Here is a 274,808-nt window from a genome sequence, read left to right as displayed (position 1 = left end):
ATGGGATAGAGAAGGAGGGGCTCAAGCAGGAACTAAAGGGGAAGGGGAGGAGGGGCAGTTGCTAGGATAAAATGAGATGTCCAAAGAGGAGAAGGAAAGGGAAGGGGGGAGTAGAGGAAACATTTTATAAGCACCTACTAAGTGCCATGCGGTATGCTAAGCATTTTGCAAATTTATTTGATCCTCCCAACAACCCTATGAAGTAGGTGCTATTATTATTCCAACTTTACAGTCAAGGAAACTAAGGCACAGAAAGGTTAAGTAACTTGCTGTGGGTCATACAGTTAGGAAGTGTAGGAGATTGGATTGGAACATGTGTTTCTAATGTCACACTCAGTGCTCTATCCATTATATCACCTAATGCTCTAAATCACTATTGAGTAGAGAGATGCAAATCAAAACAACTCTGAGGTGCCACATCATACCTATCAGATTGGCTAACATGACAGAACAGGAAGATGATAAATGTTGGAGAAGATGTGGAAGAGTGGGAACTCATTGTTGATGGAGCTGTGAGCTGATCCAACCATTCTGGAGAGCAATTTGGAACTATGTCCTAGGTAGGTGTATTGACCTAGTCAGTCAATAAACATTTGTTAAGCACATACTATGTTCCAGGCACGCTAAGCACTGGAGATACAAATAAAAAATAAAGACAGTCCCTGCCCTCAAGGAGCTTATAATCTAACATTTTAAAAGGGGTGGAGGAGAAAAGAAGGTACTAGTCCTGGGGTATGAGGGAGACTTCCAAAAAAGTCCAAAAAAGGTGCAGCTGGTGAAAAAAATAGAGAAAAATTGTACTGAAATGCTTAAATAGAGGCCTTCCTCTTGCCACAGGTTTTAATCAGGAGGAAAGATGTTACGGATGAGAAGTAAGGATTAGGCAGAAGTAAGGATCAGATCCTACAATATCTTGTAGGATAATGAGATTTCCCAGTGATGAGTTTTCTGAGGAAACAAGGCATAATGAAAAGTTCCAAAGCCCAAAAGCAGTATAACTGGTGAGAAAAGTAAAGAAAAATTCCCTCCTTAAATAGAGGCTATTATGGTACCAGGATCACCCAATATATAAACTAAGAAGAAGATAATAATTAGCCAACATCTATACAGAACTTGAAGTGGGGGTGAAAGAAAATTATTGAAATAAGATTAATTTTTGAAATGGCTTCAAAATTATAAATGAAATAAAATATAGGAAAGAATTGGAAAAGGAATCAAAGTTCTATAGAACTTAAAAACTCACAGCTTAGTAAAAAGAGGTTGCAAAACCTTACTCAAGTAACAGAATCTCTGAAAATTAGAATAGACAAAACAGAAATTAATAACTATTAGACAATGATATTAAAATAAAGGCTGAAGGCAAAACCAAGATGGCAGATTAGAGATAGTAAACCCAGCAGAATTTTCTAACATTCCCCTCCTAACAACTCCAACATAACTTCTCAAATCAAATTTTGTAGTGGCAGATCCAGGGAAAGGTCAGAGTAAGACATTATTCCAGCCTACAACAACTTAGGAGGTCTCAAGAGGAGAGATCGGTGACACCAGTATAGGTGTCTGCCCAGAGTGCAATGCAGCAACACCACTGGTGGGCTATGGAGGTGACTATAGCAGCAGTAGAAGCTTTGGGAGCTCTCCATCCAGACATGGTAAGAGGGTTGGACCACTGATCAAGAAGAGATTACAGGGAACCCTTTGCTGGCACTGGGTGCAGTTGGTAATGATTATGCACTCTGTTGCCCATACACAATTTTGGGCTGCAATTCCAGGATGGAGAGGAGTGCCTCTGCTTGGTCACAAGGGAGCAGGGGACCTGGTCACAGTTCCAGGGTCAAGAAGAGCCCCAGTGCTTGAAGTTGCAAGGGAGCAGGAGCCCTTGTGTAAAAACCAGAGCTCAGAGAAGGAGAGCATTGATCACATCTCTCCCTGGAACACACCATCTTGGAAGCACTGAAAACCTGCAGTGCCTCAGAACAGCAACACAAAAAAGCCTGAAGCATGGGACTTCACCTTCCCACCCACAGGTGAACAGAGCCCAACTCTAACAAAAATTTCACAGTCAAGAAAGAGATTGGGAGTTTTCAGAGGAAGAAATCAAAGCTATCTATAGACATATGAAAAAAATGCTCTAAATCATTATTGAGTAGAGAGATGCAAATCAAAACAACTTTAAGGTACCACATCATATCTATCAGATTGGCTAACATGACAAAACAGGAAGATGATAAATGTTGGAGAAGATGTGGGAGAGTTAAAACACTAATTCATTGTTGGTGGAGCGGTGAGCTGATCCAACCATTCTGGAGAGCAATTTGGAACTATGCCCAAAGGGCTACAAAAATGTGCATACCGTTTGTCCCAGTAATATTGTTTCTAGGACTGTATCCCAAAGAGATCATAAAAACAGGAAAGGGTCCCACATATACAAAAATATTTATAGCAACTCTCTTTGTATTGACCAAGAACTGGAAATCAGGGGGATACCCATCAACTGGGGAATGACTGAATAAGTTCTGATATTTGAATGTAATGAAATACTATTATGGTATAAGAAATGATGAACAGGAAGACTTCAGAGAGGCCTGGAAGGACTTATATAAACTGATGCTGAGTGAAAGGAGCAGAAGGGAGAACTTTGTACCCAGCAACAACCATAGTGTGCACGGAATTTTTCTGGTAGACTAAGCCCTTCACAGCAATGCAATTGCTAAAAATTTCCAATGGACTTGAGGCAAAATGTCTTCCACATCCAGAGAAACAACTATGTAACTGGATTGCAGAATGAAGCAGACTATTTTCTCTTGTGTTATGTTATGTTTTGTTTTGTTTTGTTTTCATGGTTTCTCCCATTCATTTTAATTTTTCTATGCAACATGACTAAGGTGAAAATGTATTTAATAGGAATGTATGTGTAGAACCCATATAAAATTGCACACCATCTCAGAAAGGGAGGAAGAAGGAAAGGGGAAAAAAATCTAAGATATATGGAAGTGATTGTAGAAAACTGAAAACAAATTAATTAATAGGAAAAAAAGAGACTGGGAAAATGAGCACACAACAATAAAAGAATCTGACCATAGAAAACTACCACAGTGGCAGGGAAGACTAAGACATAAATTCAGAAGAAGACAACAATGTAAAAGCAGCAATCTCAAAGACAAAACAAATCTCAAAACCACAGTCTCAAAGAAAAATGTCAAGTGAACACAAGCCTAAAAAAAATTCTGAAAGATTTAGGGAAATAAGAGTGGTAGAGGAAATACTGAGAAAAGAAATGAGAGTGATGCAAGAAAATTATGAAAAAAAGAATTAACAGCTTGGCAAAAAAAGCATAAAAAATGCTGAGAAAAACAACATCTTAAAAAACAGCATTAAATAATAATATAAATAAATAAATGAATGAATGAATAAATAAATAAACAGCATTGGCCTAATGGTAAAAGAAACACAAAAATTCACTGAAGAAAAGAACTATTTAAAAAGCAGAACTGGCCAAATTAAAAGGAGAAAACAAGGTCCAAAAGTTCACTGAAGAAAATAATTCCCTAAAAATTAGAATTAAGCAAGTGGAAGCTAATAAATTCATGAAACTTCAAGAAAGAATAAGACAAAATCAAAAGGATGAAGAAATAGAAGAAAAGGTGAAATATCGCATTGGAAAAACATTTGGCCAGGAACATAGATGGAGGAGAGATAATTTAAGAATTATTGGACTACCTGAAAACTATGATGCAAAAAAAAAGAGGCTAGATATCATATTTCAAGGAAATTATGAAAGAAATCTGCTCTGATATCTTAGATCTAAACAGTAAAGTAGAAATGAAAAGCACTTCCTCAAAGAGATCCCAAAGTAAAAATTCCCAGAAATATTATACCCAGATTCCAGAGCTTACAGGCCAAGAAGAAAATGTAGCAAAGAGCCAGAAAGAAACGATTTAAGTATTATGGAGTCATAGTCAGGATCTCACATGATTTAGTAGCTTCCAAGCTAAAGGAACAGAGGACTTGGAATATTCTATTCCAGAAACCAAAGGAACTAGGATTACAAACCAAAATTACCTATCCAGCAAAACTGAGTATAATTCTTGGTGGGGGTGGGGAGGAGGAAATGGAAATTTAATGAAACAGAGGACTTTTCAAGCACTCCTGATGAAAAGATCAGAGCTGAATAGAAAACTTGACAATCAAAAATAAAACTCAAGAGAAGCATAAAATGTAAACATGAGGGTAATCATAAGGGACTCAATAAAGTTAAACTGTTTACATTCCAATATAGGAAGATGATACATGTAACTCCTAAGAAATTTATCATTGGGAGTTAAGCCAAGATGGCAGAGTAGAAGCAGGGACCTGCTAGCTCTGACACCAAACCCAAAAAAAAAACCTGTAAAAGTTGATTCTAAACAAATTCTAGAGCAGCAGTAGCCATTAACATGACAGAATGAAGCAAATTTCCAGCCCAAGACAATCTAGAAGGCCAACAGAAAGAATCTATTGCACTGAGCTGGGAACCTAGAGCAGTTCAGAGTGGTTCACACCGGCATGGATGGAGCTGGAGCAAGCCTTAGGAGACTGAATCGTTGGTGCCTGCTGCACTTTGAAAACTTTTTAACCCACAAGCACCAAAGACAGCTCTGAAGGTCTGGGGGGGGGGGGTCTTTCACCTGGTTGAGAAGGGGGTGTGGTTTGACCCCAGACTCAGCCCTAGGGTAGTGGCAGCCCCTGCTGAAGCTGAGGCTGCTTCTCAAACCACTTAACAAACAGCTCAAAGGCAAGTAACTGACTGGGAAAATGAGAAAATGGGGAAAAAGAAACAGACTATAGATTCTTACGTCTTCAATGAAAAGTTATTTTCTTATGTCATAGGTGAAGAGGAAGATCAAAATATACAACCAGAAGAAGACAGCAAAGCCAAAGCTCCTGCATCCAAAGCCTCCAAGAAAAATATGAATTGGTCTCAGGCCATAGAAGAGCTCAAAAAGGAGTTTGAAAATCAAGTAAAAGAAGTAGAGGAAAACTTAGGAAGAGAAATGAGAGTGATGCAAAATGAGTCAACAGTTTGCTAATGGAAATCCAAAAAAAAAAAATGCTAAAGAAAATAGCAGCTTTAAAATGAGACTAAAAAGCAAAAGAGGTCCAAAAGCTCATTGAAGAAAATAATTCCTTAAAAATTAGAATGGAACATTAGAATGGAACAAATGGAAGCTAATGATTTTATGAGAAATCAGTAAAATTATAAAACAATCAAAAGAATGAAAAGAATAGAAGTCAATGTGAATTATCTCATTAGAAAAACAACTGACCTGGAAAATGAATCCAAGAGTGATAATTTAAAAGCCATAATCAAAAAAAGAACCTAGACATCAGCTTTCAAGAAATTCTCAAGGAAAATTGCCCTGATATTCTACAACCAGAGGGTAAAATAGAAATGGAAAGAATCCACTGATAACCTCCTGAAAGAGATCCCAAAAGAAAAACTCCTAAGAATATTGTAGCCAAATTCCCCAGTTCCCAGGTCAAGGAGAAAATATTACAAGAACTTTATCATTACTAGGATAGTTAGAAGGAGTCTACAAAGATAGAAGACATGAGTATGAGGCAATTATATTGAAATGATCTCCAAAAATATGAAGAGGTGAGAAAGAGAGATGTAGTAGGAGAAGGGGGCAGGAAGAGATAGAACGGGGGAAATTTTCTTATGTAAAAGAGGTACACAAGGAAGTGGTTTCATAGTGGAGGGGAAAATTGGGGGTAACAGGCAAAACTTGAACCTCTTGGAATACATTCAAAGAGGAAAGAATATATACACATTCATCTGCATGTAGAAATCTATCTTACACAATAGGAAAATAAAAGGGGAAGGGGATAAAAAACTGGTGCCAGGACAAAGACAATAGAATGGAAAATGGATTAAGGGAGGCAGTCATCAGAAACAGAACATACTTTTGTGAAGAGATAGAATAAAAAAGGAAGAAAGATAAACAGAAGAAAAGAGAATGGAGGGAAATACACAGGAACTATAAATACAAATGTGAATGGGATAAGCCTATTCATAAAAAAAAAAAAGTGGACAGCAGAATGAATTAGAAACCAGAATCCAACAAAAAACACACTCAAAACAGAAAGACACACAAAGTTAATTAAAATAAATGATTTGAGCAGAATCTTTTATGCTTTTAGTGAAGTGAAAGGGGAGCAATCATGATCTCAAACAAAGCAAAAGCAAAAACAGACCTAGTAAAAATAATGAGGGAAACTACATTTTGCTAAAATGTACCATAGACAACGGAACAATATTAAAAATGTAATAGCAAGTTTCTCTGATAAAGGCCTTATTTCTCAAATACATAGGGAACTGAGTCAAATTTATAAAAATGAGAGCCACTGTTCAATTGGTAGATGGTCAAAGGACATGAGCATGCAGTTTGCAGAAGAAATCAAAACTATTTATAGTCATATGACATGCTCTAAATCATTTTTACTAGAGAAATGCAGATTAAAATAACTCTGTGGTACCTCCTCAGAGGTAACCCATCAGAAATGACAAGTGCTGGAGGGGATGAGGAAAAATAGGTACACCAATAAACTGCTGGTGGAGTTGTGAACTGGTACAACCATTCTAGAGAACAATCTGATATGCTCAAAGGGTTATAAAACTGTGCATACCCTTTTACCCAGCGATATACCACTACTAGCTCTGTACTCCAAAGAGTTCAAAGAGAAAGGGAAAAGTACAAAAAATTGAAAACTGAGTCAATGCTCATCACTTGGGGAATGGTTGAACGAGTTGTGGTATATGATTGTGATGTACTATTGTGCTGTAAGAAATAATGATAGGGTGGTTTCAAGGAAAAACAAAAAACATGACAAAACTTATAAGAACTGATGCAAAGGGAAATGAGATAATTGTGCACAGTAACATCAATATTATGATGATGATGAACTGTGAAAGATTTGGCTACAATGATCAATAAAATGATCCAAGACAATTCCAAATGATGTATGATAACAAATGCTATCTGCCTCCAGAGAAAGAACTGATGCCCTCTAAATACAGACCAATGGATACTATTCTTATCTTTCTTCCTTTCTTTTTCTTTCTTTACTTTCCTTCCTTTCATTTTCTTGCACAAAATGATTAATATGAAAATGTTTTGTATGATCATATGTGTACAGCCTATATCAAATAACTTACCATCTCAGGGAATGGAGAGAGCAGGGAGGGAGGTATAGAATTTTAAACTCAAAATTGAAAAAAAAAAAAACCAAGGAATGTTTTTTTTGTTTTGTTTTGTTTTTTATTAAACTTTTAACATTTATTTTCACACAATTTTGGGTTACAAATTTTCTCCCCTTTTTTCCCCCTCCCCCCCCCCCAGACCCAAGTTTTCTAATTGCCTCTGTGACCTATCTGCTCTCTCCTCTATCCTCCCTCCCTGCCCTTGTCTCCGTCTTCTCTTTTGTCCTGTAGGGCCGGATAGCTTTCTTGACCCCTTAACCTGTGTTTCTTGTTACCCAGTGGTAAGAACATTACATTTGGTCCTAACACTTTGAGTTCCAACTTCTTTAGCTCCCTCCCTCTCTACCCCTTCCCCTTGGAAGACAGGCAGTTCAATATAGGCCATATCTGTTTAGTTTTGCAAATGATTTCCATACTAGTTGTGTTGTATAAGACTAACTATATTTCCCTCCATCCTGTCCTGTCCCCCATTACTTCTATTTTCTTATGGTCCTTTCCCTCCCCATGAGTGTCCACCTCGTATTGCATTCTCCTCCCCATGCCCTCCCCTCTATCCTCCCCCCCTTCCTGCTTGTGCCCCTGTCCCCCACTCTCCTGTATTATGAGATAGGTTTTCCTATCAGAATGAGTGTGCATTATAGTCTTTCCTTTAGTGGAATGTGATGAGAGTAGATCTCATGTTTTTCTCTTGCCTCCCCTCTTTATCCCACCACTAATAAGTCTTTTGCTTGCCTCTTTTATGAGAGATAATTTGCCCCATATAACTTCTCCCTTTCTCCTCCCAATATTTCTCTCTCACTGCTTGATTTCATTTTTTTTTTAATACATGATCCCATCCTCTTCAATTCACTCTGTGCACTCTGTCTCTATGTATGTGTGCGTGTGTGCATGTGTGTGTGTGTGTGTGTACTCCCACCCAGTGCTCAGATACTGAAATGTTTCAAGAGTTATAAATATTGTCTTTCCATGTAGGAATGTAAACAGTTCAACTTTAGTAAGTCCCTTATGATTTCTCTTTGCTGTTCGCCTTTTTATGGTTCTCTTCATTCTTGTGTTAGAAAGTCAAATTTTCTTTCCAGCTCTGGTCTTTTCATCAGGAAAATTTGAAAGTCTTCTATTTCATTGAAAGACCATTTTTTCTCCTGAAGTATTATACTCAGTTTTGCTGGGTAGATGATTCTTGGCTTCAGTCCTAGTTCCTTTGACTTCTGGAATATCCTATTCCATTCCCTTCTATCCCTCAATGTAGAAGGTGCCAGATCTTGTACTATCCTGATTGTATTTCCACAATACTTGAATTGTTTCTTTCTAGCTGCTTGCAATATTTTCTCCTTCACCTGGGAATTCTGGAATTTGGCCACAATGCTCCTAGGAGTTTCTCTTTTTGGATCTCTTTCATGCGGTGTTCTGCAGATTCCTTGAATATTTATTTTGCCTTCTGGTTCTAGAATCTCAGGGCAGGTTTCCTTGATAATTTCGTGGAGGATGATGTCTAGGCTCTTCTTTTGATCATGGTTTTCAGGTAGTCCCAGAATTTTTACATTGTCTCTCCTGATTCTGTTTTCCAGGTCAGTTGTTTTTCCAATAAGATATTTCACATTATCTTCCATTTTTCGAATCTGCGCGGTATGTTCTGAGATATCTGTCTTTCTTCAAAAGTCCAAAGCTTCCATCTGTACCATTCCAGATTTGAGAGATCTATTTTCTTCAGTAAGCTTTTGAATCTCCTTTTCCATTTGGTTAATTCTGCTTTTGAAAGCATTCTTCTCCTCATTGGCCCCTTGCACCTCCCTTGCCAGCTGAGTTAGGCTAGTTCTCAAGGTGCCAATTTCTTCAAGATTTTTTTGGTTCTCCTTTAGCAGGGAGCTGATCTGTTTTTCAAGCTTCTCCCTTATCCCTCTCATTTCCCTTCCCAGTCTTTTCTCCATCTCTCTAACTTGATTTTCAAAATTCCTCTTGAGCTCTTCCATGGCCCGAGCCCATTGGGTGGGCTGGGACACAGGATCCTCGATTTCTGTGTCTTTGCCTGATGGCAAGCATTGTTTCTCCCCATCAGAAAGGAAGGGAGGAAGTTTTTTTTCTCCGATAAAGTACCCTTCAATAGTTTTATTTCTTTTCCCTTTTCTTGGCATTGTCTCCACCTAGTGGCCTGACCTCTGAATGTTCTCCTCACACCCACCTCGCCTCCTGGGACTGAGATTCAAATGCTGCTTCCCGCCTTAGGATTTTTGGCGGGGGCAGGGCTGTTATTCAGTGTTAAATTTAGTTCAGGTGCTGAGGTCAGGGGCAGGGCCACCTCTCTGGCTCAATTCCCTCAGGGGGTTTATGCACAGACCTTCCACAATGGATCCAGGCTCCCGTCTGTTTGGGGAGCCCCCGTAGGCAGCCGCCTCTCAGCCCCCACCTCCCGGGGGGGCCTGAGCTATGGGGGCACCTCACTCCCCTCTCAACCCGCCAAAGAGACTCTCTCACCTACCCCCGTCACTCACCTGTTGGTGGGGGGCCCGTGCAGCTGCTGAAGATCCCACCTCCAGATCCCTCTCAGAACTTTGTCTCTCGGAGCCGCGGCCGCCGTCGCCACCGCAGGTCCGGGCTGGGCACCGTGTCTGCAGCGTGACGGACCTTTTGCGAGAGGTTTGCCGGTCCCTCTGTGGGTGTGGGGACCCACGTGGCCGCTGGAGACTCCGTTCCGCAGCCCTCTCGGATCTCTTTCCCATGGTGTTGCTGCCGTGGCAGGTCTGCTGTCTTCTTCCCGCTCCGGCGCCCAGTCCCCGGCCCGAAGGTCCCCCCGCGAGAGGTTTGCAGGTCTCTCTGGAACAGAAATCTCCCTCGCTCCACTATTCCGTGGTCTCTGGGTGCAGAATTCTCCCTGGGTTAGTCCTCTCTGCCGTTCTGTGGTTTGTGGGTTCGGAGCTATGTGTATGTGCATCTTTCTACTTCGCCATCTTGGCTCCGCCCTCCCAAGGAATGTTTTTACATGTAATTGGGGGAAAAATAAAATATTATTTAAAATTTTTTTTAAAAAATTCTCTTCTGTTATTCCAGAGGAAAGAATAGCAAAGGTCCAGGAAAGATGATAGTCTTAAATTATATTATCATTATATACTCCTGGAGGAAATAAAGAATAAGACCAAAAAAGGTGGAGCATAGTAGTGAACCTGCTCCTGAAAGTGAATATACGTAGACAATTTTCATTCAAATGCCTAAAGATAAAGTCTCTGAATGTTTTAGTAATTAACTGTAAATTCTCAAGTTGGGTTGAGCCTTTCACATACAGAATTGCTTTAATAACCATAAAGAAATTTTTAAATCACATTTTTCCTATTTGAGATCTCTTTCTTATAATATCAAGTGACAAAGGAACTCATTTTATTTTCAAGGATCTTTTTTAAGATCCTTCCTCTAACCTACAACTACATTATCTATATCACCTTAGAAACAAAGTGGAAAGGCCCAACCTATGTACTGTTAATTGATACTACAGTGAAAAAAAAATTCAAGCTATTGACTCATGAATATTTGTCTCTTGCTGTCAGTGTGGCAAGCTGGACAATTTGTAGACAGTGGCTGATGACAGACCTCTTTGACAAAGAATTGAAAAAAGAGTTTCCCAGAAGCAAATGACTTCATGAAGTAGATAGTTAAACCCCCAAGTGACAAGATACTTAATATTTAAAAGAATATTAAGATGTATTTCCTGTTCCTTTTTGTTTTACTACTCATAGTTACGTTTGCCATCCATCGTCTCTCACAGTATCCCAATTATTGTAAAGGTACCTAGGGGAAAGATTAGACAGAACTAGCCATTTAAATCCAGGTCCTTCTTGCGCCAGTTCCTTATAAAATTACTGATAATAATATGTCAGTGAGCTCCTTAGATCTCCCCAAAAATGCTACTCGAGGTCTGTATATCCAAATATCCACTTGTAAATGTAGATATTTTTGTCAAATAATTATCCCTGTTAAAAACAACGGCTCCAGAAGCTGTGTGGATAAACACTTTCCCCTCCCTTACTGTGACCTCCATTTTTGCATAAGGTTTTATTTAAGCTACCTTCTTTATTCCCTCTCTATTTTATTGCAGTATGACCGATTAACAATTGTTAAACTTTAAGAGAATGTTTTTCTTAGAGTTTTAAAAATTATTTTATTTGTTTTGAGTTTTCTACAATCACTTCTATATATCTTAGAGTTTTTCCCCTTCCTCCCCCTCATTCCCCCTTCCCTTCCCCCTCCCTCCCCAAGACGGTATGCAATCTTACATAGGTTCTACACATACATTCTTATTAAATACATTTTCACCTTAGTCATGTTGCATAGAAGAATTAAAATGAATGGGAGAAAATGTAAAACAAACCAAAACAAAACATAACACAAGAGAAAATGGTCTGCTTCATTCTGTGTTACAGTTCCATAGTTCTTTCTCTGGATGTGGAAGGCATTTTGCCTCAAGAGTCCATTGGGAATTTTTTAGGTCCTTGCATTGCTGTGAAGGACTAAGTCTACCAGAAACATTCCTCACACACTGTGGTTGTTGCTGTGTACACAGTTCTCCTGGTTTTGCTCCTTTCCCTCAGCATCAGTTCATATAAGTCCTTTCAGGCCTCTCTGAAGTCTTCCTGTTCATCATTTCTTATAGCACAATAGTATTCAATTACATTGCTATACCGCAACTTGTTCAGCCATTCTCAGATTGATGGGCATACCCTTGATTTACAGGTTTTGGGCCCCAGAAAGAGAACTGCTATAAATATTTTTGTATATGTATTACCCTTTCCCATTTTTATGATCTCTTGGAGAAGTGATATTGTTGAATGAAAAAGTATGCACCTTTTTGTGGCCCTTTGGACATAGTTCCAAACTGCTCTCCAGAATGGCTGAATCAGTTCACAGCTCCAACAACAATGAATTAGTGTTCCAACTCTCCCACATCTTCTCCAACATTTATCATCTTCCTATTTTGTCATGTTAGCCAGTCTGGTAGGTGTGATGTGGTACCTCAGAGTTGTTTTGATTTGCACCTCTCTAATCAATAGTGATTTAGAGCATTTTTTCATATGACTATAGAAAACTTTAATTTCTTCCTCTGAAAACTGCCTGTTCATATCCTTTGACCATTTATCAATTGGGGAATGACTTGTATTCTTATAAATTTGCCTCAGTTCTCCATATATTTTAGAAATGAGGCCTTCATTACAGGGACCAGTTGCAGAAGTTCTTCCAGTTTTCTGCTACTCTCCTAATCTTCATTGCATTGGGTTGTTTGTGCAAAAACTTTTCAGTTTAATACAATCAAAATTATCCATTTTGCACTTCATAATGTTCTCAATCTCTTGTTTGGTCAAAAATTTCTCCATAAATCTGACAAATACACTCTTTCTTGCTCCCTTAATTTGTTCACGGTATCAGACTTCATACTTAGATCATGTGTCCATTTGGACTTTATTCTTGTGTGCAGTATCAGACATTGGTCTATGCCCAGTTTCCACCACATTATTATCCAGTTTTTCCAGCAATTTTTGTCAAACAGTGAGTTCTTATCCCAGAAGCTGGGGTCCTTGGGTTTATCAAATGGTAGATTGCTATATTCATTGACTTCTATGTCTTGAGTACCTAACCTATTCTACTGGTCTACCCCTCTATTTCTTAGCCACTACCAAGTGGTTTTAATGATTGCTGCTTTATAACACAATTTGAGATTTGATAGGACCAGGTCACCTTCCCTAGCATTTCTTTTCATTAGTTCCCTTGATATTTTGTACCTTTTGTTCTTCTAGATGAATTTTGATATTATTTTTTCTAACTCTAGAAAATAATTATCTGGTAGGTTGATTGGTATGGCACTGAATAAGTAAATTAATTTACGCAGAATTATCATTTTTATTATATTAGCTCGGCCTGCCCATGAGCAACTGATGTTTTCCACTTACTTAGGTCTGACTTTATTTGTGCAAAAAGTGTTTTGTAATTGTGTTCGTATAGTCCCTGGGTTTGTTTTGGCAGGTAGACTCCCAGATATTTTACAGAGTCTACTGTAGCTTTAAATGTTATTTCTTTTTCTATCTCTTGCTGTTGGGCTTTGTTAGTAATATATAGAAATGTAGATGATTTATATGGGTTTATTTCATAACCTGAAAATTTGCCAAAGCTGTTTATTATTTCAAGTAGTTTTTTACTTGATTCTCTAGGATTTTCTAAGCATACCATCATATCATCTGCAAAGAGTGATAACTTAGTTTCTTCTTTACCTATTCTAATTCCTTCCATTTCTTTTTCTTCTCTTATTGCTACAACTAACATTTCTAATACCAAACTGAATAATAGTGGTGATAATGGACATCCTTGTTTCACCCTGATCTTATTGGAAATGCATCTAGTTTATCTCCGTTGCATATAGTGCTTGCTGAACGTTTTAGGTAGATAGTGCTTATCAATTTATGGAAAGTTCCATTTATTCCTATGCTCTCCAGTGTTTTTAATAGGAATGGGTGTTGTATTTTGTCAAGAGCTTTTTCTGCATCTATTGAAACAATCATGTGGTTTCTGTTAGTTTTGTTGTGGATATGATCAATAATGCTGACAGTTTTCCTAATATTGAACCACCCCTGCATTCCTGGTATAAATCCTACCTGATCATAATGTATTATTCTTGTGATAAGTTGTTGTATTCTTTTTGTGAATATCTTATTTAAAATTTTTGCATCTATATTCATTAGAGAAATTGGTCTGTAATTTTCTTTCTCTGTTTTGGCTCCTGTTGGTTTTTGCATCATAAAACGAATTTGGTAGGATTCCTTTTCACCAATTTTTCCAAATAGTCTATATAGTATTGGAATTAATTGTTCTTTAAATGTTTGATAGAATTCACTTGTAAATCCATCTGGTCCTGGAGATTTTTTCCTAGGGAGTTCATTCATGACTTGTTCAATTTCTTTTTCTGAGATAGGAATATTTAAGTATTCAACTTCCTCTTCTGCTAATCTGGGCAATTTTATATTTTTTAAATATTCATCCATCTCATTTAGATTGTCAAATTTATGGGCATACAGTTGAGCAAAGTAATTTCTAATTATTGCATTAATTTCCTTATCATTGGAGGTGAGTTCACTCGTTTCATTTTTGGTATTGGTAATTTGGTTTTCTTCTTTTTTTAATCAAACTGACCAAAGTTTTATCAATTTTATTGATTTTTTAATAAAAGCAACTCTTAGTTTTATTTATTAGCTCAATAGTTTTTCTTAATTTCAATTTTATCAATTTCTCCTTTGGTTTTCAATATTTCTAATTTGGTATTTACTTGGGAATTTTCAATTTGTTCTTTTTATTTTTTTTAGCCTTTTCAGCTGCATGTCCAATTCATTGATCCCCTTTTTCTCTATTTTATTCAGGTAGAAGTTCAATGATATAAAATTTCCCCTAAGAACTGTTTTTGCAGTATCCCATAAGTTTTGGTAAGTTGTCTCATTATTGTCATTCCTTGAATGAAGTTGTTGATTGTTTATATGATTTGTTGTCTCCCACTCATTCTTTAGTTTGATTGATGACTTAGTTTCCAATTAATTTTTGGTTTATCTTTCCAGGATCTTTTATTACATATAGTTTTTATTGCATTATGATCTGAGAAGGGTATATTGACTATCTCTGCCTTTCTACACTGGATTGTGAGGTTTTTATGCCCTACTACATGGTCAGTTTTTGTATGTATGCCGTGTACCACTGAGAAAAAGGTGTATTCGTTTCTATCCTCATTCAGTTTTCTCCAGAGATCTATCATATCTACCTTATCCAGAGTTTTATTCACCTCTTTAATTTCTTTCTTGTTTATTTTTGGGTTATATTTATCAAGTTCAGAAAGGGGGAGGTTGAGGTCCCTCACTAGTATAGTTTTCCTGTCTATTTCTTCCTGTAACTCCCTTAACTTCTCCTCTAAGAATCTGGACGCTATACCACTTGGAGCATATATGTTTAGTATTGATATTGCTTCATTATCTATGGTGCCTTTTAGCAGGATATAGTTTCCTTACTTATCTCTTTTGATTAGATCTATTTCTGCTTTCCCTTCATCTGAGATTAGGATTGCTACCCCTGCTTTTTTTGAATCAGCTGAAGCACAATATATTTTGCTCCAACCTTTTACCTTTACCCTGTGTGCATCCCTCTGTTTCAAAAGTGTTTCTTGTAAACAACATATTATTGGATCATGGTTTTTAATCCATTCTGCTATCCACCTCCATTTTATGGGAGAGCTCATCTCATTCACATTCACACTTATGATTACTATCTGTGTATTTCCCTCTATCCTCTTTCCCCCAATTTTGCTTTTAGTTCTCCCTTCTCCCTTTCCTTCCACAATAGAATTTCAATTTTTGACCACCACCTCCTTCAGTCTTCTCTCCCTTCTTTCTGCCCTCCTCCCTTTTACTCCCCTTTTCCCTTACTACTTCTTCTCTCCTTTTTAGCCTCCCCTCTCCTTTCTTTCCCCTTCCCCTCCTACTGTCTATAGAGTTAATTAGATTTCTATACTTAACTGAGTTTTTTGTTCCCTCCTTGAACCAAATCATATGAGTAACAAATGATTCTCATCTTCCTCCCCTCTTTCCCTCTACTGTAATATGCTTTTGAGCTTCTTCCTTTGATGCAATTTACTTTTATCTGTCTCCTCCTTTTCTTATTTCCTGTTACAATCCCTTCACACCCTTAAATCACATTTTTATTATCACATCATTTACTTCATACCCACTCCCTCTATCTATGTATATCCCTTTTAAATATCATAGTAAATATATAATTCTCAACTAACAAGTGTCATCTTCCCTTATAGGGATGTAAACAGTTTACCCATATTGAATAACAAGTTTTTGTCCCTTGTTTACCTTTTTATGCCTCTCTTGAGACTTGTGTCTGAAGACTGAATTTTTTGTTGAGCTCTGGTCTTTCCATCAGGGAGTTCTGGAAATCCCTTATTTCATTGAATGTCCATCTCCTGGCCTGAAATATTATGCTCAGTTTTGCTGGGTAGTTGATCCTTGGTTGTAGTCTCGGATCCTTTGCCTTACAGAATATCATATTCCAGTCCCTCTGATCTTTTAATGTAGAAGCTGCAAGGTCCTGTGTGATCTGGACTGTAGCTCCTAGATATTTGAATTCTTTTTTTTCTGGCTGCCTGCAGTAGTTTCTCCTTCACTTGATAGTTCCAGAATTTGGCAACTATATCCCTAGATGTTTTCAGTGTGGGATCCCTTTCAGGAGGTGAATGGTGGATTCTTTAGATGACTATTTTTCCCTCTTGATGTAGGACCTCTGGGCAGTTTTCCTTGATGATTTCTTCAAAGATATTGCCCAGGCTCTTTTCTTCATCACGGCTTTCTTGTAGACCAATAATCCTTAGATTTTCTCTCTTGGATCTATTTCCCAGGTCAGTTGTTTTTCCAATGACATATTTTTACATTTTCTTCTATTTTTTTTCATTTTTTACATTCTGTTTGACTGATTCTTGATGTCTCATAGAGTCATTAGCTTCTGCTTGTCCAATTCTAATTTGTAATATATTGTTTTCTTTAGTTAATTTTTGCATCTCCTTTTCCATTTGTTCAATTGTTCCTTTTAAGGGGTTATTTTCTCTAGTTAGGTTTTGTACTTCTTTTTCCATTTGTCCAATTTTACTTTTTATTGAGGTGTTCTCTTCAGTGAATTCTTTTTTCATATTTTTAAAAATCATTGGCCAATTTTTCTTCTACTTCTCTAATTTCATTTCTAAAATCCTTCTTGAGCTCTTCCAAGAATGCTGTTTGGGCTTGAGACCAGTTCATATTCCCTTCTGAAATTTCAACTGGGATTACAGTCTCAATGCTGACCTCTTTGGTATTTGTGTTTTGGTCCTTGTCCCCACAGAAAGATTCTATGATCTTTTCTTTTCCACTTTGTTTCTTGCTCATGATGATCACCCTTTTCCTGGCTTTTAAAGTAGATCTCTGCTTCTGGGATATGGGGGGCTCTGTCCCACAGTTCTTGTGCTTAGAACTTGAGACTTTGTGTGTTGTGGCCTCTGGTTCTTTCAGTTAGAAGCTAAAATGGTGCAGCTTACCTGGTGCTGAGCTGGCTGGTGTGCCAAAGCAGAGGCCTGGTGAAGTCTTTCTGGGTTTCCCTAGAACTATCCTGGAGCTAGCTGTGTTAAATGTGGGGGAATGGTGGTCTGACTACAGGAATTCTCCTCTCCTGAGCACAGGCAGGGTTAGTGGTTGGTGAACTCATCTGCCTTACTGTCTTCCCAATTCCCCTGGGGTGCTGAGGCATGCCTGGGGTCCTGGTGTTGGCAACTGAGGGCTCTACCCCTTGGGGCTCAGGATCTCCTCCCAGGTTCACTGGTTCTTTCAGGTCTTACACTGGTCCCCTTCAGCCACAGCAAGAGGGACCCCTGCTTTGTGATTTTTCCTAGGCTCATGGGTAAGAGACTGTTTACCCCTTTGATCTCACTGTTCCAGGACTTTTCCTGGGGAAGTATTCTCTGGGTTTTTCAAGGTCAACAAGGGGAGGTGAAAGCATTTACATATCACTCTACCATCTTGGCTCACAGAAGTTCAAGTAGATGACTTACAGACATTTAATCTGCAGGCTGATAATCTCAGGAGCAGCCACTACAATTACTTGGAGTTCTGTGGTTCTCACTCAATTCTGCTGGACTCCCGTCCTGAGCTGACATGTTTGAGAATCAGCACTGTTGCAACTTCAGACTGCCCAGGGCTTCCTGCTAGGCTTTGCTATGGTAGGGGCCACACTGTACACTTGTGCTCTTCCAGCCCCATGCAACAGATCCTTCCCGTTGATGTTCCAGGCTGTCCTGGGTTGGAAATCTGCCACACTCTGTCTCCTATTGTACTATGCCATTCTAAAATTTGTTCAGATGCTCTTTTTAGCAGTATATGAAGGAGTTTGTCTTGCAGCTTAGGTGAGTATGAGCTCTCACTCCACCAACTTGGCTCCACTCTTAAGAGAATGTTTTGAATTATGTATTTTTGTTATCCACATATTTTTGTTTCATCAATGCCATAAGCCTCAAAATAAATTCTTATTTTCCTGAACAATCAACTGCCTTAATGTAATCTAAAAAGGGGTTAAAAAAATTCTCAAGTAAAAATACTGATCAGAATCAGAAGACGAAGAAGTAAAGGAATTTTTTTAAACTTGATGGACATAGCTACTGAGTGGTATAGATTCAATATATTCCATAAGAAGTATTAAAGGGGAGAACTGAAAGAGAAATAGAATATTGTATAACAAAATAGGTTAGGATAGAAACTGCATTGTCCCACCCACTGTTGTAAAAACAACACCACCTATTTGTCATATTTGAGTAAAAGATACATGCAGTTTGCCTAAACTGTTACCTCAACCCTCTAAGATCATGTAGACTTCTCTAACAAATGTAAAAGTAATTTGTCACCTCTTTTTCTTTCCTACACTTGAACAAGATATGTTTTCTCATTCTAATGACAAACTATGCCAGTTACAAGGCCATCTCCAAATGCCCTGATGAGTGTCTGGCCACTGGATCCGGATGGCTTCAGAAGAGAAAGTCAGGCTATTGACTTTGTGCAGCCCTCCCTCACTTAAATCCAATTCATTTGCATGGCATGGCATCACCTCCCCAGTGTCATGGTCTTTTTCTAAAACAAATGACACACAACAACTTGCCAGCTGCATGACAAATATTCCCCCAGAAATCTCCTTTATTCTGTTTGGCTGATTTCCCTTTTCCCCTTCTATGAAATGCTTTACTTGTCTTTCTTAAGTTGCAGCAGAATGCTAATGAATGACTGTACACCCTAAATGGTCCTGAAGAGTTATGAAAACCAAACCTGTACACTGCACAGATGAAGTTGCTATCAGCAAACAGACTTCTTTAGCTTACAAATAAATCTTTTCATTTTCAGCTTGGTTGCTTAAGTTATTTGACCATCAGATCTAGCAAGATTTTCCTGTGCTTTTCAAGCACCTACACAGAGGTCACTCCCAATAGCTACTAAGGTTATTTTCCAAAATCACAAGTCTGACCAAGAAACAACCCCTTCCCCTACATACACTCAATAAACTCCCAAGACTCCCTATTACCTCCAGGATCAAATGTAAAATCCTTTTTTTGATATTTAAATCTCTCCATCACCAGACCTCTTCCTACCTTTCCAGTCTTCTTATACTTTGCCCCCTTTGACCTCTTCTTCAATCTAATTACATTTGCTTATTTGATGTTCTTCAAAGCACAATACTGTCTTATGTTCATTCTTTTGCACTGGCCCCCCTTACCTCTAACCTTTGGTTCCCTTAGCTTCTTTCAAGATTCAGTTCAAGATTCTGCAGGAGGCCTTTCCCACTTCCTTCCCCAGCTGCTAGTGCCTTTCCCTCTCAAATTACCTTCCAGCTGTGCTCTCTCTCTCTCTCTCTCTCTCTCTCTCTCTCTCTCTCTCTCTCTCTCTCTCTCTCTCCACATATATGTGTGTGTATTTGGGTGTATAGATATAGATATTTATAGATATATACATATATCTATAGATAGATTATATATGTATTATTATGTTTTATTATTTACATGTGGGTTCTGCCATTAGATTATAAGTTCCTTGAGGGCAGGAACTGTGTTTTTTGCCTTCCTTTGTATATCCAGCAATTAACACCAAGTCTAACGTATAATAAGGAATTAATAAAACGTTTCTTAACTAACTGACTGGTATGGCCATGGATGTAGTATCAAGGTAAGCACATCATGCCTCAACCTTGATTGATATTCCAGAGGACACTTGGAGGACCTGCCTAAATTTTCAAAGGGCAAGGTCCATGAGAATGGAAGAAAGTAGCTATTGAACCGGGAACTGTAAACCTTTTTAATATTAGACTGCTTCTTCAGGTTCACTCCTTTGTAGCATTTATGAGTCTAGGTCTACTAACATAATCACAGAACCACAAAAGTTTCAAGTTGGAAGGGATCTCTGGAGTCACCAGTACTGGAACAGGAATCCCTACTGCAATTTTTGAAGATGGCTTAAATTCACAATATCAGAGGACTTAGGTTTGGAAAGGAGATCATTTTTCACTGAGACCTGCATTCAGGTGTATGTTGACAAGTGCCAGGCCTAGAGGCCTGAGGGCTACCCGAGTCTTACCTTACCTCTATCGCAGGTCTTCGGCTGGCCAAACTGGATAAACGTATGAGAGAAGAGACTTTCCGGAGTCGAACAAGGGTTAGGCTTTTATTCAGGGTCCTGGTTACAAGTGCAGGGGGAATTCTTCCTTAGGAGGGAGCGAGGAATCTCCCAAGGAGGCAAAGATCTTATAATAAGAGATTGGAAGCAGAAGTGTAAGTGGGGAGAGAGAGTGAGGGGAGAGCGAAGAGAGGAAAAGAGAAGAGAGGCCTTCTGTCTGTCAGGGCCCCTCCGCGCTAAGAGAGCCTTCAGGCTTTCCTGATCCTAATTAAGCTCTCCGGCCGCATAGTTTGCACCTGAATACCATGCCTGTTAGATAACAATAGGTGTGCCCAGATCCGGGACAGTCTCGAGGGGGATGCTCCTCCCATCACGTTTCTCACGGGAAGAGGCGGAAATACACGAGATTGCTCGGTCTCACTCCTCGATTCCCTGCTGTTTTATGGGGTGCCTCATGAGAACTCTAAGATTTAGAAGTTCCCACCTTTACCCGCCCGAGACTGTCCACATGGAATTGAGCTTCCATCCCCAGCAGACAAGCCTCACTAGAACAAAGTCATTTATTCAAGAAGCACACTGGTTAGATAAAAGAAGAATATTTTGCTCCCTGTCAGTAGCAATGATTTTCTCATTCTCACTAATCCATGTTTCATATTAAATCATCTGAATAATCCCAAACAAATACTTGGAGAAAGAAATAAAATGTGAGGGATTTCCAGCTGTTTTGTTAAGTATTAATAAATTAAAACATTTTGTCTGTAAACACACAATGAAATCTTGTTAAAAATTTAATAGAAGAAAATACTGTATATAATTCATACCTCTGAAGAGTGAAAAAAATGACTTTGTTTCTTTTTCCTTGATTTCCTTTTTGTAAGGAGCAGAAGATCATGACACAAAGTCAGGAGAGACTTAGACTTAGATCCTGCCTCTAACACCTGCTAGCTATGAGAGGGTGTTGCCCTTAACCTTTGGAGAGCCACCATATCCTCATTTGCAGTCCAGTAGTGATCTCAGTAATACAGGAATGAAATGACCAGGTCTCAGACTAAGCTAACAGAAGAGAGGGTAAGCAAGGAGGGTAGTGTGGTCATTGGAAGAAAGTACACAACTTGAAATCAGGAAGAAGATTGTTCAGTTATTTTAGTTGTGTCCAACTCTTCCTGACCCCCCATTTGAAGTTTTCTTGGCAAAGATATTAGAGAGGTTTGCTCTTTCCTTCTCCAGCTTATTTCACAGATGAAAAAACTGAGGGAAGCAGGGCTAAATGACTTACTCCAGATCACACAGCTATTAAATGTCTGAGGCTGGATTTGAACTCAGGTATTCCTGACTCCAGACACAGTGCCACTGTGCCACCTGGTTGCCCCTCAGGGAGAACACAAGTCCAAATCCCACCACAGATAATAGCCATTCAATCCTAGTCACTTAACCTCACTGAACCTGTTTCCTTTCCAGGAAAATGGGATCAGTAATAATATTTACCTAGTGGTGTGCTAATAAATATTTAACAAGTAGATTTCTGGGGGAAAAATTATGGCAAGTTATATTTAAATTTAACCTGAATGACGAACATTTTTTTCCATCACTTTCTTAAGCCTAGATAATCAGCAGAACAAAAATCAAACTTTGATCTGTTGCTTTTACCCATTTCTGAGGTATAAAAGCTTATGCTAAAAATTTAACAGTGGTATTCAAGCTGACTCCAGCACATGCCTGCATTTACCCACAAGATGGTTGTAAGGATCAGTAAGTTAATGTAAGAAGAAACACCTCACAAGCATAAAATGTCATCTAAATAAGAGTTATTTTTGAGGCAGCTACACAGTATAGTGTCTATAGGCCTAGACTTGGAGTCCAGAAGACACAGGTTTGAATCCCACCTCCCACATATACTAGTTGTGAAATTTCAGACAAGTCATGTCACTTTCTCAGTCTCAGTTTCCTCATTTGCAAAGTCGGGGAACAAGAAAATAGCATCCACTTAACCAAGTTGTTTTGTATCAAATAAGATACCCTATATAAAATACTTCTCCAACCTTCAGGTTCTAGATACATATTAGCTATGAAGCTGAAACTATAGAAAGAATCAACAAGAAGGTCAGAGTGACCAACTGGATGAAGGAGGAGAGGGAGGGGTCAAAGATTGCAATTTAGGCTCAGAACAACCTGGGAGAAAGGATTTGGAAAGGAGAGCCTGTCTGGAAGAGAAAGGAAACTCAGTTTGGTTCTGTACACATTAAATTAGAGATGATGGCATGACTGTGGAGATGTCTTGTACATAATGGGACATATGAGTCTAGAACTTGAGAGAAAGAACTTGGGGATGGTAGTAAGAGAAAAGAGAAACAGCACCATTGCTAGATGGTTTCCATTTTGTTTTGGTACAGTAGAAGAAGCCAGAAGAGAAGCAGAGCCTGAACTGATCAAAAGCCACTGGGTTTGCTTTTACTAAAGCATTGTAAAAGTCTCATTTTACTTCCCATGGGTCTTGGAAGTTTCCATTCTCATTCTGCCATTTGAGCTGCCAAAACTTGATGCTTTATGTCTCTTCCTTGTCCTTTACTTTGGAAGCTTCATTTTTTTAATGTAATTCTTTACTAAGTCATTTATGTTTCTAACATGTATGGGGTAGATCATGAACCCCTAAACCTCAAGCTAGGGTAAGGGATGGTAGAAAGTCTTCATGTCTTGCTTTGTTTGTTATTTCTCTATGTCATTCCTAACATACTTCTAATATAGAAAAGTCCCTCAAGGGCCTGGCTCAGGAAGTAGTTTACCATGTTTATCAAATTTCCTGTAAACTTTTCAAATACTATTGTGACAGTTTACAGTCAATGTAGATCTGAAACATACCAACATGAACTTATGTCAAGGATAGATCAACTTTTTAATAGTTGAAAGTCAAGAGATATACACTCTCTCCTCAAGAAATTATAGCAAAATATTAGCATCCAATCATTTTTAATCCAAGTCCTTTTAAAAAACATAATTGTAATAGCTCCAAATCACATTTTTTAACAAAGAGAACGTATGAAGTTGTCAAAAATAATTCTAAGTTTCTGAAAGTATACTTAACCACTGAGAATCAGTCTAAAGGTAATGGAAAGATTAATGACCTTGACTAAGTTTGAGTTCCAGACCCACCATTTATTATCTGTGCCATCTGAAAACAGCTGCACAAAACCCCTCAAGCTTGGGACAGTTTGCCCTCCACCCTGGAAGCAGAGCACTACTTTAACAAATAGCTGAAAGTCAAGTAATAGGCTGGCAAATGAACCAACAATGCGGAAAAACCCTCTGACTATAGAAAATTATTATGGTGATAAAGATCAAAATACATACCCAGAAGAAGACAGAAGAATCAAAACTCCTACATCCAAAGCTGCCAAGAAAAATATGAATTGATCTCAGACAGCAGAAGAGCTCCAAAAGGATTTTGAAAATCAAGTAAGAGAGGTAGAGGAAAAAATGGGAAGAGAAATGAGAGAGATACAAGAAAATCATGAGAAAAGAGTCAACAACTTGATAAAGGATACACAAAAAATACTGAAGAAAATAACACCTTAAAAAATAAACTAATCCAAATGGCAAAAGAGATCCAAAAAGCCAATGAGGAGAAGAAAGCCTTAAAAAGCAGAACTGGTCAAACAGAAAAGGAAGGCCAAAAGCTCACTGAAGAAAATAATTCCTTGAAAGTTAGAATAGAGCAAGTGGAAACTAATGACTTTACGAGAAATCAAGAAGCAACAAAACAAAACCAAAAGAAGGAAAAAAATAGAAGACAATGTACAATATCTCGCTAGAAAAAAAACCTGACCTGGAAAACAGATCCAGGAGAGAGAATTTTAAAATTATTGGGCTACCTGAAAGCCATGATGAAAAAAAGAGCCTAGACATCATCTATCAGAAAATTATCAAGGAAAACTGTCCTGATATTCTAGAACCAGAAGGTAAAATAGAAATTGAAAGAATCCACCAATCACCTCCTGAGATTCCAAAATGAAAACTCCTAGGACTATTATACCAAATTCCAGAGCTCCCAGGTCAAGGAGAGAATATTGTAAACAGCCAGAAAGAAACAATTCAAGTATTGTAAAGCCACAGTCAGGGCAACACAAGATTTAACAGTTTCTATATTAAAGGATTAGAGGGCTTGGAATATGATATTCCAGAGGGCAAAGGAGCTAGGATTACAACCAAGAATTACTACCCATCAAAACTGAATATAATCCTTCAGGGTTAACAATAGACATTCAATGAAATGGAGTGCTTTCAAGCATTTTTGATGAAAAAAACGAGAGCTGAATAAAAAATATGTCTTTAAAATACAAGACTCAAGAGAAACATAAAAAGATAAACAGAAAAGGGAAATCATAAGGGACTTAATAAGGTTAAATTGTTGACATTCCTGCATGGGAAGATGGTATTTGTAAATCATAAGATCTTCCTCATTATTAGGGCAGTTAGAAGAAATATATATAGACAGAGAGCATAGGTGTGAGTTGAATACGAAGGGATGATATCTAAAAAATAAAATTAAGGGGTGAGAGAGGATTGTACTGGAAGAAAGAAAAAGGGAGAGGTAGAATAGAGTAAATTATCTCACATAAAAGAGGCAAGAAAAACCTTTTATAGTAGAGGGGAAGAAGGAGAAGGGGAGGAAGTAGAGTGAGTGAACCTTATTTTATCTGAATTGGCTCAAAGAGGAAATAATATACACACTCAATTCAGTATAGAAATCTATCTTACCCTATAGGAAAAGAGGAGAAGAGGATGGGGGGAAGTTTGATAGAAGGGAGGGCAGATTGGGGGAGGAGGTAGTCAGAAACCACACACTTGAGGAGAAACACAGTGAAAGGAGAGAGAAAGAATAGGATAAATGGGAGATGGAGGAGGGTGTGTTCATCTTTTGTTGCTGAAGAAGATCATGCCATCAGAAAAATAATTATATGAATTGCACTTGATTATGTTTTGAGTGAGGGAAGACTGTGTAAGTCACCAACCCTCTTCTCCTCCAGAGTCATCTGAATCCAGTGATCAGATACTCATCGGGATGACTGGAAATGACCCAGGATGAGGCAACTAGGGTTAAATGACTTGCCCAAAATCACACAGCTAGTGAGCATCAAGAGTCTGAGGTGAGATTTGAACTCCTGACTCTTGCACTGGTGTTCTATCCACTGCACCACCTAGCAGCCCCAAAAGATATAATCAGTTTTCATATGAAGTAATCAAAGTTATTTATAGTCATATGAAAAAAATTCTCACTATTGATTGGAGAAATGCAAATTAAAACAATTCTGAAATACCACCTCATACCTATTAGATTGTCCAATAAGACAGAAAAGGTAAATGATAAGTATTGGAGGACATGTGGGAAAATGAGATATGAATGCACTGTTAGTGGAGTTGTGAATTGATTCAACAATTCTGTAGAGCAATTTGGAACTATGCCCAAAGGGCTATAAAATCATGCATTAAACCCTTTGATCTAGGACTACCACTAGTAGATCTGTATCCCCAAAAAGATTAAAAAAACCAAAAAGGTAAAGAATCTATATGTACAAAAATATTTATAGTATCTCTTTCCTGGGGATAAAGAATTAGAATTAGAATAAAGAATTAGCATCAATAGAGGAATAACTGAACAAGTTATGGTATGTGATTATGATGAAATACTATTGTGCTATAAGAAATGATGAGCAGAATGCTCTCAGAAAAACCTGCAAAGGCTTGCATGGGCTGATGCAAAGTGAAATGCACTGTGTACAAAGTAACAGCAATATTGTAAGATGATCAACTGTGAATGACTTAGCTATTCTTATAATATGACAATCCAAGATGACTCTGAAGGACTTAGGATGAAAAATGCTATCCATTCCTAGAGAAAGAAGTGCATACAAATTAAAACAGACTTTTTTTACTTTATTTTTCTTGTTTGTTTTTTTTTTTTTGTCTCTCTTCTTTCACAACATGACTATTATGGCTATGTTTTGCATTACTACACTTGTAAAAACTACATGGAAGTGCTTGCCTTCTCAATGAGCTGGGTGGGGAGGGAATGAGGGAGGGAATTTGGAGCCAAGTTTTCAAAATAAATGTTAAAAATTGTTTGACATGTAACTGGGAGAAATAAAATACTAAATAAATACAAAAAAGTTGAATTTTTAAGTTTAACTCTGGGGAAATCATATTCACAATATGTGAATAAATAGAATTTTTCTCATTTGTATTTAGTAAGAGGTGGGGGGAGTAAAGATCTCAAGCAATATATTTAAATAATGTTATTAGACATAAACAAAAAGGGAAAACTAGATATTTTATTACCAAAAGAGGAGTCCCGTCCCAGATGTTGGTTAAAATCCCAGATGTTCATACTACTCTCCTAATTATAGTTACTGTTTTTCAGGTTTTATATCTCTGTTATACCAGTGACTACATCATTCTATCAAAATTCTCTTGCTTAACCAGAAAACTAAAGGAGATGGATGAGACAATGTGTTCATCTCAGTATTCCAGTGAAGCAATAGTGTAGTATAGTGGAAAGTGCACTAGGGATTTGGACTCACAGGAAGTGTGTTCAAAAAACACCTTTCCCATTTCCTCTCTTTGGAAGAATCATTCCCTTCTGTATTGCTTCAGTTGCTTTGCCTGCACAGTGACAGCTTAGGGTTAGATTATCTCTAAATCCCCTATCATGTTCAAATCTATGATCCTCTGAACTCATTACTAGCACAGGAAACCTAATTCAAAGTTCAAAGTGGTTACATCATATATTTTAAAAGAAAGAACCAACAATAAATATTATCAAGTTGAATGGTATGCATAGAGATGTTTCCAAAGTAGAAATTCTGAACTTGGGGCCCACAGATGATGAAGAGATGCCTAGATTTTGGAGGTCCATAAACTTGAATGGGAAAAATATATCTTTATTTTTCACTAACCCCTGATTAAATTTAGTATTACTGTCAACTAGGAATGTAGGCAACAAAACAGTATCCTGAGAAGGAGTCTGTAGGTTTCAGCAAACTACCAAAGAGGTTCCCATTGCAAAAAAAAGGTCGAGAACCCTTGATTTAAAGGGAAATTGTTTCCTTTATGTCCATCCCCACTATTAGATTATTCTAATTGGTCCACTAGGATGAATCAAATTCTCCATGAAAATCGCTGAATCCTTCAGTTAACCATTTTAGAAAGAGGAAGAAATATTTTGGCTCTGGGAATCCCTGGATAAAATCATAGCATTTGGAGAAATACATCTAATTTGCTGTTTCTTTCTTACACTTTCAGTTCTTGACAGTTTTCCTAGCTGACCTGGAACACATAATGTATTTAGTTGAAAGGAACAGAAAGTTTTCTTAATAAGTGATATTTTAAGTGCTCTTAGTAAAGGTATTAAATTCAGTGTGTGTTTCTCCTATTTACCATGACAGCATATGAAATGATGCCACAGAGACAAAATACATGGCTTTCTTTTTAAAATTAAATCCATTAATGCTGAGGGATTGTGTCATAATCATGGGAATATAATTATATGTTCTGGAATCAGTGTTTAAATGAGAGATGCTGATTTTTCTTTCCTTTAGCTAATTTCCTAAAAATCTTCTAGTGCTTCTAAATTTAAATATATGGTTTGAGGTTTGCGTTTTTTTTGTTGGATTTGGGGACCAGAGGAATGGTTTTGTGGGATTGGGGTTTGGGCTTTTTTTTTTTTTTTTTTGGTCTCACAATAAAAGAGGATTCCATTATTCCTTTAGTATGAGAGCTCTTTGGGAATTTCTAGTTGCATGTAATACAGACCTTGGCAGAAGAGACCAAACTATGGAGCAGTTTAGTCTCATGACCAGGAAGGGCTTTAAGAGCCAATAATAGGAAGTCCCATCAGGGCTAGGACAGCTTCATGTTGCCTTTCCTTATTCAGTAACAGTAAACAAACTATTAATGGCTTGACTAAAGTCTGTCCAGAATCTGCAATCTTGAATCTTTCCACATGAGATTTAGAAGGTCTGGGGGAGGGGGGCTTTTTTTTACCCTGAAAAATTTCAGAACAAGAAGGCCATGAACTAGGCTCTGATTACTTAAGCCTCTTTCTTACCTTCACCATTGGAGGTGGAGGAGTGGGAAAGAGAGAGAGAGAAAGACAGAGAAAGACAGAGAGAGACAGAGAGAGAATGAACCATAGAGCCAAGCTCTCCCGCAGTTGTAATTTAGCACCATCTAGAAACAAAGGCACTTTGATTCCAGCTGGTAATCCAAATTTCAGCAGCCAACTTCACCTTCATCCAAAAAGTTAAGGAATTCCACTTTCTGGGTTTAGTACAGTTTTCAGTTTCTCATGTCTAATTGACACGGCTTATCTGTCCCGATTATTGTCATCTCTCCAAACTGCTGGCCAGAACCAAAGATGCTAAATCTAATTACCAGGATTATATTACAACTATACAAAGGATCTCTAACTTTGAGACTCTCCTTTTAGTTAGTCCAGATAATCACAAAGTTGTGCCTATGTCTTTGTTAGTTTAAAAGAAGGGAGGGAGAAATCAGAAAATCTTCTCCCCTTAAATAATTAAGAATTCATTCCCCAACCCTTCTCTCTTCATTATGGACTTTCTCTCCCATGACAAAGCAGCTTTTACTTTCCAAAAAACCTAAGGATCTGCTTTGTTTGTGTACGTGAGACTTCTTTTGTGTTTTACAGTCCTGTGTAAGGTTCACTTTAGGGCTCTCTTTATTTAATTAATTTTTATTATGAACTTAAACACCAAGTAGAAGGTGTATTTGCCTAGCAAAATAGAAAATAGGCATCAAAACTGCAGGTATCTATTAGGTGGATCTGTCTTTTCTTCTTAAATATTTAATAAGATAAACTTGGAGTTTTAGATGCTCTTCTACTTGTCTAGCCTTCTTTCTGATTTTCTTTCTGTTCTTTTCTGTTTTTCCAAAAGATACTCAGTGACCCTCTTTTTCTTTTTCCTTTTTATTTCCCCTATTCCTATCACTTTGTTTTTCTACATCAACCTCTCCCTCCTACTCTGCCCCACCCCCCCCAAAAAGAAAACTCTTGTAATAAATATAGTCAAGCAAAGCAAATTCCCACATTTAATGTATCTGAAAATGTATGTGTCATTCTGCATCTTGAGTCTAGAACCTTTTTGTCAAGAGGAGGATAGCAAGCTTCATCCTTAATCTTCTGTAATTGTGGTTGGCCATTACACTAATTAGAGTTATCCTGTCTTTTAAAGTTGTTTTTCTTTATAATGTTGTCGTTTTATAAATTGTTCTACTCACTTCCCTCTGTAGCAGTTCACACAGTCTCGTCAGGTTTCTTTGAAACAGTCCATTTCAACATTTTTTTACAAAACAATATTATTCCTTGATATTGACATACCATCATTAATTCATTCATTTTTCATTTGAAGGGAATCCTCCTCCCCTTTTAGTTTTGATTTTTTTTTTGCCACTACAGAAAGGAGTTTTTATAAATGTTTTTGCACAGATGGATCTTTTTTCTCTTCCTTTTGTCTTATTGGGACCTAATTGTGGAGTAACTGAATAAAGGGTATGCATAGTTCAGTTATTTTTTTGAGCACATTTCCAAATTGCAACATGCATTAGGGTCATCCCACAGCCCTTCTAGGATTTGCTGTTTTCCTTTTTTGTGTAATTTTGCTAATCTGGTAGAGTATTAGGGTTGCTTTAATTTGTGTTTCTCTAATGAGCGATTTGGAGTTAGGTTTTTTTGGGGGTTTTTTGCATATTTGTTGATAACTCGGATTTCTTCCTTTGAAAACTACATGGTCATATTTTTGACATTTTATCTATTGGAAAAAGCTCTTGTTTATAAATTTGAATCCATTTCACTTATATATTTTATATGAACACTTTATCAGAGAAACTTGCTGCAAAAACTTTTCTCCAGTTATTTTTCCCTTTGAATTTTAACTGCATTTATTTTGTACAAACAAATTTTTTTTAATTTTATATAATCAAAATTGCCTATGTGATACTCTGTGATCCTCTCTATTCCTTGTTTAACAAGCCACTTTCCCGTTTTCTCAACAATTTTTGTTGAATAGTGAGTTTTAACCTTATCATACACTAAGCTATTGTGTGTGTGTGTGTGTGTGTGTGTGTATCTTTTTCTGTCATAGGATCTAATGCAGCTTTCTGGTTAAGGAGCATAAAAGGTTCCAGTGATGTCAAATATGAGTCTATTACACTTGGTAGGTGCCTAACCATACCACTCACCACACCCTGATGACTGACTGACCAGACAAGTTTCCAGAAGGAGATGACAGGGTACTGCATCCAGAGAAGACACTAAGTGCCACTGTGTCTTTGCTGCGTGTTCTTGTTAAGTTAAGACAAATAAACTTCCTTTGTTAAATGTTCAGGGACTCAAGTCATGCCTCATTTTGTCCCAACATCAGACCTGAACCCAAAGGGTGCTGACTTTAGAGTCATGCCTGTGACATGTACCTAATCTGTTTCACTGATTGGTCCCTTCATTTTTTAAAATCATCAAAATGATTTTACAAAATCATTTCTAAGCTTAATGCTCTGAAATATAGTATGAAATTGGGTACTTCTAGGCCCCTTTCTTCTCCACTATTGTTCCTTATTTTCCTTGAAATCATTGATATTTCATGTTGTAGTTCTCAAAACTATCAAAGAAGAAAAAAAAGGAATTCATGAGATCTGGAGACGATTGAATGAAAAGCATGTGTAATTGCTTGCTATGTGCTGAGCACCATGCTAAGAACCAGAAAACGAATATATATATGCCTTCAAAAGCTGACATTCTTTTTAAAAATTCAATTTTATTGTATTTTCAGGTCTGAATTCTCTCCTTCTCACCTCTACCCCCACATTGAGAAAGCAAGAAAAAATATTAAAAGCATGTATAATCAAGTAAAACAAATGCTCACTTTTTCCATGTCTTAAAAATATATCTATATAGCTAGCTAGAGTATTTCTCTATCTCTATCTATCTATCTATCTCACTATCTACCTATCTATCTGTCTGTCTGTCTATCTGTTTCTGTGTGTGTCTGTGTTTATATGCTTCAATCTGCATGGAGTCCCTTTTCTCTCCATCTGAAGATGGGTAGCATGCTTCAACCTGACTCCTCTAGAATTGTGACTGGTCATTGTGTTGATAAGTGTTAAGTAGCTTACATTCTAGTGGTAGCAACGACATGTATAGAGAATAGTGGCCAGAAAAAAAGAGCTATGGTCCTAGGAAGTTAAAAAAATAGTGAGTGGACTATAAAATAGTCCACTATAAAAAATAGTTAATAAGAGCATTAACAAGCTCTTTCCAAAGGCAACATGGTGGTGATTTGATTGCAATTCTGAGAGGTAGAAAGTAGAGGCAACTTGTCAGAGAGAGGTGATGGCAGGCCAGAAAATGTCTAGGGTAAAGATGAAAACATGAGGTCTCAGGAGGTGAAATGAGTGCCTTATTTTCTCCCAGACATGGTCTGGTTTGGAGGGTGGTTGGGGTAAAGGGACCCCATAGTGCATAGAGCACCAGACCTGGATCCACCTATGTGACCCTGAGCAAGTCACCTAACTTGGTTGCTTCAGTTTCCCTAACTGTAAAATGGAATGCTATAGCACCTACCTCACAGTGTTGTTGTGAGGATCAAATGAAATAATATTTGTATAGCACCTGGCACACCGAAGGTGGTTAATAAATGTTTGTTCTCTCCCTCCTCTTTATAAGAAATAAATATTGTTGGCTATTCCTGTAGGTCCTAATGGATGCCTCCATTTCTGTTAGTGATCTCAGGCTTAGAAAGGATTTGAAAAAGCCACCCTGTTGACTAGAGAGGGTGATATGCATAAGTCCTAAAACACTTACTCTTTCCCTCCTCCGTTTTGCATTTGGGTAACTAGGAAAAATTAAGTATATCTACCCTCCAAAAAATATACATGGTGATGGGTGGGTAGAGGAAGGGAAAAATCAGAGAAGCAAGCAATGACCACCAGAGCAGAATGGGATGGTGGAAAGGTTTTCCTCTACCATCTTGTACTATGGAAATGACTTTCAAAGACTGAAGGACTCTAAAGATTCCATTGCCTCACCTGAGAAAGGGAAGGGATTCCATTCCATTAGAGAAATTCTTATATTTGGGACAATAAGTGATTAGTGATTTACATAAATATTTGAGAGTAATTGCTGTTCATTTTGATATTTCTATTTTGTATTCCTCCTTTATCTCTGTACTATTAAGAATCCTTGCAAGTGGTGACTTAGTGTTGGTACACCATGATATTTTGCAGAGAATTTCTCAAATTTTCTAGGTGGGATTTAAGAAGCAAGAAAGGGGGAGAACCTAGAGATCCTAGAGAGGTGCACAGAACACTTCCATAGTGTTCTCAACAGACCATCATCAATCAATGCTGAGGACACTGACCATTTACCTCAGGTTGAAGTCAATCCCTCCTTAGCCGAACTTCCAACTGAAGAAGAGGTTCTGAGGCCCATTAGACTCCTTTCATGTGGCAAAGCACCTGGTGCTGATTCTATTCCAGTTGAGATTTACAAGGTAGGGGGACCATTGCTGACTGAAAATTTCCAGGTTATATGGCAAGAGGAGGTTATCCCCCAGGAGTTCAAGGATACCTCCATTGTCCATCTCTATAAAGGTAGAGGGAATAGATTGTCCTGTGACAAATCACAGAGGGCTCTCTCTCTCTGTGTCATTGTTGGCAAAATTCTTGCTAGTACCCTCCTTAATAGGCTGATCCTTCACCTGGAAGATGGTCATATACCTGAGAGCCAGTGTGGCTTCAGAAAGGGTTGAGGAACAGTCGATATGGTGTTTGCTGCCTGACCACTCCAGGAGGAATGCCAGGAGCAGAAGAGGTCTGTACGTGTTTGCAGATCTGACCAAGGCCTTTGACACTGTTAGTCGTGAGGACTTATGGAAAATTATGTCAAAACTTGGTTGCCAGAAGTTCATCAATATTGTACATCAGTTTCATGATGGTATGTTTGCCTGGGTTCTGGATAATGGACAAAGCTCTCGTGCCTTCCCAGTCACCAGTGGAGTGAAATAGGGTTGTGTGCTTGCTCCCATGCTTTTTAGCATGATGTTTTCAGCCATGTTGACAAATGCTTTCAATGAGGATGAACACAGCATCAAGGTCAACTACCATACTGATGGTAAGTTCTTCAATTTGAAAAGGCTATACACCAAGATCAAAGTGAAGGGAGTGCTGGTACATGATTTTCTATTTGCAGATGATTGTGGACTCAACGCAGCCTCTGAAGCTGAGATGCAACAAAGTATGGATCAATTCTCTGCTGCCTGTGCTCATTTTGGCCTAATAATCAACACCAAAAAAACACAGGTGCTCCATCAGCATACATGAAACCATCAGTTACAACAAATTGAGAAGTTTTGAATGCTGTGAATAAGTTCACTTACCATGGTAGTGTACTTTCCAGGGATGTACACATTGACAATGAGGTTGATGCACTCATTGTCACAGCTAGCTCAGTATTTGGGAGGCTCTGAAGAAAAGTTTGGGAGAGAAGAGGTATTACACTGTCTACCAAACTGGAGGTCTACAGAGCCATTGTGCTGACCTCATTGTTGTATGCCTGTGAAACATGGACAGTCTACCAGCACCATGCCAGGAAACTGAATCGTTTCCATTTGAACTGCCTTAGGAAGATTCTGAGGATCACCTGGCAGGATAAGGTATGAGACAATGAAGTCCTTGCTCAAGCTGAACTGCCAAGTATTCAACCTATGCTTCAGAGCAAACAACTCCAATGGGCTGGCCACATTGTTCAAATGCAAAATGTACACTTGCCAAAAAGACTATTTTATGGAGAACTCACATGGGGCAGGTGATCATATGGTGGCCAGCAGAAATGATACAAGGACACTCTCAAGGTCTCTCTCAAGAACTTTGGATTTGACTGTGCAACATGGGAGACACTGGCAAAGGATCACTCAGCATGGCATGCCCACATAATAAAAGGTGCTGTGCTCTTTGAGCAAAGCAGAATTGAGACAGCATAAAGTAAATGCAAGATGCACAAATTTGGGACACCCATCCCAAATATTCGCATGGACTATCCGTGCCCAACCTGTGGTAGAGCATTCCAAGCTCATGTTGGTCTGATCAGCCACAGTTGGACACACTGAAATTTCACTTTACAATGGTGATTTCATTTTGGTCCTCTTCTAAGACAAAGGACAACAACCAACCAATTACGAATCCTTGCAAGTGGTGACGTAGTGTTCATACACCATGATATTTTGCAGAAAATTTCTCAGGGTTTCTAGGTGGGATTTAAGAAGCAAGAGAGGTGGAGAACCTCTTAACCTGGTTCCGTTGGAAAGGTCTGTGGATAAATTTCAGGGAGTTTGTGAATTTGGATGGGAAAAAAGTTACATGTTTATTTTCACTAACTGCTAAGTAAAATTGAGTACTTCCTTCAATTACAAATAAACTTTTTTTTTTCTGAGAAGGGGTCCATAGACTTCACCAGACTGCTAAAGAGCTCTGATACAGAAAAGGTTAACCCTTTGTGTCAAGAGAGAGTTTCACGATAAGGGGTAAGATTCTTGACATATATATTAATATATATATGTATATATAAAGAGCACATGCTGTGTGTCATGTTGTTATGGTCCTAATAGAGTTGCTAAACTTCACTGGGGGTGGAGGGAGGGGACAGGAGGAGGCACGTAGATAGCTATAACCTTAGACAAACAACCCAGCCAAATATTTGCTTTGATAGCCAAGCTTTGAAATGCTTTGAAAACTGAACTCCAGGGTTAGCCACTTGTTTTTCCAGTGACTAAATTAAAATTATCTCTGGAAAAGGACATGTTTGTTCTGACGGAGTTTTATTCGCTTATGAGTGAAGTCCATACTTCTGAGTAGTTTCACAGCAGTAAATAGAAGTCACACGTAGCCTGCCTTGTAGATAAATTTGGCAACACCGTATTATTCCTGTTCCATTCACAGCAATTCAGTTCATCTCTGTCTCGCTGCTGAGACCTTTCTCCTACGTAGCCAGGAAAGGGAGAGGGGCACGAGATGGGCAGACGCGATTTCAACACTGAGTCACAGACTGTGTGGGACTCCGACCCCAGCTGTAGCCTGGTGACTCAGTGATAGAAAAATCTCCATTCTGGTTCCAACCAGGACATCAAAGAAATCTGAATGATTTGCAAAGAAATAAGTTCTGTAGAAAAAAGAATGAGATCCACAACTTTAGTTCCATCAGTTCTGTGGACATCATCCTAGAAAAAACCAGGAAAATTTTTATAGAAAATTGGGAATGTTTTCAGGCACCTTCCTTTTATTTTACAATGCACATAATCTGTCTATTCCTCTAACTTCTTTTCTATAAAATGAAGCCATGAGAATGGCATTCATGCCTATCAAGTCAACAAGCATTTTTCATGCACCTACTATGTGGTAGGCACTGTGCTACGTTCTGTGGGGGAAAAAAAGACGTAAAAGACGGTTCTTGAGACTGCTTATAGTCTGACCTTGAGACTGTTTACAGTCTGACCTTGAGAGTGCTTACAGTCTGACCTTGAGACTGCTTACAGTCTAATGGGGAAGACAACATTCAAGCACCCAGATATGGCCTGGAATGAAGGCAGGAAGCATCTTCCTGACCTTGTTCCTTGCAGCCAATTATTTTACTTCCAAACTGAAGTTCAGTATTAGGGTTTTGGGACAATTATCTACAATAGTCTAGGGCTTGATATAACCATCAATGACATCTACAGACGTCTGGAGATCCTTATTATCTATAGGGAATTCATTCTTCTTCCACTTGGAATCTGTATTGGAGAGTCTCCATGACAAGCTTTGGCAAGCATGCTTTATACTTTATGCCTTGCTTGATATTACTACCAGAGGACTACAGAATAAAGTTACTTTTAGTATTGCTTCATTCAGTAAATCTTATATGGTCCTTATTATGTACATGGGAGATACCTTGTTGTATGAGAGACGTTAAAAATAGCATTTTTCTCTGCTGAATCAAATCACTTATTTTTTAACAGTTAACCAAAAATAATCACAGTGGGATTTTGTGTTTTCTTCACCTTTTGGTCAATTGTAATTGTAGAGGTATGGTCTGCTGTAGAATATTATTTGTAAAAGCCTGTCTGGTCCTTTTGCATATTTTCATTAAGAGTGCTCTTGCTAAATATGCAGCTTGTCCACATAATAGATTTCATGGAAATGATCTTTGATATCTCTTAACCACTGGCTCTCTGTGACTATATTTTCTCTCACTTTGTATCACCTCTTCTTTCAAATATCTTGAGAAAAAACCCTCAGTGGCCTCAAAATTAGGTCCCCTCCAAAATGGCCTTTTTCTGTATATATACTTAAACGAGTGAAGCTGTTTTTAACATCATTGTTAAATACCTTTCTTGTAAAAATTTTGGTTGTTTTCCATTTATCCTCTATTGTTCACATTCCAGATTCATTTTTCAATGCTCTCAGGACAATCTGGCTTAGTTGAGTCTAATGCCAAGCTTTCTGCAAATTCACTTTCTTCCCCACTGCTTTGCTGATATTTCGTGAAGCTGTGTTTATTGCTCATAATCATCTACCATTTTCTTCAGGAAATATTTTATAAATGGGTTCATCTAGCACTGCCCTTAGATGCTATATTTTCCCACCCAGCAAAGAGATAAGATGCTTGCTGCCTGCAGTGGTTTCTAGGCTCTTTTGACTTATTCACAGCAATTATTGCTTTATATAATTAAAATTCCATAGGAAATGGGAGTAACTGTGTCAATATCTATTCTTTTATACACTTTCCATTTATTAGCATCAGTACCTTATTTAAATAGATCAGGTTGGAGCTATTTTAACTGACCTCTATATGTTCTCTTTATCCTTTTTTCTCATTTATATTTATTATATTAGATATATTTCTATGCTTTGCTAATAAACTTTAATTAATATGTTAATATAACAAATCAGTATATTTGATTAATCGGTAATTGATTTATTGCATTTCACTTTAGATTAATAATACAAAATCATGATAAGTCAGTATGAGTGATGAGAGGCAGTGTGGTATAATAGGGAAAATGTCTTGAAACTGGAGATATCTGAATTCAAATCCCCCCTCTGCAGGCTGGTTGTGTGGCTCCAAGCAAGTTGCTTGACTCCCCAGTTCTCCAGGTAACACTGTAAGACTCTAAGCTGAAGAGAAAGTGGTGCCCTGCTTCAGTAGAAGGCTTTTCCTCACCTGGCAGTGCCCAATGTTAATGAAATCACAGATCTCATCCTTATCCCTAGAAGTATAATATGAATGTCATAAATATTTACTGAATAAGGATTTTTAAGATCCTTTGATAATGTGGGAGAAGAAGGGATAGACAATCCCAATCCCCTGAATATAGTAAATAATACAAAAATAATAATAGTAATAGTAACAACAATAACGTAAATTCTTTTTAATTCATTTTGTCTGAAAAAAATCTAGCAGTTTCAGTTGACCTAACTTAGCAGTGTAAAGCAACAGACAATGAAGCTCACGCAATCTCGGGTTGCATCAAGACGCATGGTGTTCAGGATTAGTCAAGTGGCCTCAGAGAGAATATCTGGAATACTTGATTCAGTTCTGGGCACTGTCTTTTTCACAGGTCATTGATGAACTGGAGATCATCAAGAGGAAAAGAACTAAGGTAGTACAAAACATGGGATTTACACCATATGAAGAAGAGGGATCAGTTGAAGGAACTGTCCAGCCACCATTTTACCATTTTCTTCTATAAAGCAGATTCTTGACTTTATGAAACTGACAGAAAACAAAAAAGGCCTTTGGAGAGATGCAAGGGATTAAGATGATCTCCCCAACCATGGTTGAAATCTAGATGCTGCTACTTACTATCTATATAACCATAAGTCATTCCCCCTCTCTGGGGTTCAATTTTCTCATTCAATCAATCAATGAACATTTATTAAGCACCTACTATATGCCACAGGTACTATGCTAGGGATCCAAAGGAAAAAAAATGAAACAGCCCCTACCTTCAAGGAATGCTATCAAGGGAAACAGAACACAAAACAAGGGAAATACACTCATGTGCACACAACTGATGAAAGGCAATTGGATAATCCCCTTCATTAGAGGGCCTCAGTTGGGATCCCAACTTTGCTACTACAACCGTATGATCTTGGGTCAGTTTACTTTCTCTCTATGGGCCTCAGTTTCCTCATCTGTAAAATGAAGGTGTTGGATCAGCTGGCCTCTGAGATCCTTGCCTCCCCCAAATCCTAGCATCTATTTTGAAACGTTTGTCATCACCATTCTTTTCTTCAGTGTGAATATTTATGAAAGACAACATTGTGTTCTAAATTCTGTTCTGAAATGTGTGATAAGCCACATATTTGGGAACTGAGTCTTCCCTCACACCCCCAGGAGCCCAAGTCTTCAGCTCAGCATGCTCTCTGTGTTTGGACTGGCCAGCTTCCAAAACAGGGCTGTTTGGGAAAAACATGAGTGTTTTTTAGCAACAGAATTCAAGTCATTTGTGTGCTATGGCCTGAAACAGGCAGGTTGTGAGCCAATTAAACAAGTGTATATCACAGCTGGTCTTAAATATGAACTCTGAATCCTGATCATCTTCATGTGTGAGAGCCCCAGGTCATGTGGGCTACATGTGTTCTTAAAATTTCTCTCAGAACCAGAGAAGAAGCTTCATCTGGGGCCACTCTCTTCATGTGTGAAGTTAACTGGAACACCTGGGTTTGTACATCAATTGTGAAAATGATTAAATCTGAATCAATAATCGCTGCAATGCTGAAGATAGCTGAAACATACTACACAAAATATTTTGATTTAAAATCACTCCTGTATTAAATAGTCTGAAGTTCTTTGTGTTCTTTAAATTACCATCACAATTTAATTCAATTTAGCAAAGATGTACTGTGTGCAGCCCTGGGTGAAGATACTAGATACATTCTAGAGAAGATACAAGAAAGTAAATAAATAAGTGGGTCCTTGCCTACATGGAGCTTACAGGCTAGCGGAAAATATGACACATACTCCCAAAACACAGTAGAAATAATTCATCATAAATGTATGAAGGATGTAAAAGCCAGGTGGCTTTCTACTATGTGAGAACTAAGAGGGAACATATAATTACCAACTAGAGGGATCAAGGAATACTTTCAGAAAGAGGCAGCGGAATTTAAAAGATAAGTGGGAAATTGACCAGGCATAAGCAAGGAGGAAAGTTTGGGGGACAGCATTTTAAGGATAGGGAATAAATAGTGTGAGCAGAGGCACCAGAGGCAATAAAGTCTGGACACATATGGTTTGACTTTAGTATACAGAGTACATGGAAAGGAGTGGTCTAAGATCAGAGTAGTAAGATAGATTGCCACCATATTGGGGATGACCTTGAATGCCTGGCTAAGGCATCTGAAACTGACTTGGTTTCCATTAGAGAGTCATTAAAGACTTTTGAGCAGAAGAGGGACATAATCAGGTCTATGAATAAGGAAGATAGGTCTGAAGTCAATCAATGAACATTTACTAAGCACCTATCATGTGCCAGGCACTAGAGATACAAAAAGAGGTAAAAGACAATCCCTGCCCTCAAGCTGCTGATCATCTAATAGGGGAGGTAAAAGAGTTCTCAAGGGGTTCACAGTATAAAAGTATCATGGATGGTTTGGAGGAGGAGAGTGTAGGGACTTATTGAGAGGATATGGCAGCAGTATGGGCAACAGAAAGAGGAAAGAGATGATAGGAGAAACAGAGAGATGAATAGAAGAGATATTTCAGAGGGAGAAGAGATGGAATTGGCTGGATATGACTAGATATGAAAGGTGAAGGAAATGTAAGATTCAAAGATAACGTCAAAATTTCAAACACAGGAGATCTGGTGAATGGTGGTGGGCCGATGGACAGAAACAGTGAAGTCAGAAGGAGCAGCAGGTTTGGGGGAAGGGAATGAAAGAGTTAGACCAGATGCTCTCTGAGGACCCTTTTGTCTCTGACAGGTAGAAAACCCTTGTTTGTGCCATGCTCAACTGGAGATATCTATAGGTCATTCCTTTTGTAGTCACTGAAGAGACACATATGAGTGGCTGGGCATGGAATTAGAGATCTACTAGTCATCCTTGGAGAACTAGCAAAGGGGACAGACAAGAAGCGGACAGAGAGGAAACATGACAAACGTTTGTGAACACTAACGACATGTTGTGAGCTGAGCCTAAGAACCACACCATTCCCACAGCAGAAGGGAAGGAAGACCAGATTGAGGCAGATGTCTGCTCTAATAAAGGACCCTATCAACCTCCTTGAGAGGAAATGTGCCATAGCACAGAGTGAGTTGGCCTCAAAACTAGAAAGAGCTGGGTTCAAGTTTTACCTTTGACACACACTGGCTATGTGACCCTAGGCAAGTCATTTAACTTGGAGCAATCTTCTAAGATGATTAGTTACAGAGAAGGTGCTAAATTGCATTGGTTAAGGGAGGTTTCTTTTTTAGGGGTGGGGGTGAGGGAGAGGAAGAAGAGTTCTCTACATTAATAAAATCACAGGTCCAAAACGTTATTCCTATACATCTCCTTGATGGTCAAAACAAGACCTATTGGCCAAACAGAAAAGGGTTAAGGAAGTTAGAGGACCCAAGCAGTTGGATGCAACTCTTGGTTCAAGGCCAGCATTCAAATCCAGGAGGAGTGGGAGGGCTGTGGGCCTGCTCTGAACACTTTTGGAACTCTGCAGCTGACAGGGTCTGGAGGGGAAGGTAGCTGGATTTGTCAAAATCTGCAGCCCTGGCAGCGTTTTATTTTAAACCTGAGAAGGAAAAGATCAAGTTGGACCATCTGGTTTTGTAATGCAGTCTTAAAATAAGAGGAAAACCCAGCATTTTCCATATTAGAAAAGAGACCAAGGGCAGGGGTATCAAGAAAAAAGATAACATATACCTTAATTCAAAACATATTTAAAGGGAAAAAAAAGATTCTAGAATCCTAAAGAAGAAGAAAATAAAAAAGATGAAAATAGAAAGGGGAGGGAAACTATGGCGATGCTCACAATCTGTCACATAGTCAACAAACATTTTCGTGCACAGCACTGTTCTAAGTGTTGGGGTATGAGGAAAGGTACAAAAATAATGCCTGCCCTCTGGGGGCTTACATCCCAAGGGAGAAGACAATCATGCAAATAACTAGGTATATATAAGATACATACAAAGTTGATAGAAAATAATCTGAGAAAGGAAGACATAAACAGCTGGAAAACATCTCATGGTGCAGTAGACAGAGTGCCAACCCTAGAGTTAGAAAGACCTGAGTTCAAATGTGACTTCAGATACTTACTAGATGTGTGACCCTGGGCAAGTCACTTAACCCTGCTTGCCTCAGTTTACTCATCTGTAAAATGAGCTGGGAAAGGAAATGGCAAAGCAGTCCAATCTCTCTGCCAAGAAAATTCCAAATGGGGTCATGAAGAGTCAGAAATGACTTAGTAACAATAGCCACAAATAACATGAAAATTTGAGCTGAGCCTTGACGGAAGCCAGGTTTTCTAAAAGGCAGAGGTAAGCAAAGGCATATAGGATCATGCACACTTTCTAAAGGGAAGGGGAGAAAAGGCCTTATTTATTCCTCAAGGTGGGTGTGCTCAAACTACTGTTCTTTTCTTGCCAGACTTCTAAGATTTCTGCCAGAATATGACAAGAGGTTGACTTACAGGGCAGATCCTGCCCAAACATCGCGTGGAATCATTCCTCCTTGGCTTTTTCATTAGGCTTCTCAAAGAGTACATAGAAACAGTCATCTGGGACATGTAGCAGAGGAAGCAGATCCCTTATTTTAGGGAACATCTTTATATTTAGCACAGTTTTGCATACTCTTAAGTTCAGGCTCCTGTTTATACTTGGGTAACTCTCAGGAAAGCATCTTTTTTTAATCATTCCTAATGATTAAATTCTAATCACACCTAATCATAAAGGTGGTGAGTCTCTCCCTCAGATATATAGGGATCCAAGTCATTGTGAACTTTTGTTAATGATATTCACTTGGGGAAATGCTTTGACTCACTTCTAAAGGCTAACAGCAGGGTCAACTCACCTCTTTCCTGGAAGCTTTATCTCCAGTGGCTTTCCTGAGCACCTCCACCTGGATGTCACCTGTCAGCACCTCAGACCACACTCATCTTTCTCCCCAAAACCTTTCCCCCTGGATTTCCCTGATTCTCTTCCCATCATTTTCTGGCATTCTGGTTGGAAATCATCTTAATTCTTTCTTTCCTCTAACCCTATACCCTCACATCCGTTTCCAAGTCTCCTTTGTAATGGTTCTCAGGCTTCCCTTCCTCCTCATTCCAACTTTCACCAAGTTTCTCTGCCTTCGAGTTACAGTGGCAGAGCAGAGATTCAAATTCAGGTCCTTGTTATTTAACTTTTACATTAAATCTTCTTCCATTCAACTAGAATACAATATCCTAGAAGGAAATGCCATCAGATCCTCATAGAAGGTTCTCAAGAAATGTTTATTGGGAAGGTGAAGAAGATAAGGTCAGCTGGTCACCGTACACAGCATCAGCCTCCTTAAAGGTAATTTTACATTTACAATTACATTTAGTTGCCTTATCATTTAAGTGGCTCCAAGGATAATTCAAAATTTTCACTTTAATTTTGAAATCATTCCATTCTTTACCTATGGCAGCTCATGAAAGGAAAATGTAAAATGACTTTCAGTCCAGACTAATGATGATGCTAGAGTGCAGAAGAGCTTTTACTGTGTGGCTTCCCTATTCAGTAAACTCCAATGGCTCCTTATCACCTCTGAGGTCAAATATAAAACTCTGTTTGGTTTTAAAGCTATTTATAACTTGGTCCCTCCTCACCTTTCCAGTTCTCTTATTCCCCATTCCTCTCCATGTGCTCTACAATTCAGGGACAACGGCTTCCTTGTCATTGCTCTCATGAAAGACTCTATCTTCCAATTCCATACATTTTTATTGGTATTATCCCCCATGCCCTGAATTCTCTTTCTCCTCATCTTCACCTCTATCCCCTGTTTTTCTTGTCTTTCTTTAAGTCTCAGCTAAAATCCCACCTTCTACAAGTTTTCCAGATTCCCTTGAATTCAAATGCCTTTCTTTTGAGATCACCTCAGATGTATCCCACATAGATCTTGTTTGCATGCAGTTGTCTGAATATTGCCTCCCTCGTTAGGTGGTGAGCTCCTTAAGGGCAGAGACTATATATGCCTTTCTTTGTATCACTAGTGCTTAGTAAAGTGTCTGATCTATGGTAGAAACTTAACAAATGTTTATCAATTTGATTTTACTTGACCTGACAGTCATCACCATCATCATCATCATCATTATTTTATACCCTTATATAATGTCCACTTGTTGGTCTTTGAACAAGGAATTTACATTTAGAGTACTAATGTTAAGTTAATATTTATAGACCACCTAAAAAATTTGATTCTCAGCGTATACAACTTGGACTATCACTGAAAACTGACACTGATTTGATCCTAGAACTGAGTAGGAAGTAAAGAGCAGGTTGGATATTCTTGAGAGAATGTAAAGTTATTTTGGTGGCCCCAAGTTTCCTCTTGAAAAAAAGATCTATCTTTTAAATACTAATTTTCCCCAGGATTGTATAACTGTGAGTCATGAAAAATCACATTCTTGGGAGAACTGAAATGGAAGACCAGATAACAATGGAAAGACATAGGCTGGGCATAAGCAGGTTTCAATGCATTACAAAGCAAGGAACTATTTACAGAAAGAGAAATAAAGGATATTATCAGAGAACCGACCATTATCAGAGAATCAACCACGTATAAAAACAAAATGGCCTGGTCATGTTGATGAAAACATATAACAACTGATGGATAACCCACATTCTCCACTGGCATACTTGCATCATTAAAAGAAAAAAAAAAAAGAATGTCCTCCCCCACCCCTAACATATTGGCATGGAGGAGTGCATTGCTATGAAGTCCCATAGAGTGAGTGGGGAGTGCATGAGTTGTGGTCAGCACTGTTGATGGGATCCCACATGGGATCAGAGAACTTTGCAAGTATTTGATTATTTGATATCTAGACACTACCTCAAGTACATAGTAAGTAATCTGAACAGACTGCTAAGAATTGCTGTATTCTAGATAGTATCTCTCATTCATTATCATGGAAATTTAGAGTAAAGGTTTATAATTGCTATTAGTTTCCTAGATTGTAATCTGAAAGCAGAAATATTCAGCATTTTTTTTGCTTCTGTTTTTTTCATCAAGGAAAATGATACTCACACTGGGATGTACAGAACAAGAATGCTTAACAGGGAATTGGAGCCCTAGATAAGAGAATAAATGGAAAGAAAGCACTTAGCAGTTTTTAGTGAGTCCAAGTCCTGGATTAATTATATTCTAGGACACTAAAATAAATGGTAGATTGTTATCGTTGAGCTGGGCCTATGGCCTTTGAAAAGCAGTCATTTCAGACCTATGACATTGCCAATTTTCTAGAGCACTAGAGTATACTGGTATATCGGTGGTATGGCTTAGACATGGTGTCCTTAGACTTCAGCAAGGTATTTAACAAAGTGATTCATGCTATTTGTATGTGTGTGGGGGGGGGGGTGGTTATAATGTAGAATGGCAGATGCAGACTGGTTGAACAATCAGATTCCAAAGAGCAAAAATATATAAAAGTCTCATGTAAAAGATAGGGCAGCTAGGTGACACAGTAGATAAAATCAAGAAAGACTCATCTTCATGAGTTCAATCTGGCCTCAGACACTTACTAGCTATGTGACCCTGGGCAAGTCACTTCACACCATTTGCCTCAGTATCCTCATCTGTAAAATGAACTGGAGATGGAAATGGCAAACGACTCCATTATCTTTGCCAAGAAAACTCCAAATGGGGTCATGAAGAGTTAGACACAAATGAAATGACTGAACAAAAATGAAAAATTCTTTGATTATAGCTATTCAAAAGGAAATTAGCTACTTTAGAAGGCATTAAGTATCACTATAGGTTTCATCTGATGGCTGGAACACTTTTTGTTAAGGATATTATAGAGGAATCTTGATCAGATGTGGATAGATTAGGGTGATAAGGGTAGAAATTCTGATTAGTCAGTAAGGGAAGAATACAACAACTCAGTCCTATACCTCCTTCTGAAAGAGTTCTCACTGCTGACAATTAGGAAATCTAATCTTTTCAACTGTCTTCCCTCCTAGTAAGAGTTGTTTTAGCTTTTTTTTCATCTTTTTATAGGAGAATGTTAGCTTTCATCTGCTGGCTTTAATTTAACTTGTCATTTTTCTGTTTTTGTACATGTGCCTGGAGGCCTTTGGGAAATGGATACATTTTTTAATTAATCAAAATAATAAAAACGAGGAAGGTCAACCTAAGTCAAGCAGGCATTTTGTAAGGAGTCAAAATAGAGGATGTACTTGAAACCAGTGATGACCACTAACAATGGAGAAGCACTGGTGAATTCATACTAAGGGAGCAAAAATGATCAAACTTGTAGGTATATGACAAGAGTCCGTGTTGTCTTGGGAGGTTGTCTGAAGATCAACAGTCATCCATTGCTTGGGAAAGTTATACAGATGACCAAAGATTCTGATATCAGGTATATGGTATTTGGTTTAAAGAGTGTGAGTATGGTTTAACACGCTACTGATTTTCTCAACTTGACTCAGTCCCTCAAACAAATTGCCAATGGACGAGTATCCACTGGGAGTACATTTTGAAAATCAATGACTTGCATGCAAACCAGGGACCCTCTTATCTTTTCAAGACCAAGCTGACACAGTGGTAATGTATCAGAAGGGCATGTTTTCTGAGCATCATTCTTTCTTCTCTAAGAAAGATGGAACAAGTCAATGAGGAAACTAACATAGAACCGATTATGGTTGATGTCACTTGTCTATGTGTTTAAGAATTATACACGTTAAAGGAAAGGGAGAGGAAGTGAGCATTTATTAGTACCTGCAAGTACTGTACTAAGCAGCTCTGTGAAGTACAAGCTATTATCATTAATAATAATTTAGTGCTTTCTATGTGTCAGGCACTGTGGTTAACACTTTAGAATTATTATCTCATATGATCCTGACAACAATCCTGAGAAGTTGCTATTATTCTGCCCATTTTCCAGATGAGGAAACTGAGGCAGATAGAGGTTAAGTGACTTGCCCAGGGTCACAGAGCTAATAATTGTATGGGGCCAGATTTCAGTTCAGGTTTTCACAACTCAAGGCCCACCACTAACTGCCATCTAACATTAAATGGTATTCTGGAACAAAATGCATTATTAGAGATAAGCCATAAAAAATAATGGTCTATGTGGTCTGATTGATGAAAAAACTTGCAGTCAATCCAACAGAAATACAATTAACTCTCCTTTCAAAAAATCCATTCATGCTTTGGTTTCCACAGTAAGCTATTTGAGGAGTGCTATACTTGTACTGTGGGTAAACATTTACATTTTCTTTACCTCAAAATAGGACAGTTAACAACTAGATTATAAACTCTTTCAGGGTAGGGACTGTGTTTTACTAAGCTCATGAACCCAGCACAGTACCTCACACAAAGTAGATATGTAATGAAACGAAAGGGCCACTCAGTGGTACCGTAGTACACAGTGTCAGGCCTGGAGTCAGAAGACTCATCTTCATGAGTTCAAATCCAGCCTCAAGCACTTACTAGGTGTGTGACCCTGGGCAAGTCACTTAACCCTGTTTCCTCATCTATATAAAATGTACTGGAGAAGGAAAAGGCAAACCACTCCAGTTTCTTTGCCAAGAAAACCCCAAATGGAGTCATGAAGAGTCAGATATGACTGAACAACAAAAGTGAAATGGACTTTCCTGACCTTGGAGTGAGAATATATTGAAGTTGTGAGATACATATCAGGAAAAGGGTATTTATTGTTGAGCGTTTGGGAGTTAGGAGAAGCTTTCCCAGGCCACAGGTCATGATTTGACAGGAAATCATCCCAAGACAAGTGAATGTTGCCAAGGCTTAACTAATAGTAGGAGGATGATTCCAGCCTAGGCACAACATTCTTTTATATATTGAAGGTTAGATTCCAGAAGGCTGAGACCGGCAGCTCCAGCCAACCAAATCTGCAGCAGTTGTAGGCTGATAAATGGTTAACCTTTTGATTTGCTCCAGGAAAGTCTCCCTCCACTACTCCCACTCCCAAATTTACCTTTCCCTGAAATATTTTTTAATAAATTCCCTTTAAATTATAAACACAAACATCAAATGGAAAGGGGAAGTAGAAATATAGGGGAGGGAACCAGCAAGCTGAGACATAGGCATGGTAGTGGGGGTGGGGATGGGGTTGTGTCGTATAGGAGACCTGTTGTACCTGTAGAATCAGTTTTTTAAATAAATATTATTTTTAAATAAAATACTGAATATTTAAATAAAATATTGTATATTTAAAATAAAATTAAATATTTAAATAAAATATATATCTAAAATAAAATATATAAATAAAAGATTATATTTTAAATAAAATATTGAATATTTTAAATAAAATATCACTTGAATTTTCTTCAGCTAAGTTGAACTAAGTCAATGAAAAGTTTGGATTATTCTTTAAGGAGGGGAACCTATTAATAAAGGTGGTAAGAGTTAACCTTGTTTTTGCAGGTCAAGTAGAATTTGCTGTTGAGGTGTCAATAATTTTCCACTTCTTTTTTTAAAATCTAGACTAGATCCTGGGTCATCACTTTAAAAAAATTCTCTTTTGCAGTTAAGGAATTTTTTTTTTTGATGGAATATTCCACCAAAGTTGTGAACATGGTTATCCCAGTTTCCCAAGCATCTTCACAACCACTAGAGGGCGGAGCTAGACACCCCAGAGTGTCCTTCAAGCGCCAGTTTTTAACAAGCAATATCCCCTTACTTAAGACCCACAGATTATTTAAGACCCTGAGAATGCAGGTTTAACTCCCCAGAATACTGAGTTCAGAATGGTCCCTAAATGTCAGTACGTCCTTTGCCAGTAACCTTCCCCCAAAGGAATTTTTCTTTTTTAGATGAGGGCTGAACATTACAAGCCCTCCCTAAAAAGAGAACAGATTTGAGTCTGGTTCTGACTAATGGGAACTTTCCTTTAGCTAAACCAACTGTTGGTAGTGCCTGAATGTCTGCCAATAAAAGGCACCACTGCTGAAGCGCTTTTAACTTAAAAGTAGCTAATAAAATCATGAAGGGAAATCATAAAAGAGAATTACAAACTAAATCATCAAAAAGAAAAAATGAATTTACAATGATGAGAGACACCCTCCAGGGACCAGAAGGGCAAATGTGCAGATGGGAGCCTGTCGTAGCACAGGGGCCTTTGACTGATTGAAAAACTGCTCTCCTCGAGAGAAGTTTAACTCCTCAGTTTGAACTCATCAGTTATTACAAGGATTGCTGAGAAGGGGAGGGGGAAAAAGAAGTTGTGTTTAGTTTGAAAAGGCTGAAGTCATATCATATTACCTGGGGTTGGTACAAAAACAGGCTTTCAAAGAGCCTTCCAGTTTGCTGTGCGCTCCTTTATGAGGAGCTGATTAGAATTTTCAAGAAGGGATTTTTCCCTCCTTGGGGTATTTTGTAAATGGTTTAAATAAGACTTTGGAAATATCTTTAATGTGACTTTCACCTTATAATTCACAGGATCATAAATATAGAGCTGGAAAGGACCTTTGAGCTTACCCAAACCATCCTCTGCATTTTATAGCTGAAGAAACCAAGATCCAAGGAGAGTAAGTGATTTACCTAAGCTTACATAGTTCAGAAATGACAGAGCCAGAATTCAAACCTAGGTCTTGTGATTCCCAAATTCCTACTATTCTAGATTTTGAGGTCAAATCATATTTGGTCACTTGAAGGCACAGACTGAAATATAGTGTTGTTGTTTGGTTGTGTTCAGCTTTTCATAACCTTGTGAACCATACTATCCATTGGGTTTTCTTGGCAAAGATACCAGAGTGGTTTGTAATTTCCTTCTCCAGTGGATTAAGATAGACAGAGGTTAAGTGACTTGCCCAGGGTCACAAAGCCAGTAAGTGTCTGAGGCTGGATTTGAATTCAGGTTTCCTGACTCCAGGCTCAATATTCTATCCACTGAGCCACCTAGCTTCCTCTTAATAGTTTGATTGAGCTATGCATTTGGTGTCAGTATCATGGGATTTAGTTTGGGAAAGAGCATTAGAGATTTTCTAGTACAGTGATTGTTAACTCTTTGTATCATGGACTCCTTTGGCAGAGTCTGGCAAAACCTGTAGACCCCTTCAAAAAATAATGTTTCTAAATGAACAGAATAAAATATATAGGATTGTGAAGGAAATCAATTATACTGAAATACAGTTATGAAAATATATAGAGGGGGGCAGAGCCAAGATGGCAGAGTAGAAAGACGCACATACACATAGCTCTGAACCCACAACCCATAGAACATCTGTAAAAAGGAACTCAAGGCAAATTCTGGAGCAGTAGAGGCCACAGAACAGTGGAGCGAAGGAGATTTCTGTTCCAGAGGGACCTGCAAACCTCTCGCAAAAGGTCCATCGCACTGCGGACGTGGAGCCCAGCCCAGCCCTGCCACCGCCCCGGCACTGAGCGGAGCTGATCTGAGCGGGCTTCAGGGACGGGATCTCCAGCGGCCGCGTGGGTCCCTCCACCCACAGGTGACGGGGGTCAGTGAGAAGGTCTCTTTGGTGGGTCAAGAGGGGAGTGGGGTGCCCCCATAACTCAGGCCCCCTCGGGAGGCAACAGCGGAGGCGGGAGCAGACAGGGGCTCCCCAAACAGGCAGGAGCCCGGATCCATTGTTGAAGGTCTCTGCATAAACCCCCTGAGGGAACTCAGCCCGTGAGGCCCCCCTGCCCCCACCTGAGCACCTGAACTTAATCTCACACTGAATAGCAGCCCTGCCCCCGCCCAAAACCCTGAGGCTGGGAAGCAGCATTTGAGTCTCAGACCCCAAGTGCTGGCTGGGAGGATCCAGAGTCGAGGTGGGTGTGAGGAGAATATTCAGAGGTCAAGTCACTGGCTGGGAAAATGCCCAGAAAATGGAAAAAAACCAAGACTATAGAGGGTTACTTTCTTGGTGAACAGGTTTCTCCTCCCCTTCTTTCTGATGAGGAAGAGCGGTGCTCACCATCAGGGAAAGACACGGAAGTCAGGACTTCTGTATCCCAGCCCTCTCAATGGGATCAGACCATGGAAAATCTCAAAAAGGGATCAGAAAATTTTGAAAATTTTGTTAGAGGACTGGAGGAAAAACTGGAAAGAGCAATCAAAGACATGCAAGCAAAGTATGAACAGCAGATCAGCACCCTGCTAAAGGAGACCCAAAAATGCTGAAGAAAATAACACCCTGAAAAATAGGCTAACTCAATTGGCAAAGGAGGTTCAAGAAGCCAATGAGGAGAAGAATGCTTTCAAAAGCAGAATTAGCCAAATGGAAAAGGAGATTCAAAAGCTCACTGAAGAAAATAGTTCTTTCAAAATTAGAATGGAACAGATGGAGGCTAATGACTTTATGAGAAACCAAGAAATCACAAAACAAAACCAAAAAAATGAAAAAATGGAAGATCATGTGAAAGATCTCATTGGAAAAACAACTGACCTGGAAAATAGATCCAGGAGAGACAATTTAAAAATTTTGGGCCTACCTGAAAGCCATGATCAAAACAAGAGCCTAGACATCATCTTTCATGAAATTATCAAGGAAAACTGCCCTGAGATTCTAGAACCAGAAGGCAAAATAAATATTCAAAGAATCCACAGAACACCACCTGAAAGAGATCCAAAAAGAGAAATTCTTAGGAACATTGTGGCCAAATTCCAGAATTTTCAGGTCAAGGAGAAAGTATTGCAAGCAGCTAGAAAGAAACAATTCAAGTATTGTGGAAATACAATCTGGATAACACAAGATCTAGCAGCTTCTACATTAAAGGATCGAAGGGCATGGAATAGGATATTCCAGAAGTCAAAGGAACTAGGACTAAAACCAAGAATCACCTACCCAGCAAAACTGAGTATAATACTTCAGGGGAAAAACTGGTCTTTCAATGAAATAGAGGACTTTCAAGCATTCTTGATGAAAAGACCAGAGCTGAAAAGAAAATTTGACTTTCAAACACAAGAATGAAGAGAAACATGAAAAGGTGAACAGCAAAAAGAAGTCATAAGGGACTTACTAAAGTTGAACTGTTTACATTCCTACGTGGGAAGACAATATTTGTAACTCTTGAAACTTTTCAGTATCTGGGTACTGAGTGGGATTACACACACACACACATGTACACGCACACACGCATAGAGACAGAATGCACAGAGTGAATTGAAGAGGATGGGCTCATATCTTAAAAAAATGAAATCAAGCAGTGAGAGAGAAATATATTGGGAGGAGAAAGGGAGAAATGGAATGGGGCAAATTATCTCTCATAAAAGAGGCAAGCAAAAGACTTATTAGTGGAGGGATAAAGAGGGGAGGTGAGAGAAAAACATGAAGTTTACTCTCATCACACTCCACTAAAGGAAGGAATAAAATGCACACTCATTTTGGTATGAAAACCTATCTTACAATATAGGAAAGTGGGGAATAAGGGGATAAGCAGGGTGGGGGGGATGATGGAAGGGAGGGCATGGGGAGGAGGGAGCAATATGAGGTCGACACTCATGGGGAGGGACAGGATCAAAAGAGAATAGAAGTAATGGGGGACAGGATAGGATGGAGGGAAATATAGTTACTCTTATACAACACAACTATTATGGAAGTCATTTGCAAAACTACACAGATTTGGCCTATATTGAATTGCTTGCCTTCCAAAGGGAAGGGGTGGGGAGGGAGGAAGGTAAAGAAGTTGGAACGCAAAGTGTTAGGAACAGCTGTCGAGCACTGTTCTTGCCGCTAGGAAATAAGAAATACAGGTAAAGGGGTATAGAAAATTATCTGGCCCTACAGGACAAAAGAGAAGATGGAGACAAGGGCAGAGAGGGATGATAGAAGACAGAGCAGATTGGTCATAGGGGCAATTAGAATGCTTGGTGTGGGGGGGGAGGGGACAAAAGGGGAGAAAATTTGGAACCAAAAATTTTGTTAAAATGAACATTAAAAGTTAAATAAAAAAAAAATAAAAAATAAATAAAAAATAAAAGATGATGAAACCTAGTTCCACAGAGAAGAAAAATATATATATATATATATATAGAAAAATTCACAGACCCTTGATCTAGTCTAACCCTTGATTCACTGAGGCCCAGTGAAATGAAGTGATCCCCCCCAAGGCCACATTGTAATTATGACGTAGCAGGGCACTGAATTCAGATTCTTTGACTCTACATCTATACCCCACTGCTTCTATCAGTAAGAAGTATCCTAACTGGTTAAATGTTGCAAGGCTCCTCTATTTTTAACTTCTTTGTACATGGCTGCAACCCAAAGGTGAAGTTTTTCTATGACATTATTTTACTTATTTATTTTTGGAAAGTTTAAGCCAAATCTATTCAGTCTTTTCAGCTAGGGTTATTTTTTTTCCTTTTTAGTACATATATTTTCACTGTGTAAGAAAGAAAGAAACAAATATACCTTTCCCAGTATCAAACACACACTCTTTCCAAACAATTTGAAGACTTTTCTTGCTGACAAGTGAATCAATTCTAGCTGAACTCACTGTGTCAGAGTTCTCAATTGGCATGCTCTAAACAAAGACTAGTTACTGTCTACCTGTCTGTTCCATTTCCTAAGGGCTCAGCATGCCCCAGAGCTCACTCACTGATTGGGTATGCTCCAGACTACTAAAATGCTCCAAGCCACCTACTCAGACTCAACCTTTCTTTGGAATCAATGCTCCCTTTTTTTTTCTGGCTTCTCTGAGAGTTTACTGCTCTCCCAGGTTTATGGTTTCCCAGGGAGGTCAAAGAGTGATTGTTTGGTTCCTTTTATTTCCCTTGGTACCTGGGAGTACCAAGCTGTCATGAAGCCTCTTTTCCTAACTGGACCTCCTGGGAAAGTTTATCAAATTTTTGGACCTCCTGTTATGAATAAACCAGTCAGCCAATGGACATTTATATATTCAGGCACTGTGCTAAGCGCTAGAGATACAAAGACAAAAGTAAAAATAGTCCCTATTCTCAAAAAACTTAGAATCTAGTTACAGAAGATGACATGCATGTGAATACATCCATAAACATATCCATACACACACACAAAATTAGACACACGATGATTAGTGGAAGCAGACACGTGGTTGGGGAGAGGAGAATCAGAGCAAAGATCATGAGATCTTTTTCCTACATGTTGGTTTTAAGATGTAAGTAGAGCTTTACAGTAGATAACTGGTGTAGTGCCTCCCAAAAGGATGCAAAGGTAAATCCAAGGAGTGAAAGCCTAATTTAACTCAGCAACTCAATAATTATTTAATGAGGACCAACCTACTTACCAATGATTTTATAAATGGGAAATACCTAATTCCAAGGAGCTTATATGCTAATAGGAGAGGTAAAACTTGTAGACAAGTCAGTTCCATACAAGGTATATTATGGTAAGGACAGAGGACAGATTGAGATAAGGTCCTCGAAGAAAATTTGAAGGGGAGATATTATTTTGAGCTGGTGAATGGGACAGGGGGAGGTTATGTTGGAGAAGGATCAGGAAATACTTCATGGCACCTCAGTAGGGCCTAAGAGAAGAGATGGATTTTGATAGACATAGACGAGTAGGGAGTCTTTTTCAGCTCTAAAGTGATCACATGTCTATGAGACAGTGTAGGATGAGATAGTTGGAATTGCTAAAAGTTTAGCTGAGTCAGAATGTAGAATATGTGAAGGGCCGGAAAGGTGGAGCCTTAAATGTTGGACTGAGGAGTTTGCATTTCATCCTGTAGTGGACAATAGGGAGCCAATAAGATTTTTAGAGCAGAGGACAGATGTGGCCAAAACTACCTATCAAGAAAATCATTTTGGTAGCTGTGTGAAGGATACATTGGAGATGGGAGAGACTGGAGGAGAGGGAATCTCTAAAATTGTGACAATGATCTAGGAAAGAGATAATGAAGGACTAGACCAGTTAGCGACATCATGAATGAATAGGAAGGGACAGGTGCAAGAGATATTGTGGCTGTAGGGCAAGAGTTGACAATTATTTGGTTGTGGACTATTATGGAGAAGAGGAGAACCAAAGATAATGCCAAGGTTTTGAGACTGGGTGACCTGGAAGATGACAGAACCTTTAGCAGAAATCAGAAAGTTACAAGGAAGGCAAGGGGAGGGAAACTGATGGATTCAGTTTGTCTCCTATTGGAACCCCTAAGTAGGGCTTTCCTGAAGGCAGCTGAAGACCCAGTCTAACTACAGAGATTCAGCATCAACTGCACATAAATGATAACTAAAGCCATAGGAAGGAATCATTTTCTCCCAAGGGAAAGAAGTGGGTCAAGTCCAAAGCCTTGGGAGACAGCTACCCTTAAGAAATAAGGAAGAAGAGGATGAACTAGTGAAAAAGCAGCCAAATAGGCAGAATAACCTAGAGATAAGCAGCGTTGTAGAAGTTGATGGAAGAAAAGCAAGAACGGGATGGGGAATAATATATTATTAAAAACTGCAGAAAAATAATAAATTATTAAATAATCATATAATTAAATAGCTACATAAATCTTATAATAAATAATAAATTATTAAAAACTCAAGGAGAACAAAGACTGAGAATAAAAAGCTGTTGGATCTGGCAATGAAGAGAGAGTTCATAACTTGGGACAAACTGTAGACTGGTGGATAAGAGAGCCAAGGAATTGGTACAAGAACTAGAGTCTGAATGTTGCAACCTTCAGGACTGTGAGAAGGTCATTTCATCTCCCATGGCCTCCGTTTCTTCTTCCATGGTTGGACTACATAGCCTCAGAAGTCCCTTCTCAATTGCAATTTATGATCCTATAAAAGGATACTTGAACAAATAGAGATAGTGAGTGCCAAGTACTCCTCCTAGAACTTTCCCAGTGAAGAAGGAGAGAGATAAGACCAAAGCTTACGGAAGCCTCAAGGGCAAAAGAAACCAAGAGGTGTTTGCAAAGTAGCCATCTCAGGCAAGGTTACTCTTGACTTGTTATTATCAAAATGTTTTGGGTTTCTTGGCACCTAATTGAATGAAATGCTTCTGTAACTATTCTGTAACCACTGTGGTTTACAACTGACACATTGAGAGTTCCCAGATCATGTACTGAATGTTCCATCAAAGAAAAGAATAAGTACATGGTAATTAAATGGAGCTACCAAGAGTTCTTTAATGGGCTCCCAGAGAGCTACAAATATCCCCTGCAATGAAGTATGTCCAGGTAAAACAGGGGAAGGAGCCCAAGGGTCTTTCTAGATCAAATACTAGTTTTGCCACATACTATCTGGGTAACTCTGGACATGTTACTTGACCTGAGCCTCAGTTTTGTAAATTGACAGGGTTGGAAAAAATGTCCCTGCCAGCTCTAGGTCTTATACTCCTATCATCCCAAGTTACCCAATCTTTCTGGGCCTCAGTTTCCCTATTTATAAAATAAGGGAATTGATCTCTAAGGTTCCTTCTAGTTGTAAGATGCTACGGTATTAATGTTCTTAATATCTGGAATGCTCTGATGCTGTCCCACAATGTGCAAACATATCTAATGAGTATGTGATAAGACTCCCTCTCACTGCCAAAATCTATCTCTGAGTTATCAGAAGCATCTCTTGTTTTGTGAAAGAAAAAGAAGACATAGTTATTTTCTTTCACCTGGCAAGGAACCTCCCATTCCAACTCTACGATCTACCTGAAATAGGACTGATTTCAATTTTAGCATTCCAGAATCAGGGCCCATTAGATGAAAGATTCTCCTGATTCTACCTGTAATATGTAAGCTTCTAGCCAGTTGAGAGGCAGTCCAATATAATAGGCAGAGTATGAGGTTTGGAATCGGGAGACCTGAGTTTGCCTCATCTATCTTTGTGTTCATGGACAAATACTATTCCAAGCCTCAATGTAAATCTATAAAATGGAAATAATGGTTGCACTATCTGCCTCTTATGATGGGTTGTTGGGAGAAGAATTCTTTGTAAATCTTAAAGTCTTATACAAGTTTATTTGTTCAGCTTTTCAATGTGTATTCCATTAGGATTATTTGATTGAAGGTTGCTATGGGAAACTCAAAATTAGTACCTATGGCAGATTGACCTCTGGTAACAGCCACTGCATTTTTGAAACCCTAGACTTGGGTAAAGGCTTATTTGGCCTGCTTTTTATTACCTACTGAAGGGACTGAAGAATTTGCAGATCATCCAAGTCATCTATTGCTTTTCCATGATTCTTTGGACCATTTTATTTCTACTTTAGCACCTCTATGGATGAAGAACTTCTTAAGGGGAAGAAGGCAAAGGGCCAAAAATTTAATTTAGATCAAAACATAAGCTCTTCTGAGAGATTCCTGGGAATAAGAATTAAAACTTCCTTTGGGGAGCTAATTCATTCATGATCAGCATGCAAATGATCAGCCCATCTAAAGCCAAAGTGATACAGTGATTCAGGAGTCTGAGAAAGAGGGTTCAAATCCTACCTACTTGTGTGACTTTGATCAAATTGCTCAAAGACTCCCTGGGTCTTGGTTTCTTCATCCATAAAATGAGGACATTGGATTAGATGACCTGAGGTCTTTTGCAGGTCTAAATCTTCAATTCTGTGATCTGACCTCTCACCTACAATAAGGTTGGGTTTGTTTGGTTTTTGTTTTTTCAATTTCAAGATGCCTACTGGATGTCCATCTGGTGTTTTTATCGTGCCAAGTTCAACATATTCAAAACTGAACTCAATCGTCTTCCAGTCCCCCACACTTGTCTCCTTTACCAATCGCTCCATTGTCATGGATGATCTTATCATTCCTTCAAGCCTCCAGGTTAGGAGTTTGAGAATTCTCTCAGACTTTTTGCCCTTAGGTACTTAGATTTAACCTCTAATCAAGACACATCATTTCTCCTTTTGAAGTATCTCTTGGGTTCATCCCTTCTCCACTCCCAGGACCATCAATTTAGTTCAGTCCCTTGTCTCATGCCTAGAGTACACTAACGCTCTGGGAGGACTCCCTGAGTCTTCAATCCATGCTTTATACCATAGCCAAACCAGTCTCCTTAACACCCCACTTTTCCCATGTTTACAGCTGCTCAAGAACCTTCTAGAACTTCCTGTTCCTTCAGTAAATCTTTGCTGATATGAAAATAATGATCCTTTGCCAGACTTCCACTGTCCTTTACAAACTGGTCTCAGTCTTTTGAGAGACAGTATGATGCAGTGGAAAGCACATTGATGTTGGAAGTAGAATACGTAGATTCCACTTACCTTCTGCCACACGCTAGCTTGGTACCCGTGGGCAGGACTATGAATCTCACTTTTCTCATCTGTAAAATGAGGATAATAATATTTATGCTACCAACCTGACACCCTTCAGGGTAGGGTTAGGATTAGGAAAGCGGTTTGCAAACCTGAAAGTACTACAGAAATGTAAACTGTTGCTGATCAAGAGAGAGAACCAGTACAGAGCCAGCCTAGGAGTTAGGAAGATTTCTTATTCCCCCCTCCAACCACCTAAACTGGTCAAATTAATTTCCACTCTTCCTCTACCAATCCTCTCCAGCCACATCCATTTTCTGGCATTTCCCTAAATAATTAGACTTAATATAGGCTCTATCCTTTTTCACAATCTTGATCAACTCTTTCTAAACTCAATCTATGTATTCAAATCCTAGACCCCAGAAGCCCAGCAAATGTCCAACTTTCTCCATGAAGTCTTTTTGGATTACTCTAGCTGATAGCAATCACTTCTTTTTCCAAACTTTTATCAGACATCTCTGTCAGCACCTCCACTTTCTTCCTTAATCAGGTGCTAATTATCAGTAGTCTATCTTTTTTTCTTGAAGGTAGACATCACATCACATACTTTCCCCCTGTGTCCACTTGAACACAGAAGGTACATAATGGAAACATCATTTTACAGATGAGGAAATTGAGGCCGGATGTGAAGTTACTTGACCAAGGTCACAAAGGGTCCTGCTCCAGACCTAAGCCCCAGAGCTGGAATAGACTACTGAGTCTACTCCAACCAGTCTCTTACTTGACAGATTAAGAAACTGAGGCCTAGGGACACAGTTATTAAGCATCAGAGATGGGATTTGAAGTTTCTGGTCCGTCCACTTTGCCAATTTGTTTGTCTCCTAACTCCCGGATTTAAACGTTAATCCATAGTTCTGGGGGCAATCAAAAATACCCCACCACCACCACCCCACACCCGCTAGATTAACAGGCTTCAGAAAAGGAAAAATGGATCCTTTCACAAAGTAGGGCCAGGCTTTCCAAATTCCTCGCACTTTGGCAAAAAAGAGCAAAATTCTTGCTGAAAGACATTTTTGGTGAAAAGTTGGAGCCACGAACACAGTACCCAGCATTAGGCAGCAGCCTCCAGCCCATGAGACGCCCAGTAGCCCCAAACTCCTCTTAGACAGAAAGCCTTCCGTGGGAGCAACACCTGGGTAACCAAGGGCTGCTGGCTGGTGCCCGCCAGGTGGCACGGGGCAGGGCGCGCTGAGAGGGCAGCAGCCGCAGGCCAGGAAGCAGCGGGGCTTCCAGCTCCTGGGGCCCGGCTGATCTGCGGACCCCCACGCTCCACCCTCCACGCCCACGCGCGCTGCGCGCTGCGGCCGCCAGGGGATGACAAAGAGCACGGCGTGAGCTCCAGTCTCCGATGCCAGAACCCACTTTCCCCGCCCGATACCTTCCACCAGCCGCCGCCGCTAAGAGGCAGCCACTGGGGAGGGAAGGAAGGAGAAGAGGGAGGGGAGAGCAGTAGAGGGGAGGGGAGAGGAGCCCCGGACGGGATGCAGGCGCAGAGCAGCCGCGCGCCTGTCACCGCTGCTCAGCCCCGGTCTGCCCAGCTCTCCCCAGCCCGCTGCCCTCCTCCTCCAGCCGGCTTTAGGCAGAGGCGCACGGGGCTGCGTGCGCCTTCCCCGGGGCGCCTCCTCCTCTCCTCCTCCTCCTCCTCCATCTGCACCCGCTCCGGGCTCGGGCAAAGGTTGCTGGAGGGCAGGAGGCGGACGAGAGATGGCTCGGGGTGGCCCCGGCCAGCCGGCGTCGGGGAGCCGGGAGCAGACGCGGGCTCCCCTCTGGGGCTTCTGGGCAGCCCTGGGGATGCTCTGCTCGCCCGCCTCCCACGCGTTCAACCTGGATGTGGACAAGCTCACAGTGTACAGCGGTCCCGAGGGCAGCTACTTCGGCTACGCGGTGGACTTCCACATACCTGACCCGCGAACGTAAGTACTCCTGGTCGGGAGCCTTGTCCAAGGCAGAGGTCTTCCGTACCCCGTCCGCGAGAGGTGGCCCCCGCACCTCGGCTCAAGCCCTCCCCTGCTTCCCACCTTGGGCATGTCCACCTCTAGGAACCCCTAGTCTGAAGGAAGGCGATAGATCGGGAGACTCCTTGCCCCATCCTTCCCTTTCCATGACCCGACATGCAGGCTCTCGCCTCTCTTCCTTTGCGGAATTGTAGTTACACCCCAAAGTAAAGGCAGCTCTGATATAGCCCTGACCCTCGGAAAGGTGAACCCAGACTTCTCCATCGTACTAATGAGATGACAGTGCCCCTGACCAAACAAAGCCAGACTGTTAAAAACAACAACAACAAAAACTAAACAGAGACCTGTTCCATGAAAAGCTGCTTCTGCTGCCTGTTTACACATCGCTGGAAACAAGATTTAGGGAATGTTTGCGGGACCGGGAATATGGGGCGACTCTGTGGATAAGCAGCTGTGCTTGGTCCTTTGAGTCTTCTCCTTTCATCTCACGGTGTGTGTTTGTATACAAACAGCTCCATCTGGAGGGACACCCCACCCACCCCCAAAATCCAATGTTTTCTGCAGAAAGATATAGGGCAAAGAAGAATCGGTCACCCCAGAAGATGTAATCTCATAATAAGAGCTTTTCTATCTCTAGGATCTCAGGAGTATAGGCATTTCATTTCTCGACTTTCGTGTGCCCAAGATCTTAACTTTGGTCCAAATGTTTTGCAGAGTGAGTATCTTGGTGGGAGCTCCCAAAGCCAACACTAGCCAACCGGACATAGTGGAGGGTGGCGCTGTCTATTACTGCCCCTGGCCGGCCACTGAAGATGTTCAATGCAAGCAGATCCCGTTTGACACTACTAGTAAGTGAATTTTTTTACATCAGTTAACTAAACATTCATTTCAAATCATCATTTGCTACAGCCACCACCGAAATCAAAATCGGAGTCTACTTGACTCTGATCGACTTGTTTGATGTGTCAAGATATGCAGATCCCAAGAGAAACCAGCTTTTCCATGCATGCTTGTCTGAGTGTGTGGGATGACGGGCGTTTAGAGGGTTCTAGAAAACTATTACTGTCATGACCTTGAGGATTTGAACTTATTCTGGTAGTTGCAGTTTTCTGAAAGTGTCCTGAAACCAGCGAGGGCATACTCCAGAAAAAGCACAAACGTTATACAACAGCCTTGGCAAAGAACTTGGTTTATTCCTAACCACAAATCTGGGAGCAGACGGATTCTGCGAGCCTCCAGTGTCTCAACTCCCAGGGCAAATCTTAGTTGCCACAGACTGAGTCTTTACTTTATGTGTTGCCATTTAATTCCTTACAGAAAGCAGGAATTTTCTTTCAAAATATTGGACATTGGATGCAAACTAGTACAGTCAGAGTGTGGATGGATTGCATTCGCTTCCAAAATCCCCAGACAGCTGTTTCTTATTTAATTAAAAGGAAAATACATTTTAAACAACTCAGGCTGGCTCTGTTTTCTGTGGTGTTTTCCTCTTTATGTCCTGAGAAAATTATTTAAACCCAGTGCTTTTGAAAATGTTAACACTGAATGTTTTAATTTATGTGGCAAATTTTTATGAATACAGGAACTTTACATTCTTAGACAGCATGCACCTATCTTTTTCTCAAGGAAATGGAAATCTGTCAACTATGATAAAAACCCTGACTTGAGAAGAGTATCATTTGAAATACTTTGTGAATCGCTCACCTATCTCTGTAATTAACCTGTAAATTTGGTTCTATAACTATTAACTTTTCATTGTTGAATACGTGGGAAAACAGTGTATTTATAGTGGAGAGTGTGCTTGCTGCCTTTAGAGTCAGAGTCCCTGAATTTGAATTCTGTCTGTTTCCCTTCTTACTTATGTTACCTTGGTCAAGTTATTCCCACTTTCGGACTTTCCATTTCTCTTTATGTAAAATCAAGGATCTAGATGAGGTGACCTTTGACATCCCTTCCAGCTCTAACTCTACAATCCTATGTGTATTTGTCGTTGACATGTCACCAAGGTGAAATGACATGGGTAATATGTATTTTGTGCTTATAAATAATGTGGAGTTAAAACTTTAAGGAAATTAGTTATTTCTATTTATTTAGTAGAGAGCCAAAAGATGAAATCACTTATGTTAGAAATACCTTGAATTAGAACCAAAAGAGCAAGTAAATGTATTAAACATCTTTTTTTAAGTTAAAATTTTCTTTTCTTTTATTAAAAGTGAAAGAAGTCTCTCAGGGTGGTGTGGGATAGGGTTTGACCAGGTAGATTTGGAAATGTAGGTGATATAACTTTGAATTCTTGTTAATATGGGTTTTTATGTCACTTCATTTACTTTGTAAAAAAAAAAAAATGAATGCACTTATTTCTAAATGCATTTATAATTTGTCCTTAACCCCTGCCCTTTCCCAATTAACACCTCCCCCCAAAATAAAATCCTCATCATAAACAAGTGTAGTTTAGTAAAGCAAATTCCCCAAAAGAGGTAATCTATGACTCTCTGCATTTTTGAATCAATCACACTTCTAGCAGAAAATGAGTGGTGTGTCTCATTTTCATTCTTTTGGGCATCAGTGTATTGATCAGAATTCTCAAGTCTTTCAAAGGTGTTTTTCTTTAATAATGTTGTTGTACTTTAAAAAAAATTCCCCTAGTTCTACTCACTTTCCTCTGCATTAGGTCACAGAGGTCTTCCCAGTTTCCTCTGAAACTGTCTCATTTCTTATTGCACAATAATATCCCATTACATTCATATACTATAATCTGTTTATCTCTTCCCCAATAGGAGGACATTCCCTTGGTTTCCAGCTTGGGAGTTACTAGGAAAAGAGTATATTTATATTTGTGCTATATAAATTGGTCCTTTTCCTCTTTTTTTAAATTCTTTGAAGGTATTCATCTAGTAGTACCACTTCTATTTACATATATGCCCTTTTCCTACCCAAAAAGTCATTCTTTATAACCAAGAATAAGAAAGGCAAAAAAAAAAAATCCGCAAAGTTAATAAATATACCAGTCAGATTGGACAGGATATGGAATGTGACACACCTATAGTCCCCCACCTCTTCAAAGAAAAGAAAGAGGATTGTTTTCTCATCTCTTTCAGGCCATACCTGATCATTCTAATTGCCAGTTACCATTAACAAAATCAGATTTATTGGGGGGGTTTTGTCCCTTAATTCCCATTCATTTACATTGTTGTTGTGTATCACTTACTGGCTTCTTTGCATCAGTTCACATATCTTCCCATGCTTCTCTGATTTCTTCATACTTATCATTTCTACATAGTTATTTATCAATGTTTTCATTGTTTTAAAAGATCTCTTGAATGACTTATTTTCTCTCAAGGACTGCTTGTGAGTTCTTTATTTTTACCATAGTGCTTCAATTGCCATTTTTATTCAGTGCTGCAGGTGTTTTCATGCCATTTATTACAAGCTTTCACTTAAAAGATAGAAGTTGGAAAATTAAAATCTATTTACTGACTTTCATTTGTACAGGAAATGTTTCCACCACTGCTATCATTCTAACAGGACTTTTGAAAGCTTCCCCAGTAACTGACCTCAGCTTTAGCAATGATCTTTCTAAATCATCAAAATGAAATATTTAAGCAGAGCAAAGCTGAAGGTCTCATCCGGAAAGCAATATAACAAAATTTATATTTTAATAAAAGCACTTTAGACTTGGATCTTGTAATGGTGAAAATGCAGTGATCAGAACCATCATAACTTTAGTCAAAGGAAAATAATCATGTATAATTTGAAGAATGTATTTAGCGTTACTAAGAAATAACATACATCACAGAAAATATTGAATCTAATTGTCAGCATAAAGTGAGAATTCAAATAGAGAGTTGCTTTCATATCCAAAGTCATACATCTTCCTCTAACATGAACTTCTTTAGCTACACAGACAATAAATATCTGTCACATGGAGGAGTTATAATTGAATCCATTTCTCATTAATCATTATAATAACAATCTTCTTCAAAATGTGAACAGAGTACAGATTGAAAATGAGAAATGTGTATAAGTAATCCTTAGCTTACGCAAGGATTCAGTTCCCAAAGTTCATTTGTGGGTTGCCTGTTTGGAACCAGAAGCTCTTTTCCCCCATAGACAGACTGTCATCAGTTACAGTTAGGGTCTCAGGCTATACCACAAAAGCCTAATCAGCTCATAATATGTAGCTGAAATATGGCACATTTACAATGAAAAAAATGGTAGAAAACAATATTGTTTCAAGACTAGTTATTTGACAAAGAAACAATATGAATAAATGAGGTTTCTTGACCACTGGTCCTTGAGGAAAATGCAGTTTTAATTAGAGAAGGATGAGAAAGAGACAGAGATGTCTAGGAAGATGTAAAGAGGAATTGTGTGCACTTTCAAGGGCTTTCAAGGTTATTGTATTGGCTTTTAATTACGGATAATTTAATTTCAAAATTGTGACTCTTTTTTTTCTGGCTAGATTTCATAGAGTTGTAGATTTAGAACTGTGTGGGATCTTGGGGCTCACATAAGTAAAACCTCTCATTTTAGATGTATAAGGAAAACTGAGGCCCAGAGAAGTCAAGAGATTTGCAACCTTCACAAAGGCAGTAAATGGTAGAGTTAGAAATGGAATCTATCAACTCACATTTCAGCTCTAATATTCTTTCCACTCTACCATGTTCTACTCTTATGCTTATTATCCATGATCACATTCATTTTTTGCTAACAAGTGAAATGAATATGGGGAAATAAAAAGAAGAGAGCCAGTTTCATAAGGACAAAGTAGGAATTGAAGGGCATAGATGTAAAAAATTTCCCAGGGCACAACTTCATAGATTTCATAGAATATGACATCTGAATGGGAATTTAGAATCACTGTTTAATCCCTCAGAGTATAAAAGAAAAAACATCCATGGAAAATAAAAGTAGGGGGGAAAATATTACCACCACCCTTCACTCCAAGGAGAAGAAAGAGGTGAGGAAGAGAAAATTCCTTACCTATGCCACCAGGGGTCAGTGTTGATTGAATACAACTTTGTTGCTCTTCATGGCCTCTGAGTGCGTAAGATTATTGTTGTTGTGCTTTGTCATTCGTTCTCAAAGAGGACCATGATATCAAGATGATGACATGACTTGCAGTTGACTTTGATTTGAGTGAAGGAGGGCTGTGCAAGGTCGCCAGTCTCACTTTCTCTCCAGAGTCATCTGGATTCAGTGGCCTGATATTCATCAGGATAGCTGGAAATGGTCCAGGATGCAATGTGAGACCCTGGCCCTTTCAGGCTAAGGTGCTATAGCATTCTCACTTTGAGTAAGATACACCCATTCAATGAATAGGCGTCTTTAAGTAGTTGCTCAAGGGATGGCCTCTTTAATAAAAAACAAAAACAAAAACAAAAAAAAACCCTCAACTGTGAGCGCATCCAACCATTCTGGAGAGCAATTTGGAACTATGCCCAAAGGGCTACAAAAATGTGCATACCCTTTGACCCAGCAATATCGCTACTAGGACTATATCCCCAAGAGATCATAAAAATGGGAAAGGGTCCCACATGTACAAAAATATTTATAGCAGCACTCTATGTAGTTGCCAAAAACTGGAAGTCAAGGGGATGTCCATCAATTGGGGAATGGCTGAATAAATTATGGTATATGAATGTAATGGAGTACTATTGTGCCATAAGAAATGATGAACAAGAAGACTTCAGAGAGGCCTGGAAGGACTTATATGACCTGATGCTGAGTGAAAGGAGCAGAACCAGGAGAACTTTATGCACAGCAACAACCACAGTGTGTGAGAGTTTTTTCTGGTAGACTTAGATTTTTGTAATAACACAAGAACTTCTGAAAAAAAAAAAAAATCCCAATGGTGGACCTCAAGGCAAAATGCCTTCCACACTCAGAGAGAGAAATATGGAAGTCACTCACATAATGTAGCAGATCATGTTTGTGTATGTGTATCTGTTTGTGTATCATGTTCTGATTTGTTATACGGATTCTTTCATTTATCTTAGTCTGACTACATAGCATGACTATAGTGAAAATATACTCAATAGGAAAGTATATGTAGAATCTATACAGAATTGTATGCAGTCGTGGGGAGGGAGGGAGGTAGTGGGGGGTGGGTGGGGAGGGATAAAATCGCAATTGTATGGCAGTGATTGTTAAACATTAAAAAAATAAAAAAAATTAATAAAAAAAAAAAAACCCCTCAAACTGGCAGAAGACTCTCAGGGTTCCTGGGTAAAAGAGAAATAATTACTGTTTAGAGCTCATAGACTGGACAAGTCCCCATCCACCTAGCACAAAGTGGATTTAAATACCAAATGGTGTGGGTAAGGATAGAACAGTGAAATACACCTGAAATTCATATTTTAGGTGTCTGTGACCTAGGAGTATCTGCATTGTTTGCCTAATACATACCAGTTATCTTATTCACCTGGCACTGAGAGATGGAACTCAACAAAGCAGAATTGAACACAAGAAAACATACATTCTATGCCAGGTCTTAGGGCAGTTAGGCATTATGGATGGAGACATGATATTAGAGTTAGGAAGACCTGGGTTTAAATCTTGCCTCTGACACATATTGACTTTGTGACCATGAGTAAATTACTTACCTCTCAGCAATCTGAGTTACTCTTAAACTTTAAGTCACAGATAAGTTGCTTGTGTGCATTGCTGGAGGGAGATTCCATATTGGGAAGTCAAAAAACAGAGGAAATCACATGTCAGAATATGTCCCAGGTACTGCAGATTCAAAGACAAAAATGAAACAGTCTCTGTTCTTATGAAATTCACACTCTAATTGGAGGAGACAGCACATAAAAGCACAGTCAGCTGCAGGACAGATGGAAAAGCTCAGAAATCTGAAGGATTTGGTAGTAGGATTGATGGCAAGACCCAGGGGTCCTCAGGTCACAAAAATAGGTCAGATGGGGGGCAGAGCCAAGATGGCAGAGTAGCAGGATGACCTCTAGGAGCTCTTCCCCCGCAGCCCATAAAATACCTGTAAAAATGACCCTAAGCAAATTCTAGAGCAGGAGAAGCCACAAAACGACAGAGTGAAAGAGATTTCCAGCCCAAGGCAGCCCAGAACTGACAGGAAAGGTCTATTGCACGGCTCAGAGCAGAGCACAGCCCAGCCTTGGTCACATGGTGCAGCAGGAACAGGACTGGAGTAGGCTTCAGGGTGCCATCAGCAACAGCTGCAGTTCCCAGATCCCTCAACCCACAAACTCCAGAGACAGCTTCAAAGGTCAGTGAAAAAACTCTTTCACCTATGAGAAGTATCCATTTTTGGAGTCCTCCTCCTAAAGACCATGGGGGAAGTGAGCTGCTGACCTGGATTTCGGCCCTGGGGTGAGGAGAAGCACTGGCTGGTGGAGCTGGTAGAGGCTCTGGAGAGGGAATTCTACTTGCAGATCCTAGGCAGAAAGGCTTGTGGTAGCTCCCAGACCAGAGTGCAGGCCAGGAGAGGAGTAAACTCCTCTCCCCTTGATTGTGCCACCTTGGAGGAACTGAGAACTTTCAGGTCCCCAGAGTATACCCTCCTCTTGACAAAGGACTCAAAAGTCAAGTAACTGACTGGGAAAATGCCAAAAAAGGTGAAAAATAAGACTATAGAAGGTTACTTTCTTGGTGAACAGGTATTTTCTTCCATCCTTTCAGATGAGGAAGAACAATGCATACCATCAGATGAAGACATAAAAGTCAAGGCTTCTGCATCCAAAACCTCCAAAATAAATATGCAATGGTCTCAGACCGTGGAAGAGCTCAAAAAGGATTTTGAAAATCAAATAAGAGAGGTGGAGGAAAAATTGAGAAGAGAAATGAGAGCAATGAAAGAAAATCATGAAAAGTGAGTCAACAGTTTGCCAAAGGAAACCCCCAAAAAATGCTGAAGAAAAAATAGGTCAGATAACAATTCTAGGGGATTTCAAGGACTAGAGGCAAGGAAGATGGCCTTCCATGTTATAGGAAGGAGTAGAGTTGGTGACTCACTTCTCATCCAAGTGGTGTGAGGAACTGATCAGCAAGGGGGAAAGCACCCTAAGGATAGCAGGTGCTCTTGGTTGTCCCAGATGGATTCACACAGTAGGTACTTAATAAATGCTTATTGATTCATTGATTGAGATGAGGGCTGGATGTGTAGATTGGGAAGTCATCTGCAGAGAGATGAGAATCAAACCCAGAAGATCTAATGAGAAGGGGAAGAAAGAAGAAGAAAAGAGGTAGATGAAGCAATTGCAAGGATAAAGGGGGAAATTAATTCTCAGTGGGAAGTCCTAGAGCAAAAGCTGGTTGTGACCATTACAGTCAACTTTGCTAGAATGCAAAATTTATTCCATAAAGGGAGAGCAGGGCTGTCCCTGAGCAGGTGTGTTCCTTATTACCATTGTTAGAAGCATTGCATGGCCTGAACAAGTTGTGTAGTTGGGGTCTTCAACTTCAACCCACCCTTCATTTTTATAGATGATCAGATTAAAATGCACTTAAGTGCATCATCCTTAAGGGAAATATTGAAGGGCAGTTAACAGTCTGAGAAGGGCTTTTCAAGCAGAGAGGACTTTGTCTTGGAATTGGTTGGGGAATTTTTGGCTGATTGTGTGTGTGTGTGTGTGTGTGTGTGTGTGTGTGTGTGTGTGTGTGTGTTCATCTCAAATCTTATTTGGTACTACTTGACAGAGCTGCTGCTCTTCCTCCCCTCCTTTGTCCTCCCTACCTCCAGTCACTACTTAGCACAAAGCTTACTCTGAGGATGCTCCAGAGAGAGAAAGAGAGAAGGAAAGGGAGAGAGAGAGAGGGAAAGAGAGAGAGTTTCTGAGGATCTGCCTAGATAAGTACAGGGAAACTCATTACTAGTAGGCTAGCCACTCAGGGATAAACTTTTTATCCAGGGCAACCCATGAAACAAAGAAAAAAAATATACACACATCCATGTAATGTAGCATGATGTTTCAAGAGACATTATACATATATGTATGTGTATATATACATAGCTATAAAATATGTAAAAAAAAAAAACCCATGCCTTTCTTATGGCTATTCTGTCTATTCAATTGAACTAATTTTTTGCACGAGATATGTTGGGCCAGATGGCATACCAGTATCTTTGCTGAGTCCTGAAAACACCTTTAAAAACAGTATCACCAATTTTTCCAGTCCCTTGGGTTCTGTTTGATCTGTAGCAGTAACTGACTAAAGCCGCTCAACTTAGACACTAAGGAAAACTGGCTCATAATTCAGTTCAGATCCTGGCTCCTAAGTCTGATCCTCAGTCTGTTCCAGTTTAGTTGCTTTTTCATTTTAGAAATGACTTTCTCAAACGATCACCATCAATTTTCCTTTCATGTTCAAGGCTGCTGGGCTTTATCCAGTGTACATCAATGGTGTGCTTCAAGCTTCCATGTTGTATCTTTTTTACTCCCCACAGGTAAAACCAAGCATTTCTCAGCCACTCCTTATGAATGCGTTTCAAGTCCAGAAAGAAGGGAACTTTGGGGAAGCATATGGTGGTGTGGGGAGTTTAGAGGATGGTTCATTTTCCAGCTCTGTTCCAGAATGTATTTCTCTCATCTTCCTTCTGTTTCCCTTTCCCCTTTTGTTTCAATCAAGCCAAATTCCCCTCTAACATTCTGTCCTGTTCTTGTATTCTTGTCTAGGATTTCTATATTCTCTGCAATGCTTGAAGTCACATTTCATGAAACATCTATCATTCATTTCAAAATGCCCACCAAAGTTTGATTTTTCCTCTCCCAAATCATCTGAAATCAAGGTCAAAAAAGGATGAAGGAATGGTAATATAGGCAGCCAAAAGAAGGTCAAGAGAAACAAAGCCTCTCCCCTCTGGCTTTGTAAGATCCTATTCCGAGAGGGAGAAAGGGGACCATCTAATCTAACTCATTTTACAGATAAGGAAACTGAAGTCTACGGAAGGTAAACGATGTGCTCGAGGTCATGCAGGTAGCACCAAAGACCAAATTCCCACGATAATAAAAGGAAAAATGGTGCTTGCCTGTCACATAAGCTTAGAGAACAAAGGTCACACCATTTATGTATTCTGAGGAAAATACAAGCATATCGGAGGCATTCCATGATATTCAAAAAATGACAAATCACAGAAGCAATGATAAGAGAAATTCATTTCTGTCTTTCATTAGCAACATGTAATGTAGTGCTTGGTATACAGTAATTGCTTAATAACTGCTTGTAGGCTCACTAATATAATAAGAAATGAGTATTAGTACAGTTGGGAACCACTCACAATTAAGGGCCCACATAAAAATCAGCAGGAAGAAAGAGGGGGAACCATCAAGGTTTAAAAGCATCTAACTTGGAAAATCCTCCCCTCACTCCCCATTTAGAAAAAATACTTAGAATGAACTTGGCTTGTTTGCTTTTTTCTTTTTTTAAAATAGGACACAGGTTGATTTTTTTTTTCAGAGCTCTGGAAAGGGTATAATTTTTGTTGGGATAGTGTTTTAGCTTGGAGACAAGAAGGCTTTGTTTTGAGGGGGGGGTCTGTTTTGTTCTGTGCTGGGTAAGCTCACAATATGAAGCAGCCTAAGCCATCTGGTGTTGAAACTGGTACATGACTGGGGTCTGATAATATTGGGTGTGTCCATGCTCTCTTGGGATGATGGGGGTGGGATTGGGGGGAACATATTGGTGACAGAAGTCTTGGGGGGTTTTTTGGGTTCTTTTGCTTTTTCTAACTCTTAGAAAGAAAGCAGTTTCTGTTCAGAACAATGACAGGAAAGAAAAGAAGAAAATGTAGGTCAGAGCTTCTCTGTTGAACAATGGAAGCCATGCAAGAATTATATTAATTGGAGCACAATTGAGGGGAGGAGAAGATATTTCAACTGAGAGCCTCAGTAGGAAGATTGGGGGGAGGGAATTTTAAGGGATCCTCAAAGTAGCATTCTTTGTGCTGCTAAATGATGTTTAAAAAACAAAAGCTTGTAGAAATTTACCATACCATAAAAAGATTTTAGACATTTGTAGGAAGCCTTCGGGCCAAAAGGTTTCCTTTTCCATGTAGACACCAGTGTTTCATCTAAACTATGTATGAATCAGAAGCAGCTCAAGACTGGTGAAATGTGTAGACTAACAAATCATTCTGTAGTGGAAAGAAAAATGGATGTGGAGAAAGCCAATTTCACAGTATCATGTAATCTAAGAGTTGGAATGAACTAAAGAGGCCTTCAAGACAAATCTTTCAAGAATGGATTTATGTATTGGGCACTCTGCTAGTTGCTGGAGATACAAGTACCAAGAATTGATTTTTCTTTCTATCCCGAGTGCTTAGCACAGTACATAGTAAACACTTAATAAATGCATGTTGACCAATTGACTTTACCTGACAGTCCCTATAAAGGACTTATGTTCTAATGGGGGAGACAACAATTCTATATCTAAATATATAAAACATATATATTAGAGGTCATATCATATGATACATATATTACATGATATAATCTACTACATATAATATATATAACATATATGTTGTGTTCATATATGTTCGGTCATGTCCAACTCCTCATGACCCCATTTGGGGTTTTCTTGGCAAAGATACTGGAATGGTTTTGCAATTTTCTTCGCCAGCTCATTTTACAAATGAGGAAATTGAGACAACCATAGAGTTAAGTGACATGCCCAGGGTCACACAGCTAGTAAGTGTCTGAGGCCAGATATGAACTCAGGAAAATGAGTTTTCCCTAGGTCCAATACTCTATTCACTGCACCACCTAGCTCTGTGTGTGTATGTATATACACAGATATAGATATAGATGGGTGTGTGTATATATATATATATATATATATATATATATATATATATATATATATATGGGTATGTAAGTATATATATGTGTGTGTATAAACACACACATATATACACGTAGATACATAAACACATGTATATGTATTTGTGTGTGTATTATACATGTATGTGTGGATGTGTGTGTGTGTGTGTGTGTATCAGTTGTGTCCAACTCTTTATGGCCCCATGGACCACAGTACACCAATGCTGCCCATAGGGTTTTCTTGGCAAAGAAAGTGGAGTGGTTTTCCATTTCCTTCTTCCATGAATTAAGGCAAACAGAGGTTAAATGACTTGCCCAATGTCACACTACTAGTGAGTATATGAGACTAGATTTGAACTCAGGTCTTCCTAACTCCACACCCAGTATTCTATCCACTTAGCCATCTAGCTGCCTCCACAATGTATGGGGTGGTCAGGGGAAGCCAGCACCTCTGCGGTGAGGGCTTGCTGAGCCCTTTTCAGGGCTGCTCATTCATCTTTGGTGGCCAACCAGTCATCCAGACCTCACCTATGGCTCCAAGAAGCTGTAGCATGTGCAGTTGCCACACCCTGGTAAAACTGTCTCAGCAGAGGGACTGAACTAGTTTGAAAGTAACCCATAGGCCTCTAACCCCTGGGTGAATTAGGGGGATGTCTGCCCTAAGCTTGTGAAGCCTTCCTCTGGTGGAATGGGAGGGATAAGAACAATTTGTTTCAACAACCATGAAGGCAGCTGCAGCAGGTGCTGTGAAGTGCTTACAGTTTGGTCAGACATCAAAGATGCCAATATCATCGGCTGAATCCTAAGCCATTGCCAGTTGTGTTGACTTTTGTCTTGCCACTGGACTTTAATGACAAAGGTTAAATGACTTACCCAGGGTCACATGGCTAGTAAGTGTCTGAGGCTGGGTGTGAACTCATATTTTCCTGATACCAGGATCAGCACTCTAACCATCGCATAACCTAGATGTCTTTAGAAGGGAGGGGGAGAGCTATCCAATAAAACTGGGAAGGGGGTTGTGGCCAAGATGTGTTGAGCTTTAAAAGCTAAATAACATAGTTTATATTTTATTCCAGAGGTAAGAGGAAACAACTGGGATTTACTGGTGGTCAGATAGTCAGACACATGGTCAGATCTTCACTTAAACAAATTACTTTGATAGTAACATGGAGGATAGATTAGAGTGGTGAAAACCTCAAGAGAAAGAAACCGACTTAGAGACTGTTGTATTAATCTAGGTGAGTAGTCAATGAAGATCTCAATTAAAAATTTAGCTCTGTGAGTGGAGAGTGAGAGTCAGGTGAAAGAAGAGATTGTGGAAGGAACTGGGAGAGTGAGGAGTCCAGAAGGATGCTGAGACACTGGCAAGATGGCAGCACCTACAACTTAGCTAGGGAAATTTAGAAGAGATGAAGGGTTTTTTTGGAGGGGAAAGAACATAAGTTCAGGTTTGGGTATGTTAGGTAACCTAACATGTCAAACAAAACTTAAAGACTAAACCAAAATTTCCTTTGTAACAACCCTGAGAAGTGGTCTTCAGTTTATGTTTAGAGATGCTAAATGATGGCTAGCTCCCAAGGTGGCCCACTCTGCTTTTGGGGAAACTAGGTGACACCATATTGCATAAAGTGCTGGGCCTGGAGTCAAGAAGACTCATGTTCCTGAGCTCAAAACTAGCCTCAGATACTGACTATCTGTGTGACCTTGGGCAAGTCATTTAACCTGTTTGCCTCAGTTTCCTCATCTATAAAATGTGCTAGAGAAGAAAATGGAAATCCAAAAACCCCAAATGGGATCCAAAGAGTATGACACATGTGAAAAATGACACAGTAATAACCATGAGACAGTTTTTCTTTACACCACATCTAACTATTACTCTTTGAAGCTATCACTCACTTCCCTTAGTTCTGCCTATCCCAGGGAGGCCAATAGAACAAGTCTTGCCCATGACCACTTTTCAAATATTTTAAGATAGCTATTACATCTCTCATAATATGCCTCTCTTCCAGGCTTAACAACTCCAGTTTTTCTAACCTTTCTTCCAAAGCCAAGATCTACAGACCCTTCAGCATCATCCTGTTTATTTTTTATACATGGCCTCTAACTTATCAAGTAATCCATGAGCATTTATTAGACACTTACTATGTTCTAGGCACTGTACTGTATGTTGAGAATACAATGATGAAAAAATATAGTACCTGTCCTCAAGGAACTTACATTCTGTCAGGGGAAATAACACATATTCATATAAGTAAATGCAAAATAGACATAGTAAATAGAAAGTAATTAGGTGGAGAGCTTGAGGGGATGAAGTATAAATTAAGATAGACTTGGTATAGAAGGGGTCTCTTAAGTGGACCTTTGAAGGATGTTAGAGATTCTAAGAAACAAAAAGGAGGAGGGAATGCATTCCAGGCACAAAGGGGAGCCCAGAGGTGAGAGATGGGATGTTCTCCTGTGAAAGGACCAGCAAATAGACCTATAGCCGGAGTCCAGAGTCCATGGACAAGAGTAAAGCATACGATAATCCTGGAAAGGTTGGTTGGAACAAAACAATAAATGACTCTAAATGCCAAATGGGAGTTTGTAGTCTCTCCTAGAAGGTATAGGATGAGTAATCATTAATAGTTAATAAATGTTTATTGGACTGTGGGGAGCCACTGAAACTTTTTTAAGCAGGGGGTTGATATAGATGAACCTGTGATTGAGGAACATTTCCAACAGATTGGAGTGAGGGAGAGACTTGAAGACCAACTAGGAAGTAATTATGGCCGGACTTAGGGGGCTAGCCTCATGAAAGGATAATAGGGAATGGGTAGGAGATGTTATAGAAATAGAATAAACAAGACTTGGCAACCAGTTAGATACAGGCAGTAACCCCAGGTTAAGAATCCTTTGCCTTAGAGGTTACCTAGTCTGACAACTGGACAGATATGGAAATTGAAGTCCATGTTAATGATAATGACTGGCATATATAGTGCCAAGTATGTGCCAAACATTTACAAATTTTATCTCATTTATCCTCACAGCAACTGTGGGAGGTAGGTGCTATTATTATCCCCATCTTATGGTTGAAGCAGTCAGAGGTTAAGTGACTTGCCCAGGGTCACTCAGCTAAGTAAGTGTCCAAACTGGATTTGAACTCAGGTTTTCTTGACTCTGGGTCCAGCCCTCTGTCTGCTGGATATTCTCACCTAGTAGAAGATAAGGGATTTGTCCAAGGCAGCAGTCTGCAGAACCTGTTAATCTAGCAATAAATCTCACACTCCAGCCCTCCACAGTGTTTGTGACAAAGGAATGTTCCTTTGGAGACAGAGGAGACAATGGTCACTCTAGCATACACTAACCAAGGAAGCAGTTAGAACGAGGAAGTCCTTGAAACTCCAAACAGAAATGGGAAACAGACCCACTCCGAGGCTAGCGGTGTTGTATGAGTGTCAGGCGCCTGTTGCTTAATCTGCAAAATTCTTTCAAGGAGCTGGACGTCTGTGTGACGGAACAGGCTTCCAGGCACTTGGCAGAACCCTTCTGCGTAGCAGCTGCTGCTGCTCTCAGGAAGAAAAGCACAAAAAAAGCTTGATATGGATCAGAACCCAACTCTCACTCCTCCTCTGGACCAGCAGGGATGAGCTCACTGAAACCTTACCTACTGGATGGAAAATTCAGGGGCTGTGGGCTTTGTACTGAGTGTTGACAAACTAAGAAAAGTGATAAGTCCCTACCCTTGAGGGGCTCACAATCCAGCCACAGAGCTCTAAGTAAACCTGGTGAGGGAAAGTCTGGATTTCAGAAGCAGGTAAATGAATTGAGCTGGGAAGAGTTATCCGGGGGCAGCCATTTGCTACCCTTGTGATCCTTGGCAAATTGTTTAACCCTCCTGGGACTGCATTTCCTTATCTGTAAAATAATGGAATAGGACAACATAGCCTCTGAGTTCCCTTTGGACCCTTTTCCAATTATCTTTCTCTCTGTTGCTGTGATCTATGATATCTAAGGTCCCTTTCAGCTCTAAATCTGTTGGTCCCACAAACTAATCTAAATGACAGCAGAAAGGCCAACAATTTCTCTCTTACCCACATTTGTCACAGGGAAATCTATCGCAGTGAAAAAGGGGAAAAAAAGTTAGCAATTTAGCAAACCACGAGAATATCCTATACAATAACCGAAATATTATTTTAAGAATAACTTTGAGTAAATTAGTGATTTTTGCTTATAAAAATGCTCAAATTAAATATAAAGGACATATGAAGAAAGATGCTATCTGCATCCAGAGAAAGAATTGATAAATAGAAGTATATATACAATAATTTACATATATACTAATAGTAGCCATCTTGGGGGGGGGTTATCAAAGGGAAGAAAAAAAGAAATTTATATGTTAATTTTGTTCTAGATTTGAGAGAACTAGCAAGTTGTGCATAGTAGATTTGCAGTTTCATGTACAATCATCTTTTTGACTATACCATGCTATTGAAATGTTTGTTTTATTCCACAAATTAAAAATAAAATTTTGAAAAAGAGAGATTAACAAAATAAGTATCCCTGGGCTGGCTTCTCAAAAAGTCATCAGGTAGCTGTAAGACTGCTCAGAGTTAAGCATTAGATAAGCCCTTCTGAATTCTCTGATCCCCTAAAGGATTGTGGAATTCACTTCTAATTTATTGAAGGTAAAACAAGGGATGAATGAAAAATAAGTTAGACGCAAACCAGAGTTTACATTGATAGGATAGCTGATCAAAAATTGTTCTTTATTATTGGTTGCTGGATGGTCCTATTTAATTTGTGTATTCTTTAGAAAACTTTTATATCATACACTATGTAGGTATGCAAAGTTTGTGGAAGTGAATAGAGATCCATCCTTAGGACCAGAAAGATATGGGTTCAAGTCTTAACCTCTGATTCCTTTCCAAAACCAAGATTTTATGACTGCAAATTCAGTTTTGAAAATATTGAGTATAAGTTGCCAGCAAGAATTCCAGGTGGGGGTATCTGGAAGGTGAAATGAAATAGAACTCAGTGGAGGAACTTGGGGTGTTGGATTATATTGCTTATATAGATTTGAAAGTCATTTAGATAGAGGTGACAAATGAAGTCAGGGAAGTCAATAAGATCACAAAAGGAGAGAGAGACAAACAGGCCAACAAAAAAGTTTGCGAGATAGCCACTCCCAGGGGGTGGGAGAGGTGATGGGCCAGCAAAAAAGACTAAGAATAAATAAGAAGTAAGCCCCAAAAGATAAGTATTATGGAAGCCAAGGGAAAAATGGTCTGTTCAAACATCAAACGTTCTAGAAGGGTCAAAGAGGTGAAGGGCAAAGTCTATTGGACTTGGATATTAAAATGTCACTGAGGCTCTCGTGAAGAGCTGTTTCAGAAGGTGATGGGTGAGGAGAGGAGCTCAGGGCACTTGGAGAGTGAGTGGGTAGTGAGGAATTGGAGGCAGTAAGTAATGATGCCCCTTTCTAGAAATTCTTTAGTGAAAGGGAAAAGGTATAGAGAATTATATCAGGAGAGGACATCAGAGTCAAGGGAAGATTTCAATTTCTTTTGTGTTTTTGTTTGTTTTTTAAATTATTGTTTTATTTTTAATTTATGGAATAAAACAAGCATCTCTATAGCATAGTATAATAAAAAAGTGTTAGTAATAATAATAATACAAGTATAGTATAATTTTTAAAAAGGTGATTGTATATGAAATCACAAATCTAGTGTGCACAACTTGCATAGATGAAACTTGAGCCAAGAAAGGAACTAGTAGCTAGAGAGAGAACAAAGGTGAGAGACCACGAATGACTGTAAGATAGAGAAGAGGATGGAAGTAAGGATATACCTGGAGGTAATGCCACTGGATCCTCTGAGACAGGAGAAAAGAATCGAAGGGAGGGTAAGGACACAGAGAGGGGCAATTACGGGGCATCATAGTGCATGGAGCATTAAGCCTATAGTTAGGAAGACTCATCTTTCTGAGTTCAAATCTGTCTTCAGGCACTTAGTAGTTCTGTGACCCTGAGCAAGTCATTTAATTCTGTTTGCCTCAGTTTCTTCATCTGTAAAAGTGAGCAAGAGAAGGAAGTAGCAGACTACTCCAGTATCTTTGCAAAGAAAACCTCAAACAGGGTTGAAACATGAAGAGTCAGACATGACTGAAAATGACTCACCAATAAAGGATACAAATGTTTAGAGATGAGTCATCTCATAACCAGATGGCAACATGATGGATGGTGTCCAGTGTGTTGGAAGAAGGCAGTGAGGTGTAGTGGAAAGAGAACATTGACCACAGTTAGATGACCCGAGTTCTAATTCTAATGCTATTTTTCCCCCCAATTTATTTATTTGTTTTCAGTTTTCAACCATCACTTCCGTAAGTTCCAAATTTTCTTCCCCTTCTTCCTCTCTCCCTCCCCAAGACGGCATGCAATCTTATATAAGTTCTACACATACATTCCTATTAAACACATTTTCACATTAGTCATGTTGCATAGAAGAATTAAAACAAATGGGAAAAACTATGAGAAAAACTAAATAAAACCAGGCATAACAAAAGAGAAAATAATCTGCTTCATTCTGTATTTGGACTCCATAGTGCTTCCTCTGGAAGTGGATGGCATTTTGCACCATGAATCCTTTGGAAATGTTTTAGGTCCTTGCATTGCTAAGAAGGGGTAAGTCTATCAAAATCAGTCCTCGAGCACTGTGGCTGTTACTATGTATAATGTTCTCCTGTTTCTGCTCGCTTCACTCAGCATCAGTTCATATCAGTCTATCCAGGTATTTCTGAAGTCTGCCTGTTTGCCATTTCTTATAGCAAAATATTATTCTATTACATCCATATACTACAACTTGTTCAGCCATTCCCCAATTGATAGGTATTCCCTTGATTTCTAGTTCTTGGCCATCACAAAGAGAGCTGCTATAAATATTTTTGTATATGTGGGTCCTTTTCTCATTTTTATGAGTACTTTGGGATATAGCCCTAGAAGTGATATTGCTGGGTCAAAGCCTAATACCACTTTTCAACCCTGACCAAATCATTCAATCAATCTGGGCTTCTGTTTCCCTCCATATAAATTGCAGAGGTTAGAGTACATGATCTTTAATGTCCCTTCTAAACCTAAATCCTACATTCTTGATTCCATGAAGGAGGTGAAGTTATCCATTGAGAGAGATTATGTGGCTAGAGCTGTGAACTTGGGGACAAGGAAGTTTGAAACATCCTTTGTGTAAAATGTGATAGGAAATGAATCAGAGGTAAATAGGTTATCGTGCAATGGCAAGGACCCTGCTAATGTTAGTTAACAGTATGAATTTGTAAGAACCAGTAAGAATCAGAGAGCCTGGTCTTGTCACTTCCTTAAAAGTTGTTGGCATTTAAGGAGAAAGAACAGAGAAGGTGGATGATGGAGAAGACCCAGGACTGCAGATTAGCAGCAGAAATACAGCTTAGGGTTGAGGACAGAAAATTATTGATATTGCTTATGATAGACCCAAGTCTGTAAAGTGTGGGAAATGAATACATATTGACTATCTTTGCATGAAGTAAGCCCTCTGTTAGTGAGAAAATTAACTGTAAAGTATGTTTGTATATACTGAGGATAGCTTAACAACTTTGGCTGATGTTCCTAAAGAGGTAACAACTCTTAGCAGATTAATTAGGACTCCATTTGTAAATCTATCAAAAAGAATAATCATTTCTTCAGTCAAGACTTTTGGCATCTCTCTAAAGCTATTCTGAAAATATTTCATGGTGAGACAGATCTTAATAAAGAATGCCAAACTTGAACAATTCACACATCCTTGGGAATTTCACACATCAGATAGAAAGTGAGGAGATTTCCTTTCAAATAAACACATGGTCATAAAAAATAGTAGAAACATAAACATTACTTTAATCAATTTACTAATAGTGGTTCCCTGTTTGTGGATAATAGCCCAAGTTGATTCTTTAGCTGTGATAGCTGACATATGTTCATTAAATTTATATCCATTTAGATATATACTTCAGAAACAAATAATAATTTTTAAATAAAGAAATTAACTTCACTAAAGTGTTAATGAGAATTAATGACAAAAAGATCAATTTAACCCACTGGACAATGGTTTGCACACTCAATTACTCTCTATTCTATTTAAAGCATAGTAGGATGGGTCCTCATGCTATATCTACCCCTTGAAGTATCACTTACTAGCTGAGAGAAAGCTAGACCAAAGAATTTTCAAAAACACAATTTTCCCAGGTTCCTCTAAAACCATCCCTTTGATCTGTTTCTTCATTTCTTACAGCACAGTAACCTTTCATTTCATTCATATGCCATGATGTTTTCAGCCATTCCCCAAATGGTGGACATACAATTTAGTTTCCAGTTCTCACAATGTTTCATGGGAGTTCTCTTCTTTTTGTTTTCAGTGGGGATGTGGGGTGGGAAAAGGAGGGAAAAAGTGCTTGTTCAGTGTTGCAGTGGATAAGAGCACTGGACCTGAAGTCAGAAAGACCAAAGTTCAAATCTGACCTCAGACCTTTACTGAATGTGTGACCCAGGCAAATCACTTAACCCCTGCTTGCATAAAACTGGAGAAAGAAATGACAAACCATTCCAGTATCCTTGCCATGAAAACCCTATGGATATTTAGTTGGTCTTCCAGGTAACAAAGAGTTGGACATTGTTGAACAACTAAACGACAGCAATTACACATATCTCTCTCTCTCTCTCTCTCTCTCTCTCTCTCTCTCTCTCTCTCTCTCTCTCTATATATATATATATATATATATATATACATATACATATATATGTATATATGTATATATATATGTATATATACATATATATATACATATATACATATATATGTATATGTATATATGTATATATATATATAATATACATATATACAGAGAGAGAGGTAGCTATGTACATATTAAAAAAGAGTAGTTTGGTTTATTGAAAACATTTCACTCTTGGACATTCAAGAATATCACAATTTATGCTAGGAACCAAGGTGCATTCAGAAAAATATCTTACAAAACAAAAATTTTCCTAAATTATAAACCCACAAGTATTGAAAGACCACAGAAGAATAAGGAACTAGGGAATGGAGGAGTTCTATTGGCTAAAAGGCCCCTCCCCCACCCAGTATTACTAATTGGGTCAATTCCCTGGGCCTCATCCTGCTGTTAGGGCAAAAACCAGGCATTTGGGCATTAGCTTAGGCATTTGGCAGGGGAGACAGGAGTTTGTGCCAAATGGTGCTTGAAAAAATAAAAAGACCTGTAGCTGTAGCTCCTATACACAAAATGAGTAACTGGCAAGTCCATGCATCTCTCTCCCTAACCTACCCAACAGATGCATGCATGTAACCTTTTGATACAGGCCAAAGTCAAGAAGAAAATCAAGGAGAAAGGAAATCACAAATGGACAGTAGACAAGCCTCAATCTTGGGTCAAATCTCACTGTAACCAGGCAGAAAGGAGATTATTCCACTGGGAATTAATAATCCCTATAATTAGAGGGTGCAACAGAAGGATTTATGAATTTCACTACCATCAGTTGTTGTCATTGATAATCCTTTGTTCTCAAAGAGGACCAAAGACTTAATCAAAGTGCATTTGGATGTGAATGGGAAGGAGCTGTCCAAAGTCATCAGTCTCACCTTCTCCTCCAGAGTCATCTGAAGTCCAGTGGCAAGACACAGGTCAAGATGACTTTCAATGACCCAAGATGCAGTGGGTGATTGATATCCATGATATTGTAGTTACTGATCTAGAGCCAGACATTACTTAGGAAGCATTACTAACAGTAAGCCAGTTACCATCTCTATTCAGATGAGTCCCAAATCTATGTACCCAACTCTAATCTTTCTTTTTACCTTAGTCTCCACAACACCAACTGCCTATTGTATACCTTCACTTGGGCATCTCATAGACATCTCAAACTCCACATGGCTGAAATAGAACTTTCAGAAGCACTGGGTTTAAAATCAGAAGATCAAAGTTCAGATGTGAGTTCTTGACAACTTTGAGCAAGTCAATTAACTTTCCTGGGCTTTAGTTTCCTCATGTATAAAATAAAAAGGTTGGACTTCCAAGATCACTTCCATGATCACTAAATCTCTTATCCTGTGGTTCCCCATAACCCCTTCCCTACTTCAAAATTTCCTTTTTCGGGGCAGAGCCAAGATGGCGGAGTAGAAACACACAAATACGCTAGCTCCAAACTCACAGCCCATGAAATATCTGTAGAAAAGAGCTGCCAATAAATTCGGGAGCAGGAGAAGCCACATAACAACGGAGTGGATAAGATTTCTGTTCCAGAGAGCCTGAAAACCTCTCGCAAAAGGTTCTTTGCACCGTGGACTGGGAACCGAGTACAGCCCTGCCACAGCCGCCCAGTGCTGAGAGGAGCAGATCCAAGCACGCTTCAGGGACAGAATCTCCAGCAGCCACGCGGGTCCCTCCACCCACAGGTGACAAGGGTCGGTGAGAGGGTCTCTTTGGTGGGTCAAGAGGGGAGTGGGGAGCCCCCATGACTCAGGCCCCCTCAGGAGGCACCAGCGGAGGTGGGAGCAGACCAAGGCTCCCCAAGCGGGCAGGAGCCCGGATTCATCGTTGAAGGTCTCTGCATAAACCCCTTGAGGGAACTGAGCCCGTGAGGCGCCCCTGCCCCCACCCAGGCAGCTGAACTTGATCTCACACTGAATAGCAGCCCTGCCCCTGCCCAAAGCCCTGAGGCTGGGAAGCAGCATTTGAGTCTCAGATCCCAAGCGCTGGCTGGGAGGATCAGGAAGCGAGGTGGGTGTGAGGAGAATATTCAGAGCTCAAGTCACTGGCTGGGAAAATGCCCAGAAAAGGGAAAAAACCAAGACTATAGAGGGTTACTTTCTTGGTGAGCAGGTTTCTCTTCCCCTCCTTTCTGATGAGGAAGAGCGGTGCTCACCATCAGGGAAAGACACAGAAGTCAGGACTTCTGTATCCCAGCCCACTCAATGGGATCAGACCATGGAAAAGCTCAAAAAGAGCTCAGAAAATTTTGAAAATTATGTTAGAGGACTGGAGGAAAAACTGGGAAGAACAATGAAAGACATGCAAGCAAAGTATGAACAGCAGATCAGCAAAGGAGACCCAAAAAAATGCTGAAGAAAATAACACCCTGAAAAATAGGCTAACTCAATTGGCAAAGGAGGTTCAAGAAGCCAATGAGGAGAAGAATGCTTTCAAAAGCAGAATTAGCCAAATGGAAAAGGAGATTCAAAAGCTCACTGAAGTTCTTTCAAAATTAGAATGGAACAGATGGAGGCTAATGACTTTATGAGAAACCAAGAAATCACAAAACAAAACCAAAAGAATGAAAAAATGGAAGATAATGTGAAATATCTCATTGGAAAAACAACTGACCTGGAAAATAGATCCAGGAGACACAATTTAAAAATTATGGGCCTACCTGAAAGCCATGATCAAAAAAAGAGCCTAGACATCATCTTTCATGAAATTATCAAGGAAAACTGCCCTGAGATTCTAGAACCAGAGGGCAAAATAAATATTCAAAGAATCCACAGAACACCACCTGAAAGAGATCCAAAAAGAGAAACTCCTAGGAATATTGTGGCCAAATTCCAGAGTTCCCAAGTCAAGGAGAAAATATTGCAAGCAGCTAGAAAGAAACAATTCAAGTATTGTGGAAATACAATCCGGATAACATAAGATCTAGCAGCTTCTACATTAAGGGATCAAAGGGCATGGAATAGGATATTCCAGAAGTCAAAGGAACTAGGACTAAAACCAAGAATTACCTACCCAGCAAAACTGAGTATAATACTTCAGGGGAAAAATTGGTCTTTCAATGAAATAGAGGACTTTCAAGCATTCTTGATGAAAAGACCAGAGCTAAAAAGAAAATTTGACTTTCAAACACAAGAATGAAGAGAAACATGAAAAGGTGAACAGCAAAAAGAAGTCATAAGGGACTTATAAAAGTTGAACTGTTTACATCCCTACATGGAAAGACAATATTAGTAACTCTTGAAACTATTCAGTATCTGGGTAGTGGGTGGGATTACACACACACACATGCACACGCACACACACATAGAGACAGAGTGCACAGAGTGAATTAAATAGGATGGGATCATATCTTTAAGAAAAATGAAATCAAGCAGTGAGAGAGAAATATATGGGAGGAGAAAGGGAGAAATGGAATGGGGCAAATTATCTCTCATAAAACAGGCAAGCAAAAGACTTTTTTAGTTTGGGGAAAAAGAGGGGAGGTGAGAGAAAAACATGAAGTTTACTCTCATCACATTCCACTAAAGGAAGGAATAAAATGCACACTCATTTTGGTATGAAAACCTATCTTACAATACAGAAAAGTGGGGGATAAGGGGATAAACAGAGAGGGGGGGACGATGGAAGGGAGGGCATGGAGAGGAGGGAGCAATTTGAGGTCAACATTCACAGGGAGGGACAGGATCAAAAGAGAGAATAGAAGTAATTGGAAGCAGGATAGGATGGAGGGAAATATAGTTAGTCTTATACAACACGACTATTATGGAAGTCATTTGCAAAACTACACAGATTTGGCCTATATTGAATTGCTTGCCTTCCAAAGAGAGGGGAGGGAGGGAGGGAGGAAAAGAAGTTGGAACTCAAAGTTTTAGGAACAACTGTTGAGTACTGTTCTTGCCGCTAGGAAATAAGAAATACAGGTAAAGGGGTATAGAAAGTTATTTGGCCCAACAGGAGAGAGGAGAGGATGGAGACAAGGGCAGAGAGGAATGATGGAGGAGAGAGCGGAGTGGTGATGGGGGCAATTGGAATGCTCGGTGTTTTGGGGTGGGGGGAGGGGACAAGGGGGGAGAAAATTTGGAGCCCAAAAATTCTGTGTAAATGAATGTTAAAAGTTAAATAAATTAATTAATTAAAAAAAACAAAAGAAAGAAAGAAAGACAAACTCAAAAAAAAAAAATTTCCTTTTTGTGTTGAGGGAAACTGTTCTCCTCCCTGCCCCACTTTATAACCTCGGCATCATTCTTGACTTGTACCTATTCTTCATACTCTATATCCAGTTAATTACTAAGCTTTATTCATTCCTGCCTCTACAACGTCTCTCTCATCTGCATTTTTCTCTCCATTCACAAGGTAACTAGCCTAGTTCAGACCTTCATGATCTCATCCCTGGGCTATTCAATCCAAAAAGCATTTATATAATCACTACTTAACAAGGCACTATGCTAGGCACAGAGGATACAAAGGCAAAGATGCAAAAACTCAGCCTCTGCCTTTAAGAAATTTACATTCTGCTGTAATTGCCTCCTAATTTATCCCACTCCTTCCAGCTCTCCCCTCTCCAGCTAGTTCTTCACAAAGCTACCAAAATAATCCTCCAAAGACCAGGTTGGACTGTGGCAATTCCTTGTTGCAAAATCTTATCACTGGGATAAAATACAAACTCTCCATCTTTGCATTTAAAGCCCTCCACAATCTGGCTCCAATCTTCCTTCATAGCCTCTTTCCCCCCTTCCTATTATTCCCCTCACGCATTCTTTGTTACTGCCAAACCACTCTACAAGTTTCCTGACCTTGACTCTCTCTGGCTTCCATGCATCACTCAAGCTGTCCCCTGTGCCTGGAAATTGTTCCCTCCTCCTCTCTGACTCTGCACTCTTATCTCACATTAACATTCACACCAGGTGTCACCATGCTGCTGAAGCTGTCCTGATCCCCCTCCTGAGGTAGAAAATTCTCTCTTTGCTTCAATTCTCATGTTTTTACTGTCTGGTAAAATGGGTGCTTCTTGAAGGCAGGAGTTGTTTTATCTTTGCATCCATAGTGCATAGCTCAATGCCATGAAGTTTTTGTTTTTGTTTTTCTTGGCTGCACTTCTGATTTTATTGGCATAGATAATTCCCATGAAGGCAGATCAGCTACTGTTCTGCAACTTAAGAGTCTGAGAGGTTAAGTAAATTAACCCTGGGTCACTCAGACAGTCTGTGTCAAAACTTAGGGCTTCTCAATTGATCAGCAAATCATTTATTCAGCACCTACTATGTGCCTGGCACTGCTAGGAGCTGGGACTATGAAGACAAATTTGAAATAGTTTCTGCCCGTAAGAAGTACACATCCTAAAGAGAATATGTTTTTATACAGATATGCACAAATGATGTACAAGTTATTTTTGGGAAAAGAAGGAAAGAAGGAGAAAGGAAAGAGGGAGGGAAGAAGGAAGGAAGGAAGGAAGGAAGGAAGGAAGGAAGGAAGGAAGGAAGGAAGGAAGGAAGGAAGGAAGGAAGGAAGGAAGGAAGGAAGGAAGGAAGGAAGGAAGGAAGGAAAGAAGGAAGGAAGGAAAGAAGGAAGGAAGGAAAGAAGGAGAAAGGAAAGAGAAAGGAAAGCGGGCAGTCAGGCATAAGGAAGGAAGTTCTATTAAGAACTTACCATGTGCAAAAATGTTATCTCATTTAACCTTCACAGCAACCCAGGGAGGAAGGTGAGCTACTAGAGGGGATGGAACAGGTCTTCACATTTGTTGTTGTTCAGTCATTTTTCAGTCATGTTCAGTTCTTTTTGACACCACCTGGAGTTTTCTTGGCGGAGACACCGGAGTGGTTTCCCATTTCCCTCTCCAACTCATTTTACAAATGAGAAAACTGAGGTAAACAGGGTAAAGTGACTTGCCTAGGGTCACACAGCTAGTAAGTGTCTGAGGAGAGATATGAACTCTGGAAGATGAGTCTCCCTGACTCCAGGCTTGGTGCTCTATCCATTGCACCATGTAGCTGCCCCTGCTTTTCCCATAATATGTGCTTAATATAGGTTTATTGTTTTGTGGCGCTCCCTATCTCTCTTCCTTTTCATACACTTCTTGAGTTGTATGTTGCCCCTTTGCATCATCTTTTCCCCTAACAAGGTTTCTCTTGAATGTTCATTTTAACTTTATTTCACCCATATAAAAATGTCATTGTATTGATATGAGTGTATATGGTCGCGATGAGGGAGGAGGGAGAGATTACTTTCCTCCTGCCCCCAGCCAGCATGGTCTTGCCTATATATGTCAGTCAGATACAGAACAGGATTTGGCCTTTTTGTAGAGGAAAGCTTGATGAGGACAAAGATGAGTTCAGGAGATCAGTTAGAAGGCTATTACCGAAGTCTAGGAAGAAAGATATCAAGGTCTTCACCTGGGCAAAATCTTCAAGGTTTGGTAATTATTTCAACATGGGGAGGAGGGAAGGGCAGAGATGGGTCTAAAATTTTGAACCTAGGAGACTAAGTTTGGTGACACCATCAACACAAATAAGGAAGTTAAGAGGAAGGATGCTGAGTTCAGTTTAATTAGGTAGAGCTCGAAACATCACCAGGATAAGCAGGTGGTGATATCCAACAGACATTCACAGATACATGACTGGAGTACTGGGGAGAAGTCAGGGGTGGAGAGCTGTCAGTCATAAGACAATTATGTTTTTAACAAATCACTTATACAATATATGATCCTTTTTTTAGCTTTGAGAGGCTAGTGACAATATCACCTCATTTGGCAAATGAAGAAATTTAGACTGAAAGACTTTGAGTGACTTGTGTAAGGTTTCCTGTCTAGTAAATGGCAAAGTAGGTACTTGAACCCAGGTCCTCTGACTCCTCATCCATGATTCCTGGCATAACTATATGACCTTAGTCAAATTACTCCATATATTTGAGCTTCAATTACCCCATCTTCAAAATGGGTAAAATAATGCTGTCATGATGAAAACTTTTATCAACTTGAAATCAATAAATCAACAAACATTTATTACTGTCAACTCTGTACCAGGCACTGGTGCTGAGCACTGGGGATTTTAAAAAAGGCAAAAAACAGTCCTTACTCAAAATAAACTTACGGTCAAAATAAATCTAAATTATTAGTACTATAAATCATCATAATATCTAGGAGAAAATAAATTGTACAGTATTAAAAAGTAAAATGTTCCTCAGACTAGAGTTGTGAGATTTTAATTTAGTGCTTTTTGTTGCCTCGTTATTTCAATTGTGTTTGACTCTTTATGACCCCATTTGAGATTTTCTTGGCAAAGATACAGCAGTGGTTTGACATTTCCTTCTCCAACTCATTTTACAGATAAGGAAACTGAAGTAAAGTTAAGTGACTTGCCCAAGGTCACATAGCTAATAAGTGTCTGAAGCCAGATTTGAATTCAGAAAGATGAGACTTCCTGACTCCAGGTCCAGGGCTCTATGCACTATGGCACCACGTAGCTGCCCTTAGTGGTTGTAGCCATATGGAGAAGAAGGTGGAGAAATGTACATAGCCATCATGTGCTGCATGTCACAAATATTATTTTTAATTATTGTGATACCTGCTACTTACACAGGAAGTGGTTTGAATGATGATGCAATGCCCTGTGATAAGTGAACAGAGGTGTGGCACAAAGGGAGGCAGCCATTGGCTTTTATCCCTAGCCTGGCCCCTAAGAGAAGAGTTAGGACCATGCCACCAGTTGGTGCTGGGTGAGAAACAGAACAGAAGATCATTTGGGGCACATTGAGGAGGAAGCTCTGCTCAGGAAGGACATCAAGGAAGCCAACATGAGGACAAAAGACAAGAGTGTGGATGCCAGTCTAGGGCCATAGATAAGAGGTCATTCCAACACCAAGGGGAGATAGAGCAGCAGCAATCTAGCTAGGAAGATTTGCTCCAGGGAGACCAGTCAGGAATGGAGAAGATGGATTCAGGGTAAGAGGAGAGAATTCCTAGGTGCCAAGCCTCAAAATCCTTGGTTTGTGCCTCTGATGGCACTCTATATCTAAGTAGGCACCAGAGCCATGCTTCACTTGGGTTTCTCACAATCTCTTTGATGGCTGCCTCATAGCAAGGATACCCTCCAGGAGCTCAGATCTCCCCCTTTCCTTGTCTAGAACCAGAATCATCTCAGTCTAGTATAGTAGTTGTCACTGGGAAGGACATATTCGTCTACTACATCATTCCACTTACCATCCCTATAACTTTCAAAACCAAAACATTCCTCTCCTGCTACCATTCTCCTATAGGAATTGTCTCCCCAATTAGGATGTAAGCCCATTTGGTTCAGGGACTCAATTCAATTTTGTATTTGCTTCCCTATCCCTTAATACACTGTTTGGCACATGTAAAGCATCTAATAAAAATTTTTTTCATTCATTAGTTAGGGATCACTAGAGGAGAATGAGGAAAGTAAAAGATCTCAAACCCAGGAGAGAAGCAAAAGTTAATCTCACATAAACATTCTTCATAATTGGAGCCACTTCTAGGTTCTTTGTCCTTGATTTTATGGCAACATCTATGTAACTATAAATTCTTTTGCAGATAGATCTACACTATTCAGATAAACCCATTAAATGTTATTTGTTTGTCCAGACTGGAGCTGCCCAGAATTTGACATAAGATCATAAATATAGAGATAGAAGGACCCTTAAAAGGAAGCAGGTTCAACTTCCTCTTTTTATAGATGAGGAAACTGAGGCACAGAGAGGTTAAGTGATTTATACAAAGGTACACAGCTAGTAAGTGTCTGGGGGGAGGGGAAGAAATTTGAACGCAAATCTTCCTGATTATAAATCCTTTTCCTTATCACCTATGCCGGATGTTATCTCAGAAAATCCCAGAGATAGAGCATGCACTATGCTAAAGCGACAGGAAGAGAAAAACCAGATCAGCACAGATATGCCATTGCAAGCATTTCACATCTACTTGATTTTATGTCCCTGTCCTCCCCACACAATGCATTGTGATTCTCTCACAAGGACAGAGGAACCAGGCTATACCAGCACTAAAGAAAGTAGGAAGTTAGCTCCAGTGCCTGCTTCTTTCCTAAATTAGGTATTGATTGAGATTTTTATGCTCATCTCCCTTGCCCAACTCCCAATAACCAATAATGCAAGATTGGGTCTTAGAGATCATTGAATCTAGGCCTTTCCTATCAGAGTTGAAGATCTTGAGCTCCAGGGTAGTGCAATGACTTTTCCAAGAAGATGTCACTAGCCCAAAGCCACACAAGTGACCAGGATCCCTGCCCCTCAGTGGAGGGCTTTTTCAGCTACATTTCACTACTCTTTGGAAAAATGGATAGCACCATAACTGCCTATAAAGCAAACTTATAAGGTTATTTTTTAATGTATTTGGACAGTTCCAACAATATTTAAAGATAATCTTTAGGAAATTCCCAAGAACAATACATTTAAACTGTGGACTTGTTATTATGGGGGAATTTCAATGCAAGGCTCAGGGTCTTATAAACACTTTTCAAAATCATTTAGTCTGCAGAACGTCTCTGGCCTTGCTTACCTTGCTGAATTTCACCTCTTCTCACTCCTCTATCATGAATTATCTTCCCTCTTGGGCTGCTTCTCATTTCATTAAGCTAAGAGAATAGAAGAAGCTGTCTGCACACCACATGTTCAATGTGCTTTTTAATGCTCCCAGGGAAGAAAGGAAAGCACAGATTCCCATGAAAATCAAACCAAAAAGAAGTAGGGTTGCCACCCAAGATTCTACCATAGGCTAGAAATTGAAGCATCCATTGAGGATGGCTTTCTTTAAAGTCTAGTAATGAAGTCATGCTAGGTCCCCTTTCCCTGCCCCACACCAGAAGCTTCTTCAGGTTTTCATGGATAATGTGCAACAATACAAAGAGCTCAACTGTTTACATTTAGCATCTATTCAGGATTCACCCAAATACCCCCAAAGAATGTCAAGGCAACTCCAAATTTCAGAAGTCATGACCCTGTGTGCTTTGCCCTGAGTCAGCAGAGATGACACCCAGTATAGGTGAACAATAGGGACAATTATGAGCAATAATTTATTTTGTTGTTGTTGTTGTTGTCTTTTGAGTTGTATTCAGCTCTTCATGACTCCACTTGGAGTTTTCTTGGCAAAGGTATGAGAGTGGTTTGCCATTTTCTTCTTCAGATCATTTTACAAATGAGAAATCTGAGGCAAACAGGGTTAAAGAACTTGCCCAGGATCACACAGCTAGTAAGTATCTGAGACAAGATTTGAACTCCAGTCTTCCTGACTCCAGGTCCAGCACTCTTTCCACTATGGAACCACCAACAAAATAAAGTTTAGTCTCACCACTCAGGCACCTTTGGGATTTGTTATACATATGCTTGGTCTAGCTTATTTTCACAACTGCTTTAAAAATTCCTTAATACTTTTTATAGAGAGAGTACAAATATTTGGAGTCCATATATTTTTCCTATTATATGTATTTTTGCCTTTCCCTTTCCCAGATCAACCCTCACAAGCCTAGCCCTGCCTATCTCCTAGTCTTTAACCAAAAATATGTCATCAATCTTGTGAGAACTACCTTGAATGTAAGCTTCCATTGAGGCAATGCTGTTCAATTTTCATCAGAGGCTGTCTTATGGTTGACTCCAGGTTAGATTGTTTATGGTGTAAGTTAATGAAGGAACATTTGAAAATAGTTAAGTACCTCAAGGAATGGTTGCCAGATCTAGAAGAGGTCTATCATTTCTGCTTAGAATTATATTTATTTTATCCTTATGCTCCACAGTAAGATAGTAGGTAAGGACAACAGGAATCATGTTTGTCACTGTTGTCATTCAGTCATTTCATTTCAGTAATAAGTGACTTGCTCAGGGTCACATAGCTCATAAATATCTGAGACCACATTTGAACCCAGGACTTCTTGACTCCAGGTCTGGTGCTCTATCTGCTGTGCCACCTATCTGCCCATAACCTTCAACAGATGCAACCAAATTGGAAGAGTTTTGAATACGGGTTCGGGATAGTACAAGGACCAGCCTAGCTACTCTTGTGAAGATTTATTGATAGAAGTTGGGTGAGAAGGTAATGAATTTTTTGTGTACAACAACTAATGAAGCCAGATCTAAGGATCTACTCTTTACTAATGTGCTATGTATGCATTGGTGAGAAGAGCACTTACATCCACCAAACATCTTTTGAAATGTTGGCATGTGTTGCACCTGTTAAAATGTATTAAAGGCAGGTAGGTGGTACAGTGGATAGAGAATCTGGCCGGGAGTCAGGAAGAACTCAGTTAAAATTCAGTCTCTGATACTCACCAGCTGTGTCCTCTTGGGCAAGTCATTTAATTTCTACCTACCTCAGTTTCCTCAACTGTAAAATGAGAATAATAATAGCACCTACCTCCCAGGGTTATTGTAAGGATCAAATGAGGTAATGTTTCTGAAGCACTTAGCACAGCACCTGGCACATATAGACAATGCTTATTCCAAAAATGTTCAGAAGTTATGAATAAATACTATGGTTTGTTTTAAAAAGGAAACACTGTTTTTTTTGTGCTAATGAGCTGGAAAAATATAAAAATATGGAAAAGGTAACTACATGGCTTTCTTGTAATATGACAAAAATGTACATTTTGTAAAATTTAATCTTTTAAGTTTAATCTGTTTATAAAACCCATCAGGTTAAAAAAAACTTTTAAGTTAAGATCCAACAATATGAAGGCTTTTGCTTTGCTGAATTTGAGGCAAAAATTCATTTTAGGATGGTTTGTTTTTATAAAAATAAAGAAACATAAATACCAAAGAATGATCCCACAAGCAAGGTGCCTTAGCACTGGGGTATTGAGAAATTCATTAGCTATGACCAGTGAAGGAGGAACTTAGCTTTGGTTAGAACCATGTGAGAAATCAGTTTACTTTAGGGAACTGAGGGTGAAAGCAAGGGATATCTGCTTTTTATTAAAACTTGAAGTGTATTATAATTGGGCTGAGTTTCTCCCCAGATGGCCTCTCTTATGTTGACATCTGCAACATGTATATAGAGCAGTGTGAAAAGGTTGTCTCCTGCGCCAGGGTGGACACACGTAATTCAGTTAAAACTCGAGTTCTTGGCTGTCCTTAGCACGGGTTCTTCAATGATACATGCTGGGAAGGACTTCACTTGTCTGACCAAGACAGGGTTGCTGAGTGTTTCACTAGAAAAAGAGCTTAATAAAATTTAGAAATGTCCAATTTTAGATAGATTAAAATGTTAAATTAAAAATTGAATGCATGTAAGCATGGATGCAAATTGAGCTGTCCTTGTCTACCGTTAAGTGTTCTCATGCTTATCACTTAAAATGAATATTGTGTCTTTTGGTTTCTTTGAAATTGAGTTAGAAAAATCACATGTGAGAAGAAGATTTTACCAAAGGATAATCATTTCTTTTTTTCTTCCTTTTTTTCCTTTCTTTTCCTCCTTTCCTTCCTTCTTTCCTCTCTCCCTTTCTTCTTCCTTTCCCTTCCTTCCTTCCTTCCTTCCTTCCTTCCTTCCTTCCTTCCTTCCTTCCTTCCTTCCTTCCTTCCTTCCTTGCTTCCTTCCTTCCTTCTTTCTTTCCTTCCTTCCTTCCTTCCTTCTTTCCTTCCTTCTTTCTTTTTCTGCTTAGTAAAACTGAAATCCATAGTTCTGAAATTAACATTTGCATCCTCACAGGCTTTGACTTATTTACAAACGTATAAGTGTCTATTATCTTTCGTGCATTAAAGATGACTATGTTTCTGAAGCTAATAACCCTCCTTCCCTTTTTATCAGACAACAGAAAGATTCGAGTCAATGGTACCAAGGAACCTATTGAGTTTAAATCGAAGCAATGGTTTGGCGCAACAGTAAAAGCTCATAAAGGGAAAGTGGTGGTAAGTCTTGATTTTACATTTGTTGTTGTTGCGTTTTTCTTCTAAAGCATCCATATACATCTCTTCTCTGACATGTTGTAAAACCAAGATTTTAAGAAACAAAATCATATGCAAGTTGTATTCTATGAAGTAAGATTCAAAAGCTTCAAGGAAACTTTTTTAGAAATGGAGATGAAATGAATTTTAGAAATGAAAGTTGGTGTTTTCTCACAAGCAAAGGAGCATGTTGCCTAGAGTCATAAGTCAACAACCATTTATTGAGTGCTTACCATAGTCCAGTCGCTGTTCCATAGGAAAGAAAACCCCATTTCTAGATATGACTTCATCAAATTGCTATTTCTCAACTAAAAATAATTCAAGGTGATTAAAAAAATAAGCAAACATTTAAAAATCATAGATGGCCAAGACATGTAGGACTTCTGGTGAAGGGCCTATTACCCCACTATGTCTGTTGTACTACTATTGGGAATCTATTATCCTGCTGGTTGAATAATCTTGTAAGAACTTGTCTATTCTGTTATAATTCAGTGTTAGCAATTGTTTTTTTCGTTTGTTTGTTAAGTTCATTGATCGGCCCTATAGAAACCTAATTCAGATGAATTATGTTTTTAAGACCTCTCTGATATTCCATGATTTGATGATTCTATTTCACTTATACCCTCACTATGATATATGTTTGAAGTATTTATTTTCGCTGTCTGTTCTTTCACAGAAATACTACTGAAAGATTTTCTGTTGGATTTTTTTAAAAGCTAGTTAGCTTTAATTTTCTTTTATGAGAATATAGAAATAACATTGGCTTTGAGATTTGTTTAAAGCTATTTCAATTGTGATTTAATAGGAATAAGTGTCTAAAGGAAATGCCTTGCTATATTTGGTCTTGTGGTTAACCTCCAAAAGGGATTTTGACATAAAACAGGTAATCTATAAAGTACTGCCCTCTCTAGTTACAAACTGAACATTTATAGTACACTCTTTCTAGTCTCACACTTGAGTTATTATACTTTTCATATTCCAGAATCAATACATTTCTTTCCTTTGGGGGCAGTATGACATAGTCCTTTTAATTGAAAAGGTCATTCAATTTAATAATTTATTTATAAAAATCTAACTGTCTTCACAAAGCTCTTTTTTGTCTGTGTATATTGATTTTTAAATGCCAAAAATGCCTGTAAAATTGTTCGCACTTATGAAATCCCAAATTCCTATGTAATCATCTATGAAATCACAAAAGAGACACTTGAAGACAATGGGAAACAAAAATACCACATGTGATCCATTCTGGAAAAGATAATTGTTGGTTAATGCTGGAGCATAAAGGAAAAGTGAAAGTGTATTTTCAAGAAAAGCTTGGAGTGAAAACTTTCCCGTACAATGTTTTGAATTCAGCTCCACAAAATTTTGCTGTTCAAAACATTCAAAATGTTGTCTTGCACATACAAAGGGGTAAGGTAGATTATTGCTTGAGTATAGAGAAGCAGTTTAGTACAGTAGCTAGGATATGATTTTAGACTCAAAGGACCTGAGTTCAAATCTTGTCTTTGACACTTCCCTTGGGTGACCTTGGGTAAATCACCTAAACTCTCTGGGCCTTCTTTTTCCTCATCTGTAAACCTCACAAGGGGGTTATACTACATGGCCCCTGAGATCTCTTCCAGCTTCAGATCAATGATCTTACTTGGTTAACCTGAGATGATATAACAAATGACATTCTCTTCTAAATGGTTGGGGGGGAGAGGAAGTTATTATTAGAGAATTTGGTAAATCATTGACATTTTAAGGGTAATTTCACAGTGCTTTAAGAACATGGGCTTGGAACTAGAATGTGTGTGAGTGTGTGTATCTATGTGTGTCTGTGGGTGTCTGTATGTCTGTGTCTGTGTGTGTAAAGCAGAGCCTTAGTTCAGTAATTTGTCCAAGGTTCACAGACAGTAAGTAGCAGAGTTCGGCTTGAACTCAAGGTCTTCTGAGTCCAAATCCAGCACGTTTCTTCCTCCTTTCCAACTTAGGGGATAATGGATTCTTCAATGACCTACCTCAGAGGTCCTCTGGGAAGAAAGCACTTTATAAATGAGGAAGCCCTCTCTCAATGCAGGATATCATTAACAATGAGGTTTCTGGATGACACTAATATTTGAAGACTGTAGTCTAGTGCTTTGGTGCTTTGGTCCAGTCCCTTCATTTTAAAGATGAAGAAACTGATGCCTAGAGAGGCTATGACTTCCTCAAAAATCCCACAAGTATTCATGAGCCTACTTGGAATCTGAACCCAGGTTTTTGGATTCCAAACACAGTACTCTTGACCCTACACTGTGTTGCCTTTCCAAATGACCACCCTAAGCCACTCTCAGACCTGGGCTTTTGAATCTTCCCTCCGCATGATCCTGGGCAAGTCATTTCATTTCTTTGGAACTTATTTCCCTGTGTCCCTTTGGAGATTCCTAAATTCCTTTGAGACCACTGAGTGACCTTCTAGGGTGAGATTGTTACTTCCCTGGTTAAGCTGAGATTTCATTTTGCTTCTAAGTAGCAGAGTCCATAATACTCATGTATTCTATCACCTAAACTAATTTGTATGGCTTTCCTGACAACTCTTTTACCACCTTATTTTATAAATAAAAGATCAGTTATTTTTTGTGTCTTTGGTGGGAGAAGAGCTAAGTTGGTTAAGATGTAACTGTTACCTTCCCACCAAATGCTGATTACACAATAGATGATCATGGAGAGTAGGCAAACATGTCTATCAAAGTAAGGGGTAAACCATTAATTGGGAAGTCAAGTGGATTAGTTTAGGTGATAGAATACAAAAAATTCAGGGCTCTGTGACTTAAGAGCTGGATGAAATCTTAGCTCAATCATGGAAAAAATGATCACCTGAGAAGTACACGAGCAGTGGTCTCTGAAGGCGCAAGCCCTGGAAATGGAGGGACAAGTTGGGGTGTTGGCTCCTCCCTGTATGTCTATAGCTTTGGAGGCCTCCCATTCATTATTCAAAGTCTGTGCCTTCTCTTCCTCATCCCCACCACACACACCACCCCGCAACACATTCCATTATTCTCTCCCAGACTCTCTGCCAGTCAGGAATCATATCTCCCAACATGCTCAACACCCCAGGACTGTTCTTCAGAGGACTGCCAAACCCACCTGACAAGGGCAGGGTCACAAAATGATGTATCTCTCATATAGGAGCAAGGTGCTTTATAAACCCTAATGCCACCTGTAAATGTGCTACAAAGACCAAGACAGAATTGGCCCCGAGTTCAAGGAGTTAATAGTCTACTGGGAGAATGCAATGTGTCTACAGATAAGGAAGCCATCCCAAGCTTGAGAAGCTGGAGGCAGATCAGGAAAGGATTTGTGAAGAAATAACAACTGAGTAGAGTCTGAGAGGAAAATAAAATCCTAAGAAGAAGAGGGAAGGAGGGATTATATTCTGGGAATGAGAGACAGACAGAAGGAAACATGCTTGGGGTAGGGATATGGCTAGTCGGCTGGTTTAGCTGGAACACAGCATGCATAGAATAAATTAATGTGAAGAAGGATTTGAAAAGCAAGTTGCAACCAGACTGAGTAGAGACCTTAAAGTCAGGTAGAAGAGTTAGCTTTTTATCCTAGAGATAAGGATTCACTGAAGGTTTTGGAACAAGAAAGTGATGTCTCCAAACCTTTTGCACAAACATGGACAGCTGTGTAGACAGGATGGATGGATGGAGAAGGGAGAAGCTAAGATAGAGAGTGAGGATCCCACTTAGGGTAGGGACAGATAAAAAGGTGTCCTAGATGAAGAATCAATAAGATTTAACTAAGTGGATGAAAGAGAAGCAAGAGCCCAGGATAACTTGGATATTGTGAACCTGAATGATGATAATCTGAAATAGGGAAGTCTGGAGGATGAAGAGGAAGATAATCAGTCCCACTGAGGACATTTTGCATTTAAAATATGGCCCAAAGTGTTGGTAATAGGGCCTGGAGTGCAGAAGGGAGATTAGGACTAGATAAAGGTAATTGAATTTTTGGTTCACCAAGGTGGAAAAGGAAGGGAATAATCATTTATTAAGTATCTACTATGTGCCAGGTTTTGTGCTTTGTGAATATTATCTCATTTCATCCTCACAACAATCCTGGAGCATATGTTCTGGTGTTATCCACATTTTACAGTTGAGGAAACAGAGGCAGACAGAGATGAAATGGCTTACTCAGGGTCACACAGTTAGAGTCTGAGGCTGGATTTGAACTCAAGTCTTCCTGACTCCAGGCCCAGCTCTCTATCCACTGCTCCACTTACCTGCCAAGGGAGAGAATTAAAAAAAGGGAAGAGAAAAGGGCGCAAGAATGAATCTTGGGGTCAGTGATGCTTATCACAATATGATCTATGTCTCTATCTATCTATCTATATAATTTTATAATTTTAATTTAATTATAATTTATAATTATAATCTAACTATAAGCTCTATGTGGGGAAAGAGTCTATTTTATGTTGTCTTTGTAATTACCGGTGCTAGCACAGTGTCTTGAACACAATGGGCACTTAACATTTTTTTGCTGGATTCAATTGAAAACAGGAATACAAGTACTGTGGTCAGCATTTTGGATGGCATAGTTCAGTGTGACCCTAGTAAGCTAGTAAAGTGCAAGGACACAGGTTCATAATATTTAAGTGTTTGGAGAGGTCTTACCTAGAGTATAGAAATAAGGGATTCTTAGTCCATGAAGAACTTGCATTATAGCCTGATTGATTGGGGCTAGAATATAAAAGTCTTCTAGGATGAAGTTGGTTAAACACTGGAATGAATTACCAAGATGTTGTGGACACCACATCTTTAAAATTAGGCTATGTCCTCATCCATCTGGAATCATTTTATGTGTTAGCTTGCCCAAAGTGGGAAGATAGATTCAATGACTGCTCAAGTTCACTCCCAGGTTCAGGATTTTGTGTTCTTAAAAATAAATGCTTGGCTAAATAAGGTAGAACACACTCATCCAGGATTAGGCTCAGCAAGTCGGAATGAAAAACAAAGAGTCTATGAAACAGATAGATAGATAGATAGATAGACAGACATATATATGTATATGCATGCATACACATAATTTTATTGTGTATACATTTTCTAGCAAAATTTTCCTTTATCAAATTTACTGAAATCTAGATTAAAAATAAATATTTTTCTATTTTTCTCCAATTTAAAATATTTTGAGAGAACCAAGTAAAATAGTTTGAGCAAACAATCCTTATTCCTGTCCTGATGTACATTATTTTGTCTAGAGAAATTCCTTGTGTTGGCCAAAATAATCCATAGGGAATGGTCACTCTTCCTCAGAATGCATTTCTGGAAACCATGGAATAAAGTAGGTCATTTGCAAATGAACCAGATTTTCCCATCAAAACAGCGCTATTGTTGCATTACTGTCTGAGAATCTGGTCTAAAATAAATTATGTGTGTGGTCAACAATGTCATAAAAGCAAAAGTACTACAATTATGAACCCTTTGATCGTGTAATATAGTAAAAAAAAATTTCCAATTCTTAAAAAAGTCAAAAAATTTTTCTACACTCAGAGAACATACAAGGATCCCCAACTCTATCATAAATTTGACATAAAAATGAATGGAATTGCTATAAAGATGTTCAAATATTTAACAGTAATTTTGTTGGGCTTTTTAGAATTAGAAAGATTTTAGAAGTGTAATTTCTGTGTCCCAAACCTCATAAAAAAAGCTCTCCCAGAAACTTTGGGTTAAGCCTTCTTTTCTTTACATAAATATCCCTCAAGTAAATAGAAACCTTCAAAAATCATTCCATTGACTTTGGAATCTTTGCTGAAGCATGAGATTGACCCTGTTCCTACTGGATGATTTGTTGACACCTACTAACAAAGTCTCACATTTCTTTGGAAAGTCACTTAAATCTAACCAGCATTTATTAAGTACTTACTGGATGTGAAGCACTGTGGGAAATGTTACAATGATAATTACCAAGCTTTTAAAAGGGAGTTTCAAACAGTTTCTTACTAAACTATTAATGCCATAGTATCCTTTGCATGCTCAACAGCCTTACATAGCATTGAGATAAGAGTGATGACATTTAATGAGTATAATTCCAGTACTAAAGCAAGTAAATCAGCAACTATCTGTACAAATTAGTCATTTTTTTAATAAAAGCCATAAAAATGCATTTTCAATATCCAAAGATGCATCTATTTGACTCGATTCCCTGGCCTGAAATAACACTAATTCTAATTAACTTAGCATAATTTTGATGACCTGCTAGGTTCTTTTCCAGTGCTAACTCTTGGATCTTGTGTGTTTGGAAACCAAGACAGAAGAGAAGAGTGTATGAACTTGGTTCCCACATTAAGACAGCAGACCCATGTACTCTACGTCAAAGCCATCATAGGGACCCTCTAGTTAAATACATTCATTTTATAGATGAAGAAATTAAGACTCAGAGAGTACAATGAGTTTCCCAAGGTCACACAGGTAGAAAATGGGAGAGTTCAGCCTTAGAACCCAGGATCAACTACATCAAATTCTTTTTTATTGTATCACACTTATGCAAATACAGTGAGACAATACAAATTATTTCTGCTTTAGGGGACATTTTTTATCTGCTTAAATATTTTTTCTTTAATAAAAAATTATTATTTTTTAAATTTATTTTTATTTAAATTTATTTCAATAGATGCATAGTTTGTTGTTTATTTTATCCTAACCCTTTGGGTTAAATAAAATAAGTAGAATTTGCAGTGTGCTGTTAAAGCTGCCTCAAAAGATAATGTGTCACCCTACCAAAGGGTTTTTAGGTGGAAGCCAGATAATCATTTGTGTGAGCTCCTTGAGTCTCCTTTCTCTGTATACTCATTGTTTAGCACGGTACCTGGTAGAGAGTAAGTGCTTAATAAACATGTATTGATTGACAGATTACTTACAGATTAGTCTAAATAACCTCTGAGATCACTAGAAATGCCAAAAGTCAAGGATTCTACAATAAATCAGCAAGGCAGCCTTTATCATTCTGTAAGAGAATCACTAAAGACAATCTCCAATCAGTTCATTCAGCTCATACTGTGGCTATTTTCTTATTTGTTACGGTTTGCCATCAATTCCCGTTCATTCCAGATGTGACAAAACAAGGTAGGTAAATCCTCACCTGAGTCTTTGATGTTTTCACAGGCCTGTGCTCCTCTGTATCATTGGAGAACCCTCAAAGCAAGCCGGGAGAAGGATCCCGTTGGCACTTGCTACGTAGCAATTCAGAACTTCAGCGCGTATGCAGAATACTCCCCTTGCCGGAACAGTAAGTGGTGTTGATAATGTAGATTTGTTGAAAGTAATATTTGGGTCCAAAGATTCCTCCTTGTACGTAGAAAAACAGACAAAACCCAAACAACAGTGTCAAATGACCTCACGGAAAAACCCTCTACCAAGGCATCCTGCTGTAAAAATGCTGGAACCATTAGAGGTAGCTAGGTGGTACAGTGGTTAGAGTGCTGGTCCTGGATCATGGGCAAGTAATTTAAGCTCCCGTAGCCTCTGTGTTCTCATCTGGGTTATTGTGAGAATCAAATAAAATAACAAGTCCTCGGCAAACTTTAAAGAGCTATACAAATGTGAGTTATTATAATCTATTTTCTTATTCTCACATGAATATGCACACACACAAATATGTATGTATATGTATGAGAGTGTGTGTGTGTGTGAGTGTGTGTGTGTATTCTCTTTCAAAATATACCATGGCAGAAGTGCATGACTCTCTATATTGTCCTTTGTTTTAATTTGGAAAAGAAAAAAAAAAAACAGATGGAGGTTGGACAAGATGGCATTATATAGATGTGAGTTAAGATTAGTAAAACCCTTTTTACCCAACAACTCTATAAGGTCAGTGATTTAGGGTTTGCTTTGTCTAGATAAGCACTTTCAACTCCCAGTATTGAAGTGATTTCCACTGACAGGAGGCAGGTCAGGGTTACTTAGAGTCTTAGAAATCTGAGGGAGGGCACTGAGATATTAAGGGGTTTGCTTCTGGTTCCACAGCTAGTTAGGTATCAGAGGCACATCTTGAACGTAGGGCTTGCTGCTTCTAAAACTAGCCTTCTCCCCACTAGGGCATGCTGCCTCAAGAGGTAAGAAACACAAATATTATTATCCCTGTTTTACTAAAGAGGAAACTGTAGCTCAGAGAAATCCGGTGACTAATCCAAACTCTTACAACTCATTGTCAGGGTAAAATGTGGACTCAGATTTCCCGACTCCAGATCCAGTACACTTTCTACCAGGCCCCTTATCCAAGCTAAGTTTTTCTCTAGCTCTAAAAATACTTTGATCTTAAATTTATCTACCTTATTAAAATTATACCTCAAAGAAATGTGCCTGTGAATAACAAGTTACTTATAAGAAAAGATACTTCTGATATAAGCATTTTTAATTGGAACAATAAGGGATTTTCTCTTTCTCAATCACGCATTTTTCCCTGTATCCTAACTGATTGTCATCTGCTAAGATTCTTCTTTGGAAGGTCAGGGGATCAGATAGAGCACGTCAGGAAGAAAGTAGGTTAAACCTCATGAAAATCAATGGAGATATGTTATTTATTGCTAATAGCCAATGTTAATAAGTACACTGAATCTTGTTTCAGATGAATTCATGCTCATGTTTATTTGTATTAAATTTTAATGCTAATGAGCTATACGGATATAATGTACACTAGCTCCAGTAGGTTCCCAGAACTGAAAATGGCTCGTCAATCTTCCTTTCTATAGAGTGATGTATCTTTTTTTTTTTATTTACTCCATCCTTCTTGACTGTCTACTAAGTCTCACATATCTTTTTTAATTTCTCAAGTTAACTACATCTTTCTTGATGGGACTCTGAAGTGAAAAGAACACACAGGAAAAGGGGTCATAATGGTTATCTAGAGGGACCATTCTCATTATGACTATTGGACCTTTGATAATGGAAAGAATGTCATGTTTTGGCTATGGCTTTGGTGCAACAGACCCTTCATAGCATTACTTGGATCAGATCTATACCCACTTCTGGGTCTTTAAAGTCACTTTCTGGTTCATGTCATTACATCAGGCAGGGCTGTATTTTCATTAGCATATATGAAGCTACCCAGTTCTGTAGAATCAATTCTGTAAGAGCTGCTGATCTCCCTTTCTCTCAGTTTCAATTAGCCTGATATTACTGTCACTGGTACGTATCTACCTTTGTTTTCGTTGTTCAATTGCTTCAGCCATGTCTGACTCTTTGTGACCCCGATTGGAGTTTTCTTGGCAAAGACACTGGAGTGGTTTGCCATTTCCTTCTCCATCTCATTTTACAGATGAGGAAACTGAGGCCAACAGGGTGAAATTACTTGTCCAAGGTCACACAACTAGTAAGTATCTGAGGCCAGATTTGACATCCAGTCTTTCTGATTGTAGGTCTGGCACTCTAACCACTGCAGCACCTAGATGCCCCTATATCTAGCTTTAGGCTGCATCTACTGACAACAAGTAGCCCAAACCAGAGCCCTAAGAACAAATCAGACTTGGTCTGGTGCACTTAAGTGACATATCAGATCTCTCAGGCACAGAAAAAGAAGCAAAGATTCCCCTGGGTACATGACTCTGGTTGCTGAGTTCTTATAGTACCCTGAATGAGGGCTACTGTAAGGTGCGTGAGTTCTGCCCTATGAACTTTGTGGCATCTATTTTGACAATTTAAAAGCTTGAGAGTAAGAATTACTCAGCAATCATTCATTAAGTCCTTATTCTCAGACACTGCTAGGTGAGTGAGATGTAAATACAAACAATGAAACAGCACGTCTATCCTGGTGAACTTACATTCTAGCAGAGGAAACAAGTTCATGAATGAATATATAAAGAACAATTAATTCTCAAAGCAGTTTATTATAAGGTAGTTTGGGAACGAGGACAGTCGCATTTAAAGGGATTAGTAAAGGCTTCACATAGAGGATCATGTTCAAATTGTGTCTTCAAGAAACAGAGGAGTTCTCTGAGATAGAAAAGAGGAAGACATGCATTCCAGACATGGCAGATGGTCAGTACAAAGCATGGAGATGAGAGATGGAAAGTTCTTTCTGTGTGAGGCTCAGAGAAGTCACTTTGGCTGACACAGAATACAGGAAGGGGACCAATATCTAGTGAGGCTAAAAAGATGGATCGAGGCCAAGACTTTAAAAAGGAAACAAGAAAATTTATAATTTATCTTAGAGACAATAGACACTTGAGTATAGCAGGTAGAGAAATGATATGCATGGTCAGATCTGCATGTAAGGAAATTACTTTCACAGCACTGGGAAGATAACCAGATATTAAGAGACTAAAACAGATTATAAGTGATGTTAAGCTGATTATAAAATTATAATAATTTATTCTTTTAAAAAATATTTATAATAGAATTATTTCTTTTTAATTTTGAGTTCTTTTCTTCCCTCCCACCCCTCCCCCACCCACTGAGAAGGCAACCAAAATCTTAACAATTATTTATACATATGAAATCATGCAAAACACATTTCCATATTAGCATATCACAAATTAAAAAGTCAAAAATAAAATAAACAAAACAAAGAGAGAAAATCCTACTTCAGTTTGCACTCAGAGTTCATCAGGTCTTTTTCTGGAGATGGATAGCATTTTTTCATCATGAGTCCTTTGGAATTATCTTGGATCTTTGTATTGATCAGAGTAGGCCAGTCTTTCATAATTGATCATTATTGCAACATTTCTATTACTATGCACAATGATCTCCTGGTTCTTCCCACTTCACTTTGCCTCAGTTCTTGCCATATTTTTTTCTGAAACCACCCCCTCAATTTCCTATAGCATAATACTCCAACACAATCATATGCCACAATTTATTCAGCCATTCTCCAGTTGATGAGCATCTGCCCATTTTCAACTCTTTGCTACCAAAGAATTGAACTGCTATAGTCTTGTAACTACAGGTCCTTTTATTTTTTCTTTAATCTTTTGGGGGCATAGCCTTATTAGTGGTATTACTGAATCAAAAGGATATGCACCATTTTATAGCCCATTGGTCATAGTTTTAAGTTTTTCTATAGAATGGTTGGACCAGTTCACAACTCTACCAATATTCTATTAGTGTAGCTTCCAGCACTTGTCATTTCTGATACGTGTGAGGTGGTACCTCAGAGTTGTCTTAATTTGCATTTCTATGATGAATAATGATCATATGACTATTGACAGCTTTGATTTCTTCTCCTGAAAACTGCTTGATCAATCCTTTGAGCATTTATCAACTGGGAAATGGATCTTATTTTTATATATTTGACTCCATTACTCATATATTGAAGAAATAAGGCCATTATCAGAAAAGTTTCCCCTTAAAATTTTTTAATATTACTTCATTGTCTGTGATACCTTTTAGCAAAATGTAGTTTCGCTGATTACCTCTTTTAATTAGGTCTATTTTTTCTTTTCTTTTGTCTGAGATCATGCTTATTACCCTTGCCTTTTTTACTTCAGCTGGTGCATAATAGATCCTGTATGTTTTTCTTTTTCAACTATGTCTTTTTCTGGTTTTTAATCCACTTTGCTATCCACTTCTGTTTTTTTGAGTCAGCTCATCCTATCTACAATCATACTTAATGCTTACTAACTGTGTATTTCCTTTCATCCTATTTTTCTTGCGTTCTTCTGTTTCCTTTTATCTTTTTCTCTCTTTTTATCCTGTCCCTCTTCAAAAGTCTATTTTGCTTCTGACCATTGCCTCCCTTAATTTGCCCTTCCTTTTATCATCTCTCCTCCCCCTATGTTTCTTATCCCTTTCCCTCCTATTTCCATATTAGGTAAGATAGACTTCTGTGCCCAAATGAATATTTGTATATACTATCCCTTCTTTAAACCAGTTCTGATGAGAATGAGGTTTAAGTATTGCCTGCCACTCCCCAATTTTCCCCTCCAGTACACATGAGTTTCCTTGAGCACCTCTTTTATGTAAGAAAATTTTCCCCATTCTACATCTCCCTTCCCATCTGTCCAGTGCATCCATCTTTCTCACCTCTTCATTTTTTTTTGAGATCGTCCCAACTTAATCAACTTGCACTCATGCCCTCCTTCTGTGTAGATGCCTTCTAACTGCCCTAATAATAATAACTAATAATAACTTTTAGGAGTTACATATATCATACATCATATCCCATATAGGAATGTAAATAGTTTAACTTTGAGTCCCTTATTATCCTCGTTTACCTTTTTATGCTTCCCTTGAGTCTTGTGTGTTCAAATGTCAAAGATTCTACTCAGCTTTGGTCTTTTCACTAGGAATGTTCAGAAGTACTCTCTTTCATCAAATATTCATTCCCCTCCACCACCCCAATGAATTATACTCTTTTGCTGGGCAGATTATTCTGGGTTCTAATCCTAGCTCCTTTATATCATATTCCAAGCTTTTTACTCCTTTAATGTGGAAGCTGCTAAATCTTGTGTGATCCTGACTATGGTTCCATGATGTTTGAATCATTTCTTTCTGTCTGCTTGCAACATTTTCTTCTTGACCTGGGAGCTGTGGAATTTGGGTATAATATTCCTGGGATCTCTTTTAGGTGATTGATGGATTCTTTCCATTTCTATTTTACCCTCTGGATCTAAGATATCAGGGCAGTTTTCCTTGATAATTTCTTGAAAGATAATGTCCGGGCTCTTTTTTTATCACAGCTTTTAGGTAGTTCAATAATTTTAAATGATCTCTCCTCAGTCTGTTTTCTAGCTCTATTGTTTTTCCAATGAGATATTTCATGTTATTCTTTTTTTTCATTCTTTTGACTTTGATTCTTGGAGTTTCATGAAGTCATTAGCTTCTACTTATCCAATTTTAATTTTTAAAATTAAAAGCTCTTCACTGAGTTTTTGTACATCTTTTTCTATTTGGCCTACTATGTTTTTAAAGGAATTTTTTTCCAGTGGATTTTTTTGTGCCTCTTTTGCCAAGTTATCAATTGTCTTTTCATAATTTATTTTATCATTTTAATTTATTTTCCCAATTTTTCATCTACCACTTTTATATCTTTCTTTAACTATTCCAAGCATTCTTGTTGGGCTGGATTCAATTAGCATTTGTCTTTGAGGCTTTGCTTATAGCTGTTTTCACATTGTTGTCTTGTAAGTTTATGTCTTAGTCTTCCCTGCCACCATAATAGTTTTTTATGGCCAAATTCTTTGTTGTCGTTGTTTGCTCATTTTCCCAAACTATTTCTTCACTTTGAACTTTATGTTAAAGTTGGCTCTGCTCATCTGTGTGGGGTTGGGTGGGGGAGGAACTCTGCCAAGCTTCAGGCTTTTTCATGTTACAGTATTCAGAGTTAGTTCTGAGGGGTCTGCAAGTTTCTGGCACTTTCAAAGTGGTGTTATCCCAAGATAGATTGGTTACTGCTCTCCTGATCTGAGCTCTGGTCTTTACCCAGGAAGGGCCCCTGCTCCCTTACCTTCACTAGTAGCAGTGGTCCTCTTCATCCTATTACTTTATTTCAGAACTGTTTATGGGCAATAGATAATCAGCACTAGCTGCACCCTGTGCCAGCAAAAGGTCCCCTGTAATCTCATTTTGACCTGTTGTCTGACTCCCTTATGGTTTTTGGGCAGAAGGCTCCCAAAGCTGTTGCTGTTGCTGCTTTTGTGGCCACCCCTCCAAGGCCTACCACTGGTGCTCTTGTCATGCTCTGTCTTTGCCCCACAACTTACAGCCCTCTTTCGTAGACCTTCTAAGTTGACTTAGGCTGGGAAAATCTCTCTCTAACCTTTTTTTGCTCTGGTTCTTCAACATTTGATTTGAGAGATGCTTTTAATGTTGTTTGGAAGGGAATACTGAGAGTTCAGCTTAGTCTTTGCCTGTACTCCACTATCTTGGCTCTGCTAGAAGCTGATTCCCAAGAGCTGAATTTTTAAAAAGGTAAAATGGAGTTGATGTTGAATTCATGAACCAACAGAAGGATGATTTGAGCCATAGAGCATAACCATGCATTTCTGCGCCTCTGGGTCTTCTTCTCAGTTATTGGTAGTTCTACTGTCCTATAAATGCCCAGAAAAAAATTGCTTTTGGTTCCTACTCCCATCTCACTAATATGAAACAACCACTTTTCACTGTCATCTGGTCATGGAGCTGAAACATCTTCAATGACATTTTTTAAGCAGGAGTCAGAGAATTTGGTCTTGTTAACTTCCCCAAGACTGTCTTCAATAACATTGTCACCACATTGATCAGTATGGAATTCACTTTCCTCTTCACATGGAGCTTGTTAACGACTTACACATACAACACTTCAGTGCAGTCATGATGAAGGAACAAAATGGCCCACATACTCTTTGCTTCCAGTTTTGCTTGGGTATCAGGATGTTGCTTGTAGCCTAGGATGCAGAATGGTAGAGTCGAAAGGACTCTGAATTGGGAGTGAGAGGACATGAGTTCAATCCCAGCTCTTTCACTTGCTACTTGGATGACTTTGAATAAGTCACTTAACAACCTCTGTGGGTTTCAGTTTCTCCATCAGTAAAATGAAGAGACCCATCTGGATAGCTGCTACAGTAATTTTGGGGCTCTAAGTCTATGATCCTCATACAGAACTGCAGAATGCACTGGTGCTTTGGGAGAAAGAATATTTCTTTTTATGGACTCCATCCAATATTTTTGTGGTTGTTGAGTCATTTTTCAGTTGTATCCAACACTTCCTGACTTCAATTGGCATTTTCTTGGCAAAAGTATTAAAGTAGTTTACCATTTCCTTCTCCAGCTGATTTTACAGATGAAGACTGAGACAAACTTAGTAAAAGTTAAGTGACTTGCCTAGGGTCACATGGTCACTAAATGTTTGAGGCTGGATTTAAACTCAAGAAAAGGAGTCTTTCTCACCCTAGGTCTGGTGCTCTATCCATTTCATCACCTAGCTACCCCTCAATATAGGGTGTCCCAAAAGTCTTAGTGCAGTTTTAAGCTATGAAAACTTAAAGCTGCATTAAGTTTTTTAGGTCGTCCTGTAAAAACTAAATGATAACCAATACTTTTGACAAAGGAAAGATTTTATATTTATTATCCAATGTCCAGAGAAAACTTTTTTTCCCATGGTACTTTTCCTTTATATTACTATTTGAAGTGCAGTTTTTATATACACACACATAATCTCACACACATTCATACTCACATTCATACATACACACTCACAATCACACTCACATATTTCCACTCATGTGTATAGTAACACTCACATACATTCATATACAAATGCTCTCCTACACACACACACACACACACACACACACACACACACACACACTCACTCACTCATGAACTTTCAGAAAAATGACGCCCAGAAGTCAGAGGCCACCCATTTGCTGTACTTCACACACGTACGCCATAAAAGTCAATATAGGGGAAAGATGAAAAGTGGTAAATGTAGTCCACAAGATAGGAAATTATGGACAGAAATCGGAGGAACATCTGGAAAGAGTGGGAGATGAGTGAATACCAGAAGTAGTTGTAGCACACCAAGCAAGTGGAGAAAGAGCAGAGTCCGTCTTCAGAAAGGACGGGAAGGCCAAACCTAGTTGGAAACTCTGGGAATGGCATACATGCCCAACCTATAAATTTTTCCCCTGATGATGTGATGGTGATGTGTGCTTCCTTCCTGACCCTCTCATTTCCATTTCTATCCTGACAAAAAAAAGAATAATTATTCACATATTCGCCACACACTCTTGAAAGAATTCACTTTTTGCCAGGGCTGAAGCTACTTTCTGGTTACAATTTAGACACCTTTACAAATCTGTGGCAACTCTTTCAAGTTACAGTTTTGGAGTAGTTAGAGTGTGGGAGGAGGGGCTGTTTCTATATCCTCTGAAGCCTTGCAATAAGGCTGGCTTTGGGTTCCATGTGTGAGGCTGCCTGGTTCAGGAAAGAGAGGACGTGAGTTCAAATATTGCCTCAAGCCCTTACTTAACAGCCAAGTCACTTATCCCCGCTCTGTCTCAGTTTCCTCTTTTTAAAAATGAAGTGTTGGACCCCATGGCCTCTGAGATTCCCTTTAGCTCTGGACCTATTATCCTGCAAGTTGGCCCTGTTTGTAATTTACCCCCATATGCAAGCTTTTGCCAAGGCTGATTTCACCTTTGCAGCATCTCCCAAATATGTCCCCTTTTCTCCTCTGACACTTCCACCCCGCAGTACAGGCCCTCAACTCCCCATATCTGGACTATTGAAATAACTGCTGATGGGTCTGCCTGCCCCAAGTCTCTCCCCACTCCTATCCATCATCCACTCAGCCACTAAAGTCATTTTCCTAAAACTCAGGTCTGATCATGTTACCTCCCTGCTCTGTAAACTCCGATGGCTTTGTAATGACTCTAGGAACAAATACAGAATGCTGCTGGGCATTTGACACCCTTCCTAACCTAGTCCCCTCCCACCTTTCCAGTTTTTTTACGCCTTGCTCTCCAATATATACTCTTAATCCAGTAACACTTCTGGCTGTTCCCATATTTCTACTCCCAGCTGGCTGTTCTCATTTCTACTCCTCTCTGGCTGTCTCCCATGCCTGGAATGCTCTCCTTCCTCTCTGACTCCTGACATTTCTGGCTTCCTTTAAATCCTAATTCAAATCCCACCTTTTACAGGAAGTCTTCCCCAACCCCTCTTCATCCCAGTGCTTTTTCTCTTTTAATTATTTTCTATTTGTCCTGTAGATAGCTGACTTGATATATATCTGCTTGCGTGTTGTCTCCCCCAAGACATTGTAAACTCCTTGAGGGCAGGGTCTATCTTTTGCCTCTTTTAGTATCCCCAGCGCTTAGTACACTGCTTCTGAATAAATGCTGATGGTGCAGTGATGTAATTCATCAGTACAATCATTTCGTCACAGGGCAAAGCTAGACCCCACATCATGAATTTTACTTGAGTTTATAAAATGTTTTATACTATGGTGTGAACCTTAAGACCTGAAATGTAGCTTCTCAAAGTGCCTAAATCATGAGGTTGTAGAATCACCACAGTTAAGCTTCTTGTGAGCTTTATGACCTCCCCACATTAGATACCCTAATGCAATTGGATGTGCATTCACAGTGACTGTCGAATTATTCTGTTCCTACTTTATAATAAGACATTTCCTGCTAGGTTTGACATGTGAGCCTTTCCCAAGAGTAAGCAATTCAATGTACTTCAGTTCCAGAGATGCCTATTCTTACTGAATTACATAATTCCAGTACCTTTCTATATGATGACTTAAGGTTTCCAATTCCCATTTGGAAATTTGGAGCCATTGTGATGTAGGGAAAAGAATACTGGCTTGGGAGTCAAAGGAGCTGGATTCAAATCCTGACTTGGCGACTTGCGACCTGTGTCACATTGGACAATTCAGCCTCTCTGGGATCCAATTTCCTCTTCTCTAAAAGCCACTAAGGTGACCCTTAAGGTCCTTTCCCAACTTTAAGTCTTTGATCCTATAACCTTTACAGCAATACTGTGAAAGAGGTGATATTATTATCCCCATTTTAAACTTAAGTTTTATGACTTATCCAGAATCACACAACTAGTTAGTAAGCTTCTGTGGCTGGACCAGAGCTCAGGCAATTTCAACATTTCACCAAAGGACCATAGCTTTACTTAGAGGACTTGCTATAGTACTACAAAGGGGAGCAAACCACAAAACTACCTTTTATTTTCCATAAATATAATTTGTGAAACCAGAGATAATGGCTTGCCTGGCTGATGTACTTGGTTACCCATAGAAGCCCACTGATATGTAGACAAACAAATCCATTTGGAAGTACCAAGAGACTTAATAGTGAATGAAAAGAAAACAATAAAATCAAATATATTGATTGTTGCTTGTAGTCTCTGTAAAAAGCAACAGGTACATACTAACATGGGCTGAAAGATGATGCCCTTTGGAGGCTCCATATTCTAACGGTTCCCTGTTTTGATCTTTGCAGGCAATGCCGATCCTGAAGGTCAAGGCTACTGTCAAGCAGGCTTTAGTTTGGATTTTTACAAGGTGAGATTTGCTTCACTTGTAACTTTCAGGCAACGCTTAATTTATCTATTTATTTTGGAAACTCCCCTCAAATGAGTTATCTCTCCTGCTAGCTTGCTCAGATGCCATTTATGTTTCTAATAAGAAAAAAAATCGTCATATGTTTATACTAACTCATAAATCAGTATTTTGAAAAGATCACCATCTTTGTCTCTGAAACTTTCTCTGTGCTGTCTCTAATAAATTTTAAATATATTATGTATGAATACCAAAAATCCATAACCTCTTTGATAAGTGTTAGATCAAAGTATAATGCAGCTGGGATGGGGGCAGGGAGGGAACATCCAGATAATATCAAGAATGCTAGCAGCCTACAGATTGTTTTCCTATAGATCTTTTCCCACTGCATTTGGGGGTGATTGTGATTAGAGTTAAGAGGGGCTGAGAGCTCCAGGATGGTTGTTACTCTGGAGAGCCAAAGCTTCCCGAAGTAGTGATATCAAGAAAAGAAGAAAAAAAGAAAAGAAAAAAATAGTATAGTCACATTCATTCTCATCACACAAACATGAGATTAATTCGAGCCTTGTTCTTGAGATTCAAATGATCCTGTGTATTATTATAATTGTAAGGAGTTTAGGTGTTGCAAGACTTTATTGGTTTGTTTTTGTGACACAATCCCAAGAAGCTGAATTCACTCATTCTTAAGAAAGAATCCCATTTTCCTCATTAATTCAAATTGCTTTAAAATATAAAACTTTGCTGTTCTTAATGATTATTTAATTTTAAATCTGTGATGTGGATCTTTCTTATGAATAAATCAGAGCCAGAGAAAATTAACCTAGACATCTGTAATGGGACTAAGAGAAACCCAGGTTTGAATCCTGTCCTTGAAATTTACTAGCTGTGTGACCATGGGCGAGTCATTTACCTTTCCAAACCTCAGTTTTCTCATCTATAAAATGGAGAGAATACAATTGGCACACCTATATCATAGGGTTGCTATAGGATTCAAGTGAAATAATGTCTGGAAAATGTTTTGAAAACTTTAGAACACAAAATATACATCAGCTCTACTTTAACTTCATATTAGTATGTTTGGCAGAGAAGTTCCTTTTAAAGATAAATTTTCACACACTCATATGTATATACACATATAGTCAGTCAAGTGACCTACTATGTACAAGACACTGTACTGAGAAAGACTTTTAAATTTTTTAATAATTTACTATGCATTAATTTAAAAAAAATAATGTCCTTGCTATTTGTTTCTTTTTTTATAGAATGGAGATCTTATAGTGGGAGGACCTGGCAGTTTTTACTGGCAAGGTAGGTCTTGTGGCATAGAGGAAACTCACATTTGGTGCATACTAATAAAGCATAATTATGAGGTACAAATGGCACCAGAAGTTGAACTTTAATTACATTTCATTTTCTATCTGCATTCATAGAGTCTGTACTTGACTATGCAAATGATATTTTGAAATCATGTTACAATTAAATAAACCATCCCTTATGACCATCCCCATAGGATTACTAAAACCAAATAAATTGACATCTTGTGTTTTCTTATTAATTTATTTTTATAAAACAATCAAAATATTTGAGGCAGCAAAAGAATAGGAAAACTAAAGAAATAGAATTATGTTCTGACATCTTTTCCCAGTCATTATTTTCCCTCACTCAACTCCACATTTTCCATTTTTTTTCACTAAACAGAGCTAGAGCTCATAGAGGTGCTTTAAGGAAATATTGCCTTAGTGAAAGCAATCAAGATAGCATGGTATCTCACCTGGAGGAATAGACCTCTAAAGATCTGGGTTCGTGTCCTGTCTTTACTAACAACAATTTGACCAAAGGGAGGGTTCTCAGCTTCTCAGGGCTCCTAAAAACTGTCAGAATATAATGTGCAGGCAATGGCCAATCTGTATCTGACGAGAGAGTTTCTATACCATGAGTTCTCCCCACATCAATGAAAGCATTTGCTTTTTCCGGAGAAAATTTACAGCTTTGAATTAGTTTCGTGACTGCATCCAAGTTTAATGTGAGGATTATTAGGAATATCTAAAAGCAAGCTTCCCCATCACCCTTCCCCACCCCAAGGCCTGGGAAACTTGGCAAATTCTGTAGCATTGTTCTCCCTGGACAAGCCATGAGTGATCACCGTTGTCTAACTCAGAACAGTCCTTTAAATCATAGTCATTGAATCAGGTTTATGGCCCTGTTTCCTTGTTTTACTTGCTCCAATCCCAAGTAGTGTGGGAACCATGTGTTAATTTGCTGGGGGAGAAATTTGGCTTTTAAATTAATTGTTACATGTTGGCCTTTAAAGAGCATATTCCCAAATTGACAGATTTAATATCTTCCCTCTGAAAGACAGGAAATTACCAGATCACATTCTTCCTTTAGATGCTCATCCTAAACTCAGTGTGGCCAGACAGGCACTCCACTCAGTCAGAAGAGCATGGTTAAGTTCAGTGGGTATTACTATGGAACAGAAGCTTCTTAAGAACAGGGTCTCTCCTTTCTCTCTCTCTCTCTCTCTCTCTCTCTCTCTCTCTCTCTCTCTCTCTCTCTCTCTCTCTCTCTCTCTCTCTTTCTCTCTCTCTCTCTCCCTCTCTCTCCCTCTCTCTCTCTGTCTTTTTCTCTCTCTCTCTCTCTTCCATTCTATCTTCCTTTCATTTATCCTTCCTTCCTCTCTTTTCCCTTCTTCCCTTCCTCTCTCCCTTCCTTCATTACCTCCTTCTTTTGCTCCTTTCTTTCATTCCATCTTTCTTTCCCTTTTTCTTTTCCTTCTTTCCTTCCTTCCTTCTTCTTTTGATTATATTCCCAGTGGCCAACACAAATGCTTGTTGATAAATTGATGGGTGCTGACTTTACTAGCTTTGTAATTTTAAGCAAGTCAAGTCACTGAGCATCAGTTTCCCCCTCAGTTAATTTCTGTAGAGCTTTAGGTTTGCAAAGCAAACTTTATCCTCATAGCAACCCTGAAAGGTAGAAGCTATTTTTGTCTACCTTGAAGAAACTGAGGCAGAACGAGGTTAAATGACTTTTCCAGAGTCACAAAGCTAGTTGGTGTCTGAGACTAGATTTGAATCCAAGCTGTCCTTGAGTGGGTCCAACACTCTTTAAAAAAATTAGGAGGGAAGAGTTATTTATAAGAGTTGTGCTGTCTATCATATAGGACTATAATGCAACTTAAAGGAAAGTAGAAGGTCCTATAAAGGCAAATGAATAGTCATACAGTAATTGTATTGAAATGGATACTTTAAAAAAGTGGAAAGTTTTGGGATTTCTGAGGTGTGTTTCCAAATATAATGGTACAGGTTATCCCTGGTAGCCCAAGGTAGCTCAAGTTGACTTAGCAGATTCAGAATTAGAATAATCCAAAATACGCTGATTTACCCTATGGTAATTTATTCTAATCAGAATTCCTGCCGTGTTTACCCTGTTGGTGTTGTTGTTACCCCAGAGATCATCAGTAGTTCCCTTTCAGCATGTAGAGGACCAAGTACTTCAGTAGACTGCATGACTTTTTCATGGATGGGGTTATAGGAAACAAGGTGCCTCCTTGCTGTCTTTTAACATGTGAAGTTATTTGACCCCAGGCCAGGTGATTACAGCCAACGTTGCCGACATCATTGCCAATTACTCATTCAAGGACATTCTAAGAAAACTAGCTCGAGAAAAACAAACTGAAGTTGCTCCAGCATCCTATGATGACAGCTACCTTGGTAAGATTCGTTGACTCTTGGAGGTATCCTCAATTGCTCCTGGCTAGAGTGTAAATCTCACCAATGACCAATGTGAAATGACTTTGTAGTCATGTCAGGGAGAGGCTTTTCCTATTAGATCTATGACTTGCTTTTTCCAAAATGTATTCCTAAACCACCTGGGTCAACCACACTAGGTAACATGCACACATTCTGATATAACGGAAGGTTAGCAACATGACAAATGGAAAAGGCACTAATTGGTCCTGAGATTAAAACTCAGCTCTGATGCTTACTACTGGTATGAGCCTGAGGAATTCCCCTCACCTCTCTGAGCTTCAATTTTCTCGTGGACTAGAGGGCCTCTCAGATTTCTTTTGTCATCATTAATTTAAAAAACTTGACACTATTGACTGTATGTGACACCCCATCTTTGCCTCTGTGTCTTTGTCCACATTCTCCCCCAGGTCTGGAATGCTATCCCTGCTCACCTCTTGGAATCTCTAGCTTCCTTCAGGGCTCAGCTCAAGTGCCAAGTACACAAGGTCTTCCCTCCTCCTCTCCATTGTCAATGCTCTCCCCCAACCCTGAAATTACCTTGGACTTACTTGTTTTTATTTATATGTATGTATTTTGTTTTGCCATTCCCATAAAATGGAATTTCCTTAAGGACAGAGACAGTTTTATTTCTGTACTTGTATTTCTGGTACCTAGGAGAGGTCTTAGTAAACATAGTAGTTACTTAATAAATGCTTGTTAAACTGAATTTAATTGAATTAATTGAAGGACTGTTGCCCAAGTGTTCCTAAATATGAAACAGAACTGGAGTTCAGAGATTCCTATAGCTTTTGAGAATCCCATCATTGATTATATGAGACCATGTTGAGATCAGTAAAAATGTGGCCAAATGTTTCACATGTGCACTGTCCTGGGATTGGACAGCTGGGTAGCACAGTGGATAGAGTGCTAGACCTGGAGGCAGAAAGACTCATCTTCCTGAGTTCAAATCTAGCCTCAGACACTTACTGACTATGTGAGCCTGAGCAAGTCACTTTAACCCTGTTTGTCTCAGTTTCCTCATCTGTAAAATCAACTGAAGAAGGAAATGACAAACACTCTAGTATCTTTGCCAAGAAAACCCCAAATGGGGTTGCAAAGTATCAGACATGGTTAAGAAATTACTGAAAACTGTCCTGTGATTGTGTTTCTTATATGGGTCCACATAAGAGTAGCCTTTTGTTTTAAATTTTTGTGGCATAAGACATGAAACAAAAACGACAGGTCTTAATGGTACATGTACCTCTTGAGAAATCAAGAACCCTGGCTGAGTCTTGTTAGCAGATGTGTCACTGGATTTTTCACTTTGCTTTTTTAGTGAAGGGAGAGTTGAGGAAAGTGGCTTTAAACTAAGTAGGAAACCTGAGTTTCTGCTGATTACCTGAAATGGGAAGGACTGAGCACCTATGTATGGTGTGACAGAGAGAGTAGTGGGTAGCACCTAGATGTTAACAATCATGATGCAACTGCAGTTAAAAATGTAAAAACTATTTCAGATTGAATTATGAAGCATCTCTGCACTTAACATCTTGTACCTTAGAAGTTGCTATGTTGCTGTGCGCTTAATAGTGATCAGCAGCCGGCAACTTATTTGCTTTTTACAGAGGGAACACATACAAGTTAACTTGACTAATGTTTCTTTCTCCAGTCTCAGACTTATTCTTTTGTAAAGTTTCTAGAGCTCTCCAAATAGAGGAGGAGCCTGGATGTGCTTAACTCTGCACATTTCTAAGTAGTTTATTTGTAGGTCTTCCCAACCGAGACTTGCTCATTCATTCATTTTGCATTTGTCTATTTATTTACAGGATATTCAGTTGCTGCTGGAGAATTTACTGGAGATGCTCAGCAAGGTAGGAAATATTGCACTGGTTGCTGTAAGGATAACAGAAAACTTTCTTCATCCCCTACTCCCACCCTCACCCCCCATGTTGATAGGACGTGCTAGTTTCATCACGCACATTTTATAAATGAAAAAAACTGAGGCCCAAAGAGACTGAATGACTTAGGATATCAGAACAGAGACTTAGAGGTAGAAGGGCCCTTGGAGGTCATTTAGTCCAACTTCCTCATTTCACATGTAAGAAAACTGAGTCCTGGAGAGGAAAAGTACTGAAAGTCACCCAGATTCAGTTCACACAGCTGGTAAATGCTAGAGCTTAGAGTCAAATTCAGGTCTCCTGACCCCAAAACCAAAACTCTTTCTCCTATACTGATGAAAGAGCTGGGAAGTGAGGGCATCTTTTTCAGGTTCTGGATAGAGGATTTACCAAAAGTTTAATGACTTAGACAACATGATGCATTTAGTAACAGATCTAGGATGAGAGAACAAGAGTTCTCCATTCAGTCCAAGTCGCTGATATTTATGCCTCTGGTGTTGTAATGTTAATGAGATTTGTGTTAATTGGAGTTAAAGATCTTCCCCTCTCATTAACAGGCCTCAGGTGGAGCCCATTAAGGGAAGCTTGATTGGGGGAGGCTTGTTTTGAGGGAAGACTCACACCTTTTGTTAATTAATGAGGCACTCCCTCACTGGGGTGGTGATGCCCTCCAGCTCTGAAAAGTGTATATATACTCTGAGGTGAGGTTTTGCGTTGGAGTTTACTCTTTGGAATAAGGTTCTTGTGCCAGATGAGACTCAGGGTAGCCATTAAGCAGTCCCCCCTCTCCCTTTGAAAACTCAGGTGTCTGTGCTTCTCTCTCTGGTATCTATGTATGTATGTAATGGGCAGACAGTTGAATCTGTCTATTGATCTGTGATGTATATATTGCTTATGGTCAGACAATTAGAAGCCCTGTCTGTTGGTCTTTATTTCTCTGCTTGTATTTTCTCTGTTGGCATATGTAATTAAAGAAGACTGTTGACCCCTTTTAAGTTGTTTCCTTAGAAAAGCAGATCTAAGAACCTGTGGATATGTCAGAGTGCTTGCTGATACAGATATATAGTAATTGCTGTTCATCCACCTGCTTTAATTCATATTCTTTGAAGAATAAAATTTCTAGTATGTTAAATATAGTCATCTGGTAGGAAGACAGATAGTCCTTTTCTCAGTCATATGTTGATACTACACGTAATGCAGAAACTTGAAAAGCATGCTGCAATTAGCTAGATTTTAGTTGGGAAAAATTGTTTATTTTCTTAAAGATATGTGCTTAATTCAAGACAGTTCTTATATCAGAATTTTTTGGTGGTTTGTTTTGTGGCCAAGAAGAGATGAAGTTAAAATGGGGGAGAGTGTGAAGAGGACCAAAGATCTAGTACTATCAGAAGGGGAAAAAAAACCTCAGTCCTGTAGTCACTCAGGGATTTTGCAAAGGAAAGTACCAGACAATCTGTGAGCACAATAGTTTTAGGATGTTGGTTTCAGCACTTGTGGGAAAGAAATCAAGAACAGCTTTACTCTTGGGCTGCTGTTCCATTCTGACCCAGGAGAAGACATGGGTGATCCACAGCCATAGATCTTAGAGGAAAGGATTGGGAAAGACCTTCCAGTCTCACGAATGCTATTAAAATAAAGACTCCTCATTCAACAGATCCAAGTTTTTAGCGATTTCCGGAAACTGTGGTGAGCTGCCTTTGAAATTCCAGTATCTGAGAACATCTCCATCAGTTCAAATGAAAATATAAACCTTCCAGGCAGACCAAGGCTCCATAGGCCACCCACCTTCAGTATTTACTCAATGAGACTGTCCCACAAGAGGGTGAGGAGAGAAGCCTGTCAAACAGAAGGAGTAATTCCACATCCTCCAGTAATCCAGTCAGATGCATTGAAGCCAAGCTCAAGCAAATAATTTGGCCCCTGTGGATCCCCCTTCCCTTTCACTGAAGCCAGACCTTGTCACTGTCTGAGCAGTGGAATGGCATTTGAGTGAAGGTTCCACTGAATCATTGGCATCAAACGCAGGTCTCCTGACCCCAGGATCAAAATAAGAGTTTTGTCCTAGCTGATGAAAGGACTGGAAAGTGAGGGTATCTTCTTAGGTTATAGATAGAGGACAGAACAGCTAGATGGCCCAGTGGATAGTGACAGACCTGGATTCAGGAATAATCCTCTTCCTGAGTTCAAATGTGGCATCAGACACTAGCAGTGTGACCCTGAGCAAATTAGTTAATCCTGTCTGCCTCAGTTTCCTCATCTGTAGAATGAGCTAGAGAAGGAAATGACAAACCACTCCAGTATTTCTACCAAGAAAATTCCAAATGGGGTCATGGAGAGTCAGACATGACTGAAAAATAGCTCAAAAGTGACTTGGACAAAATGGGAAGATTCTGATGACTTCCAGACAAGAACATTCCCAGTTAACCAGCAGTGTCACTCCTCACAGGAGTTAGGCTCTCAGCAATTCAAACTGTCCAAGTTGGGGTTCAAAGAGAAACAAAGTAAAATTAAGGGATTTTAAATAGTGTTCTGAAAGAGTCCAAGATTTATACTGAGAGCACCTGGGTCCCTGCTCTGACTGCCACTTAGTGGCTGTGTGATCTTAAGCAGATGACATTTTGTGTCTTGGCCTCAGTTTCCTCATCTGTAAAATAAGAGTTGTGCCAAATAAACACAGCATCCTGAGTTGGAACAGACCTCAGAGGCCACTGAGTCTAACCCAGCCCTGACCAGGAGTCTCTTCTATAGTCCCTCCCACCAAGTGTTCTTCCTGCTTCTCCATCAAGACTTCCAGTGGAGAACAACCCATCACCACCCATCATGGCAGCCCACTCCACTATGGGGCAGTTCTAATTATAAGGAAGGTTTACTTTACATCAAAACTTAATCTGTGTCTCTGTAACTTCTACCTGTGTCATGTAGTTCTGCTCTCTGAGGCCAAGTGGGACCAGTCTCATTCCTCTTTCATGACCCTTCAGATACCCAAAGACAGCTCTCATGTCTCCCCTCAAGGTTCTGTCCAGCTCTAATTTTCTCAGACTCTGAAAGTTTAGCAAAACCAGTTATAACTTTAATAACAACTTTTGAGTTAAATTCAAGGGAGCTAGAATCCTATAGTGGAAGGAATACAAGATTTGGAGTCAGAAGACCTGAATTCAAGCCCCAGCTATTTTTGCTATAATCTGAGTAATCTTGAGCAAGTTACTTCTCTTTGCTATTTCCTCCTCTCTAAAGTGAGGGAGTTGGACTACATGGCTTCTAAATCCCAAGAGTTATTACTTTCATTTGGTGATGTAAAATTGAACCCTTTCCAAAGGAGTGTGTGTGTCTGTGTCTGTGTCTGTGCTTGTGGAAGGTAAGGGACTGTAAGTGTTATATATCTTGAATCCATTCATAAAACTCTTGCCTGGTTTAGAGCAGTACGGGATAATGGATAATGAGTGGACATCAAAGTCAAGAGGACCTAGGTTCAAGTTCTGTCATTGACACATACTGGCTTTATAACTCTGGGCGAGCCACTTAATTTCTCTGCCTTGGAGAACTCTTGTTATCTACTTTTGTTGGAGGGAGGCGAGGCTATGGGATTAAGTGATTTGCCCAAAATCACACCGATAAAAAATGTCAAGTGTTTGAGGGTGGATTTTGAATCCAGGCCCTCCAGACTTCAGGGCTAGTGCTCAGTTCACTTCGCCACCTAGCTGCCCCTGGGCAACTCTTTAAGACTTTCAATTGCAGGGAAAGTGACTTGCATGGCTGGAGAGAGGTTTCTCACTTTCATTCATACAAATGAAATCTCCAGTGTCCTTCCTTTCATTCTATTTTTTCCTGATTGGCAGACCCCCGCCCTGAGTTCTCCCAGCCTCCTAAAACCTCTCTATGGTTCAAAGTTTTGCAGGTGCCAGGTGAATCGAATTCCTCCTCATCAAATAAGGATGACTGTCGTCAGGGCCAAGTGTTGCCAAAGTAGACAGCTCACCGCTAATACATCCACATGGCCTAAGTTTCCTGAAATCTTTTTTCCCCAAAGTAAATGGATTTACTCCTGAAAATTCCAACACCTACCCCAAAATGAATGACCTTGTTCCTAATTCTACTCCTCCTAGCCCAACTTTGTCAAGTCATGAGGCCCAAATTGTTCTGTATAAAGTTAGAATTACAATTTTGCTTTGAGAAGGGAATAGGCAAAGAAACAAGGGAGAGGCTGTTGTCCTTAGAAATAAACTTGTTTTTGAATAAAAAAAAGACCTTTACCCACAAGTCAGGCTTAAGTTATTAGTGCCATGCTTTGTTGCTTCCATCCCCTGATTCCACCCAACCCCCTAATTTCCATTACTGTATTGGTTTCTTTCTGAGATGCACCATGGTTGCTCCTAAAGGTGCTGCAGCCAATTCTGAGGAGAAAATATGTTTTAAATGGGAGTCTTCCAGCCTGCACACCTGAACCTTCTAAATATTCTGTCCTTGTGGAAGCTACAGTAGGAGGATGGCAGTCACCCATTCTTTCACATTTGTCCAGGTAGCCTCCAATCACTGGAACTTAAGGGCGGTTAAAGAGACAACTGAACCTCCTTTGAAGTAGACAAGGAGCAGGAGTTACCCTTTCTTCTCTACAGCCCATGCAGGGAGGGCGTGGCAGCTGGTGTCAGGTTCAAAAGAGGTAGCCCAAAGAATACACCTAAAGCAACTGGTCTGAAAGAAGCTTAGAGACACACAGCTCTGGGAAGCACTCTAAAGCAAAGGGCCCCCAGTAGAGGAGAGAGCAGACTCTTTATACTCTAAGAAAAACAATGGGTTATTTTGAAAGCTGTCTCTCACTGTTCTGGGAAGTAGCATGAAACTGCTTGCTGTATTTAAAGTTAGTTGTAAGGGCGGGCAAAGCAGCTTATTTCTCCTGTTTGGGACTGCACATATTTCCATATTTAGACTCTCAGAGCACATTGGGATGGGCAGTAAAGTGAATTAGAGAGACTTGATTGATCTACACTGCCATGGCGCCTAGTTCTAAAATGGAGTCACTCGCATCAGCACCTACAGAAGAAACATCTAGTCCTTTCTTGGTTTGCACCCTGGGTGGTGGCGGGGGGAGGGGGGGACAGGCTGTGCCCTTTCAGTTTTTGAAAGAAGCACAAATGGGACAAGGGTTAAGGTATAAAAGAATACATATAAACCAGGCTTCAGGTTGAACTTCACAATGGTTTTAGTTTGTCCCCAAACTCTCTTCTGCCTTGACCATCACATGCCTGGTAAGACAATAAATGTGCCCCACATTTTTCCTTTCAGAAATCCTGGCTGGGGTTCCACGAGGTTCACAGAATTTTGGATATGTGAGTACCATGACTACATCTCTAGGTTCATCAAAGAGATATCTTTATCTCTATTTCTAGCTCTGGCTCTATGTTTATACACACGTGCTATATATTTTATATACACACATAACATATACACATTTATCTACATATATAAGTATAAAATCTTTTTGGATCTGGACCTGTGATTGCATTAGTATAGGAAGTTTCTCATGAATAAATTTCCTCTACCAGTATAGATAAATGAAAACTATGACAACAACAATAAAATTATATTTATTAGCTCTTTAAAGTTTACAGAAGGCTTCACATAGATTATCTCATTTGATCCTTACCATGACCCTGGGAAGTAGGTGCTGTTATCTCCATTTTACAGATGCTGTACTTGGGGCAAGCAGAGGTTAAGTGACTTGCCCAGGGACACACAGTGACAAGTGTCTGAGGCTGCACTTGAACTCAAATCATCCTGATGCCAAGTCCAGCACTCTATCCATTGGGCCACCTCACTGCTTACGGCAGGAACCATTTCTGATTTTCACTTTACATTTACCTAGTGTTGGTCTCTGCACACAATAGGTGGTTAATTAATGTTGAATAAGTGAAGAAGGAATTGGCAATTGGAGGAACTATTCACTGGGTTCCTTCAATCCAAATACATTGTAGATAACAAGACAAAAATGAAATAGTTCCTTTTCTTTTAGGAGCTAACCTTCCACTCAAAGGGAGTACAAGGTAATTTGAGGAAGGGGAGGAGCCCTTTTTGTTCCATTGTGAGGAAGTGGACAAAACTTTTGTCAGGAAAGAATCCTCCTATTGGGATAAAAAGCCTTCATGGACTTTTAGAACTTGTGGTCTCTGCATTCACTTTGTCCATTTGAATCCTCAGTTTATGTCATCACATCACATACAGAAATGAGGGAATAGTGAAAGAAAGAAATAACCTTGAAAGCTGGATATTCTATTGCTTTTCAATGATACAGCATCTAATTTCTATGATTTTAGGTTTCAATCATTAATTCAACGGATATGACCTTTATTCAGAATTTCACTGGCGAACAGGTAATTTCCATTTTCAACATTTTAACACTTATTGTGTGTTAACAGTATAATGCGTCAATCTTACTATTTTATCTTTACTATCAACTTTTCATTACAAGAGAAAACCAATACTAAATGAGGACTGGTACCAAAAATGTCTGTGAGGTTCATATAGTCTTCTACACTTTGGGCTTATATTTTGGTAGATGTAACAATAGCCTACAAAAAAAAAAAAAAATTGTGTCTTGATTATCCCGCTAATAAAGACTCAAAATTCAAAATGATGACTAGTTCAAAAAAAATTTTCTTTTCGATTTTAAAATTCTTCTTTTTGCGGTAGCATTTGAAGATAGATGTACCTGATGTTCACTTTTCTTTGTTCTCCATCTCATGCTGGATATTGACCACTTGACCTTTAACACAAAGGGTCAGAAGCCTAAATTGAATTTCCTGATTGCTGTCTTTCCCTCCCTCGTCACTTCCCTCAGTTGAGGGAGAGAATTAAGTATTTTAGTCAGAAATCACTTTTGTGCTACAGGCTACATCAGCAAGTAAGGACAAACCAAGGCAAACTAGTGATAATAATTTAATAAAATGAGAAGATGATGAGAGAAAATAATCATTCAAAAACATGATTTTTCTGGTTAACTTGCTTTGGAGATATATTTTTATTGCAACGAGTAAAGGGAGATCATACAAAACTATTTTGGGGATGCAAAGTATGTAATAGCGTCTGTTTTTCATTTGCAGATGGCATCTTATTTTGGATATGCTATTTCAGTATCAGATGTCAACAATGATGGGTAAGTGACTGCATGCAATATTATGTTTTTCTTTCCTAATGCTTATGCAAAAATACTCAGTTTTTCCTATGTAAAATATACTTATGACCCTTCAACAAGAAGGGAGAGTCTTTCTTCATATCCTCATAGAATTTGAACTGGAAGTGAGTCACTCAGTCAACAAACATTTATTAAGCACCTACCTATGTGCTGGAATAAATTTTAGAGATCTTTCTCCCCCGAAAGTCCCTTGTTTTCCAGATGTAATAATCAGAGGCATGACAAGCGCTGGTCAAACTGGGCTTAGCCCCAGGAGCCAACAACCAAGTGATACAACTCCTACTGGGCAGCTGCCATCTGTAGACCTTACTTCATGGTCCTCTGCCAACCACACATGGCTCAGCTACAATGTCCCAGAGTCCCATTGCTGACGTGCTTTTCACTTTCTCCCTAAATTCCTAGAATAGTGAAGATAAGACCATCCATCTCCACATGACTGTGCATGTCATTGGGCTGTCCCCAGCATTGTTAGCTCATTTCCTTCCCACTCAATGGTTTATGCCCCAGATGAAAAAAAAATTATATTCTTGCTCTAGAGGTATCTAAGACCTAGGAATATGAAATGACTTGCTCAAAATTTATAAAGCTGGGTCAGAATTTGAACAAAGAACATCTGTTAAATTCCCTGTTTGTCCTTCATTAGAACAAGGTGGTCTGCCTGTCAATTAGATGCTCCCTATCCTCTTTAATTTTCCTTAATTTCTAAGCTGTCATTGCAAAGGAGGTTATTTTGCTTTGATTTCAACTTTTCTTTTACAAAAATGATTATTCCTTCATTAAACCATCTATCAAAATTTATCTCGTATATGAAGTTTTGGTTCCTCACATTGGCTCCCTCCAGTAATCCCTCTTTGCACGCCTGTACACATCCATCAACAATCCACAAATTAGTAAATTATGCTTCTAATGGTCTGTTAATTTGGTAATGGGTACTCTCTCTCTTGTTAGGGGTCAGTAGTTAAACCAAATAATGTGAGCTTGGCAAAAAGCTAAAGTGTGGTTTTGGTTACTCTTTCTAAAGAGAGCAGTTGATTTTTAAAAATGCACCTTTGTGATGTTAAGAGTCCCTAATAGGAGCAGTTAAGTTGACAGACTTTTGGAATGACCATTAGCTGTGCCATCTTTGTACAGCTGGGATTGATTGTGTTTTTCTGTTTCTGTTTTCTGTTTCTGTTTCTTTATCTGGGCCTATCCAGTCAGTGGTCCTCTGTAGCATAGCCAGTGGAAATTTTCCAAATAGTATGAGTTACATATCACCCTTCTCCCAGGATTCTCCAGTACCCTTAAAGGGATTGGGGGGCAGTATGTGGCATCTACCGTTGGCTCAATTATTCCTTCATCAGCTCTGTTCCCCCAACTTTACGAGGGCCAAGCATTCCCCATTCCTTTTATCACTTAACAGTAAGACTATCTTTTACAAAGTTGTATTTTCTTTCAAGAATTCACAAAATATTACCACCTTAGTCTCTGGGAAGGAGAGAGAAATTCTATTTGGAGCTTAATTCAGTTTCTATAGAACATTAGTCCCACAAGGTTCCAAGTCATAGGCCCTTCTGGTCTTCGATCTGACAAACTGGCTTTTCAGGACTTCCCTGCTGTGCTGGTAGCAACACTGGGCCTGAAATCTAGGCTCCAAGGTCAACATGACTGGAGCTCCCAGGTTTGGGGATTCTACCCCAACTCCACACACACAAACTTAGAACAGAAAAGAACAAGTATAACAAATCCAAACTGCAATTTCTCGGTGCTATAGGGCATAAAGAAAGAGAGAGGAGGGTAGCCCTTCGCCCTATTCAGCTTAGCATGTAGTACCCATGCTTTTGCTGAATAGGTCTTTTACCTCTTGATGCCACAAGAAAGAGGGGAGAAAGGAGGAGAGAGGAAGGGAGGGAAGTAAGGTGAGGGTGGAAAGAGGAGGTGGGAAAAGGAGGGAGGGAGAGAAAGAGAGAGAGAGGGAGAGAGAGAGAATATGAGAGAATGATAATCTAACTGTCCTTTAGTCAGATAGATTTAAATTCAGCTCCCACTCTTGTGGTAGAGAAGTAGGTTGCTAGTGTCTATCACATGAAGACCTCCATCTTAGGTGATTTGGGCACATTACGTTAAGATCAAAGATACTGAATTGGAAGGGACCACAGTAATCATCTGAATCAGTGGTGTCAAACTCAAATAGAAACAGATCCACAAGCTGCATATTGACTTAGAAAACTCCAATTAACATTATCTATGTTATGTCGTATTTTTGTTTACTTTGTTAAACATTTCCCAGTTACATCAGTTTATCATCTGCTTGCTGTGGAGGGCTCTGAGTTTGACACCTCTGATCCTACTCCAAACCCCTCATATTACATATGAGGAAACTGAGGCACAGAGTCATTAAGTGACTCACCCAAAGACACATAGATGATGTCTAAGCTGGGATTCAAACCTGGGACTTCTGACTCTACAACCCAGCAATCTTTCCACAATACCAAGTTTCCCATCACTGGAGGTAAGCTCAGGTGACCACATGTCAAGTATGTCATGGAAAGGATTTCTACTCAGATTTCAGGACTCATTGGTCTCTGAAGTTTCCTCCAACTCTGGGATTCTGGGAATCTGTGACTCCATATGATCAGATATTTAAATTTTAAGACTGTCCAAGAGGTTATCCTTTTAAAATTCAGTCATTTATGTATCAATCTTCTTTCACTATGAGCACAAATTTCCATATCTACTTAGACCAAAAATTCGAACGTGGGAAGAGCACATTGGCTAAAGGATGGGCTTCCCCAGTATGGGGTAGGGGGAAGCATCTGAAAATAAATTAAGAGCAAAAGTGGCATAAAGTCCCAATTTCTTTAATGACAATGCATTTGCATGATGGCCTTCCATCCAACAAATGGTATTACAACCAATGCAGGGATGACTTCCTGCTGGGGCTTGCACATAGTGTTTTATAGGGTACAAATTGGCTCAATGTGTTCCTTTCCATGGGTCAGACATTTTTTTTTTATTCCTTTCAACTTCCCTCCCTATTTCACGATATACCCTGCAGGACATTATATCCACAGACTCATTCTAGTCTGTTGCAAAGTGTTGTGATACATACCATTTATTGTATTCAATGTTTAAAGAAGAAGAAGAAGGGAGAAAAAAACATTGTGAGAAAAACCTTATTGGTACCCCCTGATCAAAACAACATGCTTATAAGCAATTAACCCAAGCCTTTCTTCAGTGATAATCAGACCATTCTTTTTTGTCTTTAAAAACTGCTCCTCTGGCTCATACACAATTTCCCTGAAATGTGTTGGTTATTAGGCAGTTCATTCTGAATGCTTTCAAGTACCTGGAATAATGTCTCTGATAATTTAATATTGTCCATTTAAAGATAATCTTGAGAACCTGAAGATAGTATACTCTGGTATTTTAAAGTACCATGTCAATTCAATATCAGTACACACATAGTTAAAATGCTGTTTGAACATGGATAAGAATGACTCATAAAGAAAATACTCCAATTTATCTCCAACTGAGATAGAAAGCCACTGGCCTTATTTACAATCATTATATGATCAGCCTCTGTGCCTGTGGATGCTTGGCTTTACAATAGGCTAAAACAGGAAATACTGGGACCTCTTTTTTTATGTCCCAGTATTCAGGTTTTCAAGTTGAATGTTAAGGCTGTCTTTAACCACATAGGGACTAGCCCAGGGCTGTCGTGAATATTCTTGGAAGGTCTCCCAGTAATTTCAATACTAGAACAAACACCTTCCATACATTCTAGAGCCTTCTTCAAAGCACAGTTTCAAGTACATGATACATGAAAAAGGTCAGCTTGAGTGGGAGCTGATTTTGCCTCATGTTCCAACCTCTGCTAAACTCCTGGGGCAGGCAAAAGTATGTTTTGATATTAGGGGGCAAAAGACCCGCAGATTTCCTTTTAAGAGAAGGGTGCTTTTGTCATTCTGAGCTCCTGGTGAGATTCCAAGTGGAGATTCTCAGGTTGTGTGGTCCACAGTGCCACAGTAGGATTTGCCTGACCCAAGTGTTTCAATGAAACTTTTTTTTTGGTCAAGTTATATTAAATCTCCTCAGATGGTTCCAGCATTTTCCATTTACTCTTCATCTTAAACATGGTACTGTTTGTTGCTATTACATGCTACATGTAGAAAGGTAGTAAGTAAGTGTCATGGGACTGGGTTCTAAGATGAATTCTGGTCCCAAACGTGTCTAACTTGCTGTGAGATCTTGGTCCACTTCCAATTTCCTCATCCATAAAACAAGAACTTGACCTAGACAGTTACTAAGGTTCTTAAGAGCCTGTGATTTTTAAGGGGTTGTCTTAATTGAATCGGTAAACTAGACAGATGAATAACTCCATTCATTTCTATGGTGATCTCTCCCCTACCCTCTCCAAAGTTCTTGCAAATATAATCCTTAATTTAATTTTCACAATCATTCTAGTAGAACCAATTTGTAGACAAAGGAATTGAGACTGAGTGATTAGATGACTTGACCAAGGTTGTAAATGGATCTAGATGCCAGATTGCCTGATACTTGCCTGCTCTTTTCACCACACTCACCTGGTCCATTTTTTTTAGTCTTTGCTTGAGTATATGGTGGTGTATTAAGCCCTTGGAAACCTATAGTTAAAAGCAGACACAATCTCAGCTTGCTAGGGCCTTGCAGTCTACCAGTTATAGGCATTTTTAACCAATATGTAGAGAGCAATCGCAGATCTGTATTGACTTTATTTGTTTAAATAACTGGGGGTGTAGGATTATAAAGTTTGAAATCTCTTTAAAGAAATCTTAATTCTTTAAACAAAAAGGATTCTACAGGACTCTATAGAAGAACAGAGATGTATCATTTAGTCAAATCATGATGGAACCAGCTTATTCATTAAGACTCAAGAGCCAATTATTAAAATTTCAATGTGACATTTATGTCTCAGGAATCAGCAAAGGCTAAATATAAACCAAGACTCAATTTATGGTTTTGTTTATTTCTAGACTTAAAGAGATGGATAAAATTTTAATCATGAAGATTTAGCTTAAAAGCATTTCATGCTTTTTTGTAGTCAGCTCTTAAACATTTACCTGAACTCCTCTGCTTTTAGGCCATCGTCACATATTTCCCTTTGTAAGCTGCTTCTACTCAATTTGATACTAAATGCATGTACCTATCAAAACTGTACATGTGGTATGAATACTTCTGCCTACCCACACCCTTGGCCCCAACAAGAAAAATTTAGACTACATATTAATTATCAGTTCATCAGTGAAATTTTAAGACTTTGTTTAGTTATCAAAAACTTGAAAAGAAAAAATATAATTAAGCTGACCATTTGGCATCATGGAATAGAAATTCCTTGAGGGCAGTATAGATGAATTCCAGTAGAATAATAGTCCTGAAGGGCAGGAAATGTTTCTTTTTTTATTGTTATATGCCCAGAGCCTAACAGGACCTTGTACATGCATACATAGCAGATACATAGCAGTAAATGTTCCTTGAATTTAGTGGAGTTGGATTGGATGGAGTCCTGTCAATTTGTTAACAAGTATTTATTAAGAGTCTACTATGTTCTAGGCACTGTTCTAGACATACATAGCAGATATTTTGTAAGTGTTCCTTGAAGTGAATTGAGTTTTGTTGATCTGAATGTACTTCAGTCAATTTGTCAACAAGTATTTTTTAAGGGTTTACTTTGTTAAGCTAATCTGTGTCTTAAATAAAGTCATAGATTGCATGCATACCGTTTTCAGATGACACAAAACTGAGAGAGATCAATAAAATGCTGGATGACAGAATCAGTATCTATGGAGATCTTGGTAGGCTAGAACATAGTGTCAGATTTAATTAGTTGAAATGCATAGAGAGAAATATGAAACCCTAAATTTGAGATTAAAAAACAGTCAACTCCACAGATGTAAGATGGAAGAAGTATAGCACAACAAGTGTATGACAAAAATTCACATAGAAGTTGCATAAGAGTTATTTTACTTGGTCCCAGAGGGCTAATACAGGAGCAATGGACTAATGGTATAGAATCAAATTTATGTCTAATGCAATGAAAAACTTTTCCATTTTTTCTCCTGAAGGATTATGCTCAGTTATGCTGCATGGGTGATTCTTGGTTGTAATCCTAGTTCTTTTACCTTCTGGAATATCATATTCCAAGCCCACTTCTTTTTAATGTGAAAACTGTTAAATTTTGTGTGATCCTTATTGTGGCTCCATCATATTTGAATTGTTTCTTTCTGGGTGCTTGTAATATTTTCTCTTTGTCCTGGCAGTTCTGGAATTTGGCTAGAACATTTCTGGGGGTTTTCATTTTGGGATCTCTTTCAGGAGTGATTGGTGGATACTTCCCCTTTCTGTTTTACCATCTGGTTCTAATAAGGATAGTTTTCCTTCATAATTTTCTTGAAATATGATATCTCATCTTTTTCTTTGATTATGGCTTTCAGGTAGTCAAATAATTCTTTAATTATTACTCCTTGATATATTTTCTAGGTCAGTTGCTTTTCCAGTGTGACATTTCACATTTTCTTTTATTTTTTAATTCTTTTGACTTTGTTTTATTGATTTTTGATGTTTTATCGAGTCATGAGCTCCCACTCCCCCAATTCTAATTTTTAAGAAAGTATTTTCTTCAGTGAAGTTTTACACCTCTTTTTTGGTTTGACCAATTTTGCTTTTTTAAGGTGTTATTTTCTTCAGTTTTTTTCTTTGCTCCTCTTTTACAAAGCCATTAACTCTCTTCTCACATTTTTCTTGTATCACTCTCATTTGTTTTTCCATTTTTTCCCCTCACTCTTATCTCTTTTATTAACTCTTCCAGGAATTTTTATTTCGAGTTTCGGTTCAATGATTATTTTTCTGTGTAGCTTTTTGGTAGCTGTTTTTTTAACCTTGTTTTCTTCTTCTGAGTTGATGTGTTGGTCTTCCTTGCCATAGTGATTTTTTTGGGGGTCAAATTCTTTGTTGTTGTTATTTGCGCATTTTCTAGCCTGTTTCTTGACTTTCAACTTTATATTAAAGTTGAGCTCTGCTCACTCAGGGTTGAGGACGCACTGTGCCAAGCTTCATTCTTTTTCATGCTGCTACCTTTCTTTCTTTCTTTCCTTCTCTCTTTCATCCTTCCTTCCTTCCTTCCTTCCTTCCTTCCTTCCTTCCTTCCTTCCTTCCTTCCTTCCTTCCTCCCTTCCTTCCTTCCTTTCTATCTTCCTCCCTTCCAGTCTTTCTTTGCTTCTTTCTTTTTTTGGATAAATTTAACCTACATTTATATAGCACTTAAAAGCTTGCAAATGACTTTATACTTGCTATCTCATTTGATATGAGAATAGATCAATGGAGCAGACTAAAAATAAGGATAATCTAAAACTGAACTTAATAATCAAAACAAGAACATAAACTACTTGGGAAGAACTCCACATCTGATAAGAACTACTGGGAAAACTAGAGAGCAATTTGACAGTACAAGGTCTTAGAGCAATATATTGCACCACATACCACAATAAACTCAAAACAGATATGTAACCAAACTGGAAAGGTTCTGCATTAAAAATACATATATAAGATATATTTTTACAGATATTGCTTAGAGAAAATTCTTAATGAAACAAGGTATAGAGAACTTTTAAAATATAAAATAGATTGTTTCAGTTGCATGAAATAAAAAGTTTTGTCCTGTTACAATTTTCAAAGTTAGTTCTGGGGGTCTGAAGGGTTTTGTTGTTTCCAAGATGTAGTGATCCTGGGAGCTGTATAGTCATTGCTTTCCTGGCCTCAGCTCTGATATTTATACTGGTCCCTTACAGCTGCAAACATTAGCATTCCTATTTGCTCTGGAACTGTGATCAGGTCCCCTACTCACTTGTGACCAATCCCCAGTATTTCTCTCCACCCTGGAAGTATGACCCAGAACTTCATATGATCAGCAGAGTTGCCAGTCAGTCCCAGCTGTACCCAGTGTTAGCAAAGAGTCCCCGTAATCCTTTTCTGACCATTTGTCCACCCCCCTTTACTGACTCTGAGCTGAAAGCTCCTGAAGCTGCTGCTGCCACCATATTGTTGCTACCAAGCTTCCACTTTAATGTCACAAACTTCTTCTGCCAACCTTCTAAGGACTTTTTGGACATAAAAATACCTCACCTTGATTTTTTGTTAATTCACTATCTTGGCTCCACCTCCCCAATAGTCAGACTTCTTTAAGGGCAGTTTTCCATGGGTCGTCCCTCTAGTCATCCCAAATAATACTAATAATAGCAACTAGCATGTATGTAACATTTTAAGGTTTGTAAAATGCTCTTTAAATATGTAAATCTTTGCTTAATGAAGGCCTCATGAAGTTAGTCAAAATAAGATTCAGAGTATGAGTTGAATGTTTCTTCTTAGTATAGTACTTTGTTGTCCTAAGGACTATGAGAAATATTAGCATTCCAGGTCACCAACCAAGAGATAAAATAATAACATTATACTTAGGATATTTAAATCTACTTTTCACGTGTGTATTGTGTATAACTCTCCTACTACTTAGGGCTTTGTACTCAGACCCTTAGGGAACCCTGTCCTCTAATGCCTTTCAAGATCTTACATTCTAAGAACTCAGACTCAAGAGGGAAAATTGATTAGTCATATTGGGTAATATAGTTTAATGAATAAATTAAGGGATGTTTTCCCAGAATCCCCACCTCCTTTCCTCCCCTCTCACATTAAACTAAGTCAATACAATCTCCTGATAGCATTTGGGTGAATTGTAAACAATTTGGATTAAATTGTTTAGTGAGTGTTGATTGTTGATTGATGAATGAGCTTTCAAGGACTCCAGATATTTGAGAAACATAAACAGGCAGTGGAAGTTAACTTGAGAAGCTAGATGTACTCCAGAATAGAAGCCAATCAACTCATGTGAAGTCATCGATGTTTGGTTACAAATCTTTGCACAAGTTTTTCAACAGCAAAAGATGTCGGTACTTTACATCTTCTGCCTGAAACAAACAAACCTGTGTCCAAAATTTCACTCCTGCTGCCTCAGTGTATTTGTACTGTATCAGGGTTTCACAAAATTACGTTTTAACCCATTGACACTTCCCATCCTCCTGCTGTTTATGGTCCCTGCAGGATACAAAGAGGAAGCCCAGCAGGTGACTAACTTGACCATTCTAGGGCCACTTTATTGGAAAGGAAGTAACACTGGATACTTGTGTTGATATGAAGGACTCAGCATAAATAAATCTGTTTGTTGACTTACCCTCAGGAACCCATCCTAGCTCAAGTTCTGGTAGCCAGACTTAAAAAGTAGTTTCACATTAAAAAAAAAAAAGCACAGCAAATATCTTCATCTACATCTATCCATCAATATCTGCCTATCTGTATCTACATAAATGTATGATGTATGTGTATGTGTATATCTCATACAGAGAGAACAATAAAAGAGACGGCTGGTTTCAGAAATGCAAACTTCTAATAATTAAATTTAACTTCATTATTTCATAGTGTAATTGGCATAATTGATTGAATTCTGCCTTAATCCTGGCAAACAAATGCTTTGTTATTCATTGTTTCATTTATCCATTTAACCAACAGCCTTTGCACACCAACCATAAGCCTAGTGTGAATTAGGGGCACTAGAGAATAAAGAAGAAGATCTTGTCAAAGAGAAAGTGTAAGCCAATTTTGTAGTCCAGTTTATGTGTGAAACACCTAATTATAACATGTGAGCAAGTTAATGAGAAACATGTGTCCTACACAAACTGTGCCTTGGTGCTAGATAAAAACAAAGAATAATCACCGTAAGGTGGATTTAGTCGGACAAGGATTGGTAGAAAAGATATGGAAAACTAAACCAGATATTCGATTGTTAATATTTGAAAAACCATAACATAATTTTTCTGACTTTTTTTTGATTAGATATAGAGTGTGTCTTATTTTTAATGGAATATTGTTAACCATATGTGTATAGAACAATAAAAATAAAAAGTTAAAGGACCATTAGACACCATCTAGTTAAAAGTCTAGCAAAGTGAAGTGATTGGCCCAAAGTCACACAGCTAATAAGTAGCAGAAGAGTCTGTGTAATTAGTTCCATGTAGAATGTGGAAAAGCAGCTGTGTGGGCTTTATACGAATGCTGTTCATTTGCAGAGTTTATTTAAAGCAAAGTCTTTGCTTTTTCTTTTGACATTTGTCATATTTCTAGGATATGTGGGATTAAATCCTGAATGAATGTGGGGCTTTTTAGCACTATGAAGTGAGGGATTTATACATCAAATAAAGGTGAATGGAGGAACAAACTCTAATTGAGCAAAAATATCTTTAAGATGATCACCACAAAGGTGCCACAGGAAATGATACTGAACAATTGGAAAGTCATTGACAGGAAGAGAAAGGATCCAGTATAATGGATGCAAGGATATTTTAGTTCTAATTTTGTGAAACATTACTGTAGTAACTTCGGGTAATGGACCATTCTATGCTATCCAAACTTCAGACGTGCCACAAGTAAAGTATTTTTAATATTGCGATCATTAATTAAATCATATTTTAAATAACATTTCTTCATAAGCTTCTTTATTCTCTTCTGAAATGTCTTTAAAATGATATTCTGGAGTGTTGTGTAATATTTTATTTTTTAAAAAATTGGCAGCCAGTGCACTGAAAATGTTTTTTCTTACTAAATGAAGCATACATTTTTGCAAAATCATTTAAAATATGAGGGTGTATTTAGATTGGAACATGACTTTCCTCATTAGGGAATTTTAAGGTCATAAAATAATTGATGTGATTTTATAATAGCCCATATTTTTTGGCAGTATGTTGCTACGGAGGTACAATAAAGTTGTACAGGATATACCGTATTTGCAAAGTATTTTTGGGAGAATGATGAATATAAGGGATGCTTCTGACTTTTAAAAAGTATTTCAAGCCTATAGCAATATTGATTCTCATGACCTCTCTTACCCCCTTTCCCTTTGCCCTTTCCCCTGTGTCTGTCTCTCTCCCTCTCCCTTTCTTTTCCCCCTTCCCTCTCTCTCTTTCCCTTCCTCTCTCCCTCTCTCTTTGCATCTTTCTCCCTTTCATTCCTCTCTCCTTTCACTCCCTTTCCTTCTCTTTCTCTCCTCCTCTCCCTCTTTCTCTCTTTCAGCCTGGATGATGTATTGGTTGGAGCTCCCCTTTTCATGGAGCGTGAATTTGAGAGCAGCCCTAAAGAAGTGGGACAGGTTTACCTTTACTTGCAAGAAAGTCCTTTGCTCTTCAGAGATGCCCAAGTCCTCTCAGGAACTGAAGTGTTTGGCAGATTTGGAAGTGCTATCACTCATTTGGGAGATCTAAACCAAGATGGATACAATGGTGAGTTTAGTTTCATTTCACAGTATTTCAAAATTGCACAATTTTCATGTCCTTGTTGGGTATGGGGAAAGAGTAACGTTTTGTACTGGTCTTTTTGGTGTACTTGATGCAGAGCAATTAAAATGTGGGCAATTTCAAGGTGGTTGGAACTTTGTGTAAGAAAATCCAAATAGATATTTTGCACGCTGTGCTGAGGACAAGTTAAAAATTGTGTGATTTCAGCCAATCAAAAATAATTTATTAAATGCGTAAAATATGCCAGCCACTAAACTAAGCACTGTGGCTGTAAAGAAGGAGGAAAACAATCTTTCATGTCACAGAGCTCACATTCTAATGGGGGAGAACACATGGAAATAAGTTCAGACAAGAGTTGACAGGAGATAATTTTGGAGGGGAAGGCCCTGGTAGCTTGGTGACATTTGATCGAGTACTGAAAGAATCTAAGACAAGTAAGACAGAGTAGAGGGGGGAGAACATTCTAGGCAAAGGGGTCATCCATCATCAAAGCATCATGGAAGCAGAAGAGGGAGTCTTGTATGGGAGCAACAGTGAGCTGTCCAGGATAGCTGCAATGTAGATTACATAGAGGGGAATAAAATGTGAAGGTCATGATGAGTAAGCTTGCTCCACCAATGAAAATCACCAAAACTCCAGCTTCCTTCAGTTGCCAACAGAAAAATTAATTATGTAGTAAAGAATCTTTCCAACTTAGTGAAGCTAAGTTTCTTCCTCTGACCACTCTCCAGCATTTTGCTGAATCTCACTTTGAAGCAGCACTTTAAGCTTTAGAAAATCCCTACCTCCAAAATTGTAGGCTGTCCCAGGAGAGGTCGAGACCTAGATCTCTTTCAGGACATGGGGCAAGCCTTGAGTGGCAGTTGTGTAGCACATATGTGTTACACGTGACATATGAAAGGTTTCTGAAGCTCATTCCGAAACTACATATCATTGACAACAAACAATGGCATCGAATCATTGAGATATTTCATTTTGGGGGAAATAATAGCTTTTATTTCTCTCCTGCTTAAAAAGTTTACAAAATACTTTACATGCACAATCTAGTTTAATACTCAAAACAATCTCGTGAATTGAGTAACATTTTTAATCACATTTTATAGATGAGTCACCGTGGTTAAGCAACTTACTTAAGACTTTCTTAGTAAAGCCTAAGAAAAATGAAGTGGAAATCATAATTCAATTGGTAGAGCCCTGAATGTGTCGAATCAGGAAGATCTGAGTTCAGGTGCATACATTGTCTAGCTGGGTGACCCTGGGCAAGTTACTTGACTGCTATCTGCCTCAGTTTCCTGCTCTGTAAAATGAGCGCCTTCCTCTCAGAGTTGTTGTGAAAATCATACAAGATATTGGTGAAATGATTAGCAAAACTTCAGGCACTACATAAATGCTATGTTACAATAATAAGTATCATTGTTATCATTATTGGGCAAAGATGGGACCTCAGCCAAGGTTTTACTAGATCCAAGTCCAGTCCTCTTTCTATGATACCATATTGTTCTACAGATGGTGACTTGCCAAGGATCAAAGAATCTAGCCAAATGATATTCCTGTTTCTGCCTGACAAAGCAAATAAGCAAGTGATATTTTATTGATGACTATCTCTCTGGAATTGATCTACCTAGCTATCAGAATGGGGAAAAGAAACAGGTTGTCAGAAACCATCCCCTCTGAATTCACTTTGACTGCTCTGAAAACTCAATTTAAAGAAGCAATTAGCTATGTGACTATGATAGGTTTCTTTTTGCCTGTGGAGTTCTGCTAAGACCTCAGTTCAGAGGTGTAGGGAGAGAAGACACTCCAACTGCCAATAATGCCATCTACAACATTCAGCGATGCCCTGACCCCTAAGTAACTAGGTTGCTACACAGTAATTACTTAGTTAATGGTTTCTGTTCCCTTTCCTCGATGTCTTAGTCATGGAGGCCTACTAAAGGAACTCTGCATCTATGGAGCACATGGCCCTTGGGGGAAATTAAATTTTATACTGATTTGGGACTTGGGGCTTTCCAATGCCACTTTTTCCCCTCTTGATTTATGACTTCCAAAGACTCCCTTAAGTGAATGATAATTCTATATTCCCTTGAGGAATTGTCTTTTATTATTTATTTATTTCCTTACCCAAGTCCTTAATAAAATACTTGGAAGATGACAGAAGTGCTTTATTAATTTGTTACAAAGGACAGTTCCTTTCTATTGATACTCAGTAAACTAATCTTAAATGATTCTTCCAGATAATTTTTAAGTCTTTTTTTGTGAACTTTAAAGTGAGCATTCAGCAGCAGTATACTTACTATGTATTAGGAGCTGATCTTTTGGGAGCATTGCAGTTAATTGAATAGGTGGCTGAAGAAATAAAAAAAAGTCTAACGAAATGGAGTTGGAATCAAATCAATACAAAACATTTACCAAGCACTTCCTATGTGTAGGGCACAGTGCTAAGAGTCAGTTACAAAAACTTGGAGTCAAAAACCTGTGTTTAAATTCTGGCCCTACCTCTTACCACCTGAGCAGGTAATACGTAGGATAGGAAAATCACTAACTAGCTCTGAAGTCAGACAATCTGGGTTCGAATCCTACCTCTTACACTTACTAGTCTTTTGACCTTGGGTAAATGTCTCACCCTCCTAAGGTTTCAGTTTCTTCCTCTCTAAGCCAAGAAGGTTGGACTAAGGGACTTCTGAACTCTAGTTTTATCAGCCCAGAAAGCCTCTTAACCTCTCTAGATCCTATTTTTCTCAACAATAAAATGAGGGGGAGATTGGATCAGCTGACCTACAATGTCTTTTTTAACTATAAATCTATGATATCGTGATCTTATAAATTCTGATTTCAAATGATCACCCTTTAAGAAATACAATTGTTTATCTCTTATAGACATTGCAGTTGGTGCACCATTTGCTGGAGAAGACGGAAGAGGCAAAGTGTTCATTTACAATGGGAATGCGGAAGGATTAAACCAGAAACCATCCCAGATTCTGAACGGAGCCTGGGCCTCCCAGGTCATGCCTTCGGGATTTGGCTTTACTTTGAGAGGTGATTCAGACGTGGACAAGAATGATTACCCAGGTAAGTCTTTCCACAGGAGGATTCATTTCATCCTTCCCTTCTCTGGAAAATGTATCAGGCTTCAGCAACTCTTTCATAAAGTCCAAGGTCAACCTCAAATATAGTCACAGGGGCTCCTCGTATGTGATTCACACGTGGCTTTCCTGTGAATTTAGTCAGACAAAACAAACACTCCCTTTCCTGTCAAGAGACAGCATCAGAGATGCAAGGAAGCCTTAAATAGTTACACTGAGCATAAAACCTGTCAGCTTTGGAACAAAAAGATTAAGTTCCCCTTCCGCTCAAAATCTCAATAAAGTAGATGTAACAAAAATGGGGACAGTCTTTGTGCAAAGAGTTCTTAAAGCATGCAATCCTTCACCATTTCTGCTGACCCACAAGCCCTCTCTGTGTTTAGCCAAACTGGGTGTGGGAGAAGGCATGGGCAGGTAGAACTTCTTTTAAGTAAAAATAGTTTGTCCTTGTTTCAAGATTTCCTGAAACAGGTTGTATAACTGGCTTGGAGAGCTAATGTGACACAGGAAACAGAACTCTGGACCCGGAGGCAGGAAGTCCTAAGTTTGAATCCTACCTCACTCCCTCATACAACTTACTGGTTGTATGACCCTGAGCAAGTCACCTAACCTCTGTGAACCTCAGTTTCCTCATCTGTAAAATTAGGGAATTGGGCTGGCTGACTTCAAAGTTCCCTTCCCACTCAAAATCTATGATACTTTGAAGAACAAAGCAATGCCTCGTACCCTTCTTTTAGAGGAGGAGGAAACATTGTCTATACTGTCCAATTTAGTAGATAGGTTGATTTGTCTTGCTCTGAACAGGTTCTCTCTGTCTTTTTCTATGTATTTCTCTCCCTCCTTCCTCTCTCCTTTTTTCCCTTTGTTATAAGGAGTGGCTCTCTGAAAAGAGAGGTATGGATATTTTCTAAAATGATATAAAACAAAAGCTCTCCATACAAATATATTTTAAAAAGCAATAAGAGAGCAGAGGGGAATTATGGAAGGTGAGACAATAAAGTTACCTTCATTGTTTCATTTCATTACAGAGTTATGGAAACTCTCCATAACTAAATTAATTGTTGTTTGGAAGAAACTTACCAGGCCACATGGAAGTTTTCTACACCTCCCCATAAAGACTTGCTTCAAAAACTGCAGTTTCTAGCCAAGAACACGAAGCTTCTTGGGTTTGAGTTCCTGTCTTTTCATTCATTCGGATTACCTGTCTAGTCCAAGATGTTTTCGATTCCAATCAACTAATGGTTTACTGACAACCACTGACCCTTGGTTGGTATTTTCTATGTCTAAGCTTTGCTATGGTTCAGGGCATGTTTCCAATAAGTCAGCTGCTTAAATATGCATTACTCCAAATCTCATCCTTTCACTTTCTCTTTCTTCTGTAATGGAGCAAATAAAAGGAATCCCATAGCATTTGTTTCCCCTACCCCCATTTTCAGTCTTGGCAGAAGACAGACATTGTGGACAAACCTTGGGATTGTGTTCATATCTACACTAATGCACAAATAATTAATTGACCACTCAAGGCTGCAGCTTTATCCTTCTCCGAGATTACATCATGCCAACCAAAAGCTTGATGAGGAACTGTAACCATGATCAGCTAATATAGTGTATCCTTCTTGAGATTTATTTAACATTATTTATTTATCATTTAAGATCCAAGGCAGATAACTGCCCCCCACTCCCGTGGTGCTCTTATCAGGTTCCTAGCCCTGGAATGTCCAAGTGGGTAGTTAAACTAAACTCCAACAATGTAATTTTAGATAAATAGTTGCCTTAGAAAGTTTTCCTTTTTTATTGTGTTTGGCACAGCCTTCCTTTCTCCTGTCCTTAAAACTGGTGATCTTGACAGATAGAGTGATTCCTGGATCTGCCAGGATTTAAAGAAGGCAAAGGAAGTATCCCTTGAAAGGTCAGCCTATCTACTTCCTTAGACTGAAGGGGCAGAAAACATTGAGAAATGAAACAACTTATTCTTAGAGGAATTTTTCCTTGGAAAAGGAAGGCAAGAAGGATGGAGGCAGAGAAAAGTTCTTGTAAACACTGTTCCAGTGAGTACTTATCAGCCATCATATATCTCTTGTCACCCGCTCTAACAATCCAGGAAACCTGACAGCGGACGTGGCTGCTCAGAAGAAAAAAAAAAAAACAAAGGAAGTAAGTCTGCTTATCTTGGGAGTGGTCACTGCCCACAAGTTGTATCTGCAGGAGTTGACAAGTCCAATTTATAGTAACTAATGAAGGCATGTGGAAAGGCCCAGGTGGTGGTTTTAAAAAATAAAGTAGCTGCTGTCTCTTCCCCTTGTCCTGAAAAATAGACCTCTCTCTACTGCAAGGGTTTTATGAACTTAGGATTCATGGACTTGGGATTAACCTGGGGTCCAGCAACCTATTTTTAAAAATATTTTGGTGATTTCAATAGTCAGTTTCCATTGTAATTCTGTGTATTATTTCATGCATTTAAAAACATTTTCAAGGAGGTGGTCTATAGGGTTCATCAAAGAATGCTAAATGGGTCCATGACCTCCTCAAAAGTTAAGGACTCCTCCTTTATTTCACTATTTCAATATTTTGCCCCTGCTATTGATTTCATTGGTGAAAATCACCCCGTCCCTTCCTCCTCCTATTAATACAGATCAGCAACTTTTGTGAAAGTTAAAAGTCTCAGGGAGATGCCCACAGCACCTCCTTCCAAGGTCCTATAGGGTGGGTCAGAGCAGGATGTGTACCTAGGTCAACTTAACTCCAAGATGAGCTCTCTGTCCCTCATGTCCCAGTCAGAGCCCACTTTGGATATAATGGATCCCTTAGAGCCTGAGTACACAAAGAAATAACCTTTAGCCAAAAAGACATTGCAGTACCCCAAAACAGAGGCAGTTCCCAAGGGAGCAGTTAAAACCCATTCAGGAAGATAAAAGCTTCAGTAAGAAGGTTCCCTGAAGTCTGAGGACCTGCTGAAGTCCTAAAAATTGCTTTTGTACTCTTCTTGTCTGAGGGACCCACAGCCAAGTCCCAGATCAATCCACCTTGTGCAAAGTCAACTCAAACTGCCCCAAGTCTATACAACTTCCTTGCTCACAGCAATCCTGGCTGGTGTTATGGGATCATTCTCCCTAATCCTACCAATATTTTAGTCCCAATATTTTAGTAACAGAGTCCAATAAAATGCCTCATTTCAATATTTGAAGGGTCCATTATTTCATTAGCAAGGGTATTCTGTCTACCAGTGTAGATAGTGACCCCTCTGAGCCTAAGTAAATGATCACATATTGTTGTGTCTGAAAAGGATGAATAGTCCAGCAGCTAATCTAAGAGTGATCCTTTCCCAATGGTCCTGGAGCAGGACACATATATCTTGTCATTAAATTGTGCTGAAAACCTTTCTGGTTTGATGAGGTCCAGAACTCAAACACGTCCTTCAGTCTTCTGGATCCAAGGTCATTGACAGACTCTGATGAGATGACAGAGTAGGACTTTACCTGAGGCTCTCTAGAAGAAAGACTTTTCATTAATTGAAAACCCAGTTAATAAATCTTCATTTTGACAATATAATCGTTGCCTTTATCCATCATGCTATGGATGCTTCTGAGGTTTTCAGCCCTTCTTTGTTATCTTAGAAATAGATAAATGATGCCTTTGCCTTCTGGAGACCTTACAATATCCATTTGAATTCTCCATCAAAAATTTTGCCAAGAATCAAAGTCAAGTTCACTAGTCTAAACTTTAAAAAATTCATCTGTTGTTAATTTTTTTAAATTGGTAGATATTTGCTTGTGTCTGGTCTTGAAACTAGTTTCCTTCCCCACCTGATTTTTCAGAGATTAAAGGAGCAATGTGGTCTAACAGATACAGAACTGGTCTTGGAGCCAGCCCTGAAGACCTGAGTTCAAGTCCTATGCTGGCTGTGGAAATCTAGGCAAGCCTCTTACCTTCCCAGGGCTCTAAGCCATTCTCTAGACCATAAATTGAAAACAATGTAGCAGCTTGTATTATGAAAGGGAGTTTCTTCCCCTGGGAGTTCCTTGTGTCAATGGAATTACAGATTTAGTACCTATCCTTGTCCTTTTCTTCTAAAGATTATCAAAAATAGCTCATCAATCTCATACTAAAATCCTTTCAGTCCTTGAAATGTTGTTCTTATTGAATCCGTTCAGGAGCATACAACTCTTCATGACCCCAATTGGGGATTTCTTGGCAAAGATACTAGAGTAATCACTATATTATACTAAATCTAGTATTTGCCATTTCCTTCTCCAGCTCATTTTACAGACAAGGAAGCTGAAGCAAACAGGGTTCCTGCAGGTAGTAAGTCTCTGAAGTCATATTTGAACTCAGGTCTTCTTGATTCCTGCTCTATTTCCTGCTCCAGCTAGCTGCCCTCACTGGAATGGACTTGAATTCCTTGACAGTTACTTGGTGTTCCTTCACAATTATCTTACCATCTTCTCCCACATTTGGATGACCACTTGTATAATATGCTGTAGAAAGAATCCTTGTTCAGTTAGGCATTGGGTTAGTTGATGACTGAGGTCCCTGTCATCTTGTGATCTTTCAAAGAAAAGTCTTTGGTGTCACATCCGTAATCACATCCTAAATACTGCCTTCAGACCTGGAAGACAAGCAGTTTCTTGGTTGAGGGAGTCTATGAAGGAGAAAAATGCTATGTATCAAGGTTAATGAGGCTTTTAACATAGTAAGAAAAATTGGCATGGCCACTTGTGAGTTCAAAAGACTGAGATATGTTGATGGAAAGTTGAGAGAACACCCAGCTTGAAAATTATCTGCTATATTTCTTTAGAGTAAAAGGTTTAGTCTAGAAGGGAACCTCAGAGTTCCTTCAAGATCTAGAGTAAAGATCCCATGGCCTTTCATTTATAATTTGTGGATGGTCTAGAGTTCTAAGACATTCTTGCAAAAAGAAAGGAAAAGAGTGAGACAATGTTTGCATGTATATTAAACATTTTGTCAATTCCATTATTATTGCTAAATACCTAGACAATCTAAAGAGAGTGATCAAACTAGCCAGTATGCTGGTTTGGAGGACCTCTGAACAAGGGTTCAAATCCCAATTCAGACATTTATTTATATGAATGACCATGGAAAGTCACTTCACTACTTTTCCTCAGTTTCCTCATTTTAATTAGAGATGGTGATAATGTTATCTTTTCCTCAAGATTGTTGTCAGGAAGCTACTTTGTAAACCTAAAATCACTTTATAAATCTAAGTCGTTGTTTTGAGTCATAACTGGGAACATGTAAGTTGGATAGATTAGCTTTACAAACTATCTAGTAAAGATTCTCTAGGGAAGTTTGTTCCCTTTGATGGAATGGGAAAAGAAAGAAACCATTCCATTTGTAGTTTGACTTTGAAAGTTACTGCTTTTCCTTTGGCAGTAAAATTATTTGACAAACCAGGATGTATGCTTTGTTCTTTTTGTGATAGCCAAACCCACACCAGCTTTGGACCAAGGGTCCTTGTCAACCATTTCTTTGTATATGATGAGCGCAGCAACCATTGTGGTAATTTGATATCCCTTATAAAGATTAGCTGTTGGATCATTCACAAAAATGAAGACAGGTTCACAGAATATGTGCATCAGAATCTATGTGTCTTTATACAATATATGCATGTTATATACAGTATACACATATATTGCCTGATGAATGCATCTTTAGATGTGCTGCCTTAAAAGCCTTTTTTGCACACTTAAGTCTGATTTCCTGAATGATTTTTACTATAAATTTGGTTCTGTGTTTCTCTGGGAGGTGGGGGCAAAATTGTTAAGCCTAGCACATGACAAAAAAAATCTAAATTGTTAGTACAGAAAACAAATTTCAAGAGAAATAGATATTTCTAAAAGTAAAACACATATTTTTTAAAATTACAAAATAAGAATACAAGATAATTAGGGCTATTTTTATATTTGGCACAATAAATTCAAAGTCTAAAGGAAAAGGAAGTAATAATTCCAGCATAGCTGAACAGGTCACATTAGGTTAAAGAGTCTCTGATCGCATAAAGTTTCCAAAAGGATATTTTAATTCACTTCAGTAAACATATCTGCCATATGAACCCGAACTCAAAATCTGGGATCTCTTTAGATTGGGGAAAACTCTCGGAAGGCGTGGGAGAGCTCTAATAATATCCCTCTGCTACAGGGGCTCATTTTTAATAATCCTCATGGAAAATACAGGAAATCAGTGCATCCTTAGTCCTTATCCTGATTGATGGTTCTCTTTGCATTTTGATCATTAAGTAGGTGTCTTCCAGGATATCTTTTGAGGACAGAAATATGGCGTATTATTCCCCACAATTTTTATGATAACTGATTAAGTCGGTAACTAATAAAGTATTTGAGTGAAGATCACTTGAGAATAGAAATATGCAAACATATTTGTGAGAGAAAAAAATGGGTGGCTCATTTACTTTCCTCTGACCTAGATGTTGACAATGATGCCTGTACCTTGATCCATCCATATCTGTATATTTCTTAGTCACTTAAAAATAAGTCTACCAATGTCATTGTTCTTTTTTAAATCCTGAGGTTATTGCTATGATCTATATCTATCTTATCTGGGTAATTTGGTGTAAGGAATTCTTAGTGAAGAAATTCTCTCTACCAATTCAGATTTGTGATTTATAGGCTTTAAAGAACTACTTGAGGTCACTGAGGGGTTACATTACTCTCCTGGGGACATCCCATCAGTATTTGTCAGAAAAATGGCTTGACCTCAGGTCTTCAAGCCTTTGCTCTATCTACCTTACCATGATATTTCTCTTAATATAATTGCCTGAAGGAAAATATCCAGTCAATAGGAGATACTGTGTGTCTTCATGAAGAAGCTACTCTAGTATTTGCCCATTCTCCAGACCACCAACCCCAGGTGTATAGATCACAAGTCTCCAGAGCCTGCCATAGTTTCAGGTCCCACCACACTCCTACCCTCCATTGAATTAGATTCCCTGAATCAGTTGGGCCTTGGAAAGCCAAGAGAAAACACCAAAGGGTGATTTTAAGGCATTAAAGTCATCAATTTCTAATTCATATTAAGGTAAGTTGAGTTGGTTGGGTTTGCTAGTGGGCATGATTTCCTTTAAAAACTCTGACTAGATTTGTAAATCTCTTAGAAGCAGTTGCTTCTGATAAGATAAAGACAGGACACATTCACAATCATGGTATCTCAGCTATACCACTCCAACTCAGTTAAGCAGAGTTTTGCCACTGTCATATAGTATAGTGAGAAGTGTGCTAGGCTTGAAGACATGACCTTTCCAACTGTAAGATTCTAAGGTCCTACAATCATTTTACCTCTGAGGGCCTCAGTGCCCTCATATGTAAAATTAGGAGGAAGGGAATTGGACTAGATGGTCTTTAAGGTTCTTTGCATATCTAACATTCCCTGATCCTGTTTCTTACCTCCCTTGCCAAGCACCATCTAGTCGTGCTTCTTTTCCCATCATGAGATCCAGCAACACATCAATGTACTGCCATCTTTGATCTGTAATGGTGCTTTCCCCATTCATGGAGAAGTAAGACTTCCCTGAGCTTTAAGAAAACCCTATAGGTCACCATTACAACATCAACTCTTCCTGTGGAAGGAGACCATGAGACTGATTTTCCTGTATTATTTACATATGCTGGAGACAGTGAAGGCCACCAGCACACTGGGCAGAGGATTTATTGTTAGAATTTATAGAAGGATATTTTCAAATGTTGCACAGAACAGTAGGTAGGCATGGGTGGGTTGTAATCTGCATCACTGAAGAGGACAGCCTAACTGTTGAGGTCACAGGTCCATTTGAGTATTTGAGGATGTATACATTATCAATTATGAAATAATTATCCTTTCCTAAGTTCATACAAGGCTGAAATCATCCATGAAGGGCCTAGCCAATTCGTCAACATAATAAAAATAAGACCAGACAAAACCAAGCACATGAGAAGATGAATATATTTCCAAGCACAAAAACATGGAAGTATTGTGGCCTTTTAAGGAGAAATTGTTATTACTGTGGACCTGGAACCAACCTCATGGTCTCTTCTCAGTGGGAACAGTAAGAAGGGAGGGTGGTAGAAAAAACTAAACACTCTGGTCACAATTTGTTACTGTGCGGTTAAATATTTGTTATTTGTTTGATATTCAAGTGTTCATAATGTTCTGAGGGTGAACCAGAGCCTAACCACAAATCCTTTCCTGGTAGAATATGGCCAGTGCTAGAGGTGGGTGGCATGTAGAACGAGGTGTAGTTATGCCCCAAAATTCCACCTCTGTTCTTTTCTTTATTAGTACATGCCCTTGCTATTAATAATAACCATTAGCAACTTAATCCTGTATATGGAAAAATCTTTTCACTTTTGTGTGTAGTGCTTTATAACTTTCAAGATGCTTCACACATATTATCTCATTTGATCCTCACATCAACCCTGGGAGGTAGGTACTTTGATTATCCCCATTTTACAGATGAGAAAACTGAGGCAGATAGAGGTTCAAGGATTTGTGCAGGGTCACACAGCTAGTAATATCTAAGGCCAGATTTGAACTCAGGTCTTTTTGAGTCCAGAGTTAGAGCTCTACCCATCTAGCTGCCTGCTAGAATAATATACTAATCCATTCCTCTTCACTTCTTATGTCTTTGTAAGCATTGCACCTGTGTGCACTCCCATTCATAGATGTGCATGCATATAGGTTGTATGCATCTGTATAAATGTATAATGCATGCATACATAAATTAAATTGTATGTGGATATACAAATATATGCATGTTGTGTATTGGTGAATCTGATTTCATCGATGTGGGTGCAACTTCCATTGATGCAGATAAGATAGCTCCTTTATCACGTGAAATTCCATGTTTTCCCATAAATCATTTTGCATACATATATGTATGGATATATGCTATATGTATGTACATGTGTGTATATTATATATCTACATATAATATAGACACTGTGTGTATATATGTAATATATATTATACACATAATAAATGTTTTATATATATGTATATATATATATAATATTCTTTCACTCAAAATTTATTGAGCCCCAAATATATGAAGAAACGTGCTAGGTGATGGAAAAGATAGAAAAATTTATATAAGCATGGCCCCTTGGTTTCATGGAACTTATATTTGAGTAGGTGAAATAAGATCCAAACACAGAGACCTATAATGCACATTATATGATGATTTATTGAGAAAGGTGCAAAACAAATCACTTCCCAAGATTTCACTGAGAAGGTCCATCATTACCTAGGAAAAACTTCCTGGAGAAGCAACTGAGTCCATTTTTAAAGCATGGTGAATAGTCCCAGCTCTAGGCAGAGAGGTGAGAAACTCTAAGTGTTCAATGAGGCATACATTTTCAAAATTGGTCAATGTGTCAGTTTGTTTTACTTGGATAGAGTTATTTGTTACAAATGAAGGTTTTAAGGGGGGTGGGAAGTCACTGATAAGTAAAAGTTATATTAAAAAGAGCATTAATAAAACCTTTATAAAAAATACAAATGGGGAACCTGTGACCTCAAGGTTACATGTGACCCTCTAGGTCCTCAAGTGCACCCTTTGACTGAATCCAAACTTTGACTGAATCCAAAAATCTAATTTGTTCTGGGAAGTTTGGAATCAGTCAAGGGACCACACTTGAGGACCTAGAGGGCTGCATATGGCTTTGAGGCAGCAGGTCCCCCACCCTGGCTAAGAGTTCAGCAGATGAAAAAGGAAATAGGATATGCAAGACATAAGGATTCCGTGTGTGTGTGTGTGTGTGTGTGTGTGTGTATACGCGCGTGCGTGTGTAAATTAATCTTAGGTAGCATACCCAATGGACACACACTTTATTTACACATATTCCAAGATCATGAGGGCAGGAATCTTTTGGTTTTAGTGAGAGTACATCTGGGTCGATTGTATCCCCTAATGCACACTTCTCACAGGGCTTTCTTTGAAAACAAGAGTGTAAATTCATTAAAGATGTGAAATTAAAATATACACCAACCATATTGTGAAGTTTTAGCTGACAGACAAATATTCAAATCAATGTTCATCAAAATGGGATTATAGCTCAAGAAGATAACCACTTTTGCGTTAGTAAATTCAGTTTTACCATTTTAAATAGTAAACATGCCACAGTCAAGCAAGGAAAGCTTAGATGAAAGTACAGGACCATAGTCAGAAGAAATAACAATAAAACTAAGGGGTTGTGAACCTTTTTACTCCTCAGAGAGCGACAGAGAGGATGGAAGTGCCTAAGGACCTCTTTTCTGAGCCAGACAGGAAAAAAACACCTAGAAAATTTCCTGGCCTCTATAAGAGCTAGCCAAGGAAGATAACAAGAAATGATCCCTTTTGCCTACAAAAAGACTCATTTCTACTGTCTTTGTGTATATGAATCCATATAAATGCTCTAACATGTAGATGTATTATGTATCTATATAGCACATATATAATATATGTATATATAACATGTATATTGTGGATATGTAATACATGTGTGGTACATATGCACATCTATGTACAAAAATGCATGTACATATATAAAGTACATATATATTTCAAAGTGCAGAATATCCTATTTTCAATGGCAGCAATTTTTTTAAAATGCAGGTCTTTCATATTAATGGTATAGGGATTTCACCCTATCAATCCATAACATGTGGTCTTAGAATAATACCTACAACACTGAAAGACTGTGACTTGTGCAGTCATGAAACATGTATAGTAAACAGAACTTGAACCCCAATATACCTGACTCTAAGCCCAGATGTGAGGGAAGGAATGTGTGAATAACTGAAGTTGATGAATGAATGCTGGCGATACAAGTAGGAAAGAAAAATTAGTCTTTGGTCTTAAGGAGCTCACATTCTCCTGGGGGATAGACAACATATATATAGAAGGTATCAGCAGCAACACAGATGGAAAGGACTCCTGGTCCTTAGGGGGATGGCTGCCAAACAGATTACAATACATCTTTAATGTCAACTCCATTTATAAAGTTAGACCAGTTTCTGATGTTGAACCACTGAAAGAGTGCCGAGGATTTTGGAGGCAAGAACTATTTTTTCTGAATCTTCTTCCTATCCACTGTCTTAGAAGTGTTTCTTTTGTTTTCTCATAGATCTCTTTCTCTTTCAGTCTGTCTTTGCAAGCATTTGTTCCTTATAGGGACCGTTTAGCTGTCTGTATAAAAAGTTATAGAGACCTCAGATATCTTCTGCCAGAACCAGCCTAATTTACCAGGAGGATGGTGCAGAAGAGAGCAGCCTGTGGTAATCTAAAGGATTACCATAGTAGCTGAGAGGGGATTTGGGTTGGTTAGAAGGGGGTGAGGATTTGAAAGGAAGTGATAAGAACAATTGTTATTGCCAGATCTCCTCCATCCCGTACCCATGAAATTAATTTTTAAAAAATCAATCAGTAAATTCCTTTGTGGGTGAGGAAGAATTTTTTACATCTTTGTTGTGCCCCCCCCCCCAACTTTTAATACAAGTGCTAGGCATATAACATTTAGATGCTCATTAAATGCTGGATTGAGTGATGGAAATCAGTGGCCATGAGTTCATGTTCTAAGTCTTTAAAAAACATTTCAAATCTGTTTCTTGACCTTCAGTTCATTGGAAAGCAAAATGATTTCCTCTGAAGGGAAATTCATTCCTAAAGAAAGCTCCCAATAAATTGAGAGGCTATCTTATCTGGGTAAAGTTTTGCTTATAGTTAACCAATATTTTTTACTGCCTGCTGTATGTATGCATGTGTCCCTGTGCTAAGCTCTGTGAGTGATATACAGAATTATAGAATACCTGGAAGATATGATCTATGCTCACAAAGACATTATGGTCTAATTAGAAAACCAAAGAATTAACATACATAAAACAGATCACTACTGCCACCCCCAAAACAATCATTAAATGTCAACTACATGATACAAAATATGTTGTAGTGGGGAGGGGCAGAGGGAGAAGGAATAGAGAGAAAAATCTCTTCTAGCCAGGGTAGTCAATGAAGACTTCTTAGATAAGCCAAAATCTTGAACTGAGCATTGACTGATAGGATTAAGGAGAGAATTCCAGATGGCAGGACCTGTGTAAATAAAGGTGACAAGGCAAAATATAATGTAAGCATGGAGGTAAAACAGTATGGGTAGAATGGAGAATTTGTGTAGGAAATAGCTGACGATAAGATAGGAGAGGTTGGGACCAGATTGTAGAAAACCTTGTATGGCCTGAGTGTGGTATAGACTCCTAACCTCACTATTTGGGCTGTTTTTCTCATCCAACCTTCATTCACAGTGGGAATTCTGGGTTTCTGAGAGAGTAGAATTAGTCCAGTCAGTTTTCAGTCATGTCCAACTCCTCGTGACCACGTTTGGAATTTTCTTGGCAGAGATACTGGAGTGATTTGCCATTTCCTTTTCCAGCTCATTTTACAGATGAGGAAACGGAGGTAAATAGGGTTAAGTGACTTGCTCAGGGTCACACATTAAATAAGTGTCTGAAGCCACATTTGAACTCAGGAGAATTAGTCTTCTGACTCTAGGTCTGGTACCATATCCACTGAACCACCTATCTGCCCTAGAGCGTAAGATACCACACACCTAGAATCCGAACTGTTTCTTAGGGTCATGACATACACACTATGTATGTCAGGGAGATATGCTCCTAAAACTTGGTGGTGCAATTCCTTAGTCCTCGCTAGTGTGATTCCATTTACACAAAATCATTCACCATGATATTAATTCTTAAACACAGAACATTTACTTAATAATAAGCCAAAAGCATGAATGGTCATAACATTTATTCGTTAAAAGACAAAAGCATCCATTTTTTTACTCAACAGAAGACAAAAACAGGGATAATCAAAATGTCACAATCCACCCACGTCATAGTCTCCCACTAATGCCCTCAGGAGCCATAGGGGAGAGTGGACACTCAATTATAGAAACCTAGCAAGGAGGCACAAAAGTGAGGAAATCAGTATGCCCAAGGCAACTCATCGTTCTGGACTGTTGGCCATAATGTTTTATATTCCACATGAAGTCACTTCTGTTCTTGTGGTTTTCACTATTCTCTTGCTAGGCAAAACTTCATATATATATATATATATATATATATATATATATATATACACATGCACATACACACATATACATGTTTAGATATGGTGACCGTGTGATATAATGAATAGAAAGATAGTCTTAAAGTCTAGAATCCCTGGAATCAAGTCCTACCATAATGACTAGGAGAGCCTGGGTAAATTGTTTACCACTAGGCAAGAAAATTCTTCACTGGGAGATCCCTCTATCAGTGGAATCACAGGAATGGTCAAAAGAAAAAATATATACCCATATGTGTGTATGTGTGTGTGTGTATACACACGTATATGTATATGTATATATATAAAAGGAACATGTATATATGTATATATATATATATATATGTAATCCCTAGACATATATAACTTACAAACACCAAAATTGGTTGCTTACTGAAAATAAGAGGTTAAATGGGCATGGGTTTCCAAATGTGGATATTAATATGCTTTGAAAAGCTTAAAGGACTGATTCACTAGTAATACCTTGAATACATTGATCAAATGGAAACATTTTAGAAAAGAAACAGCTGTGGTAGTCAGGCAAGGGTCCCTAACATTTAATAATCTAGTCTAATCCTATTAAAACATTACTCTCTAACAGCCCCATCTGCTACAGGCATTAACCCAAACAGCTGAGGGAAGTGCATGTTTGTTGGAGAAGCACAAATTTCAGGCTACAGAAACTGTACGGAAAAAATGGCACCATGCCAACGTTATCATTGTCATGTTCAAGCTCATAATATATGATGATTATGTCATGAAGGCAATTTAGATAGTTATACTGGGGGTGGAGGGGGATTGTGAAATGGTTCATCTGTTTTGATGAGTGGAACATTGTACAATGTGTGCACATGTGCTTGAGCAAGAGACGATACGTAAGAGCAAAGGATGGATAGATTCACCCAAATAGGGTAAAAATTGAAGCCAGAGTATAATGTATTTTGTCAAGCGTTGAGACCATTTAAAATCACCAGTTTGACATTTGGAACCAACTTCTCAAGCCATATAGTCTAAGTTTATTTTTTTTCCTGGCAAACTCCTACTCCTGTTTTTTTAAGAAAAGCAGAACACCAAGTTGCTTTCATGTAACTGTATTTTGATAATTTCAGTATAAACAAATTAGAAATGAGCAGATTACTTTTCTATTAAGATGCTTTGTGAATTTAGAGGAAATTAAAAATTTAATGGAATGACTAGGAGATAGCAGTGTCAAGTAGCATAAAGGATACTGGGAGCCAAAAGACTAGACCTCGAGTCAGAAATTTGCTAGCAATTACTTGTGTAACTTTATGCACATCACTTTGACTTTTGGGGCTGCATTTACTCATCTGTACAATTAGGTGGTTGGATACAACCTAAAATTCTGATTCTAAATTAGGACTTTAATTGACCTAACCTCTCAGTGCTCTTCCTCATTAGTGATATCAGGACAATACGTCAAATGAGTTGATCAAGGCAATGAACTCCTTGGTTTATGAAGTTATGAATAAATTTCAGGAAGACTGATAATTAAACATATTAAAGCCAAAATCCAAATGTTCACTAAGATTGAAATCAACGGTATTCATTAACTAATGTCCAATGTCTTTTCAGGAATTCGGCATTTCCATGCTTAAGTGGCTAGTGTCAACATCAGCTTCTTGGCTTATGCTAACAAAATCTAGCTAATGTTCCATATGTATATTTTTCCCAACGACATTTTAGTGACTTCCTCCATCAGCACTGAATAACATTTAGGGTAGAAAAGGTAGATAGTGAGGGTAACACAGAAGGGAGTTTGGAAAGGAACGAGAAAGGATGGAGTAAGAGGGCAAGGGATTCTGGAGCAGAGGATAGCAAGTTCATTGGAAATTATTAGGTCAAGACTGAATGAGGGATAGAATGAGAGAGAGGGAATGCAAGAGCAAGTAAACAGGACCAAGGGGAGGTTGTTTTTTTTAAAGGATAGAGGAGATATAGGCATTTTTGTGGACTGTAGAGAAGGGGCTAGTAGATAGGAAGAGATGAGAGAGACAGACAAAGAGAGAGAGAAACAGAGAAAGAGACAGAGAGAAAGTTGAGTGGGGAGGGAGAGCTGGGGCAATTTGCTGGAGATGGGAGGAGATGAGATCAAAGTAATGTGGTGATATAAGAAGGGTTGGCCTTGGAAAGAAGAGTCATTTCTTCATTTGCGCCTAGGGGTAAAGGCAGAGAGAATGCCGGAAGCTAGCTGCATTCATTTGTCACTAAGCATGTCACACATGCATGGGCTATAATAAGCTCAGTGGAGGGAATATCAAAATCAGTGAGACTGCAGATCCACAGAAGTGCTTTAGTATACTGCTACAGTAAAATGTCAGTCAATAAACATGTATTAAATATCTGCTATGTGCCAGCCACTACGCGAAGTTCTAAGGATACAAAGAAATGCAAAGATAGTCCCCATCCTCAAGGAGCTCACAATCTAATGGGAGAGACAACATGCCAATAACTATGTATGAACTAGCTCTATACAGGGTTAAGTAAAGATAATCAAAAGATAGAAGGTACTAAAATTAAGGGGATCAGGAAAGGTTAGGGAAAAATGAACAAATAAATGGATACATAGTAAGTGCTTCCTATGAGAAAAGCATTATGCTAAGCCCTGAGGATACAAATAGAAAAGTAAGACAATACTTTCTCCCAAAGAGCTCCCAGTCTAATGGAGGATATGACACGTGGAAGGTTTCAGCTACAAGTCATGATGGAAAGGTACAGTGATCTTTAGGGTACAGCAGCAAAGTATATGGCAGTGCCTTTTCTTTGATGTCATTTTCACTAACACAATCATCTCAGTTTCAGATGTTGAACCATTTTGACAAATGTCAAGGACTTTTGTAGCAAGAATTTTCTTTTCTAGGTCTTTAGTAGCTGAGTCTATAGTAACTACGGAAAGAAAGAAAAAAAAGCCCACCACTAGGCTACATCTCCACTGGCTTCCCAGGATGACAGTTGAGGGTACTGGGTTGATATTCCCAAGGTCCTTACTGTCTGAGTTCTGGGCTGTTTCTATCAGGGTCTGAAGAGAGATGGGGATTAAGGTGGTGGTGTTGGTGTGAGCTAACCTTGATATAATGCTATTGGATTACAAAGAATTCATCTGCTTCATTTCACTTGCACATCACAACATTCCTGTGATATACATTGTTGGAAAAATAGGAACTCCCCTCTCATTTTAAAGGTTAGATTCTCAGAGAGAGAAATTGACTTGGTCAATATTACAGGTTATAAAAGATAGGATTAAAGCAGAGATCTCCTGCCTCTAAGACTTATAAACTAGACCAGAGTCTTTTGGTTTACATGTTGATAATATTTTTAAAATTCTGTCATCTAGAAATTATTCCTTCAACTGTTATGTTTAAGGTATAAGATACATCCTAAATTGAACTTTGGGTCAGGGCAAACCGTAGACTCAGTAGTGAAATAGCTAAGATCTGTCTTCAGGAACTCTAGCTTCCCATTTGCCACCTTTTCTCCACTGCCCCATCATAGCATCTCCTGCCAAACTCCATAGGCACCTGCTTATTCTTTGTTTTATGAAAACACTCTCAACTAAAGATCTATAAACTCATTCACATTAAGGTATAAATGAATGAAAACTTTTAAAAAATGGGATCTGCAGTGAAATAGACTGACAGATTCTTAAGATGAAGGAATAAGGTCTAATGGAAGGCCTTCAGGTATCAGTCTTCAGTGGGCAAAATGTTGCAAAGTGTAAGTCTAGTGGCCAACTTTAGCTTTATTAAATCAACCCTGGCACTGAACAATTCATTATTCACTGAACAACCTATTATTCAGGGTGTTTGTAACTTACATAATGATGCTTGATGCTAACATATGGCAAACTTTAGGTTTGGGTCCACACCAGAAAGGTGAGCAGGAGAAATGCTGTGAGGCAGACCTAAATGCCATCTAAGCCATGGGACTGTCCTTGAACTATAGACCTCTGGATCAGCAGCTGCAGCCTTTGAGGACTGGTGGGTGGGCAACAGTCAATAGAGCAGGGGTATGAATTTTTTTTCAGCCATAGACTGGCAATGACACGTAGGCAATTATTTTCATGAGGCTGTGTCATAGTCAGACATTCATCTTCTTGCGTTTTTCAGCTGCTAAACAAAAAAAATAAACCTTTAGTAAACTAGAATGCTACAGTCTCATGGCTTATGAATGTTTTCTTCAGAGCTCAGTTGGAAACTTTTCACACAGATTGTTAGGGTGAATACTTTTTGCTATAGAACTTATGAATGCTTTTTAAATCATTTCTTCTTTCACCGGTCACCCATACTCTCCATGATGTTGTATAGGTTTCAACATAAGAGTAATGAATAAAAGCTGCTTCTATCTATTTTTAGATAACCGTGCTTGCCAGACTTGAGGAGATTTATCTAAATGCTTGCTTTCCACAAAAATGAGTTATATTTATCCAGTGCCAAACATCCACAGAGATTTCATAATCTTCTGTTTACAAACGAACATTATTGTATTTACTGACATGGTTTTCCTTCATTTTTTTCTTCCATGTAATTATCACTCTAAGGAGGGATAGTAGAAATCAAGAAAGAATGCTGTATTCAACTGCCATGGTTGACAACCTTGGTTATGATTTGAGGTTCTGAGTTCTGTTTACCAAAGAATAGTGACGCCTCCAGTATTACACAGCAGCCAGAAGCAAAATTAATTGGAATCTAGAACTTAAAACAGTCAGCCAGGTGGTGCAGTGGATAGAATACCAGGTCCGAAGTCAGGAAGACACATTTTCCTAAGTTCAAATCTGACCTCAGATACTTACTAGGGCAAGTCACTTAACCCTGCTTGCCTCAGTTTTCTCATCTGTAAAATGAGCTGGAGAAGGAAATGGCAAACCACTCTGGTATCTTTGCCAACAAAACCCCAAAATGGGATCATGAAGAGTTGGACATGACTGAAAAACAACTGAACAACAGCGGTTGTTAAGGGAGAGGGATCAGAGGAGGCTTCACAGACAAGGCGGCTGCCTAGTTAAAACAGCAATATATCTTTGAGAAAAGACGGGAGCTAGCTTTCCTATGCAGTCCAAACCACTATACCACTTCAACCACAACCTTTCTTCAAACAAAAAGAAGCAGAGTCGGCCCCAGACCCTACCTCCAAGAACCTTGGAAATAGAATTCCCATCACTGGCCCTGCCTGTAGGTCAACTTTCCCAGCTCTCATCCAGGGGAGCAATTCTCACCACCACAGTCCTTGGCACTATTACATGTGTCAGTGTCACAACTGGATCTGGTTTTAGCGATGGAAATGGGATTAAGGAAGTTGCTTTCTATCTGCCTTGCTACTGTATCCTGAGGACCACTGGACTTTGCCATCTGCCCTACACATATATAATTAGACTTCCATATATACCCCCTTTCCCGGTGTGATCTCCTTTTTCAATAGGTACCGTCCTACCTCACTAGCTGCATCCCCAGAGCTTAGCACAGTATTTAAAACATAATAGCTTAATACATTTATATTCGTTCCTTCACTCAGTCATCTGAGTTGGGCCTTAAATGAGGAGTAGTGGGGTATCAACAGAGACATTCAAGGAATAGGAGCATAGTAGAGGCATAGAGGTGGGATGATGCAGAATATATACAGGGTGCCAGTAAATAGCCAGTGTTGGCCAGAGCATTGTGGGTATAATGGGGAAGACAGGACAGTGTTGTTCTGTCCAACTCTTCAGGACCCTTTACTGTCTCAGGAAGGGGAATAGGGAAGGTGGAAGGGATAAAATTTGTAACTCAAAACTTTAAAAACAATCTTAAAATTGTTTTAACATGTAATTGGGGAAAATAATTTTTTAAAGAGATACTTGAGATAAGTCCAAAAAGATAGCTAGTACTAGATTTTTAGAGAATCATGAATGCAAGACTAAGGATTTTGAGCTTCTAAAATGATCCATGGGCTTGGATTCCAGATAAGTAGCACCAGTGAAGAGATAATTTGGTGTAATAGCTAAAGTCAACCTAGAAATTAGAAAGACGTTGGTTTAAGACCCACTTCTGATGAATACTAACTGTGTGATCCAAGGCAAATCACTTTCCATCTCATTGCTCTAGGCACTTCTAATTCTTAAGTTAAGGAGCAAGTGCTAATGTGCATTGCTAGAGGGAGTTTCCCCATCAGTGAAATGACAGGTTCAATCTCTGTCCCTGTCCTTATGACTAATGTGGTCCTTACATATCACCCTGTTCCTCTATATGTAGGACTAGACCTCTCAAAGGAACTGATAAATGCTTATGGGTGGCCACCAGAGTTCCAACAACCCCATTGCCCCTGCATGCAATAGTTTCTTTGATTCTTTAATGTCTACCATCTCTCTTCCTACGGCCTCCAACTCCTGCTACCCACCTTCTCAAGTCTCCTAAGCAAATCACCTTCTTGTTCTCCTCACCTGTCCACTTGAAACAGAGCTGGTCTTTTCTAGTTGGCAAATGCCCAACTTTAACAATTCCCTTGGTGAATTGGTGAAACCTAAGACTTCAACTTCTCCATTTCAAGCAACAGTTTCAAAACTTTGCTTCTTTCTTCTTGAAAATAGAAAAATGCAAATTTGGAGGAGACTGACACAAAACATAGGGGTAGTACATTTCTCCTGTGATTTCACATTTTCAGAGTTATTTATTCTTGTTGACCAAATTTGCATCCCTTTTTGATTTCAGCAAAAATATTCATTGGATCCAAGAAAAGTCAAAAGGAAAATAAACATTGTAAGCAATGATATGGGTCACCAAAAACCTAGCTTTTTAGAGTTCCATTTCATTTTTATTTTTCTATTAAGGGGAGAGAACAAAGATAATTTCCCAGACTCGGTTTTTGTTTTTCCAGAAAAGAACCTGCCTGTAGGCAACTCTTGAAAGAAAGAAAGACAGAGAAAGAAGGAAGGAAGGAAAGAAAGGAAAGGAAAGAAAACAGGCAGTTGATAAAAATCTCAGCCCTCTTATCTCATGGTGATAGAGAAAGAAAAAATGTGGAGTTATGAATCTAAATGTTAGCACCACAATTGATCAGCCTCCAAATCATCATTTAAACCCTGAGACATTGAAATATGTGCCCTGCTTGCCAAAAGCAAAAAGTTAAGATCATTAACAAAAAATACATATGTGAACCACAACATGGCTCTCATAGCCAGTCTCTCAGTTGGGGGAAGAAAATCAATTGGGCACAAATGCAAGTCAACAAATCAGTTCTCCTCTGCTCCAAAGGCTGAGGGTCTGAGCATGAATGCAAGCTAACCCCTTCCAGCAGGCATAATACCAAGGTGGTGTCTCAGAGAACAAGCATTTTTCTGGGGCTAATAACTAACTGGGTTTTTGGACCTAGATAACCATAGCCACATTTCCATATAGAAAGTTGGGCTGTAAGTGTGGCCAGGTCTCTTATTTTCAACTGTAGGGGAAAAAAATACCATTCTAGGGTGCCAAGATGAAAGACTCCTGAAAAAATAAACCATCTTTATTTGCTGTCCTAAGAATCAAGCTCATGCTTATAGAAGAGGCATTTCCTTAAATTGAATTTAGTTTGTTCTGAGTATTCTAGTGGAACCAAAGTTCTGCTGTTTCTGTCTTACCTCCTGGATCTGGTATCTTCTTTCAAAGCACACCTCAAAGTAACACATAGATTTTCTTCCTGAAAGAATTCAGTTTAGAATATGCAAATTCACCAGAACTCACCCAGGTTTCATGCCATACATTCTCAATAAATGGGTCTTTTCTTTGTTGCCTCCCTCAGCAGAAGCAGATTTCACTTGCTCTCTTGCTTATTTATTCCAGAGATTCTATGCTCACAGTTGATTTTCAAACCTTTTAATACTCAATATACATTTCTAGATAGATTACCTTATGGGAGGAGAAGAGACAAAGGGAAAAAGAGAGAAGGAAAAGATAAGAGGAAAGAGTAAGAGAAGAAGGGAAAAAAAGATCAAAAGGGAAATAATGGGAAGATCAAGAGAAGAAAGAAAATAGGAAAAAAAGGAAAAAGAGAAAGGAGGAAAGTAGAAAGAACAAAATGAATTATTCTAGCAGATTTTTCTCCAGCAGATTACAGCCTCAATCCCCATCCCCCATTATCTCCCATCTCTCTCCCTATTCGTTCTCTACTGCCTTCAAACATGCCCAAATGTTTCCCCATCTTTATAAAACCTTCCCTAAACCTCGCTGTCCTCAGGATGTTGTCATGCATGTGTCTTCTTTCTCAGCCAAACTTCTAGAAAAAAAAAACTGCCTACTCCAGTTGCCTCCACTGCTCTTTTCTCAGCCCTCAACCCTTAGCCATTTGTCTTCCAGCCCCATCACTGAACTGAAACTGCTCTTCTCAAAGTTATTAGCAGTCTCTCAGTTGCCAAATCTGATGATCTTTTTTTCCCATTCCTCATACTTCTAGAGCTCTCTGTCTAATAATGGCGACCACCCCCTTCTGAATAATCTCTCTTCTCTGTCCTTCTGTGACACTATCTTAGAGGTTCTCTGACTACCTCCCCTGTCTCCTTCGATGGTTCATTATTCATATCATGTCATCATGTCCCTTCCTCCATCCCCCCACCAATGGTGAGTATTTCCCAAGGCTCGGACCTAGGCCTCTTACTCTTCTTTCACTCTGTTCTTTTTTCATGACCTCATCAGCTTCATTATCATCATGCAGATGATTCACAGAGTCATCTATGTCCGGAACCTCTTTCCTCTGAACTTCAATCTTTTGTCACTAGTCACCCCATGGACGTTTCAAATTAGATGTCCCAAACATGCCTTAAGCTCAACATATTTGAAACTAAACTCATTATTTTCCCCTAAACCTTACCCTTTTCCAAATTCCCCTGTTTATGTTGCAAACATCGCCACTCTTCTAATCTCCTAGGTTTGTAACCTCAGTTTTCCTGGGCTCCTAATTCACTCTCACACCGTGTAGCTAATCTGTTGCCAAATCTAGCTGTTTCTATCTGCACAACATTTCTCACATCCCACCCCTTCTCTTTACTCACATTGCTTCTACCTTAGTTCAGGATCTTGTTACCTCTCACCTGTATTACTATAATAGTCTCCTAATTGGTCTTCCTCCTTCAAGTGTTTCTCTATTCCAGTACATCATGCCCAAGTGATTCTACTTAAATACATATCTGACCATTTTTGTTGTTGTTCGGTTGTTTTAGTCATGTCTGACCCTTCATGACCCCATTTGGAATTTTCTTCACAAAAATACTGGAGTGGTTTGCCATTTTCTTCTCTAGCTCATTTTCCAGATGAGGAAACTGAGGCAAACAGGGTGAAGTGACTTGTCCAGGGTCATGCAACTAGTTAGTGTTTGAAGCCAGATTTGAACTCAAGAAGATAAGTCTTCTTGACTCCAGAATGGGTACTCTATCCACCACATCATCTAGCTATCCCATCTGACCATGTTGCTCCCCTAGTTAAAAAATTCCTGTTCCTCCTTGTAAAATCTGACCTCCCCTGTTTATCTCTTAAAGGCTATCACAATCTCTACCAGCATATCTCTGTAGCCTCGTTGGACATTATTTCCACTGTTTCACTCTGGTGTGTAGCCCAACTGGCCTTTTCTTTGCTCTCTACTCAGGAGACTCCAAGGCTTCTCAGTTTCTTTGCACTGGCCATCCTCCTTGCCTCAAATATATTTCCTCCTCATTTTTGCCTCAAAGAATTCTTCTCTATCTTCAAGATGCATCTGAGACACCAACTTCTGCATGAAGCCTTTCTTGATCCCCCTATCCCAAGTGCTCAAGTCCTGCCTCTGAAATTGCCTCCTTTAAAATTTCTGTGTATTTATTCTCTTTATGTTTATTCCATTTGTATGTCCTCATCTGTACACTTAGAATATAAACTCTTTGCCAGTAAGGATTACTTCATTAGTTGTCTTTGTAGTCTCAGTATCTAGCACAGGGCCTGGCACATAATAAGAACTTAATAAATGCTTGATGGATTATGGGAGATTGCCCTGTCTAGATCATCACTCTGTAGAAAGATCAGGGTCAGTAGTTTCTGAGATAGAACCCTTCACTTTCTTCAAACTAGTTCAGTATCTTCCTTTGGCATGAAAGAAAAATATTGTTCTACTGGAAGGGTGAGGGGGAAAATAGTAAAGAAATGATGTGATAATTGTGAAAGTATTTTGAACAATTAAAACTATACAAGCACAAGGTGAGATTAATATCAGAATTTTAAATAGACATGTTTGGGGAAGGCAAAATAGATTCATCTAGAAACTTGTGTCCTCGATTATCAGGGTTGGATACTGTGGCTAGAGTGCTGAGCCTGGAGTCCTGGGGACAATCTGATTTCAGCTTGGAGTCAGGAAACCATGAAGTTCAAAACTAGCCTCTTTTTCTTGCCAGATTGTTGTGAGGATGAAATGAGAAAATATTCATAAAGTGCTTAGCATAGTGCCTGGCTCATAGTAGGTACTATGTAAGTGCTGATTCCCTTCCCTTTTTCTCAAGGTTTCTTTAACATAATTGATAGAGTGATTGAAACCAATGATTATTTTCCTCATTTGAATTGTTAACAGTTTTTCTCCTTGCAGAAAGTCTCTCATATAATGCTGTCTTTGGGGAGGGGGTGGGGTATGTTAGACTATTGAATGAAAAGCAAAATCATGTTACAATGAGATCCTTTCACTACATATGTTCAATAAATCACAGAATCTTCTTGAATCGACCTCCAAATGGAACACCATTCTACTGAATGGGGTGCCATAGCCAGTTGTACTATGATCCAGAATGTTTTAGAAACAGAATTCTTTCTTCTTATTTTGGTTGTTGATTGTAAATGAGTGATATTCCTTCTCATATTCAATTGCCCAGGCAGCTCTCTTAGACCATAAGCTACAGTGCAGTCTCCAATGTGCATATAGGAAGGAAGTTCCCATTCACTGATGAAATAGCCGTTCTACCAAAAAAAGAAAAAAAGATCATTTTGGCATGTTACATATGCAAGGGATGAATAAGATTTTGAAACATGGCTACTATAAAAACTGTTATATGTTTTTTTCCAGATTTAATTGTGGGTGCCTTTGGAACTGGAAAAGTGGTTGTTTATAGGTATGTGGTTTATGGTATGCAAATATTCATGTGGTTTCAAATGTGTTTCATTTTCTATGCTATATTCAACTAAAATCACATTTGAGGAAGTGCTAGTTCGGAGATTTCTAAATATTTCAAATATTTATTTTGGAAACTCCTTTTCTTTTTAAGATTAGGGTTGTATGTTCTTAGGTTTGCTTGTTTGTTTCCTTTATTTTCATTGAGATCTCTGCATTCATGACTTAGTATTCTCAATGAGTTATGATTTTAGCAAATGGTTACAAAGCACCTACTTTGTGAAAGAGAAAAATAGAACTGTCCCTGTTCTCAAGGAGCTTGGAAGAAAATGATCAAATAGTGACTTCTTATCCCAGAAGCCAGAGTCCTTAGGTTTATCAAACAGTAGATTACTATCATCATTGATTACTGTGTCTTGTGTACCTAACATATTCCACTGATCTAACACTTTATTTCTTAGCCTATACCAAGTAGTTTCAATGATTGTTGCTTTATTATACAGTTTAAGATCTGGTATTTCTAGGCGACCTTCTCAGGAAGGAAGTTAAAAAACATATAGAGATAAAATGTGAAAGGACTTTGGCAACTAGGGAGTGAAATGGATGGAGGACCAACTTGGAATCAGGAAGAATTGAGGTATGCACTCTGGGCAAATCACACACAAGCTGTGTGACCCTGGGCAAGTCATTTAACTTGCTTGCCTCAGTTTCTTCATCTGCAAAGTGGAGACAACAATAGCACCTACTTCCCAAGGTTGTTGTGAGGACCAAATGAGATGATATTTGTCAAGTGCTTTATAAACCTTATAGAACTATCTAAATGCTAGCTATTATTTTTCTGTTATTATCTGAAAGGAGAAAAAGCACTGACAACTAGGAGACAGAGATGAATCAGGGAAGGCTTCATACCTTCTGAAATAGTCATAGTAGTAATAATGGTAGTAGTGGTGGTAAGTAGTGGTAGAGTAGTAGTAGCACCAGAAGTAATGTTGGTAGTATTAAGTAATGTCATACTATATGACCCCCACCCCACCCCCAATTCATTCTCATCTATGACCAAACAAAACATGAACCTTAGAAGACTATTAAGTGATCCATGTTAGATTTCACTCATTCAATTCTCTTCTCCTGCTTCTTCCATATTGTGCATTTATAGAATAGCAAAGAAGGATAAAAATATTTCTAGAACCACATTTTGGATCCTTTCTTCCCACAGGCATAGGATAGTGATTTTCTGAGTATGTCCGGAAGCAACAGGTAAAGCTCACAGAGCCTAAATTAATTATATAATCAGTAGATCCTGAGCACTTGCATATTTCTGTGAAGAGTACCAGCTGCTTTCAAGTCACTGATACTTGCCCCGTCAATTACTCCCAATGCTTTACTCTCTCTCACCATGTCCCATGGCCCAAGTCTTGTTAATTCTTTCACTAAACCATCTCTCACTGCCCAAGTTCAGGTCCTGATCCCCGCTAGCCTGGACAATTACAGGAAGCTTCTTGGTTTCCCCACCTCTAGTCTCTCCCATCTTGAATTCATATTCAGCAGAGTTGCTATGTCTTATTGCTAAGTATAGGTCTCATCATCTCACTTTTCTGCTCAACAAATGCCAGTGGCTCCTGGAATACAGTACAAACTCATCTTTTTTGACATTTAAAGCCCTTCAGAATGTGGCTTCAATCTACCTATCCAGACGAACCATAAATTACTCTCCTTCCTACGCTCAATATTTCAGCCAAATTGACTTCCCTTCCTTTTCTCATTTCCACCCTCTCTATATACCTCCATGCCTGAAGTGCGCTTCCCTCCTTCTTTCCTCCTCTTAAAATTCCTAGCTTTCTTCAAGATTCAGCTCAAAGGCATTTTCTCCATGAGGACTGTCTTGATGCCCCCAGTGGTTAATCTTCCCTCGAAACACAGCACTTTGCATGTATCTTAACACCTACCCACCCTCCATTACATGCACATATGCACACATACACACACACACACACACACACACACACAGTCACAAATTTTGGAGGGATTTTGTATTTGGCAGCTAGGTGTCTGTTGCACTGGATAGAGCAATGAGTCTGGAACCAAGAGGACTCATTTTCATGAGTTCAAATCCAGCCTCAGACACTAGCTGGGTGACCCTGGCAAGTCAATTCACCCTGTTTGACTCCATTTCCTCATCTGTAAAATAAACTGGAGAAGGAAATGGCAAAACACTCCAGTCTCTTCACCAAGAAAATCCCAGTGAAGGTCATGAAGAGCCAGACAACAACAACAATTTTGTATTTACTTATCTGTATACAGACTTTTTTGAGGGGGGGAATCTTCATAAGAATATAAACTCATTAAGGGAAAGAGTTGTTTGTTTTTGTCTTTATATCTCTCGTGCCCAGCACAGTACCCTTCCCCAACTAATCAAACACTTATCGAATTAATGAATTCCCGAAACTTTTAAGTTTGTCTGAAAGACCCATAGCACAGAACCTGAGGGCAGTAGGCCAAAAAAGGACTAATATCTACCAATTCTCAAAGGAGTTCTATGGGCTGGTTCCCTCAGGTAGAAGAAAATTTCCAGCTTTCCCACCCAAATTCACAAGGTGACTTCCCAGGATAGTAGACCATAGTCTCCTTGATGGCGTGGGAAATGGAGAAGACTATATTCCCAGAGTACCCATGGTAGGAATCTCATTAAATTTAGAACAAAGTCTTTTGTCATGGAGTACAAATGAGAATCAGAAAGGGGTTTAGGAAAATTCCTAGTAGGACTCCTAGTAATCTGGTGATGGTTAAGCCCTCATTTAAGTCTTTGCTGCCTACCCTAAGGCTCAGCATTCCCACCTCTCAGACTATTGCTTGGAGGAAGGTTTCTCCAGCATAACCATCATGTGTGGCTTTCATCTGGAGTCTTGTGCCTACTAGCTGCCATGGTTTTTAGTTACTCCTTTTTTTTAAAAAATGTACTTTGTTCTCTGTCAGCTAGGTAGCACAGTAGAGAAAGGGCCTGACCTGGAGTCAGAAAGACATCCTCCTGAGTTCAAATCCAGCCTCAGATATGTACTAACTGTGTGACCCTGGGCAAGTCACTTAACCCAGTTTCCTTATCCGGAAAATGAACTGGAGAAGGAAATGACAAGCTACTCCCAATATCTCTGCCAAGAAAACCTCAAATAAGGTTACAGTCATACATGACTGAAACAGCTAAACAACAAGGAACTTTGTACTCTTACTCACCATATCTCATCTACTCTCTGTCCATTTTATCCTCTGCTGAGCCAGGGAGTATGGCTCTTCTTTGAAGGACCATAGAATTATAGATTTAGAGCTGGAAGGTATCTTTGGGGTCCTCTAATTCAACCTTTTCATTTTACAGACGAGGAAGCTGAGACTCAAAGAAAGAGACCCCCCCCCCCCAAGGTTATGCAGAAGCCAATATTGTATCCAGAAAACTTCAATGGAAAACTGAAAATTAAAATAAATCAGACAGTCAAACTGGGACATTAAAAAACAAAAACAAAAACCACCTTACCGTTACAATAAGACTCAGAAGCTAAGAATAACAGGAGAACATGTAACTGTAACTCTTTTCATAATCACTTAAGAGAAGCAACATGCTAATGTGAACAGAGAGCTGGCTTTGGGGTCAAGAAGACTTGAATTCAAATCCGGCATCTATCACAGACTGATTGTGTAGCCTTAGGCAAGTTATTGAACCTCTTGGTGCCCCCCAAACAATTTTGTAAAACTATAGCTTGTAGAGGAGATGCTGGGATATATATTAGTAAGGAGAATGTCCTCCCAGAGTTCAGCTTATACTAAATGAAATCAGAAGTCTGGTCCCACAAAATGTCACTCCAAAATACTAAAAATTCCTAGCTCTGGTCTCCACCACTAACTGACTGATGTCTTATATCTACCTCTGAGAATTAAACCTTCAATTTTCATGTGTGTTATCAAAAGTACAATAAGATGTTTGACCTCAATGCCCCACTGTGCATGCAGTCAGAAAACTCTCTTAACAGGGATGCTGGGAGTAAGGGCATTGGGTCAGGGGGCAAACCCCACAAATTGTCAAGATGTGGCACGGTGGCTAGAGCTGTGGATACAAGGCATTGATTTTCAGGGATGTGATCGTCAAATTGTCACTCCTTCAGTGCATTAAGCATCTGTTTCTCTTTCTCCCCATGTTCTCCCACAGAGCAAGACCAGTTGTGACAGTGGATGCCCAGCTTCTCCTGCACCCAGTGATTATAAACCTTGAAAATAAAACCTGCCAGATCCCTGGCCTTGAAGCATTGGTGCCTTGGTGAGTTTGTGTACAGACGTTTTTGTGGCTGCTGTCTTCTTTCCATATTGGCTTGTTAGAAGGCCAGTCCCTCAACCTCCAGGGTCTCTGCAGAACCAAAGGCCAGCAAAGTTGGGGGACCATCCCAGTGAAAACCTCTTCTGGACACAGTGACTATTGATTGGTCCTTAGCCCCAGAAGAATTAGGCTGTTCCCCGCTGCATTCTAGGGTTGCTGTCCTGGAATACTCAGACCTCTTTTCAAGCAAAGAAAGTATTTTTTTTCTCTTTTGTTAAGGCTGTGTTAAATGATTGCTTTTCCTGTGTTGAAAACTATCATCAGTTAATGACCTCTCATGCAGGTAGGATGTACATGAGAGAACTTTTTCCCTCTTATACTATGTTTTTTGCAACCATTACCACTGAATCATAGAACTTTAGAGTTAGGGGAGATAAACTAACCCAGCAGGGTCAAAATCAAATAGAAGTGGATCCCTGCCCCTACAAACTAACTTGGAAAACCACAGATTCACATCATCTTGGATGTTTCATTCAGCAACACTCTGGAGTTTTGTGGGCAGTGTGTCTGCATTTTTCAGCTGACCACTTATTAAAATTTAGGAAAAAGGCCCAGAGAGAAGAACTGGCTTCCCTAAAGTCACACCAATTGTTTATGGTAGCAAGATGATGTCCCCTGTGCCTAGATTACAGGAGAGTATTCTTTGCAGTTTGTAAAATATTTTCCTTACCTGTCTTTGGAAGTCATATAATTGGATGAAAATGAATCAATGTGAAGAAATGTATCATTACTTCTGATGCTGGAGTTGGAGTCAGGAAGACCTGGGTTTGATCCTGCCTCAAATTTTTACCAGTCATAGGGCCCTGAGCAAGTCTTCAGAGACTCAGTTTCATCAAACCACTTACTTCACAGTGTTGTGATGAGGGATCAGATGAGATAATGTGCATGTAAATGCTTTGAAAATCTGAACGCACTTTATACCTATGACCTATTATTATTTGCTTCTTTTCTCCTTTATGTTCAATGGAGTTCAGATAAATCTCCTGCTTAGCATGACTGGCACACAGTGATCAGTAAATTATTGACTAACTAACAAATACCATCCAGGTGGCATGGACTCCTTAGGCAGGCTGGTGAGGCCTGTGGGTGCCTTCTCAGAAGAAAGGTCTTAAGTAATTGACAGAATAAATGCTAAACTTCATTTAAATGTTAGTGAAAATAAAGATGAATTTTTCCCCATCCAAATTCATGGATCCCCTGAAATCTACCCACGAGCCAAGACCAGGAATCCCTGATATAAAGAATCAGGTAGAGTACAAAGGACTATGTCACTATTGTTCTAACCAACACCACAACAAGAATAATATTTTGTTGTTACTCAGTTGTTTTCAGTCATGACTCTTTGGCATCCCCTTTGGGGTTTTCTTGGCAAAGATATTGAAGTTGTTTGCCATTTCCTTCTCCAGCTCAATTTACAGATGAGGAAACTGAGGCAAATGGGGTGAAGTGACTTGCTCAGGGTCACGCAGCTAGTAAGTGTCTGAAGCCAGATTTGAACTCTGATCTCCCCAGCTCCAGGCCCGGCACTCTATCCCCTGTAGAGCCTTCTGCTCCAACAATAATGAAAGCCACCATTTATGAAGTACTTTAAGATTTGCACAACACTTTATAAATATTATGTAGTTCAATCCTTACAATAATCCTGGGAGGTAGGTGCTATTATTGTCCTTGTTTTACAGGTGAAGGAGTTGAGGCAGACTAAATGACTTAGCTCTGGTCCCTGAGCCAAGTGTCTGAGGCCAGATTTGAACTGAGCTCTTCCCGATTCCATATCCAGCATTATCCACCATGCCACTCAGCTGCCCACATTATGTAAAATGATCAGAAAGCAGTAGCTTGCCCAGGTAGATACAATGACTTATTTTTGTAACTGAATGAAAAGGTCGTGATGCATCATCATCGAGGTCATCAATCATCATCATCATTATCATCATCATCATCATCATCATCATTATCATTGCTGCTGTCATTATCATTGCCAGCAAACCACACAAGTGGTCAGAACATGACACAGTGACTAGTGTGTTAGACATGGAGTCAGAAAGACCTGAGTTTGAATCCTGCCTCAGATATTCCCTAGCTATGTGAACCTGGGCAAGTCATTGAGACTCTCTGAACCTCAGTTTCCTCATCTGTAAAATGGGAATAATGACATCCTCTTCATAATGTTGGTATGAGGACCAAATGAAACAATATATGAAAAGTCCTTTCCAAAGCTCAAAGAAGCGTATAGACGATTGGGTGGGGTCAGGGATACTATTCAGAGTACTGGACCTGGAGTCAGGAAGACCTGAATAAAATCGAGCCCCAGACAATAGTTTTGTGATGGTGAGCAAGTCATTTAATTGCTATCTGCCTCAGTTTCCTCCTCTCTAAAATGAGGGTAATAATAGCACCTACCTCATAGAATTGTTATGAGAATAATGAGATAATATTTGCAGAGCATTATTTAAATGAACTCTTATTATTAGTGGTAGCCTTATTATTATTAGGATACCTAGAAAAGCCAATAAAAACTCAGAGTATTCAAATTTTGCCATTCCTTTCCAGTCAAAGTGGTGTCCTGAAATGGTGTATGGAGCTCTGGAAAGGGGCGGGATACAGGACAATCTAGCTTGAGCTACAGCAGTTATTTCTGGCCCATGTTTGAGTGTTATTGATGGCCTGTGGACAGGAGTCTGTGCTGGAGGCAAAGCCTTTAAGGGCAGAGGCCAGGCAGGAAGGAGGACCCTGAAAAATTCTTTCCCAAACATCCTGCTTCTTTTGAACCACCCCTGAGGAGAGGCCGATCCTCTCCTCTCCTCCTCTACCAGCATTTGGCAATATTTGGGAGCAGCCCCAAGCCCATAAGAAGATAAGATGGGTTATAAACCACCAAGTATTATGACTAAAACATGACCTGGGAAACTAATGAAACATGTTCACATTGATCCTTTGCCTGTACACAGTGAAATGAATATGAAATGGACAATGTGAGGGGGAATCTTAACCCTTTAAAGGTCTCCCTGCATGCACCTGGCTGATCACATCACTCCTGAAAGTTCAGTGACATGACGTATGTTTCACTAGCTGTAGATAGCATATTTGGGAAGAAAATGGTAGCCCTGGAAAAGAATTCTTTTAAAATGATTTCTCATTCTTTTTATATATTTTTATAAGGTTTAAGTGGGTTTAACAGATTCCAGGCACTGTTTTGCTTTGTGGAAAGAATATTACTTTTTAACAAGAAAGTTCCTACATGAGTCAGCTTCCTGCTGTGATAGATAATATTATTTGTAGAATATATTATTTATTACATGAATAAATATATTATGTCATAGTTATTTATTCAACAACTTTATTGAATGAATACAGAACTATGAAAGATATTGTCTTTCAAGTGCGCAAGGTTTTTTTTTTTTCGGGGTGGGGGAGCTGGTTATGTTAGCCCTATGTCTTACAAGAAGGGAAATTATCATTTCATCCAGTCTAGCAGAGACTGATTTCCCTGAACATTTTATTCCTGCTTCTACAACTTTAACTCAGTTTCCCCTTATAATTGAAGAACAGCTGTTGATTTTCTTTTCTGAAATATTTCTCTGTATTTGATATAACCTTGAATTATACTTCTGAAAACAATTAGGTAAATTCTAACAGGTAAATAGGGGTAAGATAGAAAACCCTGAATGGAATCACAAAGGGTTGGACATGACTGAAAACAACTGAACAACAAACAACAAAGGTGACACAGTGGAGAAGAATACCAGCCCTGGAGTCAGGAAACTTCCTCTTTCTGAGTTCAAATCCAGCCTCAGGCACTTACTAGCTGTGTGACCTTGGACAAGTCACTTAACCCTGTTTGTTTCAGTTTCCTCATCTGTAAAATGAGCTAGAGAAGGAAATAAGTTGTGCAGCTTGTATGAAATGCCTGCTGACCAGATCTGGAGAAAGAGAACCTGAATTTAGATTCCATCTCCAGTGTTTATTACCTGTGACCTTGGCTAAGTCTCCTTTTCTCCGGTCTCATTTTCTTCAGTTATAAAATGAGGAAATTTATTTACTTACTAGATAATACCTAAGGTCCCATTCCAGCGGGATAATCCATAGAAACGGTGTAACAATAAGTAACACATTCTATGGCGTAGTGGGAAATGTGTTTGGGTTTACTGGCTACATTTCTTGCTCTAAGATCCACCCTTAAACCCAATTCATTCTGGAGCTCGTAGACTAGACAAGTCCCCACCCACCTAGCACAGAGTGAATGTAATAACTAAATAGCAATTGTTTCTCTTTTACCCTGGAACCCTGAGGGTTTTCCCCTCACAGTTTGATTTTTTTTTTTATTTTTTTTATTAAAGGGCTATCCCTTGAGTAACTTAAAGAAGTCTATTCATTAAATGGGTGTATTTCACTCAAAGTGAGAATATGATAAGACCTTAGCCTGAAAGGGCCAGGGTCTCACATTGCATCCTGGGTCATATCCAGTCATCCTAATAAATATCAGGCCACTGGACCCAGATGGCTCAGGAGAAGAAAGTGAGGCTGGTGACCTTGCATAGCCCTCCCTCACTCAAATCAAAGTCAACTGCAAGTCATATCATCATCTTGATGCCATGGTCCTCTTCAAAAACAAAGGACATACATAACAACAACCTGGATGTAGAAACAAGAACGTAGACTGGAAATCTACCTCTACCACATGCTAGCTGTACGATCTTGGGGAATCTCTCTGGGCCACAATTTACTCATCTGTAAAATGAGAAGACTGTACTACATGACTACATGTCCTCAAAGGTCACCTTCAGTTCTGTTTCTACGACATATTTTCATGTAAAAAAATTCAGTGCTTCAAATTAAAGCTCAAACTATATAATACTTTATAACAAACTATACTATTTATGTATACATAAATATTACACAACAAATTTTGTAACACTTTATAACAAATTATACTCTCTATGTATATAAACACTGTATACCAAATTATATAACACTTGACTTAGAGGGATATTGTGAGGAAATCACTTTGTAAACTAAGAGTGGTCATGTATGCCTATTTTACAGACAAAGAAACCAAGATTCACAGAGGTTAAATTACTTGCCCAAGATCACACAGCTAGTAAGTACCAGAGTCAGACCTGAGACCCAGCATTCTTCTGACTCCAAGTCTGTATTATTGATCTAGTGGAAAGGAAAGTCTCAATTGCTTCTATATTCTCTTTCATTTTAAATTAACTACTTCTCTATTACACATCACTAATCTTTGCAGATATGCTGAAGGATTCCATCTTTGAAATGTCACTAGGTTAGGAGGTCTTTAGTAATCACAGAGCTAGAAGGTCATATAATGTATTGCCCTACCTCCAGGCAAGACCACATGGAAACCATCATGGACATCTGGTTTTCTGTCTCCTATTCTTAAAGGTCTCCATGGAAGGAGAGTCTTTGGCAGGGTCTTCACAAAGAGCCTGGATTGAATCAGAATTACCAATCAGACTGCCTGCCTACTTTGAACCAGACTTCAGTTCCAGTTGGAACTTTTAGCTCCAAATCAGTGCAGGGATCCTATGTAGAAACAACACACATCTTCCCCTAGTGGCCCCACCAAGTGTCTCTTGCAATCAAGGGGTTGGCCTGAAAGGAAACAAAATTCTATGGTATGTTTCTGAAGTCACCCTGGAGTACCATAAAGTTAAACCCAATATGTTTGCTTTTGAGAAATTTAATTCATGAAGGGTTTAATCCATTCCATTTTTTTAAGTGGGAGACTTTCAGGTCTGTTTTCTGGGTCTTAGAAGCCAATCCAATGTTATTTTCTATAGATGGGCAAATATACCTCCTAAAGCTTATCACAAGATGGTACAGATTTAGTTGGTAGTCTTCTGATTTACAGTTAGTTATCAGCTGTGGTTAAGTCAAATTTAGGTGAAGCAAATTAAAATGCTTTCAAATCAAGGTCATAGAGCCAAGAAATGGTACATATGCTTATAATCTCAGCTCCCAAGGAGACTGAGGCTGGTAGATCTCTTGAACTAAAAGTTAGTTGACTTGTCAAAGTCCCACAGATAGTAAATGACACAAGGTTCTCTAGCTCCAAATCTAGGATACTTTCTGTTGTACCATACCTCCTATGAGTATTCAAACAATTTCTACAAAGGGTGTCATCAGTGATACAGTTTCTCACAAGAGGAGATCTCAAACTCATCACTTTAATGTAGCATTTTCAAGGGGGTGGTATTAGCCAAAAAATGCCATACCAGAAAAAATTATCACAGTATTTTATTTAGCCTTGATAAGATTTTTACTACTAAGTAGAATTATCTATTTTTAAGGCACTTAGCAAAGAGCAGAATATAAGACTTTGATCCACCTTTGAGTGAAATGTTTTTTAACAAGTAGCTGAACAATTCAAAAAAGACAGATAGCAAAAGGAAATTTTCCACTTAGGGCCTAGCCTGTGTCTGAAATTTCAAGCTACAATCAATTATTCATCTCATTCGAGTAATTCTAATTGAATCAGAAGTGGGGCCCACGTTTTTGATTTCTCTTGGGAAATGAAATAAACACTTGTAATAGCAGTGAGGCCTGAGGCAAATTTTTTTTCTTAATAGTATGTGGCAAATTATTTACCCTGAAGGAAGGCATTGGCTGAGGTCACAGAAGATATATGAATGCCAGATGTGACACATTTTCATTATCTCTGACACAAGAAACTGACACAATTATAATAAGCTTAGATATAATTTGCCGGTTTTGAATTTGATAAATATTTGAATTAATATTGCTATTTCATTACTATTATCATCATCATTATCTAGTTTTTATATAGTATTTTAAGACCTGCAAAGCTCTTTAAATTTTATCTTATTTGATCCTTCCAACAATCCTACTAGCTCAAGTCAGCAAATATTCTGCAATTTACAACATTAGGGATTTCCCCGGGGAGACTTTGATGTTAAATGACTTGCCTTGGGTCCTACTACCCATATGTCTCAGGGCACAGATACAAACCAGAGGCTTCCTGATTCTATCTTATTTCTGGGGGCATTATGCCTTCCCAATACAATGGCTTCATCATAAAATAACATAATAGTTCACCTTCTTTTGTGTGTCTGTTTGTGTATGTCTGTTATGGACCTGTCCCTTTTATTTATTTATAATATTTTTATTCTCAGTTCCAAATTCTTGCCCTCCCTTTACCTTATTCTCCTGCTCGTTGAGAAGGCAATAAATATGATGCCCATTATACATATGAAGTCACATAAAACATATTCCCATTTAATAGCTCACTTTTATACATCTATTTGCATGGTATAAAAGCTTATAATTACAAAAGACTTATAAAATGATATACAATATATAAAAGGCTTAAAATTATAAAAAGGTTATCATGATAATTGTGAAAATTATAATTATAAATTTATAAAAGGCATCATCAACTATATTCCCTCTTTGAGGGAAATAGTACAAATGTTATCCTTATTTTTTCAGATGAAGGAAGTGAAACACAGAAGAGTGAGTCATACTAATAAAGCTATTATGATTCTTATTTTTAAAGGATAAAACTATTATGATTGTTATTTTTTCATTTGAGGAAAGTAAAACTCAGAGAAGGGGACTTGACCAAGGTCATATGGTCAGTGAGTACAATCTGTGGACTAGAATCCAGATTTCTTGACTCCTAATGACACTAATACTGGGACAGAATGATGGAACTATATTTTGTTTCATGGTTATTGTTGAAGGACGGCATAAAGACACATAAAGGTGTCTCATTTCATTTATTTGGGGAAGAAGAAACTATATTTTTAGATTTTGCTATTTATAGACTAACAATCTTTTTCTTTTTCATAGTTTTACTTTGAGAGTATGTGCATCTGTAGAAGGACAGAGCATTTCAAATACAGTAGGTAAGCATTTTTTCATATTCCTATATGTATATATATATATACATGTATATGGTAGATTAATGAAATTGTGTTTCCTGCTGCTTCATTCCACCCTTTGCCTTGTCAAAAAAACAGTCTAGAAACTAAAAAATTCTAGATTTCAATTGAGGTTTCTGAGTGTTATTTATGGTAAACAGATAGCATTATGACAAATTCACAATTTTCATAAGTATATTTAGGTAATTAGATTGTTAGATCAATGGAATGCTACAGATATAGCTTACTTTGATTTCAAGGGAAAATGCTTTTTAATTGTCTTTTCTTGATATTTTCTGTTTTTTTCCAAATATAGGTAAAAACAATTTTAACCTTCATTTTTGCTTTTGTTCTTTTACAATTCTCAGTTCCAAATTCTTTCCCACTCTGCTCCCCATCCTTTCCTCATTGAGACCAGCAATCTGATAATGGTTATACTTTTGCAGCCATGCAAAACATATTTTCATGTTAGTTATGATGCGAAAGAAAACACAGACCAAAAAAACCCCCAAGAAAAATAAAGTTTAAAAAACTGTATGGCTCAATCTGCTTTCAGATTCCATTAGTTCTTTCTATGGAGGTGGATAGCAGTTTTCATCATAGGTACCACAGAATTCCTGAGAATAGACTAAGTCATTCACAGCTCATCATCATACAATGTTGCTTTTCTGCATATAATGTTCTCCTGGTTCTGCTTCACTTTACTTTGCATTAGTTCATGTAAGTTTTTCCAGGTTTTTCTGAAAGCATCTTGTTCATTATTTCTTAGAGTACATTAGTACTCCATTACAATCACATACCACAGCTTGTTCAGCCATTTCCCAATTGATGGGTATCCCCTCAATTCTAATTCTTTGCCACCACAAAAGGAGTATTAAGTGGAATACTTAAGTAAAAATAAGTATTTTTGCATATACAAGTCCTTTTCCTTTTTTGTTAAATTTCTTTGGGATACAGACTCAGTAATGGTATTTCTGGGTCAAAGAATTTGCTCAGTTTTATAGCCCTTTGGGAATATTTCCAAATTGCTCTCCAGAATGGTTGCATCAGTTCATAATGCCACCAAGAATACATTAGTGTCCTAACAGGAAAAATTATTTTTGGCAAAGTTTCTCAAGGTACACTTGTGGAAAAGAGAGAGAAGCAGACTGGCCAACATAATAACTGGGTGAATCTGAAACTGGACTGGGGAATCTCTAATTGAGTATATTGTAGCTGTGTGTTTCTAAATTTAAAAAAAAAACTTTTGTGTTTTCTTTTAAATAACATTAATATGTGATTAAAAATATAGATGGCATACATATGAAATCTGAAAATGACGTAAAGCTAGGAGGGAAAGCCAGCACCCCATATGAAAGAATAATGATTCAAAAAAAATCTGACATTGGGCTTAATCCAGTAAACATAAAAGTAAATTCTGACAGATTCAAAAAAGAAAAAACGGCTTCATAAATACAAATTGAGAAAGACTTGGCCAGGTAACTATTCAATAAAATATAGATGGATGGATAGATGGATGTGTGTATATCTTACAATAAATTGTAAGATTTATAGAAATCAATGGTGTAAAATGATATCAAACAGCTAATTTGATGCTGCATTAAAGTAGAGTATCCAGTACAAGGAAGTTCAGAATATCACTGCCTCTATGCTCATTAGATTATATCGAGATGATTGTTTCCAATGTGGGGTACCATCGTTTATGAAGATGTCAGGAAAACTGGGAGCATTCATAAGAAGCCTACCTAGCAGGATAGGGAAGGGTTCTGGGATCATGCTGCCTAAGCATCAGTAGAAGGAATTAGGACTGGTTAGTGTTCAGAAGACAAAAAGGATGGTGTGCACAAAAGCTGTTATCAGGTATTTGAAGATCTGCCATTTGGAAGATAAATGAGACTTGATTGATTAGGACCCCAAAGACACAGTTAAGAATTGTGGAGGAAAGGTATAGGGAGGCAGATTTACCCTTGATATTGAGGAAAGCTTCCTAAGAATTAGACTTGCCCAAAGGAGAATGAGTTTCCTAAAAAGGTTGGGGTTCCCCCTCAGTAAAAGTGTGCAGGTGAAGGCTACTTCACAGGTGGGTAGCAGGAGGAATTCTTGTTCAACTTCAAGTACAATGAAAGCGTCTGTGATTTTGCTTTGGAGTTTGAGGTTTTGTGATTCTGTATCATCAAAATCAGCTGGCATTACATGTATGCATTTATTAAATCCAAGAAATGTCATAAATTCCTTCAACTTTTGTTTTCCGGATTTTTCTCTTTTGGTTTCCCATTCTAAAATATTCTTCCCCATAGAACCAAGCAAGAATTCTCTTTGTGTGTGTGGCAAAGCATGTTGTTCATTAAAGGTTTTTGTTCTGTGTTAAATGTTTAATTTACTTTTGTCCTGTAGCCCTGATAGCTGATGTGCAATTAGATTCACTGAAACAGAAGGGAGCCATTAAGAGGACCCTCTTCAGCGATAACCATCAGTCACAGCTTGTCTTCTCCCTAGTGATAAACCAGCATCAATCCCTCCAGTGCCAGGACTTCATTATTTACCTCCGAGTAAGCTTCTCCAAAATCATTTTCTTTTCTGGTCTCCACTACCATTAGGGGTTATTTTTTGTTCATATTTGTGAATCTGAGACTCCTATCAATGAAGATTTGTAACTTACATTCCTAGAAGTGACTGGGGCACTAGCCACTGAGGAGTAAAGTCCATTGCTCAGAGTCACAAAGCCAGTGTTCATCAGAGGAGGGGATTGAACTGAGTCTCCTTGACTTGAAGGCTACTCACTATACTCTGTTGCTCATCAGTATCCTTCTTTGCAATTTAACCATCATTTGGTTCAAAGAGCTGCCTTGGTCTATGTTAGCTTTTGTAAATCAATCAACAAGCATTCAGCACCTTCCGTCTGCTAGGCTTGCAGGACTGGTTGTTTGGCTGGTTGTTGTCCTTTGTTCTAGAGGAGGACGAATGCAATGAATGAAACAGTTCCAACCTGCAAGGATTTTATATTTGAATATCAAAGAAAACATCATTTTAAAGTTCCACAAGCTTTGTCCAGACCCCTTGCCCCCCAAAAAAGTTTGCTATTCCTGATAATTTAAAGAAGTGTTGTAAGAGAGTTTGAAGTTCATTCATTCCCAGAGCACCTTTGTTCTGAAGATCTTCATCATGGGATTCAGCCCATGCTTTCAAAACCAGAGATCATGGATGTGCTGATATAATAATTTGACATTTTTGAGCCCTGAAAGTGACTTACAAGTAAAAAGGGCATGGCAAGGTTGAGAGACCTGAGTCTCCTGCTTATTAACTCTATGACTGAACAAATCATTTCTCTCTGAGTCTAAATTTCCTCATCTGTAAAAGAGGGCTATCCCCAAATTAGCCTTCCAAGTAACTTTGGAAAGAAGAGTGACCAGATGCATTTACTAAACATAAGACATAGAAGTTTAGCTCAATGGAAACAATGCTGAATGTGGAGTCAGAGGACCTAAGTTAATGACCTGGCTCTGACCCTTATTATTGGTGTGACCTTGGGCAAGTCACCTAAATCATAGAGCCTCACTTTCCTCATCTATAAAATGAGAGTTGGTCTAGACGACCTTAATGATTCCTTTTTGCTCCAAATCTATGACTGTATAAAGTCTAATATTTATTATCCTTAATCCTATTATTACTAAATACTCAATAAGAATCTAGTAAGTCCCTACTATGCTTCTGATCTCAAGGAAACTCATAAATTACATGATCTTCATGAATACAGTCCATGATACTTTTAATTAAAAGATCGTTCTCTTTCTTTGCTATGCACATCACATACAGAAGCCAATTTGGGAGATTAGCACTTTGTAAGAAGAGAGTGAGTCCGTGTAAAGGGCTGATGGTCTGGATAATTGGAGAGAGTCACTCCCGAGAGTGTTGGTGTGCCCCAGTCTCTTGCCCCCTTGGCTTCCTTCAACTCCCAATTAAAATCTCACCTTCCACAGGAAGCCTCACCCAATCCTTCTGAATAGAAGTACTTTCCTTCCCTCTTGATCATCTCCAATTTTTCTTGTCATATGTCTTGTTTGCAGAGTTATTTGTGTCACCCATTAGATGGTAATCTCCTAGAGATCATGGGCTTGCTTTCTCCCCACCCCTCTTCTTTGTATCCCAGATACAGTGCGTGGCACATAGTAGGTCCATCAATACAAAGCATGTAAATGCTTTTCCAGTGACTTCACCTCTGGAAATCTCTGAAATTTGGTAACTGCTATAGCCCAGATAAGTAAGCAAATCTCTCAGCCTGTTGCTGTGATAATTGTTTCATTCACCCAGTGTTGTTTACTTAAAAAAGAAGTCATTTCTCTGTCATAGATTAGCATCTTGTAGCTATTTCATGGAGCCTTCTTTAATTTTGTGATTATTTTCCCCAGGATGAAACCGAATTCCGAGATAAATTATCTCCAATCAACATCAGCTTGAATTACAGTTTGGATGAATCCACTTTTGAGGAAGGCCTCGCTGTCAAACCAATATTGAACTTCTACCGGGAAAGCATTGTTAATGAGCAGGTATAATCAGGGACCCTCTCAAGTAGCCTATGTTGAACCAAGCCATGGAGGTTGTTTATGTGACCTTGAAACAGATCCCAGCTCTTTGTATTTAATTCCTGCATGCAAACGTGTAAACAGTTTGGAATTTTTTTCTGACATGTTTCATGAAACACTGCATCATTGTGTTTTCGGAAGCCCTTCCCCTTTGTGAAACCCAGATTTAATTCATTCAGAATGTGGATGTAATGGAAGCAATACAGCCTGTAATCTTCCTGATGTTGCCAGGGCTACATTCCTTATGAAAATTGTAGATTGAATTGGAATAGGGGTTAGGGTGGGAGGAGATAGGATGTCAACCATATTTCTGTGATAGGGCTGGTGAACTTGTAGGTGGAGATGTGTGTAGCATAAGATGCACCTTTGTTTAATTTGTGGCCTTTCTAGTTGTTTTTGAAAGAAGGCTGTGATTCAACTTTTCCAAGTGACCACTGATGCTTGTTTTGAACAAATGTAGGCTCACATCCTGGTGGACTGTGGAGATGACAATATGTGCATTCCTGACTTGAAACTTTCAGCTAGACCGTAAGTTTAAATAAATAAATTTGTGTATTATATCTAATGGAATACAGGTGCTTACTTAAAATTTCCCTAGGGAAAGTATATATTTCCAATTGCTAAAAAAAAAATCCCTGCACGTAATTTTTGAGCTGGTTTAGGTCAGTTCTTTGTCATTAATATCAAGTGACACACCCTGAGATTTTGCCTGAATTGTCTCATCCTTCAGGAAAAGGAAAAATATGTATGTTCTTAAATATATGTGTGTGTATATATATATATACACATATATGTATATACACACAGACACACACATATATACACATTAATATATATGTATGTATATTGTGTATAATGCCTATATATTATGCCTATGTGTGGCACATTTTAAAACAATTTTATAGGGATAGGGGCTGGATTTTATATATGTATATGTACATAAACATATACACAAACACACATATATGCATATGTATACACATGTATATATTTAAATTAATGAAGACATACATATTTAAAATATAATGAAGATAGATAGACCTTGAGACTCAGTAGGTGGTCAATAAATCCTTGTTGATACTATCTAGTTGTGTCTGTAGTGTGTGTGTGTGTGTGTGTGTGTAGGGGGTGGGAAGGGAGGTAGATTTTCACACTTATCCTAAGAGTAACTGTCAACAACTCCATGAGAATCATCCTGCTGCCCTCAGTGTCCTGATGTTTTCCCTGTGACACTAAGGGGCCAGCTCCTTAGGCTGTGAGGTCATTCCCCCATGCTGAGAGGTTAGGAAGGTGGTAGTTTTGAAGAATCCTGAAATACAAAAGGGCTGTTCTTAAGTGCTAGTCTTACTCACTCGAGTTCTTAGCTAAGGAGCTTCTTCCATTGGTTTCATATTAAGAGATCAGAAAGCCAGGAGCCTTGGTTTTGGTGCACTGTATTGACAGATTTCCTTTCCTTGAGTTCTCTTCCCCAGATCCTAGTCTTTGTTTAGCCTTTATCTTAACCCTTTCCTCTCTGACTCTTTTCCTGTCTCTCATTTTCAGGGATGGTGTATTGTAATGACCCGTTGTGAATGATGGGTTCTTTTCTTCCCCCCATCAGTCTTCTGTCATTCTTAACCTGTCACACTTTCAATGGCCCATCCTTCCTGTGTAGTCCTAGGCAAGTCATTGACTAGGAACAGTAGCCTTCAGTAGGGCAACCTGCTCCACCACTGTAGACCTGCCATAGATAATTAGTCCTCTAATTCTGTGTTTGTAGAGATAAGCACCAGCTGATCATTGGAGATGAAAACCATCTGATGCTCTTAGTAAATGCAAGGAATGGAGGGGAAGGGGCCTATGAAGCTGAACTCTTTGTGGTGATACCTGAGGAAGCAGATTATATTGGTATTGAACGCAACAACAAGGTAATCTTTAAAATCACTTACGATATTGAGGCTGGGTGGTTCAGGGGGTAGAGCACTGGAACTAGAGTCAGGAAGACCTGAATTCAAATCCACTTCAGACACTTACTAGCTGAGTAACCCTTTGGAGTCTCAGTTTCTTTATATTTGAAATGGTGATATTAACCCCTAGATCGACAGGAGTTCATTCACTTAGCAAGCATTTATAAGATGTGTCAGGTATTGTGCTAAGCACTGGGGATAAAAAAATAAAATGGAACACTTCTTGACCTCAAGAAGCCAATATTCTATTGGAATGTAGGGTTGTTCCAGCACCAGAAAAGCACGGGTAGACCAATTAGAAAACTCCAAAGTACCCAATACTGATAAGAATATTTTTGTAGTCAGCTCAGCACTGTCTGTTGCTCTTTTCCCAGCTAATAGAGCAGAGAATTTTACCTCATGGTAGTAATTATAAGAGAACCAGGAAGAAGAAAAGATCTAGGCTCAGGTCATTAAGACAGGATTAAGGTTCTCAGAGGCCCAAGGCACTTCTGTTTCCAGGGCATATGGTGGATACATATTTTTAAAAGTATATATGATTTTGCAATGAAAAAAAAAATCTCCCAAAGTACACAACTACTAGTAAGTTCTCTCACTTTATGAAAAAAATGGCTTTGACATGACTCTGACTCTGTATATCTACTCTTTCTAATCTTGCTAGTTTTTTTAAGGGTTAAAAAATATATCTGAGTCCTTTATGTTATTTTATTTTAGAACTAGGCCTAGGACCTGCTATGCCTCATGTGTAATGTGGCCCTGCAGGTAATATCATCATCCACACATTGAAAGGGTAACTTGAGTGGTCACAGTTCCTTGAGTTGACTTGAGGCAGAGAAGAAATAAATAAGCATCCAACTGAAGTGACAAGAGACAAACTCTTCTTCTCCACCTGCCCCCCACTCTCCATCCCTCCTCTTTTTTTTTAAAGTCTGTTTATGAGCTCTTTAAGTTCCAAACAGGTCACAGGAGGCCTGGTTTTTATTATTGCTTGTGGAACTGGCCCAAGCCTGCTGTGAACTGATAACAGGCTGCATAAGCCCTGGAAAGGGAACACATCCATTTTTCTTGCCTCTTGGCTTATTCTTTCACTGTCTTAACCAAGAAAAACTGACCAGTTCTGCCTTCCCACTCAATCAGTGCCATCCTTTATTAAGCTCAGGCAGATGCTGTTTTTTCTCATTCCTTTTATTGTTAGAATATCAGTCTTCCTGCACTGAGTGGTCTTGTGCCCTCCTCTGAAGTCACTTCATCTATATTATCCTTAAAAACATCTTACAAAAGCTTCGAGAGAACCAGGACATCAGAATCATAAGGATTCACACACACTTGAGGACAGTAAACTCTGACTTCTCTACTCCTAGTCTATCCTCCATGCACCTAACCTAGAACTGAGAGGAAATATGGTGGAGTAAGTAGAGCTCTGGCCTCCTCTTTGGTGATCTGGATTCTAGTTCCAGCTCTGATATTTGCCACCTATGGTTGAAGTAGTTGAATTTTTCTGATCCTCAGTTTCCTCATCTACTGATACACTATTGACTTCATGGTGGTGTTGTGAGGAAAGCATTTGTAAACCTCAATAATTATACAAATATGAGTAACTTTTGCTTTTCATCATAATGAAAATTAATTCAATAAATACTTGATTTGATTGACTGTATAGAAGAAACTACATGAAAATGATTAGCAAGGGCACTATGGATTTACTGTGAGGAATGAACAAATCCTCCAGTCCTTGCTGGTCCTATTCTCCCCCCTGCCTTACACATGGTTGGTGTGTAATAAATGATTATTAAATAAAGTTGAATTCCTTATAAAATAATAAGTTGAAAAAGTCTCAACTGGCAAACACACAGAAAAAGAGAAAAATGATTTTATTTCCAAGCAAGTAATTTGTAAAACAGTCTTTATATATGCAAACAACCACATATGTGACTCTATGGAATAAACCAGAAATAGAAGAGTCTATGTCTGGTATCTACTATTCATCAGTCAATCAATAATTAATAAACACTTGTTTAAGCAACTACTCTGTGTCAGGAACTGTGCTAAGCACTGAGAATACAAAATGAGTCAAGTCACTAAAATTCCCTAGGCCTCAGTTTCCTCATTTGTAAAATGAGAGGGTTGAACAAGACTTCTGGCAGTCTGTTCTATGTTAAGAGCTATGGTGATTGATAGATAGATAGTTACATATATACACATATACACATCTAGAGCTATGATTATGAATGTATATATACATATAGGTATATAGATGTGTATGAGTCTACATGTATCATTTTATATAAGTATATATACATATGTATGTTATGCATGTACCTATATATGTCAATAACTATGATCATATGTGAATACACCAAATGTGCATATATTATACACATATACATGCGTGTATATGTGTGTGTATATTTATATGTTTGTACCAGTCTTGCGAGCCAGCATAGTACCATTCCCATGGTGGATACTGGATACCATTTGCCAATGACAGGAGAAAGACAGGTTTCAAGATCATGGATTCATTTTAACAATACCTTCTTAGCATTCTTTTAGCCATTTACATGGGAATCTAGAACTGATCCCAAAATTATGCACAAAGCAAAAAAAAACAAACCCAATGATGTGATTTTAAGAAATAGCCCTGAGATTCCACACATATTTGGGATTGAATTCCCTCCGTGTTGTCCCACCTCTCAGTTAAACAAAGAAACATATTTCAGAAGTTTCTCTTGTTTTAGCATAATAGCAACAACTTTGTTCTTTGGTTGACTTCAAGAAGAGCAGTTGTTCTAACTTTCTGGCTATAAATTCAACTCTGAACCATTCAACAAGCCTTGATCTAGATAAAATGGTGTTTGCAGTTACAGCCCATCTGGTCCTAATTATTTGGTTCTGCCATCAATTTTGCTTGAGCCACTTTTCCCAGTCTATTTTTTACTTTGACATGGCCTCTTCTTTTCCATTTTCCACTTGTTCCTAAAAGCCACATTCAAGTATGTTCCTATAGACTTAGAGGTCATTCACATTGTGTGCACTTCTATATTTCTGTTCAGTTGCAATTGTTGGTAGCTTTTCTGATGCAAGGGTGGAAAAGGAAAGTTCTTTATCCCCCAGTGCTGATATTTTACTTGTCTGTTGTTCAAAACTACATCTCAGGCAACGTGAAGAATCTTGTGTGATTTCAGAGGCCTTAATGAAGAGTCATTTTAAAAAAAAAAAAAAACCTCCTTTTGATAGCATTTTCCTACAATTTTTTGCCAGGAGTGGAGGTACTATGTTCTTCTTCTTTGAGCTGTTATAGTGTAATCAAAGTAATGAGGAGAGCAGATCATAGCTACAGAGCTGCAAGGAATTTCAGAGGCCATCTACTCTAACCCCCTCATGTTAGAGATGAAAAAACAGCCTCAGGAAAATTTAAGTGACTTGCCCAAGGTCACATATATACATATCAGAAGCAAGAGTTGAACCCAGGTCCTGACTTCAGTGTCAGTGTCCATCACATTTCTTTGTTTTACAAAAAGATCAGTAAAAGAAAAAAAAAGAATGTCTAGTGTACTTATAAAGTTGGAAGGAATAAACACATATAGATATAAAGTTATGATACCAACAGTATAGTAGAAAATGAAGGATGGTATATAGCATGCTGTGGAGTGCTAATATCTGGCTTCCTAGCTAGATTATTAATTCTTTGAGGACAGCACTATGCCTTAATATTCTTCTGCATCTTCCTTAATGTCTGTCTCCACAGTGCTGTACACATGGTAAACACTCAATAGTTACCTTGCATTTGATTAGCATTATTGCCACTGTCCTACTTGGGTATCTTATAATGGAGGGGAGATCACGGTGGGTTTCCAAAGACCACGTATGGCAACAAAGGACAAACTCTGGTAGTCTAGTAGGACTTACAAGGCCGGGAAGCTTTGGAATAGGGGCTTGGTGACAGATTGTATAGTAACTGAATTGTAGCCTAGCTAAATTCAAGGAGGCTCATTACCGAGGAGACAGCAGAGTAATGAATGGTTCAGCCATGACGACTCTCAAGAAGTATCTTCTAATTTGTAAGGAGGTTGCAATCTGTCTGTGGAGAGAGTACCTACACCAATGAAATTATAGATCATTGAAGTATTGAATTCTTGATCAATTTAAAACATTCATTCACTCATTTCAGCCAGAATGTATTAAATGCCTACCATTAGTACAGGTATGTAGGGGGAGGAGGTGGAGAGAGTTGCATAAAAGATTAATGAGATGGGCTTTCTACCCTGGGAGAACTTATCATCAAGCAAGGAGAGATAAGATATACACAGATTAATGGTTTAAAAGCTAGAGTGTAGCTCTAACACTAACAAGCATTAAATGTCTACTATGTGCAAAAATTTGGGGATACAATGTTTAATGGCTCAGTCCATGCCCTCAAGGAGCTTAGATTATACCAAGGGGAGTAAGACATGTTCTCAGTTAAGTATAATCTAAGCAGGCAGTGTGGGAACCAAGAAGAAATCCATACCAAGTAGCCTAAGAAAATCTGAATATAAAGAGTACAAAATTCAAGGAGACCAGATGAGAGAAAATGTCATTTCCTTTTGTGGGAAACAGTGAAGGCTTCATTGAGGTGATATCATTTGAGCTGGGACTTGAGGGTGGAGTAGGAGATCAGCAGGATGAAGACATGTCAGTCAATCAAAAAGTATGTAGAGCTCACTCTGTGTCAGGGGGTCTGTTAGGTGCTGGAGATAAGATGACAATAAATGAAACGATCCTAACTCTCAAGCAATGTAAGTGGAAAATGAGATGTGCTCAGATCCTGTACTCACATGCGCAATGACTCGTTGATGAGAAGGCAACGTTATTTTGAGGAATGTCAGATTTCTTCCCTTCTTTTTCTTCCTTCCTTCCTTTCTTCCTTCCTTTCTTTCTTCCTTTCTTTCTTTGTTTCTTCCTTCCTTTCTTTCTCCCTTTCTTTCTTTTTACTGCTTATTAAAAAATGAACAATTGCCTACCTCCCTACACTATCACAAAGTCCTCAACAACTTAGAACTAATGACTTGATTATAGCTACAAATGGAAGACTAGAAAAGGGTCCTTGGAACAATGGATAAAAAAAAACTTAGTTATCTATAAAAACAAGAATTGTTTTTCCTAAATCACAGCTCCATAATTCTAAACCATTGAAAGAAAATAAATGTAAAAAAATAGGAAGGGAGAAAAAAGATCTTTGATTGATGTAGGTGCCAAAAAGCTCGAGTACTATTTCTAGCAAGGATGAAAAATGTATTGTTTATTTTTTGGCTGCTGGACAGAATCAAAATGTTTACCAAAGAAGATAAGAGTTGCATGAGAAATGGAAAATCCTGATGAAGTCTTACAGGACAACAGAGAAATAACTTTAATACTTTTGCTATTTTCTTAGCAAGTGGATACATTTTCTTTTTCTTTGTTTTCATTATTCAGTAAATTTCTCCAATAGTGTAGTCAGCCAGAAAGCATTTATGAAGCACTCGTTATGTTCCAGACACTGTGCTAAATCCTCAGGATACAAAGAAAGGCAAAAAATAGTCCCTCCCCTCAAAGAGCTCATAGTCTATTGGGAGAATATACAATCAACTATATGTGTTACATCTACAGAATAGATGGGAGATAACCTCAGGGGAAAGATACTACCATTAAGCAGACTGAGAAAGGCTTCTTGCAGAAGGTAGAATTTTAGCTGAGAACTGAAGGAAGAAAAATGTGGAGGAGAGAATTCCAAGCTTGAGGAACAGCCAATGAAAATACACAGAATGGGAGATAATGCCATATATGAGGGAGAGCAATGAGGCCAGTGTGACTGGATCATAGAGTATGTGGGGGAGAGGGAAATGTAACCCTGGAAAGACAGGAAGCACAGAGGGTGGAGAGGTCTTTAAAAACCAAACCAAGGGGTTTTTATTTGAAACTGGAAACAATAGGGAGCTTCTGATTTTATTGAGTGGGGGGAGTGACATGGTCAAACTTGAATCTTTTTGTTGATCAGTAGTTTCAGTCGTGTCTGACTCTTCCTGACCCCACTTGGGTTTTCTTGGCAGAGATACCAAAGTGGTTTGTCATTTCTTTTTCCAGCTCATTTTACAGCTGAGAAAACTGAGGCTCAGAGATGTATAACTAGTGGAGTCAGGACCTGAGCCTAAGTTCTCAGAATCCAAATTCAGTGCTAGTTTAACTGATTCACAAATAAGAGCATGAGATACTGCTTAGGAAGGCTTAGGTACTAGTATATCAGACCTTGAGTAGCCAGAGGAAATCTGATGATACATATCACTTGGTAACAGTAATAATATATAAATGAACACAAGCATATATAACATTCAATATATAATAATAAGATGAGATAGATTTAGAGCTAGAAGGCACCATGTGAGATTATTGAGTTCAAACTTTTCATCTTATGGATAATGAGACTGAGGTCCAGGGAATGATTGCCCAAGGTCATACATATAGTCAGCCAAATTCAAGTCTTCTGACTCTGTCCGTACTCAGCCCTCCTTCTACTGCACCAGTATATTCAGTTGCCATCTGTGAAGAGCGATCTTGACTGTAGGACAGTTAACAACATGAATCTACTTTTAAGTTTAATCAACTGTTTAATTTTTTCACATATTCAGTAGTAGAGGAATATATACTCGTGTCCTCAGTGACTTCCGCCACCACCCTGGAGCTGGGGTAGGCATTGGAATTCTTCAAACTTACCTTCATTTTGACTTTGATTGAAATCTTTGAAAGCCTCTTTGAAAAGTCATTACATACAGCACATCCCCATAGTATTTATTCACACATACATTCACTTTCAGCTACCTGTCAGTCATCTACCTGATAGCAATGTTGTGAGGAAAAGACTTTTTAACCTTAAGTCTCTATATGAACAGGAGTTACCATTATTATTATTTAAACATAGTATTTAAGTTTTTTGTTTTTTTTTTTTATCCTTTGAATCTTCATTCTGAAAGATGGGAAATCCATTTGGAAATGTTTAAGTAGATACCACACTACATACCACAAAACACAACAGACATAATCCTCCATCTCATTTATTTCTGTAATTAGGCTTCCCCCCAATCCTTTTCAGTTTTCCCATTTCCTCCTTCTAAGTTGACAATCACAAATTAAATCTGTGCAGAATTGCCCACACAGGTGTTTAAAATCAAAGGAATTTCACAACCCCTTTCCTTGGCTGCCAAGGTATAATTTATTCTGCCCCATGAACTCGATGTTGGTGTTCTCCCTTGTTGCAGGCTCTGCACCCACTGAGCTGTGAGTACAAGATGGACAACGTAACCAGAATGGTGGTGTGTGACCTGGGGAACCCTATGGTGGCTGCAATGAATGTAAGAGAAAACCAGATGCGGGGCTGATTTTTATCTAATTGAATTTTAAGGGAAGTTAGTGGAAAACTACTCAATTAGCACTCAGCTACTTAACGATCAGCAGCTAAAACAAATTACTCATTTAGATGGGAAATTATTGGACTAATGAGATCTAGCATCATCTTCCACAAAGAGTAAAGGAGCTGGGATCAAAAACATAAAAGGAAAATGCCTTTATATCCTTTCTTCTTGACACTAAGAACCGGTTTTCTGATTCAGATTTATCTTTGCATTAGTTCCACTTGCAAAACTTATGGTAGAACCTCAGTTTAAAAAAAAAAAACCCAGAAATATCTGAGTTCCTTTCTTGAGTCACCTCCAATTAAAAAAAAGGACACACAGGTGCCTGCACACGCGCACACACACACACACACACACACACACACACACACACACAGAGGCAAAGAAGTCATATGATCAGAAGAAGAGATCAAATTTTGCTGAGGCAAAGTAAGCTAGGAAACTTCTCTTTCCTCGGTTTTCATTGTCAGTTTCAAAGAGGATTTCCCAATTGATATTTGAGGTGCCTCTTCTGTATGCAAACTAATAAATGTGCTATATTCATGTGCTATGTTATTTTTTTCAACTTGAAAACAAGATCCTAAGTCTCCTTCATTATTCATGGTCTTCTGAAAATTGTTAATAATATAATAGTCTTTCTTGGGAATTCAAATGTCATTTTAAAATGAAAATTTTAAAATAAATAATGATTATTCAAGTAAGTTCTTAAACTATGCAGGCAACACAAATATTCAATATCACATGAAGTCATAATTTTAAAGATACGTAATTAAAATAGGATATTTGAACTACAACATAGCAAACTACATAGCAGCATTGTGTTTATGAGCCAATTAATGAGTCTCCTACCTAGTGTTTCAAGAAAAATCCAGCCACCTAGTTTGAGTGAGAAGACCTACCTAAGACCAAACAGGAAAGAAATAAAGTCACTGATATTGAGCATCTGCAGATCATTATTTTCTAATTCTTGTTTTAGTATTAAATCCAGGCAGAGAATACTGTGAGATCTTTAAAACTTAGAGAAATTCTTTACTTGAAAAAATAAGGATTAAAAATTGTCATGCCACCGTCATATAAAAGAGAGTGAAGATGGGATAGAATATGTTCCCAAAGTTGAATTTTAAAGCTAAAATGACTTCAAGTAAAGGGAAAAAAGAAAGCCAATCCATTTGACCACCCAAATAATCTTAAGAGACCAAGGGATAGAGTTGTTTGTAATGGTTTATCTCTGAGGCTTACTGCAGTAGAAAACTACTTACTTTCTTATCTTACCTTTATAGCAGTTCTGACTATATTCAATTTGATTATATTGCTTTCTCATGTGACACTGTGATATATTTACCTACCTATTTTGTGTTCTTAAAAGATTTTATGTCCATTGATTGCAGTGTGGTTCTATGGGTAAAGATACTATTAAAGGCATGAAGCATTAATCAAATGTAAGGGAATATTATTTCAAACCCCCATATTTTAAAAGTTGTTTCATAAGATCGGGAGTTATGTTATATTCATCTCTGTACTGCTCTTAATGCCTGCTAAAGGACCCTGTACATTTTAGGTATTAAACAGATTAAGTAATACACAGATACATGCACATATATGAATATATGTGTATATATGTGTGTGTATAAAATCATTTGATTCTTGCAGCATATGATGCCCATAATAAGCCTAAATACATTACTGGTTTATCAACTTCTTAGAAATGTTAAACAATTTTTTCCTAGCAAAAAACAAAAACAAAGAATGCCAAGCAGGGTTATTTTTGAAAGCTAGTGTTTGACACTAGTTATGAACATAATATTCTATTACCCCCATATTGCCAATCTTTCATGGTTTTCCCCTTACTTGGTATTTAATTCTTGCCAACAATAAAATAGGCTACATTTCAAAGGAGAGAGCTCACCATCACCAGAAGTGTTTAAAAAGAAGCTGGATAGCGGACCGTCTGTCAGGGATACTGTGCAACATATCCTTAAATTGGGGCAAAGATGATTTTCTAGTTCTAGGATCCTGTCATGGCTGAATCTCGTATCTGATTCTTTCCTAGTACTCACTAGGACTCCGATTTGCTGTTCCCCGTCTTAAAAATACCAACACAAGCATTGACTTTGATCTCCAAATCAGAAGGTAAGATTTCCCTTCATTAAGGGACTATGAACTTTTGAATTAAGTGCTTTTATTCCCTTGTTTTATTTTGTTCATCTTTTAAAAACTCTTCGAAAGGAGCAATCAAAGTTTTCATCACCCATCCAAGACTGCAGTTCTGTGGATAGTCCATGGGGGTCTATGAATTGGGATCCTTTAATATTTTGATAAGCACATTTCAGAATAATTGGTTTCCTTTGTAACCCTACACATTTTATTTAGTATTTTTGAAAACATTATTCTGAGAAGGACTTCATAGTTTCACCATACTGTCACAAGGGTCTATGATTTTTTTAAAAAAGGCTAAGGACCCCTGGATCTCTAGGAGTTTCCCTACTTTGATCAGTGTTTTAATAAAGGCATTTTTCAATATTTATCTGTAGTAGTTAAATTGGCCTTATGGGACCATCCCATGTGATCACTATACCAGTTGTCATTCCTAGCCACCGTCAGCTACTACATATATCTGAGAAGAAGAAAGGATTCTTATTGTCAGGACCAGTCTTTGACCAGATTATGAAGTGGGCAGAATCTGCCTCTTTCTTTCTCCTTTTACTTCTCTTCCCTGGTATCCCTAAGCAACTACCTTGAACCCAGCCAACTATCAGTTAATCTTCCATAAATGATAAATGATGGTGCGACCCTTTCCCAGGGAGCATTTTCATTTTAATAGAAAAAGACTGAGATCAGGCAAAGCCTCTAAGACTTGAGAGAATGAGTATTTGATGGCAGAGTTTTACATAGCACAATAGATGGAGGAAGGAAAAAAATGAAAGACATCCCTGACCACCCCCCATTCTGTAGGCAGCCATCTCCCCACTTCTTATTAATGAGACTGATCCTTTTCATGTCCCTGAGCTTATCTGAATTTATTCCCTTTCCTTCAACCCTTTTCTTTCATTCTGAGAACCGGAATGAACACTGTGCTAGAAGAAACAACTGAGAGCAATGCATCATCTCAACAGGGCCCTAGGAAACACGTAAGACACATTCTGCATTCCAGGAAATCACTTGTGGGCTTAGTTGTCATGAGAGATGAATGCTCATCAGCTTACTTTTTTGATAGATCCCAAAGCTGCAAATGAGACAGTAGTGAAATGGTTCGATTTTAGCTTCAAAACCCAAAGTAAAACAAATGCTCAAAATCAAATTTTGACTCTCAAGGGGGCACCCCTGGATGCTGATCCCCACATGTGGATCCTGGTCTCCAGCTAGAGGAAAACTGGCTTTTGGAGTCATTAACTTGGAGCATTTTTAAGTTACCAAATCTTTACATTTGAAGGCCTTCTGACTGCTTTTACTCTATGATACATGAAAGTGTTTTCCTCCCTGAATAAGGAGGGTCTCCTATGTATGTAACAGACACATGTGATCACCTTATCCATTTTTTCTTCACCAGAAGATATGTTATACATTGAATGCTGATTCTATTGACTGACATAACTAAATGGTTAAAAATCATAGGAGGCTCAGTGGTATCTTTCAGAGGAAGAGAAGGAAGAAGGAGAGAAAGAGACAGGAACAGAGAGGATATGGTGAGTGGTGAGGAAAGAGGAAATGTGCTAGCATTAGAAGAATGAGTGAAGAACATATTTACCCTTGGCATGCATCAGGATGTGGTCCTATAGAGGAAGTTTGCCATTAATTTGCTTAGAAATAGAGCAGAAAGTATAAATAGCATTATATCATGGACAGTGATAGATTACTTGTTTAATATAACAGCAGTATTAGCAAGGGAGGCTTGCTGTTTAGAGAGCAGTCAAGAAAAGCATACAAACTGTACACGTTAATTGCGGTTCCTTTCTTATGAGGAGGTTTTATTAAGCTCTACTAGATTGCGTACAAACTTCCTTAGAAATTCTATACTGCAGAATATCACAGAATTACTGTCATATTGGGTGATTTTTGGTAGAGAATGAGAAAATTTGGTTTCCGGGGCTTTGATTGACTTCATTGTATTTCTAGAAAGCCAATATATACTTCATGTTAAAAGCTGAATTCCATACCCAATACCTGTTTATGTTGTCATATACTATGAAGAGTAGTATTTATTGCCAATTAAAAGAGTTGGAAATAAGAAACAATTAAAATACACACTCCATGCCCATAAGCATGGCTCTTATAATTCAATCCCCATGTCTTCCACTACCATGGAAAGAGAAGAAGGTGTAGTTACTCCTCAGAAGACTTGGGTTTTCAAATTAAACCATTGCCTGTGACTTAGAAGAGACTCAGAACCACAAAGCCAGTATCCAGCAGAATTGTTTAATTGCTTTTCAGTGGTTAGTAATTCCCAGTGATGTCCTTGAAAAAGCGACCTTTCTAGCTGACTGATGCTCCCCAGATGTGATCATAATAGGCCAGTGTGGTAACTGGGGTTCAAACAGTGGTGAGCAAGTCCCTCTAGGCTTATACTAGTGTTAGCCTGTTACAGAAACTGAACTCGCCATCTGCCCATTTCTGTTTTGCACGTGTGTTTGTAGTTTAGGTTGCTTTATCAGCACATATGATCAACCAAGACCTTAAAAAAATAAAGAATTGAGGGAACCAAAGAAGCACATTTTAATGACCTTTTCCCACATTTGAGAGTTTCTATTGAATTTTATCCTATTCTTTCAAACTTCTAAATTTAGAGAGATATAAAAAGGTAACCAGAAGAAACCCTATTCATTGGGAGTTCCTATACCATTTTTCACTGAATTAATCTTTCTAATCTTGGAATTCCAAATAGAAACCCAAGTAGTTCTCCCTGGGGAGTAAACAGAGTGTAAGACATTCTCAATCTCCCTATGCAGTTGCAAGATGTAGATAATATGTTAACTTTAATGCATAGTAGAAAATAAATTAGGGCAGCTAGGTGATGCGATGCATAGAGGGCCTGGAGTCAGGAGACCTAAGTTCAAATTTGGCCTCAGACATTTACTAGCTGTGTGAACTTGGGAAAGTCACTTAATCCTGTTTGCCTCAGTTTCCTCATCTGTAAAGTGAGTTGGAGAAGGAAATGGCAAACCACTCCAGCATCTTTGTCAAGAAAACCACAAATAGAGTCACAAAAAGTCAGACACAACTTAACAACAACAATAGGAAAATAATACATTTGGTTCAGTAAATGCTCTAATTTCTTCTACCTGTATTCTTTGTAGCTTTGAATGTTGACTTATCCATCTTTTATTAAATTGTGAGGGGGAGAGAGGGGAGAAATGTTTTTCCCAAAGTCAATTTGCTTGAAAAAATATCAACAAATGTAAGAATGATTTTACTACGATTTTTTCATTACAAAAAGTACATTTTTCACCTGAGATCCTTGAAGTACTTCTTGGACAATTCATTGCTCTATTTCCAGGGCATAGATGATGCAGTTTTTCATCTCGACCTGGCTTCTTTTTATAAACTAACATACTCATAAGCCCACATTTCCCATGTACCTGGACAGTGGGTGTGAAGAGAATATTAACTCAAGAAATAGGATCCAAATTATAGAACTGAAATTGACCTCAGTAACTATATTGTCCAAGCCCCTCATTTTGCAAATGAGGAACCTGAAGCTCAGGTTTTCTAAAAGTCATATAGGCAGTGAGCTTCAGAGAGCTAGCATTTATATAGCATTGTAAGGTTTACCAAGTGTTTTATACATATCTCATTTTATCCTGATGGCTACTATGGGAGGCAGGTGCTATTATTACCAGAACCCAGGTACTCTGACTTCAGAGCCATGGAGTAAGGATCATGGATCATGATGAAAGTATGCTGTAAAGAAAGTAGATAATATCATGTTTTTCAAGATCCCTGTATGAATGCATTTTTGATTGTACTTCTTTGGGGATATCTATACCATTAGCATGAAAACCAAGTGTTGACTGGACAATCTCTTGTGTAACAGACCATGGAAATAATGTACAAATTTATGAACATATCTGCCCAGTAGATCCTGTGAGGTAAAGTCAATCTAGTCATTTTCCTATCAAAATTCCAAAGACTGATTCACTTCCTGACATTTACAGTATTTTCAGATGTCATTTTTTGTGATAATTATTAAAATACCTTGACCCTTAAAAAATAATTTCATTTTCAACTAAGATTTTTTTGGAATGTCCAAGCCACTTGTCGTTGTTGATTTTTTTAAATGGACTATATTGTGTAGTTACTGTTCTTTAGAATAATAATTAACTTTGGTGTTGTATTTTAGTTCCAACAAGGACAATCCAGACAGCAATTCTGTGAGCTTACAAATCAATGTCAGTGCTATGGCTCAAGTAGAGATAAGAGGGTAAGTAACAAATGGTATCTATATAATCTGGCATAAGAAGAGATAAAATGCTGAAAAAAATAACAGATATATTCTGCAAGATCTAGGGTCAGAGTAGTAGAGTGGGATAGGGTCCTAGGCTTAGAATAAGGATGACCTGGGTTTAAATACCACCCCTAACATTTAATAGCTATGTGACCCTAGACTGATCATAGTTCTATGGGTCTAGCCAATTCACTAAGACACACATGTACACACACATGTATGTGTGTGCATATATGTGTCTATATATCTTTCTATCTCTGTATTTACAGTGTTTATAATATATACATATGTAGGCATGTATATGTACATGCACACATATATGTTTGCACATATAGGTAGATATAGATATATGTAGATATCTACCTCTGTGTATACACACATCTGCACTGTTGGAGTTCCCATAACAGGAGTTGCCTATACACTTCCTTTGTGTATTCACATATTCTGCTACCCTATGTCAAAAAGTAGAGCAGACTTTTAATTGTGTATTTTCAACTGTAGCTCCCGGAGAAAAAGAAACAATGGGGAAAAATAAACTTCCTAAAAATAGACCTTTCCAAAAATGGAATGAACCTTCTTGGGGATGATGATTTTCCTAATCTTTAAGCAAAGGCTAGATATGTAAACAAGATTCATGTTTTGGTTAGGGATTGAATTAAATGATCTCTAAGATCCCTTCTAAATCTAAATCTAAACATTAGACTTCAAGTAAGAGTGCTTTGATCTTTGTAGGAACTCCTTCCACTATAGACTCAAGTCTGCCAATGACTTCATTGACACTGATCTTGAGTTGTCATGGCTGAAACGATTTTCATCTGTTAAGTTACTTTCTGATAATGATTCCATCTGTATTTAGTTCAAGTTTTCTTCAATTATGGACCCTGGAATAGAAATCTATGATTTCCTGTTTATCATGATATCCTAATGGGTAATGGCTTATATAACTGTCATCCAAAGATCAACCTGGTGAAGTCTGAGAATTTCAGAACCAAGATTTAGGGCAATAGATGGTCAATTTTTTTTTTGTTACAGCAGTTTATTAAGCCATCTATTAAAGTATGGGAAGCTAAGTGGTGTAGTGGATAAAGTACCAAGCCTCAAGTCAGGAAGACTCATCTTCCTGAGTTCAGATCTGGCCTCAGTTGTGTGACCCTGGACAAGTAAATCCCTTAACCCTGTTTGCCTCAGTTGTTCATCTGTAGAATGAGCTTGAGAAGAAAATGGCAAACTACTGCAGGATCTTGGTCAAAAAATGCCAAATGGAGTCACAAAGAGTCAAGTCCCACTGAAGCAACTGAAAAACAACAACAATTTAAAAATAGACCTTATTTTTGACAATTTTGGCATAGCTAAAATTACAATATGGTCTCTTTTGTTGATAGAGCAATCAAATACGAGATATGAGCTAGAGGAACTGGACTTCGAGATTTTGATTTAAACATTCTAAGTCTATACCATATGCAAGGCAAACTAGGTAACAAAAGAAAATGAATTTTAAGTGGATCAGTTTTATTCTCCACTGAAAATGGCTAATCATAGTAACAATAAATGCCATTTAAGATACAACCCTTATATATCACTAATTTCCATTTTCATTTCATTTAAAAGTTAGCTTTAGACATTTAATAATTTCTTAGATTTGTGTTGATGCGAACAGATAGCAAGGCATTATTCTTTTCTACCTTATTATTCACTCTTCTGTACTTTTCATTGATAGAAAATGTACTTAAAAGTCCGGACTTTTAAAGTACAGTAAATCTCAGTTTCCCAACTTGACATAAAGTGAAATCATTTTCTTATTGCAAATAAAATGTAAAATTGGAGAGAGACATTCCTTGGGTGAAGTGAGCCAAGAACAATTAAGTTAAGGCTTAATGTAAAATATTCCCTTTGTTTTCTTATATTGAGCTTCTGGGGTAAATGTATTTAATTGTCTCCTTGTCACTACTGTGACTCCTTTCTTGGTAGGGAGACACAAGGAATGGGTCCCTTTGTGCTAATAACTGTGATGTGCCTTCCCACATAAGCTTCATTGTAGGGATGTGATCATTTAAATTGCTGATCGAACCTTCCAAAATGTTGGGTTCTTCTGGGAATGAAAAAGTAACGTATTGAGTATCTTCTATACCTGACCTATAGGAAAAGCTAAAGAAAAAGACTGGCAGCAAGTATATTGGATTTGTTGTTGTTGTTTAAAGGAGGCACTATCTTAAAGAGTAAATCTGAAGATCTCTTCATGTATCTGTGTTTTGAGGAAAAACACACAGAAATTCATCAACCTAATTCAAAACTAGATAATCTTAGCTCGGTTTTTAAAATATAGCTCTATGCTGAATTGTTGACATTGTGAGCCGTTTAGAAGTACTGGCTAATACTGCAGTAGATTACAGGCTAGAAACCATGATGACAAAGCAATTCACATGAAAAAGGCCTAAGGATAGTTGTGGAATATGGGTACAACATGAGTCACCAATATGAAGAGGCAGGCAAGCAAAAATCTGTGACTGGATGAACAGAACCAGAGTGTGCAGAGTATGAACATTCCCCTGCAGTCTGGTCTTCTCAACCCCACCCCACTTTGGAATGCTATGTCCAGTTCAGGGTGCTACATTTTTCAAGTGGCATTGACTAGCAGGACCACATCCAGAGGAAGGCAATGTAGAAGAAAATGGTAAAATGCCTTAAACTCATGCTACCCCTCGAAGGAACTGAAAATGTTTAACCTGAAGTAGACAGTTCAGAAGGGGCATGATAGTCTTCAGATTTATGGAGGGCTGCTACGTAGAAGAAGATATAGACTTCTCTTTGTGCCCCTGGGTGGAAGTTACAAAGATTTTAGCTCAATAAAGTGAAGGGGAAAAAGCTTCCTAAACATAGAGCTTTCCAAAAATGGAACAAACCTTCTTGGGGAGGGAGAGGGAGGGGATGATTTCCTGGCTATGGATGTCTATGAAATAAGCCTGGATATGGAAACAAGATTCATGTTTTGGTTAGGGATTAAACTAAATGATCTCTAAGACCCCTGCCAAATCTAAATCTAAATATTAGACTTCAAGTATCGGTGCTTTGATCTATGTAGGAATCCCTCCCCCCCATAAGCCCAAGTTTTCCAGTGACTTCATTGACATAGGTTGTGAGATGTCATGGCCAAAAACAATTTCATATGTTTTGGTTGCTTTCTGATAATGATCCCATCTACATTTAGCTCAGTACACAATGATGACTCTTCCATGGGGCTATTAGAATTATTGGAAGTGAATCTGGTCTATATAATCAGTTATGTTCCTCCTTCTTAAAGTGGTCAGTTGATGTGGATGATCTTTGGAAAACCACAACTTCTGCCCTCAACAGTTTCCTCCAGTCTAGAGAAAGAAAGTATTCTTTATTCAACAGAGAAGCCAACTCAACAAACATTTATTAAGTACTTGCTTTAATCAGGGCATATAATCAAGATGTTAAGGATATAAAGATAGATGCGATCCAGACCCTGTTCATGGACAGCTTCAATTTAATGGGAGAGGCAGAGAGACAGAGAAAAAGAGAGACAGTGAAAGATAGACAGACATGAGAAAAGAGAAAAAAAGAGCACTTTGGAAGAGGTTTAAAGGGTAGGAGGAGCATGAGGAACTAACAAAGGAGGCTAGGAAGGGACAATCAGAGACAGGAATGAAAACTATAATAATGTAGTCTCATGAACCCAAAGGAGGAGAGGGTAATGAGAAGGGTGGGACTACCAGTTCCAAAATGCTTCAAAGAGATCAACGAAAATGAATATGGAGGTGGGGGGGAAGAGTTTTTTTTTTTTATTTAGTAATAAGGTTAATAACACTGGATATAGCCCATTCAATAGAGTGGTGAGAACAGAAAACAGATTGCAAGAGCTTTAGGAGTAAAACTCTAATTATTGATAAGCAAAGAAAACACAGGTATACTAATCCATCTAGGAAACTGAGTAGTAAATGGGAGGAGAGATAAAGAGTAACTGTGGAGAGATTTAAGAGTAGGGATGATTGATGGAGCAGGTTCACAGAAAAAAGGGGAAAAGGTGAGATTGAAATAACAGGTGAAGAGGTTGACCTCTCCCAAAAGGATGGTCCCTTGTTCCTCTGAGACTATGAGAAGGGAGAGAGGGAGGAACATTCAAAGGCGTAGAGACAGAAGCTTTACTTGCTCCATGGGAGTGTGGGTAGAACTAAGAACTTGAGCAAAGAAAGACAAGTTTAGAATAGCTATGGTGGGGAATGTGATAGGGAGACTCAGTGAGACATTTATAGAGATAAGAGATTGCTGTGTAGCAGTGAAAACCTATTTAATGTTAGGTGATGGTAAACATTTATAGTTAACCCCATCATTTGTACACATAAGTCCAGAGCTACTCCTTCAAAAACAAGTCTGCCAGTCTACAAGTCTACTGTAAGTATTCACATTAACACCTGGCCTAAACTACTTGCTGCCAAGCTGGTCCTGTCACATAGCTGCTAGTGTGAGACTATTGAAATCCCTGCAGCAATAGAGGTCCATGATCCCAAGCAGCTTTGCTTCTCCCATCATCACTTTTCTAGATTTCAGGTTCTCTGTCAAATGAGGGGGCTAAAGTAAATTATTTCTAGGGACTTTTCTTGTTCTAAAATCAGAGATCTTCTATAAAATTCTTAGATGTATAATCTAAATGTTTTGTAACATCGCTAGAGTGGGGAAAGAAACCATTTCTTAATGGTCCTTCTGTATGATGATAGATCCATAAACTCAGAATATCCAGTGACTTCAAGGTCACCTATTTCAACCCCTTCAATGTATAGATTAAGAGATTTCAGGCAAAGAGAAGTAAGGTAACTTACCTGAGACCATGCAGGTAGAAAGTAGGAGAGTCAGAGTTTGAACCCATGTCTTTTGACTCAACATCTAGCACCTGAAATGAAAACTGTATATTATTGGCAGAGAACATTATACCTTGCAAGAGTTTTTAATTTAGCATTTGCACATTACCTTTTTGTGAAAATTTCCTTTTAATTTAGCAACATTTCTGGAGGATGTTAGAACAAATTTGGTATGACCCCATACCTCAAAAAACGTTGCTTCATTACTTTCAACTAAAAGAACGTGAGGGTTTTCCCCAATCTCTGTGATACGTAACTCAGAAAACTTGAGAGGTATTGTTATTATTATAATTTTTCAGAAAAGGAAATGGAGGCCTGCAGAGAGCATAGCATGCAAGATTTAGAGGTGGAAGGAACATGATAGGCCATTAAGTCCAATATCCTCATTTTGTAGATAAGGAAACTGAGGCACAGAATGGTTAAATGATGTGCCCAGTGTTCCACAGCTAGTAACACAGACAGGATTCTAGGTCTTTCTGACTCCGAGTCCGGGGCCCTCTTAACTACACCATGCCGCTTCTATTAAGTGATTTGCCTGAGGGTAGGAATTCAATTTAAAATACTTCTTGTTCTTTCTTTGGACATGGATTATCCAAAAGAGAGAATAAGATTTGAACTTGGGATGGGGGGAAGGGAGTTTGGCTGAGTTGATCGCTAGCTTCCCTTAAGAGGCCAAAGTGATTGCTGGCCAAACGAGATCGTTTCCACTGAAACTACTTCTAGCTGCAGGTCTGTGAATTTTTCCTGTCATTGTTTGATGCTCACTGGAAGCAAAAGCATGGGTTTATTAATGGTATCTTCTGTTGAGGCTTCAATTTGCCACGAAAATAATTATTCTTCACTTGCCTGGAGGGATCAAGACTTCCAGCATCCAATCAGTGACAAACAGCTGATGACATGAAGTAAGAGAACTATTTTCCATTCCCATCTGCTCCTTGCTGTGGTAAATACATGATGTGTAAAAATCCTACTGTGTCAAATCACTACCCAGCTTATCTTTTTAGATAACAGTGATTCCTGTTTAATTGTCCCTTGTCTACATAAGATACTTTTGGAATATTCAACCAGGTTTTTATCCAAAGCTTCCTCACTCTGGCTCTGGGTCCAGGCCTTGTGACATAGCATGAGATATGGTAGGAAGAGCCACTGAAATTCAGGAATGGAAAGCTGAGAAGGGGCCACTTGCCTGCTCTTGCCCTGGCCTTTTGTCTTCACCTCCAGACACAGGCATTGATCGAGTTACCTGGATGTTGCTCTCTACACAGCATTCACTAGATTTCTGGTAGTGATGCCCTTCTCCAGCATTATATTTTACTGTAAAAGTGACCTTGCTTTCTTGAGGGTAATACCAGCAGAATGCAAGCTCTGCAGGCTTGGAAAGGTTTCTGAAGGGGACTCAGAAACAGGTTTTATTTGAGAACCAGCCTAGCTAAGTTAGAAGTCCTACCACCAGATGAGGGGCATAGCTGTCTACTAATGTGTCAAGAGGTTGTGATCCAGCTCATGGAGGATGAATTGCCCCAAAATCTCAGATGCTGGAGGTGTTGAAGCGTGCAAACTTACCCACCCAAACATGTGTGACCATATATTATATTGCCATCCTAAGTACACTTCCATATATTTGTGAGTATATTTAGGATAGGAATAGGGACTTGTGATTCATTGACAATAAGGAGTGCTCTAACAATGTAGACTGGAACCTCTTCAGCTTAGAGCCTCAGAGACTTGGCCAGAATACTGAGAAATGAAGTCTTCCTAGGGGGACGTGGCCAGTGGGTATCAGAGGTGGGGCATGAATCCAGATCTGCCTAACTTGGAGGCCAACTTTCTGTCCACCATGCTGTTTTATGGTTGAGTCCTTTCAGTCATGTATGACTCTCCATGATCCCACTGGAGTTTTCTTCGCAGAGGTACTGGAGTTAAATGACTTTCTCAGAGTCACACAGCTAAGAAGTGTATGGGCCTGATTCGAACTCAGGTCCTCCTGACTCCAGGGTCAGTATTCCTTCCACTGACCCACTTAACTGCCCATCCTGTACTGCCTTTCATATATATGCATATATGTATATACATATATGTATCTGTACATGCATGTAGTATGTACACATATATGCACACATTACGTGTGTGTATATGGATAACATTTGGGCCTTGGACTTCATGAATGTGGGTACTCCTGTCCTGAAAACTTAGAAATTAGTGCCACCCATTTGTCCAACTGATCCCCTCTTATCTTCCAGCAAAGCTGGACAGGTCACCATCTCTCTCTTTAACTTCTCTGGTTTTCCTGACTTTGTTTTCACTGGTTTCTATGTTTAGGGTATCTTCCCCTCTGACCTCCACTGTTTCTGTTCCTATCCAAATTTTCAAATGCTAACTAACCTTTCCAGGAAGCCTTCTCAAATCGCTTTATTTAGCAAAGACTTTTCCTGCTGGTTTTTTTTTTTCAGCTCTGTCCAACTCTAACTGACTCCATTTGAGGTTTTCTTGGCAAAGATACTGGAATGATTTGCCATTTCCTTCTCCAACCCATTTTACAGATGAGAAAACCGAGGCAAACAATCTTAAATGACTTGGCCATGGTCACACAGCTAGTAAGTGTATGAGGTGGAATTTGAACTCAGGGGTCTTTCTAACTTCAGGCTTGGCACTCTATCCACTGCACCATCTAGCTGCCCTAACACTTTGCTTACACCTCTCTCAATCATATCTATGACCCACAAGAAGGAATTAGTCAGGTCTCCAGACCCTATATTCTTGCTGTGTGTTATTTTATATGATGATATATATTATTTATTATGTTATATATAATTATATATTTATATTATGTGTAAATGCCCTGTCCTATCCTCCTACTGAACTGTAAGCACCACGAGAGCAGAGACTATAGTTTTTCTAAATTTTTTTTAGTTACCTCAGTTGTCAGTGCAGGTCATTGTATAGGTAAGTACTTAATGTATTACTTAATCAATAAGTCTTTATTAAGTGCCTATTATGTGTCTGATATTGTGCTAAGTAAGTGCTGGAGATACTAAGAAAGACTCAAGATGGTCCCTGCCCTTGAGGACCTTCCAAACTAATGGATTAGATCAATGGATGTCTATATCTATACCTATCTATCTACACACACACACACACACACACACACACACACACACACACACACACACACACACATTCCTTGTTCATGTTACGAGATATAATTTCCTTGAGAGGACTCTACATCTTATCTGTTTTTGTATAGCTCATAGTTGGACCCGATGCCTTACATTTATTAAGTTCTCAGTAAATGTTTGTTGGATGAATGGATTGATGGATGGATGATGATGATGATGATGATGACGACAACGATGTTCATTTAGTCATTTGCAATGCTTCCATTACAGAGTGTCCCATCCACCACAGATTGTTCTGCCGATTCATAATTGGGAGCCTGAAGACGAGCCCCACAAAGAAGAAGAGGTTGGACCATTAGTGCAACATATTTATGAGGTAACATTAATTTTGCCCTAGTAAAGTTGCATTAAATTATCTTCTTAAAAAAGCAACAACCCGCCCCCATCTCTGATGAAAGTTTAAAATGTCACCAATCCAAATTCTGGGCTTTGTCATCACCTTTTTAGTGCTTTCAAAATAGTCTATTGCTAGCTGGTGCAGTGGAGAGAGCCCTGGACTTGAAATCAAGAAGATTCCTCTTCCTGAGATCAGATCTGGCCATACATACTCACTAGCTGTGTGACCCTGGGCAAGTCGCTTAGCCCTATTTGCCTCGGTTTCCTCATCTTTAAAATGGGCTGGAGAAGGAAGTGACCAACTGCTCCAGTATCCTCGCCAAGAAAACCCCACATGGGTCATGAAGAGTCAGGCATGACTGAAAACAACTGAACAAGAAGTTCCTACTGTGATTTTAAGTGATAGAGATTTAAATAGTCACAAATCAGACTTACCTGCTCACCTATAGTAAAGGTTGATAACATAGCAGGCAAACATTTTTATAACACTTTTTTATGCTGGATCTGAGAAATACGATGAGATGACTGGACTCTGGTTCATCTTGCTAGATGCTGAGGCATTTTTTTTTTCACATCTTTTCAAGACCTCACTCCTCCATCTGGTTGTAAGCAGACAACTGGCCTCAAATTTTTTGCAAGCTATTCACAGCTGGATTGAAACCATACATCTATGAAAGTGGAATTTTCTAACTGGAAAGAACCTTAGAGAGCAAAAGTCCAACATGGTCACTTTAAATGGAAGGAAACTGCATTGGTTTGTCATCTCCTAGGTCTGGAAAGCCTTCCCTCCTTATCTCTACCTCCTAAGAGTCCCTCTCTTCCTTTAAGAGTGGCTCAAGGACCACTGCTACATAATCTTTGCTTATTTCTCTAGCTACTAGGGCCATCCTTCCCAAATTATCCTAGCACCTACTTCCTAAGTGCTAGATCCTATAGATTAAAATAGTCATAGATCAGATTTACACAGTACCTAGCATATAGTAAGTATTATGTCAGTGTTAGTATTCTCATTTACTATTATAATCGAGTGGCAGTCTGCATGGATGGAAAGAGATCCCATACTGAGGAAATCCTAGCTGTTTTACATATACAAATAAAATCAAGTAGCACAGCTTGATAATGAGGCTGTCATCATAGAGGGAATTCATGCTTCAGGTGAGGATAGAGCAGACAACTTCTGAAATCACATCTCTAAGATCTTGTGGTTTTATTTTGCATCTTTATACCATTAAAAATAAAGAAAAAATCTAATTTCGGATTTGAAGCTTTTTAACATAGAAACATCAAAAATTAAGTGACTTTTTATTGAAACTGAGAATGCCAAAACTGAAACGAGATAATAGCTTCATTTTTTCATTACTTTTATATTATGCTAAACAATAACCCTGGAAAGGAGTAGCTATTGCCATTTATTTGAAGGTTTTGAGACTTTTCTTCTTGGAAAATGTATTAAAAACTAAGGTCCTGTGGTGCCTTCACAATTGATTTCTCCTGTCCTTCTCTCCTGGAGCTTATAACCGCTTATCTTTTCCAATACTCCAGAATGAAGCTCTCATCTTCTACCTTTAAGAGAGCACTTGAAGGTAACATTGACCAGATTTAACAATAAAGGCCTTTGAAAATGAATTTGCTCTTTACTCTGTTGAGAAAGAAGAAATCCAACTCTGTCCAGTCTCGGAAGAGTCCTGCAAGTGCCAAATCTCATGGTTTAAAATCATGACAACTGTGTGACAACTCAGGGCAAGTCACTTAACCCTGATTACCTTGCAAAAATTTTTTTAAAAAATCATATGGCTCTATCCAGTCTTGAATCAAAGGATCATCTGAAGCTCATCTCCTAAGAAAAGACCATTTGGATCAGATTGTAAAATAAATTATGCAAATATCCCTCACTGACTTCCGCTCTGGGGAGTACCTAAATTAGAGCCTGCCCCCATACCTATTGAAACCATTACAAGAATCCTTCTTCCAAACCACCTGACTGGTCTGGATATTGCAAGAATTCCACTATTTTGACTACATCAAGATCACCAGATTTTCAATGCCCATTTAATTGCTCAGGATTTTTTAAAAAACACCATTTCCACGAACATCATGAAATTTTAATCATGTTCATTAAATGGATAACCTCATAAACAAAAAGCAGGAATGTATTTTGGAGTTGGCCAGGGATGTTTAAGATCTATAAAAAAAAAAAAAGATAAAAGCATCCTGTTAATGTTCAATGATAAAAAAAAGAAATAGTGAGTTCAAGTGTAGCAAGCATTCTTTGTGAGCTTGTTTGTAGCCAATGAATGGAAGGGCTTCATATTTTCAAAGTGCACATCTCTTTATGAGTTGTGGAGTTTTTTTCCTAGAGATTTACTGATTAAAACAAAAGAAGCCCAGCTTTGGAACAAGCCCTTTAAGTGAACTGTAGTGAGGCCAGACTATCTTCAACATTTGATAGATGACCATTCTTCCAGGGGGTGAAAGAGAGTATGTCACATATGGTTGCAATTCACAAGTCAGTAGGCAGGAAAAAGAAGACAGCTCTAACTAGGAAAAGCAACAACTGAGTTTAAAAATGATACGGTTAATGTCCCAAGCCTATCTCTAAAATTAAAGTAATAAAAACAATCAAGGTAAACACCATCATTTTAGGACATGGCTAAGCCCTGTGGACAGTGTTGAGAAAATCCATGCATGGAGTTTCACTGATTTAAACAAGCCCTTATAACAGCCATCAGGTCGCACTATCTATGGTACTTGGCCCCATCTAAACTGTTTACATGATTTTTTTTTCTGTAGTCATATTCCAGCTGATTATAGAAGAATGATATATACATTAAATCATGATAGTCATTGTAAGCATTTCTTTGGCAGCTGCACAACATCGGACCCAGTACTATCAGTGAAACACTTCTGACTGTGGGATGGCCAAATTCTGCAAAAGAGGAATCTCTTCTATATATTTTCCATATTCAGACCCTTGGGCCATTGCAGTGTCAAACAAATCCTGCTATCAACTTACTGGGAATAAAGGTAGGAACTCTTTCCTATGCTAATGATGATTCCTTTATAAAAAAAGAGTAAATTCTGGCAAGGTGGTGTGGTATAATAGTTAGCTGATCTTAGAGACAAAAAAAAAAAATTGGAATAAATTGTGGGAAGTCAAAAGCTTCTCCCCAAAAAGACAACTCCCAAGAATTTGCCTGCTGAAGGTCATAGACTGGTTTTGATTTGTGTCAATGAAAGGACTTCCAACCCACTGATGGACAGATCATCTTTCATCTTCGTATATCTAAAAAGTCAAGTGATGAAAAGAAACTGATGATAACAAATTCATTATTGTTACAAAAAAATGAATAAATTCTTTAATCTCAGGCCAAAGCAAACAGGGTTCTCTACCCTTTTCTCATGCTTTGGTAAGAGATTGGATATCTCATACTTTGAGGTCCCTTCCACAATTTAAGATTCTATAGTTCTTTGATTCTCCTGATATCTTTTCTAGACTATTAAAATATTTCACTTTTATCTGCCTGTATGTAATGCTGAGTTGTCTGTATACCCACAAGCCAAAATAAGGCATATCCAAGTCTGTCGTCTGGAATACTTGTGAAATGTTGTGAAATGCATTTGACAAAGTGCTTAGTTCATTGCTTGGGGGGAGGAATGATTGGGCCCTTACCACTGACTCCAAGTGCTACTGGTGACAGGAGCTAATCCCCCGAAGGCTGTCTCAATGTCATACAAGCCAAAGGATTAGAGTTTCCAGGTCTCCACCCCAATGACAGCCTTATGGAGAAGCCACAAGAGGGAGCGTTTGTAGTGAAAGGAGAACTACATTTGGACACAGAAAACACCTGGGTTTGAATCTTGCCATATTAGCTGTGTACAGGACCCTGGCTTGCAGTCTTAGTTTCCTTAGGGATAATCCTATTGGTCTGACGGATCTCACAGGGTTGGTTGAGTTGAAGGCACTCACTTAAAGCACTGTAGAAATGTACATTTTTGTGGCCATGGTGGAAACTGACAGTTTTCTGCATCACAAACTTGATTTTGTCAAACTTCAGAGTTTGTCCTGGCTTCCCAAGGGGAAGGGAATAGTTCAGTGCAAGTGCTCGAGAAACTCCTGCTTATCTGAGAGTCTTACAAATTATGGATATTTCTTTTAAAAAAAAAGGAACTTCCTGAAGGAAAAAAGAACATGCTCCTAGTAACTAGGGGACACAGGGCCTCTGTTTGAGGGGGAACACCAGGAAGGGCTAGTGAAATGCTGGCTCACAGTCTGGGATCCAGGTTTGCCCCTTTTCAATGCATGGCACAATGTCACTGCCCCTTATAAAAGAGGTTTTTATTTTTCCAGCTCAGCCTGGCTTGGTTTCCATTTTAAAAAGGACAGAAGGCATGAAGGCGTAAAGAGGGGTTCAGTGTTAAAGGGTTAGTGGGGCTATGGCACTCTCTCTCTCTAGAGGAATAATAAATAGGAACACTTGTAGTCCACTTAATTATTAAAAGTTCTTCTTCCTTAGAAATGGGAAAAATAAAATCTCCATTTCATCTTCCCTGACCCTCCTTATTCAGCCTCTTCCAGGACAATGACCTACTGTAAAACAGCTCCTCTTCCAATGCCAGCTTGTCTCTCTGTCTTAAGTAATTGACCTCTTAAAGATGCTTCATTTCAGTTCTGGGTTTTTAGTCCACATGGTTAAGAATCCATGAACCTGAACAAGAAGTCTTCTCACTCATACTTAGCTTCGTGTTTGGCTTAAGGCTGACACGTTCATATATGTCACGTAACTTGTTCAACAGGCACCTCATTGGCCTTGACATCTGTATTTCATTACTGTTTAATGATGCTTTATCATTGTTGGGAAAGGGCCTGAAGTTAACTGGCTTATTATCAAGCCTTCCCATTTCATTTGGTATCATAAATGACCATTCAGCCCCTGGCATCTTGGTGCCACTTTACTACCAAGCCTGCATTGCCTGTCCTTTTCTTTAGACTCTGAAGGGCTACAGTTACCACCAAACTTCCTCCATGTACACATTAGACTGCAGAATAATCTCGGTATGACCGGAGATATAATTGGCATTTTAATTCTTTTTCAACAAGTACTTATTAAATCCTTGCATTCTGTATGGTACTGGGAATAAAAGTGAAAAACAAATAGTCCTTATCCTAAAGGAAATTAGTCTATTAGGGGAAGATAAAATGTATGCCATGTTTGTAGAATAGGTTAAACTATGATGAACGTATAGGAGAGAGATGAGAGATTAGGGAGATAAGATCATAGAATCACAGATAGATTTGGAACAGAATTTCAGTCAGAAGGAAGCTAGTACAACATTTAGTTGAGAAGAATTCCCCCTGGAACATACAAAATCAGTGTCCATCTAGCCTTCACTTAAAGACTTCCGTTGATGGAGAAGTTAAGCTCTCCCATTCTTCTGTTGGGTAGCTCCAATTAGAAAGGTGTTTTGTTTTTGTTTTTCCTCATACGAAGCCCTTTCACAACTTCTACCTGTCCACTGTTCTTTGTTCAGCCTCTCCGAGGCTGATCAGAACAAGTCTAACCCTTTGAGACACAACAGTCCTTCAGACACTTGAAGGCACTTTTCATGGTTGCTCAAAGTCTTCTCCATGCTGTGTATTCTCACTTCTTTCAATGCATCCTCATATGGTGTGAACTGCGAGATTTGTAGGATGAGCGAAGGCTTCATGGAGAAGATGGTTCTGTAATTAGAAGATATGGATGGAGTCAATATCAGCTATTGAGGAGCCCAGTATGTTATAACTAAATAATAACTGTTTCTCTTTTACCTAGGAACCATGAGGGTCTTCCCCTCCCAGTTTAATTTTTTTTTTCTTTTGGCTAAAGGGCCCAGCCCTTGAGTAACTACTTAAAGAAACCTATTCATTGAATGGGTGTATCTCACTCAAAGTGAGAATATGATAAGACCTTAGCCTGAAAGGGCCAGGGTCTCATATTGCATCATAGGGCATTTCCAGTCATCCTGATGAATATCAGGTCACTGGACCCAGATGGCTCAGAAGAAGAAGGTGAGGTTGGTGACCTTGCACAGCCCTCTCTCACTCAAAGTCAACTGCAAATTATGTCATCATCTTGATGTCATGGCCCTCTTGGAGAATGAAGGACAAACACAACAGCAACAAATACAGGAAGGCAAAATAAAGCAGAAGATGTTTGGGGAAGAGTTTGGTATTGTACTTACCCTAAAACAAAGAATGCAAAAAGGAAATGAGTACAAAATGAGTCTGAAAAGGTGGTAGAAAGGTAGAGAACCAATTGGGAAGTAGAGAGAGGGAGCTATGTATGTTAAATGCCAGAATAAAGTGTTTTCATGCTATCTCTCAGACCATAGGGAGCTACAGAAAATCTTGTAGCAAAGGAGTGATCTGATCTGACAAGAACACTAAGAATATCACTTGGTAGGGAAGGTTAGAGGAGAAATCAGATGCAAGAGGACTGTTTATGAGACCAATTATTAGTCACTCATTTTTCAGTCATGCCTGACTCTTCCTGTTCCCACTTGGATTTTTCTTGACAAAGATTTTGGAGTGGTTTGCCATTTCTTTCTGCAGCTCATTTTACAGATGAGGAAACTAAGGCAAACAAGGTTAAGTGACTTGCTAGTTAGTATCTGAGGCCATATTTGAACCTTCAAAGATGAGTCTTTCTGACTTCAAGCCTGGCATTTTATCCACTGCACCACCTAGGTGCCCTTAGGGGACTAATGCAGTAGTTTAAATAAGGCATTAAGGCTCTAAAACTGACTGGTAAAAGTGGAAGTAGAAACAAAAGATATGAGAGCTATCCTAGAGACAGAATGCCCAGAATTTGGTAACTAATTAGATAAGACATTAGGGATAGAGGTAAGAACTGTTATCCCTTTTTTACAGATGAGGAAACTGAGGCTCTGAAAGGATAAAAGACATACCCACAGTCTCATAGCTAGTGTCTGAAGAAGGATTGAAACTTGGATTTTCCTTATGCCAAGTCCAGTGCTACTCTTCCTAGATGTCACAGAAGCAGTTTTATTTTTGAGGAAGATAGGACAGTTGTGAGTCAAGGACATCATTATTTGGATAAACCTACCAATCCACCTTCACTTGGCCATCCATCCATACTGCATGAAGTGGGACAAAAGAGTTCCCTTTGAGAGATGTGGTGGCCATGCCTGTCACCCCAGTCATTGGAGGAGGTCAAGCCTGACAAATCTCCAGAATTCTGAGCTGCAGTTGGGCTAAAGACAACAAGGTGTGAACACAACTAGTGTCACATGCCAATAAGGTGCTGAATAAGTTAAGTACCAATATTCTAAGCCCCAGGAACAAAGGGTCTGTAGGCTGCCTAAATAATGGCCTAAATTGGAAACAGAGCAGGTCACAGCTCCTGTACCAATAGGAGGAACAAGGAACATTATCAACTTGGATGAAATAGAGAGAATAATCTTTTAAAAAGTAGACAGAAGAGGAGGAGGATGAAGAGGAGAGACTTCGCTGATTTGTACTTGAGTCTCTTTACTGATAGAAAGGTTAATTCCCCTTTATATGAAATATTAATTTTACAAAAAATATTTTTTACAACAAACTCTGTGAAGTGAGCAGTACAAGTATTATTATCCCCTTTTAACAGATGGAAAAACTGAGACTCAGAGAGGTTAAATGACTTACACAAAATTACATAGTTATTAAGTGTCAGAATTGGTATTCAAATCCAGTCTCCTGACTTTGAAACCAATGGTCTATAGAGATATACTTCACATACTGTAGATTACTATTTTAAATAAATACCTCCTATCTAATTGATAAGAAAGAATGCCAATTAATTAGATCAAATCTAGAATGTGTTTGGTTTCAGGGTGGGGGAAGAAAGATGATATGTAATTGATTTGGGGGCATTTGGTAGAGTGGGAAGAAGGTTGACTTTGGAGTCAGATGACCTTGGCCAAGATCTGAAACTTGACTCTGTTACCTTGGGCAAGGCATCGAAGCAACTTAAGTCTGCTTCCTAATGTGTAAAATGAGGATACTGGAGTAGATGACCTCTAGGGTCCCCTCTGGCTCTGACTGTGATTCTGTGATTGTGCTATAGAGCATGTCCGGCTAGGAGAGCTTATACCCATGCTAAGCTTTCATAGCTTAAAAATACAGTACTAAGACTTTGGGAATGATGACATTATTATATTATTACTATGTTTTAATATCGATATAGTATTCTATCACTCTATAATGAAAAGTATCAGGTTTTTTAGAAAGCAGATTGAGACTTGATGTATGGAAGAAGTAGCCACCAGTTAGAGCCTTACCAGATGGAATGTGTGCTCTCTGGGAGGTAGTAGGTGCTCCCTGTTTGAAGGAGCTAGGCTGCCTTTTATTTGGTACAGAGGGGACCCTTTTTTTTCTTTTTAAAAATTTATGTACTTATTTTTAGTTTACAACATTCAATTCCACAAGTTTTTGAGTTTTAAGTTTTCTTCTCCTCTCTCCCCTCCAACCTCCCCAAGACAGCATGCAGTCTGATATAGGCTCTACATATACATTCATATTAAGCATATTTTTATATTAGCCATCTTGTAAAGAAGAATTATAACCAATGGAAAGAAACATAAGAAATAAGAAAGAAAACAAAAAATAGATAGCAAATCGTATGCTTTGATCTGCATTTAGACTCTGTCATTCTTTCTCTGGACATGGACAGCATTTTCCATCAGGAGTCTTTTGAAGTTGTCTTAGAAACTTGCATTGTTGAGAAGAGTCAAGCCTGTCAGAGTTAGTCATCAAGCAGTGTGGCTCTAACTGTGTACAATGTTCTCCTGGTTCTGCTCCCCTCACTCAGCATCAGTTCACATAAATCTCTCCAGGTTTTTCTGAAGTCCGCCTGTTCATCATTTCTTATAGCATGATAGTGTTCCATTACATTCATATACCACAACTTGTTCAGCCATTCCTCAATTGATGGGCAGCCCCTTAATTTCCAATTCTTTTCCACCACAAAAAGAGCTGCTATAAATATTTTGTGCATGTGGATCCTTTTCCCATTTTTATGATTTCTTTGTGATGCAGCCCTAAAAGTGGTATTACTGGGTCAAAGGGCATGCACACTTTAATACCCCTTTGGGCATGGTGGGGATGCTTTTTATAGGTATGGATTAAGCTAGGTACCTTCCAACACTGAGATTCTGTGATGTGGTATGTAATAACCACATGAAGAACATGTCTAAAAATATCACCTTTTTTCTTTAACATTTCAGTCCATCTGAATGAATTTGTCATGCTTTTGTGACAGCTGCATGAAGCACAAAGTCCATTGTGACAGAAATAGGAAATTCCATGTATGGATGCCTTATGGAAAGATTTGCCTTGGTTTCCATAGTCTCACGCAAATCACAAAAGCCTTTTTCATCATCTGTAGCACAATGCCTTCTAGTCAAGGCAATCCTATAATCAGAGATTTAGAACTGAAAGAAGTCCCAGAGATCAACTAGCCTAATCTCTTTATTGTACGTCTGAGGAAACTGAGACCCAGAGAAGAGAAATGATCATCCTAACCTGATACAAGTAGTAAATAGTAGAGGCAGATTTGAATTTAACCTTCCTACTCAAGATACAGTGCTTTTTTCCATTACAGATTCTTTTTAGGATTCTTTTTTACCTTCTTGAATTCTATAAAAGGGAAAAAGAAGCCTAAATAGGACAGCCATCCTTTGACCTAGGAAAATGTAGCACAACTAAGTCACTTTTACACATATGATTACAATGAAATCCTCTTTACTTATACAACAGGATATTTAGACCCCTCCTTTTAGTTGCAAGTATTTGAAATGTGAACATCTGTATATATGAATACTAGTGTTAGAAATTGTCCTTCCTCAGTGCTTACATGTGCACACAAGCGTGTGCTCACACAGAAACACACACATACACACGCACGCACACCTACACCCCTACACACCTTGTAGCTACTGGCTGTTCTATCATCCACTGTGATCAAGATGTCCCAAACTGGCAGCACCAGCTGGTATTTGGCACAGAGAACCATCTGGTCCCACATCCCTGTCAGTCCCCTTTTATTTACCTCATGAGGGATGGTTATATACAGGCTCTCCAGCAGCTTTTGCACTTTTTTCTTTCCTCACAGCTTAGTTAATATCTCAGATTTCTCATTGTCTTGTTTACACACACATCACGGAAATCTTCCCCATCCACCTCTTTCTTAGTCCATCTCTCAACTTTTGCCATTTTTTATCAGAAAATTTCTCTGCCTCCCTCCCTCTCTCCCTTCCTCTCTTACCCTCTCTTTCTCTCCCTCCCTCCTTTACCCTCTCCTTCTCTCCCTGTCCCCCTCCTTCCCTTCCTCCCTTACCCTCTCCTTCTTTCCCTGCCTCCCTCCCTCTCTCCTTCTCCCTTCTTCTCCCTCTTTCTTCCCTCTCCTTCCTTCTCTTCTTTTTTTTCTTCCATTTCTTCCTCCCTTTCTCTCTCCCTCCTTCTTTTTCCCTTCTCTCTTACTTTTCCTCCTTCTCTTCTTCTCTTTCTCTCTTTCCCTTTCTCTCACTCTCCCTCCCCCCTTTTTTCCTCTATTCCTCTCCTCTCTCTCATCTTCTTTCCTCTCCCCTTCTCTCTCTCCCTCTTTTTCTCTCTCCCTTCTCTTCTTTCCCCCCACTCTTCTCAAAGGGAAGTTAACATTGAGGAGGAACCAGAAAATTATATATACTTTCCTACAAGCATTTGTTTGATGATAATATCTCAAGGTAACCAACCCCTGAAATCTTTGAAAAAGTACTCATTTCTCATAATTCTTACAAGTTCTTTGCTTTTCTCTAATTTAATCTGCTTTCCTAAAGCATCAACATTTGAAATATATTTTTACAAAGCAATCTTTACCAAATCTTGTTGTTTTCTGTTTTATTTAACTTTAGTATTAAAAGAGAACTGTTGTCTAGGATTTTTCTGTTGCAAATGTATGACATTTTAACTCCATTATGGATTAAATAGGTTTATGTGGTTTAGCCTGGAAAGCATCCATAATAACCATGATTTATACTATTATTTCTAAGAAAACTTCCCTTTGAGTTCCAAATAAGACTTAGAAGCAAACCTTTGCAAGTTGGAAGTTATGTTCTATTACGGTTATATTTATCTAAGGAACAGACACAAGCCAGAACAGGACAAAGTTCCAGTTACTGAAATGCTTGTCACAGATTTTGTCCAGGAAGGATAGTTCAGTCAATGTACTAACTGACCCCATTGTCACTAAAGTTTAAGGGGAAGTATTTCAGTTGCTTCTGTCTGCCACATATCCTTGACCACTACTAAGTGTCCTTCCCACAGAAATCATTGTGTACCGATTTTATATGCCTAAATATATACATATGGTCTGCTTGAGGTCAGAGCCTGTTTCACTTTGCCTTTGTATCCCCAGTATCTAGGTCAGTACATGACACGTAGTAGGTGCTTAATAAGTGCTTGATTATCATCTTCCACACAATGATCCCAATTGTTAATTAGAGAGACATAGAGTGAAAAAGCATCACTAGTGTCAGTATGTCCATTTACCCAGTGAAGAAACACAATTATCAAATATACGTGCAGTGAAAATGTCCCAAGAAAGGCCATGGAACTTTTACCCAATGGCCAGTATTATTCTTTGTAGGTTGGAAGTGGAAACTGCCCTTGGTTACTAGGCATCATGGGAAGTTGTTCAGCCTATTTTGTGGTCGCAGTCCAACACTCTGTTACTGGATAGTGGGATGGGGAGGGAAGACATGGCTAAATGATGGCAGACAGAAGTGACAGTAGCAACACCCGGAGGCGCTAATGACCTTGCCTCAGGTGTATCCTACTCCTGTTTTCATGGTGTCCTCCCATGAAATATTCCATTTCACTGCTATTTAATTTTTCTTTCATTCCTCTTGTTAGGCTCCTGGTTTTGTTTGGTTGAGTTATGTTTTCCAAACCTGGCATAGTGAGCAAACTTCCTTACAAATGCAGTTGAGGCCAAGATTAAAGGACTTGATGAGAGGAGGTCTTCATATTCTGCTCTTAGACTTTTGTAAATGTTCCATTATCTACAGTGTTAAGGCCAATTTATTAAATCCAATTAGCTTTAGAGCCTTCTTGGCATAAAAATCTTAGCATTAAGTCAACTATATCTCAAAATAGGCTAAATTGGTCTAAAAAAAAAAAAGAACCCTCTCCAAATACTGTGTGTTTTCATTTGGGTTGTCCTTCAGTCTTAGTTTTCAGGAGTCATTCAAACATGTTGAGAATTTTAAGCAAGAAGATATTAGAAAAATATAGCCCTATTAAGAAACAGAAAAGAGAAAAATGGAGAGTTTGGAAAGAGAGATACTAAACAGCAAAGAATGAGATGCAGGAGAAAAAAGGATATGAAAAGTGACACTTTGTAAACAAGAAGAGGAATGGTGAGCCAGAATTTAACCCTTGTTATGATCACACAGTCAAATCTCTGCCCCAAATATTCCAAGAGAAAAACATCCTGAGTTAAAATTCTCTGTAAGTGACTCAACTAAGAAAAAGAAAACAGGGGAATGTAGAATTTGACCAATGATGGATTCCTGAAAGAAGATCCTCTTAAGCAAGACCAATCCCTGTAGAGGGCTAATGAAACCTATGAATATAGAGTTAGAGCTGAAAGAGACCTTAGAGACTACGGAGTCTGCCTCCCTCATTTTTTGTATGAGGAAACTGAGGCGCAGAGCTGTTAAGTGACTTTCCTGGTACCATAGAGCAGGTAAGTGTCTGAGGTTGGAGTTGAACCCATATCTTCCTGTTTCCCAATCTAGCTCCTTTTCCATTATTCTGTGCTGCCTTGCGAATGATTATAAATATGGATGGGAGAGGCACAAGTCCACATATCCCATACTGAGAAGCATAATTTTTCTTGAAGATATATTTCAGTACTTTATTCAATTTGTGATTTCATTGATGTGCATACTTTACACGTCACTGATTACAATGTAGTCAAATCAGTTCAATTCTGACACTTCCTAAGAGCTTATTATATATTATATAAACTTATATAATATTATATATATATATATATACATATATATACACTTATTATGTATTCTTAGGTACTAGAGATGCAAAGACAGAAAGTTCCTGCCATCAAGGAATTTATATTCCCCTGGGGCATGGGGCAGGGTACAATCTGTACATTGATAATTACAAAGTGATTTGAGGAGGAAGAAAGCTACTGAAAACTAGGTAAATCAAGAAGAGCTTATCCTGTGCATAGCTTCTCATGCTATCTGATTTATTGCCATCTCTCCCATTCAAACCTCCATAGAGGATATTAGCAAACATGTTCTTCCTCAGATTTGATGATATTTTATGGATACCAGGGTAGCATGTGGCCCTAGGTTGTGCCCAGTTCACTCCATTACCACCCCATCTCTTTTTATAGTCATCTATAGCCAATGACTATTCTTGCTGCGTGTTTTGTAGATCATTTCTTGCAACATTCTGTAACTTATACCCATGATGCATCTTTCCAGTACCCTTTTGCTCGTTGGCAATTTCAATTCTTCTGAAATCATCAGATTCCATTATTTACAGCCATATGGAATCACTGAGAGAATATTGGTATTTTAAAAGATGACCTTTTATAAGAAGAAGCAACTTGGGATTGTTGACAGTGTTGAGCATTTTCCCAAATGTAATCTAATCTGTTCTCCTCCTATTCAATTCTCAGTTCACCTCATTGTTCATTGGCAGTGCCTGTATGAGATGTGACTATTAATGACAACTTCAGTAGGCTTCCCGCACAATGTCATGGCACACTCTGAACAATAGGGATTTTTCATCCACCTGGTTTTGTCTGTGTGGATTGCCAGACTGATCTCTTTGGAATGATTAAATCTCATTTAGGGAGCCCTTAAAGTTTTAGGGCTTCATGCAATCAACAGAATGGCATTTATAAGAAAGAGAATCTAGAGACCCTCATCATAGGAAAAACTTTACCACAGGGCGTACTTAATGACACTACTGATCCCCAAAGTCCTCCTCTGAGCCCTCATTTTGTGGAGCTGATCTTGGATTCTTTAAGGCTCTGGCAGAAGATAGCACTTTTTTGGCCGGTTCTACCATTCCAGAAAAGCTTTACAATGTTAGTGATTGACTGTATCTGCTCTCCAAAGGACAGCCTGGTTGCATGGAGGCTTTCTTCCATAAGGTTGGCCACTAGGAGATGAATTCTTTGGCCAAGAGGACTAATGAAATGAATAATAGGGCATAAACTGGGTCTCATTCATTAGCAGCCCCCTTTCTGCTCCTGCAGAAGTGGTGGCTTGGCAATGGAAGAGACCATCTATAACATATTAGTAGACTAACATAACCCACATCTGTATTGAATATTGAATAGATGTGTGTATGTGTTCAAGGAGCCAGAAGCTATAAAAAATTGACAGCCAAATGAAAGAAGTTTACAGATTCTCTTTAGAAAGACAATTAAAGAAAGGAGTTTATAGCACCACAGGCAATTGATCTAGAGCCGGAAGGGACCTCCAAGATCCATCTAGTACAGCTCCTTTATTTTACAGCTGAGTAAACTGAGGCCAAAGTTAGCAGAATTGGCTTTTTTCCTGATCCCCAAAGCAAAACCAAAAGCAAACAAGCCAACAAAAACTGGGTTAATGATAGACAAACATTGCACCATGAAGAAATTGTTGTTTATATAGTGACATCTGTTACAAGCATTTGAAGAAGCAAAAAAAATTTATAAAGTACATGATGAGATCTTCTAAATCAAGTCATTATACACTTTGATACTTGCTTCATTGAATTTAGCTGTTTCAGCCATTTTCTACTCTTCCTGATCCCATTTTGGGTTTACTTGGAAAAGATATTGGGATGGTTTGATATGTCTTTCTCCAAATCATTTTATATACAGGGGTAAGTGGCTTGCCCAGTGTCACACAGCTAGTAAGTGTTTGAGTCTGACTTTGAGCTCAGGAAGATAAGTCTATCAAATGTACTACCTGGTTGCTTTGATACTTGATTTAAAAAATGTAAAAATGGTCATAAAGGAGGGCAGCAGTCTGTGTCTGCAAATACAGGTTAGGCTTAAGAAAGGAAAGACTCTCAAAGCCTATATTCTGAACACTTCCTAGAAGAAGATGGCCAGATGGTTTTGCATGTGAAAGTCACCAAAACAAACTTTTTTCATAAAAAGAAATTGAGCACATTATAAGAAGAAATCAATGACTACCAACCTCACCATCATTCCAACAGTGACTTGTTTGTATATAATTAGGTCATCAACTACATAGAACCAAGGTCAGGGTCAAAATCAAATACAAAGAAAGAAGAAAAAGAAGACTCTCTGTGCAACTTATGTATATAGATAATTCTGCCTTAGTTAAACAAGCATTTTACTTAGAAAAACAAATGGAAACTGATTTTTAAAAATCTAGTGATTGTGATTGCCAAAATAAAACGTCGCTGCCAAAAATAAACACCAGTTTACAATGCAAATTCATTTGCCAAGCATTACAGAGGGTGCGAGGCAATGACCAATGGCATTGTTTCATGTAATTGTGGAAAAACAGTAGAAGTGAAAATGAGCCTGAATAAAGTTTGGCATGAAACTGTACTAAGTCAGATCATCTCAAGAACATTGATAGGTGAAAATAGGAATAGAATAATACATCAAGATGGAATAGAACAAATTGTTGACATCTCTATGATGATTTATTATCTTTATAGATGACTATGGGATTCAGTTCAATAAAATAGGTATTAAGCACCTACTAGGTGCAAGGTCCTATTATTCCTGGAAATCCAAGGAGAAATTAAACAATCTGCCCTCAAGGGGCTCACATACTGTAGGGAGGCAGAAGAGGAGTATTGTAACCTGTATATAAGTATAATGCAGCATCATTTGAGAAGAGAAAAAGCAGTAACAACCTGTGGAAGGAGTTCAGGGAACAAGTCTGGGAAGGCTGTAGGAAGAAGAAGGCACCCAAGAGGATCCTTGAAGACAAGGATTCTGGGATTCAGCAACTTTAAGATTAGGAAGAAGCAAGTACATTCCAGGCATAAGGATCTGTCTTTGTGAACACACAGTGGCAGGAGATCACATTTTGTAAATAAATCACTATCCATCCAAATACCTGCTTTCTCTATAAAGTGATTATAAAAACATTCTATGAATACATTAAAGGTACTGCTGATGAAAATATGAAAAGGTAACAAGTAGACTTTCTTGGATGATTTTCTACAACAGAACACATTTTCCCACTCCCATAACTGACTGAAAGGCATAGAAAATATGTGATCCCATTATGTTTTTTGCTTGTTCATTACCTCAGCCAAAAATCAACAAGAGACATTCGATTTTGCAGGACAAAATACAGTCTTAAAACTCTCCTCAAGCAAAGGGTCTCTCCTGTATATTAAGATGATGGATGATCCCTTGGTAGTTGCAAGTCTACCAATAGCTTGCCTAATAGTCTTCTATTGATCCTTCTTACTTTCTCACAAATGACTTTCAACAACTTTGAGGAAGACCTTGAAGGAATAAGAAAATTTGTACTGATTTGACTCATGCTTGTGAATACTACTTATTCTCTGATAGTTACTTTACCAGTAGCTGTTTTACTCATATGGATTTCTGGGGTTTTTTAATATCTGTAACAGCCTTGGCAGAAAGTTCATTTATGACTTGTTCAATTTACTTTTCTAATGTTGGGTAATTTAGAGTCTCTGTTTCTTATAATAATGTTAATCTGGCTATATTATGCTTTTTACATATTCATCCATTTCATTCAAATTATCAGATTTACTGGACTGTAATTAGGCAAAATAATTTATAATAATTTCCTTAATTTTCCCTTTTTAATTTTTGATGCCAGAAATTAGGGTTTTTTTTTACTATGCTGTATTCTCAATTGCTCAAACAGATCCATCCAATCTATGCTTGCCCTTCCTATGTGTCTTTTATACATGTTCTCCTAATAGTTCATCACAGAGGATCTGCCCAATGATAGAGGATATTATCTCAATTTTCCCTGATATGTAGAGTGTAGTAAGAGAACATTCCAGCCATCCACCTGTTATCCCTTACTCTAACCATATGGCTAGCTCATCTCTTTCTCTCATATAATTCCTTGATGACATCCTTTACTCCTTGAGAATTCCGCATTGGTTATATGCTACAACTTGTTTATATCTACATCCTGTGTGTAATGTACATCGTCATTCTTTGAGGGCAGTGGCATTCCATATTCCCCTGACGTAGAAACACTATGAAAATGATAGTATTGAAAATGTGGATCTTTGCTTTCACTGGAAATTTGCAGTCAGCGAAAAAGATTTGTAATTTTAAAATATTCCTTTTTTAACTCCAAGCTTATCCCATCTATACTGTCTGTGGCAGATATGCAGTGGACAAACTCTATAGCATATCCATTCAAATGTATATTGAAATCTGGGCAAAAGACATTCTTCATCTACTTGGTATTTCCTATGTGAAGAGACCCATCAAACTCTTCTGAGGGATAATAGATCTCTTCCCAGGAAGCTCTAAATCCAGTGCCATCTACAAACAGGAACATCTGAAGAACCTCACCATCTACAGATTGTTATTCTCAGAGGGTTATTGAATAAGGTTTTGTTGGTGGTGGTAATATCTTCCAAGGAACCCTGGGTGATCTTGGTATATCAATGGGAAATACCTCGTTTTCAAAGTGCCTATAAGGCAGCCTTCTGCTTCTAAAATATGCTGTAGTGCCCTGACAATGCTCACACCCCTTTGGCATGATCTTTTTTTTCTTAACTTTAACTTTTTAACTTTAACTTTTTTTAACTTTTTTAACTTTTTTTAACTTTAACTTCAAACTTAGCACCAAAACAAAAACATTTAGTGTCTAAAACAGGAAAGAGAAGAGAAACTGTTCATCTCTATTTTGAATATTTTTCTTTAAATATATATATATACATAATAAATTCGATGTGTTACTTTCAAAATTGTCCTGTCTATCTGTACTTCCTTCTGAACATTTTTCTCTTCTCATCTAGGCATTTAAAAAATACTCCAATGATCTCTTTGCTTTCTTCTTATATTTCGTAATCCCGTACAAAACTTCACCCCCAAATACAAAAAACACACATGTGTATGTGTGTATTATATATATATATATACACATATACACACATATATATGCTTATAACAAATAAGCATTGGTGAGAAAAACAAATCCACACATTTGCCATATCCAGACATGCATGTCTTCTTCTGCACCTTGAGTCTCTCACTTCACTGTCCAGAGGTAGGTCGTATGCTCTGGACATTTCATTGTCCAGAGTCCTTAAGTCTTTCCAAGTTACTTTACTTTATTTTTCTTTATTTTTTCAGCCTTAAAAAGAAAGACCAATCACTCAGTAATTCATGTGGTTTTGTTGAGAGACTGATGAGCAGCTTTAAATATTTTCTATTTGTGATTCTTTGGTGACAATTATTGCTTGCCACAGAATGCACAATCCTCCCTCCATACTGTCCCTTATCAATATCTTAATATTTCATGCAATCAGACCTCCATATTCTAGTCTTTTGTTTGTCCTTTCCTAATAATTCATATTCTCTCTCTAATATATTCTGTAATAGAAAGTATCATGACAATAGAAATTTCATTCACCTTCCATCATAGATATCTTTTTGGATTCAGTTCCAAGAAATTTTGTGCTTTCATCACAACTATAGACAAGTTTTTAAGAAAATGATACATTCACTGTGGCAGTGGTTCTGTTGTTTTGCCTCTTTTTTTTTTTTTTTTTGGTATTGAGGGCAGTTTTCAGGTTTCCTACTTTTGATTACACTTCAGCATAGAAACAAAATTCTAAAATACAGACAAAGCAAAATAAAGTTAGGAAAACATTTAAATTTTGAGAATTATATTCTCTAGAAATCTCTAGTGGGTTGAACTGGCTTCTTCAACTATCATTAAAAAGAAATTTCAGGGGGAAAAGTTTTCTTTTTATTGTTCTAAGCATTTCTGTCTTTAAAAAAGAAAATTATATAGTAGACTGAGCCCCTGGTCCTTTTTCCACATTAACTTGATTACAGATGAAGGGATACATAAGCATCTCTCAGCTTCTCTGGTATGCACTAGTAATACCTACAAGCCAAAAAAATAAAAGTTAAATATGTGCAGAAGATGATAGGCATTACTTTTCATTGTATTTCCAGTGTTTTTTATCATATTTTACAAAACCTTGTAAAGAATTCTTCAAAAGTTGCATTTTCAAGTACATTGGATCTTCCTTTTAATTCATCATTTTGAATTTACACCTGAATGTATTGATGAAAATAGAAAACTCCTGTTGGTGACCAAATTTAGAGTGACACATAGAAAAAGAAGTACATTTACCAGTGACTAACTAATTACTTCCTACTGTAGAGAGGAGCAATTTACATTTCTATTCTAAAGGATTTGATTTTGCTTCCGATTGCCAGCTTCTGTCCTAATGATCAAGCTAAACACCGTCTTTACCTAGATGGGCTATGCTATTGGGTGCGTTGAGCAGGTTTGTTTAAGAGTCTTCCATTCACTCTGCTAATGATTTTAGATTGAAAAATAGTAGTAGGTAATTAGTAGGGGGAATCATTAGGGGGGAAAAATCCAATGATTAAGCTTAAGAATAAGAGTTCATAAACTGGGATCCATGACTCATATTTTTTAATTTGATAACTATATTTCAATGGAAATCCTCCTTGGCAATCCTCTGCATTATTTTATGCATTTAAAAGCATTACTCTGAGAAGGGAACCATAGGCTTCAATAGATTGCCAAAAAGATCCATGACACAAAAGTGGTTAAGAATTTCTGATCTAGAAAGCAGTCTGCAAATAATAAGTAAACTTCTTTAAGAAGTTTTTCAGAGCTAATGTTGCTTATTTTGACGTAATTTCTTGTAATAATTAGGGTTTGCAAAACACTTTCTATGTAATACTTCATTTAATGCTTCCAAACACCCTGCGAGGGAGATGCTATCATCATTCCAATTTTGTGGATGAGGAAACTGAGGGAGACAGAAATTTTGCCCAGGGTCACATAGCTAGTGAATGTTTGAGTTGAACTCAGATATTCCTGGTGCTCTAAAGATTTAAAGTTTCAGATCACTTTAGGGCAGTAGAGGTACCTGATGGGCTGAAACAGACTAAAACCTAGATCTTCCAGGTTCAAAGTCTAGCACTCTATCCATGACCCCATATTCCACTTCTGTTATTTTTAGTTCCTCAGAGAAGAGAACCCCACAGGGCTACTTTTCCCTGATAAAAAAAAAAAAGGAGGAATACGTAAAAGGCAACACACACACCCCAAGTTTCTAGATGCTAATCTTTTGTGAATTTTATTATTATACACTACATAATAATAGCAGTAAATGTGAATGGGGCATGGTGAAAGATGGGTTATTTTTTTTTGAAATTCCAAAACATCTGTCCGGAAATAAGAAGTCCTTTGTATAGAGACCAAAGTAAAATCACAAATTCTAGAGCACAAGCAGTGGTGAAAATGAGCCCCACCCAGGAGTATTGCCTTATTACTGCTGATACACTAAACTGGGCTCCTTCCTAGGGGGATTTTTTATCAAAGGAATGCGTCTATCCTGTATAACAGCAAAGAGGCCCCTGCCCCCAGTCAGTGGTTTCTGAACAGTCTGTGTTTTCTGCAGCCAGATCAGAAGGTAGCTCAGAATCCCAGACTCCCAGAGCTGGAAGGAACCTCAGCTGCTATCTACTGCAGCCCCTACACCCAATGAGTGTTAGCACTCAGAATGCTACCACCCACCGTTATATAACATAGAGCCGTCCCTCCAAAGCCAAATGATTTTCATCACACTTTGACAAGAAGCTTCCTGATCTACACTAAGGGAGTGGGGGAGGAGAGAGTAGCCAAAGAGGGGTTATTCTAGCCCCAGATATTCCACTCATCTTTTACTTTAGTGCTTCTGGGGATAATTACTTTGGCTTAAAGTACATATTACAAAGGGTACCTTGTCAAAATGAAGGCCTCCCAACATATGAGAACTTATTTTCATTGGATAATGGGAAGATTCCTTCTTTACCCATACAGTTTATTAATTCATTCATTCAATAAGGAAATACTTTATAGATATTTACTAAGCATATATGGTATGCAGAACACTGTGTTAAGTGCTAATAGATATGGGAAAATGAACTTGGACCCTGGCCTAGTATTCACTAAGCTTTCATATTATCATGATGTTGCTGCTCCAGAACTCAGCTGGAATCAGTAATTTATTGAGTACCTACTGTATGAAGAACACTAGACTAAGCAGACTGTGAGTTCCTTGTGAGCAAGGACTGGCTTTGTGTTAGGTTTTGTTTTACTTTTGCCTTTCTTTGCATCCCCCATTCTTAACACAGTTTCTGGCACATAGTACGTACTTAATAAATGCCAGTTAAATGATGGGCTCCCCCTCTCATGGAGCTTGTTATCTAGTAGGTAATGTGCAGCATTTAGATACAGAAGTGAAATAAAAACAGACATGAGTCAAATACATCAAAGAGCCATGCAAGGATCTAGACTGAGTCTGAATTTGGGTAAGTGGAGGTGGTAACATTTGATCTAGAACTTGAGAAATGGGTCAAATAGAACAGAAAGAGAAACCACTTTAAGCACAGAAAATGAGATAAATGAAGTCAGGATCAAGAAAGCATGGGAAATTTAAGGGGAACAGGAAATAGTCCAGTTTGACTAGAATACATGTTGTTAGAATAATGTTGCTGAGTCACTGCAGTTGTGTCTGACTCTCTGTGATCCAATTTGGGATTTTCTTGGCAAAGATACTAGAGTAATTTGCCATTTCCTTCTCCAACTCATTTTGCAGATGGAGAAACTGAGGTAAACAGGGTTAAGTGACTTGCCCAGGATCACACAGCTAATAAGTGTCTGAGGTCAGATTTGAACTCAGGTCTTCCTGACTCCAGACCCAGAGCTCTATGCACTGTACCACCTACCTGTCCATGAGAAAAATACATCATTCTCATCATCGTCATAATTAGCATTGATAGAGTGGTTTAAGCTTTGCAAAGCACTTAATCTATATTAACTTATACGAAGATGAGAAGTATAGATAAAACCAGAAAATTAACAATGTGATACCAGATTGTACAGGGCCTTGAATGATGGGCCAAGAAATCTGGATTCTATTATGTGGGTAGTAGGGAGCCACTGACAAGTTTTAAGCTATGAACTGACATGTTCAGATCTCTACATAAAGAAGATTAATCTGGCAGTGGTGTGAAAGATGAATTTGAGAGGGAATCCTCGTAGGAGTCTTATTCAGTTGGAAAAAATATTAAGTCAGCCTATACATCAAGAACAAGAAGGAGCAAGGGTTCGTGTAACTATATACAGTATCATTACTGTTTTCCTTCTCTCTCTTTGCAGCCCGCAGCCCCCCAGGAGGACACTCCTGCCCTCAGTGCCTTTCTGCGTAATTCTAGCATTCCTCATCTTGTCAGGAAGAGACACGTCCCCGTGGTAGAGATTCACAGACAAAGTCCGGCAAAAATACTGGTGAGTTCACTGAAACCTACTTAGGGCAGTTTTCATGGTTTGAACTTCATGAGTTTTTTCTTTTCAGTTTCTTCCTGTACACTGATGTGCCTAATATATTCATTAGAAATGCATGACGAGAAAAATCTAAGCGTCTTCTCAGTGTGAAAGTGTTTGCCTCATTCAGGTAAATCCTGTCCGAGAAGTTACGTAAGGAAAAGTATGTGGCCAACTTAACCTAATGGAAATGAGGACAGAAAGTAGTCATTTTAGCAACCTAGAGATTTCCTCTTTATAAGACAACAATTCAATAAACATGTATAAAGATTCTAGAAACCACATTAGACCCTGGGGACAAAAGAAAAAGAGAGAGGGAGAGAAAGAAACAAAGAAAGGCAGGAAAGAAAGCAGAAAGAGAAAGAAAGAGAGAGAGAGAAAGAAAGGAGAAAGAAAAACAATCTCCACCCTCAAAAAGCTTATATTCTATTGAGGAAATGGCATGTTAAATATTTTATTGTATTAAACAAATATATAATGTTACATAATGTACATTTTACAATCTATTCTATATTAATATATTAAAGAATGATCTTGTAAAAGCAAGATAATTTGGAGAAGGAGAGACCTCTAAGATGTAGGGGAGTTGAAGAAAGCTTCTGATAGGCACTTAAGCAGAGCCTTGAAGAGGACTGAAGATCCTAAGATAGAAGAGTTGAGGAGGAAATCTATTCCAGAAATGGGGACTAGCCTATTTGAAGGCACAGGGAAGGGACATGGAATGTCAGGAACCATGAACACAATTCGTTGCCTGGCCGCCATGAAGTAAAATATATGAGAGGGAGTAATGTGAAATATGCCTAGGAAGCCAAATTGTTAAGGTTATCAATGTGAAGAAGGGGAGATTATATTTTGTCCTAAAGACAATGGGGGGACATTTAAGCTCCTTGAGCAGAGGGGAAACAGATTAGATTTGTGCTTTAGGAAGATCATTGTGGCAGTTTTTGAACAATGGATTAGAGAGGGGAAGCACAAAGATACTTATCTTATATTAGGAGATATCAGGAGGCTATTGGAATATTCTAGCCATAAGATAGTAAGGGCTTGAATTAGGGTGGGAGTCATGCAAGTGAGGAGAAGGGGGACAAATGCAAGAAATGTCAGAAAGTTAGAATCTCAAGATTTGGAAACTGATTGGAGAAACAGTAGAGGGAAAGTGAAGATTGAGGCTAGCTCTAAAATGGCAGATATAGGTGTCTGAGAAGGTTATGGTGTCCATGATAAAAAGAGGGTGGTTAGGAGCAAGGACAAGTTTGGGAGAAAGGATAACAATTTCTTTTTTTTTGACACACTTAGGACATAAGATGTCCTAAAATTCATCTAATTGGAGATATACATAGACATTTGGTAAATGGAACTTGACCTCAATTGAGCGATTCCAGTGGCATATATAAATTTGGAAGTCATCTGCAGAGAAATGATCAGTAAAACAATGGGAGCTAGTCAAAGCCTTAAGAGAGAGGTTATAGAAGTTCCAGGACATGACTGTGGATAACACCTAGAGTTGGGAACATAGATAGGATTCAGCAAAGCAAATTGAGAAAGACTGGTTAGAGAGAGGTTTAAAAAAAAACTAAGAAAGATCAGAGTCCTAAAAAATGAAAATAAGCAGGAGGTACCAAAGAAAAAATTCCCTTTCTATTCAATCTTGCAGAGGCCAGCTCTGTTGGTTCAGTTTTGGCCAAAGCCAGAGGATAGATAGAATTGAGGACCAAGACAAGCCACAGGAGATCAAGTTCAGACCCGAATGGACCTTGAAAATCCTAGCTAGTCTGGAAGATGCAAAGAGATCATAATTGATTCTGGTGTGTCCAGTCGGATTGGGTCCATTCCAAAGTCAACATTCATCACTATTCTTGCACCCTCAGTCCCTACTGTTATCTAACTTCTCACTGGCAACTGGTCCCTGAATAATGTCCTTGGCCTTACACAGCAACTTCCCCTCCCACTGATGGCGACCGTATTTGGAGCCAGACACCAAGCCTCTAGACAGAAACCATACACAGAAAGTTCTACCTGTTTATCAACTCCGGGTCCCCAATGCAAATACCATGTACTTTGGAATTTCTGCCTTTCCTTTGCCCCAATTTCCCTTGCTCAGAGGCAACATTTCTAAAACTAAGTTGTTCTAAATTTGAATTCCAACTCCAAGATCAAATTATTTCCTTTCATCAATTTTCTTTTTTGACTTTTCAGTTGGAAAAGTTTTTCTACTTCTGCAAACCACCCTGAAACTTACAAGTTGCAGAGAGCATAAAAATTCAACCATCTGCTTCCACATTATTATTTGATTGCACTAATTAGCATTCTGGAATCTCTTTGGTTCTTACTGTTTACAAAATTACAGATCACTTTCCCCAATCTTTGTCCTCAAGTCAAACTGCTACATAACTCTAGCTAAAGAGTGATTATGCAAAGCTGATTCAGAAATCAAAAGTTAAATAAAACCTCCTACGGTTTTTGTTTTGTTAACAAGATTTGTTCAATCACTTTTCTCATGAGGAATTTAAAAGGAAAGAATTCCAGCATCTGTTTGGGGGGGGGGGGGGTCATAATATCAAATTTGCATTAAGAAATGTTTATCCATAACAATAAAATGTAATTTTTAGACTAAAATTTACAAAATTTTGGAATAGTCTGTTTTACACAACTCCTACCAGAGAACCAAAGGTTTAGTGGGCCAGAGACGTTCTAAAATCAGGCACTGCCCCAAAGAGACAACATTTACAGCTTACATCTCTCTAAAAGAGAACAAAGTCATTCGCCATTCCTGGTATATTTCCTTCATATTCAGGGTAAGAGATTGAAAAGAATATGGCCAGTTTTATGGCTCTTCCAACCTCCCCAAGGGTAGCGTATGACTATATGTTACACTGTTGGCTTGGGGAAGCTGACATTTATCAGAAATGTCACTTAATAAATTTCTGTCAAATTTGATCCATAACCTAAAGCTTTTTTGAAAATTAATACATATTATTATCATTCTCAATTAAGGTATGTTATCAATACCTATTTAATATGTGTTGATCATTAAAAGTTTATCAATCAAATTCTCTTGGCACCTAAATGTCTATGCAGTACAAGTACCCTCCCCCACTACCACTAGAAGTACAAAGCATCTATGAAACTTCGGTAGAATTAGTTGGTGGAGACTTTAGCAATCACTTTTCCAGTGAGTCTGTGAATTTACTTCCTATTTTTGTTACTATTTCAGTAGATCTGTAGGGTTTTTAGAGGGTTCAATAGATCAGTGGGGTTTTTTGTTAATCCAATGTATTTAATGCATTTAAAAACATTCTGAAGAGTCATAGATTTCACCAGACTAAAAGTTGTGACTGATCTAGTCCAACTCTTTAATTTTACAGATGAGGAAATGGAGACCCCAAAACTTAAATCGTACACTAAGCCATGACAGAGCTAGGATAAGTCTCCTGACTCCCAGGCCAGCATTCCTTCTAGACTTTGGTTCCTTAACACTTACTTTTGCAGAGCTACCCAATGAGCTTTAAGGGAGAATACACCAAAATGGTTCCCTTGTTTTATCAGTTCCATTAAAGTGAAATTTTGCTGACTTGAAAACTAATAACTCAAAACATCTTCTCATCTTCCCCCTACAGAATGTAAGTACTATTCAATAATACATTCTAAAGGGAAAATGTAATTCATCCTCCAAAATTTCATCCTAAAGGCAACTTTTCAAGAACATATATGCTCCATCCAATGAAGAATACTTATCATAAACTTAACATCCTCAGGATCTGGATTCAATTTGTTAGATTTTTTTTTGGTGGGGGGAAACTACCCAATACTTTGTGACTCTGATGTAATCAGTAGAGCCCTTAATGGAATCCATGAAAGTACCTGATTTATAATCAAAGAGAATAGTTTATGCACAGAGACATGTGGGTTTCAAAGTACCAGTCATTCAATTATCTAAATTATGTTTCTTAATTTATAGACCTCTACTAGTGCTATCACAAAATAGTCATAAGAACCAGACTGGGGTAGCAATAGCCTTGGGTTAGAGGATCTGAGTTTCATTCTCATCCCTAAGGCTTCCTACATGTGTCATGGTAGGCAGGTCACCTGACTTGCCCATGTCTTAGTTTTGTCACCAATGTAATGGGTATGATCATTTTTGTATAACCCACTTCAGGGGGACATGATGAAGAAAGTGTCCTATAAACCTTAAGAAACTACATAAATATGAGTTTTTATCATGAATCTTTCCTTAGTGGTTTGAATCAGACTTACAGGATCCAGGGTCATATAAAGGATATTGAAAATAATGAACTGAGATGAAAGATGAAGGAAATTCAAGTAGAATAGGAGACTCTAGGCACATAGGAAGTGTTTTTTATTTATTCCTGCATTCATCTAGGTGGGGCGGTGGACAGAGCACTGAACTATCTAAGTTCAGTATTCAGAAAGACCTGAATTCAAAACCAACCTAAGACCCTTGTTATCTGTGTGAGCTTGAGCAAGTCACTTAACCTTGCTCATTCTCATTTTCCTCAGTTGTAAAATGGGGCCAATAATAACACCTTACTCCCAAGTTTGTCATAAGGATAAAATGAGACAGTATTTATAAAGCCCTTTTCAAACCTTAAAATACTATATAAAGATAGCTATTATTATTTTCATCTCTTAATCATCGTCATTATCATTATAGTCTGAACAGAGCGAAAGCAAGTATACTCTACTGTTTTGGGCATCATAAAAAGTAAGAGCAAAGGATAATGCAGTTTTCACCATGACTATGGTCTATTACTGCAGGAAATAATGTGAAACCTCATCTTGAAATTACCATGACATACACCCAGGAAGATTCCATGGGTACAAAAAAAAGGAAAAGCCAAGGGAATAAAATCACAACATTGTGCCATAATTCCCCATCTTAGAAGTCTAGTGGAAGCTTTGGCATGCTGGAATCTCATACTTCAAGTGTCTGATTCTTGTTGGACAAAGAACTTTCATGGTTCTGCTAAATTAAGACTTAGTTTATCATTAAATAATGGTATTCATGGATAAGACATTGTGAATAATTGCCACTTTGAAGCTGAACTGTGTTATTACTGCAATCGATAAGGCACCTCTCCAAACCTCTTTGTTACAGAATTGCACAAACATTGAATGCCTGCGAATTTCTTGTGTGGTTGGACGATTAGAAGGAGGTGAGAGTGCAGTCCTGAAAGTCAGAGCACGCTTATGGGCCCAAACTTTTCTCCAGGTAATGAAAGTGCAAAATTAATTTTTTTTTTTGCTTTTTAAAAATCTTAATTTTCCCCCAGTTACATGCAAAAAAACTTTAACATTTGTTTTTCAAAACTTTGAGTTCCAAATTCCTTCCCTTCTTCCCTTCTCACCCCCACCCGCACTGAGAAGGCAAGCAATTTGACATAGGTTATACATGTGTTGTCACACAAAACATATCTAAAGTAGTCATGTTGTGAAAGAGAACAGACAAAACAAAAGTCAAGAAAAGTATAGAAAGTAAAAAAAGTCTGCTTCAATCAGTATTCAGACACCATCAGTTCTTTCTCTGGGGATGAAAAGCATTTTTCATCATAAGTCCTTCAGAGTTGTTTTAGATGGTTGTATTGCTGCAAATAGTTAAGGCGTAGATTCGCTTTTCAAAACCAAAGCAGACAACTATTTTTAAAAGAAATTTCATTTGAGGAATTCAGCTGAGGTCAGCTGACCCTAGCTCATCATGGGCATAATTGGATTTAAGGTGGTGTTACATCTTAGAACTGCACATGCACCATATTTCAAGGTAAATGCAAAACCTGGTATAACACTATTCACTTTGAAAAGGTATTCCCTACAAGACAAGTCCTTCCTAGTCTCTATCCAAAGGAATTCAATCATTCTAGCACTAAAAGACCTAACATAAAGTAGTTTTACCTTTAATATATTCAGTCATGTAGACTTTAAGCATGACATTGAAATGAAGTTATAGTGCATCTATGACTCTTTAAGCTGACTCCTTGCTTTGGATTATCTGTGAAGCAGTGAATAATTAAGCAAGAAATTGAATGGACTATTTAATAATTTTGTTTCCCTCTTGTGTTAAGAACTAACTATTTCCCTTTGAAAAAAGTCATGTTTCTTTAAAAAAATGATTATTTGACCATCTGTTTGTTCTGAGGTTTCTTCAACTACTTCGATCAGTGTACTCTTAACTGCCTTTTTAAAAGAATGCATATTGTAAATTAAATTATATGTCCCCATGGAAATATATTTTATTTGGCTTAGTTCAAAATGCTATATAAGATCAGATGGAAGACCCTATAGAACTTAATCATGTAAATATTGTCTTGGTGCTCCCTTTGCCAGGAGTCACATCTTTTGCATCTGGCCAAAGTTCTCCTTTAGCTTAATTTTCTTTAATAGATTGGGATCATAATAATTTTGATAGATCTTTGGTCTCCTGGAAATGAGTACTCCTTCTATTGATATGGATCACAGCCTACCCATGCTTTCTCATCTAGTGTCACTCTTGCCCATGTTCTCCCATCAGTCTTCTCTAAGTAGTCCACCCAGTGATTTGGAGACCTTCTTACTCTAGGGTCTGTGAACCTGTACTTTTAGATGTTCTGGTAACTATATGTCAATGTAATTGATTTCCTTTGTAATACCATATATTTTTATGCATTTTAAACATTATTCTGAGAAGTCCATCAGCTTCCCCACACTGCCAAAAGGGTCAATGACACAAGAAAAGGATGAGAACCCCTGTTCTAGATCATTTCCATGGATGCCAATGAACCACAGGGGCTGTCCACTGGTTCTCTTCCATCACTTCACCCATGAGGGGTTTCTATTGCCTTCCAATCCCAATGATATCCTTTATATGGTTTTTGGTGTGCAATTCTTTGCTAGAAACATGCTGTAGCCTGTTCATACATCACTTCACTGCCCTTTGAGTGACCTACAACTTGAATTCTTTGGAGATTGTGGTATTCTGTGACTCAAAGCCATATAACATTAACAGAAGAATATTGGGTATTCTTTTAAAGGAACCATAGATGAATGAAAGTAAAGAAAGAATATAGATAAGGGTGCATAAGCTTTTAAAGCCTGAGCTGAGAAGTTCCATCCACCCAATGCCCATTTGTATTGATTTGTCCTTTAAGTAAACACATACTTTAATTATCCACCATTCAATCAAATACATCACAAACCACAAACCTTATCTTTTCTCCATACAGAGGGAGTCTGGAAATGCATTAGAATTATCTTCAGCTCCAATCTTACATCCTGTAATGACATGATTCTCTGTCTCATTCCAGCATAGTCATGAAATCACTTCTACAATCTACAAGATAAATTTCTAAAAATGGATGACTACCTTTGATCATGTTTTTGGAATGATTCATAATGTCTTAAACTATTTTTAGTGAAATTCTTTAAAGGGCTCTACAATTCCTAAAGCTTTGTTTTCTTTATCTAAACTTATACTTAAGGATAGATTTATTTTTCTTTTTCCATCCATATTTGAAGACAGCATGGATTAATCTTGGATAAGATTTTTAACCAGAACAAAAGTGTTATAGATGACACTGGAATTTTGACCAATTTTAACAAATATTAACAAAAAGTAGTATGCTATAATGGAAAAAAGCACTGGATTATAACAAATTCTATAACACATTTTTATATAGTGCTTCAAGGTTTACAAAATACCTTCCCCCAGTGAGCTGGTAGTGGTATTAACACCTTTTTTTTTTGCAAATGAAGAGACCGAGATTCAAAGAGGAAAGTAATTTGTCCAAGGTCTCACAACTCTTAAAAGATAGTTTGAATTTGAGCCCTTCTCTATGTTGTTTGGTTTTCTTTCCAAAATTACACCAACTCACCTTATTCTCACATCATATATTTTGTTATCCCTAAGTTGACCAATATTTTCAGGAGAAAGCAAGAATAAGAAACCAGGAGGACATTATCAAACTGAAACCCAATCAACTGATCAAAAAGCATTTATTAAAAACTTACTATATACCAGGCACTGTGCTAAACATTGCAAGGTCATGGAAACAACATGGAAACATGAGAAGAATGTCAAGAAAGCCAGTATCGCTACACTATAGAGTGCCTGGAAGCAGGTAATGTGGAAAAAAATACTGGAAAGATAAGAAAGAACTAGATTCTGAAGAGCTGTAAACACTAAACCAAAGGTATCCAAGTCATTTCAAAACCCTGCCAGATGCACTCACTCCCTCCCCCTGGAATCTGGGGCTCTGGTAGGTGAGCCTTTGCTCTATCTTGCCCAGAAGCTTGTCATCACTCCATTTTCTGGGCATTTCCAAACTCCATGCCATGTGTGCCTAGGCCTTTTCTGGTTCTTCCTCTTTGTGTGTGGTTGTCTCCATTAATATGGTAAAAAATCCCTTGAGGACAGAGACTGTGTTGCTTACTTGTATTTGCAGCTCCACTACTTACCAGATTGCTTGTTCATTCATTCATTCATTCATTCATTCATTCATTCATTCATTCATTCATATATTGATTTATTGGTGTACAAGTCATCATCCTCATGATGTCATATTGGTCCTCTTCAGGAAGGAAGAATGAACCACAGCGATTGAGGAGGAAAATCTTTGTAACTAGATAACAAAGAAGAGAGGACAGGCTTGCTTGTGAGCCATATGTTGAAAATATCAACACTATAAATTAAAGGAATTTTTATTATAATGTAATGAACCAGGTCAGAAAAGCCAAGCATTTCACTTAGTTATAAATAGTTGTGATAGTCCTTCTGTTTAATGTGATTATTTTCCTGACCTACATTTATTATTAGATCTTAAATTTCTCAGAAATCCTCAACATAAAAACCAGGCAACATTTAATGTTTCTTCTAAAGAATGTTATAGAGAATTTTTCAGTTGCTTTTGTAAGAATATACTCTTATAAGTAACATATGCCCTCAATAATATCCTGATTCTCTGGCTCCATAGCTTTTTTAATGGGATATTAAAACACTGAATCAATCACATTGTATGGATTTGCTTAGGATTACCCTATTTTGGGGGCTGTTGGGTGGGCATAGTATATAGAGTTCCAAGCCAGGAAATCAGGAAGACTCATCTTCCTGAGTTCAAATCCAGTCTCAGACACTAGCTATGTGACCCTGGATAAGTCACTTAACCCTGTTTACCTCAATTTCCCTCATCTGTATAATTAGTTGGAAAAGGAAGTGGCAAACCACTGCAGTATCTTTGCCATGGAAACTCCAAATGAGGAGTTTCCTAACCAGAAATTTCCCTATGGCAATGAAATCGCAAGTCCAGGCCCAATCTCTGTCCCTATAGGTAAGCCAAATAATGTAGAAAAGAGCAACCAAAATTATGACAGGCTTTGAGTCCATATCACAGAAGGAGAACTTGAAGGATTGGGGGATGTTTAAACTGAAAAGAAAATAAAACTCAAAAAGAATATAATGTCCCCATTGTCTTGTGGTGGAAGGATTAGATTTTTTTCTGTTTAGTCCCAAAAGCCAGAACTAGGATCCATAGGTGGGAGTTGGAAAGGTGCAAATTTAAGCTTATGTCAGGGGAAAATTCCCTTAGAGTTATGATTATCCGTAAGTAAACAGACTATCTCAGGCAATAAGTTCCCATTCATTTAAAGTCATCAAACAAAGACTGGATAGCCATTTGTCAGGTATATCACAATGGGGATTCTTTTGCTGTATGACTAGATAGCTGCTAATGTATCTTCTTTTTCTAAATCAAGTTAGCCAATGGTTTATCTGTCTTATTGGTTCTTTTCATAAAGCCAACTCCTCAATGTACTTATTAGCTCAATAGGTGTTTTGTTTTGTTTTTGCGTTCAGTTTTATTAATCACAACTTTGATTTTCAGGATTTCCAATTTGGTGCTCAATTGGGGACATTTAATTTGTTCTTTTTCTAGTTTTTTTTGGTTGCATGCCTAATTTATTCATCTGTTCTTTTTCTATTTTGTTGATGTAAGAATTTAGAAAAATAAATTTTTCCCACTGTCTTGGCTGCATCTTGTGAATTTGGGTATGTTGTTTCATTGTTGTCAATCTCTTTAGTGAAATTATTGATTGTTTCTATGGTTTGTTCTTTGACCCACTTATTCTTTAGAGTTAGATTATTTAGTTTCCATTTAATTTTTAATCTGTCTTTACATTGCCCTTTGTTGAATGTAATTTTTATTGCATTATGATCCTAAAAGAATACATTTAATATTTCTTTCTTTCTACTTTTGATTTTGAGGTTTTTAATGCTGTAATACATGGTCAGTTTTTGTGTAGGTACCAATGCTCCTGAGAAAAAGCATATTCCTTTGTGTTCCCTTTCAGTTTTCTCCAAAAATCTGTCATATCTGACTTTCTTACTACTCCATTTACCTCCTTAGTTTCATTTTTGTTTACTTTTTGGTTGAATTTATCAAGTTCTGAGAGGGGACAGTTGAGATTGATATGTCTTCTAAGTCACAAATTCTGTGATTCTAAATTCTTTACTTATATACTTAGCTCCTGGTTCCCAAAGGCCCACATTCCAAGTTCCTGTTTATTTCATACATAGGAATGTAATAACAAAGGAGAAGGATTCATATGTTTTCCTTTAACCATGTACTTTCTAGTCCTGTAATTTAATAGTTTTGTCATGCAGTCTTTCTTCCCAACTTGATGTTTGGTGTCCCATTGAAAATCTGTAGACCGCCATTTTGGCATATGATGCTCCTCTAAGTGCTCCTTTGTCCATGGACCATGAAGAAAATATTTTCTTTCAATTTATTCCAGACTATCTTGGGATCTATGACTGCTGCATGAAACATAAAGTCTACTTGAAGGTTTAAAGTTTTGCCAGTAATTGTTTAAGCTTTTTACTTCAGACCACAAGGCTTTTGTTTCCAGTAAATGGTGAATATTTAAGCACAGGCTCCATAAATTGGCTGTGTGGTCAGAAATAAAGTGCTCCTTGAAAATGAGTTAGGAAGCAGGAGAATGGGAGTGGGGAAGAACACTCAGCTGCCAGCACACACTAGGTGTTTGCCCAACTCAAAAACCTCCATTTCTATTAGCTGCCAACCCCATAACTTTTATATGTACCATTACAGAAAGAAAATTGTTCTACAAAAGTACATAACAGAGGCAGCCAGTGGTCTCCTAACCTCAGTTTAAATGAAGCAGTTATGGAGGAGGTGCAGGGCATTTCCGGAGCATTAATGTCTGGTTGGAGCAAGTGGATGGGCCAAAATACTGTCAAAGGTTATTAACCCCAGCTGTTTTTCAGTTTTCAAAACCCTTCAATATGGCAGTGATTGCTGTTATTAGAATAAATTACTATATGAGAGAATAAATCCCCTATTTCTCACCCCATTCCAGTATGATAGTTACTAAAGAGTGTGATTAGCCTGCAAAATTTATTCAATAAGCCACATATTTACCAGAGACATGGCTATGATATTATAGGAAAAAGATCCCAAAGCAAAGACCCAGGTGATTTTTCAAGGCTTATCCATTCAGCTACCAGTTGACATCTGCCCAGATTACCCTGGTCTTGTGACTTGTGATCATTTCAGGGAAGAAAAAAGTAGATCCCTTTCCAAAAATGTTAGACCTTTGGCATATGAGTACAGAAATAGAGGAATAAATTGTATTTTCCATTTTCCTTTACTCCTTCCTTTTCCACTTGTCCACTCCCTAATTTCTTTTAGATCCAAGGTTTAACTGTCCGTGTGTCTGAAATAGGATCAGAGTACATGAATGTTCAATTTTTTATTCTTTGCAAAGTACTTTTTCATGAATTTCCATGATGTCTTTATGTCATTTCCCCAATTTGCCATATGTCCACTCCCTGATTTGGTAGAGAACTCTGATATTAAGTGGTAAGTAAACCCTATTCACTATGCACTCCAGGGGAAATAAATCATCTGAAACATTTATTGCATGTGCTCTTCCACATGAGACAGGTGCTGGATTTCAATGGACTGGAACCATTAGAGGAGGATTTCCTCTATGCAGGATTCAAAGCCATGGATCACTGGTCCAGGTCAGACAAGGCTTTGAGTGGAGAAAATTTAAACACTTCACCTTGATGGTAATTTTCTTGGTGAGAAAATTCAGCAAATTAAAGATAAATTCATTTGTAAAGTCAGGAAGGGGAAGAATAGGACGTGTTGAGAAAGAGAAATGGAATGATGCCTTAGAAAAATGGCGAAATTGAGCAGTTGAAATGACCCACATACTTTTTCTAAATAAAAAAAAAATCCATCTTGCATCTCACAATGAGATTCTTCTTAAAACTGTTTTTATCCTCTCCCTATTCAAAAACTTTCAGTGCATTTCATTCTTAGACTCCTTTGTCTGTCACTGAACACCATCCATAAGCTAGACCCAAGTTATCTTTCCACCCTGTTTCTTGCTGCTTGGGACCCCTCCATACCATGCAAATCAGAAGTTGAGAATATTCCCATGTGTTGCTCCTCCTGCTTCCCTCACCCAATGTGTCTTCCTTTGCAAACTTTTTTTTTTCAAGAGGCTTTCTATTCCCTTCCTTGAAATGCCAATAAAGTTATAGGGTCAGGACTATTTCATCAACTGCCAGAGAGTAATTTGATCCAATCCAATGAGCATTTATTATGTACGTACTGTACTAAAATATTGTAGCAGAAAGAGAGGTTGACTTTGAAGAGGTTACTTCAAGGAGATCTAGAGTCAGGAAACCCTGAGATGGAATTTGGGCTCTGACAGCTACTAACTGTGTGACCAGGAAAAAGTCACGTGACCTCTCTGAGTCTTGGTTTTCTCCTCTATACAATGGTGATAATAAAACAGAAATTACCTATCGCACAAGGTTGTTTTGAAAGGTGCTTTGATGGATCCATGCCCTAAGCCATTCATGGCAAACATTTCCCAAGCAGCTGCTTATCCAGGACAACCTACTCCCTGCTGGGGAAGATACAAAATTGAATAATACTTAGTCTCAACCCCCAGAAAGCTTGCAATTTGCTCAGAAGGTGATACACTTTAAGGAGGTAACAGTGTGTGCCCAAAGAATTGGGCACACAGCTCCCAGTGGTAGTGAATTACTTGCCACTTAAGACCATCAGGACAGTCTTTTGAACATATCAGCTGACAGACTAGGTTTCTTTGTGATGATATTTACGGATATTGAGAGTAGTATAAGTGATCCCCTGGGAAACTAAGTGCTTGGTTTGAATGACTGAGTGGAAGCAGTCTGAGTGATTTGTCGACTGTAGTGCATAAACAAGCAAAGCGAGTGATTAGTTACAAGTCAATATGGAAGCAGAGAAAGTGTTCGTTGTCTTGAGTGGGAGGCATGGGATCCCCAGAGAGTTTCAGATGGCCCCTCTGGTTAATCTCCATATAGGCAACATGAGGATCATACACATGGTTCTCTTCTCCATTAGAATGGAAGGTCTTGAGAACTGGGACTACTTTGTTTTTATTTGGTCTCCCAGTATTTAACACAGTGTTAAACTCAGAGTAAGTGCTTAATAAAAAACAAACATTTTTTAAAAATGTTTAAAGCTTGTTGGTTTTTTATTGTTTTAATTGTGAATCAGATGTCAGGTGGGGTGGGGGAGTAGAGGTTGAGATTAGGATGATGTGTGTCCACAACTGAAGGGGACTGATTCTCAGCCAGATGTCTAGTTTGAGTCCACATAGAGAAAAGGGGAAATAGTGAACCATAAAACTGGAAACATAAGTTGGAGACGGATTGTGAAGGAATTTGAATGCCAAAAGAAGAACTTCAGATTTTATGCCATAAGTCAATAGAAGCCATCAAAGGATTTTGGATAGACAAGTGGCAAAATCAGACCGTGAATGAGATGGCATTATATAATGCAATTCTGATATTAAAAAAGACTATGAAATCAGAATCCTTAGCTTCTCCAGTGTGTCTGTCAGAGCGATTTATAAGATAATTATTTATTTGTTAGAAAATGGATTGCAACCTCCAAGTATATGTGAAGTAAAAATCATGGGCAAAGTTGTTCTAACTATTATACATTGAGAGCATGATTGAGTGACTTAATAAGATCAGTCTTTTCCAGACAGCAAACAGCCAAGAAATTGGAAATAAATCACTAAAATGATCACAGGTCCAAAGCCATGGAATAGTGGAAATAGCATAAGACTGGGAGTTCAAATCTGGTTTTGAATTTAGGTTTGTTAACATTAATCCAGTCACTGTCCTCTGGGTCTCAGTTTCTTCATTTTTCAAGTGTTATGTGAGATTATCTTTAAGATCATTTCCAGCTCATGAATGAGGTAAATTATCCTATAAAGATAAATGCTTGAATCAAGTATTCTTAACCTGGGGTAATATTTTAAATATTTCTTTCCAAGCAATTTAAAATAATTGTTTTTAACATTTTTATAACTATGTGTCAATATAATTGGTTTCTTTTGTGATGCTGCATGTTTTATTTTATGCACTTATAATTATTCTGAAGAAAGTTTCCATTGGCTTTCTCAGACTGCCAAAGGGCACACGCGCACACACACACACACATACACACACACACACACACACACATACACACACACATACACACACACAATTAATGAATTAATAACCTTTGGGCTAAATATACTATTAGCTTCAGGGTTTACACAAAAAGTATTATAATCTAATCTCATGTCACAAGGCAATAAAAGAGAAAATGAGCTTAAATTATAGGAATGTTGGGGGGAATATTTATTTAGATCCTAGGAAGATATTGTGGATTTTGGGGTTGATTAAACACTGAAAAACAATGTCTACATAGAAATATTGTAGGGTTTCCACTCTTAGGGGTGGCTTAGGTAGATGGATGGACAGAAGGATAGATGGATGAATAGATAGACTGGATGGATGAATAGATAGCCTTTTTCAGAAAGATTATTCTTTTCCCATTTGATAGGAATTCAATAAGTTCCTTTTACATTAATTCTTACAATAATAAACACTTGTACAATTTTATGGTGCTCAGTAGTAGCTTATCTTTATCCACTAGGAGACTTTTATCATTGTTTACCTACTTAAGATAACAAACATTTTCAAAAGTTTCATTTAAATACAAAACAAACAATATCGTGCTATAGCCAAGTAGCCATTAAAGTTTCAGTTCTGGAAGCTTTTGTTCCTTACTGCATTTATTTGAAAATAATAAATTCTTTATATCTTTTTAACCTGTTTTAAACTCAGACTGATGCTTTCTGACTTTTCTTCACTTCCAATCAGTCTTTAAGAGATTTAAAATTTTTTTTTTAATATATCAAAACAGCTGTTATTTGGAATCAAGAAATGAACCACTCCAGATAAAAGAGTTTTTTTGGATTGCCAAAACCTGCTGCAAACCTTTCTCATTTTAAATTTTAGCTGTTTTTAATGAAAAATTTTCTTAGTTTCCTGCCTTCTTTTTGTACTGCTTCATAGATGTAACCAGATGGTCATTGCTTAAATGAATGATATTCACTGCCATGCCACATTCAACTCTATTTGCAACTAATTCAACAAGCTTAGTCAATTTTCTTCTTTGTCCCAAAGTATTTGCTGTTTACATCTAATCCTTCTTGCCATTTCTAATCTCTAAATTTCCGCTAGCTGCCATTGGGAATCCTCCTCTCTCTGAATTTCACATTTTATTGACTTGTTTTCCCTTTTGCTTTTTGGGTTTTGGTTCCCATGCAGATGGAATATTGATAATGTTCTTGAAGAGGCATTCTAAGGGTAGTCTTTCTACATCTTAATGGCTACATTCTTGGCAAGCCCAAGTTCCCAAATGAGCATCAACTTCACAGAGAGAAATTTCCTTAATAACAAAGTTTCTTGGAGAATGAGGAATTGTCCATATAGCCCCTGCTGCTAGACAACTGGGACCATCTCTCCTTCCCAGTTTCCCAATAGATCCCAAGCCATTTACCTGAATCACCAGGTAATCAGGGCATTCCTTTGCTGACTGGAGAACCAGCCAATATGTATATGAACTATCTATTAATCTGAGCTCCTCTAAGCTGTTTTTAGCCCTGTCCACTATTCAGAAATCATTAACCACTAGAAATATGTTTTTACTACTTTTTACTTCTTACTTCAAAGCCATTCTAAATGCTTGAGATTACTTAAGAACAACACACACACACACATACACACACACACACACACACACACACACACACAGCTTAAGGACAACAGATGTTTTACTGTGCCTTAAAAAAAAAAAGCTTTTGTCCTACTATGTGAAAGTTCAAAGCACTATACTCTATTTCCAGATGATCATTTAAAAGGATTATCAGTATGTCAAAACATTCTATTTGTGGGGAAGAGGTATTTTGGGAGCACCTAACAGGACAGAGTTTGCTGAAATTATCTCATTGATTTATGCTATCTTTAATATAGCCATCATTTTCCATTACAGCATGCCATATCCAAAAGAGCATAAGATTCTTGAGTCGGAAGACCTGAGTTCAAGTTCTCACTCAGCCACTTTACTAACCATGTAATTTTGGGCAAATTACACTATCTTTCTAAGCCTCAGTTTCCTGATCTAGAAGTAGGTAACATACCACCCACCTTATGGGGTGGTTGTGATTACATAACTTTGTAAATTTACAAGCTCTACCAAAATGTTAAGTTAATATCATGAGCATCTTGAAAAGTATAAGCAGCTGGGTAAATGCCAGTTTATACTTTGTGATTTTTATATTTTAATGCAGTTTAATAATCTTTCTTTTTATTTTTAGAGAAAAAATGACCCCTATTCACTTGCTTCCATTGTGTCCTTTGAAGTTAAGAAGATGCCCTATAATGACCAGCCAGCAAGACTCCCAGAAGGAAAAGTAGCAGTAAGTATCATACTGAAACCTCAGCTTCCACAAATGAATCAACAGCCATTTTGGTTACTCTACTTCATGTGAGCATGATTATATGCAAGGGTCTCTTTGGATCAATCACTGCTTTCTTATTTAAGTAGAGAAATAACCTAATTACTTTTTATCTGATTTTATGAAATGTCATGCAAACCTCTTCTAAAATTAATTTTCCAGGAATCCTTTCCTAATCCTGGTGTGGGAAAGACAGAACTAGTATCTTCTCTGCCTTCAAATCAGTTATTGACTCTTTATTAAGTAGCTGGTGTGTGAATGGAGTTAGGAAAATGAATCCTGCCTCGGGCAGCTATGTGTCCTTAAGCAAAAACCACTCAGCCTCAGTTTTCTCATCTGTAGAGTAGCAATGATAATAGCACCTATCTCACAGAATTGTTGTGAAGACCATATGAGATAACATAGGTAATGCATTTTGCAGAACATGAAGCACATGTTTGATTATTTTTCCCCAGCACCCTCCACATGGCAAATCTTTAATAGGCAGTTACTAGAGCTGAAGTCAGAGGGCCTAGATTCAAATTCTGGCATTGAGGAGCCACTCGATGGCATAGAGCACTGGTCCTGGAGTCAAGAGGACCTCAGTTCAAATCCAGTCTCAGACACTTGACATTTACTAGCTGTGTGACTTTGGGCAAGTCATTTAACCCTGATTGCCTCACCCAAAAAAACCAAATTCTGTCACTGACGTTCCCTATGTAAACTTGACCAGAGTCATTTCCCCTTTTTGGCTATCTGATTTTTCTTTGATAAAATGAGAGATTTGGACTGGATAGTTCCATAGGTCCTCTCCAGGTCTAAAACCATGACCTTATGAATTAAACTTTTCTGTACTATTACGGTTTTGTTTTAGATAATGAGTTGAGTGTGTAATATTGGTGATCTGATATCTATACTATTGCTATGATAGTGGAATTATTCTATTACAATAGTAACTGATAGAATTGAAATCAATTACCAAGGAAGAATCTAGAGAGCTGAATTCTGGCCCAGCTGAGTCTATAGATTGGATGCATTACTTAGTCTTAGGATTCTCCCCCTCTGTCCTCTACTCACCTAAAGAACTTTCTTCTTGTCTTATACAAGTGTAATACTGCTAGGAAAAGCCAACTTTGGCATGGTGGAGAGGTCACCATTGCCAAGTCTTTTTTCTCACAGCTGTAATGATCAGAGCCAGGAAACAGGAAAACACGGTGAGGTCCAAAAACTCATTCCATGGTCATCCAACAAATAAATACTTGTGACCTTTGACAGGAGCTCTTACTCTTGAACTACTGCTGTTTTTGAAGGAAGAAAGTTTTAAATAGATGTTAGTATCTTACCAGTAGTGTGCTAAAGCTGGCTCTTACTGGGTCAGGAGAGCCAACTGTTAAATTTTCAGCGTGAGCATTTATACTTCAGAAATCAGCAAATGCTACAAATTATGGCTTGATTTTTTTGTTATTATGATCGTAAAGACTTAAGAATGGGATACAGAAAATGTTAATAATGCAGATTAAACTTAACAGCATGTTCTAAATACATTTATTTTTTTCTAGAGAGCATGTTGGTAAACTTTTACAAGCACACCCTTCTTAGCCCACTTGCAGTCTAAGACAAGGCAGAGTAGTTTGGTGGAAAGTTTAGTGGATTAAGCCTTAGAAGTCCTAAATTTAAATCCTGTTTTTGGCATTTGTTTACCTGTGTGATCTCAAAAAAATCAGTTATCTGAAGATGATGACCATTTTTCATACTTGGAAACTCTTAAGCTTGGGGTTGTCAACAGTGTAACCATTAAGATGTGAAAAGACTACTTTTAGGATGCCTCTTCTCAGGCCTCTTCAAGAACATTATCCATGGGCATAAAAAAATATTCTTCAGGAAGCCTAGTCTCTGGCTACTGTCTACAAAGGAAACAGAAAGGCAAAAGCCACTAGATATTTGATGGGCCACCTGAGAAAACATAGGGAGCTTGCCATGTGTTTCTTCTCTAAGTGGTAATTAATTGCCCCTCACAGAGAGGAGAAGAGAAATTCTCCCCCTAATGAAGGCCCAGTCTGCTGAACAGAGTGAGGCAGGCAAATAGCTTACTTTTATAGACCATGGAAAGAGTAGCACTCCAGAAAAGGGTTTATTCTCCTAATTCTCAAGTTGCCAGTTATCTTGAAGGCAATCTTAACTGCTAGGAATCAACCAGCAGAGTTCCTGTGTTTTCTCAGCAAGTTGCCAGTACCCATGCCCATCTCCATGGGATGCGCCCTTCTGATGTTTCCATACAAATGTCCCTGCCCCTGTAATTTCATCAGGTTGATTGGGAGACTCAGAATTGATGAAGGGCTCTCCAATCAACCTCACACCACCACACCATCCCCTACATGGAAGTGTATCAGTAAGCATTTCAACATATACAGAGAGGCCTGCTAGCACAAGTTTTTTGATCTGCTTTTCTAAAAAGAAAGGCAACTTTTGAGGGGTTAACAAATCTCCTTTAATCAAGCACATATATCATTCACTTAGTTCAGGAAATCAGCAGACAGTACTTCCAAACTGTCTGATATAAGCAATGCATATATCACAAATCAATAGACTGGTCCATCTGTCTGACCACAGTTGCCAGAGAGGGAAACACCAACGTCTGAGTTTTCAAAGTTGGGGGAGTGTCCTTAGTGGCTTCCTAGAATCTCCTCTGGCACACAAAGCTTCTCCTAAAAACTAAGTCTCAAAGTAAAACCTCATCCTCAGAGTATTTATATTGTTTTTAGAGCCAGAGGGCATCCCAGCCCTTGAGAACCAGTGCCTCATTAACAAAAGGTATAGGCCTTCCTACAAATCCTCCCTAATCAAACTCCCTTTAGCAGGCAGGCCCATTAATGGTTGGGGAAGATCTTTAATCACATTAACAATACAAATATATATACTGTTTCTAGTTAAAGAAATTCGTGTTTCTGTACTTTACTTCTAGTAAAGACTCTTGGTTGATAAAGGCAAGATTCAATCAGAGGCACTTGATTATACTAAAAAACAAAAACAAAAACAGCCAAAGATCCTACTTTGCTTGCCCTTACAGAAAGGTAAATTCAGAGACAAAGAAGGAGAATGTGTTTTTTTCTCTGTGTTTTATGCTAAGTCAACTAAAGCTTGTCTGGATATATCATTTTAGATTTTTACAAACTGATTTTTAAAAATGCATATTGGTATTTTGGAGCAAATGCCTCAGCTCCTCATTCAGCTCACTTTTTTTTTTTGACTCCCAAATGCCTACTGTCTTTTGATTTATGATCAGACTAGAAATCAGAGTTGGTTTTGATTTTTAATGTTGAGTATTCATTCAGAGGATTTTAAAGCCTGCAAGTTCCAAAAGACAGAAATTGTAGCTCCTTTGTTTTCGATCAGCATGTGCCCAATAACGGAAACACATGTTGTAGTGATCACCGGCAATAATGCTGCACCATCTGGGGGAATCAGCCACAAGCGATTGCATGCTGTTCTCACAAGTCTCAGATGGTCTACGCAGTGATCAAATCATCATCCTTCCCCCCCCCCCCCCCCCCCCCCCCGTCACAACAGATAGAGAGAGGAAAAAAGGGAGCTCATTATTTGATGTCAATGATTTACTACCCAATATCTGCAAAGGTTATTGGGGCAACATTGAGGAAGAGGAGTGATTTCTGGTTCTCCAATGTCTGGATGGCCCATGAAGCTGTTTCCAGGCTCAAGCTGGATATGGGCCATGTGGGAATATCCCTTCAGTGTTATGAATTGAAAGAATTCTGCTTTGAGCTAGCAAACAGAAGAAAGAAAAAGGTCTTTGCTGCCTCTGAGAGACATTGTCATTCTCATTTTCCAAACAGACCAGCTTTCCTGAAAGTGGGGAGGAAGCATTTACTCTAATGTGTGGTGTGCACTAGGGTTGATAGGTTGAAGACAAGAGCTCCAATCCCTACTCTGCCAAATGCCCTTTTGTGTGTACCCTTGGGCAAGACACTTAACCTCTTGGTCTCCTCCTTTGTAACATGTAACACTAATATTTGCTTGTCTCCCAACCCTCTGGTAGGGATTGATTGGTTAGTCTGCACTCCCTTTTCAACATGGTCATAATTTATATATTTTCTGTGTGCTACATAGACTTCATAGTTGAAGAAAATGACCCTTTGTTTGCAACTATCCACTCTCTGTTTTTAGCCACTGAATCCCTCATGCAGTCTAACATTTGTTATGGTGCAGGGTGAGAAAAGAGGAGGATTAAGTCTACAACTGGAATCATCACAAATGACAGTAGAAGTCATTCAGCATTCCCTTTAGCACCCTGATCTCTGTGCTTCAGTGATTTCATTCCCTGTCACCAAAGTAGAATTCATCAGGTAGCGTCAGGGAGAAAGATCCATGTCTTTGGTAGAGTTCAAAAGCAATTACTTATACAAAAGAAATTCTTCTCTTTAAAAACTATACAATTAGAATATGGTCCCCAATATGAATCTAAGATTCAAAACTAATCATTTTTCCCAAAATAAGAGTTGAGACAGGGGCAAATAAACACTTGTGCTGAGGTCAGAGGACCAAGGTTCAGATGTTGCTTCTGATCCTTATGTATCTCTGACATCACGCAATTCACCTACAAGCCCTGAGCTTCAGTGTGTTTATCTGGAAAGTGAGGCATTTGGTCTTGATATTCTCTGAGGTAATTTTTACCTCAAGATCTGTATTCCTCTGTGTGTATATGCATGTATGCATATATTCACATATATATGCACTTGTGTGTATTATGTGTGTACATACATATAAACACATGGGACATGAGTCCAATACATTTGGAGATACTCTAGAAAAATGAAAAAAGAAAAACCCATTGATCTAACAATGCTCTTCATGATACTTTACTTTTTGTTCTGTTTTAATTTCCTAATAATAAAAGGCTGTATTTATATTTATTGATACATTATACACCTGTATCCATGCATAATTTATACAAGCTTTTATATTATGTCTATGGTAGATATGTAAATATTTATATATACATATGTACACATATATGTGTATAGATAGCTATGACTCCTTGACCCCTACCCTTATTTCCCACCACCAGAGAAAGCAGGAGAAAAATAAAGATTAAATGTGGTATAGTGGATAGACCATTGTGTAGAGGAAGACCCAAGTTCCTATTCTCACCAACATTTGCTAGATATGTGACTGTAAGCAAATCACATATCATCTCCGAGTATCAATTTCCTTATCTATAAAATGAGAATAGTAATATCTATGGTACCTTGGCTACAGGGTTGTTGTGAGACTTAACAGTTAGTGAATTGTGAGAAACATAAACATATATACACATGCACACACATATGTATTTGTGTATATAAAATCATGTATAAAATACATATGTATATTTATATATGCATATTGATATATATATACACATATATATGTACAAATACGTGTACCCATAGAACACTTTTAAAACAGAGCTTTATCTAAATCAATGTCCTTTGCAGTTAGTATTTATGATCATTATCATCTTTAGGGGCTGTGGTCGAAGGTCAGAGAGTCCAGCTAAGATGGCTTTATAACCTTAAATTTTTACCTGGACAAAGTCTCCTAGTCAGTCCTCCTAAATGTCTCACAAGCCTCAAAAGCTCCACATGTCCATATAATAGAATGCATTTTTCCCCCTTAAACTCATTTCTCTTCCCTGCTCTAGTAGAGGGCACCATCATTCTTCCAGGTCATCCAACTTCACAACTGCAGTGTCCTTCATCCTTAATTGTTTACTCCCTCACATCCTTCTAATCAAATTAGTTGTCAAATCTTTTTGATTCTATGTCAACAACATTTCTTAGCTCCATCTCTTCACTCACATGACCACAAAGGCTACTGCCCTGTATCAGTAAGCATCCTGATATACACAAGGGGGCCTGCTGTACAGGTTCTTAGAACTGCATTCATAAAGGAAAGCAATTTTCAAGGGGTTGGTAATCACTTTAATCAAGCACATGTATCATTCCTTTAACCAAACACATATATTATTCACCTAGTTCAGGGGAGTCAGCACCCTGAACTTCAAAGAAAATACAGAGAAATTAAAGGTCAACAGATAAGGCTTCCTCTGCCTGACCATCAACAGACAGGTCCAACTGTTTGACCATAGTTACCAGAGAGGGAAACACCGACATCTAAGTTTTCCAAGCAGGAGTGGGGGTGACCGCTCCTTGGAGGCTTCCCAGAGTCCTCACCTGGCCAAACAAACACATCTAGTAAGCCCCAAAGTAAAACCTCAACTCAGAGTATTTATACCTTTTTTAGAGCCAGAGATCATCACAACACTTAAGAAACAGTGCCTCACTAACAAAAGGCTTGGGCCTTCCCACAAGTCTTCCCTAATCAAACTCTCCTTAATGGACAGGCCCATTAATGGGTGGGGAAGATCTTTAATCAGGTTAAAATAATTAACAATACAAATACTTATACTGTTTCTAGTTAAAGAATCTCTTGTTTCTGTACTTTACTCCTTGGAAAGACTCTTGATTGATAAAGGCAAGATTCAATCAGAACCACTTGATTATACTAAAAAAAAAACCCATGAAAGATCCTATTTTGCTTGCCATCACCGGCCCTCGTACATCGCTGTTCATCTAGTCTGTTGCAAAAACCTCCTCATTGCTCTCCTTGCCTCTAGCACCTTAGCCCTTCAAATCATTCTCTGCAAGTGCAGATACAAAATGTCAACTCCTAAAGCAGAGTCCTGAGCATGTCACTGTGGCTCCCTATTCCTCTAGGATCAAATACAAATCCCTTAGTTTGCTGTTGAAAGTCCTTCACAATCTGACTCTGATCTCTCTGTCAGTGTTGCTTATACATCACTACTCCTCACATACTCTACATTTTACTTGTCTTTATAAAGACTGTCTGTCATGCCTGGAATTCTCTCTTTCTTTCCTACTATCCTTTGGAAGTTCCATCCTCCTCTCATTTCCTCTTCACCTCCTCATTCTCGTCCTCCTCCTTTTTCTTTTTCTCTCTCTGTTTACACACACACATGCATACACACACACACACACACACACACACATATATATACATATAGTATTTTTAATAGTATACATTGTGTATCACTCTCTTAGAACGTAAGCTTCTTGAGGAAAAAAGTTGCTTTGCTTTTGTCTCTTTATCCTTAGAACCCAGAATAGTACCTGGACCCACATAGGTCCTCAATATGATTGTTGAAGGGAGGTGAATTATAAAGGGGGAGACAGGGAGGGAGGGAGGGGGAGAGAGAGAGAGAGAGAGAGAAAGAGAGAGAGAGAGAGAGAGAGAGAGGAAAAGAAAAAGGGAGAGAAAGAGAATGAGAATAAATCCTCTAGTACATGGGCTAGGGGAAAGGATTGCATATTTTAAAATGCAAAAATTAAGGTGTTTTTCAAAGTTCATCTTTTTATGAGAACGATCCCAATTTTCCTTATATCAAGTGGCTGCTAAAATCATCATCCTACCCAATATTACAGGCTGTGCTTTTCTTACTGTAATCATGATGCCTTGGCACACTTTTTTTAAACATCCTTGTAACTCCCAATAAAATCTGTTTATACAAGGCTTTTGTAGCATGTAAATACATATGTCACTATTAATTATGGCTACAAACACAAGGAAGCTTTTTACCTTCTATGTTGGTATTTTGTCAAAATATACAAAAACATATCGTAAATGTCTGATGATAAAATGAGGTCATAATAAAGTTTTATTTATGATCTTTTTAACCCTATTTGTTAAACAAAAAGATTCAAAGTTTGATGAAGGGGAGATTAAATGTGCATGATTTAGTAGCCTTAGGAGAAAATCTAAGCTACTTATGGCTTTATATTTTTAAGGGGCAAGTAAATATGTTAAGTTAGTTATTTAGGTCTCATGCAGAATTTTTAAATAGCCCAGTTTCTAGATAAAGATAGAAAATCCCACTACGTATTTAGCTGGCAGTGTTCAGTTTTTTTCCTCAAATTTTCAACTCCATTCCTTCATTGAACTTCAATTTGCCTTCATGCAACAGTGTTAACAAGACATCACCCCAGTGGGAAGTCGGCAGGTCTTTCATGAAGCATGGAGGAGGAGTATCAGTGAGGATGCTGATTATGATGCTGAGGAGCCTTACTATCAGTCTGTCCTTGGAGTCTTTTTTAGCACCAACGTTATTGATGAATCTACCCTGTAACGTTGTTCCTTTGCCACTGCAACCAATAAATCCCATTGGACAGGATCCCAGAAAAATCTGCCTTGATTGTACTTCATGGTGTTTTACAGCAAGGTTTCACAATAATTTTAATCAAAACAATAAGAACCATAAAAAGCACTGGAAAGGTCTTGATGCTTAAAAGTGAATTTTTATGAAGATGATAAAACTGATCAAAAAGTATATTTGTTGATCTGCAAGCATTTATTAAGTTGTTTTGGTGGTGGCAAGTCATGTACAACTCTTTGTGATCCCATTTGGGGTTTTCTCAGCACAGATTGGAGTGGCTTGCCACTTCCTTCTCCTGTTCCTCTTACAGATAAGGAAACTAGGGCAAACAGGGTTAAGTGACTTGCTTAAGGTCACATAGCTAGTAATTGTCTGAGGCTGGTTTTGAACTCAGGAAGACTTATCTTCCTGACTCCATGCCCTGCTTTGCATCTACTGAGCCAATTCTGGAGGACAAAACAGCCCTTGCTCTCAAGGAGCTCACATTCTAACGGGAGAGACAACATGTAAATAATGAGGAACATACAAAAGTAGGATAATCTGCAGGCACTATTAGTCAGTTCTCAGAATTAATGATCAAACCTCCATCGTTACTTACCCATTGGTCATCCCAATTAATTTCCGATGTTCCTGTCATACATCAGGAAGGGACAAGCTCTTGGTGTAGAAATCCTCTCCACCCTGACAGAGCAGCAACTTACCTCTATCTCATGGCCTGAGAGAGTTGGATGGGACACTGAATGGGTAAATAATTTGCTTAGGGTCACATGTCTGTTATTCCTCAGAGGAAGGGCCTGAATCCAGGTCTTCCTGACTCCAAGGTTGGCCATTTCTCCTTTTCCCCGTGGTCTCACACTTCATTATATAAACTGAGCAAAACTTCTGCTTGTAGGGCATTGGTCTCTTGGACAGGGTTAAGAGGGATGGGCACAGGAACCATTATGCACTTTCTGCAGTTTCCCCAATGCCTCTAACTTCTTTGGGGGCTCCTGTCTTTATAGCCAAGGTAAATGGCAGACCTAGCTCTTACGATAATGATCTCTTGAACTTTTTTCCTTTCAACATGCATGTAGATTTCAAGGCCTCATTTCATGTGGACAATAGAAATCAATTTCACTGAGTGCTGAACTTAATCAGCTTCCATCTGCAGAAGGCCTGTCCTGCCATGTGCCTCTTCCATAGTCCCAGAAAGTACTCTTTCTCCAAGATTTGTCTGTGATTTACCTAGTCAATCACTGGAGGGAAGGGGAAGGGAATAAGTCTTTATATTATGCCTAATTTGATCCTCGCAATAACCCTGGGAGGTGCTGTCATTATCCCCATGTTACAGTTGAGGATACTGAGGCAAACAAAAGCTAAATGACCTGTCCAAGATCGCACAGCCAGTAAGTGTCTGAGGACAGAACTGAATTCAGCCCAACTCTCTGGGTCCCTTTAGTGAGAATGAAAGAAAAACTCAATTCTGAGTAGCTTTTTCTTTCAGCAGAGAATGATTTTATGTATTTGTAAAGTAAACAAACTAGCAACTACACCAAATACATGAATGAGTACTCAGGCAAGTGAAGAAGCAAACAAGGCCCCCAGGTCCTGGTGCAATTATGCTGAAGCTCAGAGGGAATGTAGAAAGCCTTTCATCTCCTGCACAGATGTCATATGGATTACCTCAAACTTCAGAAGGCATGAGCTGAGGCCTGGGATGAGGACACTTGAGGAGGGACAGGTGAGGAAGAGTATGAAGTAAGGGAATGAGCTCATTCCTAGTCATCTCATTAAGACTGGGCAGGTCCGGATCTTGGACTGAAGAAAGCATTGGCACATGGAGAAGTTTAGAGAATCTGGCTCCCTAACTGACTCTAGATTAGGATGCTTTCATCTTCTCCATCTTCTCTTAAGACCCTCACCTCAACACTAGGAACAGAATGCTACCAAAATATTTGTTTTTTTCTCAACAGAACTGCCATTGCTGTGGTATCAGAAGCTTCCCTTGAGGAAATTTCCTCTACCAATAAACTTCCTCTCCCTGCTTTGCATTTTATAATCTTTAAGAGTTCCCTGGGGCACCAAGATGTTAAATACCTTGTTAAAAGTCACAAGGCTAAATTGTATCAGCTATAGGACTGGAACCTGATTCTTTCTGACTCCAAAGACAGCTTTCTGTGAAGACTTATACTCTCTCTCCAAAATCTTAAGTGGCCTTTTAAAAAGTGTGGCTCTTGCTTGTCAAGTTTTAGAAACACTTCATCAGACTCTACAATTCCCAAATTGCAATGAAACTCATCAAAGTATTCAATGTTGTTGTTCAGTCATTTTTTAGTAATGTCCGGCTCTTTAAGACTCCATTTGAGGTCTTCTTGGCAAAGATACTGGAGCGGTTTGCCATTTTCTTCTCCAGGTCATTTTACAGATGAGGAAAGTGAGGCAAACAAGGTTAAGTGACTTGCCTAGAATCACACAACAAGTACGTGTCTGAGGCCGAATTTGAACAAAGGAAGATGAGTCTTTTTTACTCCAGACCAAGCACTCCATCCACTCTTCCACCCAACTGCCCCAAGTACACAATGGACTCCTTTAAATCTATTCTTTCACCTCTTATTAAGAAAAATAACAATTATTTCTTATCTTAATTTCTTGTGAATGGATTGCTTACTTGCTAGCTTACTAAACTGTGACTTGAATAAGAAATAGTAGGGTTCTTCCATGAGATAATGAAGTAAAATTCAAAGAAGAAGAATGACCAGGTCCCAGTCTCACCATAGAGCTTTTATTAACAAATGGTTGGTGAATTTCAGCCACGTGTCAGGAGTTACATAGAACATAAAATTAGGCATGAGGTTGGACTTTACAAACATTTGCAAGGATCCTTGGGATTTTCGTTGCAATTTTGTTTCTATGATAGGTCACAGAAATTGGAATAGATGATCTTTAAGCTCCCTTCTGACCCTAAAAATCAATTAAAGTAAATTCAGCACATTTACAGGACACAGTGTTAGGGCCTGGGGAAAATATGACACTGAGATCTTGCCTTGCTGCCATAGAAGAGTGCACAGAATGCTGGATCTGTAAGCAGAAGCCCTGAGCTCAGCTCCCACCTCCAACTTTGCTACCTGCCTGACTTTGGGTGAGTCTCCATTTCAGGGCTTCAATTTCCTCCTCTAGAAAATGGCAGTATTGGAGGAGATGACCTAAGGTCCCTATCACCTCAAAATTTATAATCTTAAACTAGGAGAGATCAAGAATACCCATTCAATAACATTCTAACATAAGCCATGCACAGGCAAGAGCTTTTTTTTTCTTTGGTATATAATAGGCATTAAATAAATGCTTATTGAATGGAATTGAATTAAGTTCATTCCATTAGGTCATGATACATATGTAGAGAAAAAAGTAATACAAATGAATACAAAAATGAATTAAAGAGATGTGAAGTACCATCAAAGGTCTGCAAGACAAATGCCAGGAGAGCCGATGAGACTTGATGGAGAAAAAGGTGAGGTGTGAGCTGGATCTTAAAGGATGGGTACTAATTTGAGATGGGGATAATACATTTCAGGCAAAGGAAAGTGTCATCAAAGGCAGAGAAGTCAAATATGGATGATGGAAAGCAGTCCAATTTGGCTGTCATGTATAGCATACATGAAGAAGAATATGATCTTAGATCTAGAGCCAGAAAGAATTTCAGAATCTTCTAGTCTAATACCTTTACTTTACAGATGAGTAAACTGAGGCCCAGAGAGTTAAAGGGAATGTATAAGATGAGACTTGAAGGCTAGGGTGATACCAGATTTCAAGGGCCTAGAATGCCCACTATAATTGTGTATCAAAATAATTGGCAGATTGAGGCCAGAATGTATCAGAAATAAGATTAGAACCTGAGTCTACCCAAATCTCACAGAACCATGGTGACTTCAGGTATCTTTAAAAATACTACCTAGTACCTTTCCTTGGGATATTTAAGAATATAACAATTATAAGCTATGTCATGAGTCATAGTCACCTAAAGACGTATGAGAAAAATAATTTTATTAATTCCTCACACACATTCAAAGTAATGACTTTGGGCTGCAGAACCTAGCTCCTTAGTAGACCATATTTTGGTTCCAAGTATCTATTTTGAGATACTCAGGCATTTTTACAAATAATCAGCATTCACTTGATTGGTGGCTACTTTCCCAGGAGCACCAAATGTGTTGTATTAAGACAAGTGGGTGATATGCAAGTTTCATTTCTAAGAGTTATTATAAAAATGATTTACTTACCCAGGAAAATTAATAGCAAAAATTAAAAAAAACCAAAACAGTGAGTTAGATTAGTAATAAAAAAAAAATGCCCCCTTCAATTTTCAAAGTACTTCACATAACTTATCTTATTATAGCCTCACAACATTTCTGTGAAGTGGAAAATTTTCTTTTTTTCTATCCAAGACCTATGATTTCATTGATATGGAGAAATACCAGTGATGAAGCTTCCTGTAAGAATGCAGATCCTCAACTGCTTGCACTTTGGAGTTTTGGAAAGTTATCTGAAGCACTGAAATTTCAAGTGATAACCAGTATGTCTTAGAGATTATAAGACTGGTCTTCCATCCCCTATGCCATATGTAAGGAGATCATTATCACAGAACCACCAAATTTAAGACCTGGAAGGGATCATCTGTAGCCATTTAATCCAACTCTTGAATTCTCACTATGAAATATCTGTCCCTAAAAATTTGCTAGATCCTAGGTATACTATATTCATCATATTTCTGTCATCTGCTAAGTTAATAAGCCTGTCCAAAACAACAACAAAAAGGGAACAAGGTTACTGTGGCATGAAATATTCCAGCTTCTACTTAAAGAAAAACCTCCAAGAAGGAGGAATCCACAACCTCTTGGAGAAGCCAGTTCTACTTGAGTACATCTCAAATAGATAAGAAGTTTTGTTTTGTTTTCTGGGGGAAAAAAGTTCAACTTGTCTCTAAGGTCTTGGTTCTGACTTCCATAGTCAAAAAGAACCAATCAGATCCTTCTTCCACATAATAGCACTTCAAAAAATTGAACATAGTTACTTTGTTCCCCTCCCCCAGTCTTTTTTTTTCCTCCAGATTAAATATCCCTAATTTTTTGTTAACTGATCCTCATATGGCATGGCCTCAAGGCCCTTTAGCACCCTGGTGGTCCTCCTGTGGACACTGACCAGCTGATCAATGTCTTTATTCAAGTGTGGTGCCCAGAACTGAACACAGTACTTCAGATTAGATATGATGATGACAAAGTACAGTGGGACCATCACTTCCCTGTTCCTAGATCCTGTTTCTTTGAATGCCACCCAAGGTAGCATTGGGTTTTTTTGGCTGCCATAACCATACTACTGATTCATACTGAGTTTGCAGTCAGATTTTTTTCAGAAAAGCTGCTTTCCCATCCTATAGTTGTGAAGTTGATTGTTTTGTGTCCAACTGCAAGACTTTATGTCATCCCTAATGAATTTCACATACTTAGAGTGATTCTGATAGAAAGACCTTTCTTAATCTTGATCATGTTATTTTAGGATACTAGTGTCAAACTCAAATAAAAACTAGGGGGGAGGAAGAGACTAAACCATACATAAGGATTCTTGCAGGCTGCATATTGACTTAGAAAATTACATATTAACATTATCCATATTCTGTTTTTTTAAAATTTTGTCAAGTATTTCTCATTTACATTTTAATCTAGTATGGGCCACACTTGGTAGTTTTATGGGCTGTAAATGTGGCCCATGGGTCACATGTTTGACTCCTTTGGTCTAGTGTGTTCGCTGTCACTCCCAGCTTTGTGTTGCCTGAAAATATGATTTTCTCCAGATCATTGATAAAATGCTAAAGAACACAAGTTGAATTATGTATATCCCCCTGAAGACCCCAGTGGAGGCCTCACTGGAAGTGACTTCAACCCATTAACAGCTACTCTTTGAGCCCAGTCATCCAACCAGTTCTGAATTGATCTGATTATGTTAATCATACTAAATATCTCCATCTTCTTGATCAGAATTATATGAGAGACTTTATTAAAGGCTTCGCTAAAATCAAAGTCAGTGGTTCTTGACCTTTGGACAAGCTGGTAAAGTCTATGGGCTGTCTTCTCAGAATACTTTGCATTAACATAGAGTCTCAAAGGGAAACAATTATATGGAAATACAGTTAACAAAATACTTTTTAAAAAAGTTTACAGACACCCTGAAATCTATCCACAGACCACAGGCTAAGAACCCTTGCTCTAGGTAAATGATATCCTTAGCATTCTCCCCTTCTACTAGTCTAGCAATCATATCAAAGAAAGAAGATGACATGAGTCTGGCAAAGTCTAATCTTGATGACATAAGGTTGGTTCTTTATAATTAATACTTCCTTATCTAGCTGTTATCAGACATCCTTTTAACTATCTGTTCTAGAATTTTCCCAGGAATTAAAATCAAATGCACAGTTACTAAACGTGAGAGGAAAGATTTTGACCCAGTTCTATCTGCTTCAATTTTCAGCACTCCATTCCTTTATTGTAGGACACATTGAAGGAAGCCAGATGTTTTCTCAAGAAAGGCCTTTAGTCTATGTAGGATAAACTCCTTGTCATCACAAATGTGGAACTGGGCCCTGGCAGTCCCATTGTCCCATGAAGTCTTTGTTCCAGTTCAGAAGGAAATGATGCTTAAAAGTGAATTGGATAGGCTGTTGTAGGCTGGTTGGTTGTTCAGCAGTCTGAGAAACATGGGTCCACTCTAGTGTTTCAGTGATGACTGATAACAACCCACTGAAAGCTTACACTTTCCCTTAAGGGGGATAACAAGGTAACCACAGTAATTCCTGAGCTGGCTTTTTACACTTCGTGTTCTTGGAAAGAATCCAATGGCCAGCTTACTTAAAATGAATCCTGCTATCCCACTGTTTCACTTGAGCTCATGATTCTTCTCTGGCATTGTTGGCTGATCCCTGCTTCCTTGCATGAACTAATTTTTAAATTAAAGTTTATTTGTCTCACTTTTCATTTCAGATTAGAACATCAGTCATCTGGGCAACTCCAAATGTCTCCTTCTCTATCCCATTGTGGGTTATCATATTAGCCATCCTTCTTGGATTACTGGTACTCACTCTTTTGACCTTAGCCTTATGGAAGGTAAGTCTTTGGGTTTTTATCATCCTCCCCCCTTGCTTTGGTCCATACAGTGGTGAAACTGTCAAAAAATTTAGAAAGACAGTCACTGCTTAACACTGAACTCTTGTAATCCTTGACTCTTCAGAAAAGCATAAAAGGAGCCTTTATTATGTATCTTGTTAGCTTTGGCAAATTTAATATGCTTGTGGAACTGATATTTAAGAAGACTGCTGCGGTTTAGTGCCTGCTTTCATGTTGAGAATTTAGTTGTAAATGAATTGTGAGAGAACTTGACTTCATTATCCAAGACCAGGCATCTCCTTTCTGCAGTGCTGAGAGGGATGATATCCTAACCATGACATTTTCTTGTGTAATTTACCTCCATCCTTGGTTTTTTGTTGACATGATCCTGTCCCTAATGTTTTGAAGATTTTAAAAGCAGTTAAATAAGCATCTTCAGTACAGAACAATTTGGATGTGATCCTTTCAATGTCCCTTAGACCAACAAAGTTACAAATTTAGTAACACTCTTCAAACTGCAATGTTGTTTTTTTAGATGTGGATACTTTTAGCCTGTGTCACTATTAAGCAATCTCAGATTTCCATTCTTCTGTGTATTTTATCGTGATTTACTTCAGCGGTCTACAATAGGAACTAATTTTTGGCAGGACAGTCTGCACCGATGCCAAGTTCTGTCTCGATTTACTTTCCAAAATAGAAACGCCATCACAAACACCACTACTATGGCAATAACTGATGCAAAGCACATGCCAGCTGATTTCGGTCTGTTCTAGGTGCCTTACAAATACAGCATATACACTTTTAAAACAACAAACAGCACGTCAGTGGGAGGTCTTTGCTTAATTTAGACCCAGCCAGAGGGGACAACATCCATGTCTAATCCTGACCTGAATAATGGCCTCTCTCCAGCCTGTCAGAGATTGATAGAATAACTGGATCCTTCACCACTACTACTGCCTAACTACTATGACCCCTAACAATTATCTCATGTTCATTGTCTGTGGGCAGCTCACTTCTTATTTCCTGTGGACTTTGGAGTTTGTCAGAAAGGGAATTCCCCCCAAAAAACATTCTACCAAGATTATAAAAATGAGCCAAGTAGTCCATTGTCTTGATGAACAATATTTGCTCATATCTTCTGCTACCCTGTGACATAAGGAGGCTATTTTCAAACCTATACAAATAGCCTTTCTATTGTGCTTATACTTACTAGCAATAATATTTGCAGAGACTGAGCATTGGATTAAGGTCCTGTATCAACAACCAGATAATTGACAGACATGACATTTAAATTTGCATGAGAAAAAAAAGAAAAAAGAAAGCTCTAGTTACAAACTAAACCAAACAAACTAGATGGGGAAATAACAAAATATAAAAATTTGGATTCCCCTGAACAGTCCTGTAGAAGACCTTCATATAGAAGTGAATATAGCCTCCTGGAAAAGGCACTGTTTGGAAATTCAGTGAATATAGCTGCAAACCTTCTCTTACCACTAGATTGCTATATGATTTGTAGTGGGAAAAGTCCAAGAAGTCTAAGGATCTGAGTCAAATATGAACTTGGGCACTTTTTTTTTTCTGTTTCTGGGCTTAACTTTTCTGAAAAAAGAAAGAAGTTTGGGCCAGATGATCACGAAGGTCAAGTCTATGGCTAAGACAACAAGTCTAATTCTTCCCTTCATACCCTGAAATGTACGTTCCATTAAATGTGGGTGAGAGAAGCCTACAACCAAGCCAACAGTAGGTTCCCAGGGAGGTTTATTCTTTCTAAGCAAACAGTCAATAATCAATCATTTTGCTCATCTTCAAGAACAAGGAGCAAATCAAATAAAATTAGTGGGGGTTTTGCACTTCTCCCATAAAAATATATTTGGGTCTACGTGGGGCTCAAATAGACCTCAAAATCCAGGAGAAGGAATGAAAATCAAAGGACTCCTCTACTGCTACGTTAGTCCAAAAATGGGGGATGGTAAGATGAAGAAGAAAGAAGTTATTTTTTTTCCACTACACTGAAAATCCAAACCTCAGAATGGGCTTCCCCTCCATAGGTAGATGGCATACAACTCTCCAGCTGATAGCCTGGAGAACAGGAGGAAGGAAGAAAGAAAAGAGAAGACAGGAGGGGATGAGTGAACAACTGCCCTAATAGTCAGAATTATTGGTTCAAGTTGTATCTCTGACCCATACTAACTGTATGATCCTGGTTGAGTCACTACCTCTTAGTGTCCCCCAAGCAATCTCTAAGACAAGGGTTCTTTACAAAGGGTCTACGAACCCCTAAGGGTCCATGAATGGCTTTCAAGGGCTTCGTGAACTTGGATAGGAAAAAAATTACATCTTTATTTTCACTAACCTAGTTGATGTTTAGCATTTCCTTCAATTATTTAAAAACATTATACAAAAAAAGAAGTGTCCTGTTCTATGACTAAAAGTTGCAGGAAAAATATGATTAGGGGCAGCTATGTGATGTAGTAGATAGAGCCCTGGTACTTAATAAATGGTTATTATCAATTAATCTCTTTATCTCCATTGATAGAGTAGCTCCCTGATTGCTTCCTATACTGATAAAATCACAAACCTGATCTAAATATGAATCATATGTGAATGGATGTATATGCACATGTATATATGCATATTTGTATGTACATATATTAATTAAATAGCTTAAGTGGAAAGTTTTTATAAATATTGTATAAATATAATATGTAAGTTTATAAATATTTTATAAATATTCAAGGTAGTACCAGGTAGGGCTATGCTGGTAAATATTTAACAATCAGGTCTCAAAATAGCAAGACACACTTTTAAGTTTAATCTGCATTATTAATATTTTTTCATCACTTTTTAAAGTCTAGACAACCAAGAAAACAATAAATCAAGGCCTGATTTATAACATTTGCTGATTTCTGTTGTGGAAATTTAACAATTAAGAACACTAAAAATTTAACAATGACTCTTACAAGATTGGTAATAGCTGACTCCTTCAGAGCCCTGCTACCAGGCATGTAGGACTCCACTTTCACTGAAGGATCCATACTATTTTTTTCAGCTTGGAAAAGTCTTTGTCTATATATCCAATTGTCTTTATTTTTTTTTTTTTTTTTGGTAGTGTGGATTCTTTGACCGAGCAAGACCTCCCCAGGATGATATGGCTGATAGGGAGCAATTAACAAATGACAAAGTTCCTGAAGCATGAAAAAAAAAACCAACACCAACCCCATTCAAAAGAGAGAGATTGAAACCAGCCACCATGGAACCAGTGGGCACCATGTGGATGCCTTTTGAATTCTCCAGTACTTTGGAAACTCAACATGTGATGAGCATGATCCTTTTGGGGAAAGACCTTCATCAAAACAGACCCATCAATGGGGAGAGTTGTTGTTTTGTTCCCTGATGTTCTAGATTTGTTAGTTACTTAGGCCTGTGCGGAATGGCTTAAATTACTTTCTAGATAAACCCAACTTAAGGTGCAAGGATGAAATTCCTGAGTGGCTGTAGCATCTAGAAGGTGAACTCGTGCACAATCCTTCAAACACTACTGTATCAAGCAGACTATTCAACACCTCCCTATGGAAAAGAAACATTGCTTCTGAAACTGTGGCTCAGGGAGACAAGCAATATGTTGTTGGTACTGTGAAAGTACTTTTTAAAGCTACCAAGAGAAACTTGTAAGTGGGGGTAGTGAGTTATTTATTTTTTCCACCTCTGTAATTTGACATCTGGGATGTCAAAGGACCCATTTACCAGGATGTCTTTACCCATTTTTGAAAATCATTTGCTCAGATCACAAAAAAGAAAAGTACATTGTGCAAAGATATCATCCCACAACAAAATGCTTCTTTAGAGGAGTGGCAGAATGTATACAATATTTTAGAGAGAAGAGAATCAGTTCTAAGACTCAGTTGCATATTAAACTCTATCTTCTTGTACCCGTCACCATTAGTTTCATATACACCATCCAGGGAGGCATGGTTGCCTAAAGGAACGTTGCCAAATGCTGCATTTTTTTTGGATTTTTTCCCTTATATTTTCAGTTATACCAGTTCATAATATGTCATGATGCTTCAAAAACCTCTCTTCATTGTGTGTGTGAGTGCGTGCTTAAGTTATAGTAACACATCAACATTTCAAAAATTCTTTCCTTTGGTGTAAGAACTGCCTCCAACTCCTTAAATCACAACTCTGCTTTCGTAGACTGTTTTCTTGAGTTACTTGGATAAAAACGTTCCTCACTTGATGGCCACCATCCCAATAATGAGCTTTTCCGTGTTTAGTAAGGCTAGCCCTAGGATGACATCAACACCATCCTTGTCTATGCCTGTGAACAGTCTTTTTAGCTTGGCTAAAGCTGTCAGATTTCTACTATTGTGGCCTTTGAGAAACCCAGTTCACCTCCAAGCCAGGAAGAAGCATCATAGTATGACTTCAGTGAAGATATTTTTTACTCTTTTTTAAAAATCTTTATTAAGTTAATAGTAAGTAATTTTAAAACGCCCACAACACTACTTCAGTAGTAAAGTGGATTTCATCATCATAGGATTTACACCATTGGCAAGGAATAGTAAATTAATGGGGATAAATAAACAGTCCTCATAGACTGAATATTTCAGTATATTTGAGGAAGGTTTGGAAACAACAATATTGGTGTTTTTTCTTTAAATATCTACTTTTACTACCAGCTTGTATTAGCAACTTATAGAAAACATGTATCAGCCATGAATAAAAAGGAAGCGTAAAATAACGCAGACCTGGTATAAACATAGGAAAAAAATTATCTCTTTAAAAAAATTCTTTAGAAGTTATAACTTTTTCAGTTAGATCTCCAAATTCTATGTACTTTTTGCTGTTCACTTTTGAAGTTAGCCTGGTTAGCTTCTAATATCAAAGAACCCTTTTATTAAGCTATTTTTTTGTACTCATTTTGAATTGAATGCCCACAAAAAACCTGATTTTTAAAAACCTACGTATAAATACTCTATAATTATGTATAATACTGTCATTGATAAACTAGGATTAACCAGCCAAATTAATTCACATCATCTGCACAATTTTGTATTATTTTTTATTATACTGAAATATCACTTTTAAGAAATACAAATTTTACGTGCAATACTTTGTATACATATGTATCTGTAGCTTGTTTACACTGGCATTAATTTTTTGTTTGTTTTCTAAGAAGAAAAAGCCTTTTGAAATATACTGATGAAACAAGTATAACAGACAAGGTTAACAGAAAGCCTTGAGTTCGCAATGCAGTTGGAAAATTTGTATCACAGTTTGAACAATCACACATTATTTGAAAGACGAGCCAAAGTTGCAGATACTAAATTTAAAAAAAAAATCATTCCTCAGCCTGGCAGGGAGCCGTTTGGCTACAGCTGTAAAATTTCTTTAGAAATCAAATGAGAGGCACATGGAGTAGTGCACTGTTACTTTGAGCAGAAGGTTTATTTCCTATGTCTCCTGCCTTGTAGATTCAACTCTCCCAAGGTAGTAGTCTGGAGAGCTCTACTGTCAAGAATTTAGTTTCCAGTGCTTATAGATTAAAATCACAATGGTGTTAAGGATTTTAGGTGTCAATTGTAGTCTCGGAGTCTTTATTTAAGGGTTCTTCTCTGATGAAATGCCTTCTAGAAACAGGGACTCTTGACCTAAGACCATCTACATCATGTGAATGCAAAAGTGCATCTCCACAAGTGTCTGCCTCTGTGCCTGGCATCCCACCCTAGATACGCTTTCTTTTAACTACAGAAAGCTTTTCTGTCTCCAAGGACCCTTAGGAAAATGTAGATGCTAGGAGGAGTAACACCTTGGGAGATATTTCTGATATCTAAGAGTAAGGCCTTGGCTAAGTCTTCCGGCCTCTTTGGGATTCATTCATTTCATCTGCAAAATAAGGAGACCCTATGGCTAAGCAATAATAATAATAGCTTCAGAGTTTACAAAATGCAATACATTATCTCATTTGACCCTTACAACTGCTCTGTGAGGTCAACTGTACACATGTTGTCACTGTTTTAGTGATGAAAAGTTGCCCTAAATCACATACGTGAAAAAGCAAAGATTAAGCCTGACTCTTCTGGTTTTCACTCCAACTCTATGGGGCCTCCCAGCTCTGACAGTCTGTGCTTTTGTGACCGAAGACACCCTGAGAGATGGTAGAACTGCCAGGAGAGGAGAAAAATGCTTGGAAAGAGACATAGGAGGGAATTGACTTTGCTATGGACTATCACTACTCAAAGCACATTGAAAGCCTCTTAGTGGCAGATGAACACTGATGTTGAAATGCTCTGCCTCCTAAGGACTAGACCACAGAATGGCATCATGGGTATATGTGGTCCTCATTTGCCCCTTCCAGATATGGAAATGAATGAAGCCAGCATAGAGAAAGAGGATCAGACGAAATGATGTAAAACAAATCAGCCCAGGATCACATTTACTGGGCATCCATTCCCTGCACAAATAGACTGAATGATGAATAATTTTCCCTATTATAGCAATGTCAGTGGCTTGAAAATCTGTAACATGCTTGCATATTACAATTTTCATACTTTTTTTCACTCTTGTAGGTAACTTGAAGGCACAAAAAATGGGCAGATTAAGTTTTATAAACTTTGGAAAGCCCATAAACATGAAAATTCAATAGTTTGCAAAGCAATAAGCAAACACTACGTTGCCACTGAAACCCCATTCTAAGAATGCAATCACTGTTAAATAGATATGTGTATATTGGCTAAGGTTTCCATGTACCTATTTACCTTGTCACAAATAAAATACCAGGTGAAAAACAGATGGCGTGTTTGATGTGCTTTGTCTCATATGCAACAAATAACTTTACATTAACACACATTTCATATTGGTTTTTATACCTTCATTGGAGAGATTTCATGTATATTAGGCATTCAACATAGAACAACATATTGTGTTGGCCCCCACCTCCAGGAGACTGGATGATGGACCACCAACTTTCACACAAACTTAACACAACAAAATTCACCAAGATGCTTGTTGAGCTCTCTGGGAACCAATAAAAATACAGTTGGATGCATCCTAGGCTTCAGGCTACAGTCTCCAAGATTTGGAGAGTTCCATTGCTCAGTAGCAGTCCAAGAGATGTATGTCAGTTAAGGCAGTTCTTAAGGGACTCTCCAGAGCATCATGGTCCAGAACAAACTAATTTTTCCAGCACTGGACTTTCTTGAAATCCCTCGAAGGCTTACTAAAATGTCGGACAACAGAGTGTTCATGTATACTAATAATTGTACCTAATTCATATCATATTATTACTGTCTTCTGGGAACTAATCTGTTCCAAAGTGTCCTTCTGAATGCCAGTTAGAATTAAATTGCTTGTTTCTGTGCATGAGATATTATAATGCATTATGTTGTATGGGATCCCATTTGGTAATAGAACAAAATCACAAGCCTCATATATGCTTATGACAACAGTGAGTTCAGAACAGCAGGCATACATAAGGTATGACTGTGCTTACTAGTTCTAATTTCCCCCCAAAAAATACCATCTGCCTGACACACTGCCTTTTGGAATTGTTTATGAGTTCTTTATTATTTATGATGGTTGGCAAAAATCCATATGGAAATCTAACCATATACTTGTGCCTCTTGACAATAAAAAATGTCTTGAATTTAGCTTATGTAGGCACTTTGATACAACACATTAGGAATGTTCTTAATATCTCTAGGCTATTGCTTATTTTGATTATGAGGTCTGTTGTACTGAGTTAAGTCTTCAGCAAATTGTACTTTTTAGAGTTTGGTGGGGATGTTTTTTCTAAATTACAGAAAAGAACCATCTCAGTTTCAAACTTTGACATCAGCATTTACCAAATGTTAGCATGAAATATGGAAGTATTCCTGCAAGCTACCAGTATCTCATACCAAATCCTTGAGAAAGACATTCTCCTCTCCATCATATCTCCACCCTCTGAAATCTGACTTTTGGCTTTGTCATCCAACTGAAGCTGATCTCTCTAAAGTTATCAAGTATTCCTTAATTGCAAAGTCTAATAATGGGCTTATTTATGAGTCTCCATCCTATTTGAACTCTCTAGTCTTTGACACTTTTGATTTCTTTCTTCTCCTAGACAAGTCAATAGGTGTGTCAATAAGTCAACGGCACTCCCTATGCACCAGGCACTGTTCTAAGTGTTGGGGATACACAGAAAAGTCAAAACCAAAAATACTGCAGTCTTTTAATCAAGACCTCACACTCTAATGGAAGAGACTGCGTTTTTGTGATGTTATTCTCTCCTGATTCTCCTACATTCCTGACTGTTCCTTCTCAGTCTCCTTTAATGAATCTAGACTATGCTCCCTACTTGTGAGTGTCTCCCAAGACTCTGTGTTGGTACTTCTTCTCTTTTTCCTTAGCAATAATATCATCAGGTCTTGTGGGTTCAATTATCCTCTCTACATAGATGATTGCCAGATCCAGCTGTAATCTTTTTCCTGAGTTCCAGTCTCACTTCACTACCTACCTATTGGTCTCTCAAATTGATGTCCCATCAACATCTTTAACTCTACATGTCCATTAAGAAAACTCATTATCTTTCCACTCCAAACCCCACCCTCCTTCTGAATTTCTCTACTACTGTTGAGGGCTCCACCATCTTCCCAATTACCCAAGCTAACAACCTCGATGTCATCTTCAGCTTTTTACTCATGCTCCCTCTATATCCATTCTGTTGTCATCTTATCATTTCGACTTTCGCAGCATCTTTTGTAAGTATTCCTTTCTCTCCACTCACATAAGCCACACCCTTGATTCATGTCTTTAACACCTCATGTGTAGTCTATTACACTAGCCTATTGTCTCTAGTTTCCCTATCTCAGTTCTCTTCCCACTCTCATCCATCCTCCATTCAGCTGTCAGTGATTTTCCTAAGCACAGATCTGACCATGTTGCTATGCTCCCCTACTTAACAAATTCCAGTGGCTCACTATTACCACTTTCTCCCTCCCCTCCCCATCCCTCATATCAAATAGAGAATGATCTGTTTGGCATTTAAAACCCTTCCCAACCAGACTTCTTAATATCTTTCCTATCTTCTTATACTTTTCTCTCTTCCACTTGCTTTATGGTTCAGCCATGCTGGCCTCCTTGCTGCTCCTTACAAGCAGTACTCCATCTCTTGACTCCAAGTATTTGCATTGGCTGTCTCCCATACCTGGAATGCTCTTCCTCCTCACTTCTATCTCCTGGATTCCTTGGATTCCATCAGGACTCAGGTCAAATTCCACCTACTGCAAGAGGCCATTCCCAGCCTTCATGATCACCACCATCATTAGCTGCTCTGAGATTCCACTCTTTTTATCTTGTATCTAGATTTTTACTTGCATGGTATATCTGTCTTACTCTATATCACTAACATTTAAAACCATGCCTGGCATACGCTTAGCACTTAGTAAACGCTTGTTGACTGACTTGTGCCTGTGTCCCTGGAAGCTCCTCTCTCTATTGTGTTTCCTTCCTTGGATAAATATGCTTATAAGTTCAAAAGGTCCAGGGATCTTCAAGTGTGGTAGGACCATCAACCAAAACAGAGGATCAACCTTGGCTGTTTGATTAGACAGTGTCCAGATGAGGTGAAATGTGAATTGCCCAAGTATCCATAGTATACCCACGTTATAGCCAAGTAGAACACAGCATTATGTTATCATGAGGCTTAAATAAGGCTTCAAATTTATTGCAACTATATTTATAAATTGTTATTAAATTATGTTCTAATCATTCTACTGATGCACACTTTGATTCTTTTATTTTTAGCATTCCTTTTCATAAGTAGGGATAAATTATTTGTCCCATATCTGATTCATATTGTATATTGAATACTTCTCTTATTCCTCACTTTAGGAATGAGTTATAGCCTATAACTCTTAATTTAAAAGCTATGACCCAGAACTTTTTCTATAAGTAACATTATCCTAGAGTGAAAGTTTGTTGATCAACCAATGAATGTCAATTAAACAAAGCCATTATTAGTGGCCAGACTCCCCAGGACTAAACCTGGCCCACAAACCACAATAGCTGGGTACAGGACAGGGGTAAATGCCCAAATTGCTGTGGGCTCAGTCAGCCAGTCTCTAAATACATGACCATGCTCTATTCTGATTTTCTCCACTACTAACAGAAATTAAAACTAAAATAGTTACTCTTCCATATCAGCCATCACCAATGATGGACCAGTATCTCTGCCCAGTACCTAAATGATGATCTAGAAACAAGCTAGATACTTCAGCAAGCACATTACCTTTTTCGGGGCAAGAAAGAAAATTTCGGGCACAAATATAAATGGGGGAAAAAAGAATTTCAAAGTGCCAAACTGGAGGCAACAAAGCCATTAAGGTGTAATCTAGGAGTTAGACAAAAACCCAAAGAGCCAATTCCTTCATTAGATTTACAATGGACAAGCGCCAATGCATGGCCGCTTATGAAATAGGTCATAGTGAATAATTCTTTCAAAAAGGGGTTGAGCTGCTGTTAATCCTTTGTCTTGATCTGTGCATAAATTGAGTTTAAGTGAGGCAGAGCTGTGCAAAGCTGTCAGCCTCACTCTCCCAGAGTCATTGAAGTTGAGTGGCAAGGCAAAAGTCAAGAGAACTGGTGATGGCCTGGCATTCAGTGGATGACCTTGTCATCTTTGATGTCTGACCAAGCTATAAGCATTGTGCAGTGCCTGCTTCAGCCATCTTCGTGGCCATTGGAACAAATTATTCTCATCTGCCCATTCATTCCACAAGGGGAAGGCTTCACATGTGTGGAGTTTGAACTAACTCACTGGGTTTGAAGCCTGTAGGTTACCCTCCACCTGGCTTAACCTATCCTTAGACACAGATTTACCAGGGTATAGCCACTATGCATGCTACAGCTTCTTGAAGCCATAGATGAGAGTTGGGTGAATCAGGTGGATATCAAAGATGAATGAGCAGCCCTGAAAAAAGCTTGAATTAGAAAGTCATCGAATGTCCCCTACAACTCTAAAATTCTGTGACTTCAGACCTGAATTCATCCTGCATCTCTTACCATATATTTTTTGTTGAGGTCTGTGGAAGTGCTGCTTTGATTTCTTCTCTTTTTGCCAGTTGAAAAATGAGGACAATGATATTTGTCTAAATTACTTTAATCACTCAAAATAGTTCACTCTGGTAGCTCAATCTTATAGTCATTTCCCTTGATCAGAGATGAGTCTCAGAGCCTCCGGGTTTCAGATCTATGGGAGTCCAATTGCCTTCACAGTGGAGTTTTAAGAATTAATGGAATAGCATGTGAAGTGGTTTCCCTCCCCCCACCCCACCCGAATTCACTGGGCTGAATCCCAGAGGCCAAGCAGAGAATTTTTAAATTGCCAAATCATAAAATTTAAAAGGATTCTCTTTCACTTAGGGCAGTAACCTTCCCCTCCTCCTGCTCTGCCATGTCTCCAAGTAATTGCCTTTTAATGACCTTATTGCTGAATAAACTAATGCCATCTTTCATTATTTCACTTCTTGGAAACCATAGGTAATGAAAGATTAACTCTAGAAAATCAAATTCTAATTTCATTCTAGACCTGATAATTTGGTCTCCTAGTTGCATTACCATCAATGAGTATACATGTATAATTCAAGCTTTAGGTTGAAAAACAAATTGTTCTCAAACTGTCAAAAATAACAGCCTCCATGTATATAGTGTTTCAAGATTACAGTGTGTTTTACACTCATTTATCTCACTTGAGCTTCAGAATAACCCTGGGAAGCAAGAAATTTTCCCATGATTCAATGGACCCGAGATTTCATTATTGTGGGCATTCTATCCAACAGTGATCCATGCCTTCTCATCCCATGTGACTCTTGTTCCCCCTTGTCAGTCCTCTGCAGGGAGCTCTGGGGGCCTTCCTCTAAATCTTGACATTCCTTAGGTAGTGACACAACACAGAGACTATCCATCTGCTATGCTTCACAGACCTCATGCAGAAATAGCCGAACATACTTTTGACCAGATCTTTTATTCTGCTTTTTGTATTTAGTTAATCTTGGGTAATGTTACAGCCTGTTTATTCCCTCCATGTATCTGTCCATTGCCCTTTGGGTGAGGTAAGTACTCCATTTACTTGTAGGGTAATAGGGACTCCAAGAAGTTAAGTTCTTTCCTCATAGTCATGAGGTTGATAAGAAGCAGACAGAATTTGAATCCAAGCCCATAGCTCTTTCCAGGATGCCATATACCATAGTTCTTACATATTCCAACTTAATTATGATCTCATGCACCTTAGTGCAGTGGAAAGAATGATGAACTTATGGTTGTAGGACATGAATTTGAATCCTGGTTCTACAACTTAATACTTGTGAGAGCTTGGATAACTCACATCTCTGGACCTCAGCTTCTCCATCTGTATAATGAGGTTGGACTAACTTCTGAAGACCCTTCCAGCTATAGACAGATGATCCTATGGTCCTATTTCCTAACTAGTACTATACATATTTACAAAAATGTAATTTCTACACACACACGCACACACACACACACACACACACACACACACCCATACTACCCAAAGAAAAAGTCAGTTCCTTGCAGACAAAAACTGGTCGTTTTTAATTTCATATCCCCAAGAATAATAATGACATGCATGTATATGGTGCTGTAGGGTTTGCAAAGTGCATTACAAATATTAGCTGGTTTCATTCTCACAACAACCCTAGGAGAGAGGTGCTATTATTATCCCCATTTTACAGGTGAGGAAACTGAGGCAGACAGAGATGGAGAAATTTCCCTGGGGTCACACAGCTAATAAGTGTCTGAGGTCAAATTTGAACTCAAGACTTCCCATCTCCAGGTCCAATGTTCTGTCCATTGTGTCACCTAGCTTTCACTACATGGGACAGTACTCTGGGCACAGGAGATATTTTTACTTGCATTACATCAACATATATCTGTATGTAGTATATATATACATGTATATTGAAAGTTAAAGAGTTATGTGTATGTATTCATGATGGTTGTTGTGCTTCATTTTCGAAGAGGACCAAAATGACATCACCATGATAAAGTGAAATTTCAGTGTGTCCAACTATGGCTGATTAGACCAATATGAACTCAGAATGCTCTACCACAGGTTGAGCACAGATAGTCCATATAAATATTTGTGGTGGATACTCCAAATTTGTACATCCTACATTTACTTTGTGCTATCTCAATTCTGCTTTGCTCATAGAGCACAGCACCCTTTCTGATGCGGGCATGCCATCCTGAATGGTCCTGTGCCAGTGTCTCTCATGTTGCACAGTCAAATCAAAAGTTCTTGAGAGAGACCTTGAGAGTGTCCTTGTATCACTTCTTCTGAACCCTATGTGATTGCCTGCCCCATGTGAGTTCTCCATAAAATACTCTTTTTGGCAAGTATACATTTTGCATTTGAACAATGTGCCCAGCCCATCGGAGTTGCGCTCTCTGAATCAAGTGGGAAGCATCTGTAATATTTTTCACTCAAGACATCTGGAGGGCCATTGAAAACGACTGGAATTTCTGTGATGAGCTCTTTGTAAAGGGACCCATGTGAATGGGAAGGAACAGTAGTCTCTCTTGAGAGTCTTCTGCTCCAGTAGGGTCTCAACGCATTCCAGTTTCCAAAACTTTGTGGGCTACAGGAGGCTGCTTTCTGATTATACACACATATGATTGAGTTGTGAAGGGACTGTCCTAAGATTTCTTTATCCTTCTCTCCTTCATTCTTCTCCTTCCATCTGTTTTACTACCCCCATCCTTCTACCCTCACTCCACCAGGTCTGTTGAGGCAGTAATTGATTAAATTGATCTTTCTTCCTTCAAAAACAAGATTTTCCTTTTTTTATGGGCTAGCAAGAATTCCAAATAAGGAAATATTGCATGATAGAAAAAGAAAAAATTTGAGTGATAGGAGAAGCAAGCTTTGCTGTCTTCAATACTATAGGTTTCTCAAAGATTTTTCCCTATTAAACATATTCAAAGAGGAAAGAATTCACACTTTGCTTATTATATAGTACTAATGTAACAGTTCAAGGCATTTGCCTTCCTGCCTTTGCCTTTATGCAGGATAAAAAAAACCCTCCCCCTCAGGTTTGTTTTGTTTTTTTTTTTTTTTTACTCCAAGACAAAAATTATTAAGAGGGAGGAGGAGTGAAGGGTTACATCTGGAGAGAGTTAAGTACTGCGGCTAGAAGGAACAACTGGAATGTGAGTGATGTGGCAGCCTCTCCTGAGCAGCCATTTTGTTTTTGCTCAAGAATGCACTGAAATGATGGTGGTTCAAGTTTGGAATGGGAGACCTGTTTCCAGAAAAGAAAATTAATGAGTGACTCATGCCCTTAAACCACTTTCTGCCCTAAATATACTTCTTAAATCCATCCTATAAAGGGCTATTAATGAAGGGATAGAAGAGTCTACTGGAATTCCAGGTTATGTTTCATGCCTCATTTTCAAAGCTTTATTAGAAGTGTTTGGATAGTCCATTGTGGGATTCCATGTTCTGCACACTGGGCAGAAATGTTCACTTTGGCTAAAGTATAAGTAGGCTTGGTTCCACCCATCTTTGCTTTGATTGGACAGATATCAAGCCAGTAAGTCTCAAAAGTCAGGCTGGTGAGACTCACCAGTGTTGGCAGCTTTGTGATCACTTTGCTCACTCCTTTCTATTGTCTCCAAATTTACAGTCTTTGCCTTTCTCCCTTTCATGTGTCCCTGTACCACATGAATGATGTGAAAGGAAAATTCCAACATGCAAAATTGCTCTTCAAATGCAGTTTCTATTTAAATGTAAGACAGAATTCCATTTGTACTAAAATGCAAGTACAATGAATCAGTATTTGAAAGTTACTCTAGCTAAAAAGATGGATGCAAGCTTTTCTTCAGATACTTCTCTAAAATTGATGGTAAAGAACAATTTCCAACTAAATTAGAGAGAAAGTTATCATTTCCATAGTGAAATAATCCAGCAGAGAACAGAAGTACAATGGTATGTAGTATCAGTGGCAAACAAGTTTTTACCATATTTTAGAAATAGGTCATGAAGTGTGTTTAAGCCAGGAAAGATCAGTACCTTTGGTGTGATGGGTGCTGAGCTCTTTCTACCTTTGGTATCCACCTGTTCCACCCAATTCTCACCTGTGGCTCCAAGAAGCTGCAGCATGTGCAGTGGCCACACCCCAGTAAACCATTTCAGCAGATGGGCCAAACCAGGTTGAGGGTAACCAAGGGGTCTCAAACCCATTGGTGAGTTAGGAGGGTGTCTACCCCAAGTATGTGAAGACTTCCTTAGGTGGAATGGGTAGATGAGAACAAATTGTTCGGAAGGCCATGAAGGCAGCTGAAGCAGGCAATGTGGAGCATTTAGAGCTTGGTTAGACGCTGAAGACATCAGTCATCCACTGCATCCTGAGCCATCACCAGCCATCTTGACTCTGTCCTGCCTCTGGACTACAATGACTCTGGAGAAGAGAGGACAACTCTGCCTCACTTAAATCCAATTTACACACGAATCAAATGACATCACCCACACCATTTCACTATTATGCCTCGAAGTCCTGTGGCAACAAGCAAGTGATGAAGCAGCAGGTGCGGATACACTGGGAGCTGTAAGTCACAACCCTGCACACAGGCGGCCCAGGTCATGGTGTCACTTCTAATGGAAGGAGCAGTGGAACTCGGCAGCCCCCAGGTGTCTGAGCGGCCTTTTAAGGACCACACTGCTCACGTCCTGATATAAGAAAGGGAGCTAGAAAAGATGCCCTAAACATTGCCTGCTTACCCAACCCTGGCCTGATTATTGGCAGGCAGGGAATCCCACCCTGTGGTCAAAGCACAAAAAAATGTACAAAATGTACAAAAATATCTGCAAAGATGATTCCATTCACCATTGGCACAAGGACCATGCTCACACTTATAGACAACACAAAATCCAGGAGACCTGAAAGACAAACTGCTTTTGTTGCAAGAGAACTTAACAGGTATTACATTCACATGGCAGCCTTGAGTGAAACAAGGTTGGCAAATGAAGGCCAGCTTACTGAAGTTGGAGCTGGATACAAATTTTTCTAGAGTGACTGTGGTGAAGAGAAGCAACTTGAAGCTGGCATGTGTTCTGCAATTAAAACTAATATAGTTAGCAAGCTGGTATGCCTGCCAAAAGAAATGAATGACAGGCTCATAACAATGTGATTGCCACTCACAGGAAAATGCTATGCCACCATCATCAGTGCCTATGCTCCCACCATGAGGAACCCTGATGAGATTAAAGAAAAATTTTACAAAGACCTAGAGACCCTTATCATCAATGTGCCGAAAGA

At 38.4% G+C, this 274,808-nt stretch overlaps 1 protein-coding gene across 1 annotated transcript; it reads left to right on the top strand.

The window, feature by feature from the left end:
- The first annotated feature begins 58,963 nt into the window (after positions 1-58,963).
- On the top strand, positions 58,964-265,279 carry ITGA8 (integrin subunit alpha 8). The gene is given in 31 exon segments (XM_072651615.1): positions 58,964-59,278; positions 59,281-59,755; positions 60,512-60,645; positions 93,125-93,225; positions 100,395-100,518; positions 111,164-111,225; positions 112,485-112,530; positions 114,810-114,935; positions 116,777-116,821; positions 122,129-122,172; positions 123,157-123,213; positions 123,943-123,995; positions 135,165-135,370; positions 138,263-138,454; positions 162,593-162,638; positions 166,830-166,937; positions 174,828-174,883; positions 177,293-177,447; positions 179,305-179,442; positions 179,939-180,006; positions 181,238-181,385; positions 188,693-188,785; positions 190,896-190,975; positions 195,180-195,260; positions 203,548-203,653; positions 206,539-206,697; positions 226,120-226,248; positions 231,401-231,514; positions 243,013-243,114; positions 258,367-258,489; positions 261,599-265,279. Coding segments are annotated over 31 exon segments (3,546 nt in total). The 5' UTR covers positions 58,964-59,190; the 3' UTR covers positions 261,686-265,279.
- Positions 265,280-274,808: the final 9,529 nt, after the last annotated feature.

Source organism: Notamacropus eugenii, chromosome 3 (assembly GCF_028372415.1).
Source record: "Notamacropus eugenii isolate mMacEug1 chromosome 3, mMacEug1.pri_v2, whole genome shotgun sequence".
Taxonomy (NCBI): Eukaryota; Metazoa; Chordata; class Mammalia; order Diprotodontia; family Macropodidae; genus Notamacropus; species Notamacropus eugenii.
Note: the sequence above shows the minus strand (reverse complement) of the source record. Positions and strands in the feature narration are given on the sequence as shown.